This window comes from Hypanus sabinus, chromosome 22 (genome assembly GCF_030144855.1).
Source record: "Hypanus sabinus isolate sHypSab1 chromosome 22, sHypSab1.hap1, whole genome shotgun sequence".
NCBI classification, from domain to species: Eukaryota; Metazoa; Chordata; class Chondrichthyes; order Myliobatiformes; family Dasyatidae; genus Hypanus; species Hypanus sabinus.
In genome coordinates, this window is record NC_082727.1 from 58716938 (window position 1) to 59005295 (window position 288358).

Sequence of the window (288358 nt, forward strand, 5' to 3'; positions counted from 1 at the left end):
TCCGCACTATGCTCTATAACTGCTCATTCTGCACCGTTCTCTGTCAATACAGATTACACTTCCCCCCCTCTCCTGGTCAGTCTGCACTGTTCCCTCTCTCTCTTTGGTCTCCACTGTTCTCGCTCTCTCCTCACTCTGCACTGTTCCCTCTCTCTCCTCGGTCTGCACTGTTCTGTCTCTCCTGTCGTCTCCTCTGTGCACTTTCTCTCTGTGTTATATTTGTTTTTAGTGAAGACAAATTTAGCATTGGTAAATTGTAGAACAGTTTTATTTCTCAAATTCATTCAGCATTGAGTGCGTGTGAGCAGCCCCCTTCTACTCTTTTGTGTCTGGTGTGAACTACCCACTTTTCCCTCTTGGTTCTGATGTTCTTTGTTATTTATAAACATCATAACTGATCCTCGCACTTTAAAGAACAACAAACACAGTACCCGGTCCTCATTAACCTTCCAGGAGCAATTATCCTTTCCAACAAATCTAAATACATTCTGCAGTGAGTCCCTTTTTGCACTCTACTCTTTCCATCGGTCTCTGAAGTGGTTTAATGATCCTCTGTGATAACGTACTTGTTTCAGCATCTGTATTGCTTGCAGTTGATTTGTCAATATTTATGTCTTTCTGTTAACTCTGATCAACTTGTTCATTTCTTTCCCATCCTTCTGCCAAGAGCCTAACTGTTCCTCTCCGTTCATGTTTCTGTGTGTCACCAATATTGACTCCTCGTGCCCCATAATGGAGACCTGAACTGCATCCATGTGATCAATGAGTCTTTGCACAATTTCCCTCTGATTCTCTCTCAATTCACAGAGCTCCCTCTATTGACTGTGTATCACAGATAGCAGGTCCTGTTGGGTGTTTGTTCTGTCTGCTCTCCCCATCCTCATTCTTCCTCTTCACCTTTGGGGAGGATCGTGGAGATTATGTTGATTTCTAGTCTTTAACTGGAAGTCGACGTGAGACAGATTTTGAACCACTGCTGCATAATGTGGAAATAATGCTTCATCATGATTACCATTCAGCACTGGCATCCTGACTGTCGTGCTGGTGTAGCTGATACAGATGTCTATGGAAAGTGGAGTTCTTGCATAACCTCTCTGTAGCTCTAATGGATGCTTTTACAGGTTTCTTGATTTATATTAGGTAAGCATCTGAGCCCCTCAAAGACATCTGCATACTCTTCCTTGAGTGTTGTGTGGTCATCTTTGGTCTGTGAAGCCATCGTGAAAACTCTGTTCGCAGGTTGTGCTTTTCACATGCACTCAGACCTAATATGTGCTGTACTCTCTTTTCTGCAATCAACAGCAGTGCATTTAAGCATTGCCCCTTGTGCTTGAAGGTCACTAGACAGCTCTCTTTTTACTGGAACATTCTCTCCACTATAGCCAGTAACTTTTAACATCACTGGGTAGTTACTTCTACTGGGTAAAGTCCATGGATACAGAGTCACCTGGGCTCTGGTGTCAAGCTTGCATGGATTCACTGTCACTGGAACAATCCACTCTGTCTTACTCGTACCAGAATGCTGCAGAGAATCTGCAAAGACTTCCTCCATTTCCTCAGCCACGGCATGCATTTTCTCTTGCAGCACTTTGAAAGATGATGATTCTTCCCACAATTATTGCAGGGCTTTCCATAAGCAGGACACATCTTTGGAATTTGCCTCCCTCCACATTTTACTGTTTGAGTCTACCTCCTCCCTTTGCAGTTGCCTTGTTCTCTGCCCCTCTGCTTCCACACATGCATTGTTGTATCTGCCCTGTGCAGCTCCTTAGCTAGTGTTTGTAAGGAGTCTGTTGTCCTTCACATATCCACAGCCTTTTCCAATGTCAAATCTTGTTCATGGAGCAATCTTTCTTTGAGCCTGTTATCTGGGATTCTGCAAACTATTTTGTCTCTAATGAGCGAGTCTCCTTAAATCTCCAACCTCACAGGATTTACTGAAAGTCAGCTAAGTGTTGGTCAAATCTAGCACCTTGCTTCTGGTAACAGGAAAAGAACTTGTATCTCTCAAACACGATGCTTTTATTTGGGACAAGATACTTAAAGTTTGTCAGTAGTATCCAATGTAATTCTCTCATCAGTTTGAAAGTTGTCCAAAGCATCTAACCAAATACTTGTAGAAAAATAGACACTTTCAATTTCCCATCGGTCCTCCCGCACTGCCAGCTGCTACATTTATATTGAATTTGTATTATACAAATATATACAGCTTTTGAAGTGCTATGTTGTCATTTAGATTGCTGGTAAACTGCATGGCTGTAGGAGGAGTTTGTGTGTACATGACGGGAACTTTCAGCCTCACACCTGCAGTTTTCTTGGTGAATTCAGAACAATGTGCACTCATGGCTCACTGGTCAGCATGCTTTCCTTCATTGCACAAGATATTAATTTGTTCTCTATGTTTAGACCTCAGGCCGTCTTCTGACACAATGTTATGTTTTTTCTTAATAAAGACAAACTTAGCATGGGTAAATGCTGGAACATTTTTATTACTCAAGTTCAACAGTGAGTGTGTGCGACCAGCCCACCCATCGAAGCTTCTGGTTCCAAGGTGAACCGCCCACATTACCGACTGGAAATTGAACATCTTCACACAGTCTGCATTTTTCCCTTTCTCCACAGTCTGCACTGTTCTCTCTCTCTCTCTCTCTCTCTCTCTCTCTCTCTCTCCCTCCACAGTCTGCACTGTTCTCTCTCTCTCTCTCTCTCTCTCTCTCCTCAGTCTGCACTGTTCTCTCTCCCTCCACAGTCTGCACTGTTCTCTCTCTCTCTCTCTCTCTCTCTCTCTCTCCTCGGTCTGCACTGATCGCTCTCTCTCTCCTCGGTCTGCACTGTTCTCTCTCCCTCCACAGTCTGCACTGTTCTCTCTCTCTCTCTCTCTCTCTCTCTCTCCTCAGTCTGCACTGTTCTCTCTCTCTCTCTCTCTCTCTCTCTCTCTCTCTCCTCGGTCTGCACTGATCGCTCTCTCTCTCCTCGGTCTGCACTGTTCTCTCTCTCTCTCTCCTCGGTCTGCACTGTTCCCTCTCTCTCTCCTCAGTCTACACTGTTCTCTCTCTCTCCTCAATCTGCACTGATTGCTCTTTCTCAGTCTAAACTGTTCTGTCTCCTCTGTTCCACTGTTCTCTCCCTCTCCTCAATTTCCACTGTTCTCGTTCTCTCTCTCTCTCTCTCTGATGTCATCGTCTTTGCTGCTCCTCTGTCTCCTCAGTCTGCAATGTTCTGCCTTTTTGTCTGTCGTTCCTTCTCTCTCTCTCTCTCTCTCTCTCTCCAAGGTCAAGGTTGCTCTGCCACTCAAAATGATATCAATAATCATCAAATTCAAGTTCAGTTTATTGTCAGTAAACTGTTGACATGTATATGCCCAAAGGAAATAATGTTCTTCCAGACCAACATACACAACACTGTATCTATATCTCACCCACATCTCATAAATTAATTTTAAATGGGATGTGAAGACTGTTCTGTTGAAGAGAAAGAGGGAGGCAAGAAAGATAGAGGAGTTTCAATCAGCAAAATAGTAAGGTGAATACTGTTTATGATAGAAGTTAACTTGCATGATGAGGGAGATCAGTACTCTCACAGCCTGTGGAAGGTGCAGTTTCTCACCCTAACAGTTCTTGTCTTAATGCTATGGTACCTCCTGCCTGATGGTAGATGGTTAAAGATTTTGTTGGACAGATAGTAGGGATCATTGACAATGCTAAGGGCCATGTGTATGCAGTACTCCTGATAAATATCTCGAATGGGTGGAAGGAAGACCTCGATGATCCTCTCAACAAAACTGACAATCCTTTGTAGGGACTTGCAGTCAGATACCATGCAGTTCCTTTACCAGACAGTGATGCGACTGGTCAGGACACTCTCAATGGTGCTCCTGTAAAAATTAGTTTAAATGGCTGTGGGGAGGGTTAGGCCTCACTCCTCAATCTCCTCAGGAAGTGGAGATACCACTGTGCTTTCTTCACCAAGGAGGTGGTGTGAGGGACCAGATGAGATCATCTGTTAAGTGCACTCCTAGAAACCTGGTGCTCCTAACTCGCTCTCTGTGCAGTGAGGCTGCACTATCTCGACGTTATTGATGAGGCCAATCATCCTTTCTCACCCAGCCCCCACTCTGAAGTTTGTGCTGCTCCCTCCATTCCTAACTTTGCCCTACTCTCTTAATCACCCTGTATGTACTTTTCATTCCCTCGCCACTTCTAGGCTGCCCTTTCCCTTTTCCTAGTCTGCTCTGCAGACTCTGCACCTAGCCATTATGACTCTCTCCCTTAGCCAGCCTAGCCGTTCTCTCTCTTGCCCATGACTCTTTCAACTAGTCTCGCTGTTCTCTCTCTATCTCTCTCCCTCCCCACAACCAACCCTACTGTTTTCTCTCTCTCTCTCCACCATCTGCACTGTTCTCTCTCTCTCCTCGGTCTACATGGTTCTCCCTCTCTCTCATAGGTCTGCACTGTTCTCTCTCCCTCTCTCTCTCTCTTCGGACTGCCCTGTTCTCTCTCTCGCTTCTTGGACTGCATTGTATTCTCTCGCTCTCTCTCTCCTCGATCTGCACTGTTCTCTCCCTCTTTCTCTCTCCTCGCTCTGCACTATTCTTCTCTCTCTCTCTCTCTCTCTCTCCCTTTGGTCTGCCCTGTTCTCTCTCTCGCTTCTCGGACTACAGTGTTTTCTCTCTCTCTCTCTCTTTCTCCTCCCCCCCCCCCCCAGCCTGGTGCTGTCACTCCCTCATGTTGATTAACCTCCCCTTGCATGTGCCTCCCTCCTTCTCCTCAACATAGCGGTCACCTCCCACACTGCCCTCCACATCGAATAATTTGACCCACTTTGTTTTTCTTCTTGCACTCACAATAGCCCAGGTGACTCTGACTGTCTTGGAGATTCCTGTACGGCAACCGGAGAATTTTATTCTGATCAATTAGATAATCATTATGCTAAGGCAACTCACGCAAAATTCTGGAAGAATTCTGCAGGTCAGGCAGCATCTATGGAAAAGAGTAAACAGTTGATGTTTCACACTGTGACCCTTCTTCAGGACAGAAAGGGAAAGGATGAGATTTCCAGCATCTGCAGACTTTCTTGTGGTTGTAATCATAATCCTGCAGCACAGCCAGTGGACAACATCTTAGATCCAATCCCCAACTCTGGTATTATCTATGTGGAGTTTTCCGGTTCCCCCAGTGTTCCAATTTCAACCACGATCCCTACTTTGGACTGCTTTGTGTTGAAAGGTGCTATACAAATCAACTCGCTTGCTAAAACACGAGCGATGGTGGGATTATTTCTTGGAAGGCTGAGTAGATTTGGCATGTCACCCAAAACTTTAGCAAACTTGTATAGATGTAGAGTAGAGAGAATCTTATGTGGTTGAACCATGGCCTGAAATGGTGGGTACAGCCCTACCCATCATTGAGCATACAAGCAGCAGTCTTCATTAAGGACCCCCACTATCCAGGCATGAACTCTTCTCACTACAGGAGCCTTATGTCCCACACCACCAAATTCAGGAACAGTTAGTACCTTACAGCCATCAGTCTCTTGAACCACAACTCTGAACTGATTCTACAACCTACATATGCACTTTCAATTATTCACCTACAGACCCAGTATCGTTTGTTTTTCTATTATTTACACAGTTTGTCTTCTTTTGCACATTGGTTGTTTGCCAGTGTTACTTGGTAACTGGAGAGACATAATATACAATACTGTGTAAAAATCTTAGGCACACTAACTATACGTATTTGAGTGCCTAAGACATTTGCATGGTACTGTAGCTGAGTCAAAATACTATATGAATAAATTCAGACATTCGATTGGGCATTGAGTTTGGCAGTGGTTGAATTGGGAGACTTGTCCCATCAGCCAACAGTCTAATGAAATCATTGCTATCAGTTGATGCCTCGCCTCTTCCATCCATGCATGGATTCTGTTCACTTGCCTGAGGAACCCCACCAGACATGCTAGCATGGATGTCAATGGCCCTCAGCCTTGACATCAATCCTAGGGCATCAAGTTAAGCATGGACAGGCAAACTTCCTGTGATTACCACTGACGTCTTCCCTCACATGGTGGTCGACACTAAAGACTGTGAACATTACGAAGGCTCCAGTGAGAGATTACACTGCCCATCACCAAGAGTGATTTGAGAACACCACTGATGAACTGTTTGGACAAATCCTGAGGAGAATAGGTAATAAACCAGCATTGCAATAAGTGGTGAAAGAACACAGAATGAGAGGCCAGCCTACCTGATGGTGTCTTCAACATTCCATCTATTTCCTTAGGAGCTTGCAAAGATTCAGCATGACATCTAAAACTTTGACAGACTTCTATAGGTGAAAGGTGGAGAGTATATTGACCTTTCTAGAAACACCAATGTCCTTGAAAAGAAAATCTTACAAAAAGTAGTGGATATGGCCTAGAGAGGGTAAAGCCCTCCCCACCATTGAGCAGATCTACATGAAGCACTATGGCAGGAAACAATAAAAGTAAGCAAATAGCTTTAGAATTGAAGTTTTATGAAAGACACGAAACCAGGAGTCCTGCAGCTGGAGCAGACTACAGCCTCAGTTTGTCGCAAAGCCAAGTAAACATTGTGAGAAGTAGAAACGTTGTGTTTCTATTTAGATAGAATAGAAATGGAAAATTATTTTTATGCAATGGGAAACTAATTCATGCTAGAAAGTAGGAATGGGAGGTATGGTGTCAGAAGACACATGACGTAAGCAGGAGATGCAAGGAACTATTTGAAAAGCAAATATGGCCTTTATTTTTGAGTAGGAGAGTAAAAGTAAAGGAGTCTTGCTGAGGTTGTGTTGGGCTCTGGGGGAGTCCTATTTTGTACAATATTGGCGTTTGTATCAAAAGAAAGACGTGCTTTTGGGTCAGCACAGTGTAGATTCCACACTGGAATCCTACAGGGAAGTAACTATCCTGTGATGAAAGTTTATTTGATTTTTTTTCTATAGCCACAGGTGTTAAAAAGAATGTTTGGAAGTCTCTGAAAGGGATTGACAATATAGATGCTGTTTCCACTGGCTGGAATGTCCAAAGGCAGAGGCAGACTCTCATGATAAGGGATCAGCTGTCTCAGACTGAAGTCAGAAGAAACTTCTTTAAGCAAAAGGTTTGAAAGTACTTGAATTTCTCCACTTTCTACTTGCCATTACTTCACTGGTGACTAGGACAGCTAAGTTGAATCCCCAAACCTGGAGGACCACGTTCAGTCTGGCCTCGACCCTTTGACCTGTTTCGCATGGATGATACTACCAAGAGCCAGAGCATCAAGCTCCACTTCCAGCCAACATAGCTCTCAAGGTCCTTGAGCCACGCAAGTCTCCAAACCCAATTACAAGCTCTTGGAGATTCTCCACTTCAGAAATCTGTGAAGTCATTTGAGGGTGAGACTGCTTGTGTTTTGCATACTAATATATGAGAGGATTAGCATCTTTATGTACCATCATGGTCTTTCTATGACCATGATTGTTCTTGGCAAATTTTTCTACAGAAGTGTTTTGCCATGGCCTTCTTCTGAGCAATGACCCCAGTGATGATCAATACTCTTCAGAGGTTGTCTGTCGGGTGCCAATGTCAGGACTTGTGATATACACCAGCTGCTCATATGACCATCCACCACCTGCTCCCATGGCTTCACAGGACCCTGATCGGGGGGGGCTAAGCAGGTGCTACACTTTGCCAATGGTGACATGCAGGCTCGGTGAGAGAGGAGTGCCTTACACCTCCTTTGGTAGAAAGTTATCTCCACCCTGTCTCCAGGATGAATGAGAGGATGGGGGATCAAATGGGGAAGAGAGTGAGAAAATGGCTGATCACCCGCTCAGCAGATCAGGCTCCAGGAGCTGGGCAAGAACCTCCTGCTTCTACTTCTTAAGTTCTTTTATGCTTAAGAACAATACTGGTGGAAGTAATTAGCCCTTGTGGTGGCAAAATTTCATCTTGATAGTGAGTACTATCTTCATCATGTTTGGTGCTCCAGGCTTAATGAAGTAGACTCAGAGCAAGTCTAAGAGGTACAGTAGACCGTCAACAGCAGCAAAATCTGCAATACCCTGACCCAACCTATCACTCACTCTACCACTATCACCAGGTCTAATTCAATAAAAGAACATACAGGAGCATATTCAATACACTGAAACTGAAGCACCAGTTTAGTCATAGAATTAATAGAGAAGTACAGCACAGAAGCAGGCCTTTCAGCCCATCTAATCTATGCCAAACCATCTAAACTGCAGAGTCCCACTGACCTACACTGTGACTGGAGCCCTCCATACATGTCCTTTCCCAAACTTGAAAGTTGAAATCGAGCTCACGTGCACCACTCGCGCTGGCAGCTTGTTCCACACTCTCATAACCCTTTGAGTGAAGACGGTGAAGCGTCCATGCTAAATAGCAAAAGAAACATGTAATAGGTAGGGTTAAGTGACAGTACAACCTAAGAAATAATTCAGCACATCTGATCAGGAATGGTGATGAGCAAAGATCTCACAGGAAGAGGAGATTCGGCAAAATCTCCACATTCAACAGTGACAGACACCAGGATCAAGTTCCAATTACATCAAAAGCCACCTCAGCCAGAAGTGACGGGTGTTTGACACATATCGACTCCCTTTCTTAGACCTCCATACTCTCAGAAGCTGGTTTATTCATCCCACAACGTTAAGAAACATCTGAGAGCAATGGTACAAATTATGGTTGTGGGACCAGGGGACATGCCAGCTCTTGCACTGATGCTGCTGAATTAACTGCACCTCCAGTCAAATTGTTCCATTGCCGTTACAGTTCTGGCCTCTACCTAACAAATTCAAATTTACTATCAATGTACATATATGTCACCATATACGACCCTGAGTCTCATTTTCTTGCGGGCATGAAGAGCAAATACAAGAAACACAATAGTCAGTAAAAGGCTACCCGCAACCAATATGCAAAAAGCAACAACCTGGGCAAGTACAAAAGGGAAAAAAAGAATAATAAATGTGTAAGCAATAAATATTGAGAGTATGAGATGAAGAGTTCTTGAAAGTGTCCATACCATGTGGGAACAGCTCAGTGATAGGGCAAGTAAAGTTGAGTGAGGTTATCCACACTTCTATTATTCAAGAGCTTGATGGTTGAGGGGTAATAACTGTTGCTGAAGCTGGTGAGAAGAGAGCGTGTCCCGGATGGTGGGAATTCTTGATAATGGATGCTCCTTTCCTACGACAGCACTCCGTGTAGATGCGCTCAATAATGGGGAGGGCTTTACCTGTGTTGGACTGGCCATAACTACTACTTTTTATAGGACTTTCCATTCATGGGCATTGGTGCTTCCATACCAAAATGTGATGCAACCTATCAATATACTCTACACCACATAACTATTCACCCTTCATTGGACCTTCATTGTTCTCCCAAACGCCAGCGGCGTAATGGGCAGTAAAGGCTGCCTTTGAGAAAGAGAAGAAAGAAGCCGCACATCTATAGATGATTGTCAAAGTTTTAGATGTCACACCAAATCTTTGCAGACTTTTAAGGAAGATGTTAATAATTTCCACATTGTAGAACAATGTGGAAATTTAGACAGAAAAAAGGCAAATCCATTCCAGCTAATTATTGTCCTATCACAATGCTCTCTCATCAGCAGAATGATGAGAAGTATCATTGACAGTTCTATCAAGTGGCTCTTACTCACCAATAAGCCACTCATCATTGCACAGTTTGGATTTTATCAGAACCACTCAGTTTGGGTCCTCATTACTACTTAGATACAAATAAGGACAAAATACTAAATTCCAGCATTTGACCAATTGCAGAATTAAAGACACCTGGTAAAAGCAGAGTTAATGGGTGTCAAGGGGAAGGAAGATATTTTACTAATGGGAAAGGAAGATGGTCAACAACAACTCAATCACAGGATATTGCTGCAGAAGACAATTATGAAAGCTTTCAATTTGAGATTATCAAACTGTTTTAAGATAGGGCTAGAGCCCATGATCGACTCCATTGCTTCTCTCCATTTGAGATGTCAAGGGTGAGAGTCCATGATCAACTCCTTTGCTTCTCTCTAACTGAGGCATCGAGCAAGGTTGAAGTGGACCTGAGGCCAAGAGTTTGGCTGAGTCTGCTTGCGTCTGACCGGTCTTCCTCTCTCTCTCTCTCACTAGCTTCTGTCAGAGGAAAGTGCAAGAGATTTGGGATCCAGGTTGCCAGAATTGATTGGCGAGGCTGTGGATTCACTCTGGGGGATTTTGAGGTTCATGTTGCATGTGTTCCTGGATACTGGTTACTTTTCCTTTGCTGTTTTTGAGCAGTTGGATCGGGGCAATCAACGCGGACTGGGGTGCTTTAGCAAAAAATGACCATGCAAATTGTATTGGCTAGCAGCACGGCTCTGAACTGAACTAAACTGAATACTGCTGTTTTGATGTTTGATATTCTATGTGCTGTTCGCTCATTTTTTGACGTTTGCATGATTTGTTCTATTTTTCACTCTTCCTGTGTTTGATGTTTTCTTGAACAGGTCTGTGGTGTTTCTTAGCCTGCAGGAGGGTGAATCTCAGAATTGTATACATACTTTCATGATAAATGTACTTTGAATCTTTGAATATTTCTCTGGGTCTAATCAACTTCATCTACACCAATGGCCTTCTCTCCATGATAAGTACAGAAGTGGGAAATTTGCTGACGTTTATAAAATGTTTTAATTCCACAAGTCGTCAAAATAATGAAGCATGCTCTCAGTGGCCACTTTATGAGATACACCTGTACACCTGCTCATTACTGCAAATAACTCATCACCCAATCCTGTGGCAGCAACTCAATGCATAAAAGCATGTAGACATGGTCAAGAGGTTCAGTTATTGTTCAGACCAGACATCAGAATGGGGAAGAAATGTGACGAAAGTGACTTTGACTGTGGAGTAATTGTCGGAGCCTGAAAGGGTGGTTTGAGTATCTCAGAATCTGCTGATCTCCTCGATAGAGTTCAAATATAATGTGCGAAAAGAAAAAAGAAAGCATACATTGAGTATCAGTTCTGTGGGCAAAAACACCTTGTTAATGAGAGAGGTCAAAGGAGAATGGCCAGACTGGTTCAAGCTGACAGGAAGGCGACAGTAACTCAAATAACCAGGCGTTACAACAGTGGTGTGCAGAAGAGCTGCTCTGAATGCACAACACGTCGAACTTTGAAATGGATGGGCCACAGCAGCAGAAGACCATGAAGATACACTTAGTGGCCACTTTATTAGATACAGGAAGTATCTACACTTAGTGTACGTGCAGGAGCTTCCAGACAACAGAAGTGAGCAAACAGTAAACATACCTGGCACCCAAATGCTATGCCATAACAATCTCTGTCAAAAGAGACACTAACCACATAACTTTTCCTGATTCCCACCATCAACATCCTGAGAGAGGTTGACCAGAAAGCCAAATTGAGCAGCCCCTGAATACCACTGGAGCAGGAACTGATCAGAGAGTAAGTGTCCTGTGCCAAATTATTCACCTTCTGAGTCATAGTCATAGAGAGAAATCCTAAAGCCTTCCACCATCTTGAAGGCACAGTCAAGAGGACGATGGAATGCACTCAACTTCCTTCCAGTTCCAATTGCACTCAGGAATATCAAGTCCATCAGTGAGAAGTGAACAGTTCACTTGACAGGCACCCTATTAATCACCCTGGTGCATACTTGGTGTCTTTTCACCATCTACAAAATGGTTCCTTAAGGTTGTATTGCTGGGTTGGTCATGGGGAGAAGCTCCCACTGGCATGTATCCCAAAAAGCTCCTAGCCTTCCCATGTGGCTTAGCTACTGAGCCTGGCGGAACCATTTCTACTGACAGGAGACGGGCAAAAGTGGGTTACTGGCACCTCAAAACCAGTCACTTTGGGCAGATGCGGCTTGTCATCCGTTGTCGGCAACTCATCTCGGAGAAGGAGACCTCTCAGCCACCACTACCTTGTGGCTATACCTACTGGTGGGGAAGGCTTCAGGAGTAAATCCCAAGGGGAATATCCAGAGCTGGAGTCCCTAAGACAGTCCTACATTGAGTTCAATGCTGACTGGTAACTCCTGCGATGCTGCTGGTGCCAAACTGTATCGATCTCTGCTGTTCCCTTAGATTAATCAGATGTGTGGAGAGGGGAAGCTTGTTACATGGGCAACAGCTTACTCTCCACATTGTACTGCACAGGCTTGCATATCTAGATAGCTAGGACGCAACATCCATGGTTGACCCTCAGTGATGGAGGCCTCTCCTCACCTCACAAAATGCATTCCAGTTAGTCACCCAAATGTCTTCAACAGTATGTTCAAAAATGGGGCTCTACCAGTGAGAAGAATAGGGGTAGAGGAAGCTTGAGCATATCACCATCTTAGTTTTCCTCTCCAAGTCGTGCATCCAGACTTGGAAGTATATTGTCAGTTCTTCATCACTGCCTTGGTCTAATTCCCAAAGCTTCCTTTCCAGTAACCTTCTCGAGCAGGATGGCAAAGAGGAAAAGGCAACTTCTCAAGGGTGATTATGATGAGAGATTGGGAGCCGGCGACCGATGAAAGGTGATCTTTTTGGTATACCTGTTCATGAGGGGAATGGCCAGAGGGGGACAACCCATTAGCTGCCTACTAACCTTGCTTCTCCTAGTTGTCACTCATTTATCCTAAACCTGTACTTTAGGTGTTAACTCCTCAGTAAAAATCTCATCAATGAAGCCTTAGCTTCCTGGATTCTGAGTGCCTCCGGATCCTTGACCCATTCTGTTAGATGTCGTCATCAGGGACACAATGAGCTTCCCTGACTTCCTACATCTTGCAGGAGGAGCATTCCACTGCCCACCTACATTGAATCTTCAATCAATAGTTGAAAAATCAAGGAATTGTGGATTATGGGGAAATGGCACGGAAGGGGAGACGAGCTTTGTGTAGATCAGCTGTGATCATATTCAATGGCAGTGCATGTTTGAGAAACCTAGTGGTTAACTGTAGCTCCTATTTTCTGTACATAATCAGAATATGAATCAGGTATTATAATTGACGTATGTTGTGAAATTTGTTGTTTTGCATGTGCAGTACAGTGCAAACATAAAATAATTACTCTTGAAGGCGAATGAGTCTTCAGGGATTAGCAGCAGTGGTCACCTTTCTGGCACTGTGATTGGCTCTGACACTCAGAGGGAAAGGGTGTAGACACGCAGTGGATAGTGATTAGAGACTTGATATTGAAGGAGACAGATCGGAGAGTCTCTGGCTACAGAATCTCGGTGCCAGGATCAAGAATGTCCCTGGTAGCTGCAGAAAGTTCTCAAGGGAGGGGATGAACAGTTAATTCATTGCAATCATTGGTGCAAATGACACTGCAGAATGAGTATAGGGAATTACGTAAGAAATTAAAATGTAGGACTTTGAGGGCAGTGATCTCTGGATTACTCATGCTAACAAGTCCAGGAACAGAAAGCTAGACCAGATGTGTGCAGGCTGCAGAGCAGGAGGTAGAGATTCATGTTCTTGGATCACTGGGATCTCTTCTGGGGTAGAGGCAACCTGCACAACAGGGAGAGGTTGCACTTGAATAAGAGGGGGACCCTGATTTCTCATGTCATATGACACGGCACATAACAAACAAATGATGAAGGTATGGCAGTCGATTTTGTCTATGTGGAGCTAATAATGGCCTCTTTGAGGTCCTAGTGGCAGGCTGACCTGGCAGATTAGGTCACATGGGATTCAGGGTGAGGTAGCAAGGTGGATTTAGAAGTGACTCAATGATATTAAGCAGAGCTGTATAGGCCAATCCCCTGTACAGTGGATGCAATGGATTGCAGAAGTGTTGGTGAACTTCAACTATACCTTCAACTTCAGAGGACAATAGAGACAGGAGGTCATTGGTGGTCTATGCTCCCCATAGGAGATAAGGGCTCAAGTAGGTAAGTAAATAAGATAGGAAGCAGAGGGTGATTATTGATGGTCAATTCTCCAACTAGGAGATTGTGCTGTAGAGTGTCCCATGGATCAGTGCTGGAACCTTGGTTGTTCATTATTTATGTAAATGATGTGGATATGAATATTCATGGTCCAATTAGCAAGTTTGCTATTGGTAAGTAGGGTGTGTTGTTCATAGTCAAATGGGTTGCAATGAATTGAAAAGAGATCATGATCATCTCGGGAGATGGGCTAAGAAATTGCAAGTAGATTTCAGCTAGGTAAGTGTGAAGTGATGCATTCTGGATAGTGTCAGCAGGGTAAGTCCTCCTATACAGGGAATGACAGAGCACTGGCAAATGGTGTGAAGCGAGGAACCTGGGAGTACAAATGGACAGTTCACTGAAAGTAGACAGGGTATTGAGCACACTGACCACCTTCAGACTGGGCATTATGTTTACGATTAGGGGCATTATGATACAGTTATCTAAAGTGTTTATGAAGCTGCACTTGGAATATTGTGAACAGTTTTGGTCACCCTGTTATAGGAAAGATATTGCCAAGCTGGAGGGGGTGTAGAAGAGATTTTCCAGGATGCTGTCTGCACAAGAGGCCTTGAGTTATAGACAGAGGCTAGTCACTCTGGATCTTTAGTTCCTGAAGTGCAAGAGAATGACAGGTGACCTTAGAAATTTATAAAATCATGAGAGGTACAGATAAGGTGGACAGTCCCCAGGGGTAGGGAGTCCAAAACAAGAGGTCACAGATACAACATAAGAAGGGAGAGATTTAAAAGAGACCTGAGACATAATTCTTCACACAGAGGGTAGTGAGTACCCAGAATGAACTCCAGTGGTGTCAGGGGATGGTGCCAGAGTCCATGGGTCTTGGGCAAAGTTTAACTAATGTGGCTTGTGGATCGGATTCAGTAGTTCACATTATGGTGTGTTTCTGGTTGCTACATTTTTGTTACTCTTTTGAGTGACTTTTAATTGGGACGGCCTGCAGATAGCAAACACTGAGTTGAACTGAATATGCCTGGACTGTTTTGATTTTGTATTTTATTCTATGTTTTTGTTTGTTCTTTTTTTGACAGTTTGCATGATTTTTTTGTGTTGAGGAGGGTTTGATGTTTTTTGTTTGAACAGGTTTGATGATTTTTCATTGTTTCCCCATTTGTCTATGGGGAAGACAAATGTCAAGGTTGTGTACTGCAGTGGTCCCCAACCACGGGGCCGCAAAGCATGTGCTACCGGGCCGCGCAGAAACGATATGATTTGGCGATATGAAACAATATGAGTCAGCTGCACCTTTCCTTATTCCCTGTCATGCCCACTGTTGAACTTGAACACACGCGAGAACATCAGTCGCCTAAACGTAGTGATACCCTCGCGCCAGGGATCACTGGTTGGCCTCGGGTCGGCCGCCTCGCACTGCCGGCAAGAAGTGTCGTAGATACTGGCCTGGAGCGCGGACAGGTGGGTGCCGTCTCTAGACCTGTTTAGCACACCAAATGTTCGTGGAGAACCCAGTGCTAAAATATTCGCAGACGACCTAATTCGGGCTCAGGGTTTCATAAGTAGCAGAGCAGCTTCCTCGCTGCGGTCTACTGAAAGTCATCCCTCGAGCCAAACTTTTGTCAGCCGCTCTCTCTGGACTGCGACCGCCGCGGCCCCAGTACAGGGATCTCCGGCCCTTACCTTGTCCTCTCACTGGTCCAATGACTTTATATGTTCATACAAGGAAAATATGCGCTTTGTGTTTAATATCCAAACATTTCTTAAAATGTTATTATGCTATTGATTTATAAATCAGTTATAATTGACTTATCACTATATTCATGCGAGGAAATTATATGCTGTGTGTTTAATATTAAATTCATTAGATAAACCCTTTTAGAAACAAAATTGAGTGCATTCACCACTTATAAGTGACTCATAGTTGACTTATCACCTATACTCCGATCGTGATTAACACCCATACCCCCTTCCCCACTGGTCAGCCGGTCTGCAAGAATATTGTCAACATTAAACGCAAAGAAGATTGGTGACCCCTGGTATACTGCATACATACTTTGATAGTAAATGTACTTTGAATCTTTGAGGAATTGGTCAAGTTAGGTACAATTGCAACATTTGAGAGGTGAAGGAGGGTTATGGGCCAAAGGCGAACAACTGGGATGAGCAGTTGCAGTTGCCTTGTTGGGTCAAAGGGCTTGTTTCCAAGCAGTATTACACTATCAGTCTCCATATATCTAATGTCTTAGACTCCACCGCCTCCAGGAGCAGATAATTCTAAGATTCACTAGGGAAGATATTTGGAAACACCTGAGTTTTAAACACTTACCCTCATTTTATAGCACAGTCCCATTGTACATGATTCTTCCTCGAGTGAAAACATCTCAGCATTTACCCTGTCAATTTCTCTTAGGACTTTATATGTTTGAATAAGTTCATCTCTCATTCTTCTAAATTCCAAGGAATATAGACTTAAACTGTTGTCGTTGATAAGGCAGTTCCTTCATCCCAGCAATTAGCCTAGTGAATCTCTTTTAGTCTGCTTCCAATGCTACCATATTGTTTTTTGTTTGGGGGGGGGAGGTAAGAGGACCACAAATGTGCACAATATCCCAGGTGTGGCCTCACCTACACTCGTGTACACCTGGAGCAGAACCTCCCTATTCTTAGCCTCCAACCCCTTCACAATAAAGGCACCATGTTGTTTTCCTTTTTCAATACTTGGACCTACTGTACCTGCCAATTTATTTGTGATTCATGCACTAGAATCCCTTGATCCCTCTGAATTTCACTCATGTACAGAGTCTCCCTTTCCTATTTTAAAAGTTACTATTGACATCATTGTATAAACTCTTCTAATTCACCACTGATCTTCAAGGAAGAAGATTTGCCTTCCTTCCCTAGTCGACTTATCAGTGACTCTGGACCGACACGTGTGTCTGCTACTTACATTACAGGTGGATAGCAAGTGCAGACATTGCTTGTAATGACCACATCCCAGGCATGAATTTAATTTTTTTGAATCTCCAACCAGACCTTTTGATGACGGGCAAGTTATCCAAGTTTATTAGCGATCTATCTCTAAATCACGCTGGGACTGGTGAGAGCTAGTGGAGCATACTGCTGAGCAAGATCTCCCTCTGAGAGGAAGTGATCAGCTACACTCCCATAATGTCATCGGCAGTGGCTGAGGTCCGACTCAAAGACGTGCTAGAGGTAGTTGATGCCATTGTTTAAACTGAATGTAATTATGCAAAAAGACACAAGGGATTATTAAAACAACTAAAAGTGTTAAAAAGAAAAGTATTAACAGGCAATAAGCACACTCAAAGACAAATACATTAAAACTAAATAAATTAGATGTTGTAAAGCCCAGTTTATAGTTCTCTCGGGGATCACTTGTTCCCATTCAGTTCAATTTATTTATACCAGGTTCAGAGGGTAGCTATCCCTGCCTGAGAGCTGGCAATCCGGCGTATCTAGCACTTGAATTCTATTCCAGCACCAGCAGTTAACGGGAGAGGGTGATTCGAGGGTCCTTATCTTCCAAAGCAGATTCTATTGATGTCTATATAGAAGCCCAACTCCAGTCCATTTTAGGTCATGTACTTATTGGCATATTGGGCTTGCCTAGTGACTGTAATCTTGATTATGCCCTCATACTGTTTAGAATTTGAATGCATAACCTTTTTTTCCTGACATCCTATTTGTCTTGTTTATTCCCACTTCATATTATTTAGAAAGTAGAGAGGCAATTGACTTCTCTAAGGCTCTAGCAACTTGACAATTTGTTTACTTACCCACTTCAGCGGGTTGCTCCTCACAGAAACAGTTTCCTTAGTAATTTGTCTTTGTGGCATGGCAAGGAAGTTACGATGATGAAAATAACTATGCATAGGCAATAATCAAAGTTCAAATAAATTTATTATCAAAGTAGTTACGTGTCACCATTGTCACAGTGTGCGCTGAATGATGACTGAACCCAGGTGTGGAGAAATGCCAGACTCCCATGGAGAGACAGAAGCAGGAGCTTATTCATAGGAATGCCATTAGTGGCTCAACCGAGCAACAATGCGAGGCAAATCATTTTTGAAACATAAGGATGCCATGAACAGCACTAATCAGGAGTCCACTTTAAAGAATCAGAGCATGTGGAAAACCCCTGCCAGTCCAAATAAACTTGACAAGATTAAACAAGAAGCACAAAGATGAATCTAGATCAAAGTTCAAAATAATATTTACGATCAGAGTACAAACATTTCACCACATACAACCCTGAGATTCTTTTTCTGCAGGCATACTTAGCAATTCTATAGAATAGTAACTATAAACACCAGGAATTGTTAACTGTAAGCAAACTGTGCAAATGCAGATATAAATAAGACAACAATTGACTAATGCAGATGCACAGGGCTCATGACAACCATACTGTATACTACCCTGAGATTCATTTTCTTGCAGGCATTCACTGAATAAAGAAATACAATAATATCAAGGAAAAACTACACACAAAGACTGGCAAACTGTGTGCAAAGGAAGACAAACTGTGCAGATGCAAAAAAAAAAACACTGCCTAATAATAAATAAATAAGTAACTCAAGAATATTGAGAACATGAGTTGCAGATTGGAAGTGAGCCCATAGATTGTGGAATCAGTTCAGTGTTGAGGCAAGTGATGGCCTGGTTTTGAGGAGGAGTGAGGAGCTATAAAGCAAATAGGAGGATTTCCAAAACACGAAGCAGGAGCTAAATTGAGATGAGAAGCAGAGAATGAGCAGGGATACAACCTTAGGCTGTTAAAAAACTGAACATTACAAAGGGAGGTGGAAGAGGGAACTTGTATAACTTTCAAAGATCAGTCCACGTTCAGCCTTACTTTCCTACATAGTTTTGGAGAGGCATGGAGATGTACAGAAAAATCTGAAGTGGCTTCATGGCACTGATTGAACCAAATATTATCACACTGCACAAAATGTCATTCGAACATCTAGTATGCACTCATGTCAACAAATACAAGGAAAAGTGGAAAGGAAATGCTCAAGAATCAGAATCAGGTTTAATATCTCTGACATATATCGTGGAATTTGTTGTTATGCATTGCAATACCTAATAAAACTAAATTACACTTAGAAATACAGTATATATATATTAAAAATTAAATGAAATAATGGGTGATGAGGTGGAGATACGTCTCTACCAAAGGAAGTTTAAGGTGTTCCTTCTCCCCACTATCCTGAAGGTTACCATTGGGCATCAGCTTAGCCCACACGTCGCACCCTCCCCCCATCAGGGTCAGGTGAAGCTATGGGGGTAGATGGTGGTTGGTCGTTTGAGCAGCTGGTGCAAATCACAAGTCCTGGTTATGCGACCACTGACACCAGGCAGGTTATCTGTGAAGAGTATTGATCACGGCTGGGGTCACCCATCTGGTAAAGACACTGCCCAAAAGAAGGCAATGGCAAACCACTTCAGTAGAAAAATTTGCCAAGAACAATCATGGTCACCATGTCATACGATATGGCACATAATGATGATGATGAAATTAAATAAGTAGTGCAAAAAGAGAGAAAAAGAAGTAGAGAGGTAGTGTTCATGGGTTCAATGTCCATTCAGCAATCAGATGACAGAGGGGAAGAAGCTGTTACTGAATCATTAAGTGTGTGCCTTCAGGCTTCTGTACCTCCTCCCTGATGGTAGCAATGAGAAGAGGCCATATCCTGGGTGATGGATGCCGTCTTTTTGAGGCATTGCTCCTTGAAGGTGTCTTGGATGCTGGGGAGGCTAGTGCCCATGATGGAGCTGGTAGAAATGGAAGGCAATGAGGGGTTTGAAGGGAATGAGGACATCAAAACAGGATTTTGAGGAAGTTAAGTACAGGAGTTGTATGAATATCTTCTATTTTATGCCAATTAGTGCCTGGCATTTACTTATATTAAACTATTTTACCCAATCCTTGTTCAAAGCCTGTTGTATCATGTTCTATTCCCTTTAACCCAAAAGCCAATGAACTAAGCATAGACAAGGGTCTGATAAATGTAAATCAAGCCCTTCAAGTGACTGACCCTTTATGAAGAAGGACAACTGAAGATTAGAAAAGACTGGATCTGTCAAGATGCATCATGTTTAGAGATAGGTGTCATCTAGTAAGCTTATACTTTGAACTTTGTAGAATCATAAAACCCATAGAACAGATTAGGCAGCAGAAGTTCAGGACATTAAATATCTGCAGGATAAAGTATAATATTCTACCAGAGTTTATAAAACAATATCAATAAATGTGTAAAGTTAGTGATGTGTGGGTTAAAGAATGTATAAGGCACAGATCAATGACTCACTGAAAACTGAATAATCCTGTAAATTATGTACGTGTCACTCAGTCTTTGGACTTGTGATTTGTGCAGTCATTTCTTCTTTTTCTTCTTGTGCTTATTAATCTGCAGGTGTTTTGACCAGCAATGAAGGTCTTCCATCTCTGGCAGCATTCATGGCTTCCTCTCGGTTTACTGTCAGTCATGCAAGTCCTAGGTGGAGGCTCAGGCATACCATCATCACACAGATGTAGAAGGACTCTTCATTACTATTTCCATAACAGTTTTGTTTGACCAGTTAGGGTAGTTAGCCCTGATCTGAATCCCTGAACCTGGAGGGTTGTTGGAACACTCTTAGTTTGGGCTCTACCCTTTGACCTGTTTGACATGGGTGACCCTACCAAGAGCCCAAAGCATGAAGCCCTGAGTGTAACTCTCTAGGTCATTGAGGTATGTCAGCCTCCAAACCATGATGAAATTGTGGTCTTTTTGAAGGAGCAATGATTTCAGTTGGTTTATATTGTTATTGATCACAAAGCCTTGTCAAATAATCCCAAAGTTTCTGTGAAGACTTTGGCTAATGAGCATTTTATTGATATGTTGAGTATCCCAGCATTTGGCGTTTTAATAGAAATACAAGCATTCTAAACTGAGTAAAGTGTCTGTAATATAAAGAGAAATGAAATTGTAGATTTGGAAAGAAATTAAACATGCACAGTGTAAGATCGCTTACAGGGTTTCCCAGTGCCAAATCTTCAGTAGCACTAGTTGGGAGTTACCCTTCAACATAAAAGAATTAGCTTCTGAAATAAATGCTTCTTCTTTAATAGATTAATCTGTAAGATTTTATTAAAGAAACAACTGTCATTTATAAAGTGACTTTCAGACATTGTGTAGCCAATTAAGTATTTTGTCTGACAGCCAATTTGGACACAGCCAAGTCCTCTAAAAAGCCAGGAGAGAAGACCTTGTTAATCTCTTTGCCTAATATTAGTTGATGGATGATATTTGGCAAGCACACCTGGGTGAACTTTTCTGCTTATGTTCCCATATGATCTTTTTCTTTAATCTGAGAGGGCAGATAACGCAGCGCTTTGACGTGTGTTATTTGATAGGTGGCAACTCCCTTGATCCAGAACTCATATTTCATTTACATCAAATAAATGAATGTGATTTTTTGAAAAGTATGTTTTAAAGCCACACTCTGGGTTGTGTCTAAATTCACCACATCAACAACTTTAGTTCATCTGGCAAAAACAAAGCAGGCAATATGATGATGGGTGGAGAAAAGAATTAAAACTGCTCTCATCCTACACCCATTGGCCACTTTATTAGGTACCCTTTTGAAACTAATAAAGTGACCACTAAGTGTATACTCATGGCCTTCTGCTGCTGTAGTCCATCCAGTTCAAGGTTCAATAGGCCAAAGATGTTCTGCACATCATACGTGGTTATTTGAGTTCCTGTCAACTTGAACCAGTCTGGCCATTCTCCTCTGACCTCTCTCATTTTAGATGAGGAGCTCAAAACTGTTCACAATATTTATAAAGCCTCAGCTTTACATCTTAGCTTTTATATTCTAGTCTTCTCAAAATGATTGCAAACATTGCATCTGCCTTCCTCAGCACTGAATCAACCTGCAGTTTAACCCTTAGGGAATCTTGCACGAGGACTCCCAAATCCCTTTGCAGCTTTGATTTCTGAATTTAGAAAATAGTACACACCATTATTCCTTCTGCCAAAATGCATGATCATGCACTTCCCTGCACAATATTTCATCTACCATTTCTTTGCCCGTTCTCCCAATGTGTCTCCTTCTGCCGACACTCTGCTTCCTCAACATTGCTTGCCCCTCCACCTACCTTCATATAATCTGCAAAACTTGGCCACAAAGCCATTAATTCCTTCATCCAAATCATTGACATATAACATGAAAAGTGTTGGCGCGTGGCCTAGTGGATAAGGCATCGGTCTAGTGATCTGAAGGTCACTGGTTCGAGCCTCAGCTGAGGCAGCGTGTTGTGTCCTTGAGCAAGGCACTTAACAACACGTTGCTCTACGACGACACTGGTGCCTAGAGTCCTAGTGCCCTTCCCTTGGACAACATCAGTGGCGTGGAGAGGGCAAATGCCGGTCTCCCATACAACCCTGCCCAGGACTGCGCACTGAAAACCTTCCAAAGCGCAATCCATGGTCTCACGAGACTAACGGATGCCTATAATGTGACTACAGCAGCAGTCCCAACATTGACTCCTGTGACATAACACTAGTCACTAGCAGCCAACCAGAAAATGCCCCCTTTTTCCCACACTTTGCCTCCAGCCAGCCAGCCAATCTTCAATTCATGTTAGTATCTTTCCTGTAATGCCATGGACTCCTATCTTGTTAAATAGCATCATGTGTGGCACCTTGTCAAATCCAAGTAAAATCCAAGTAAACAACAACCACTGACTCTCCTTTGTCTATCCTGCCTGTTACTTCCTCAAATAATTCCAACAAACCTGTCAGGCAAAGTTTCCCCTTTAGAAAACCATGTTGACTTTGACCTATTTTATCATGCGCCTTCAAGCACCCAAAACCTCATCCTTAATAATAGACTCCAACATCTTCCCAAACACTGGTCAGGCTAATTGGCCTAAAAACTCTTTTCTTCTGCCTCCCTCCCTTCTTAAAGAGTGGAATGACATTTGCAATTTTCCAGTCCTCCGAATCCATTCCAGAGATATTTAATATCTTATGTACATTGTTCAAAAACAATTAGTTAATTTGTCGATGTCAAAAAAGAAAGAATATATTTTGTGGTGCCTTTCGCAATATCAGGACTTCTTGCAATCTGCTTTTTCAAGGGCATTTCCAGTTCTATTCTTCAGGAGTTTAGTTGCCTTCTCCCTTATTCAGATTTCTCTATTTACTACTAGTGCCATTGACTCCACCCTATGTGATACATAGAAGGTAATTGCCTGTACACAGGATTCACTGTGGTAAGGGGCAAGAGTCTCCCATCATATTGTGGACTGCTTCACTTTGGCCTCAGTATGGTTATCACTCACATGGTGATAATGTGACCATTTCATAAATTCTGATGCTATGGAGGTGCTTTGGCACAAACGGCCTGCAGATTTCAGAATCAGGTTTAATATCACTGGCATATGTCTTGAAATTTAGTAACTTTGCAGCAGCAGTACGATGCGATACAGTGTAATGGCTTTTCCACTTTAAAAACTGTCCTGGACAGGTTTCCTGTCATCGCCAGATACGACGACAACCATCATCGATTTGGAATGAATGTTAGAGACTCGCAGGAGTATTCCTATTTTTAGGCAAGTTTGACTAACTTAGGTGGGCTTCAAGGAATTTTTTGTTAATTTATATATGGGTGTCATCCTGCAAATCTTGCTTCCACAACCACATCAAAGCATTATATCCTTGCCATTGAAGATTGGGAAGACCTTAAAGGTAAGATTTGCACATTACCACTGGCAGCAAGAAGTGGTCTATTAAATAAGGAAGAAAAAACTTGTTTATTTCATTATGGAGATGAGTGAAGCAATTAATTTGAATCCAAGGAATCCATACCAGCATAGTTCAATATGATACAATGTAGAAATGATTTGCAATCAATAAAAGACAAGGAACCATGAAGTTGCCAAAACACACTGAGAATCTAGGCATACAAGCCTTAAAATGGCAATATGAAAAGGAACCAAAAAGACTAAGAAAATAAAAGTTTTTATTCTCAAGATAATCAGAATCAGAATCAGGTTTATTAACACCAGCATGTGTTGTGAAATTTGTTAACTTAGTAGCAGCAGTTCAATGCAATACATGATACAGAAGAAAAAAAGTAAAATGATAATAATAGTACTACATAGGTAGATCAATTACAGTAAATATATATTGAATAGATTAAAAATTGTGCAAAAACATAAAAAATATATATTCAAAAGTGAGATAGTGTTCACGGGTTCAATGGATGGCAGAGGGGAAGACGCTGTTCCTGAATCGCTGAGTGTGTGCCTTCTGTACCTCCTACCTCATGGTAACAGTGAGAAAAGGGTGGTGAAGTTCCTTAATAATGGACGCTGCCTTTCTGAGACACCGCTCCTCGAAGATGGCCTGGGTACTTTATAGGCTAGTACCCAAGATGGAGCCGACTAAATTTACAACCCTCTGCAGCTTCTTTTGGTCCTGTGCAGTAGGCAGCCCCCCCTCCCCATACCAGACAGTGATGCAGTCTGTCAGAATGCTCTCCACAGTAGAAAGATAGAAGTTTTTTAGTGTATTTGTTGACATACCAAATCTTTTCAAACTCCAAATGAAGTATAGTCACTGTCTTGTCCCCTTTATAACTACATCGATATGTTGGGACCAGGTTAGGTCCTCAGAGATCTTGATGCCCAGGAACTTGAAATTGCTCACTCTCCCCACTCCTGATCCCTCTATGAGGATTGGTATGTGTTCCTTTGTCTCACCCTTCCTGAACTCCACCATCAGCTCTTTCGTCTTTCTGAAGTTGAGTGCAAGGTTGTTGCACTATGAATTGAATTAGATAGAGAAAGAGGATATGCTTGGTCATATGCCATTTGAAGAATTATGTTTAGTTGCTGCAAAACAAACAAATTTTACAACTTACGCCAGTGATATCAGACCTGATTCTGATTCTGGTGTGGCCCTTTCCCCTCAGACTGATACCTTAGTATTGGCCTTAGTGGGCATTGATACAAGAGCTTAACAGACTAATAATGATGTCAAGTTAGATGACAATAAACTGTATTCCCCATGATTTTGTAAAATAAGGTATTGTTCTTTCTCCAAAAACAGTGGTGTGAGTCAGTATTCAAGTCTGTGATTAAAGGGATTTTGGAAGACGTTAGATGGGTGAACAAGTGTGAGGCATGGAATGGTTTGGTCCTGTTATAAAACTCTGTATGTACATGCAAAGAGGATTACAACCTTGTCATGGTTTGGAGACTTGCGTGCCTCGAGGACACTGAGAGTCATGTATGGTTGGAGTCAGGGCTTTATGCCTTGCCTTCTGATAAGGTGTCCCATGTTAAGGTCAAAGGGTAGAGGCCAGACTAAGAGAGGTCCGCTGGTCCTCCAGGCTCAGGGGTCAACTCAGCGCCAAAACCCCTGACTGGTAAAACAAAACTGTTATAGAAACAGCAATGAAGAATTCTTCTACATCGGAGTGTGATGGTATTGCTGAGTCTCAACCTTGGACCTGCATGACTGACAGTGGTGAAAACCAGGTGAGGCTGCTGACATGATGAGGAAGCCTTGACCTCCGCCAGAAATGGACCTTCATTGCTGCACTAAATGCCAGCAGTGCAGGGGGCAAAAGAGACATACATCCAAACTTAAGTTTGCAAAACTACTGTGGATGTATGATGGAGAAACAATGTAGGACATTGTGTGTCCCAGGTTCCTGATGCTTTTACACTCTTGCTGAGGACAAAATATGTTAGTTGTGACAAAATAATGCTTTATTAAAATAGTATGCTGTTGCTTAGGAATAAGGATGAGCTTTTTTAGGGTATCAATGTGCTATTGTATAATTAAATGTTGGATTTTAATGTCATTTTATGGATTATCTGGATGTATTTTGAGATCATCTTTATAGCTCTAACACTGTTTATTTCTGCTGGTTATCAGTCTATATTAGTTTATAGAATTAAATTCTAGTTAATTAACATATTGCTGTGCCTCATTATATGGGTCTCTGTGAATGATATTTCATTAGATATCAAAACTGAAAGAACTGCATTTATTTGGAGTCTTTCATCATCTCAGGGCAGCTAATGAAGTAGTTGGGAGGTATAGGCAGCATGGTTCTGCACAACTAATTCTCACAAAAAATAATGCAAGCTATTTTTGCTAGCCAATGCAAGTTACAGTAGGAATATGTCCATACACAATATTTAGGGTATCTGCATTTGATACATAGGGTCTATCACTAAGTTATGTCTTAAAGCATTGGTTAATATTATTTTTATTTTTATATCAATTTATTCATTTGAGGATAAATGTGTTTAAAACAGCAAGTATGAGGGATGCCTGCCAGGTTGTAATGTTGTGTATAGAGCTGGGACATTTTGGTTTAAATTAGCAATTATGGCTATACTTAATTATAAAATTACTACCTGGAATTTTTTGACCATCATGGCCATTTATAATATTTCATCTTTACTGTAGCCAGGTAAGTCAAAATATGCTTTTATAACCTTTCCCCCAGAAATAGCATTTCACAAATAAGATACTTTGTAATTACCCTCTTTGGATTATGTCAGTATAATTATCTATTCTATGCAAAACAGACCTATACTTTTTTAAATCTTGCACTCTGAAGTCACCTTTTTTTATGAAAGCTTTATTTTTTCTTGGCTGCATAGCTGATAAGTGTCGGGCATATTTGTAAATAATTATAGAAAGTTTGATTCAAAGTGAAAGCTATTTCTAAAAGAATGTGCACAACAAGTTTACACAATTTATTTTACAAAATCGTGCTTAATTCCTCATCTCTTCATTCTTTCAGTTTCTCTGTTTATTTCCTTTTCTCCACATTAGTAATTTTCAGAGGTTTCGAACTCTACCATTCTCGGAATCAGCGATAGAGTCCTCTCTCCCAAGCACATGGTTAGCGTGAAGTCTTTAAGCCATTAAAATCAAAAGTGATTGTTTTTTGGTTTGTCCAATGTAAACACAGCCCTTGTTGCAATATGTGATTAACAGACTGAATAACTGTTCCAAATGCTCGAGTGAAGTCTCTCCAGGACTCGGAGTACATCTTGGATCAATTAATATGGTTCATTTCCAGTCACGCCTCAGCAAGTATTGAAGAATTTAAAAAGATAAACTTTGTTTAACGAAATTACCTGATGGTTAATAGTTGTTCTCAATAAATACCCATTGTTTCATTCAATTGTAAATTCTCGTCGCTATTCTGATTTCAGGCTCTGTTTCATTGTGTTACAAACGATTTCGATTCAAAAAAATGTGAATTACGTAAATTTGAGGTTTCCGCGTTAAGGTAGCCTTTTCTTAATGCAATTAATTATGAAATACGATGAAGATATTGTCAATGGTTATTCTTCGAACGTGTGTCAATGTATGCACTTTTACAATTTACATACAATGAGATACACGGTTTGATTTTTACTAATTGAACATCCTGGGACAGAGGGGGTCTTTATATCTGAAACAACTGTCGAAACTTCAAACTTGTTCTAATCCTCCCACACCATTGCAAGACAAAGAAAAAGAGAGAACTTTAGCGGCATCTTTGGGCAACAACAATCACAGAAATCAATATAAACAGATCGATATAAAGTGAGATTGTAAACAATCTATGCGCCAAGCAAGTGTATGTAACAATTCCATTATTTCTAATGTATATTCTGTCTGTTGTGGTACTTAACACGCGATTGGGTCTAAATGCGCTGCCGGCAGAAATGGGTCAGTCTAATCTAGGATTTTGTAGATGAAAAGAAAACACTCTACCAGCGAAAATTAAGATTCTCGTGTTCAATAAAACTTTTTCCTCACGGTATTGCTATGGAAAAAGAAGGGGCGCAGACTTCGAGGTGGCGAGAGAGTAGAAGCCACCTCGCTAAAGTCTTTTCCGCTGCTGCATAAGGTGTTCCTTTGCTGAAGGCAATTGTATCTTTGGGAAATCCACCTCTGTGTGTGTAATGTAATTTTGTTTTTTTTTGGCAAGCGCTTTTGGAGAGTAGTGGTCCCGATGCTGTTAGATCCCCCAATGCATCCTCCTGTCTCCAGCAAGTCCATAGCTTCCTTGCTGCTGAGGAAAGGCGTCCCTTCTGCCTGGTGTATTCCGCTTAATCTGCCCCATGTCCTTTTCTATTTTTCCAATCTTTCCAATGTTCGTGTCATGACCCTTTCTGGTTGGTTGCCGCCAGGGACACAATAAACTGTGAAAACATTATGCTTAAATAAAAAATAACGGGCCAATTAAATATAACAATCCTCTTACTCTGCCAGTGTTAACCATAAGGTTTTCTCTGTGGTATATTTAAATCAGACATGGTTTTGACCTATCAACATTAATAATGCACATTAGTACTGTATTAATTAATTAAGGTGCGTGTTGACATTGATGTTATTTTTTCATCTTCAATGAAAACATTTTGATGTTTTGTAGAGATAGTTCAATCAATAGTTTTACGAAGCAAGATATAGACCTTATGAAAATCATACGCATTGTGAAAGTAGTTATTTTGCCTGTACAATTCACGTACCTTAACATTTGTTAATACCTTGCAATGTAATTGCAGAGGTTTGCGATAATCAATAGGTGGAAAACACCAGTACAATTGACAAGCGTAGAGAAATAATTTAACGTCATTACCCGTGTGAGATTTTATTCTCCCCTCAAACCCGGAAGTAAGCAATGACCGTTCTACTCCCCACAACACGTGGAGTGCAAGTCTGATTTACCAAATATAGTCGCACAAAGAAAAATGGGAATTTGCCGATCAAAGATCAAAGTGCCAACAACTCCACCTCGAATCCCTCCTCCACCATTAGTCCTCTTACAGAACATCAATTTTTCACACATCAATGATGGCTTAATAATAGTTGAAAGACAGTTGCACAAGGATGCAAATCTTGCCTTTGTCTTTGTAATGCTTTATAATGTGCATGTGCTGATTTAATATAGCTAAGTAAAAGCGATCCCTTTTGTATTAGGGCTGCAGAGGCGTTAGTAATCGCCCGAATCAAAGGAGATGGAGAGATGTTAATTCCCCGTACAGTTTATACACAGCATGCTCATTTGATGCACCAACACATTTCATTCATAAGCTGGTCTAATAAAAGGGCAGAAAATAAATAATTGACCATCACATAAATATTTGAAACAAAAATTGTGTAAAAATATTGGGTATGCAATGAGTAGAATGTATTGAATATGAGGTATTTTTGTATTAATCTGTTTCCAAATAAATTAGCCAACTGCGTGCGAACTCCCGGATAATATGTTGTTTTAATCATTTTTGAGGCGGTTTACAGTAACTGTGCAAAATGCAAAACGCTGCAGAATTTGAAATAATCTCTTATATTAAGCTACTGAGAGTGTTCTTGCGATATTATCGGACCGTCCTTAGCGCTAGTGAACTTGAATATTTCAGTTAATATTTAAGATTATATCTATACGGCTCTGTTAAACTCGAAATACGGCACGGTCCAAAGTTTCCGTTAAAAAATCCTTATCGCTTCGTCTGTAATATTGTTAAAATTACTATTATTATCGAGGCTCATACTCGCGAAAATGTTTAAAGCACTATTTACGTGGTTTTGCCAGCTACGCGGTAATAACGGTAATAGATGACAATACTTCGTGTCAAAGAGGTTGTTGCATACTTAAAAACTCCGCGATATCTACAAATACAACGCATTTCGGTTCAATGACATATTAATTATTATTGCGGATTTGAAATGGTTTCGTGTTGATTAGCACGTGCAGTTAGAGAGCTGGTCAAATCAGGGATTTACACACATAAGAAGATGTGCTAGTTTAAAAACAACCGCTTGATTCACCATATGTGTATAAAAAGATCGATTGCTTGTAAGGCTAAGGCAGCATGTTGCAATAAAAAAAATCTAGGAACCCTTGACGGGTTGATGGAAAAACTGGAGCAAAAGTTAAGATGATCAAAACAGAGCAGAGCAAAGAAAAAATACATAAAAAAATTTGAGGAAATCAAGTTCAAGGGCTTTTGATTATCACTAAAAAACCTCAGCCAGCCCCTCTCCCTCTCTCTGTGTTCCCTTTTAATTTATTTATGCAGACGTCATGGAAGTCCCTCCTCATTACTCGATACGCATTGCCCTCTTGTGCATCTCATTAGTTTGCAAGCGGGACAGTCTGTGGAGCTTTTCCTGTCAATCAAAGTGTCAATCAAACAGCGGCGAGCCTTTGAAGTGGAGCAGCCGCCGCCGAGTCTGCAACAACTTCACTCCGAGCAGGAGAGCTAGCTCCTCGGCGTGCATTCACTAACAATTACCGCTCCTGCAATTTATTTACTTACTCCCAGACAGCGAGGGGGGCAAGAAGAAGGAGGAGAAGAAGAAGAAAGAGAGAGAGAGAAAAAGAAATCATACTTGCGACGGATTAACAACCCCCTCCTCCTTTCCCCACTCCTTTCCCCTCTCTCTCCGAACGAGTTGCAGCAAGTCGATCACTTTATAAAAAAAGGGGGGAAAAGGGGGCATTTAAAAAAAAAACAAAATTAAAGATGCCGCAGCTGAACAGCGGTGGCGGCGACGATCTAGGGGCCAATGATGAAATGATCTCTTTTAAAGATGAAGGAGAGCAGGAAGAAAAGATCTCGGAAAACGCTTCTGCAGAAAGGGATTTAGCAGACGTCAAGTCTTCATTAGTAAACGAGTCAGAGACCAACCAAAACAGTTCATCAGACTCCGAGGTAAGGAGCAAACCTCTTGTTTATGTATTTTTAAAATATGTGAAGGAAGAGAAAGTGTGTTTCTGTATGTGTGTGTGGGGGTCATTATTAGTTGCAACACCCACACAAAAAAATCTCCATCTCATACTTAGCAGGCGTGAGATTGCGTATTTATTATGTTTTATTTCACCAGTTTTTAAAATAAATACATTCTTACAACCTGATGATCTCTGCTAAATAATCGCAATTCTTGTTTCTCTCCCTGACCCATCCACCATGTTCCTTTTAGGCGGAAAGGCGGCCGCCGCCTCGGCATTCAGAAACTTTTCGGGACAAGTCCAGGGAGAGTTTAGAAGAAGGTGAGTTGTTTTTGAAGGAGGAAAAAAAGGAAAATGATTTTACTTATTTTTTGTTTGCCTTGCTAAATTACTTTTAACTGTTTTTTCTCGCTGAAGCGAGAGCGGCTACTTTTTTGGGGGGGAAATTCTTCTTGTTTTTAAAAAGAAGTAAGAAAAAGTTTTGATCCCTAACTTTGTTTGTCACTCTCTCTCGCCTTCTTATTCCCCGCCATGTTTCTTGACCGAGTAGCAAAGAGGCAAGATGGAGGAAGTCTGTTCAAGGGCCCACCATATCCCGGCTATCCGTTCATTATGATTCCTGACCTGGCAAGTCCTTACCTCCCCAATGGATCTTTATCTCCCAGCGCCAGGACGGTAGGTTGTGCATTTATTTAAAATAAAGGAGCTTCTTTAACAAAAAAAAGTTTTTAAAGTTTTGTGTTCCTGGATAATATTTAAGAAAATTACACAATTTTTCCCTTTTAATGAGCAGAGTGCTGCTTCCCCACCCCGTTTGCCACGTTTCTCCTCATGTTTTAGGTAAAGACATTTACTATAAAAATAAGGAACCCTCCCCTCCCCAAAACAACAGCTGCAAACTTATTTTTGATGCTCTGGTGACTTTTAAGAGCCCGTGCTGAGTATTTGAGTGCAGGAATTTTTGGGTGCAAAATAAATCCCCCTCCCCCCTCAATCTTGGTTCAACAAGTGGATGTTGTTCAGATTTTCCTCTGACAGTTGCCACTTTCCAGCTCGATTGTTTCAGGGTCTTATTTTTCCTGTCACCACATTTTGTGTGTGTGCCTTTCTCTTCACACACAGGAATATCCTGTGTTTTTATTTCTGAAAGCTGACTGATTGTGGTGGGGGGGGGGGGGGAAGAGAGCGTGTTTTTGAAAACGGCAGCTTTTGTGAACAGTCATTACAGTAATTTGTAGAAAGCGATTTCGGATCCCCCCCCCCCCCCCCCCCCCCCGGTGTAGGAGACTCCGTTGCGGCGATTTGCTTTTGTTTTCGTGGAATTCCGATTAGGGGAGTCAGACCTTTTTGTCAAACCTTAGTTGTGTTGGAAATTTACAGGTCATCGTGCAATACAATAGGAGGCTCAGCGGGATATTACTCTTTTGCGATTGGGGCTAATTTGCTAGACTGGATGGGCTTTATGTCTCATCCCTGTTCACCTCTACGATCTCTCGGAACTGTCAGCTTCCCTGAAATACCAGCAGAGTCACGTGAAATAAACTAGGGGGAAACTTTGATACTTTCTGACAAGAGGCACTGAACAGTGAAACTGCCCTCCTGGACTCGAAATCCTCGTTGCGTAGATACAAGGCATTTTTATTTACAATTTAGGCCCCTTCTTTCTCTCCTCCCATTTCTCCCCCCCCCCCCCCCCGCCTTTCCTAATCTGACGTCTCAGATTAATTCCACGTGTTGGATTCAAGAAAGGGGTGAAGATGTTTATAGAGTGATTTCTGAATCTGCTGTGAACGTCTGGGTTACATTGGCTACAGTGGAGAAATCTGTGCTCTTTCTGTTGACTCATTTTATACTGAGACCACAATAGCAACTTTCAAAATGAGTCGAGTCAGACTTAATTTGAACAGCCTTATTAATAAATTTTTGGACTTTTGCTAAAAGGGTCTCAACTTTGCTGAGCTACGGATCAATTATTTTTGCAAGATGCAGTTTACCATGCAATTTGAGTCTTGTAGTTTTTCCTTGCTGAGTGGCCAACAGAACCGATTCTAGTTCCTATAAAATGAGATTTTTAACTGAAATTATAATTTCGCTCTCGTTTCAAATGCAGTTTTTAAAGTTTAACGACTTTGAGTTGAAAATAACTATTTAAGATATGAAGAGCTTTCGGCAGAATCTTAGCAGAGCAAGTAAGCTTAAGAAATAAAATGTTTGGCCGGTTTTAGAAAGACTTCAGAGCTTGTGTAATTTTGGTTTAAAAATTCATTGCTTAGAAATAAATGTTTGGCTCCATCAACTTGCCAGGTATTGTGTACCGAAGTCGAATGTTTTGAGAGTACATGCACAAGCACATGGAGTTTTTTTTTGCCATTTGGTAGAATAACGTCGATCAAGTACAGGAGTACTATAGACCTTCGAAATACCCATTTGTACTTAAATTGCACGGTTTTCTGTGTTCAGTTTCTTTTGAGTATCCATTAGTTTGAATTACTCTGCTTTAGGTCAGCAAATAGTAATAAATTAAAAAAATAGTTCCTGAATTTCCAGCACATTCTTTTGGTTGGGGAGGGCGGAGGTGATGGCTGCAATCAGATGAGAAATGATTATAGTGCATTTAATTTTGTAATTCAGGTGTTGTCCTAATGTGTTTTGTGCTAATTTTCAATTAAGGTTACATACATAGTTCCACTATGGGACTGTGGACTCAAAATGAAGGGCAAGCTAATAATATCCATTCCTGGAAATTATCTGGCTATTTTACAATCTGTATTACAATGCAGAATTATTTATCATTGCACAGTTCCTGTTTCACCTGGAACAATAGAATACTCATCATATTGAATTGACCAGGTGTTATTGGTCTTTTTTAGTAATAAGATTTGTGTGCCGTACGTATTATCAGCAATTGATGTATTTAAAAAAAATCTTTCAGCTAGGGTTCAGTCACGCACTATTTCTTAGGCCTTTTCATGACTTGTATCGGTGTTTATAAGTTAAATCAAATACAAATCTTTTATTGTTTTGCTCTGTTTGTGGTGCCAATTTTGCATGCTTCACAAAAGGTTATTTAAAAGTCTATTATGGATAGTAGTTTTCACACAGTGACCACAAATGTTTCAAAATAAACTTGCTGAAATTGGAAATGGCTGGTCTGTGATGAGCTATATCTTTTGAATTACAGCACAGTCAGGTTGAATTGAGCAATTTTTTGATCAGGTGCAGAAATATTTTGCTTTTAAGGTTAAAATTGTAGAAGTGCTTCACATATGCATTTTTATTTTTCAGTCACTATCTTGACAAGAATGTACTTTAATTTCACAAGGATGTGTTGCACTTTACCTCTGCCAGTCATTATTAGTACAGTGAAGATGTTCTGTAAATACTGCTTTCAAAATAGAACCCCTATTTTAATGGAAGCTATTTTAAAAGTGTTGTGGGTGATGCCAGTCTGCAGACACTCCTGATGCAGGCAACTGTAATTGTTATGTCGGGTGTATATCGAAACACTGTCTTATTGTTTTGAATTTGTGCATCTGTATCTTGCTCTCATAATTGAAAGAAAATGGTGGTTGTGGCTCAAAGAAATGAATTGAAATACTGCAAAACTGGCTGGGAACTCGTGTTCAGCATGACGTGCTTGGGAATGACAGCTGCAGAGATTTGTGAGAACATGACTAAAGTTGGAGGAGATGTTCCAGCTGTCCTATAGAAGTTTTTTTCCCCCCTAACGGCTGGTTCTTCAGTTTCTGAGAGCTACATTTAACTCTAGAATATAGAGATGTGTGGCAGTGGAACTTTCAAGGGCTGGAGATTGTAGGAGAAATGCTGTTTTTCTTTCTGCCTAAAGGTGAATTAGTGAGTCAAAAGTTCCCGGTCTGATTTTGCAGCTACTGTGCGGCCAAAGTTGCACCTTGATGAACCGTCAGGAAGAAATTTGCCACCCCCAAGTCCTGGGCCGGCAGTTGCAACCAAGTCATAAATCAGTTGGGATTATTTACGGCATGTGTCATATGTGGATGCTGAATTACCTGATGTCACACTGGCCTTGTACCCTGTGACCCAAGGAGGATCTGGGGGAGTGGGGTTTAGTGCCAGAGAGAACTGGGGAATTAGAAGTGTGTGAGGATTAGTCAGGATTCATTATTTCTTGCAGTAATGTTTATTTGTCATTGGCTGCTTTCATTTTGCAGAGTTAACCCTCTGAACACATGCAGAATTGTAATCTGGATTAAGTGCGTTTACATAGGGTTTTAATTGTTTGTGGTAAAGAGTTGGTTAATGCCTTGCTCCCAGGTGTGTGTGAGATTTTGTAAGTGTCTTCCATCTAGTACTATGGTTACACATGTTAATTGTCCCTAATTGCTATCTCCAGGGGGTTTATGACACTGAATGGGTTCTTTAACACCACATCAGACCCTTTGCTGTGTGTCTGATGCCTCAGTAGTTGAGCAGTTTTTGCAAATGTCTTGCTTGGCATTTTGGTTTTGGATTGTGAAAGCATTAGCAGGGCAGGGTACCTTTACAAAGTCTGATTAGTCTGTCCGGATTGTTCACGGCCTGCCAGACCTGGAGTAATTTGCACAAGTAGGGCAGTGCAACTAAACCAGCGCGATTTTTAAAAAAAACAATAAATCACTTGCATATTTGTGCAGTGATTCAAATGGAATTGAGACCGCTCCCATCTCAACATGTGGTAAATTTAAATCAATGAATTGCAGATGTAGATTGTGGCGAGGTTTCTCAACAAATGGAAAACTTCACGCAGTAAATATTTACAAATTGATTTTGAGCACAAGGATTTCTTTTTGCTTTGTGTTCAGTTGGGGTTACATAGAACAGTACAGCACAGGAACAGGCCTCTCAGCCCACAATGTTGTGTCACACCAGCTAAAATGTACATTTTAAAAAAAACCCAAAATCTGCCCTATCTACAAATGAGAAAATCTGCAGATGCTGGAAATCCGAGCAACACACACAAAATGCTGGAGGAACTCCACAGGCCAGGCTCCTACCTCCATCGCCCTCCATCTTCCTGGTATTCATCGGCCTGTCTAAGAAAATCTCTTAAAAGGGCGGCACGGTAGCATGTTTTACGGTGCTGGTGACCCGGGTTCAATTCCTGCCGCCGCCTGTAAGGAGCTAGTGTGTTCTCCCTGTGGGTTTCCTCCCGGTGCTCCGGTTTCCTCCCACAGTCTGAAGACATACCGACCGGTTGGTTAATTGATCATTCATTGTAACCACTCTTGAGTTTTGAAAGACAGGTCACATCCCTTTTGAGCCTATCCCCTTTCACCTTCAATGCATGACCTCTGGTACTAGACGGGGTTGGTGTAGGAGGTGCTTAGGCCAATTCCTTAATTGAAAAGGAAGCACGGTGCGTTTTACCCTTTTCTGGTGAAGATTCCACTGTAGCTGATGTCCCTTTCTCTGTTTCACTCCGTTGAATTCACACTCTGGCTTTACATTAAAACTTCATTAAAATGACTGGAGATGCCAACCACACCAAAACAGATCAGCCAGCTAGAAATGGCTGGTTAATTTAGAATAACTATTCTAGGTGGATGGTGTAATTTGTAAAGGAAAGCTGTGGATGAATTGGCGCTTAGCCTGTCTTTTTCCAGCAAAACCCCCACCCCTATTCAATCCGCTAAATCAAAGTATTGATGGCAGAGGCATCACTAATCAGTCAATCTAATTGGCAGTAGTAGAACGGCGGTGGGTGGTGCTGATGTTTGTTTATGGGTGGGGAATGGGTTGGAGGGTAAGGAAGCTCATTTTGCAAGGGTAAAAATCAATTCCTTTGACAGGGTTTTAAACTTGGCTGGGCTGAGTCCTGTGTGGAATTTAGTGCACACAGATGAGATAATGAACTTGTTCTGCAGTTTGTTATGTGAGCTGCAGATTCTGGTGGGCAGTCTGGAGCTGTGCAGTAAGTAGGGTATTTGTTTCTGTTCTGCTTACTCCCGACAGTGCAGCAGGACTAGATTGTGGGGAGGAAGAACATAGCTATTGTTTGTTAAGGGAGTTGTATGCTGTATTTCAGCTACTGGCAATCAGTATTACACCCTAGCTTGGAAAAGTAAGACATGTGAAACACTGCAGATGCTGGTAATTTCAGACTGAAATGCGGGCTCTTCATTTCCCTTCATAGGTGCTGCATTTTGTTCCTCCAGCATTTTGTGTTTTACTTGAAAAGTGAGCTTTGCATAGAAACTGCTGCATCAATGCAAGTTACTTCATGGGTCCAATGCTATGGTGGTGTGCTGTGAAACACGATTTCTGAGTAAAAATAGGTTGTACGATGCCAGTTCAATAGATTAGGTGCATATCAATCTCTGGGTGTTTATATTAGAACGTAGGCCAGTACAGGAACAGGTACTGGCCAACGTTCCATGATGTCTGTGCCAACCGTGCTGCCAGTTCAAACTAATGCACTCTGCATGTACGTGGCCTAGACCCTACTATCTGAGTTCCTTTTAGATGTTGATTTTGTATTCCACCTCTTCCTCTGGTGCTATTCTAGAAGAACTATTAAAAAACCTATTCTTCTTGGGGCCCTTTATCTAGGCCATCGATGACGTCCTGTCTCCAATATCTGAAGTTGATGGTATGGTTGGAGTTCATCAATGTTTCTGTGATCCATTGCATCCACTGTACAGGGGATTGGTCTATACAGCTTCACCAGAGCCCTGTTGGCCGGCCTTGCCCATTTCCGTGATCTCTCATGTTTGGGCTTTGAGAGGCAAAGGAAAAACCTATAATCACCTTAAACTTTCCCCCTCTTTTAATCCCCTTAAGGCTCTAGTACTTAAAGTATATTGTATAAATGTTTATGTAACTGCATGGTTGAGCTATATAGAATTATAGTGTGATGTTGTTGCTAGCTGCTTCTTCCCGGATACACGGGTCCCAGTGTGGCCCAGGGTGCATAGGCATCTGTTTGTGTGTGCCACATGGGTGCGTGCCATGGAGCCTGTTTCAATTTGTGCTCCCAAGAGTGCTGATACGAGCAGATCTTGTTCTGATTTATGACTTGCCTGCTAATGAGACAACAACACTAAAACCAGCCATTCCAAAGCCCCAGGCAAACAACTGAAATGGGAGAATTTGACAGATGAGAATGAAAGGACAAAATATGACTGTTGCCTTGGTTTCCAGGCCTAGCTTTAGCAGACACTTTTGTGCCTCCAGTTTGGATTCTAGTATACATTCTTGAGGAAAATGCTGGCATATTTAGCTCAGGCATTGAACTTGGCTCCTCTGCTAAACCCTCCAGTTATCTGCTTTCTGATTTGCTGCAGGTGGAAAATCTCATCGTGAAGTTGAGCTTTGGCTTTGATAACTCCCGTTACTCTTTTCTTTTCCACTTCCATGCTTGTGAGAGACTTGGCCGACCGTCAGCAGAAATCTCAAAGGTGGAAAATTCACTACCAATGTTGCCCCTGCAGAATCCTTTGAGTTCACTGGAAGAATAAGCAAACCAGCATCTTTGCTTTCTTACAGACCAACATATCTATATGGTATTGAGATCTTGATTGCACTTCTCCAGCTCAGTTGGGCAGGCCATGACGGATACTCTATTCTGTGTTCACCATGAGATTAGTAGGCAGACAGAGGAAAAGGTTCAAGGATCTGCACAAGACCTGCTTGAAGAGAGGCAATATCTGTGTAGACTCTGGCCCATGACTGCTCAATGTTGAAAAGGAGCATTTGGGAGCCATGAAGCCACGCGTTGGGAGCAGACAGAAGCCACATCATAAATTTCCCACCCATCTTCAGCTGGTCAACCACCACCTATCCCATCTGTGGAAGTGTTTGTGGTTCCCAAGTTGGTCTCATTAGCTATCTCAGAGTCCACAAACCTGGAGTGGACGTCTACACACTTGTTCTTTCTTGTCTTACCAATGAATCTTACTGTATTCAGTGAATGAAGACAGTATGACTGTGACAGTGGATGGAGAGGGTGTAATCCGGTTCCCATCTGAAGACTTCCCACTGCTTCTTGTGGGGATTGCATCTGGGGTGGACATTCTTTCCAGATTACTTTTCATATACAAGAAGTTCTGAGGCTGCAATGGTCCATTGGCTGGGATTGATCAACTCAACATGTTTTAAACTGGCATCATGTTTCCTTTTTCTTTGAACTGGTTCCTGTGTGTTTCTTTGTATCGTGCCTGTCTGTGGGAAGAGGGATCTCAGAGTTGTATACTGCTCAGCATACTTTTATAATAAATGTACTTTGAATCTGTTATTGCTCAACTGACTTTTCAATTATTAGGGAGCTTTTTTTATTTTCTGATGCAGTTTGACCTCACTGGTACTACAATTTGCATTCCCAGAATCAGAAATCACTGAATGTTTAGGCCAGTGAGGTAAAATTCAGCTTTTGCTTTGACAGATGATTTGGTTTATAGTGCGCTGACTGTTCACCTCCCCTGTCCTTTTCACAACAATGGGTCTGATCTCCTCTCACTTATATTTTTGTTACTGTTTTCTATCTCCTTTTGTCTTATTGTTGCATCTTGGAGAAAATCGACTCACTTTTTAATTCTGCTAATGTACTAACAAAAAATGGACATCAGAATCAGCTTTAATATCACCCACAGATATTGTGAAATTTTTTTCTTTGAGGCGGCAGTATAAGGCAATACATAATAGAAAAAATGTGAATTATAATAAGTATATATGTGTGCATGTATATAATATGTATATTAAAAAAACATACATGTATTTGTGTGCGTGTGGATACATATGTTAAATAAGTAGTGCAAAAATAGAAATTAAAAAAAAAGTAGTGAGATAGTATTCATGGGTTCAATGTCCAGTCAGAAATTGGATGGCAGCAGGGAAGAAGCCATTCCCGAATCGTTTCGTGTGTGCTTTCCGGCTTCTGTACCTCTTTCCTGATGGTGGCAGTGAGAGCAAGGCATGACTGGGTGACAGAGGTCCTTAATGATGGTTGCCATCTTTTTGAGGCATTGCTCCTTGAAGATGTCCTGGACTCTCCATTGTGTGCCCACAATGGATCTGACTAAGTTTACACTCTGTAGCTTATTTTGATCTTGTGGTGTACTCCCACCCCCCACCACCCCCCCATACCAGTCAGAGTTGCAGCCAGTAAGAATGCTCTCCATGCTACATCTGTAGACTTTTGCGAGTGTTTCTTGGTGACGTACCATATCTCCTCAAACTGTTAACGAAGTATAGCCTCATTTCTTGTTTGTATTTTTTTTGTCTGCCTCAGAGTAACTTGATAAAGATTGCTGAACACAAAAGGGGTAATAGCCTCTTTGTCAAAAATAATACTTTATCAGAAAACTTTTGAAAGTTTGCTGTTCAGGTTGGTTTGAAAAAGTGCAAGGTGGGGAAAGAAAAAATATTTCACTTAGAACTGCCTGTCCAGTGCAATTGCAGTATGGGAGATTAATAGATTGATGCTTTGAGAGTATGTGGTAAACTCTATTATGGCTCTGGGCAAAACTGCCAAGTTCACCCGCAGGCTTTGAGGGAGACTCACATTGAAGTGAAAAGCTGTAATGAAGCCATTCGTTCACTTATTCAAGAGAATTTGTGTTTTTGTTTCAATTTCTCTATTTTGGACATCAGAATGATCAGTTATAGAAAAACATTTTTAGAAGGCAATTGTGCGAATTTTGTAGGGAGCTAGTGTGCCAGATTGCGCAAACGTTTTATTAATTTATCTGGAGATACGCCGTGGAACTGGTCCCTTCGAGCCATGCTACCGTAGCAACCCATTGGTTTAGTCCTAGCCCAATCACAGGACAATTAACCTACCAACCGGAACGTCTTTGGACTGTAGGAAGAAACTGGAGCACCTGAAGGAAACACACATGGTCTCGGTGAAAATGTACAAGCTCCTTGCAGAGGACACTGGGACCTGAACTTTGAACTCCCACGCGCTCCAAGCTGTAATAGTGTCATGCTAACTGCTACAATCAAGTTAACAGGCAAACAAATTTCACAACATAAGAGAATCTGCAAACATTTCACAACACGTCAGTGATAATTCTGGTTCTGATGGATTGTCAATGAAATTTGTAGCCAATGTCAAGTTTGAAGGTTACACCCATCTGATGACTTACTTCAAGATAAGAGTTTTGTTCAGTCAAGAATATCATGGAAGCTCTGCAGGGTGAAATAATACACTAGCAAAAACATTTTTTTCCCTCCCATAAAGGGCATTCTCTGTACCTCTGAAATGCAACCCTCTTGGTAATACAACAGTAACTTGATGCAGAATCCTGCTCAGACTTTCCTAAACCAGGTTGATTGGGATTGTTGCTTAACTTGATTCCACACTAGCTAGGAATTGAATACTGGAACCTTCCCATAAATGTTTTAAATAATAAGGCTGTAGAGCACGTGGTTAATTTCAATTAAATGTTATGTTGATACTTTACAACGTACAATTGCAATTTTCTGCTGTTCCTTCTGTCTTGTAGAACGAACTGGGGGAAGAGCAGATCTTAGGAAGGGGGAAAAATTGAAGCATTCCTTTTAAAAGGTGAAAATACAGTGGAGGATAGAATTCCTTGGTCTTAAAAAGCAGAGAGGACAATGTTTGACAAAGAACTTTTGGGAACAGTGTTTTGGAGCTTGAAATAATGATGACTTAAAGATTTGTTAACTTTTATGAGGGAAGAAGGAGGAGATGATGGCATCGTGGTGCGATGATACCAAGGGCCAAGCCAGCAAACAGATAGTTGAGGTAGATTGGCAGATTCTAGAACCATAGAACACTACAGCACAGAAGTCGGGCCATTTGGCCCTTCTAGTCTGTGCTGGAACTTTATTCTGCTAGTCCCTTTGACCTGCGTCCAGTCCATAACCCTCCAGACCTCTCTCATCCATGTATCTATCCAATTTATTCTTAAAACTTAAGAGTGAGCCCGCATTTACCACTCAGATGGCAGCTCATTCCACATTCCCTCCGCTCTGAGTGAAGAAGTTCCCCCTAATGTTCCCCCTAAACCTTTCCCCTTTCACCCTAACTAAAGCCATGTCCTCTCTTATTTATCTTTCCTAATCTAAGTGGAAAGAGCCATTCGCATTTACTCTGTCTATACCCCTCATAATTTTGTAAATCTCTATCAACCCCCCCCCCATTCTTCTATGCTCCAATGAATAAAGTCCTAACCTGTGCAATCTTTCCCTTTAACTCAACTCCTAAAGACCCAGCAACATCCTAGTAAATCTTCTCTGCACTCTTTCAGTCTTAATGATATCCTTCCTATTGCTAGGTGGCCAGAACTGTACACAATACTCCAAATTTGGCCTCACCAATGTCTTCTACAACCTCACCATAACATCCCAAATCCTGTTCTCAGTCCTTTGATTTATGAGTGCCAGGATGCCAAAAGCCTTCTTTACAACCCTGTCTACCTGTGACACCACTCTCAGGGAATTAAGTACCTGAACTCCCAGATCCCTTTGTTTCTCTGCACTCCTCAGTGCCCTACCATTTACTATGTGTGTCCTACCTCTGAAGGAATTGTGAGGATTTAAAGGCAGTGGCCACGTTGATATACATGTGCAGGGAGCACTGGCTCAGATGTAGAACCGTTCAAGGGGCAGATTGGGTTGCAGGTCATGAGCTGCAGCAATTAATGTTTATCAATAAATTCTGCCGCAACCTGGTCTTCATATGGTTGTGGCCTGCTGGGTTTAAACTGCCGGAAAGGAGCCATAAAATAAGCTCAGAGGGATAAAAAACAAATTGCTTGGCTTGGCTGTAAAATAAAGCAATGTCGTTAATTTGTTGTCATTTCAGTGATTACAGGAGTGGGGAAAAGTAGAGGATTTACAAAGATAGGATGGTAATGAAACACTATGATGAAGAAAATGCTTGGAATTTCCAAATTAAACCTGAGTGCAAACTGTTGAATGGACACCTGGATTACTGCTGAGGCCCTGTTGGTGGGGGTGGGGAAGGAGCTGGTTCTGGTTTCGTGACAATCTGATTCCTTGGCAGAAGGGGGAGGGGTTGGTGTCGTCCAGCCTCCACAGGGATTGCCTCGGGCTGTACTGGTGCTTTGAGAAGGGAAAGCCTGGACATGTTACCCTTAAAATTTCAATTAGACCACTGGGAAATGAATAAACTAGACAGAGAAAGCTACATTTGCTAATTTTGTACTCCGGAGTGAGGGGGGTGGGTGGGATTGGTAGTGGATGGGGATGGCTGACGGTAAATAGCTTCTCAGCAGACTCCAGGGCAGGAATTTCAGGCTGGCTAAAAGCATTGCAGGGAACAAAAGGTGTTTGAGTAGTACTTGGAATTGCTGTTAATGTTAGGATAATTAGAGTAGCCTTACCAAAGAAAAGGAGTGGAGGGCCCAAAGGTGTTTTTATGAAAGGGGTTTTGGGTTTGGGCTTCATTATAGTCTTGAGCAATCCATGTGTGTGGTTCTTCTCCATTCTCCCAAATTTGGCCCCGTCTTGTTTTTCAGGACAAATGGATGTTGTTCTTAAAAACCTTCAATCCTTAAGAAAACAGCCAAGGATTCAATTACTATACAGGAATTTGAAGGGGAAAATAGGTTCATTTGGAGGCCTTGTTTGTACTGTGGCAGTCACAGTTAATGTTAATTGTCCAGAGTGACTTCCTTCCATTGTATTAATAAATACCCTGGATTTTTTTTTGCACAGTAGTTACCTGCAGGTTGTAAAGTGCAGTGAATGTCAAGGTGTGTGGCCTTTTTGATTCTGGAGTTGGTGAGGCTCAGAAGAGATTATTGGCACAAATAATTATTTTGGGAGTGAAGAAAGCCATTGCCAATTTGCAGACATTCAGCACACAGTCACTTCTTGCTCCATTTCCTGTCCCTTGTCCCGAGATACCGGGCTTTCTCAACTGCTTGGTTTCTTTTGTGTAGGCTAGAAATGTTTAATTTGCACTCCCGGTATTTGTGAGTAGTTTAGTGAATTCTTTATTGATTTCAAACTTGTTTTCTGTTCTGCAGTATCTTTTTCATTAAAATTGACTACAGTACAGTCATCTGTGACCAGTTAAGATGCCTTCATGAGATTGTTCATACTTTTGAATCAGTTGCCCATTTTCCTTCCCTAAATTGGAGCTCTCACTGCAGACCGCAGCTCTCACAAGAAGTTTTGGATATGTGGTTTATATTTTTTTTAAAAGATCACGTCTGTGGTGCAGGGATGAAGATGACATGTTGATTAGCTGTTTGGAATGGGGCAATGCTGAATGTGTGGTTTTTTAAACCACCTTAAATTTGGTTCAGCATTGGTTTTACCGTCTCATTCTCAAGCAGTGGGATAGTTGGGAGTTTTCCCACGTGGCCCTGCTACAGGGAGTAGCAATGTTTTTTTGTATATTGTAAATGTTGCATTGTATGCAATTGTATAATTCTTGTCTTGATTCACCATTGCCTTCTGATGTTGGTTGTTAATTGATGCTTGTTACATACAGAATTGACATGGTTGCAATTCAGCAGTTCCTTGGATGAAGTGTTTTCCATGGTGTATACTTTGCTGGATTGACAAAATTTTTATTGTTTGGTGTGAAAACTTTAACATATTTTACAGGTTTGTGCTGATAATACCAGATTTTTTCCATGCTTTTATTCTAAATGTTCATTTGATTTGAGTGTTGGCCTGTCAGTTAACTTTTTATTACTTAAGATAGAATAAGTTTCTAGTCTATGTTTACTTTTGCTAATACCCATTGGTTTAATCTCAATGAACTGTGCTACTAAAATCAGGAAGTGTTGGTACATATTTAGTGTGTTGTTTTTCAGTATGCATATTTTAAGAAGGCTTGGAATCTTGCTATTGTCAGTGTGACAAGATTACTCCTCACTAGAGGGGCAGTGGTTTCACTCTATTAAAGGTTTGTTTGTTTGGCTGGCCAACAAGGAGTTTGGACACTGATTGCACATTGTGAGATTAAGCAGGGGTTAATGTCTTATACATGAACAGGGTCTTATCATTGCGTTTAAAAATCCAAAGCTTTTTAAGAGCACAATTGCTGTTAACGAGAGTCCAATACAAAATGTGTCAGTACATTTTCTTTTATCAATCTGCATGTATAGTATAAATTTGCTTTTGTTTTGCACATATAGGAAAATATCATCTTTGAACTTCATTGGACGGAAGAGTGGGTTAAAGGCTGTAGCTATAAATCATTTGTATTGAATACTGGTCACTTAATTTCCAGCTAAATTAACCCATTCCTACTCACATGGTATATATACCATTAGCTGAAATTTAAATATTTGAGCTGAAAGAGAACGTGAGCATTTTCAGTCATTTTAAATAATTATGGTCATTTGCAAGTCATTTTTGGAATTGGCACTATTCAGTTTGCTAATTGTGAGATTATGTCTGTACAAACTGGATTTAAACTTCTCATGCCTTCTGCTTTATCGTTTCATAGAAGCCTCTGATTTTAAAACCAAACACACTGAAGCAGATAGAATTTCAATTGCATATTCATATAGTAAATAGTCCATTTTCCCCCCTTTTAAAAAGAATAAGACTAAAGCTTTGGTAACTAAAGTTGGAAAGGGAGTTTGAAGCAGTTATCTAATATGTAGATTGATGGATATCTTTGTGTACTGATTGTGTTCCATGTATAATGTTCAAAAATGCACCACCTTTATCAAATGTATAGGCATAATTTCTAAAATGAAGTTGCTCTGATGGTTTGTAACTTCTTGTTACCATGTGGAATGTAGTTTTTTTGTATAAGGCCAGGAAATTGATTATAACAATGTGACAGACTGGATGGTGCAGTTGGGCAGGGCAGGCATTCTTTCACTTTTGGCCTTTATTTAATAATAGGTTTAAATATCTGTATCCTGACAATATTGTTCAACACATAACACTCTCTTCGACACCAGCTTGCATTTGTATAACACCTTTAGGCACGTTGCAGGAATGAATTTGGGTATTATTGAAATTCCAGTCTGTGGAGTAAGCCTTGGGCTGATTCGCCTTTCCTCATGTAATTACTCTTGACAAAAGTGGCTCCGTACTGAAGCATGGTTACTGTCAGTTTGATGACCTGAAGTTCTTACACCTTCTCTTTATTGATAATGTGATATCTTTAACATCCTTTACCCCTGTCCAGACCAGCATCAGAAGTTTGGGGGAAAATGCGGACATGTTGGGTCAATGTGTCAGATGTTAAAATTCAAAATGTACATGTCTTATTGCAAGCTTTTAGTTTAACAGCTTTCAAGACTTCCTAATGGGAATATGGAGATTCACAAAAAACAATATATATGAAATGATGTTTTTGCGGTATTAATTAGTGCTGACTGCAAAGTTTAAGCTGACTAATCAGAGGAATGTGAAGGTGCATGAAATGTCTGTTCAAAATGTTCCATGATGAATTCCTTTTGATGTGCCTGTCTATTGTCATGTAGACTGGTCTGACATCCACACAGCAAGATCCCAATATTAGAATTCTAAGGAGTGACTGCTTTTTTTTTCTGGGGGTGGGTGTGGGAAGAAATTGTTGCAGCCACTTTGGATGGCAGTGGAGTAAAATCCCACCCCATTCTTAACTTTCACGTTGTCTTCGGTACTGCAATGCTTGTTAATATCTGGATTGGAGAGTGAACTTTCAATCCAGCGATTGTGGTGAGAATGTCAGCAAAATGTACTAAACTGATAACCTTGTCATTGTCAATACCTGTGCAGGAATAACTTCACAGTCACTATGAAGGCCAGTGAGCATTAAAGATATAAGGCATTTTTCTGTACGTCAGCTAACAGGACCAAACATAACCCAAAACAGACTGCAGCAGTTTAGGAACATTCAGAAAGTGTATAAATTACTAGTAGACTGCAGTAAATGGAAACTTGGGCTTTAGAAGATGCCTTGATGAGAACAGAGGTCAACTGAATTTTACTTACTTCGGTTGTACAGTTTTCAAAAAGGAACCACCGTAGAATGCTGTCTCCTCTATCTCCTCTGTTGCTAATCCCAAGGCTGAGAAATCTGAGGTAAAATTTAGAATAATCATTTAAAATGATTGTGCAGCACATATTTCTCATGAAGATCTCCTTTAAGATCCTGAATATATTTTTAACTTTTTTGTGATTAGATTTTTTTAAAATTTAATTGTTTTAAAACTATTGGGTGTGGAAATTAATTACTTAAAGAAAACAAATCATTTTCTCTATAGGATAATTGATAGACCATAAACTATAGGAGAAAATTAGGCCAATCGGCCCAAAGAGTTTGTTCCACTATTTTATCATGGTTGACCCATTTTCATCCCCATTCTCCTGTCTTCTCCCCATATCCCTCTTACGCTGAATCTCTGTGCTTTTGCTCCGTACTATTTATAAGTAACATGGTAGATAATTAGAATGAATGTATTGGTCCTATTTCATATTTGGTTGATTAAATTTGCTAGCTATTCTTGCATCTGCCAGCTGAGCTTTCAGATTATTGCTGAGTGTAATGGGTTTGTATTGAAGAGATTTACGTTGTCAAATGTACTGAACCACAGCTTTTGGCTTAACTGGAGATTGAACCTGGGTGATCAGGTAGTTGCTGAAGAACCCAACTCCTGAAGCAAATCAGGATGTTCTTGCCTGTCAGCTGGCATTTTCTGTTACACAATGCCACAGATGGTTTAGCAGGGCCAGGATTTCACTTATGTTTGTGATTTAACAGCGCCAGAGTTTTGCACATGACAATTGTCATTGTCTCTGCCATGCAGTAAGAATATGAAACTTAGCAGTTTTGTACAGTCCTGGTATCTACAGTGGACGCTTCCAAAGAAATCCAAGAGAGGTAGCTCTCACTTTAATTTTTAAAACTTTTGTCCATTTATCACCTCCCAGGGAAGTCTTGGGCCATTGTAGCCTACAAGAAATTGGGGTGGCTGGCCAGCTAAGATGGCACAGAGATGGAATAGAACCTGTGATCCTATAGTTTTAATGCTATAGTGTAATTCCAAGTGATATTAACTGTGATGCATGTATAACCCAACTGCTCAGTTCTTGCCTATCCAAAATTGAAGTCTCTTGCATTCTGTAGGACTGCAGTGAATTCTAACCGAGCTCCTCTGTCGTCATCCATCTCTCAGCCTTTTCTAAGTCTTCGGTGATTTTCCTTGTTGGGTTTAGATTGTTGGAGGTTACCAGCAGTGACCCCACCCCCACCCCATTACCGTCTTTACTCTGCTCAAAGTGACTCCATTATCCATGTGGATATCAGTTTTGGAGAAGGTGCAAACTCGTAAACTTGTGCAAATGCTTTTGGCTCTTCTTGCTGCAGCAAAATAACTCCTGAAGGGTCATGTTAGCTTCCTCCTTCGTATGTCCTGACTGACTCAATGAGTTTGTCAGGTGAGGGGTGTTGGGAAAGACTCCATCTTCTACACCTGCATTGGCTTAACAAGTCGGAGACCAAAAGTAAGCTTTCTCCTTTGAGCACCAGAGGCAAACACTAGCTGGAAATTCTTCCTGTCTGTCCGATGAACTTTGAATGCTTGTACTGTTGGTCTATTTGTCAAAAGATTGTGTGCTGTTTTAATTAGCTCCCCTCTGAATCTCAGTAAATATTTCAGATGTTAAAGGCAGAAAACGTGGAAACAAAGTGATTGAAATCGTATTCCATGCCCAACTGACATGGTATCGTATCTTGTAGAAATGCGTGTAATGGGGCTGAGGAGTTTCTGGAGGTCTGCAGATAATGAGGATTGTTTTAGACGGGTGGGGGGTTGGGGGAGCGGTTGAGGGTAGTGAGAGGAGTTGTTTACACAGCTGAATTGGTGCTGTTGCCTAGGAGGTACATCGTTCCATTCTGTTTTTTTAAAATACAGAAGAACTCATCTCCTAGCAATTCTGCACGAGACTTAAGCTGTCTAGCAGTCCTCATTACCACTTCTGTTCTGTGTAACATTGCCTGGCCCCGCATTGGGTTTCATCATTTGTAGTCTTGTTTACTTAGGAACTCAGCACATGAAACTACTGGCTTGAATGTCATCAAAACAATCCTATAAATGGTTTCCGAGTGAAGTATTTGCATGAGACTGAAAAGCTTTGTTATGCAATATTTCTAACAGTTGCAACTCTTTCCTTTTATTTGCTGTCTTGTTTTATATAGGATTTATTGGTATTATTTTATTGATTGAGATAGACTGCAGAATAGGCCTTTCCAGCTCTTAGCCCACACCACACCACCCTGCAACTCCCCAATTTAGTGCCAGCCTAATCATGGGACAATTTACAATCACCAGTTAACCTGCCGACTCTGTGGGAGGAAACGGAAGTGCCCACAGGAGAATTTCTCTTGCTCACGGAGAGAATGTGCAAACTCCTCACAGACGGGGGCAGGAAGCGAACCTGGCTCACCTGTACTGTAAAGCGTTGTGCTAACCACTATGCTACTGTGCTGCCCCAAGGATATTTAAGAGGGCAAAGGAAAGCTGCTTCAAAGTTATTAGAAACATGCAAAAGCCTGCAGATGCTGGAAATTCAGGGCAACACACACAAAATGCTGGAGGAACTCAGCAGGTCAGGCAGCATCCATGGAGCAGGGCAAACGGTGATGCTTTGGGCCGAGACCCTTCTTCGGGTCTCAAAGTTATTAGAATTTTATATTTTATTTTGGGGAGTGGAAATATTAGGAAGTTCCCATGATTACAACTAGTAAAAGATAAGTATTGCAGCTAACTTACTGAATAAAATTCAGAATTTTTATTTTTATTTTGTTAATGTGGTTTGGTGTAATGTAGCAGTTTAGTTAAGTAGATATTACTTAATCCATTTATTTTTTAAAATCTCCTTTAGCAGCACACTTTTTGAAGAGAAAAGTGTAATGACCCCTGTGCTTTAGGAGCATTGACTTGTTAATCCTCTATCCAAATCGAAGACCAGTAAGCACAATTCATCTTGGCGAGCCGTGTGAGGACCTGACGCTGCGTTTACTGGAGCAGATGTTGACATACGGGCAGTCATAGAACTAATTGTTGTTTGAATTACCCGTTATGATATGATGACAAATCTCCTGTGTTCCTGCCACTGGAGCAGAAAATGTAGCTTGAATTGGAATGATGTTAGCAAGTGTAAACTGTATTTCAACAAGATGGATAAATGCAATTATTGAGGAGACCTGTAGAGAGAAAATCCATTTAAATCTCGTAATGTTAAGCAGAGCACTGGTTAATTCATTTGGGCCAATTTGCAGGTGATATACGAGTGTCGGTGCACATCAGTCAAAAGAGGGATGGATGTGTTAAGAGTGATTGGATGCGCTGAAGCAGATGTTGGCTGTTTCTTGCTGGGACAGCAACAGAGAGGGGCACTATTACAGCTGCTAGTACAAATGGGTTTGGGAAGCTCAAATGGCGAAAAGATGCACTAACTAATTCTGTCGAAGCAGCAAAGTGTAGACACAGCTACAAGAGAATGAGCCTGTTTTCCAGTAACCATTGAGTGTTTGAATAATTGCTCCCCCCACTTTTTTTTTAAAAAAGCAATATTTTGGAAATCAAACATAGGTGTTGAAAGCAGGTTAGCACTCTGTGTGAAAAACAGATTTAATTTTAAAAGTTATTTTTCTGTGAATGAAGAGGACGTTTCATCTAGTGTAGTTACTTTTTGTTTTACGTAAAATAATTGGAAGTGGTTGGGGTACCAAATTTACGTGCTTTTTAAAAAAAGCTATTAATCTGTTTATGCGTTTTTATTGCCATATAAGGTTAATATGGTAACATATTGTGTAGTAATATATATTTCTGCCTCTCAGCAATCTATAAATAGGAAAGTTCTTAGTAGTTCCCTCTCTCCAACAATTGCTAGAGTTGCTCATTACATTTTTCCTGCCAGCCATCAAGGCCCGTGGAAAGAGATAAAAAGAGGATGTAGTTTTAATTCAGCAATCCCAATCCTTCCTGAGACAGGCAAGATACTCATAGTCATTATTTTTTCTAGATTTTTGGCTAGGGGTGGGGGTGGTGGGTGACAGATAGACCTGCACCCATTTATACATGTGCTATGAGGGAGATCAATCCAGTATGCAAATCCAGAACACAAGTGGTTTTAGTAAAAGGAGAATTGTTTCACAGTTTGAAACCACAAATATAAAGTGTGCAGGTTTCTGATTTCAAATTGCTTAGCTCATTATTGTCCTCTGCCTCAGCGTACATGGCTTTAAATGTGAGTGTTAGAATTCATGTGAACTGTCTATGGTTAGCTTGGTTTGTGGTTTCAAGTGTAAAGTGTAGTCTGTTGATCCTGATTGCACATTTTGGACCTTATTCACGCGGTTCCTCTTTTTTTAATATAAATTAGGACTACGCAAAAACTTGCTGGTTTCTACTATTGCCTTCCGTTGTTGCGCTTTGTTACTACAATTTAATTAGATCGGCTGCTTTCACTCAGCGGTTTCTTTAAGATGCGATGTGATTAGTTCAAACTTAAACTGTCACCACATGATAATGAGGTCAGTGCATCGATAAAGTGAGGCCATGTCAGTTCAGGATATTTCTAATGAGTTACCCTGATATCATGTCTCGTTTTATTCTCTAAACTTAAGTGTACCTTTTGGATTTTAGTATTTACCTGCCTAGTGCCTTAGTAACGGAATAAAGTTTAGTCATCCTTTTGAAGTTAAAATCTTTTAAAATATTTGTTGATGATGACACTTCTGTTGAATAGATTTTCTTTCCCCCGATGGAAGTGTTGAGCTGAATAATCTGTAACTGTACATGAGGTATATTTATACTCCGTTGCTTAAATTGAAAACATACTGAGTTATGTTTTTAGTTTTTTTATAATTAATGTCCTTGAACTACTTCCAACTGAACTGTAGGTGATGGGGAGAATTTGAGTGTAGGTGCTCTGACTGCTCCTGTTTTCTAGACATGTAATTTCTAGATTTTAAGCCTCTTATGATTTGTTATGTTTGAAATGTTCTTACTGTGTTTTCAGACTTTACAGAATTTTTGTGAGGGGGTGTTTGCTTTCAAGGTCTCATTTTGTTTTGATTCTGTTTGGTTAAAAATTGATGCATGCTTGAGTGTCTTCAGCAACCAAAAGAGAGAAATTAGAATGAGCTTTACATTCCAACGGGCCAGGCATTTGTGTTGTCTCAGTAGCACTGGAATGTTTACAGGAAGCATTAACGTACGTACATACGTGTGTGTGTGTGTGTATACAGACGTGTACCTCATGCATTAGTTTGCCTCTTTAATGTTTCTTAATGAATCTCTGCTTTGTGTACGATGCTGAAATCCTTGTGTGATGGTGTTTATGTTGCCAATAGTGATGGGCAACATTCTCGATGGGTTACAGTGAGGCGTGAGTTGCCAGCATGTCACAATTTTTTTAAAAATGTAATCATTATGTAATCATTCTCTTGATTTTTTTTGTTTGAAGTTTGAAGTCCAAAGGATGACAACTTGTTCTTGTAGATGGGCGGCATGGTAGCATAGTAGTTAGCACAAATGCTTTACAGTACAATGACCTGGGATCAAGTCCCGCTGCTACCTGTAAGGAGTTTGTACGTACTCCCCATAGCCATGTAGATTTCCTCCAGGTGCTCTGATTTCCTCCCACCATCCAAAGACATACTGGTTGTTGGGTTAATTGGTCATTGTAAATCGTCCCGTGATAAGACTAGGACTGAATCGGAGAGTTGCTGGGCAGTGCGACTCAAAAGGCCGGAAGGGCTTGTTCCACTCAATTTTTTTAAAAAAGGAATAAACAAAACTTGCAGAAACAGAATTTTATATTTAGCTTCTCTTAGAAACCTAATTTAAAATTAATGAGAGCATAGTAATAAAGTGAGGGAGCCAGAAACATTGTTAAAAAGGTAATACCACCCAGGATACAAGACATGTTGTTCCAGAATTTCATAATTCCTTTTATTGAACAAAATACCTTTTCCCAGAATATGCAGGGTTGGACTTAAATCCGTTCCTGTTAATGTAAGACTTTTAGGAAATTATTGCAAAGACAAATACTGCTTTGTTTGTGGTAATTTTTCCATTTGCTATTTGAAGCATGTGCTGTTAGTTTGCTTCAGAGTTACTGCGTGTGATTTTTAAGAGAAGTATTGAATTGGTGTTGTGAATGGCTGCAATTCCATCATTTTCAGCCCTTGCTCAGGGTCTGTGGTGGGGGTGGGGCAGTTTTATTTAGGCAAATAGTAACGGCTGATTTCATTTATATTTGCTTATTTGCTTTTCCAGTCCTGTGCTCGAGTTAATGTTGTGTCCCAGTTCATTGCCGACATCCCCGCTCTGTTTCGGGCTGGCTCAGGAAGATCTTATTTACTTCAGAGCTGTTGGTAGGACAGCAGGGGCAATCTGGACTAGATTATGATTTATTATGATTTATGAATTGTTGCTGGGGACCTGAGGCCTCGTAAATTGTGAACCTTTTCCCTAATTGTTTACAGAGGCTGTTGGCAACTGGTGCTCCGCAGCTGACTGGTTGTGTATGCGATCCCTTTGGAATTTGCGGGGCTAGATTAAACCCCGGGAGTGTGTCCGGCAGTGCAGTGTTTGTTAGTGCTCTTATGCAAAGATCGTTACAAAATTTAATGCGCGTCCTTCTTCATTGTTAAACATGATTTTGACTTTTGTCCAAGCTGTGTGCTGCAGGGTACAGAGGTTTATTTCAAGTAATAACGGGGAGCTGATGGGAAGCGATTTGTTGTAGGAAATTTTTGACAAAAGCTTTTTTTTGTGTGGTCTGGGAAAAAAACTAAACTCTCTATAAAATATTTTAAAACCCAGTAGGTAGTTATAGTTGTTCCAGGCCAATTTAGTTAGCAAATTCATTTTGTGTATTTATAAAAGCCACTCTCTGAATCTTAGAAGCACAATCTAGTTTTGTTTTATTATTTGTCTGCTTTAGCTAAATAGTAGTGAAAGAGTTAATGGTGCTCTTGCTCTTCTGCCAGTTGCTTGTTCTTATCATAGCATCAGAGAGAGGAATTGAACCTTAGTAATGGTGATTTACCTGGCATGCATTCAAACCGAGAGGTATTTGCCATCTAGTCACTAGAAGCGCACACCAGGCAATGCGAGTTTGTTTAACAGTGAGTGCTCAGTGCTGAAGATACTGCTGGTTCTGTTTGAATGCCTGTTCAATGAATTTGGCTGAGAGTGGCCTCTGTGAGGAATGCCACCCTTTCTGCAGGCTAGATTTACATTCTGACAATTTATGTCCAACTCACTGTTTCCAAGAATGCATCACTTCAATCTAGTTTACTTGAGAACTTTGCAACCTAAAATTCCTGAATTCCCATCCTTTTATTCAAAATAAGACGCTACTTGCAATTTGGCCCTTTTTAATTCAATAGCTTTTGAAGTGTGGGGGGCGCAGCAGCATAGCATTTACCACAACTCTTTACACTACTGGTGACCCCAGTTCAATTCCCACTACTGCCTGTAGGGAGTTTGTACGTTCTCCCCTTGACTGTGTGGGTTTCCTCCAGGTGCTCCAGTTTCCTCCCACGTTCCAAAGCCATACTGGTTGGTATGTTTATTAGTTATTGTAGATTGTTCTGTGATTAGGCTAGTGTTAAATTGGGGGAATTGCTGGGTGGCATGGCTCGAAGGGCCACAAGGGCCTATTCTGCACTGTATCTCAATAAATAAATAAAAATTAAAATCCATTCTAATCAGCCATGCAGTAATTTTAATTAACAGATAGATAATGCAAGACATTGGGATTATCCCTGTACATAGACAGCCTTTTTATTGACCTTTTGAGTGCAGCACTTGGTATTTCAAGATTTAGCTTTCAAATTAATGACCCAGTGTTGCAGTCAGCTCATCACTGGCCTTCAGGAATGGCATCTGTGAAGATTTAACAGGCTCTTGAAGATACATTGCCCCACAATCCCAACCCCACCTCATTTAGGGAGGTGAAGTTTAGTAGAAATTAAGTCATTAAACAGCCAGTCACCATTGACAGTTCTTGCAGGCATTAAATGGGTGTCTATTTAGTTGACTTTAATTGCTTCGGAAAATACAGGTGTGTACATGGGTTATTCTAGTATCATAAGTTCTTACAAAGATTCAAAGTACATTTATGATCAAAGTATGTGTGCAGTATACAACCCTGAGATTCATCTTCCCACAGAGAGGCACGAAACAAAGAAAAACGGTGGAGCCCATTTAAAAAAAAATCAACCCCCATGTGCAAAAAAAAACCCAAATAGCACAAACAGCAAAAGAAAGGCACAGAATACAAGATGCCAAATCAAAGACAACGAAAGTGCCAGGCATATTCAGTTCAATCCGTGACCTGCAGGCCACAGCGATAAGCCATTCCAATCAAAAGTGTCCGAAACAGCAACCCAAAGAAAAGGGGAGGGGGAGTATGGATTTTTAAAATTATGGAATGGAAGCACTGACGTCTCGCACCTATTGGTTTGTCAGAGCTGGAGAGGTTGTTCTGCAGCAGTAATGACTTGTAGTCAATAAAAGAAATTCAATTTGTGTTTCATTAAGCAATGGATTTTTGCAATGAGAATAACAGCACCCAGAAGGTTGAAAGTCTCTGATTTTGTGAAGATGAAGACACTGTTGTGGTGCTAGTGGGGAAGTGAGTTATGGCCGACACGTTGCACATTTCTACATTTTACAGTACTTGATATGTGTGGGAGCCAGAAGGTGCAGCCAGTTGACTGTGATTGGGGCTGTAACAATGGCAAAACAGTTTCCAGGTCAGTGAGAGTTGAGAAACTGCTGCTTGCAATGTGCCTTTCAAAAGATCTTTTGTTGATAAGCTGCTGAGTTGGAGGGTTCCTGGCTGAATTGTGATGGTCAAATCATTACTGATTCATAATAATTAACCTCTGAATGTCTGGGTGCTGGTCTGTTGTTTAATATTAGCTCTTAAAATTCAGTGAAGGAATGTTGCTGTTAGATGTTATACTATCCTTGAGTTTTAACCTTACTGGGAAAAAAACAGGTCCACCTTTAATTTTGTTCCTTTTCCTTTCCATTGAGTTTGTTAACTTGTGCGTTTGTACAGAATTCTCACAAGTGGATTCATTATTGCAGATATTACCTGAAGCCCTGCTTTTCTCTACATCAGTTGGGATTCCATGTGCTTTATGTTATAAAGCCCAAATTAACAGCTGTTTTGGTTTTTCTTCACATGGATCTGACTGTAGGATTAGGTTCTGTCCTCATGTGAATCAGTCTAGTTTGATTTATTTCAGGTCTATCAAAAAGATCAATTAAGCTCTTTCAAATTAAAGCTGCAATGAGCCCCCTCCTAACATGTCAGTAGCGTGAGCTTACTACCAAACTGTGCTGAAGAGGTCCAACATGTCGATTTGAAGAAACAAAACAGCCTCTTTTCTTAAACAGGAGATTTTGTTCTGATTAACAAATTCCACAAAGTGTTCTTCAGTTGTGTAGTGCAGAAGGCGATTTACTCGTTTTCACATGGTTCTAAATTTAGTTTCTTAAATTTATAGCATTTCAAAGAGACCAAGAAGAGTTTTAAGATGCCTTGCATGTCATTAGTCTCGTTAAAATTTTGAAAATAAGCTAATTTGATTAAATTAATCTCTCAGTTCGAACATCAAGAACAGAATGACCAGAAACCCTAAATCTTCTGTACTAACTACTGCCTTTGTGTTCATGAAAATGGCTGTCAGACAGGCAGACTAACAGGAAATTAGGTTACTACTTTGGTTCCAGAACTAATGTTTTCCTAAGTCTATTTCTTCACACTTTTAGTGGCCAATTTATATTATCAGACTTGTGCTGCAGAATTTCTGATGTTTTTTTTTCATTTGATCAAGAGCTATTTAAAAATTCAAATCCCACTATTTTGAATGTGATTTCCTTTTCCCGTTACGCCTGTTAATTAGTGACCGGATCAAGCACTTTCAGATAGGACTGATTCCGAAATGGGATTTCTGCTTCACAAATATTGATGAGAATACTGTAAACCTGACCAGCATGGAGAACAAATGAAATGTAAGAGTTTTGTGCTGTTAGTTATTTGACTTTGAAGCTTGCAATTCAGCCTTACTATGCTCGAAAACAAAAAAATACCCTTCTCATTTAACTGTCCGATGCAAGTGTATTGCTTGAAGATGTGGTGGAAGGTGGGAGAGAGTAGAAAATCTTCTTTTGTAGACTTTTCACAGAATGATGTTAGGGCCTGTAATGTGGGTAGGTGGGAAGGGCCTTCTATTTGGGAGGAGAATTCTTTCAGTCGAGAATGGGTAAGTAGACCTTAAGGAGGACGAAAAGCTATTTGCCTTCAAATTAATCAGCTGTAGTAATTGGGTTATTGGTACAAGACAAATTGCAGGCTACAAATCCTGTGGGATAATTTCTGACAGCAATTGCAGTGATGTTGGTTGCAACTTAAATATGTTTGAGGAAGGCTGGGCCATATGCCTGGCAAAAAGAAGACAATATTCTGTGCCAGTGCTGGAGAAATTGTCAGGACAGAATATTGGTCAGACAAAGCGGGAACAAGTGAAGACTTCAGGCACCTCCTAACTTGTTCTGTGTGTATTCTTAAAAGCTTTGAATTTTTCATAATTTTCTCATTACATTTCCTTTCAGGTCCAGTAATTGAATATTCAAGTGCTGCATTAGTCTGATTTGAGGGGATTTTCAGTGCATGTAGATAACTGGACTAGTAGGAAGTTAGGGAATCTCTCAGAGATGCTCATGAATATTCAAATTTGAAATCATTGACTTGACCACCTGTGATCCAATCTTTGATCATCACCTACCATATTTAAATATCTATCTTAGTTCTGATTGGCATTTTTCTTGAAAGTTAATTAGTTTTGTACATCAGTGGGAAAACTACAGGTGGTCAGCTGGCAATTAAAAACCCCCTGGGGTTGAAAGTGCAGAACTCTGCTGATGGGACATAATGTTCTTCCAGGGATGGGGGTAAGCAGAGAAACTCTGGGCCTGTCCTAGAATTAAACAGTGATTTAAACGTAAATTCAAGACTCTGCAGATGCTGGAAATCCATAGTAACACGCACAAAACACTGACAAACTCAGCAGGTCAGGCAGCATCAACAGAAAAGAATAAGCAGTCGACGTTTTGGGCTGAGACCCTTCTTCAGGACTGAGAAAGAAGGGGGAAGATTCCAGAATAAAAAGTTGGGGAAGAGGGGAAAGAGACTAGCTGAAAACTGATTGGTGAAACCAAGTGGATGGGAAAAGTCGAGGTCTGGAGAAGAAGGGATCTGATGGTGAGGAGAGTGGGCCATGAGAGAAAAGGATGGGGGGCCCGGGGGAAAGTGGTAAGCAGGTGAGGAGAAGTAAAAAGTCAGAGTGGGTTAAGGAAGAATGGGGAGGGGTGAAATATGCTTTAAAAAGACCAGTAAAATTGGACAGGAAGCTGTTCTGTAGTGTGGCAGCGATCAGTGTGATTCTTGTAACATCAAAATTTTAAACTAATTCAAAGGAAGAAACAGGAGTCCAGGAATGTGGGACTAGCTTCGTGTTTACTTCAGGCGAAGTATGCACATAGTGGTGTGATGACATATGCAATTCAAGAATTTATACATATAACCTGTAATAAATGATTAGAACAAAGAGTGCTTATATACACACAAGATTACTGAAATATTAAATGTGCAACAATTCCCCTTTGACTATTATTCCTTTTCATTTTCACCCTCTTTCTCCTTTATTTTGTGTGAATGTAGCTCTTTGCTTGTCAGTTATTGGAGCTGGACATTCCAGTGGAAAAGTAACAACTGTGCTTATTGTTTGAAGCATAACAATATGCAAGTTGTCCAAAGTATAACAAATTGTGCACATTAATTAGATAAATTGCACCTGGATTCTCAAATTTATTGCTTCCTCTCCTTGAGCACAATTGCTCTATTCCTTTTTGAAGATTTTGCTTTTCCTACTAGTATCTGGGCTTGCAGTTAGTTTGATGGGTTATTTTGTCATTTTTTAAAGCCAACCAATACACCTGACCTCTAGAGCCTTCGGTCAGCGGACAATACTTTATTGCTGATTGAGTCTGTCTACCAGGCAGCTGCTTGATCTCCACAGCGAGTCCGTGATATACCAATGGGGGAATACAATTTAATGTTTAGAATTTCACTGATTGAAGATACTACCTCAAATGTGTATTACCAGTAATTTGACTCATAAACAGCAACTTCCATGAAGGCCACTTTTTTTGGGAAATGTTACTACATTCATTGACAATGAGTTTGAGATTGTATCTTTGATCCTTGCAAAGATTGAGATCCTAATTTTTAATCTGCAACCACAATGTAACTAGGCATCTGCTCCAAAGCAACGGAAAAGAAAATGGAGACAGTTTAGTTTGATTTGATCTGTTTTTTTATTCCCTTCCTCATTATAATGTTGCTTGGGCTTTCCTTGCAATCTTTTCTGTTGAGTAAGGTAAAATACATAAGAGCCAACTCCCAAGTAAAAGCAGAAATAAGCAGCATCTGTGGAAAGAGAAGAGTCAATGTTTTGCATCAGTCATGCTTCCTTTGAGCAAGGGGGAGAACGGAGACCTCAGTTGGAATATTGTGAGCAGCTTTGGGGTCCTTAGCTCAGAATAGCTGTGTTGATATTGGAGAGGTTTCAAAGGAGGCTCACGAAAATGATTTTGGGATTGAAAGGCTTATTTAATGAGGATTGTTTGATAGCTCTGGGCCTGGAGTCACTGGAATTCAAAAGGTGGAGGAGCTGGATCTTACTGAAACCAGTTGAATTTTGAAAGGCTTAGATAGAGTGGCTGCAGAAAGGAGATTTCCTATGGTGGAGTGGGGGGCGGGGGGGTGTCTCAGACCAGAAGGCTCACCCTCAGAATAGAGGGACACGTGTTTAGAACGATGAGGGTCTTTCAGAGAGCGGTGAATCTGTGGAATTTGGAGGCCAAGTCATTGGGTATACTTAAGGTAGAGGTTGATTCAATTCTTAGACAGGGCATGAAAGGATTTGGGGAGAAGGCAGGAGATTGGGGCTGAGAGTGAAATGGATCTGCCATGATGAAATGGCGGCGTAGACTCAATGGACCAAATGACCTATTTCTGCTGCTATATCTGGTTATTTTTTTATGGTGTTGTGGAGGAGAGTTTTAACCCATCTCCATGTTCTTTGTCCTACACTGCAAGAAGACCTGCTGACCGGAAACATTGACTAATTTCTCTTTCCACAGATGCTGAGTTCTGCCAGAACTTTTGTTTTTGTTTCAGCTTCCAGCATCTGTAGTTTAATTTTGGTCTTTCCTGGCTTGAATCCCAGCACGGCCGTACTTTCCAAAATCAGAGGCCCAAATTACATGCTGTTTCAAGCTCCTTGGTTTGCTTGCATCATGTTGGTTTTGTTAGGAATAGTGCTGTGCTAGATTATTGTAAATGGATGAGGCTAACCCTGAGGTTTTAAATAGTCCTTGTTGGAACAAGTATTGAATGGTGTCAAAGTCTCTATGCCAGGTAAGAAAGCAGAGCGCTCTGAATTTCTCATTTTTAGCAATGCTATTTACACCACATGCACAGTTTGTTTTATACCAATTGCCTCAGTGATCATTTTCCATTCTAATATCTTGTACTTTCTACTCCAAAAATAGTTCATTTTTAAAGGCTATTTGAAAGAGCTTCGGCCATTTCATAGTTATATCTGTGATCTGAATAGTGTTGGTTCTAGAAGTAATCTAAACAAGGTCTTTTTCCCTTGACCAGTTACCTAGGGAGACTAATTTGACCCATTTCCTAGAGAGAAGTTTGCAGATTAAAATTTGGAAGTGATGTTGAGAGATGGCATTTTTTTTCTGACCCTTCAGCTTGAATGAATCCTGTTGTATTCCAAGAAGGATCAATCCAGGGGGTGACATGCTCTTCCCTGACAGAGGGTACTAGCTTTCTAGTAGATGTGAGATTAGAATTTAATTTAAAATGTTTTAAGGTGATTTGGCCCTCTGATCAAACTATTTAATTTGTTGAAAATACATGGCCATTCTAATCTGCTATGGTGCAACTTTCTTAGAAGCCAGGATCCACACCCTTGTTATCTAGGAACTGTTTTGTAACAGTCTTGGCCAGAAGCAGTAAGTTGCCTCAACCCTCTTTAAGGTTTAGTGCAGAACCAACTCTGTTCTGGGAGTTTACTGGAGTAGCTCACCGAGTTTGGCTAAAGGGAGTAATTCCAAGATTTGCATATTTTACATTCACATTGAATAATTTAGTATAATATCCTTAAAACTACAAAATGGCAAGATAATGGATATTAAAGGCAACATTTGATGAAGTTTGACTTTGAAAGCCCTTGCAGAACAAAGACAATGGGTATTGAGGGGAAAACACTCGAATGGTTGAAGATGGATAGAGTTGTTGGAGTTTAGTCATCTCAGTCCCTGGGTGTTGCTTCAGGAGTTCCTCAGGGTTGGGTTTTGCGCTCTGCAATCTTTAGTTGCTATGAATAACCTTCTTTCCATTAGAACAAGGGGTCCCAAACTATTTATGTTATGGAACATTGCCATTAAGTGAGGAGTCTGACCCCAGGTAGGAAAACCCTGCATTAGAAGGCCTGAAGTGAAGGTGCTTGCTGATGGTTATGAATCTTACTGAATATTGTGCAACGCGTGCTTGCAAGCATCAAGTCCTAGACCATGTTCAGGAAGAAGCTAATAATTGGAAAGATTTGTACCAGGCGGTAACTAGCCTGATGAGAGCATCTAATCTCAGTGGTTTCACCTTCTCTATCGATGCTCCAATTACTAGAAACACGATTGGAGCAATCAGAAAGATCATGATATAGGCACAGGACACGCCAATGCCACCTATTAGGCACAAGTCATTGGTACTGTGTAATAATCTACATTTGACCTGATGGTCAGAGCTTTGACAAGCCTGTGTAACTCAGGGTAAGGGAGTTCTCATTGGCACTATCCCAGTCCCAATCTTCTACCTCTGTTTTTCCTTCTTGCTGTAATCTGTACCTACATGATGTAGACAGGTTACTGGCCTACGGCAGGCACTGCAATAGCAACTCTCTAAACTTCAACTCTTGTCACCAAGGGCAGCAGGCTCAGAACAGTATCAGCCGCAGCTTCCCTTTCAAGTTGTACAGCATCTTACATGCTGTGAAATTCATTTACGATAGCAGTGCAGCGCAAAGACAAAAATGATCATAAGTTACCAAATAAATAGTGCAGAAAAAAGGAATTATGAAGTTGTCTTCTTGGATCAGTGGTGGACAGGAAGACCTGTTCCTGTATCTGGCAAAGGAGTGTTTTCTGGCTCTAGCATCTCCTTCCCTGGTGATGAGAAGAGGGCATGTCCTGCAAGGGTAAGGTCCTTAATGGTGACTGCCATCTTCTTCAGACACCTCTTCTTAACGGTGGGAAGGGTTGTGCCTGTGATGGAGCTGGCGTATTCCACATCTCCTTATAGCCTCTTGTGTTTCTGTGATGTAACCAGCCTGCTCTCCATCATACACCTGTTGGAAAAAAAAATTGCAAGTAATTGATGACCTCCTAGTGAAGTAGAGCCACTTGTGTGTCTTCTCAACAATTCAATCAAAGTGTAGGGTTCAGGATAGATCCTCTGAGATGTTGATGCCCACGAGCTTGAAACTGCCCGTGCTTTCCATCAGTAACCCCTTCAATGAAGGCTTGTGTGTGTTCTCCCAACTACCCCTTCCTGAATCCCACAATCAGTTGTTTGATTGAATTTATTGTTGCTAACTTTTTAAATCCTGGGACTCCCCTCCCCCAATACTATGGTGGATTACATGCACTAGAATGAATGTGAAAGTTCAGTTAACTAAATTGCTGCACTGTCTTGGTTAGCAAATCCAGTTATCTTACTAAATTTTCTAATCACCGGTTGCTGCCTTCAATTTAAAAACAAGTCATGGATTGGTACAGTTTTAGCTCTTTTTGGCCATTGGTTATTTACAGGGAGGTCATATTTTCCTCTTTGATCTTCATTTTCTTCATCTAATTTGGCATTTCATGACGCTTAGAATGATTCAGGTTGAGATCTGCATGAGAAAAGTTCTTCATGTGTTACAGATATGAAACAGAAACCTTCTGTACTTGCATTTCAAAGTTTTTCACTGGTATCACAAGTCCTGGTTATGCAACCACTGATGCCAGGCAGGCAACCTCTGAAGAGTATTGATGATGGCTGGGGACACCCATCTAATAAAGACACCACCCAGAAGACATGGCACAGAATGATGATGATGGCCATAGCAAAGTTTAACATGCCTCAACACCAATAAAACAATCAAGGTCAACTTTCCTGAATTTGTCCAATATTCTGAACAGTTTAGTATTGATCAGTGGCTTCTAACCTGGGGTCCGTGTGCCCCTCAGTTAAGGGTAAGGGCCCACGGTCTAAAAAAGGCTGGGAACCCCAGGATTTTTACCCTGCCATGCTGTAGCTATTGTTGTTTTTATTCCCTCATAACACTTGCCACACAGTGTTTGATTTTAGCAAACAGATTCACATTTTTGCAGAACACATATTTTGCAGAAAAAATACTTCGCAACTTGTCGAGCAGCACCACAATATCCTTTGTGTCCAGATTTGTAGAGGGAGAGGTCATTCTTAATCAGTGCATGTTTATATTCATAAGAGCTAATTCGAAGCAAATGTATTTAAAAAAAATTATCATTATTATTATTGATTGACAAAAGCACTTGGGTTTCCACTCATTCGATTTGGTTCAAGGTTCAATCTTTAATAAGATTGAACTGTTTCAACACTAACACCTTCCAGCCTTCACTTTTTGGCTTAGATTTTACATATATCACAGGTTGGCAGCCTAAGAGCCTGGGACTTCCCCACACCGCACTCGGCTGCTTTGATCTCGAGCTTTGGAGGTAACATCAAAGGAATTGTTGAGAAAGCCAGCTACTACTGTGAAGTTCAACGTTCAAGTTGATGGCTTGGTTGGGGGCATACAGCCAGACTATTGAGTTTTCGCCCCTTCTTCACTAAAGATTCACTGTCCTGTTTTGAGGTTGTTAATTTTTAAACTCTCTCAATTCTTTTAACTAAAGCAAGGATTGTCCATTAATAAAAGAAGAAAAATACAGTGTGTTGTAATGGTCCTTTTAAGTTGCTTGTTTGAGCAATCACGGCAGTGCATTTGGGCTTGCACCTGTAGCTTTCAGGTCGTCTTCACAGAATTGTGATGCTCTTTTAACTAAATTTCACTTAGGCATTGCAGGAATTGCCGAACAAATTTTCAGGTGTCTTCCTACTTCTGTTCAACTATAAATGTCAGAGTCAGAACTTGGATTTTGTTTGGATTTAAGAGCACAATATTTCATAGAAATGCTTATTAAGTAAGGCCCTACCTGAAATGCTGAGTGAGCTTTTTTTTTAAAAAGAAAACAAGAAATTCTGCAGATGCTGGAAGTTGAAAGTTACAGATAAAGTGTTGGAGGAACTCAGTAGGTCAGGCAGCATTGATGGAAAGGAATAACGAGTCCATGTTTTGGGTCCATGTTTTAATCAGAGTCGAAACACACAAACAAAAGGGATCGTCTATTCTGGAGCTGATGATCCCCTTTCTGATCCCAATACTTTCATCCACAATCAGACTACATTTCACTGCTTTACCATATGTGTGGTTCCATGAATGGTTTTGATGAAGGGTCTCAGCCGGAAGCATCAACTCTTCCATAGATGCTCTCTCACCTGCTGAGTTCCTCTAGCATTGTGTGTGTGTGTCTTTGTGGGCTTTAAAAATACAACTGAATTATGGACTGAAAAGGCAGTGATTTCTTTTCAGTAATTGCAGTAATTTGCAAGGACTTGTGTGCAGTGGCAGGAGGACTGTGGGTCTAGGATAGAGTAGATAGACCACTGTCTTCGGGAGTGAACAAGGAGGTCCAGAACACTCGAGCTGGGCGAGGGTACTCTTCCAAAGTTGAGTAACACACTGCAGTTGAGGCTTAATGTTGTGGGCTCCTCTGTGTCATTATTTGAGTCAGGTGTAATGTAATTACATAAAATAATATTTTTAGATAAAACATTTATTTTGGAGGTGCGTATAGGGTAAACAATGAAATGTAGTCTGAATGCGTGCTGGGAATAGAAAGGGAATCATTATCTCCAGAAAAGGTGATTTCTTTTGACTCTTGATTGGCACCACAGATTCAGCAATTACCACGTAGTGAACAGTAGTGTAGCGGTTCGTGTGACGCATTTATGGCCCGGGACCTTGGGGTTCATAGCATACCAGCATCCATTGGAAGGAGTGTGTGTGTGCCCTCTCTGTGGAATGTGTGGGTTTCCTCTGGGTGCTCTGGTTTCCTCCCACAGCCCAAAGACGTACCAGTTGGTCAGTCCTGTGATTAGGCTAGGGCTAAATCATGGGTTGCTGGTGTGGCTCGAAGAACCTATTCTGCGCTGTATCACTAAATAAATAAATTTAGGAATTTTGATAAAATGGCTTGCTCGAGATTTTGGGGCTGGACTGTTTGATTATCTGTCCATTTGGATGTTGTTATACTTAATACTCACTGATGCACTTAACTTTTAGAAGATGTTATGCAATAACATCAGAAATTTTCTTGCAACCCCATTATGCTTGAAGGATGTTCATAGATGAGAATCCCTTGAGTTGGATGAGTGCTGTATGAAGCAGGGTCTTCGGTGTGTCAAAGGGTGCATGAAAATCTGGGTAACAGTTTAAGCAGGACCTGAGCATTAGCACCTGGAGAGCTCGATGCTGAACCATTGGGATTTCAAAACAATCAGATTGTGGATTATTGGAGCTCGACTCTTGTGAGTGCATACAGTTAAATAGAGCCTGAAGGAACATGAGTATCTTCTCGAAACAGATTTTTTTTAAGACTCCACTGAAACCTAAAAGCAATTCTTGTTGTACAAATGATTATCAGCCCAGAGATGGCCGTGGGTCTATCTACCCAACTTTTGATAGCTAAGATTTCTTTCAGTGCACCATTAGCTTATCTAGGAAATGCCTGTGCGCTCCAAACCATACACAGGGATTAGTGTTGCATTTGTTAACGCGTTTGTTTTTCGCAAGCTCTTGCACCTTCTGCATATGGAACTCCAAGGCTGCCGAAGAACTACATGTCAATATATTGATGCAAGGGGAATATGGGGTTAATGAAATCCAGGCCAATTCTTGATGTGTTTTTGAGAAGTACAACTTCGGAGGCAGAAATCGTGCCCTGCTTTCAGCTTTCTTTCCAAGCTGTTTGAACAAATACAGGAATGTTGGAGCTTCTTGGACCTGCCCTGAGGCCATGAAACCTGAGGCCCTTTGCCCCACCCCCACCTCCAGTCTCTAGTAGTGCTTTCCGTTCAGTCATCTACATCCCCCCCCCCCCTCACCCCCACCCCCTGGCTATTCTGGCTGTTCATTTTTTTTCACTTGCTTACAGTACAAACTGAATTATTTTGCATCCATTCTTTTAAAAGATGAGAACTTAAGAAATGATCTATTTTGACAGAACCTAGTGCATCTAAAATCCCGGATGTTGTGGCCGCGTTATTAAAACCAGTTGGATTGCTTCTGAAAAATAATGAAAGCAAAAGCACCTCTGGTGACTGTGTCTTTTGTGGGAGGTGAAGTTAGGTATTGTAGGTTCTTATTGCCTGCGGGCCCTATCGTGTTAACTCCATGATTGTTGGGATAGGTGCCTCCCTGAGATGTTTATGGTTTAATTACTGAATTACTCATTTATTAGCTGCTGCATTTTTATTCCAATGTTGAATTTGCTGACAAAGCCAGCCTTAAATGCCTGCCCTTCATTGCCCTCCAGAAGATGGTGGCGCACCACTTTTTTAAACGCTGCAGTTCTTCCTGACGGGGCATTTCCGCACTGCTGGGAGCAGGGAATTCTGAGATTTAGGCCCAGTAGGCATGAAGATGCAGCAGTGTGTATCCCAGTCAGAATGGGGTGCAAATTGCAGAGAAACTTGTAGTAAGTAGTAAGGGATTTGCCAACACGTACAGCAGTCAGAACAGTTTAAAAAAAACGCCTTAGCAAGTTGCTTGTGAATGGTCAACATTGCTGTCTTGTGTTGCTAGAGGAGGGAGCTTTGACCTGAATGGTGTTCACATGCTTCGGTGTTAAAGCTGCATTTAGAGGAACTGGAGGATTTATATTCTTTTTATTTGCTTGTAAACAAAATGTTAAGGAAGCTTTGATGTCATGGGGTGGGTCTCTCGCTGTAAAATACTCAATAATCACTTGCTACTGTAGTCATACTTGTGTGGCTGGTATCTGGCCACAGGTGACCAAGGTGGACTGAACACTGTTGCTGTTATTGGATGTCTATAAATGGTGATTAGATTTTCTTCTATTGGAATCAGCCAGGGCCTGGTGCAAATGCTGCTGGTCCCATGAGCCATTGAATTGTGACTGGAACTGAACACTGAATCAGTCAGAAATGTCCTCAGTTGTGGATGAATGATGATAAGTGCAGGACGCTACCCTGAGGAATTTGAGCACCGTTGCCCAGGTGTGGTCAGAAGCTCCAAACATACAGATTTATTGTGTTTTTGCTTGGTGTGGTTCAGTTGCGAATCCTTTCCCTAATTTCAAATTTGCTCAATGCCGCATGGTAAGCAGCATTCATGACATCAAATACTGATGCTGTTGCCTTCCTTCCCCAGGAATTTTGTCAGCAGTCTTGTAGTTGTAGAGGAATTGCATGCCTTCACTACTATAACCAGGGAGTTGTCAGGACCTGTTGCATCCTGGGCCATCAGCCATTTCTTTTTCATTATATAGAGTGAATCATACTGGCTGCAGACCTGCTTTCTTTGATGATAGGAATCTCGAGCGATTACCTAGGTAGATCATCCTACTCAACACTTCTTGCTGAAGATGATAACAATCACTTCAGTTACACCCACACGATAGTCATGTCTAAAATCTTTTAACCGATCTCAACAACACAGGCAGACAGCATTTGTTTAATATGGCATACAGTACTATAGCTCTGGTTTTTTTAAAAAAAAACACTCTTCATCTATATGGGGTACCACAGTAGCTTGGGGGTAAAGATAGCACTATTACAGCTCTGGGTGTTGGAGTTCAGAGCTCAATTCCAACATCAGCTGTAAGGAGTTTATGCATCCACCCAGTGGAAGGTGTTAGTTTCTTCCCACAGTCCAGAGATATGTTGGTTAGTAGGTTAGTTGATCATTGTAAATTAGCCTAAGGTTATGTTGGGGGTTGCTGAGTGGTGTAGCTCAAAGTGCCAGAAGGGTCTATTCTATGCTATACCTCAAAAAATAAATATTGCTTTCTCCTGCAAAGAGGGTTAATGCAAAATAATGTGTTGTAATTCAATTGATTTATTAAAGCCAAACTTTGTGAACATGGAGAAACTTGCATATGAAGGAAATGAACTTGTTTTTCTTACAATACAACAAACACATGCAAATATCTTATTGCCCAATTAAACAAATGTTTCCCAATGAATTAATTCCTAGAGTTTGAACTCTGCCCAAGAATTTGTGCCTCAGAATTGGCACATTTGACTTCAATTGTTGTATGTAAATTATGTGTGATCTTTACAATGGAGTTTCTGGCAAGACCTTTCCCTTTTTTCCCCCCCTTGCACTCCCTTTGCACTATTGATTTTCTTTCCTCTCCCCCCTTGGAAAGGATATTTAAAGATTATTTTTTAAAAATTAAAAGGAAATTCTAGAAGATTTGAGAGTTGGGAAATAAAGACAACGGTTGCAGATTAAGTATTTCGTAGCAATAAAAGATCTTGTGAAAATATTTGTGAAGGCCCTTTTCAGGATTACCAACAAGTACACTGCCCATATCACCAAGTATATTTTTTCCACTGGAAGTCTGCAGGATTGCCACATTTGCTCATGATTATTCTCTGATCATTTTGATGTTGTGTTTGTGAAAGAATTAATACTTGTTTAAGTAGTCTTTGTCAGTGGAAGACTTTAGCAACAGAATTTGCTTTACTTTTTTGTGTGCTTTCCTTGTAAGAAATTGCACCAATGGCTACAGTTGACATCATTTAGCAGTGGAGAGGTGCTACGGATATCCCAAGGAGATCTGACAAATGGAATGAGTGGCTTTAGGAGACATTCTGTCTTCCCAAATTTCCAGGATTAAAGCTCTCATTGCCTTCTGACAGACAAGTGTGTGGGGATAGTCTGCATTGTGCGAGGATTCTAGAGGAAAGCCCTTCATAATAGACAATTAAGACATTCAGCTTGTTTTTGATTAGGGCGGGTGGGAGGAAGAGGGTGGGAGTACTGATGCATGCTTGTTCTGTGGAAAAGACAGCTAGGGGATTACTGATTGAGAAACGACTGGGTGATAATTCTTGAGAGAGAATATTTATTTCCCAGCTGTCTGGGAGGGAATGGAAGTCTCTGTCATATAATTTACTAGAGCAAGGTGATACTTGAATAAAGAAAGACACAGCATCTGGGGAGGAGTAAAAGGTAACAAAGGTCGGCTTGAATTGAAACTTAAGATGCTTGACCACCAACAGCTGACGACGTTCAGTAACATTGTCCAACTGCAGTGGTGTACAGGCGAAGACACACCTTTAAAAGTTGTTGGTTTATGCTTGTGGAAGATAGATTACTAGAGACAGCAAACTGCCATCTGAGATTCCTTAGAATATACTGTGAAAGTTTTGTGTGTTTTTCATTAACTGCATAGTACATGGTTGTTCTACATTTGCTAATATCACTATAATACTTAACTTTATAGGAGTTCCATTCTTATTCTGTGTAATAGGAAACAGAATAATTTCTGAGCAGAGCTCCCTGTAGAGCCTCAAATTATTTTGCCTGATCTTTACATCGAAGGCTGAAAGTTGTAGCAGTTATGCTTTAAATTAATGGGCTCAGTTGCCTCTTGGAATGAATGGAACCAACTGGTTTAAGCCATCTTGTTATGATGACTAGAGTGAGCCTCTCCCTAATGTAGAAGTTGTTCTTACTAATCTGTTTGCCTATATATTGGCTAATACAAAAGCAAACCTTAAATTCCAGTTTAGGGAGGGAATCAAAAAAGATACAGTATTAATTGTTAATACTGAATTGGGCAATTTAATAAGGACACAGCAAGCAACATTAAAAGTTCAGCTACATCTAAAATAACATGGGGACCATGTAGTAAACCCATTTTCATTGAGTTGTTGAGATGAGATCCTAACCTTGTATAAGACTGGTATTTTGGGGTTGTTTTGTAGATTGATTTTCTGTTCCTGCCTGGACCATCAGACACAAAAGTAGTGAATTCCCCCAAGCAGTAAAGCTGACCAACACCTCCACCCACTAACTATCATTACTTCATAATTTCCCATCATTCACCTTATCTACAGCCCTAGCGTCACTTTATGGACATACAATAAAGCTATGTATATAAGCTATCTTGCATATTTGTATTTATGGTGTTATTGTGCTTGTTATCTTTTGTGTGTTTTTTTAGAGCTGTGTCAGATCTAGAAAAAAAATTTGTTCTCTTACGCTTGTTTACAGGAAATAACATTAAACAATCCTGAATCCAGAATCTTTTACTTTTGGAGGTTTTCACAAGGCAATAGTTGTTTGTGCTTGTGTTAATCGACCATGTATTCCTAGTCATTGGTAAAGCCAGATCGTTACTGATGGTTATATGAAGTATTGAGGAATAACGAGCTTCAGGGTGGTTCAGAACTGTTTTAAAGCATTTTACTGTGGTGATGTTAACCTTTTTAAAAGACCCTGTGTAAGTGAAGGAATTGTGACATTGTTTCTTTAACCCAATAATATATTTGTATGAACTAACTCAGCACTCAATCAACCTTAATGAAAGTCAGGCCTGTGTACCTCTTAATTTAAAAAAATCATAAAGGTACCCTATTAATGGTCACAGGCAGCATTAGACAATTTAAAATTCCCAAATCGCATAAAATAACGAAAATAAATGTATGAAGCATTAGGTCATACAATTTTATTGAAAGGACAATGACTTGCTGAGTTTAAATACTTATTGGGTATACACGATCTTTTATTTTTGCTGTTGTCTTGTGTATTGCTTTAAGGGCAAGTGACTCAGATCCACATCAGGTATTCATTAATGACGTTCAGTGTTTCTCCTGATTTTACAAATTATTCAATGGAAACATTGTGGCTTCCATATTCAGGCTGTGTGTTAGTGGAAAGGGAAGCGTGTTGTATTTATTTGGCCATGTAGGAAACTTAGTGCTTTTCTTTTTAACAAGTTTCAAACTGCATATATGTCACCATATACAACCCTGAGATTCATAGTCTTGCAGGCATACTCAATAAATCTATAGAATAATAATCATAATAGAATCAGTGAAAGGAAGGACATTGTGGGGTATAATTTAAAAAAAAGGTTTATATGGCTTGGGGCATACTTGAACATTTGTTCCTGTGAAAGTTGCTGCTGATGTTCTGGGCCATTCATGCCAAATAGTTTTTGTGGATTTTTTAAAGCAGTGAATATCAATTAATATTCAAAATGAAGTACTGCTTTGTGGTGAAATCGCAATAAATAACTACGATTTAAATTTGAATATAAATAGTTATTGCTCCATTTTAATCACCTCCTTCCAGAATGCCCGTCTTTCACCATCTCATCCCATTGCCCAATTCTTGGTCTCATTTGCTATTCACACTGTTGGTCATTGATTTTCTGTGGCCCAGAGCCTCTGTCCTGATCCCTGTTTCTCTTGTAATTACTACTCTGTTAGATACGTTGTGCCCCTTGTTTTACAGAGTTGAATAGCTCTCAAGTCTGAGGCAAGAAGAAAGTTGGAACTGGCGTAGGCCATTCATCCTCTCCAGTCTACTCCTCCATTCAGTATGATCACGGTGATTGAATTTTCCTCAAGTCCACTCTCCATAACCCTCATTTCCCAAAGGAACTAAAATCTATCTAATCTCAGCTTTGAATAATTTCAAGGAAATAACTGTCCTACTTTATGGGGTAAGACGTTGCAAATATAGGCAGTCCTTTGAGGGAAGGCAGCCTTCCTCCTCTCAATGGAAGTGGGCATCCGTCACGATTTATGACCGTGCCTACACTCTGAGACAAAACATTCTGCAAGCATTTACTGTGCCCAGGTCCATGAGAATCTTGTATTTTTCAACCAGATTGTCTTGCCCTGCCATCCCACGCCAGCTAGAGCTTTGGCAAGTCCAATCCCCTAACCCTACACAAGTGTGAATACCCACAGCATTTGGCCACTGTGTGAGCTCTGCCTTGGAGTCCTTTATGAGGGGTGTACTTCTGTCAGGCATCAGGACGTGATGGTGTATCTGGCAAGGTAGTGTGTTGACCAGCCTCTTAAAGCAGTCCATCATTGGGGATGTAAGAGCCACTGGGCGACAGTTGTTAAGGCAGCTCACCCTGCTGTTCTTGGGCACCAGTGTGATTGATGCCCTTGTGAAGCTCCAAATGCAGAATGAGAGATTGAAGATGTTCCTGAATTGGCTGGGGTGTTGTAACTGGAGCCTCAACTTCCTTATTGGACGCTATCAGTGATAACCTCTCCTCACTGTCAGTCAACACTGGGTGCAGCGGCCCATTGCCCTACTCCCTCCACACTCGTAATGGTGTGGCTGGGCACAGCTCAAACGCTCTCTGTACATCTGTCACTCACCACTGTTGCTGGTAGATGGTGATGAGGAAGCATATGACAGTGAGATGGATTGAGTGGTGCTATGATTAAACCTCACTGAACATCAAGGCCAAGGAATTGATTGTGGACTTGAGGGGAAGCTGGAGAACAAGCAGCAGTCCCTATTGAGGGGTCACCTGTGGAAAATTCCTGGGTGTAAATATATCTGAGGATCTAACCTTGGCCAGCACATTGATGCAATCACAAGGAAGGTACGCATAGTTTGAGTAGATCTGGCATATTGTCAAAGACTTGTAAATATCTACAAAGGAAAACATTCTGATTGGTTGGAGTACTGCATGCTATGGATGCTCCATTGATCACCAGATATTCTAGATTCAGCCAATTCCATAATTGGTGCAACCCTACCCACTATCGAGGGTATGTTCATTGCCTCAGGAAAGCAGCGTCCATCATTAAGGAACATCTGGGACATGCCATCTTCTCGATACTACTATCAGGGAGAAGCTACAGAAGCCCGAAGGCCTACAGTCAACAGATTTCTCAAGGTCTATAAACATTACTTCATTATTCTTCTTTTGCACTATTTGTTATCGTATTATTCGTCTCCACACCTTGAGGTGTACTGGGCAGCAACCTTGCAGTTACTTTAGCATTTTGTCGCTTTGTTTTACAAGGCCGAGTTGTTAGTTTGATAGTCAATCCAGCACGGATGAAAGTGTTCAAGGAGCTGGTAGGATTTGAACACGGGACCATTTGCCTCGAAGTCCAGTGATGATGCCACTACACCACCAGCTGGCTAATTTGCACTATTTTAACACTTCTGTAACTAACCAAATTTCATGATATGGCCAGTGAAAACCTTATTCTAGTAGTGTATTGTTATTAGTTCACAAACCAGCATTTCATTCATTGTATTAATTTTCTTAGATGCATAAATTATTCATCTAGGGTTTATTGGTATGTTAATGGTAGGTGGAGAAGGTGAGAATTGTGCATTGTTTTTATGCATATTTGCTTTAGGCACGGTGCCAGTCTTGTTTGCGTCTGCATATTCCCTATCACTAATGAATGGATCTTTGATTAGGTTAACTCCTTTCCCAGAGTTTCATCCTCAGAGAGCCAAGTCAAAGTTCAAAGTACATTTATTATCCAAGTATGTATATCATAGGCAGCCTTGAGATTCATCATCTTCTTGCAGGCAGCCATAAAACAAAGAAATGCAGTAGATTCCACTGTGGGGGGTGGGGTGGGTGACTCAAATAGCAAAGACAGTCAACCGTGCACGTACTTACAGCGCGCGTGCGTGTGTGTGAAAAACAAATCATGCAAACATTCAAAAAAATAAACAAATATCACAGGGAGCATAAACTGTGGGGTCTCAGGCAGCGAGTCTTCAGCCATGGAGTCAGATGCCTGTTGGTTGCAGGCCACAGCTGCTGAGTCAGTCCAGTGCTGAGAAGAGTAAAGTTTTGTAGAGTGGTCAACCGAACCCTGTGTGGCTCGTGGCCAAGTGGTTAAGGTGTTGGACTCTCGATCTGAAGGCCGTGAGTTCGAGCCCCAGCCCCAGCGTGTTCTGTCCTTAACGACACATTGCTCCAGTTCACCCAGTTGAAAATGGGTACCAGCAAAATGCTGAGGGCTAACCTCGCAATAGACTGGTGTTCTATACTGGGGGGGAGTCACTTCATGCCCCGGAAACCGGCATAAGCACTGGCCTGATGAGCCTGTAAGGCTCGGGACAGGCTTTTAACTTTCAACTGAACCCTGGTTTGTCCTTGATCTTTTTACTGTGGCTCAGCACTTAAATCAGTTTGTTTTCCACTCTTATGGCCTGGTTGCCACTGCTTTACTCCAGCCCAAAGTTTCAGTCCAACCACAAGCCTGCTGAATCCAATCACAAACAAGAGAAAATCTGAAGATGCTGGACTCCTTTAGGATATCCCAAAAATTACTGAAGATCCATAGTTCTGGTAGTACTCTACAATAAGATTTTCTCTAGACCACAATCTGATGCAAAATCATAGTGTAATGTACCACAGAGCTACATACTGTAGAACCATCGTTCTGGTAAGCTCTACACTACAGCAAGATTTTCCACCAACATGAAAATCCAGGTGTAAATTAGACTACAGAAAGGCATGGGATGATGGGTAAACACGAGATCCTACAGATGCTGGAAATCCTGATGAAGGGTCTCGGCCCTAGAGGTTGACTGTGCCCCCTCCATAGTAGATGCGGGCTGATGTGCTGAATTCCTGCAGCATTTTGTGTGGGTGCTGTGTGATGAAGGCTGTATACACTGTGACTTTCCACAGCTATAGATTTCTGAATGGACATTGAACTCACGGACCCTACCTCACTACTTTTTTTTCCTCTGTTTGCACTACTTATTTAATTTAGCCTTTTTAATGATTTACAGGTTCATTATTATGTACTGCTGCCCTATTACAACGAATTTCATGACATATGCTGGTGATATGAAACCTGATTCTGACTCTATTCCCATCACTGTGTTATAACTGAAGCAGAAGCCCTCAATGCTTAAATGGTTGAGAGCAGAATCTGATTTTTTTTTTTGAAAACTGAGTGAAGAACTAGTTAAAACATTATCATTTTTGCAAATAAAATTTGAGTACTGTGTACAATGGCTTGATTTGCTGTTGTTTCTATAGTAGCTTGTGCTGCGTTGTCATAGAAACAGGAAGCAGGAGAAGGTCAGGCCGTACTTTGGGCCTGCTCCACCATTCAACAACTTAACAGGTAACCATCCATATCATTGCTTTGCTCCCACTTAATCTCATACCCCTTGAAATATATCTTGTTCATCTATGAACATACCCAATAACTCCACAGAACCTCTACTGCCTTCTGTGGTAGGGAGTGGGCAATTATGATTTCAACATTTTTCTTAAAAAGCTCATTTTCCAGCAGATGCTTTTGTACAGCATCCAAGTAAGTAATCAGGTGAATGTTGGGCTGGTATCACAGAGCAAAATGTGTTGCTTTTAACACTGCCTCTCCCTCCATTTTTCCCACCCTTCCCACCTAACTGATAGCATATCCAGTGCCATACAACTTTTCATGATAGAATAAATCTGCCAATTTTCAAATTCTACGGTAATTTATTTAATTTTATTTATTTAGATAGGTTCTTCCCTACCTTCGACCCTAATCCCAGTAAAGCCTAATCATGGGACAATTTACAATGACCAATTAACTTAACAATCGGTACATCTTTGGACTGTGGAAGGAAACCCGCATGGTTATGGGGAGAATATGCAAACTCCTTACAGGTAGTGGTAGGAATTGAACCCGGGTCACTGGTACTGCAAAGCAATGTGCTAACCACTATGCTACATGTTAGTCTGCAATGTACAGGACATTGTTGCTGTTTAATGATGTGCAGTATTCCATTGTCTTTGGTATGCTGCTATAAGCCCTCCGTTTTGCAGTCAGTGCAATGGCAGCAGTTGTCTACAACAGGGTTTCCCAACCTTGTTTATACTATGGACTCCTACTATTAACCGAGGGGTCTGTGGGCCCCAGGTTGGAAACCTCTGGTCTACACTGATTCTGGATTCTTGTCAGGTTTCAATGGGGAATTTAAAGGGGCAGCATGAAGTTTAGATCATTAGAACCCAATCCCCATATCAAGTATTACCCTGAGTTAAAGTTACTAAAGATGCACACTGTATTTAGTTTGAAATACTCTTTTAAATACTCCTAAAGTAACTCAAAATTATTTCCCAGTGTGTGTTAGAACTCCATTTTTCCAACTGGCTAGTTTGGTAAAGTTTGTAAAAGTGGGAGGAAATGGCCCTTCTTCATTTAACTATTTTGGAACAGTTATTACCCCTGAACCATCACCCTCTTGAACCAGTGGGACAATTTCACTCAGTTTCACATACCCTATCACTGAACTGTTCCCACAACCTATGGACTCACTTTCAAGGACTCTTCATCTCATGTTCTTGATATTTATTGCTCATTTCTTTTCTTCTTTCATATTTTCAGTTTGTTGTCTTTTGTACACGGGGTTGTTTGCCCATCCTGTTGGGTGAGGTCTTTCATTGATTCTATTGTTTTTCTTGGCTTTACTGAGTACTTGTGCAAGAAAATGAATCTCAGGGTTGTATATGTATGTACTTTGATAATAAATTTACTTTGAAGCCACATCCTTAACAATCCACTTGTCCTGTCAAAGACCTCCTACTCCTTCAGTGACAGAGCCTGCAGAGCCTGCATTAGACTCAATCATCTCATGACCCAATTCACTAGAGTGAGAGCAAGTCATTCTTGAACTGTCTTAGGAAAGAGATTTCAAAGAAAGCAAGCCTTTGTTTAGTTTCATTTAAGATCATGATCTTTGTTTTAGTTTCTTTTTGTGTTGATATCAGGTTGTCAACATCTCTCTCCTTGTTTTGGACATTAAAATTTTCACTGAACTTGTGGTTATGAAGAAAGTGATGTGATGGGAGCCACCTTGAGCTGTATTCACGTGATCTGGCCATTTGAAAGAGGAAAGTGAAATGAATAGAAGAGAGTGAAATTGGAAATCCCATACCATGCCTCCATGTTTGTGACTTCTCTAGCTATACACTAGGCTCTGAGTATAACCTTGAAATAGACTCCCTGTGTTTTTCTTTCTCAGTTTAATTGTGCTTTATTCTGTATTAAGTCCTTTGCTTGTGACAGGTTAAGATTGATGAAAGAAGAGGGAAAAGCTTTATAATGTTGGCACCTATTGTTGGTGGAAGCCCTCTGAGGTTACCTGTGTTATATTAGCCTGTATTCTGTACACTGCTCCAACAATGGGCTTCAGTCTGATCTTGGAACTCCACTGTAACTGCAAAGGATTGCTTCTGCTTGCATCAGTCCACTTTCTAGACTATTCTATGTGGAATTATGGCCACTTTCTGGTGTGGGCACAGATTCCAAAGAAGTTGCATTATCAAAGGTTTTGCTGATTTCCTTGTAATTGGCGTGGAGATTCTTTGTCACTCTTTCAATTTTGATTGACCTTTTACCCAGATTCAAATCAGAGGTTACAGGGAATGGGTACAAAGCTAAGCTGTGAACTGAAAGACATGCTGCTAAGATGGTGTGAGTGTCACTGACAGGGCCCATCTCTTGAGAGGATCTTTACTGAAACGGAAATCTGGAACAACACATGTTGAAGTTTAAATGCCCCCACCTATAATTTAGGGTGTGCAAAAGTGCACTTTGCTGTAGATGTGACATTTCCTTCTACGTTGTATCTACAGATTGCAGATCAGTGTTTAGCATTGAATTATGACTATAGCTACCATAAAAGCGCTGACTGCTGCTCTTAGCTCTTTGGACACCAGTGCCAGTGCAATTGTTCTGATGATTCATTCACAGAATACTACCACACCTATAATGACTTCTACCTGTATGCGTCAGGCAGATTATTACCACGGTGGATAAGGTTCAACATCTAAACCTTATCGGGCACCAGCCTGAGCTGGTCTTGAGCCCACATCCTTATCCAAAGACTTTCTCCACCCCAGCTGTAAGATAATCACAATGATTACTTAGTAAAACCACATTATAAATTCCAACAATTTTAATTACATTTTTATATTCAGCATATCAAGCATATTCACATTTCCCTTGTGAATGGAAACCAAACAGTAATTTAAAAGATGCTTGAGTAGGATTGAAAAGTTTGATTTGTCAGCTTTTCATTCAAGATGCATGATAGAAAGGGTTTTTTTTTGTTTGGTATTACATGTGCCAACACAAGGCTGTGTTAATAAAATAGTTTCTTAGAACATGGGCAAAATATTTCTTTTAATTTCATCCCCCCCCTTCCCATTCCCACTTTACAAGATGCCTAGCACATTTCAGTATCGTACCTTGAGAACACTGTGTCGTAGCAGATTACTTGATTCCATTTCCAAACCATTAAATTGTGATTTCACTTGGTGTGTTGTGGTTTTCAAAGTTCAAAGTAAGTTCATTAGTGTTTCTCAGAGGTAGACCAGCTAAACTTTAGGTGTGGTTACATTTGTGTGGATGGATTATCAGTTCACTTGAGATTTCACTCGCACCCAATGACTATTGCAGTTGTTATCACTGACATTGTGGTCATGAACTGTTGCCTGTTTCTTTCGCCACTTTTCATATATTGCTGTGGTTATTACTGTTCACCCACCACCCCTACTGGGGCTTTTGCAGCTGACAGCCGCTCACCAGAGTCCTCTGTCCTGGGTCAATCTTTCCCCAGGCATAGTCTATCTTGGCATCAGCTTCACTTTCTTTGACCAGCCATTCTTCCACTTTCCCTGGAGAATCCATGTTCGTGGTTGCCTGGTGATGCTGATACTTGGTGTCCTATCCAGCCCCATTTTTCTTTTCCTTACTACTTCAAAATTCAAAATAAATTTATTATCAAAATACATAAATGTCATCAGAAACAACCCGCAGATTAGTTTTCTTGTGGGCATTCAAAGTAAATCCAAGAAGCACAGTAGAATCAATGAAAGATGGCACTCAACGGGATGGACAAAGAACCAGAGTGCAAAAGACAACAAACTGTGCAAATACAAGAGAAAGAAGAAACCAGTAAGCAATAAACATCAAGAACATAAGATGAAGGGTTCTTGAAAGTGAGTTCATAGTTTGGTGTCGCTGATGACTTCTGGCCAGCAGATTCAGATGGAATTTTCTCACAGTACTCTTCTCTTAATGGTATTTCTTGTCCTCCAAGTCTCTGTCCTGTGCAGAAGAACTAGCTTCATGTTGGAGCTGATCAGGCTGATTTTAGTGTGCTGTGATAGCTCTTTGGTGCAATAGATGTTCTTGAGCTGGATGAAGACTGCCCTAGCTTTGCCAGTCCTTGCCTTAACATCTGTATTATCGGTATTATCTGTATTAGCGCAGAGGGATTTAGCAAAGGAACTTGTAGTTTGAGGAGTCCAATGACAAACAGAAGTTCTTCAGGAACTGGGCTATAATTGGCTTTGTTCTGTAATAGGGCAGGTACATTGTACGTATCAATATTTGTATGACATTTCACTCTTTGTCCAATGATTCAGTACCTCGGAACTAGTTGGCGCCAGACATGGAGGTGTGGTATGCTATTTCTAATTGCCAATCCTCAAAGCACACTACTTGATTTCCATTGCTGTTTTTTGTAATTTCTTACAATGTTCTTTTGTTGTGAAATCATTGATTGGCATACCCATTTACACTGACTTTCTGAACTGATGGAAGGGGACAAGTGGACTGAGTGCACCAGAATTTGGGCTGCTCCAGGATTCCGGGTTAAGCAGTACCTCACAGTGAATCTTTTTCTTCAATGCTATGATGCTAATCTGAGTTTATTGGATGGCAATAGTTAGATTTATCAAACTAGTTGATCTTGTTCTCAACAATTATCTCTTGTGTTGGCCCAGGGTAGCAGTGTTGCTAAAGAGGAAGGATTGTGTAGGCTGCTTTTGAAGTGACACTTGGGCATTGGCATTATTGAGCTGTGAAGTGAGCATGATTTATGGATTAATTCATCAGGGCAGCATGGTAGCATAGTAGTTAGCACAACCCTTTACAGTACCAGCAATCCGGGCTCAATTCCTGCTGTTTTCGGTAAGGAGTTCATGCATTCTCCCTGTGACCATGTGAGTTTCCTCCGGTGGTTCCAGTTTCCTCCCATAGTCCAAAGATGTACAGTCGGTGGGCTAGGTGGTCATTGTAAATTGTCCCATGATTAATCATGTCCCGTGATTACTACTAGACAGGTATATGGAGGAATTTAAGGTGGGGGGGGGTATATGGGAGGCAGGCTTTAAGGGTCAGCACAACATTGTGGGCCGAAGGACCTGTCCTGTGCTGTAATATTCTTTGTTCTAAATTTGGGGTTGCTGGATGCCCAGGCTTGAAGGGTCGGAAACGTCTGTCCGTACCCTGTCGCAATAAACAATGAATGTTATGATGCAAGCTCAACAGTTCAAGATTTCTGGCAAGAAAGAAAATTAATGTTTGGGCCAAAGATGCTTTGTCGGGGCTGGGAAAGAGAGAAAACAAGTCAACGTTGCAATTTAGGAATGGAGATTTAGGATGACACTTCCTTCTTGTAACTGCTACTGCATTCATGAAACCTTGCCTCAGGGGTTCCCAACCACTCGGTTGATGCTTTTTTTATTACAAAATCCTTTATTACAAATATCGGTGCTATATAATATATACAAAACAGTTGCAAACACAATTACTGCACTACAAATAGACAATAGACATTACACCAGAATGTTGCCATCTCTGTCCACGATGGCATTTACACCATGCGGAGCCCTACGGTCTTGAAACTCCTCCAAGGCCGCTGTGGACTGCGCGTGTTCTTTTTCAATAGTTACCCAGGCACGAACATACCCCCTAAACATCGCCAGGCAGTCTGCCCAGGGAGATCCTCCCGCCACCCGTTTCCAAGACCCTCGGATGGCGGATTTCGCCAGCCCCAGGAGCAAGTTGACTAGGACATCCTCATCCCTCCATGCCCCCTTCCTTACTGGATGACCATATATAAACAGGGTGGGACTAAAATGCAACCAGAAGGCGAGAAGCAGCCCACGCAAATACGCAAAAAGAGGCTGCAGCCTCGCACACTCCATGTACATGTGGTACACGGTCTCCTCCAGCCCGCAGAAGTGGCATGCGGGTGGGAGATCCATGTACAAACTGAAAAACATTGCAGGGCACCGCTCTATGCAGTACCCTCCAGGCGAGATCCCCCAGGTGCATGGGAAGAACTTGGTTGATGCTAGGGGCCCATTGCGTACAAAGGTTTGGAATACCCCCTCCCGCAGGCTTAACCTGCCCTTGATAGATGTAAGGAGGTCCATGGACATTGGTCTTGGGTTTTGACAAAGGCAAAGACATTGAAAATCAATCATTGTCTACTGTTGGAACAAACCTTGGATGTTGTGATGTTTTACTGCACATGGGCATAGACTTTAACATTGTTGTGAAACATTGTAGCCCTCAGCTACGTACCAAAAGGGTAAAGCATGGGGTCAAGGACCTATGCAGGATTCCTGGAGATTTCTCAGAACCTGACTTATTATCACTGACTTGTATAACTTGAAAGATATTGTGAACCATGATTCTGTTAAAGTATCAGTGCCTTCAGGAAATGAGTCGATACAAAGAATTTAATTTTGCTGCTACTAGTGTTATTTTTAGTTACATATACGTGGCATACTTTACCAAACTTCTTTAAGGTCTTTTCACCTTAAGACTTAATTGTTAAACATAGGTTAATTTATTGTGTTCGATTTTACTAGTCCTTGTGACTTGATATAGTGAGGGAATTGATCTTGATGTTCTATTGCAGACTGTAGAGTTCACTTTGCTATTGTCTAACTTGGGTGTTTGGAAGCCATCTTGAATATACCCTAGACTAGGGAATTTTCCACATAGGTAGTGATGATGCATCTTCTGTCAGAAATACCAAAGCAAGGTGGTCATGGTAGAACTGGCAGTTCCTTGGGAAGATCAGATTAAGCAAGCATTTAAACGTAAGAAAGCCAAACACCAGGAGCTTGGTAGAGCAGTGCAAGGCTTTGCAAATAGCATTTGAATCTTTTTCTCTGCACATCAGGTGATCTGTTAAGACAGGGCTCATAATAGTTCACCTATTTTGTGGGTCTTGTGTGAGGTGTGCAGTCGACAGATTTGAAGTCTGTTCTTAAATGACAGAAGGCTATGCTTGTGCTGAAGGTGTTGGTAAATTAATCATCTGTTTTAACCACGATGAAAAGATGCTTATGGTTGCTTTAATTGGCTCTAATGTACATCCGTGATTTAAGGTCAAAGTTAGCAAGCTGCCATGAGGTACAAGTAAGAAATTACAGCAACATATTTACACCTCTATAAGATGTAGGTATTTTTCTGTAGGCTGCTAAATTTGAGGAGTGTGCTTAAAGTCAAAGGCTTTGTCCATGGCAATCAGCCAAGTGAAATGGACATGATAGGCCAAATGGCCTAATTCTGCTGCTATGACTTGCACATGTTAGTAAGTGCATCTCCTTGGAGTTATCACACACTGAAGACGGTGTCAGCTGTCCCTCTATAATTAGATGGGACCCTCACTGTGACTTGAGAAATGTGCCTTCTTGCCACTAGGAGGTAGTAGCTGTGGAGGATCCTAGTTTGCCTTTCCCTGTGGCACACTGCAGGAAGATCTGTCCACAGTATCTGCGGCTGGGCTTTTCTTGTTGAAGATTGTTCACAATTAAGGTGTCCCTGGTGTCACTTGGCATGCCATTCTCCAGCCAGCAAACTAATTTTTCAGTGGGACAGAACAGCTGGCAGCATCCTAGATTCAGCCATTAGTGTTTGCTAGACTCTCATCATTTGAGGGCGAGACCATGTGGATGCCTGTATTACCAGCATTCAATCAAGTAATGATAAGTGCTCGATCAACCACTGTATAATCCACCTTGCTATCTCCAACCCTCAGCCCTCAAAAACAATGGCAGCACCTGAAATATTGTCACAAGAATTTGAATGCGGGGTGTATGTCTCAGTCGGCACCTGCTGATTCTCATTATGGAGTTGGCCGTAAGTAGTGTCTGTGAAGAGACTTCTTTACCAGGTAGTATGAGATCTGATTTACTGAGAAGGACTTGGAGAATCGGAGCTAATTAACCACAGATTTGTGGTTTTTATTTGGATTAGTGGCCTACCATAGCTTGAGGGTAATGATATAGTTGTAGCATTACCTTAAGGTGAGGTCCAGCAGAAAATCTAGCATGTCGAAGGCCAAGCAGTCTGTAGATTACCATGATGTGCAGAATTTGCAATGCTGTCAGACCCATCTTTAGCACAAATAAGCCAAAACCATTCGTACTGATGGCCAAAATCTTGTGCAAGCTTATCAAGGACAGAGACATACGAAGGTTTCTTCCACGGTGACTCTGTCCCACTGTAAACTAACTAGTCCAGACTCCTGTGACTCACAGGATACCAAAATTGTCAAAAATCCAACTGTTGTCAATAAAAAGAAAATCTTGAGGGCTCACCAATATTTATGATTAATTGATTCCTAATGAAGACCAACTTATTCATGTTGCAGGACCTTTTCTACATTAAAGTGGTAGCCACTTCTCCCTTTTATTGCTTTAAAAATAATCTATTGGTTTTGATATTTTTGTGCTCTACGGGCCATATATCTAATGCCCACCCCACTGAGAGCCAAGAACTAATGGAAACCTAACAAGCACAAAGATTGTGAAAGATGCGATTTAAATGAAAGGCTGTTCTTTTCCAATTCAGGGGCCCACTGCACAGGACAATCAAGGCAGGCTTTGTTTCATTGGAGCATGTTTCTTGAATCTTACAACAAAGTTTTTTTTTAATATGTATTTAACTTTAAATCTATTGAACAGGGCTGACATCTGCAAGAGCTGGACTGTTACCAATACATCGGAATTTTATCCGTGTTTCTTTGGGATGATTCCAGTTGGCCAGGTGCTGGATAATGTGTTTGCAATGAATCGGAAAATGGTGCTTTGCACACGTAGAGTTGCAACACAGTCCAACCACAAGAACAGTTTTGATTTTAATGTATCTAAATATTGGATTTCTGCTGTGTAGGGATCTTGGATACTGTTCTCATGTTTTAGATTTAAAAGTTACTGTTGTTAAGACGCTGTACTTTCTCTATTACACTTCAGAGCAATTACCATGAAGAATTTTTCTGAAACCATACTATTTGAAGGATTGTGGCAAAAGATGATAACTATCAAACCATTGTAGAGTAATGCAAACTATCTGTTGTTGGTTGACAAAAGGCAATGAGGGAGAGCATTGGATATTACCCATATTTTAAAAATAAATGACACAGGAGTCCAGTGCATTTTGGCTCTATGGTCCTTCATGGTAGTTCAAGTAATTGTCTTAAAAAGTGATTTTTAAAGTCTTAAGATAACGATCCAGTAAACCAGGAAGTATTAGAGTGGTGAGCCTTGCATCAGCGATAGGGAAATTATTGGTGAAGGTTTTTTTGAGTTTGAGGAAGGATTTTGTCTACATGGGCTTTAATAAAATGCAGTAAGATCTCTCATGGTAGGTTCATCCAGCCTGTATTTCCCTAACTGGACGTCTGTTACCAGCGATGCTTCTGTAAAGATTGGTGCCGAGACTTCTGATGTTTGTAATATGAATGGTTTGGATGAAGCACAGGTGGTTTGTTTTGTAGGTTTGCAAATCACCTGAAAACTGGTAGTTATTAACAGTGAGGAAGGCTATCAAATGATACAGCAGAATATAGATGAATTCAAAATCTGGGCAGAAAATGGCAGATAGAATTTAATCCGGACAAGTGTGACATGTTGCATTCTGGGAAATCAAATGCCAGCGTCAAGTATATGTTAAATGACGGGACACTTGGGAGCAATGATGTGGATTCAAGCCCATAGCTATCCAACAGAGGAGTCATGAAAGCTTCTGGTATGCTTTTCATTGATCTGGGCATTTCATATAAAATTAGGAAGCTACCTTGCAGCTGTATTAAAATTTGTCTCAGTCAGATTTGGGAGAAGTATGAGTTCTGGTTGCTGCACTGAGGCTTTGGAGAGGGCACAGGGTTGGTTGACCAGGATGTTGGCTTGTGATGGAGTGTATTGGATTGTTTGTTTTCTGTGGAGTCTTATGGTGCTGAGTGGAGACCTGTTCGGGGTATAAAGTGCTGATGAGAAGCTGAAATGGGTTTGATAGTTGGTGTCTTTTTTTCCCGGAATTGAAATGTCAAAAGCAGAGGGCATAGATTTTAGATGATAGGCTGAAAGCTGAAAAGAAATTTGTCAGGTAAGTTTTTCTCACTTTTCACAGTGGTAGATATCTGGAGCAAGATGCCAAGCGGCGTACAGTGATGTCAAGAGCCACGTGAACAGAGAAGGAATTACAGACGATTCACAGAACAATTTGACATTTTGTTTGGCACAGATAATCAGGGTTAAAAGCCTTTTCTATGACTTGAGGTTTGGAACAGTCGCCAGTATAGTGCTATGGAAGTCTTTGCTGCAGTTTAGGTGAGTTGTCCTTCAGGCTGCCCATTTTAGTGGTTGATAAAGAAATTGAGAATGGTTAAAATGCCATTTGAGGAATTCGGGAGCTAGAGTGGATGACCAAACACAGCACAAGGTGTTATTCTCATTTCTGCTCTTCGAAAGAGCCACTGCCTTCGTTCTGTTTACTTGCTCTTTCTCCTCAGCTCAGCAGATTTTCCCTGTCACATTTTCCCAAACTACTCCTGATGAATAACAGGGCTTGGCCCTTGTTAATTTTGGTTACCTTGAGCATCTGCCTACAGGAAGTAATGAATTGATTGCGCATGATGTTCATTGAAATGTTTCTGAGAAATTTGTAAATTAGTATATCAAGTCTAAAGCTTTAAAGATTTGGGACTCTTCCCCACCCATCGTAACTGCATTTTATAGGAGAGCGTCCTGACAAGTTGCATCTCCAACTGACATGGAGCAACCAAGCATCCGACCGGACGTCCCTACACAGGACTGTGACAACGGTCTGAGAGATCATAGGGGACTCCCTACCACCATTGGGGACATTTGGCAGGAACGTTGTGTACACAGGGCCCTTAATATTATCAAGGATCCACCTATCCATCCAGCATTGTCTTTGACTTTCTACCATCAGGCAGGAGGCTAAGATGCATAAAAACAAGAATGGTCAGGATAAGAAACAGTTTCTTCCCCCCAGCCATTGGGCTTCTGAACTTGTTGCCGCATCACATTTAAAGTGTCACTGGATAATCTGTTCCGTACCTTACAATATTTAATACTAATACACTTTTTAGTTTGCTATTTAAGTGTGATTCATCTCTTGATTTTTATCCTTGCATTAAATTATTGTGTTATATATACTACTGTGCTTTACACCCTGGTTTGACGAAATGTTGTCTCATTTCCATATGTATTGTGTGGTCATATAAGTTATATACATGTATCTAGTTAAATGACAATAAACTTCACTTGACTTGAAATGAATTGTAATTAAATTGATATGAGATCTGGAAAATGGGAAAGGAAGCATGCTATTCAATGTCTTTTGCAATTGAGTAAGATCATAGTTGGTTTGTAATACAACTCAATGAACCAACTTCTATTTTAGTATCTTCACTGTACATTAATCTGTTAATGCACTGGCACAGTAGTTTGCCATTTTGCCTTGGGTTATGAATTTTCCAATAGATGCCCAGAAAACAAGAACCTTTATCAATATCAACTCACAGACCTCTGTTGTACCCCTGCCCCCCTTTAATCCATCCCTATTTATAATTTTAGTCTGGTTCTCTTTCTCTCTCTTCTCTCCCCCCCCCCCCCACTATAATCTCCCCCCAGCCCTACCTTTCTTTCTCTTTTATTTCCCATAATTCTCCACCTTCCCCCTAGCCCATTTCCCTCCAGCCTATCACTTCCCAGCTCTCTACTTCATCCCCCCCCACTTCTTATCCCCCCCCTCGACCATCCCATGTGACTTCACTCCTGATGAAGGGTTTCGGCCCGAAACGTCGTCACTACCTCGTCCCATAGATGCTGTCTGGTCTGCTGAGTTCTGTCAGCATTTTGCATTTTTATTTAACTTTTATCAGTATTTGAAACCATGTGGTCTAATCTCAAATGCAGATCCGAAAGTTTATTTTTAGGGAATTGAATACTGCATCCAGAGAGATAGACTACCTCAGCATCACAACCACAGTGCAAAAACCAATGTGCTTCCACCTTGCGCCTGTGACGACTCAGTGCAGATAGAATTTTGGCAGTCTTGCTTCTGTTGCTAATAGATTTGGATCTGCAGGCTTAATGTCCTATTATGAAACACTGGGATTACAATTTGGCAAACTGGGAAATGGAAGCAAATTGAATTAGTATAGTTGAGCTTGTTTTATGGGAAGTAGAGGTCTCAATAGGATTGTTGCAGGAGTGTAGAGGGTGTTTTGAGTTGCCATTTGTCTCACAATCTCGTTACCAACCACACAGCTGCAGATTTGTGCGAGTATGCTGCTGATTTCAGGATCATCTTTAACTTTTGTTTGGCTTCACATTGCGAATGTGACATTTTGAAAACATGAAATCTCGTATGCCAAATTTGACGAGTCAGGAAAGTGAGACCTATTTGGAAAGGTGAGAAAGAATTCAGATTTGCTTTTGGTAATTTTGACTTTGTAATAACAGGATTGCTCGTCCAGGATGAGACAAATTAAATTTGAGCTTTTTGTATTGAATGGGCAATATTTCATGTCTGAAGGCATCAGGCTCTTGAATCAAAGCAACACACATCAAATGCAGGAGGAACTCGGCAGGCTAGGCAACATCTGTGGAAAAGAGTCACCAGTCAACGTATCAGGCCAAGACCCTTCAATCTGGACAGATGAAGGGTCTCGGCTGGAAATGTCATCTGTTTACTTTGCTGCCTAGTCTGCTGAGTTCCTCTAGCACCTTGTGCGTGTTGCTTTGGATATCCAGCATCTGCAGACTTTCATGTGTTTGAGGCTCTTGAACCAGTGTGGATAACTTCACTCAATCATCACTGAAATTTTTGCACAGTCAGTGGACTCACTCTCAAAGACTCATGTTCTCGATACTTTATGCCTGTTTCTATTTATTTATCTATCTATCTATCTATCTATCTATCTATCTATCTATCTATTTTCCTCTTTGCACAGCTTGCTGCCTTGCACATTAGTTCTTTATCCGTCAGTTGGGTGCAATCTTTAATATTTTCTACTGTGTTTCTTGGTATTTACTGTGATTGCCTGCAAGAAGATGAATCTCTGGGATGGTAAAGTCTCTGTACTTTTGATAATAAGTTTACTTTGAACTTTCTAACATTTGAGAGTTGATCATCTATTTCCTGGAAGCATCCTGTTGTTACTATGTTCTGAAAAGTTACTCCCAAATGCCATGTGGAATTTGAGCTGTAACTTCATACACAAAATATTCGTGTTACATTGCCAGCAGCAAGTTTGAAAAAGAATCTGATTCTTTTGCCTGCAGTTTGGAATGTTCTGATTTATGACTTCATTGTTAGATTATATTAAAGCAAATAAATGATCCAAATGATTTGAGATTTGTACTTAAAAGAAATGCTTGCAATTGTGTAAAGCATTTAACACCATGAAGACATGTGAAATGAAGGCAAAGGTTGGTAGCTCAGGTTGGCTGCTGGTAGGGGTGTTTGCCGAGCTTGGACATAAAGGTTGCAAACGTTTTTTCACCAGTCGAGGTGACATCATCAGTATGCAATTTTGAATGTTGTTTCTGCTGAGTGCTCATGTTTCTATTGGTCCGACTCATTCTGATTGGTTGGCTGTCATGCTGGCCACTAGTCACGCCTGGGTCCTGGCCAACAGAATACCTGAATGAGCAATGCTCACACAACCAATAACCAGGGATATAGATCACTCAGCTACCCGATTGGCCAGGACCCAGCCGAGACAAGTTAAACCTGCCAACCAATCAGAATAACGAGTTAGACCAATTTAAATGCAAGCACTCAGCAGAAACGGCAGTCCACTGTGCACTGATGATGTCACCTCGACTGGTGACGAAACGTTTGTGATCTAACCTCCAGGCTCGGTGAGCCACCCAACAAACAAGCCTAAGGATGTTTCAAACAGCCCAGCAGTCTTGAGTCTTGTTCCTACAGCAACATGGGATTGTATCAGCCAGAATTGTACAAAGGCAAGTGATGGAAGCTCAGTTACCCGTATTCGGGTGTTGAGGAATAGAAATTGACTAGGGTGAGACCATAACATACAGGAGCAGAATTAGGCCATTTGACCCATCAAGTCTTGGTCAATTTTCCTCTTAGCCCCAATCTCCCGTATTGTCCCTATATCCCTTCATGCCCTGACTAATCAAAGAATCTATCAATCTCTCTGGCTTAAATATATTCAATGACTTGGCCTGCACAGCTGCTTTTGGCAACGAATTCCACAGATACACTACTTTCTGATTAAAGAAATTCTTCATTTCTGTTCTAAATGGATGTCCCTCTATTCTGAGGCTGTGCCCTCTGATCTTAAACTGCCCCACCATAGGAAACATCCCTTCCTTATCTGCTCTATCAAGGCCTTTCACCATTCGATAGATTTTAGTAAGACCCCCCCCCCCCCCCCCCATTCTTCTGAATTCCAGTGAGCACAGTCCCACGTACATCAGTCGCTTCTCATATAATAAGCCTTTTGATCCTGGAATCCTTTTCGCGAACCTCCTTTGAACCCCCTCCAAATGTCTGCACATCCTTTCAGAGATAAGGGCCCAACAGTACTCTGAGGCCTCACCGGTGCTATATAAAGCCTCAACATTACGTCCTTGCTTTTATATTCTAGTGAATACAAGCAGTGCATTTGCCTTCCGCACCGCCAACGCAACCTGCAAAGCAACATTGTCCCTCTACAGAGTAGTCATACCATTGGGTGCCTTCTGCACCCAACTGAGGGAGTAAATGGGATTGGTGTGACACCAAAAAATAGTCCTACAAGAGCACAGGATTCCCTCGGTGCTGCATTGAGCCAGTTTGTTGGTGCTTTTGTGTTTGTCTGTCGAGAAGAGTCTTAAAAGGAACAGCCTTCCTATTCAGGGGCAAAAGTTAGTAACTACAATTGAAACTCAGTACTGCTTTATATTTCACTATCACTCGCACAAGTGATTCAAAGCAAGAATAATTCTAGGAAAAGCAGTTAGTAACCATTGAATGTGACCTTAGGGAAATTTCCATCATTAAAGCTAAACAAAAACATTATTATCTATGAAATACTGCAGTGTTTATTCCCCTTGTCCTTGTTCATTTTGGAATGATGCTGGATTTGTTATTTAATTTGAACTAGGGTGAGATGCAGGGTCATGCCAAGTTGCACTTTTTAGTTTATAGTTCTGCAGAACAATGTGTGTGTACGCTGAATTTGCGCACAAAACTAAACCAGGCATGTGCACCTTCCTTTGTCCTTCATTACTTTCTCCTTTCCAGGATGTTTTTTAGGGCGACGAGTTACATACTGCAGTGCTGTTGGTGTAATTTAAACTTCTACCCTTCTTCCACCCATTTGCTACCAGATGTGTTGAAACAAAGAAGTGATCCATTCAGACTGTTTGTTAGAGAGGCAAATGAGTGGGAGGAGCTGGGCAGTGGCAAAGATTAGGGTCACACCTCTGGTGCAGAACTGGTGTGCTTCCATTCGTGGTCATTATGCTCCGTACTTCATTCATTATGGGAAATGCTAAGCTCATTAGTTAATGTAGACACATAGAAATTAAAGCTGTAGCCATTAAACTAATCAACCCAATCTGTGGAGGCAAATGATTCCTTATGAAGGGTCCTAGCCTGAAACTTTGACTGTTCATTTCCCCTGCGTATACGCTGCCTGATCCACTGCGTTCCTCCAGTGTTCTCTGAGTGTTAATCTAGATTTCCAGCATCTGCAGCTTCTTGTCACCATTAAACTAACATACTATCGTTCACAATGTATAGATAACACGACAAATTATCTACTTCTCTCCCTCGCGGAATAGGCCCTGAGCTTTGCTGCCCAGCAATCCCTCGATTTAATCCTAACCTCATCACAGGACAATTTACAATGACCAATTAACCTACCGACGGGTGCAACCCAATTTCCCTTGGGATCAATAAAGTATGTATGTCTGTCATCTTTGGACTGTGGGAGGAAACCAGAGCTCCCGGAGGAAACCCACACGGTCACGGGGAGAATGTACAGACCCCTTCCAGGCAGCAGTGGGAATTGAACCCGAGTCGTCTGTACCATAAAGTGTTGTGCTAATCACTATGCTACTGATCCACCCATTAATATTAGTTGGCACCCAATTAATACGAGTAGGTTTGAGGATTTAGATTCTTTAGAGCCAGTTCCCAGCACCTGAGTGAACACACTGTGTAGTGGGTGCTAACATAAATCATGCATACTCTTATTTGTTGAGCGATGTTAAAAACTTGTGATTAAATTGTGCCTACAGTAGGTAAACAGAGGTTGAAGCATTGTGCATTTTTCATTGAAAATGTGACAATCAGCTTATTTGTGTCAAATCTTGCTTGTTTTGGCATTTTATTTGTATTATACCTATTTATACCTCTCTGTTCCAACTTGTAACTACTTGCTTTTTCACTTCTCTGTAGAGTTTATCATATGAATTTTTCTCTTTTTTAAAAAATTATATGTTCGCTTCCCACTTGGGCTGAAACTCAAATAGAGTAATTGTTGTTAAAGGTCCTGGGTCAAGTGAGTTGGACTGTCTCCATTCATTCCCAGTGGATCCCAGTCCAACATAAGCTGGCAATGATTTGGCCCTGTTTTTGCAACAATTTGGAAATCTTGGCACCAACTGGGGAATTTAAAAACAAATAAATGATCCAATTGGTGTGTAAGGTCCTGTGTAGAATACGCTTATCCTGAAATTGCAGCTGAAATATGTTATGGGGCAAAGTTGGGAAAGAAAAATCCTCACCCATTTATGCGTCTCATTGAGCTCCATGGCCAAAATATTTCTTTAAGAGCAGGTCAGTATCATTTTAACTCTTAATTGAATGATTGAAGTGAGGTAGTTTTCATGGATTCAATGTCTGAAATTGGTTGGCAGATTGAAGTTCCTGGTTGTTAATATCTCCGATGATCTAACCTGGACCCAACATATTGATGCAGCTACAAATAAGGCAAGACAGTAGTTATATTTTACTAGGAGTTTGAGGAGATTTGGTATGGCTCCAAAGACACTCGCAAATTCCTACTGATGTACTGTAGAGAGCATCACCATCAGGTATGGAGGGGCTATTGTACAGGATCGAAATAAGCTGCAGAGAGTTGTAAGCTTAATCAGCCCCACCATGGGCACCAGCCTCTGTAGTATCCAGGACATCTTCAAGGAGTGATGCCTCAAAAAAGCAGTGCCCATCAGGAAGGAGGTCAGAAGCCTGAAAGCACACACTCAATGATTCAGGAGCAGCTTCTTCCCCTCTGCCATTGGATTATTTTTGAATGGACATTGAGCCCCTGAGCACTACTTCACTACTTTATTTCTATTTTTGCACTACTTATTTAAATAAGTGTAAGTGTGTGTGTGTGTGTGTGTGTATAAATATATAAATATATGTTTAATATTTATTTTCTATTATGAGTTGCATTGTACTGCTGCCATAAAGACAACATATGCTGGTGATACTAAATCTGATTCTGATACTTAATGCGATTCCTCGGGCCCTCCAGGGAATAGTTTTATGAGTAAGTTTGCTGGTGAGAATATGACCCAGTGATTGTTGGTTGCAAGATTAGACTGGTGCCTTGCCTGGGACGTATCCCAGAAACATTTCAGCAGTTAGAACTCTTTGCAGAGGGTTGTGAAGGCTAGATCATCAGAAGTATTTAAGGGAGATTAATTTAAAGTTTTGAACAATTGATAGTGGTAGGAATGGCACAGAAGAAACCTTTGTGGATCAGCCCAGAATTGAATCGTGCATGTGGGAATACAGGGGATTGAAATGGTGATGTTATAACTAGATATTTGAAGGATCTGGTGAGTAATGTGCATCTTAGTTTGCCATCTTTACTAATACAGAATATTGAATTGGAGGACAGAATCTTTGGAGTGGGTGGGCAAGCTTCAAGGGGAATGCTAAACTCTACACTAGTCCACAGAAAGAATATATCCATGAACAAATACTGCTGGGATGTATTCTGTGAAGAAATGAACTTGTAGTGATTTATTCAACGAACACTGGATAATTTCTTTCAGGAATAATTTGCACAACAACACCCAGGCAGTACGAAATGTCATGGCAGGTATAGCATGTTTGGGTAAGTGGTTAGGTTTGGACTTGTGGTTCCCAAAGCTTTCCATTACTGAAGGGTTTATTGAGTCATGCCTGTGTGCGTGTAGACTTGAGCAGTTAAACTCCGTAATTAGTTAACATAAACATTATGTTGTAAGTTCAGTGTTTATCCCTGTAAACAGACTGAAATTGAAACCTGTTCTGCGGAAACATTTCAAGAATAATCCCAAGCATTTGCAGAGGAGGAAAATAACATCAGCCTGGTTAGAAGGCAAACCTTAAGAGCTTGTTTTCTTTTCAGAGCAACAGTAACATTTTGAAGTGCAGTTGAAAATATGTAATCAATTGCTTGCAATTGTTTCAGTAGTAATAATCTATCATTTTATGTCCATCAGATATTCTATTGCTCAATAGTGCCATTATAAACCCAGTGAACAGGCTTCCTAAATTGATATCCCATTAACTTTATAGAATTGCCTCTTTAAAAACCTGATGCCTGTGCCTCGGAGGCATTGATACTGGATGTTGTCAGACAAACATGAGTCACTAGCAACATTTAGGTTGGACTATTTTCTGGAAAGCATTTACAAAACACTTGAGCTCTCTTCTCAATCTTTCCTTGGAATAGGCTTCCACTCCAACTGGAGTATCAAGTCCATTTAACATTTTTTCTGTCATGTAAAGTTTCTAGTTTTTTTGTCTATGTTAACCCTTTTCACAGGAAGCCAAATCTCTGAAGGTAGGCCCAATGTCCCACAATGCCACTGGTCACATTCAGGTTGTTGCCTGGGAGTAATATGGTTGAGGAATAGGCCCTTAGGCCCAAGATGTGTAATTAAACTCATAATTGCCAAATTAAACGAATCCCTTTGTCTACGCAATGTCCACATCCCTCCATTCCCTACAGATTCTTGTGTCTATTTAAGAGCATCTATCATATTTTTTCTACTATCACCCCTGGCATCCCATTCCAGGCACCCTGTAGTAAAAGAAATGCATCTCTTTTGAACTTGCTCCCTTTCTCCTTAAATGCACGTCCTTTAGTATCAGATATTTCAACCCTATCTTTGTCTTTTCCTCTCAATGTTATATGATGGGTGAAGCCAGCTGGTTGGGTGAGGGGGAGGGAGAGGGGGAATAAAGTAAGAAGCTGGGAGGTGATAGGTGGGAAAGTTAGAGGGCTGGAGAAGAAGAAATCTGATACGCGAGGAGAATGGACCGCAGGAGGAGGGATACCAGTGGGAGGTGATAAGCAGGTGATAAGAAGTAAGAGGTGGGGGAATAGAAGAGGAGAGGAAAAATTACCAGAAGGAGATGTCGATGTTCATGTCATCAGGTTGGAGGCTACCTAGATTAAATCTGAGTTGTTGCTCCTCCACCCTGAGAGTGGCCTTATTGTGGCAGAAGAGAAGGCCATGGGCCGACATGAAGATGCTTTGCTCTCCCTGTCTGTTGCTGTTGAAACTACACAAATTGCTAGAGTGCCTATGATGCAGATTTTAGAGCTGAAGATGAGAGAAGCATTTCAGTTGGAAGGAGCATTGCACAAAGAATGACACACTGGTATGGACGTCGTATAAAGAAGGTATTAAGTGCCAGTATGGATCTAATATAAAGGGACAGTAAGTCATAATGTGGATATAATATAAAGAGAGTATGAATGTATCACTGTGTTTCTGATGTAGAAGAAGCATTAATTGTCTAGATTTAATTATAATGTACAAAAGGAAGCATTAAAAGACAAGCCCATTGGATCAGTGAGCAGCATAGAAAATCAACTGTGATCACATCTTACAGTGTTACAGTCTGAGTTAGTATACATGCAGGTGCATGTGCATTCTGACAGATAGTTATTCATATGTCTATTAAAATAGGCCTTCTCTTACTGTTGATTAGAGATACAAGAAGTGGTTTAAGTGGCCGTCTGGTATTTTTAGTAAATATTATTAATTATTGGCTTCATGGTGCTTGGTTAAGGTTTGGAAAAGTTTATCCAACGGGTTTTCCATTCTGTTAAGAATCAGAAAGTTGGAAATCCTGGAATGAAAACACTTGTATCTGTAGCGAAGGGTGATGGGAGCTTCATTGCTTACACTGGAAAAAAATGATCCATAGTTGCCCTTTTAAATTCTAATTTGGGTTTACCTTCCCTTGTTCATACATGTTCTTACTAACTTGTTAAAAATTGTCAAGAATATTCTCAATCCAGTGAGTGTTGTTGGTTCTTCTCTTTCATTTAGTTAGAATCATTCACCTTTGGTGTGTTGATCTCCAGTGATAGGCACTTGGATGTTGATGCCATTCTTAATGAGAAAGCTAAGTTTTGAAAAGAATAGCTGAAGTTTCCTTGAAATGTTTACCTACTTCAATTTTCTGCAACCCTTATTGTTTTTTTTAAGAAATCAATTCTGCATGTGAAACTCTGCCTGGTTCTCTCCCACATGCACACGCACACACACTCTCTACCAAGTAGTACTGAGATTTTGAAGATCATCACATTTTTCTTAGAATGGGAATTAATTCTGTCTCCTTGTTGATGCTTTCTAATCACTAGGTAGTCTGGAACGAGGATGCAAGTTTTGATGGTGAATGCTGAGATCAATTTGAAAAGAGTTTGACTAGGAGATGGTGAAATTCCATCAATAACTAGAGCTCAGCTTGAATCTCGCTGTTTGTTCTAAGACCTGGATACCAGCAGACTTGTGTTTAAGGACACTGATTAAATGGATGCTGGATAATTTAGTTTCATTCTAAACCAAAAGAAATCAAAAATTGGACTAAATGTTTTTTCACTTTATTAAAAAAAAATCATTATAGATGTAATACTTTATTCTATTGATTCTGGACTTTAGATTTGTAGTTTTGAAAATTATTTTTGTATATTGCTATCCATTATTAAGTTTATTGGGGAAAGTATTAAGGGAATAATGGATAACTTGTATTCCAGTGTTTTTTTTCTACCTGCACTATTAAGAAACCTAGTTTTAAATCGTGCAGAAATATTTCTGCTTTTGGCAATTCATCATTAAACCTCTTGACCTGTGCTTCCTCCTCAACTTGCCTCGTCTAGAATTTAACGCTGTGTGCAATGTGTAGAAAGCATGGGGCCTCAGCAATTATCTGGCGTCTGTTTCCATTGTGTGAGTGAATTGTTTGTGGGGTGGTTACTACTATGTAACTCTGTAGGACTGCTTGTGCCCATCTGGTTCTGGTTTTCTCTCTCTGCAGTAGGGCTGAGTCTCATTTCCTCGCACTCACAAGGCACTACAAGAAATGATCTTGTTATGCCTTAACATAATTGAAAATTACATGTTGTGCAGACCAGCAGCACTCAAATGCAGACACATAAAACATTATGTGATTCAGGTAAAGACTCAGGGAAATAGAAGTTGCACTGGTAATAAAGTTAAACCCCCCCCCCCCCCCCAAAAAAAGAGCAGAGCAGCAGGTTTGAAACTTGCGAGATGTTAATTGGATGTTGCAAGTCTTTCTCTTCAGTGCTTTTGTTTTACTTTTAAACAATTTGGTTGAAATGCAAAATTGTAAATCAGATCTGTGTCACGTTGAGGGTATATCTTCCCTCTGCACAAATTCATTTGATAAGTGGCTGGAAAATCCTGCAATTCGCTGTTGTTAAATGGACCTAGATGTGTAATTTAAAAAAAATACACTCCAACAAAGAAGTCTTTTATGCATTTACAGTTTGACAGCTGCAGTATAACTTGGATGAATGTTGTTAAAATTAAAGCTTCTCATCGAAATTTATTTTACTAAATGGCCAGGAGACCACGAAGAGGTCCTGCTTTACTGTCTCTCTTTGTGTTCAACATACAGAAGCCTTAGCTCTCACTTACTGCCCGTTATGCCGCTGGCGTTTAGGTCAGTGATGAATGTCCTCCATCTCAGTCTGTTTAGAAGGATTCTTCATTACTGTTTCCATAACAATTGTATTTTTGACCAGTCAGTGTTGTTCGCCCTGAGCTGAACCCCTGAAAGACTGGTGGATCACTATTAGTCTGGCCTCGACGCTTTGACCTTCTTGGCATGGTTGACCCCACCAAGAGCCAAAGCACAGGGTCCTGACTCCAGCCAAAGTAGCTCTCTGGGTCATTGAGGTATGTAACCCCATGACAAGGTTGTGGTCCTCTTGGAGGAAGGAAGCATTGGCTCATGGCAACAACAATGCACAGTAAATATTTCTTAGCATTGATTAATTTACATTTTACATGTTGACTTCTGATTTGTGCAAAGTGCCAGTTTGTGCATGGGCTTTAGATGAAGAGTTCCCAACCTTTTTTATGCTATGGACCCTTACAATTACCTGAGAGGTTTGTGGACCCCAGGTTGGGAACCCCTGCTTTAGATGAACGGCTGGGATGATCTGAACTGCATCGTTGGGTGTGATGGTGTTTTGGATGTTAAATGCAGAAGGAAAACAGCCATGCACAAGTTTACTTCTCTCTGATAAAACTGCACCATTATTCTCAATTATGGTATTTTAGGCCGGGCTGTAGCATAATTGGAGGGGATGGTGCAGACTGTGGGGATAGAAGGCCCATAAGTCCATTGTTAGTGTGATGTAAGCTGCTTTGAAAGAAAATGGTTCAGCGGTTCCCTTTTAATATCAGAATTTATACAGTGCACAACATGAAATTCTTACTCTTCACAAACATCAACAAAACGGGGGGAAAATGAACCCGAGAAAAAGATTAGAAGCTGAAAATACACGAACCCCAGCCCATTGTACTTCCTATATTGTGCCCAGGTACTCTTGTTGACGTTGTTCATAGTTTTACTGACGGTGACTTCTGTTCCAGAGAAAAATAGTAAGTGGTCTTAAATGGGAGCCTTGAAATTTGCACACTTTGGCTGCTTTTTAACACAGATGTTATACTCGGCCAAACTGTGTTTGTTGCAAATTAGGAGTTAAATTTTAATATGTAGTTAGAATTCATTTGTAGATTGTAATTTCTTATGCTGCTTAACATTCTTCTGAGTTTTGCAGCATTTGGAGCTTCCGTGGTGCTGAGAGCTGTTGTGGCGATTGGTGGCATTCTGATGCCTCTCGTACGCAGGTGGAGTTCACAAACGGTACAGGCAGCGTTATCAGTGAAGTTCAATGGCGTATCCTGGTGTGCTCTGCACTATCTCTCAGTAATGAACTCAATAAGAGACACTGATGGGTATCCATTAAGGCGCTGTAGAGATAATATCTGAAGTATTTATGAATAATAATGATGGAGATGAGCAAGTGTTTCTTGGCAGAGAACAAATGTGTAGATTTAAGAGCGGTCCATTTAAGAGCGGTCCAGTTAACAGGGTAACTGTTCATGGAATCCTAGGCCAGTTTGTATGGGTGCATACCAGCAATACACTTGGACAGCAAATCAATCACGTCAATTGGTTTGGTCTATATTGATACTTGTAATAGAATGCCATGGGAGAGGATCGGAATCAGGTTTATTATCACATGTCCTGAAATTTGTTGTTTTGCGGCAACAGTATGTTGCAATGCATAAAATATGCTATAAATTATAATAAAAACATAAGAAAAATAAATGGGTAGTGCAAAAAGTAGTGAGCTGGTGTTCATGGGTTCATTGTCTGTTCAGAAATCTGATGGCAGAAGGGAGGTGTCCCAACAATTGGGTGGGGGGGGGGGGGTTGTGTGTGTTCAGGGTAAAGATGTGACGGGTTTCACAGCTCCTGTGTATTGTTACCTTGGTATGAGTAAACACAGGGCATCCATGTAGATTTAGATCAGTGCTTCCCAACTGGGCTTCATGGAGTTCTTAGTTAATGGTTAGGGCCCATGGCATAAAAAAATGTTGAGAACCCCTGATTTAAAGGATTGTAGGGAATGCCCTGTGTCCTTTGAGAGATGAGTCTTCAATCCGTGGGTAAAAAATTTTAAGTATCTGTATGTGTGAGCCTCCCAAGATTTTAGCGCAGTAGCGTAGTGGTTGGCACAGTGCTTTACAGTACAGGTGACCTAGGTTCGATTCCTGCCTCTGCCTGTAAGGAGTTTGTACGTAATCCCTGTGAACACACGGGTTTATCCAGTTTCCCCCCATGGTCCAAAGACATACTGTTTGGTACGTTAAGGAAAGCATGAATTCTCCTTAAATTTAGGCATCTCCCTTTAGAATGTTTTGTTAGTGGTAATTGATGCTTTTTACACTGTGATGTTTTAATTTGAGAAGTTAAAGATGAATGATTGAAGTAAATGATAACAATCCCTTTGTGTACGGAGTATCCCAGTGGAATAATGTTGCATTGTGATGAATGGTATTGCATTCAGATTTTAATACTGGAAATTTTTTTATTGATGTAAAGGCCTTGCATCTATTAACTGGAGAATAGAGAATTACATTGAAGCATTAAAAGGCAATGTTGGATACAAGATGGCAAAGACTGATAATATTCAGAGTACTGAAAGCAAAATTGCAAAGAGACCTCATGGACAAATGCATTATAATCACATATAAAATTATATCTAAATTAGAGAAGTTCTGAAAGAAACCTGGTTTAGCCTCTATTCAAGAAGTAATGGGATAAACTAGCTTTCTTGTATTTTCCTTTCAGAAAGAGAGGGTATTCAGGCATCAGGTCTGAGCCAATTCACAGCAAATCCCACTTCCTCCATTTGTTTCTATGGAGTAGATTCCGTCTCACGTGCCCAACTCTGTTCTAATTCTCCTATCACCCACTGACACATGGGGTAATTTACTGTACCAATTAACTTAACAACCAACACATCTTTGAGGAGGAAACGTGACACCCCATGTGGTCACAAGAGGAGCTACAAAATTGACACACCTCCGTGTCAGAGTTAGGGATTGAACATGAGTCACTGGAGGTGTGAGGCAGCAGCTCTACTTTGAAAAATGCCAAGAGAGGCAGATAATTAGGATTGTTGCACTCAATTTTAGAAACAAAATTGTTCGTTGGTGATCTTAATAAAAATAAATCTGCACAGAATATCTGCAGTGTTGGGATTGTCCTTTTTGTCCTTGAGGTCTGTGGTCAGAGTCAGGCTGCGTAGTAAACTTTGAGAGGAGAACAAAATAGCAAATATTGGCAGTTTGTGTGAAGATAAAATAATAGGCAATCATATTATTCTTAAAGGAACAATTTGTTTCCCAAATCTTACTAACTACCAAATTATTGGCTGAGTTGTACAGGAATCCAGATACTGAAACGGGTTTAATAAGATTGGTATAGATTGTGAAATTTGTTGTTATGCAGCAGCGGTACATTGCAATATCTAATAAAAGCTGTAAATTACAGTAGTATATAATTACTGTAATTTACAGTAGTTTTATATAGTTAATTAAGTATACGAAAAGAAATATACATAGTAAGTTAGTGTTCATGGGTTCAATGTCAAATCAGAAATCTGATGCTGAAGAGGAAAAAGGTGTTCCTGAATCCTCGAGTGTTGTCTTCAGGCTCCTGTGCCTCCTTCCTGATGTTAGCCATGGGAAGAGGGCATGCCCTGGGTGATGAGGGTTCTTAATGATGAATCCCACCTTTCCGAGGCACCACTTGCTGCAGAGGCTAGCGCCCATGATAATTTTGTTTAAATTTCTGCTAACACTTCTGAGGTAATTTTCTATTCTTTGTCTCCTTCCTCCTTTCTGTTGACTGCTTCTGTATTAATGTACCTCTAAATCTCCGTGTAGCAAGTGTAGAAATGGGAAAACCCCATTGTATTGTGGGAAGGATAATGGAACTTGGATTATTCGAGGCCAAGGTATCGATGGGTTTGTCCATACCTCTTTGTTTGACTTGTAGCGCTCATTATCACTAAAGCACTCCACTAAGATATTCACCAAACTCCAAGTATTGACTGTAACACAATATAAAGACATTGTGGTGACCCACCTTCTGTGCAGGCGAACCGGCTCACAAATAGCCAGCGTGCGGGGTGAGACTTTGGTAATGCACCTCTGACGTCATTTCCGCCCAGAGAGGGCGGGCGCTAGGGATTAAATGCCAGCGCCGTGAAGTTTGAATAAACTAGTCTCGAAATGACTTACTGACTGCGTGTGTCGTCTCTGTGTGTATGTTGTACATCGTTACATTGGTGACCCCGATGGTTCAAACGGGATTTAGACCAAAGATGATCGACTCTTCATCTGTTCATGCAGTTTCACTAAAACTGCCGACTTTCTGGACACTGCGACCACGTGTGTGGTTTAGCCAAGCAGAAGCCCAGTTCCAGATTTGGCAGATATCCTCTGATTCCACGTGTTACTACCATGTGGTGAGCACCCTTGACCAGGAGACGGCCGCCCAGGTTGCGGATTTCTCCTGGGCGCCCCCGGAAGAAGGCAAATATGAAACATTCAAAGCGCTGCTCATTGACGGGTTGCCCGCCTGCTTCACCTGGACAGTTTGGGAGACAGGCTGCCGTCAGCATTGATGAGCGAGATGCTGGCCCTGGCTGATGGACACAAGTCCTGCCTCATGTTCGAGCAACTGCCCGAGGACATACATCTGCTGCTGGCCGACGCAGATTTCAGCGACTCCCGGAAGGTGGCGGCCCGGACAGACGTGCTGTGGAAAGCCAAGAGGGAGAGCGTGGCATCCGTCGGTCAGATTGCCAGGCCACGTGCCCAACAGCGTGGTACATCGCTACAACATTACAATTTTATCTGAAATCTTTGCTATTTTTTAAGAAAGCTGATTCTGATATGACTTCCTCTTTAAGCATATCAGCAGAGATTGTAAAAGGCTACACAATCAGTTGCTAAAATTATGTGTATGTATGCACTTATGTGTGAGTATTTATAGTGAACTTTTTAAGGATTGAAACTCAATTGCAACTGTTTATATTTTAAACAGATTTGCTATTGTAACTTGATTCTGTTTTTGATACCATTATGTTACTCATTGTTATCAGACAACAGCAACAATGTGAAGTTTCTTTTATCAACAGTTTAAGAACACCACCTTGTAAATGAAATCATAGTTCAAAAAGTGATGTTTGATTTGCTTTGAGCGACCCAGTATGTGCATTTTTCGAAAGAAATGTGCCCTTCGCCAAAGGGAGATCAGTTGAGGGACTGATTTGAAATTTGACTAATTTAAGTATGATGAAGCTCAACTCATTTTGTTACTTCCATAGAGCAAACACCTTTTCTGTATTTGTACGGTTACAGGCAAAAATATGCTTTTTCCATAGTGTTATTGTTATTTTTTGCAGTTGAAATCCCTATAGTAATAGTACAGCACAGAAACAACCCTGTATCTGCACCAGAGCATTTAAACTTAGAGCTTGCTGGAAATTTTATATGACCTTCAACTTTTTATCCACACTTGTTCTAAAAACTGTTTTTGAAAAATGACTTGGATGCTCCTGATTTTTCATGGCCTATTTGGCCGTAATCACATACTGTACTGGCTTTTAAGCTCATTTTAAAAACTTGGAGAGCCAGTTTCTCCATTCCATTTTAAAATTGCCATTGATTTGAAAATTATTTCAGTTACATTTTACCTACTTTTACCTTTTTGCCAATTTTTGCCTTAATGCCAACTTAGTGCACAAGTCTTCAATGAACCTTGCGCAAAAAGCAAATTATCGAGTGCGCTTGGATCGTTGTCTTCAAGAACTCTTCACTTTGATAGTCTTCTTGGCTTGCTTTGTGTCTTCACTCTTTCTGGATGGCACAGATTTCCTGCAGGTGGTTCCAGATTGAACTTCAAATTGGAATACAGGAGATGCTGCAAAGCTTGTTAAAGTCTTTTGAAGGCCTATTTTCATTGAGATTTGTGGTGAGCCCCCTTTACGAATAGCCACAATAGCTGAGGAATGCATTTCCTTTGTACAATGTTGTTTCAATACGGCATATTAATTTGTGTTTCTTCCATGAGCCTACTACTGGAACACCTACTTAACTACAGTGATGCTGATTAAATCATTGTTCCTTTTGTCAGGGCTGTATGATTTGGAGATCTTTCATTGATCGAGAGTGAGTGTGTGTGTGTTTTGAATAACCGGAGGCAATATTAAGAAAGTCAAATTTTTCTGTTGGATACCTGCGATTTTGATTATTGTCGACCAGTAAATGCTTGGGTAAAACAGGACGCATGGAATTATTCTTCTGTTATCGTGTGAGTTTCTAAGGGGCAAATGTAAGCACTTAGAACATAAGCACAATGTTCCACTCGTTATCTTTACGTACAACTTTGAACATGAATGTTAGAATATTGCAAAGAGAATCAGATTTGTCTATTGCTTTGTGCCACCAGTGCAGTAGAAGATACAACAGAATCACTATAGGTTACGAAAAATAAATAGTGCAAAAGAGTTCCGAAATCCACTGGAAGGATTATAGTACTGATAGTACTGTGCTGGTATATGGCATTATTCTTCAGAGTATTGATGATAAAATTGTGATGGAGTTTAATTATGTATTTGTAAGAAACAGCTTGTCGTGCCTTCAGATGCAGATGGCCAGAATTTCAATCATCTCTTCAGCTCATCGAGTCTTTTTAACAGGTTATCAAATTCTCCATCCTTATTCCAACCCAGCACATATAATTCAGTAAATTTTTATTTTTGCTGTTATTTCCCAGTTTATTCCTAATGTGTAATTCTCTTTCATAGAAATGATTTGGCCAAGTCAACGTATTATAAATACATGCTAATGCGGTGGAATTGTTGGGAGTGAAGGAAATTGTTCCACTCTTGTTTGGCAAATTGTGACAATTGAAAGACAGAGTATGGCGCTAATTTGAAAGCAGACGTAAATTCACAAGCTAAATCAATTTTGTTGCACTGTGAATGTATTCTGAAAATGTTTAGTGTCCAAATAAGCCCAAGGTAAAATTGATTATATAGATCTATACTAAGGACATTATTCTCCATCATGGCAAAAGTTTTGTTTATGACAAATCATCATTATATTTTTTCATTTTAAGTTTTGTGTTCATTTGTATTTATAGATTTTTGTTCTATTTTATTTTAATCATTTTCCTTTATTCTGTTTCCCATCTCCAGTACCTGCAGATGAAATGGCCTTTGATTGATGTACAGGCAGGGAGCCTACAGGGTAGGCAAGGACTGAAGGATGCTAGGTCCCCATCTCCAGCTCACATTGTTGTAAGTAGTGGCTAGATCCATTTTCTTTGCTTCAGTAGGATCATCTGGAACTGAATTGATTATTTAACGAAGTAGAATTTAAAGTGATGTTGAAGAGATGTAAAGTGGGTCTATTACTGTTAAAGTATACCTTGGATTTTGCACAAGGATTCAGTGATACACTTGTGGCCTTGCTTTTCAGGTCTGTCTTCACCATTATTCTGTTTAAATGACTGTAATTTTTGGAAGATTAATTGATTAACAAGGGGAACAACCGTGGATGCAGTTGGTGACTCCTGCTCCTCTGCAAAGGGTATTGTTTTGCAGCTTTCTCCAAAAAAAAAATCAATGATCAGGCAGACATCTATCAATGGGATTTAAAATTAGATTTTTGTTGTAACAGGATCCTTTAAAATATTGTCTTGCCCTTTGATGTGTATTTACATTTTTAAACGTGTGCAAGTTCAACAGCTCCTCTGGCCCTAAAAACTAATTTTGTGTCTGTAGAATTCCCTCTGCTGAACATTTTTGAGTTCACTGCCTTTTAAAATGTATCTTTTGATACCTTATTTGTAACAATTTACTGTAATCTCTGAATATATCTTGACTTTTGAAAAATGGTTAGTTATTTAAAATTGTGTTTTCTATTTCCTCGTTTGTTCTCTGCAAGTGTGAAAGGCTGCTAAGTGCCTTCAAAGACATCATTGTTGGTGAATGCCAGGTATTTTTTTGAACTAGTAGCCATCAGCTTCTGAAAAGGCAAAATTCATGCCACCGAGTTCATTTGATCTCTATGTGCTGTTTTGTATGACAGCAGCAAGTGCTATTGTAACAGCACTGTGCATAATCTCTCACTCAGTGTCAGCAAGACCAAGGAGCTGATTATTGACTATAGGAGGAAGAAACCAGAGGTCTATCAGCCAGTTCTCATCAGAGGATCAGAGGTGGAGATGGTCAGCGGCTTTAAATTCTTTGGTGTTATCATTTCAGAGCCCAAGGTCCGCGCGTAAGTGACATTACAGAGAAAGCACATCAGTGCCTCTACTTAAAAGCCTGCAAAGATTCGGAATGTCATCTGAAACCTTAACAAACTTCTACAGATGTGCGGTAGAGAGTATATTGACTGGCTGCATCGTGGACTGGTATGGAAACACTAGTGCCCCTAAATGGAAAAGTCTACAAAAAGTAATGGATACACCTCAGTACGTCATGGGTAAAGCTCTCTCCACCATTTACCACATCTGTATGGAGCGTTGTTGCAGGAAAGCAGCTTCCATAATCAAGGACTGCACCACCCAGGCCATGCTTTCTTCTCACTGCTGCCATCAGGAAGGAGGTACAGGAGCCTCAGGACCCAAACCGACAGGCTCAGGAACAGTAATTACTTCTCACCCATCAGCCTCTTGAACCAGAGGGGATAACTTCACTCACCCCATCACTGAACAGTTTCCACGAACTGTGGACTCACTTTTAAGGATCCTTCATCTAGATATTTATTGCTTGATTATTATTATTATTATTATTATTATTCCTTTCTGTATTTGCACAGTTTTTTGTCTTTTGCAGATGGGTTGTTTCTCCATCTTGTTGTCTGTAGTCTTTCATTGATTCTATTGTTTCTTTGAATACCCACAAGAAAATGAAAAACAAGAACCTCTGCAGATGCTGGAAATTCACAGCAAAGCGCACAAAATACTGGCAGAACTGAGCAGGTCAGGCAGCATCCTGAATACCTGGAAGAAACCCTTGCATTCCATGGAGAGGACATACAAACTTCCTGTTTCACTCTGATCATTGTGCTAGCACTAACAGAGATTGTTCTGATGGAATCTGAACACTAGAATTCATAGGACAATGGGGGGGGGGAGAATAATAATCTCAGGGTAGTATATGATGACATTTATATACTTTGATAATAGATTTACTTTGAACTTTGAATTTAACCTTGATAATGGTGTATGATCCTGAAACTAATGAATCCAATGGACAATAAAAATGCTGCTTCCTGAATACTTTTGGGTGTATCTTAATGGATTTTGGACTGCTGATCCTGAAAATCGCCATGAGGCTTCTCCATCACATAGCATTTTGTTTTAAAATCACCTAACCTGTTATTTCAATTCTTAATTCAAGTCACAATAATTGATACCAAGATTAAAGAAAGCATATTTTTGTTGGTCCACAAATCACACAGGTCATTAATGACGGCCAGTTGAAGAACTTCTACTGGGACTGGAGAAAATCGCATGAAAGGCATTCAAGGATGTTGTTGAAATTTTTCTTGGCAACACAGAACATCAAGCTGTGTGCAGCTGGTTGTGACAACATGCTTCAAGCATACAAAACAACAAAGTGCAAAATGTCACTAAAGATTCATTTTCTGCATTCCCATTTTGGATTTTTTCCCTGCAAATCTCTGTGCTGTCGGTGATGGGCATGGTGAAAAGTTTCACCAGGACATTGCATTAATGAAGATATGGTATGAAGGCAACTGGAATCCATCCACGGTGGCTGATTATTGTTGGACACTTAAGTGAGAAGCCTCAGACACTGAGTACGAACAAAAATCAACAACAACTATTGCCGAGCGTCAGCACTGTTATGCAATTCAATAAATTTTAATTTCTTCTTTGTTTAAATTCCTACGTGATACAAGTAGTCTGAAATTATATTAGTTTTCACCTTCAAGTGGGCTATCATAAAGAAATAAAAACCAGAGGAAGCAACACATTTGAGAAAAAGTTGTTGTCCAGTGATAGACAAGAGCTGCTTCCTTTGGGTGTTGCTGGGAAGGGCAGTGTAGAACTTCTTGAAAGGTGTTCTCATTTTTTTTCTTGGTAACTCCACTTAAAGTTCCATTTTCTAGTTTCTCTCTTTTTCAGAAAAACTTAAGAATCCTCTGTGGAAAAAGAACTCCTATTAGTTGAACTTGGGTTACCAGTTGATCATATGAAAACGATGCTTCTGATTACAAGAAGCTTTGTCTTTCTTTCAGAAAGATTGTTGACTGTTGTATTCTCCTTTGCATCTCGTATCAAACTGACTTTATTATCACCACTGTCTGATGGGAGATTTGTTTTGGGCGAAGCAGTACAGCAGAAATATGAATCCCGGATTGGCCTGTACAGCCACCAATGGACAACCCCTTAGGAGCATGTCATTTTGGATGCAAGTGATCACACTTCTATTGTAGTTCAAAGACAAATCTCTCAATTACAGAAATGAATAATACAAAAAAAGAACAGCAAGGTACAGCCCACGGATTCATAGACCATCCAGAAATCTGATTGCTCACCAACTCCACAGTTGACCTCTCATTGAAGACTAATGGGTGTTCTCCCAACTTCCCCTTCCTGGAGTCCATGGTTACTTCTTGGTCTTGCTGATGTTCAGTGCAAAGTTGTTGCCATGACACTAAACCAGCAGGTCTACCTTGTTCCCGTAGACCACCCCGTTGCCATCTTAGAAGTCTACCGACCACTCCTTGTGATATTTACAATCAAGGTCTGACCATGGCAAATCTTGATTTTCTTTTTAATGTCTCCTGTTCCTCATACAAAACTTGTGTAAAATTGGCAACATGATAGCATACAAAATAAAAAATCTGCCCTGGAACCATGATTTTAAAGTTCTCTTCTGCAACCGTGCTTGGAAACAGCAGAGGTTTCAAAGTAAAAGTTTTGCTGCTGGAGCTGCACTGTTATATATACTAGTCACTTGTAACGTGATATTGGGAAGTATGGTCCATACATGGATTCCAGACATTTATCCGGCCAAGGGTGCCTCTTATCCCAGCAACAGATTTGTAGATCCTGATTTTGGGGGGGCCTGTGAGTTTGTCGCTGTGATAAGGGAGCCAGATTTATCAGGGATAACTGCCAGGAGCAAGCTCATGGGCATCGCTCTCCTGGGATGTGCATTAGAATGATAATGGTGCAAATATAGCAGTGGAGTTGTGCAAGTCCTGGATGTTTTCTCCTGCAGCTTTGCTGCTTTGCATTCATAAGCATGAGAGAACACTGAGTAATGCTCTTTGCTCTGTTTCAGTGACAATCTGGATACCACAGTCTATTCTTCTTCCACTCACCCAAAAACTTTGCACAGCACAACAGCAGCTAACCAGTACTTACATTGCGCTATGTTATCATCAAGCCCTGATTGATTGTGTAGTTGATAAATTTATAATTTAGTTATGGAATAAGCTATTTATCTTAAAAGCCTGGAGGCAGCTCTGTGATAGCTATCTGGTCACATCTATCCTGCTGTCTTCTCGCTCTCCTCCTCTGCCCTCCCCCTCTCACTTTAGATTGTAGATTCACTTGTAAATTTTCAGTGAAAGTAAATTAATTTTTTTTTTCAGTTTATGTATTCAGCAAGAAACTTCTCTCCCTAACAGGGCCGAATAAATTGATGACTGTTCCTTATTGCTGAAGTGTTCTAAATAATTGCTCTGTTAGGGTTGCACATGGGACTTTTGTGACTGACTAAACTTCAGGAAATATTATGAAAGGAAAACTTTGTTCTATTAAAATAATTTTGTTCGATGCTTTTTGTATCACATGCAGGTATACTTTCTGAGCGAAAAACTGGTGTGCAGGGGAGAATTTTTTAATTTAGAAATATCATGTGGAATAGGCCCTTTGAGCTGCACTACCAGCAACCCCAGAACTGACCCTGGCCTAATCATGTACCAACCAGTACGTCTTTGGACTGTGGGAGGAAACCCTCGCAGACATGGGGAGGACATAGAAATTCCTGAATTCACTTCTGACCATGCCAATAGCACTAAAAAAAATAATAATTCTTCCAACCTAAACTGAATAAAAACACACTGAATTCATAGGGCATTGAAAGACTTCAGTTACATGAGGCTGATGTTTTACCCACTTTCTTTGCAGTGCAAGAATATTTGGAGTTTTGTATGGAATCAGTTACTCAATATTTTGTGTTTCTGTATTTAAAGCTTTGTGTTTGTATGTTGCAGATGGTTTAAATTTTTGTTCCTATGCAAACTATTATTTTAAGTGAAACAAGATATATCATTTATAAAGTATTATCATTGAAATCTATTGAATAATGAAAGGCCTAGATGAGTGAATGTAGAGAGGACGTTTCCTATAGTGGAGGAGTTTAGGACCAGAGGGCACAGCCTCAGAAAAGAAGGGTATCTCTTTAGAATAGAGATGAGGAGGAGCATTAAACAGAGGGTGGTGAATATGTGGAATTCATTACCACAGATTGCTCCGGAGGTCAAATTATTGGATATATTTTATGCAGAGTTTGATAAGTTCTTGATTAATAAGAGTGTCAAAGATTATGGGGAGAAGGCGGGAGTTGGGATCAAGAGAGATAGTAAACCAGCTATGATTGAATGGTGGAACAGACTTGATGGGCCAAATGGCCTAATTCTGCTACTTGATATTATTGCCTTATAAAATGGAAATGATTTACTAGACAAATGCATTTGTTTATCTCTCTATGCTCACTTCATCTGTAGTAGAAATAGTCCAAATCCAGATTGATGGTGAACCCTTTCACATACACTACTGGCTTTGTTCCATGGATATTTAGAATGCTGTGATTCAAAACTAAATCAAAATGCATTTATAATTTTGTTAAAGACAGTAAGCAGAGAGTGCTTTTACGGTGAGATGTCAATAATTATGCAGCTATTTCACATCCAACATTTGCAATTTAGTAACATGTTTTTCTCAAAATTCTGAACATACCTCTCTCTGAACACTGATGTCTTGTCTGAATGCCAGATTCTGTTATGTTAGTTGACTGCAGTTGGAAATATTTTCAATACTTGAGTTCACCACATAGTGTGGGATTTCTCACAAAACATTGCTTTGTGATTTAGAGGAGCTGATATTAATTACTGTTGTTCCATCCCCATCACCCCCCCCCCCCCCCACCAACCACATAAAATGATATCAAAATTAGAGATTTATGCTGGCTGTTAGCATACATTTCTTGGCTCAGGCCCAACAAAATGTTACTGCTAACAGTTGTGATTTTGATACAGTATCTGTGAGGATAAGTACTAAAGCAATTTACTTGGAAATCAAAACTGAAATTATGAACAGCTTTGTTCATATCTTTAAAATATTCTAACACCCTGTTGTAATTGTTGCCACAGTGATGTGCTGAGTCAGAGGTAGGAAGTTATACAACTTTGAAATGGTGCTGTTGAAATGTGCACACATAAACCATTCCTTAATTTGTCATCCTTAGAGACTGATCTGTGTCAGTAGGAATATGTATTGCTGTTCACTGTTGACTAACCCATTTATATTAAATCTAACTTAATCTCCTTTGTATAGTCCCCATAATCTTAAAAGAGACAAGCTGAAGGGGTGCAATTGCAACTTTCTTGGCTTGATGCATTGGCTTAAAGAGTGACAATAAAAATATCAGTGATTTCTTTTGGATGGTATGACTATTATTGAGCAATGCATCATCTCAACTGGATTTATGATAATGGTTCAATTTAATTTCAGAGAATGTTTGCAGTTTACAACCTGAAATTCTTACTCATCACAGACATCCACAAAACAGAAGAACTCCAATGACAGAAAAGGTTAGAACCCCAAAACCCCCCTCCCATGGCAAGCAGGAAGAAAAGCATCTGTGCATCCCCCCCCACTCCAGCAGAAGCATTAACCCCTGCCACCCACCACACAAGCAATAGGAAGACACTCCCCCCCCCTCGCAGAGAGCATGATTATAGAGCCCATCAAAAACACTGTCTATCCCAACACTTCGACATCTCACAGGCTGTCCTCTCACTAGTGATGAGAGAGCTTTAAAAGTGAAAATAGCCTATCTATCAGTAATGTGTTTAATTTTCCTGCATTCCATTGATTGCAAGCTATCGGAATTGTTGTTTTATTGTTTTGATGAGTTTTTAATCATGACTGTACTTGCTGGCAGTATTTCAGGTGTTTTATTTAAGCATTGCCTATTTGTAATGGCTCGGACATAACCATATTCAGCCAAGCTGTAAAACTAGTACATAACACCAGTGCCAGGGATCCTACTCCTGTCAAGGTGCACGGTGCTACGCAGTTAATACCTAGTCATGTTCTCATTATTAAGAAAGAATGCGCTCTGTGTCTTTTATTGATCAGAAGACTAACGTATATTGAGAAGCATAAAAACAGGGAAAAACAAAGTTACTAAAATCTTTAAGTTTTTCTTGCTAGGTTGAGTGTCAAGCTATTAACACGGTAACAAGGCCTTGTTTTAAAAAAAACCCAGACAAAATGCTAAAGAAACGGCAAAGTTGCCACCTGATGCACCACAAGAGGGATCACAACAATTTATGACACAAGTTAAGAAGTAAGCAGTATAAAGCTGCTGCCACTTCGTACGTGATGAGACCTGGGTGATGGCAGGGAGTTCAGTAGCCTTGTGGCCTGGGGGGAGAAGGTGTTTCCAATCCTAACAGTTCTTGTCCTAATCTTATTGTATCTCTTGCCTGATGGTAGGAGTCAGAGATTGTTGGATGGATGGGAGGGATCATTGATAATGCTAAGCACCTTGCAAATGCAGTACTCCTGATAAATCTCGGGTGGAAGGGAGACCCCGATGTAATTGAAAAGAAATTGCTTTAGTATCAGCACAACTAATGCCATTTATCATTAAGACTTACAAGTTGTACAGGAAGATGGAGCTACAGCAGAAGACCTTGCAAATTTGGAACATTGTTGTTCTTAAAAACATTTTTTAAAATGGCAAATTCACTGTGGCAGAGTGTCATGCAAAAATGATGCCACAGATCTGACCCTGGCTGATGAGTTTCGTATTCTTGATGTTCTGCCGTTGATGGTACTGCTGATGTAAACAGGGCCTGATGTTTAGTTACTGATGGTTTTGTCCCAGTCTGTGTTCTCAGGTTTGTTTTTGGCCCTTGTAAATCTGAGAGCTTAAGAGAGCCTCGGCTTCGGTGGGTTGAGTAAAACACAACCAAATCAAAAGATGCCAAAATAATTGCATCTGACAAAATCTTTACTTTCCTTCATAGAAATGTCTACACCTTTTTATATAAAAAAAAAATTATGCCACGTTTTCTCCCTCCCTCACTCTACTTCTGTCTGCCTCCAACACCACTCTTACTTGCCAGTTCATCTCAAATTTGAGCTGCTTTACTCTAGATTCAGAGGCTTTTTGAAAGTGATTGTGACATTTTTAAAGTCATGACTGATTTGGTTGATGGTGTTGATATAATGATTTATTGGTGCAAAAAAAATTTATTTAGATAGGACTTTAAAGATTTTTCCAATCAAAGCAGAAACATTCTTGACTTTGTCCAGTGACATGAGAATCAGGTTTAATATCACTGGCATATGTTATGAAATTTTGTTTTCTTTGCAACAATACAATGCAATACATGATAATAGAGAAAAATGTTTGTGTGTGTGTATATATTGAATGGTTAAATGAGTAGGGCAAAAATATATATTTTTAAAAAAGTCATGAGGTAGTGTTCATGGATTCAATGTCCATTCAGAAATTGGATGGTAGAAAGGAAGAAGCTATTCCTGAATTGTTGAGTATGTGCCTTCAGGCTTCTGTACCCTTCTACCTCCTTCCTGATGGCAGCAAAGAGAACAAGGCATGCCCTGGGATGTTGGGGACCTTAATGATGGATGCCACCTTTTGAGGCATCGCTCCTTGAAGATGTTTTGGATACTATGCAGACGAGTGCCTTTCATGAAGTTTACAAGTCTCTGCAGCTTATTTTGATCTCATGCTCGAATTTTGATCTCGGCCCGAAACGTCGACAGCGCTTCTCCCTATAGATGCTGCCTGACCTGCTGTGTTCCACCAGCATTTTGTGTGTGTTGTTGTTTGAATTTCCAGCATCTGCAGATTTCCTCGTGTTGATCCTGTGCAGTAGCCTTCCCGTACCAGATGGTGGTGCAGCCTGTTAGAATGTACATCTGAAGAAATCTGCGAGTGTCTTTGGTGACATACCAAATCTCTTCAAACTCCTCATGAAATATAGCTGCTTTTGTGCCTTCTTTGTAGCTGCATCAATATGTTGGGCCCAGGATAGATCCTTGGAGATACTGATACCCAGGAACTTGAAATTACTCATTTGGCTGTTGGTTGGGATTTCAGGAGAGTACCTAGGCCCCACAACTAACAAGCTATTTTAATCTTGCATGCCTTTTGCTAGATCTTGGATTTATATGGAGACTACTAAGGTGGCTTGGCATTGTAAATGCAGAACACCCTTTGTGCACTGCCACTCCTAGAATTTTGACATTTTATCCAATTTCCAAATAAGCCTGAACACTTGAGGCAGGTTCAGGTTCCCTGTGTGTTGGGTTTTAGCAATTTGGCAAGGCCGATGTTTATTTTCTTCTCTGTAACTGTTCAAGCTCATCTAAACACTGTCAAAGAAACCGGTGTGGAAGTCCTGCTCCGCTATCAGTCCAGTACCAACACTCATTTAACAATTTTGGTCCTTCTACTCAATTTCTTGATGTTCCATATCTCTATTTTCCTTCAACTAACACTGTGCTCTTAGGCAGGGGTTCCCAACCTTTTTTATGCATTGGACCAATAACATTAAGCAAGGAGTCCATGGACACCAGTTTCGGAACCCCTGTCTTTGAGTTCTGTGTCTCAACATTTGTTCCACTCTCAGCAGAGGTACTTTTTACTGTCCAGACCTCCCCTCCCCCAAACATCTCAACAGGTCAGACAGTATCGATTTTATTTAATTTTAAACTTTGCACATTTTTGTAATCTCTGCCGCCTTCTAGTTCAGTGTCAGTTTTTACTGATAGTGCTCTCATGATGTGCTTCTACGTTAGAAGTTCTATGTGAGCATATGTTTGTGTTGTCATAGTCTGGTGAGTGTCAGGAAGGGAAAGGAATGAGAGGGTATGGAATAAAGGACACTCTATTAGTGTTTCCAGCTGCTCTCGGGGTTGGGGGAGTGTTGTCATTCTAACTTGGATTCCCTCTAAAGCTCTTGTGCCTTGCCCTTAAATGATACCCTCTAGTTGTAATCTCTGTAGTAGGGCAAACCTGGCTTCTGTTCCCCACACAGTCTCATATATTGCATTAGCTTTCTCATCCACGCGAAGACAATCAACCAGTGTGATTTCACTGTACAACAAAGTGATTCACGTTAAGAAAATGGAATGAATGAAGAAAGAAACTGAGTTTTCAGTTTTGAAGTAATTGTAATACGTAGTGCTTTAACTTTTAATAGCTAACAACCCCTCCTCTTTTTCAACATTTTATAATATTTGAGGGAACTGAACTTCACTTAATGTTTTGGGAAATCATTATATTTGGAATTGTTTAATATACCTGGCATTAAGAATGCCAATACGACAGTTTTCCACAGTAATGAACTTATAGAATAAAATTACATCCATTGCTTAATGTAAGTCAGTGTCTTTTTCTTTTAATTTTGCCAGAATTAACTGCAGCAAATGGAGAGGATTTTCCAGATAGCTCATACAGTTAACTGTACCCTGTTGTAGCAATTTTTTTTACGAGGTTGGTAATCTAATTTTGTTACTTTGTGGTTTTTCTTCCAGAATAGGCCAGAAGATTTTGTTTGTTTTATAAATAGCAAATGTGTTAGTTTTAGAAAAAAACTTTACATTCTTTAACATGAGTTACAGTACTGTACAAAAGGTCTTGGGCACATGTATATAGCTGGTACTATATTTGTAAATGTGGAGTGGAGAGCAAATTTATAAATCTGACTGGAGCAAAGGATGTTGGGAATGGTGAGGGTGAAGTCCCGCGCGAGGAGTGTGGGACAGGTGGCAGAAAAGGAGTGCTGAGGGGTGTGAGGTGGTGCAGGTACAGACACACCCAGCCCTGAGACACCAGTGAAGGTCATTTTATTCCAAACAACTGGTGCATCGATCATTACAGAATGTTTCCCTGGTGCTTCCTGTTCTCTCCCATCTTCCTTCCCCTTTTCCCAACCATGATTCCCCTCTCCCTGGCCCTTCCCACTCTCAGTCCACAATAGAAACCCATATCAGAATCAGATTTATCATTACTCATAAATGTCATGAATTTTCTTTTGTGTGTAAGCAGTACAGTGCAATACATAAAATTACTACAGTATTGTGCACAAAGTCTTGTGTGCCTTGCCTAAGACTTTTACACTATATCTTCATGACTCTCTTACTGGTAACTTTCAATGCATTTCCATTTGAAGAGAATGATTGTTATTGCACTTAATGTTTATTTAAGGTTTTGGTTATGAAAGTTGTGTTATTTTTCCAAATGCATTTACTGTCGCAAGATGTGCAGTATCTGCAGTTTTGGCTGAATCTGTACTGAACTTGCCTCTCAGCATAACTCGTATCTTTAGCAAACTGGTCAAGCTGCAGGGAGCTGGCAGCCCTCGAAAGTAATGGCTGGTGGGGAGAACGCCTCGATTTAGCAGCACACCTTTAAAAAGTGAAATCTCAACATTCAGATCGTCCTCAATTTGTGTGCTTGTCTCTATGGAGTGCTTTTTATTTCATTGTATAACAACCTGAAGAACTTTGTGTTTGACCATGCTTCCCATGGTTATAGGTGCCTCATATTATCACAAATGACTGAACATGGGTATTGTGTTTGCAAGAGTATTCTTTGGTTGGCATGAGGTAAGATGGTTGGTTTCCATCTAGAGCAGAAATTACTTGATGGCAGACGTGACTGGCGTTTCAGTCTAATTTTTAAACTGATTTTCCCAACACGTTGAGGAGAGTTCTAGCCCCGTTATGGCTACCTCATTCTAATCCGAAGCACAGATGACCATTTGACTGGAGTACTGGGTATGGTACAGTGAGATGGAGGGCCTGATTCCTGGCTGTATTTGGCCTGGAAACTCAGTTCGTGTGGAGTCTTCTACAGGAATGTCTGGTATTTTATTTTAAAATTACTTGCCACAAATAATTGCGTAGAGAGAGAGGGAGAGAGAGAGAGAGAGAGAGAGAGAAGCAACTGACATGCAACAAACAGACTATTGTACAGATGAGAGAGAGAAAAAGTCAGTGTAATGTAAAAGAAACAATTTGTTCAAAGAATGGAGGTAACAAATTGCAACAACTTCTCCTTCTCTTCCATTCCTCCAAAAAAACCCAGCAATTACTCCAGAACAATGTATCAAGTAGGGATTAGTTGACTATAAAATTATACACATAAAATCAAACTTCGTTACACTGCTATATGTTCCCTAGTTTTGATTTGTGAAAAATGCCTAATTATCTCTATAGTGTATTGCAGACTTTTAAAAATTATGTTTCACTTTTTTATTTTTCTAATTATTTGTGATTAAGTATTCTGGGGAATAACGATAGATGCTACACTAGTGCTGTAAGTATTATCAAAGATCTGACTCCACTGTTGTATTTCCCAGTAGCCTTGTGCAAGACTGAAGCTGCACTGGAGATCACTTTACTCAACCACACTAGTCCTTGTAAAAGTGATATAATTAATCCTAGATGTCTACAATTTCCTACTTAAACTAAAGTGACAATTTTCTGAAATGTCATCCTTTCCAGGTTATAACATTGTATTACATGTATGAAAATGATTTTTCTTCTTAGCAATTGGCTTAAGTCTGTATCTTCCGGTTACCAACCCATATTCTAAATAAAACATTTTTGCTGATCTCTCCAACACACCCTTGATTTTGAGAATTTTCATAAAATTTTGCACGTGAGAGCTGTGTTTCTCCATTTCAATGTAATTTGCTCATTTCACCAGTCAGATATAAAGAATGTCTTCACAGATTAGATATTTAAGCTTTATTGCATTTAAGAATAAAAAACTGAAAAACAGAGACTGTTGTTTTGAATTAGTTTGAATAATTAATGCTGAATATGAAGTGTGTAAGTGGAGATATTTTGATATCAGCCGGTGGGATGTTTCCTGAAGGAGGGTGACTTGGCTGTCCAGTTTCATAATGCTGTAAAAAGCTATTTGCTGTCCTTTGCAGAGATTACCTTCATCTGTTGTCATTTGTGGGTTAAGAAATTATTCAATGAAGCCCTGGACAGAAACTGGGGGATGCATTGACTTGGCTGTCTTTTGGGCTAATGAAAGCAACGTCACCCCAAAGTTCAACTTGGTAGCAGCATCTTTTACCACCAGACTTGCGAAGAAGGACTTTCTGACCAGTCATCTTTTGGGTTTTCTAAAGACTTGTCTGGAACCCAGTGGATTCTGCAGTGTCTTTGCCTAGTTCTAGAAACTGAAGAGGTTGAAAATCCCAATTTGTGGCTCATTTAATTTCAGACAAAATGCAGTCACATTACTGTGAAAAAGTCTTTGGCACATGTAAAACAGATTTAAGTCTGTAAAGCCAAGTGAAGATATTCTTGTCTCTGAAAAGCAAAGTTGCTTTTAAAAAATGAAATGGGAAGTTTCTACAGTAAAAACAAAAACTAAATCAAATCGATATTTGGTGTGACCATGTTTGAAACTACATCAATTCTCTTGGGTACACCGCTGTGCAATTTTGTAAGAAAATCGGCGGATAGGTTGTTCTAAGCATCTTGGAAAACCTGCCACAGTTCTTCTGCAAACTTTGGCTATCTCACTTGCTTCTGTCTCTCCAGGTAATCCCGGACAGCCTCAATGATTTTGAAATCCGGTGTCTGGAGGTCTTACCATCTGAAATTGCATTTTAAAAACCATATATAAAATCATAAACCATATTTAAAACATATAAGCTATATAAAAATATATATTCTGGATTCTCTCTCTCCCCCCCCCCTCCCCCCCCCCCCCACCCTTCCAGTCCTGAAGAAGGGTCCTAGAACGTCAATTGTTTATTCATTTCCATGGATGTTGACTGGCCTGCTGAGTCCTCCAGTATTTTGTTTTTTTGCCTTAAAAAAAAAAGTCTTGGGTGACTAAGTCTTTGGCACAGTACTGTATGCAGAAATGGCTTCACACCTCTTTTTACTGGCAATAACGAGAACGTTGCTTGTTGCTCTTTCCCTGCAGGCTATAGTTTGCAAACAACAAGTACCATAACAGATGACTGTAGTAGAGGATAAAAAATATGAAGTGGTCTGAAACACGATAAGTATGCGGTTTTATTTTGACAGAAGTGCACGTTGGAGAAGGTTATATTTCTAATACACTGTATTTGTACAAGTAGTTGAATGGGGAATTCTTATCTGAAAATTAAAGCACATCCTTCCTGGATTAGATTGAATTGTATTTACCCATATTGGGTTTTAGCCACTGAATGTTGAAAGTGACAACCTAGATCATAAACAAAAAAAAGCTATTACTTCAGGATGCTGGCTCACTAGACAATTCTACCGTTGTATTGGTGCATTTTAAAGGCAGCAAGCAGATTTGTGGTTTAGATTTTTCTGGGATGGAAGGTGGAGAGTTGCAACACGAGTCTTGACGGTTGTAAGGGTGACTTTCAGTAGTTAGAGGAAAGCTGCAGGTTGTTGACAACATCAATGAGACTGATTACTTTTCCCCTGCAGCTTGGTTAAATGGGATGGAGAAAAAAAAACACCAGTAATTTCCCCTCCCTGAAACAAAGCAGTAGAGAATGACTGTTCCACTTGAGCGGTAGAAGGAAAAGTTAAAAAGAAAACTATGGAAGCATAGATTTGAGCTCACAGACTGTGGAGTTTTAGAACAGCCCACTCTGAGCTCTACTGGGAAGGAATAATGTCTTCTTTTTCCTTCCTTGGTATTCTGTCTGAATGATAACAAGTAGCCTTTTTCATTCATAGAATGTTCATTTGTAACTGAGCTTAAAGAATAAAAAATTATAAATGATTATTCAACAAGACAGTGCCTCTTTGTTGACCCATCTAGGCTCTATTTCAAACCTATTTAAGAGTGAACTTACACAATGGAATTCCCTCATTCTTCTTAGAAATTGGTCCCTTCACCCTTTAAACATAATTCAATCAATTAAATATTAGGATAATTGGATTGTTTAAGACAGTGAAGTGATTCCTTATCAATCAGTGGGACATTTGGATAGAAATTATTGAAATATGCAAGGGCTGAATCTTGAGATGAGGAAGTTGCTGACTGTAACAATTTTTTTTTCTCCGTTAAGGGCTGCCTCCTGTCGATTGATTGCAGAGCAAAATTGATTTTTAACAGAGCTATTTCTGCCACTCAGAGTGAACGGTCGCAAAGAAGTGACCTACCTCCCAAAAGAGCTTGCAGTGCTTTCCTAAAGTTTTGTGGTGAATTCAACATCAGTGCTCAAGCTCACTAGAATGGCATACCCAGCCAAATATTAAGTTCAAGTTTATACTGTCAGGAATGTTCATATACAATCAAATGAAGCAACGTTCCTCTGGACCACGGAATATATATATCGCACACAGCACATAAAGTGGCATAATACCACATATAAGTTAATAATTCAAAATGCACGTGACGTGCACAGCACAAACAAACAGCTTGCGGTCCTAGCGACGAGACCTCAGCAGTGGCAGGATGTTCATTAGTCTCACAGCCTGGTATTCCGAGTCCTGGTCTTCCTGTACCTCTAACTGTAGTCCAGGGTTTAAGAGGCCTGGGGAGTTGGTACATGCCCATTGCATTTTGTGCCTAACAAAGTTACAGGTGCATGAGTAGTAGAAATATCTCAAATGCTTGTGCTTTAAATTCTGCAGTCCCTTTTTGAGGGAGGGGGAGTTATTAATGTCCAAGGTATGATAAAATCAATCAAAGCAGGTCTTTTGTGTGATTGCAGTTGATTAGCTTTACAAAGATGCCACTATTTTAGCAACAAAACTGTTTTATACAGTATACTCTAATTCCCAGTGGCCAACAATCGATTTACCACACGTAAAAAGACAGCAAACAGCTAGTGTTAGGACAAAAATCTGCAAATACAAATAGTAAAAAACAGTATATAAATAAGCAACAAATATCAGGCACAAGAGAAGGTGAGCTGTTGAAAGTTAGGCCATAGGTTGTGGGAACAGTTCAGTGATGGGGTGAAACCATTTTTAGTTTCTATTCTTATTCTGGCATGTTGGTCATGACCTCTTCTGGTGCCAAGATGAGGCCACCCTCATGGTGGAGGGGCAACACCTGGGTAGTCTCCAACCTGATGATATGAATATCAATTTCTCCTAATGAATAAAATACCTCATCCCACTTCTTCTATTCCCCACTCTGATATTTTAGTACTCCTCACCTGCCTATTACCTCCCCATGGGTCTCCTCCCCTTTCTCCTACTGTCCACTTTCCTCTCCTATCCGATTCTTTCTTCTCCAGCCCTTGACCTTTCCCATCCACCTGGCTTCACCTATCACCTTCCAGCTAGCCTTCTCCCCTTCCGCCCCCCCAACTTTTTAATTCAGGCATTTTCCCCCTTCCCTCTCAATCCTGAAGAAGGGTCTCGACCGAAAATGACGATCGTTTATTCCTGACCTGCTGAGATCCTCCAGCATTTTCTCTGTTACTTTCAACCTGCTGTATCTGCAGACTTTCTCATGTTTGTGAAGGTTTGATTTGAGTAGCTCACTTCCAAAATCTTATGGAATGAGAGAGGGGAAGGGGGGAAATATACAAAGCACAGAGCAGGGTCTAAAATGCAAGTAGATGCATAAGCTTTGGTGGCAATCAGTAGCATGTTGGGTTGTTAATTACTTTTAGTGCAGTATCTTTGCACGCTTACGTTGATGCAAACAATTTTGAATAGAAAGTTTGGCCTTGAAATGATGCTGTTCAAGTAAAGAGGTGCGAGCCCATTAATCTTGGGTTGGTTCATTTCCACTGAAACACTTGAGTTTCAATGGAATGTAATAAACTTTAATTTGCAAGCAACCTGAAATTTTTTTCACCATTACGTGAAACTGGAATTGGATAATGTTAATCGTCTGTCAGAAAGGGAGACAGGTCCATCAGTTCAGTTCCTTTTAGAGGGAGCGGGGTTAACGTTTATATAGCTGTTGACTAGTGCCTGCTGTACTGATGTGTTGGGCGTGAGTGGCTTGTCATTGGGAAATGGGTTCATTATTGCTGCTCTTAGTTACCCAGCAAGGCAGAAAGCAATCGCACATTAGACGTCTGATAATTAGTTTGCTGCTAAATTATTTCACACAGTGGCAGATGAAATTTAATGCAGGAAAGTGCAAAGTGGTGTGTATTGGCAGAAAGAGCAAAGACAACACAGACCAAGTGGTCATTTTACATCAGGAACACAGAGAGCAGGGTATAAAAATTAAGTGGCAGAACAGATTGATAAAGTGGCTAATAAAGCACGCAGGATCCTGGGTTTCACTCCTGCATTGACCACAAAAGCTGCGATGTTATGTTTGTTCATTTGTTATGTGCCTTGTTGTGTGATATGTGATCGTGGTCCTTCCAGGACTGTGATTGTTTTTGACAAATTTTTCTACAGAAGTGGTTTGCCATTGCCTTCTTCTGGGCAGTGTCTTTACAAGACGGATGACCCCAGCCATTTCTATACTCTTCAGAGATTGTCTGCCTGGCGTCAGTGGTCACATAAGTAGGACTTATGATATGCACCAGCTGCACCCATGACTTCACGTGTCCCTGATGCTGCACCTTGCTCAAGGGTGATCTGCAGGCAAGCAGAGGGAAGGAGTACCTCACAGCTCCTTTGGTAAAGACGTATTTCCACCTTCCCACCCTATGGTATGTTTGAGACTAATACAGTATTCAATTCCAGTGGCCACATCTGGTCATCAAGTTTCCAGGGAGAGTGCAGAAAAGATGTACTGTGGAGGTTCTGAGGAAGAGAGTTTAGTTACAATAAATATAGACAAGTGAAGCTGAAGAAGAAAAACGGAGGAGATGTTTGTGGTGGACAAGTTTAGAAAGGGCATTAGATAAAAGCGGTTTCTGAGCATGGAGGTACATGGACCATGTTGGAACAGCTGTAATCTGTTGTTGCCAATGAGTGGTTACATTCTGCCTGGTTTCATACTTCATAGTGGCTTTCAAATGAAAATATTTGGAAAATTTGAAAGAAAGCTCAGGGCATTTGGGGGGGGGGGGGTGGGGGATTACAGTGGTTAAGTGTCTCCAGAAAGAACCAGCATAGATGCAAGTCCGTTGGTTTCCACCTGTCTGACAATGATTCTGCGGCAAAAGTTACATTTCAAGAGCTTGTATGATGCCATTCCTAAATTCAGGAGTATTCAGTCATTGCTTCTGCCGCATGGTTTGGTACTTTTCCATATTTTGTTCTTGGTGCCATAACTTTTCTATATATGAAGGAACTTTTTTATGGATTAACACTGAGAATTATCATCTTTTGTGAAGTTGAAAAGCAGTAGATGTATTCGTTTAAAATTGCTGTCTGTGAGTAGTGAACATTTGAGAGGGAAAATCGGTTATTTATTTATTTAATGTATAATGTGACACAGCAATCACCCAGTTCAATCCTAGTCTAATCACAGGACAATTAACCTACTAACAGTGTATGAGGAAACGAGTGCACCCGGAGGAAACCCACGTGGTCACGGGGAGAACTGACAAACTCCTTACAGGCAGTGGCAGGGGTTGAACCCAGGCCGCTGGTTCTGTAAAGCATCGTGCTAACCACTGTGCTGCCCCGCATTGGGTCTGCTTCACAGTGTATTTGTGTGGCTTAGAAAAATTCTGCTGCCTGTCTTACTTTGACTCTTAATTTGAAAGGAATTGACTTTACTGAATTGTCATGTTTTTACACCACATCCAGTGTGTGTAAACACTTCAAGCAAGGTTAATGGCTGGTTATCACAAGTGAGATCTCTGCACTTTCAATAACTTTTTCTTCTCAGCTTGTGGGGGACCATGGCTCATTTCTTAGTCCACTTCTAGATTTCACTTACTCGGCATAAGTAAAGGATTGGAACCCTGGACTGCAGCTCTGAACCGGGGTTCCCAACCTTTTTTATGCCATACACCAATACTATGAAGGAAAGGGTATGTGGACCCCCAGGTTGGGAACCACTGCTGTGAACCAACAAGGATGATTTGTTTTCTGAGGAACCTCTCAGGGTTTCCGATAACCTTGCAAGGAAATTATTTGGCAGGCATTGCAGATAGGAACCGAAGGCAAGGCCTAAAGCTCTCTGTAGCAATTATTCAGTCAGCTGTTGGCCGAACCCCATATTAAATTCTTAATGCTTTTGAAGATGCTGGCTTCAAATCAATTCCAGTTTTACTATCCAAATAAATTTCATGTTGAGGATCAGTTGCAATTTGGAGTGGATTTTTAGCAAGGTCCTCCCTTCTAGAGTTCAGTGAAACCCTTTCCCACTGCTCCCCCTCTGTCTTCTTTGCTGTCTCCGACTCTTCACTTGTTAACCTCTTTCCCTTACCCCCACATTTTTACTCAGGCATTCCTCCCCCCCCCCAGTCCTGAAGAAGAGTCTCGGCCCAAAACCTCGACTGTTTTCTCTTTTCCATAGATGCTGCTTGACCCACTGAGTTCCTCCAGCATTTTGTGTGTGCGGCTCCTTGTTAATCATTAACATTCAGTGTGATTCAGTTGTTAATGAAGGTATGCACCTTCTGGACCTTGGACTAACCCTCCCAGTAAAAATCATTGGCTCATGTAGGAAGTAAATTGATTTATGATGTAGGCCTCATCTTACAGTGACTTGGCTCTTGTCAGTAGTGTTCATAATCTTACGGGCTACAGTTCTGATGCTGTTCTTTATGTTATTGTGTAGTTTTTGCGGTGGCATTAAGATGGTTTAGATTGTTACTCAAGCCTTACCAAACAAGCAAACATATTAAACTACTTGTTTTAAATCTGTAAATTCTGATAGCAGAAATCCAGAATCCCTACTTTGAATTACTTGTCTGCAGTCTTCCATTAAAGTGAAATTTGATCTGTTGTTTCCAAAGGCTATTCAAAGCTACTATATTATAGACAACTTTCCATTTCATCATATGCTGTTTGTTGATCATACAGATACTCGAATAAAGAAGAACTTGTCAGTGCATAAAGTAGAAACTGGTTTTCCTTTTTGTTTTGGATTCAACCTAATTTCAATCCATAAAATTTGAAAATGCGTCTAATTTTACAATTTCCCATTTCTGGTCCTTTTGTTTACTTGGAGGTTTCCTTGTCCTTTCTTTGCAAATCTGCAGGTTGCTTCAGGGTGGGTCTGAGTCCATTTATAATGTTCGGTTTTCACTGACGGCATGTTTTGACAGAGCTCCAGGTGTCTCTTTGTTTGGCTCGACGTGGTTCAGTGGGCCTACCAATTAGTGTCAAGCCAAAGCCAGTGGGTAATTTGGAAGGTCATGTGGTGAAGGGGCACTTGGTAAGATGATCCATAGCAGGCTGTGCCTTCGTTCTGTCAGGAGTGGCCTGGGAAAGTTCAGTGGTGAGTGATGAAGTAGATTTGGCACACAGACATTCTAAACTTGACAAATTTTTCGTGCCTTTCCTCGTTCTCTCTAACTCAACACCCTCTGATTCTTTTAAACATCACAAAACACAGAAGAGCTCATAATTAAACCCCGTCTCCAATATCCGTCCAAAGGTCAGTGTTAATATACGTTTTCACTATAGTTACGGTTGTCCTTGCAAGTCTTGGGTGAGCTGCTTCTAGGTACTAATGTAACACTGGCTCTGTAGGGCATTCCCCCCCACCCCATGCACAACTTAAAGCTGCTTTGGAAATTTTGCTTGACCCCCTACAAGAGTAAAGACAAACTAATTTTTGTTTAACTATACTGGTGCCAGGAGCCTGCTTTGTCAACAGTTTTTTTTTTGGGTGGGAAGACTTGCCTACCACTGCAAACCTAGAAGTTTCCATTTTGCATATCCACACTTTAATAATATACTTGGTACTTGGAATATTTTCACATTTTACACTCATTTTCTAAATTTAAAACATTAAAGTAGGATTTTTGAGCAAATCTACACAACATAGTGCATCATGTCAAATCAAAAGAAAAATTCCAAAATCTCTCAACATTTACTAAAAATTAAAAACCAAAATTGTGAGGTTGTAGAAGTAGTAATTCCCTTTCTAATTACAATGCTAATTTTCCTCAGGTGCAATATACAGTATTACCTTCCCAACTCACAAAAATTGTTGATAGGGAAAATTGAAGGATCACCTGTTTTGAATGAATTCATAAGAATAAATACCCCTCTCTGTTTGGTCCAACAGTATGATAGGTTTTCAACAGACTAAACCAAAATGAAGACCAAAGCATTCAAGGCAAGTCAGGAAATGATAAATGAGAAGCACAAATCTGGGGGAGGGTGCAAAAACATCTCAAAGGCACTGAATGTAGCTCAGTGCAGTCCATCTTGGGGGGTGGGGAATGAAACCATTACCACACTGTCTAGATCAGGCTGCCTGTGAAAACTTTGTCACTGGAGAAGAATGGCACTTGTAAGAGGGGCTACTATGACACCACCAGTCACTCTGGGGGAGCTGCAGAAGTCGGTGGCTGCAACTGGAGATGAAGATCATGGCTCCACGATCTGTGAGGCCTTGCACAAAAAGGGTATTTATGGAAGAGTGGCAAGGAAGAAAGTGGCTTAAAAATGCATATTCTTGCCGATAAGCATTGCTTAGAAGATGCTGGAAAGATGTGGAAGCAGTGTGGTCGGATGAGACTAAAGTGGAACTTTTTGGCCTCAACACTAAGTGTGGCATAAACTGGGCATCAGTCGGGTAACACCATTCCTACTGTAAAGTATGGCAGAGGTAGCAGCATCATACCATGAGGTTGCTTTTCAGCAGCAGGGATTGGAAATCCTGTCAGGATTGATAGGAAGCTGAATCCTGGACAAAAACCAGCTATCCTCTGTCAGAAAGTTTAAACGAGGGAGGAGGTTAGTCAGTCAGAGCAACCACGGAGTGGCTTCAAATGAATAAAATTAATGTCTTTAAGTGACCAGGACAGAGTCCTGACCATAATTTGATTGAACACTTCAGGCAAGACCTCACGATTGCAGTTTACCACAATTCCCCAACTAACCTGGCACAGCTTAAGCAATTTTGCAAGAAGTGGGCAAATCTTGCTCCATCACATTCTGTAAAGTTAATAGAGACTTATCCAAAAAGACTACTGGCCATAATAGCTGTGAGATGTGGTTTAACAAGTACAGAGAAAAGGTACTTAAAACTGATAAAATATCAGTTTTTGATTTTTTAGTTTGCATGCTTTATAGTTTTCCTTGTTTGTGGTCTCTACTATGAAAAAAGGAGCATGTGATTCAGAAATAAATATCTCAGTTAAATTGAACAAATGTCCTGGTTGTTATACTCATTTATGTAAACAGAGGGTTGGGGGCTGAATACTTTTACAAGGCCCTGTATATAATACTTGCCTTTGCCTTTATTGCATGTGACTCAATTAGGGGCTTGTTTCATTAAGATGCATGTGAGATGGTAGGCTCTTTTTTTAAATGAAGGCTTAACATATCTTGCTCTTTCCCTGAAACTGTTTGCTTTTAGTAACAGAGCACCTCATTTTTTACAGGTTAATTGTTAAAGACTTTTTATTTACTTCGCGATAACTTTGTAAACACAGCACGGTAAAATGATTGAAGGCCCAATGCAATCAACTGTAAATTATTTTCTGTTTCTATGCTGTGAAAGTGTATTTGGAAGTGACTGGATGTCTAGAACACCATTTCCAGACAACAGTTCTGCTCATAATGAACATGGGTTTGATACCAGGAGAAAAAAAATTGGATAACAGACTAGCTTGCATTTTGCCAATGCTCTTCTTCCTTAATGCAATTATTCAAGTTGGATGGATGGCAGAATAGAGATGCGTCTCTACCAAAGGAGGTGTAAGATGCTCCTTCCCTCCACTAGCCTGCAAGTCACTCCTGGACAAGGTGGAGCACCTGCTTAACTCTCTCGATCAGGATCACGTGAAGCCATGGGAGCAGCTGGTGCGTACCACAAGTCCTGGGTATGCGACCACTGATGCTGGGCAGACAATCTATGAAGAGTATCGATAATGGCTGGGGTAATCTGTCGTATACCCAGAAGGCGACAGTGGCAAAGAACTTCTGTGGGGGGAAATGCCAAGAACAGTACAACATGTCATGAACAAAGAAATTCAAGATGGAAGTCACATGAAATGTTTGCAGGTCATTTAGGAACATAAAGGTGTCATGGATGGATTATTTACAAACTTGGAACTTTTATAACCCTGTTATGAAAAAAGCGTCTTTTTTCACAAGCTAAATGAGTCAAGAGGGTTTAACTGTATGAAAGAAATAAGAATGATGTCAACTAAATATGGAAAGACTCAAGAATGCTTGAAGCAGATAATGGATGAGCGTTGGGTTGTACAGGCAATGTTTCTTGTCTTTAGCAAAAATTCACATTGCTCTACCATAGTTTTAATTGGAAATAAACATAAATATTTTTCCATTGAAGCAGTAAAGTGCTAGAGACGATATCTTACTAAAATTGCTTCATCAAATTTTTATGGACTTTCATGTTGCATCTTGCATTTGTGCTAATGCCACATGTGAGCTTATTCTGAAGATAACAGCAAACTTTCTGGTTTGTCATTCTCCAGTTTTGTTCACCACAGTCTTTGTGAGGAACCTTTCCCTGAGTGACAATAATTAAAGAGAAATCTTCCTCCTGAAATCATCAATTCTTTTATTTTCTGGAGTACAAGTGTTTCATTAAGTTGTAATTGTTTCCATTCCAGCATCCTCAAAACGCATTCTTCTGAGCTTGCTTGTACCCTATTTGGTTTCCTCTGTTCCTCTTCAGCTTTCAATTACATTGTTGGAAAGCTGTAGCAATCACTAAGATGCGGAACAAATTTTCAACTGCAACTGGTTTGTTCAATTTTTATGATTTGGTTTTAAATTTGTTCATTAATTTTTGACACTTGGTTAGTGCTCACAAGGATGTTATGTACTCAGTCCTAACTACCCCCAAAAATGTGTTTCTGAGCTGCTGGCATCAACTTCTGCAGTTTTTCAGGTGCCATTACTAACCCATTATGTTGTATAGTAAGTTCCAGGATTTAATAGTGGTATTGATGAAAGATCAGGAGTTTCATATCTGTGATGGCTGCCAGGATGTTATTAGTGAGAAACTCCTTGATAGTAAATCCATTGAATGTCAAAGGCAGGTGCATCTTGGGGCAGAGATGGCCATTGCCTTGACACGGTTGTGGCACAGAGGTCACTTTCTATTTATTAGCTCACAGCTGATTGATGTCTAGCTTTGCTGAATGTTGACAGGGTGGGCTGCTTAGTTTGTGAGTTTGCAATGGGTTTGAGCATTTTGCGATCATTTCCACCTTTGACCTCAAGATGGAAGGATTTTATTGGTGAAGTACCTCAAGATGTTTGGGTCTAAGGCCTTGTCCTGAGGAAATCCTACAGTGACATCCGGAGGTTGGGAGGATTGATTTCCACCACCAACAAATATATTCTCTTGTCTGAGGTATATCTCCAACTATTGGAGTACTTCCTTCTTCATCTTGACCTCCATTACACCAGGAATCCCTGCTGCCATACTCATTCAAAAGCATTGGACGTCAAGAGCAATCAATTTCTTCTCATTTGCCTCTAGAATTCAGCTCGTGGTTTGGATCCAGGTTGTGATGTGTTCTGGAGCGGAGTGGTTCAGGTGAAGCCCAGACTGGACATCATTGAGCAGGGTATTGGTGAACAAATGCAGCTTGATAGCTCTGTTGATGGCTCCTCTGTCACCTGATGATTGAGAGGTAATTAGGCAGAATGGATGTGTCTTGCATTTCGTTAATGATTTATTTTTGATCTTCACTTCTCTCAGAAGTCTCATTTAGCAGCTAGTTCTTGATCACTGACTTTCTCTTCATCAAAACATTCAAGAGTTTTGGCTTAGGAGATGCCATTAACCTCGTCAATTAAATCTTCCATCTTAAATAGATTGCTACATCTGTTTCTAATCCCATTTTGTGCCCCATTTCATTTTTGAAGTTCAAAGTACGTGTGTTATATACAACCTTAAGATTTGTCTCTTTACAGGCAACCACAAAACAAAGAAACCCAATAGAACCCATTAAACAAAGGCCGTCAAACACTCAATGTGCAGGGGGGAGAAAAACAAAGCATGCAAACAACAGAGGCAAGCAAGCGACTGAATTCACAGAAGTGAGTCCACAGCTGCAAAGCCAGTCATCACTGCCGATCCAGTAGCAGGCCTCAGTTCAGCGCAGAGATGAGTAAACCCGCAGAGCTGTGAGCATCCTGTCTCTAGAAGCTGAGCTCATTGAAGATTTTCCTGTCTTGGAGCTGATTTTACCCTTCCCAAGAATGGATGGGAAAATAAATCAGATATTCAACTTTTGCTAGTGTCAAATGTGACAAACAATCTGATTTAATGATCCTTGTGTAGCCAGATCCTGTCAGTTATGAACTCGTGATCTTTATCTCTCTGACACTCTGTTAGATGTCCTCCTACACCAGGGGTTCCCAGCCTGGTGTCCACTGACACCTTGCTTAATGTTATTGGTCCATGACATAAGAAAAAGTTTGGGAACCCTGTCCTACACCTGGTCTGTTCTTCTCATTCCTTCTCTTCCCACAGGCTCCTAAAACTCCTAACTTGTGTGGGTTTTTTTCCCCCAATCTTATTCAGAAGTTTAAAACTTAAACTTGACACCACATTCATTTTTGTCAAGCTTCCTTTGTTCTTCATTTTAGAACTTTAAAAGTTTGATGGTCTCCTTTTGTAATGGATTAGTTTTCTGTATTTCAAAGCAGAAAGCATTGAAACGCCGATGTGCTCCAAAATTTAAAATGCTCCTTTTAAGTAGAGTGGCATTTCAGTAAGTTTAAATGGTAAATGAGAGTTGAATTTCATTTATATATATATATAAACCTTGAAGAAATTCAGTTGATCTGCTTCACATTTGCTACTGTAAAGAAGGTTTCGGCCTTGCGGCACTGATCTATAATTAGTAAAGGGTTATGAATAGAGAAGAATCCATGCAAGTGCAGTGGCATGCAGAGGTTTGGGCACCCCGGTCAAAATTTCCCTGACTCCTCAAACCTTGTCCCAGCAATCTGCAGCCATGGGCTCCTCTAAGCAGCTGCCTAGCACTCTGAAAGTTAAAATAAATGATGCACACAATGCAGCAGAAGGCTTTAAGAAGATAGCAAAGTGTTTTCAGGCTATTCCTCAGCTATTTCCTCAGTTTGTAATGTAATCAAGAAATGGCGGTTAACAGGAATGGTGGAGGTCAAGTTGAGGTCTGGAAGACCAAGAAAACTTTGAGGGAACTGCTCGTAGGATTGCTAGAAAAGCAAATCAAAACCCCCGTTTGACTGCAGAAGACCTTCAGGAAGATTTGGCAGACTCTGCAGTGGTGACGCACTGTTCTACTGTGCAGTGACACCTGCACAAATATGACCTTCGTGGAAGAGTCATCAGAAGAAAACCTTTCCTGTATCCTCTCCACAAAATCCAGTATCAGAAGTTTGCAAAGGAACATCTAAACAAGCCTGATGCATTTTGGAAAAAAGTTCTGTGGACTGATGAAGTTAGAATAGAGCTTTTTGACTGCAATGAGCAAAGGTATGTTTGGAGAAAAAGGGGTGCAGAATTTCAATGAAAGAACACCTCTCTAACTGTTAAGCAGGGGGGTGGATCGATCATGTTTTGGGCCTGTGTTCCAGCCAGTGGCACAGGGAACATTACACTGGTAGAGGAAAGAATGAATTCAATTAAATACCAGCAAATTCTGGAAGCAAACATCATACCATCTGTAAAAAAAAATGCTGAAGATGTAGAAGCCATCCTCTTTTCAACAGGATAATGATCCTAAACACACCTCAAAATCCACAACGGACTACCTCAAGAGGTGCAAGCTGAAGGTTTTGCCGCAGTCCCCCAACTTAAATGTCATCGGAAATCTGTGGATAGACCTCAAAAGAGCAGTGCATGCAAGATGGCCCAAGAATCTCACAGAATTAGAAGCCTTTTGCAAGGAAGAATGGGCAAAAATCCCTCAAACAAAAATTGAAAGACTTTTAGCTGGCCACAGAAAGCATTTACAAGCTGTGATACTTGCCATAGGGGGTGTTACTAAGTATTGACCATGCAGGGTGTCCAAACTTTTGCTTCGGGCCCTTTTCCTTTTTTTATTATTTTGAAACTGTAAAAGATGGAAATAAAAAGTAATCTTGCTTAAAATATTAAAGACGTGTCATCTTTAGCTTTATGCTTTTTGGAAATCAGGTCATCTTTTACTCGCTTAGCTATTCACAGTAACAGAAATTTTGACCAGGGGTGCCCAAACGTTTGCATGCCACTTTATGTGTAGACTTCCCTCGCCAGTATGAAGCATTGTGTGTGGACCTGCCTTGTATTGTACCTGATGTCACAAAACATTCTTCATTTGGAAGTGATATGAGCTTCAACTAGGATTGCAATAATAGATGTGTAATGTGCTGTTCCTGCTCAACCAGTTCCACAGCCCCCATTATCACATATTAATCTGCATTCCTGTACCCTTCCTCTAACATGCACTCACATGCATTCTTTCTCGTCTTTGTGCCTGTGTGCTCCCTTGTTTATTCATTTTATTTAGACAAACAGCGCAGAATACGTCCTTCTGGCCCTTCGAGCTACACCGCCCGACAACCGACCAGCTTAACCCTGGCCTAATCACAGGGCAATTTAACATGTCTAATTAACTAACTTTTACCTACCAATCAAAGTACATTTTTGGAATGTGGGAGGAAACCAGAGCCCCTGGAGAAAAAAAGACACACACACACACACACACACACACACGGAAAGGAATGTACAAACTTGCTTGCAGCGGACTCTTGGCGCTATGAGTGTTGCGCTAACGGTGGCACAGCACTTGCACGTAAACCTTCCTTCTGCACACAGACAAACTCTCTTTCAGTGATGTTGGCGTCCTTGATTCTTTAAAAACACTCATTATATGTCATATGGGATTGATTGATATATATAATGTGTATGTGTATATATAGGATGCCTATGACTTTTGCAAAGTACTATTGTAATTTTATGTATTGCACTGTACACTGCCCCAAAAGACATCTCATGACGTGTGAGTGATGATGAACCTGATTCTGATATGGGTCTCTATTGTGGACTGAGAATGGGAAGGGAATAGGGAGAGGGAATCATGGTCGGAAAAAGGGGAAGGAAAAGGGAGGGAGCAGGAAGCACCAGAGACATTCTGTAATGATCAATAAACCAATTGTTTGTAATTCAATGGCCTTGTGTATCAAGTCTGACTGTGTCTGCAGCCGCCCCACCCTGGGCACTCCTTTGCAACCTGCCACAGCATTCCATCCTCACCGATCTCAACAGATTTACACTCTCGCTCCAGTCCATGTTGACAAGTACAGTACTGTGGAAAGGTTTTAGGCACCTGTGCTGAAGACTTTTGCACATTACTATATTTGTTTGAATGATATCTTCTCTGACCAATGTATCAGCTTGTGTGCCTTTTTGGATATTATGTCATATGCAAGCAAGCAAAACTTTTCCTAAAATTCTGGCAGTGGATATCCCTTTTTTACTGCTAAGATTTTATTGTCTTTGGAAAACAGGAAGTTTTGTTAAAGTTTTTTTGGCCTGCTGATTGTGGAGTTCATACTCTTTCCAATTTCAAGTTGTTGCCTTAGCCTGGTTCTGACCTGCGATCTAGCTCTCTCAGTTGATGCTAAGATAATGTGAAGCTTAATGTGATCTACAGAACAGAGGTCAGGGGTGAACACAAAGGTCCTCAGCAAACATTCATTTATATGTCATCAGCACCAGTACTTGTCAGATCAGGCTCCATTAAAAGAGCTTAAATTGACAGTTGACTAGAGACTCCTTTATGGGAATTTAAGGAAGTATTGGTTGAGACTGTAGGAAAGTACACATAAAAGGAGCTTCTGGATAGCACCAAAGTTATTTGGAACAATATCTAATTACTGTTGTTCCAATGTTACATTGAAAAAGGAGATATTTATCCTTAAGTTCTAAGTACATTTTGTATCAAAGTATGAATGCAATTTACGACCCTGAAATTCGTCTTCCCCACAGGCGGTCATGAAACAAAAAAGAACCATGGAACCAACCCGCTCAAAACAAACTGCTTCAAACCCCCCTCCCACACAAAACAAATCTCAGCAACAGCAGCAAAGAAAAGTGAACAAAATCACGGAATATAAAACACAAAATTAAAGGGCAAATTTCTGTACAGTTCAGCTCATTGTTCATTATCTGCATGCCTCCCAAATATTGCCTGAAAGTAACAAGAAAGAGCTGTTAAAGTTCTTCCAATATTCAGCATCAATTCTGTTGGGAAATAGTACAATCAGGATGGAGATTTGGGCCACTGAAATGAGTCAGATGGTAACAATTGAATGACTTTTACATATTTTTCAAATATATCTGTATAAACTAATTCAGAAGAGTAGTGATAGTGCAGGTGGTGTAATCCAATGCGTGTCTATGTTTGTACTTGGAAGCACTCCAGGAAGGAAGCAGGGCTGAGGGTTTCAGAAAATCTTTTCCTGGACAAATTTTAGCTTAAATAAAACTTCAGTGTTATGCAGCCATGTTAAATGGGATAGGCTTTAGCAGATGTGATATCTTGTTCCTTCTCTGCATTTATGCTTTCATGCCTCCCCAAACGAAAGAAGGACTTCAAGAATTGCTTATCACAAGTGCTTCTGGCCACTTTAATTGAAAGGTAGGTTTTTCCGCACTTCAAATTACATTGTGATTTTCGATCTCCTCATAGTGCAAAGCCCAACACTTTGCTGTGTGAAGCCCTTTTACAAGGCTTGGGAGTTTCAAAGCACTCTGCTGCCACTGAACATGAAGAGGGCTGTTGCAGCTCTCAGGATGTACAGGCAATTGGGTCTCGGATGCCAGTGGAACTCTGAAGACCTCATTTATATTTCAGAATTGTTTTGTTGATTGACAGCATCCTCCTTTTAAAAAATGGACTTGTTTTGTCAATTCATATTACTGGGAAGGGAGTGGTCTAGAGTTACATTGGGTCCACACCAGCAGTTTAGCCTATAATTGGCACAAGTTGACTAATACTCAAGAAAGCTGTTCAGAGATGCCTCTGCATTATGAAAGACTTTCTTCTATCTGAAAGTAATTACAAGTTTTTTTTGTGCAAATGCAGAATTCTGACTTAAGTACTTGTCAGTTGACACTCGGGCCTAAAGCATATGCATGGATTTGAGATGAATAGCTTGCTAAGCTTTGTATGGTGTTGATTTCATCCAGCACACGGTGGAATCTCATGAAAATTACAGTTATTCAAAGGTGTTAATAGATTTTTCAGATCCTCTCAGGAAATGTTTTGGTACTGTATGCACAAGTACAGAACTGAGAGAGCTCTTCGCACGTAACAGAAGGATTCTCCTGGAACTTTTAGAATAATGTAATATAACAAAGATGGGTTTAAAAATATTTATTGAGATGCAATGTGGAACTGGCCTTTCAAGCTGCACCACCCAGCAACCCCTAATTTAACCCCAGCCTAATCACGAGACAACTCACAATGATCAATTAACTTACTAACTGGTACGTCTTTCAACTGTGGGAGGAAACTGGAGCACCCGGCAGGGAAAACCCACACTTTCCACATGGAGGATATACAGACTCCTTCCAGGTGATGTTGGGATTGAACTCTTGAATTCTGATAGCGTTGCGCTAACTGCTACACTATTGTAACACCCCAGTTTGGTAACCAAAGCATTGACAGTACTTATGCAGAGAGCTTGGTAATGAATTGATCCAAACATTAAAAAGTTTCTTATGCTAATGGTGTCTTTATTGCTGTATTAATAAATAAATAAATACTAAAACTTAAGCTGCCAATTGTATTAGCCATAAAGTTAAGTTTTCTTCCCTTTGTAGTGTCTTGTTTAGAAAGTAGTGACTTACTTAATCCTGGCAGTGATTCTCCTGACCGGTAAGTGACAGGCCACTCACATGGCTGATAGTAAGCTTAAGGATACTGAGAGCAGAGTAAAGGAGCCAGTCTTTGACTAGACGCCAATCTGCGGCAGTGGGCATTGACAGCTGAGGCTCAGCTTTCCTTCCTGTCTTCTTGGATGGACAGCAGCTACTGTTGCATAGCAGTGGGGTCAAACCAAGCATGATGTCAGGCCATTTTGGCTGAATATTTCAGTCTTAAGTTGTTGAGCAAGTTAGTTGTTGGGAGAGACAGTATTTTTGTATATAAGCACAGTAATAGATTTTGCAGATGCTGGAAATCCTGAGCAAAAAAAAAACCGCGTGCACACACTCTTATACACACACATGGAGGAACTCAGTAGGTCAGGTAATATCTATGGAAACGAATAACCAGTTGACATTTCATGCCAAGGCCTTTCATGAGGACTGGAAATGAAGGGGAAGACACCAGAATAAACAGATGAGAGGAGGGGAAGGAGGACTAGCTGGGGTGATTGGTGAAGCCAGGAAAGGTGAAAGGCTGGAGAAGGAATCTGATGGGAGCAGAGAGTGGACCTTTACCACCCACTTGGCTTCATCTTACACCTTCTAGCTTGTCCTTCTTCTCCGTCCGCTACCTTTTCTATTCTGATATCTCCCCCCCCCCCACCCCCCGCCCTTTATATTGACTGTTCATTCCCGTAGGTGCTGCCTGGCCTGCTGAGTTCTTCCAGCGTTTCATGTGTATATCTTGTAAATTTTGTGTTCATCATTGATCCTTTGTGACTAGACCTTGATCCCAACCTCTCACATAGCCATAAAAACAGACAGGTGAAGGTGGTGAGGTGTACTTGGTTGTGGAGTTATCTAACCTATTAACCATTTAATTGACGCCTGAAGGATCTGCTAGCAAGTTTGGAGATCAGCACCTGAATTCCGTCATGGCAGCTGGGAAATTCAAACCCTATTTCCAATAATTAGTTATTCAACCAGGGAGCTCTGTGTAAGTGCGGTTAATTTCACTCCCCCCCCCCCCCCCCCACCCCAACCTGCCGCTATGCTTGAACTTATAAATCCTTTCAATACTTGTATAGCTTCCTTTTCTAACCCTCCATATCATATTACTAGGATTCCACCCCCCCCCCCCCCCCCCCCGTCATCCAAACACCCGTGTTTTTAGTTACCTGGTTTGTCAATAATGCACCTAAGCACACTCTCAAGACACTGCACGTGTCCAAGCGATTGCATCCTTTTCATGATTATTCTTTGTTGAACTTCCCACTGAGTTTAAGATGATTGGACACTGGATTTCCCACACCCTTTTCTGAATGAAGGTGTAATTCTTGAAAGTTTATAAATTCTTAGATCCCTCCCTAAGTCTGCAGCTATTTAGAAGTTTATGGATAGGCCTTCTGAATTTTTTCTGGTCTCATCTAGACCAGGTGATTTATCCACTAAGGATAGTGAACCATGTTGGCACTTCCTATGAACTTCGAGCCCATCCAGAATTGCAGTACATCTTTTACCAAGACTCCAGCATCTTCCTTTGTGAAAACTGATGCATAAAAGTTCTTAGTACTTCTGTAATGGTATTCCTACATAAATGTTTCAGATTGACCCACTCCCCTCATACCTCCTGCTTTCTGTTCACATGCCGAGAAGATATTTTCGTCTGCTTCAACATTTTCTCATGCTCTCATTGCTGGTTTTATTTCCTCCACTTCCCCCTGAATTTTGTTTCTTGTTATGTTAGCAACCAGCATCTATCGTTTTCTCAATTTTTTTTCCAGCTCATTTTCTCCAGTCATCATTTTGGTCAACCACAGTATTCTGGCGTCATTTCCCTACCCTCTCACTCTGTGGGAATGTACAACAGTGTGTAGCTGAAATATCTTCATTTTAAACACCTCCCCCTTTTTCAGTTTCCTGACGAGCTTTGATTTCAGCTTAACAGTGATTTGTGCTTATTCCTCTTTCTTTATTATTTGGCTATCATTAGTTCTGTATGGTCTATATTCTTGTCCATAGCAATCGACATAAGGTTCTGAATGGCTGTTTCCTGGACACCCCTCTAGTCTGGGGGCTCCCAACCTGGGATCCACAGACTCCTTATTTAATGGTTGGGGTCCATGGCATAAAAAAGGTTGGGAGCCCCTGCTCTAGTTGAATTGTTCAGTTCTCTATTTCTCCGAATTAAAGTATACTGATATCACCTTCCTTGGACCAACAAAAGAAAAGCTGACCGCTGATGGTCACTCAAGTCACTGACAGAAACAGACAAAATTCTGAAGGGACTCCGCAGCATCTATGGAGAGGAATAAAGAGTTTGGGCCAAGACTGGAAATGGAAAGAAGAAGCAGCCAGGATAAGGAGGCACGAGGAGGGGAAGGAGTACAAGCTGGCAGGTGATGGGTGAAGCCAGGTGAGGTGGATGGGGAGGAGGGAATGAAGTGAGAATCTTCAGAAAAGATCTACCTGACTAATTTCCCTTCAGGGATGTAATTTACCACGTTTATTTGGCCTTAATGTGACCATTTATGTACATTGTTATGCTTGGCTCTTAATTCCCCTTGGAAATGACTTATTTAGGGTGTACAATGGGAGGTAACAGCTCTGCTCATATCCTCTGAATAAATAAGGGAAAAAAAGGTAAATTAAATGCAAGGCGATAAGTGCAATGAATGTCAAAGGAAAGACTGAGGAGAAAACAAATGCCTTTTCTCTTCGCTTGATCGACGTGGTTGAGTGTTGAGAAATGTGCCCCAAAACTAGCTTATTTAAGATGATGAAGGAGTTGCATCATTTCCACCTGTGTGTATGGGAGGTGTGGGGATCACTGGTTGGAGGAGCATTTTCCTTCTCGTAATGTTGGTGCAGAGATTGGGAACACAGCAGAGTGATGTGACAATCGAAGGTTGGAGTTTTGCATTGGGTCATTTAAATGAGTGCTGGAATCCGAAGGCTTTTTCTGGTGCAGCACGCTGCCTCAACTGAAAGCGAGTCTTTGGGATTTTAGCTGGGATAAATTATTTGATGATTAGATGATGTTTAACCTGTCTGGAGAGTTTTGGAGCTCATTTGCGGACTAGATGTTGGAAGTGAAATATAATTGCTGCCTCTCGATGTTTGGTGGGTGGAAGGAGCATTAAACAGCCTGTCATGTAAGGTTAGGAATATATAACTTAATGAGTTGCATAACGTGATGCTGAAAACCCGCCTCCAGGGCCAGTTCCATTGAAATGGTGCTCATATATAATAGATAAATGAGCTATTGTAGATGTTTCTTAGATTTAGAATCTATGGACTTCTAAAATTATTTTGATTGGCTAACTTTCCTTTTAGATTATGGCTATTTAAAGAGCATTGCCAGCAATGTAGTGCTCTAATATAGTCCTACTCTCCTCCTTCAGTTGTGTTTCACTGATGCCCATTACGAAGGGAAGCATTCTGTTGAATATACAGTGCACGGTCACGTTTCACTGGAAGCACTGCAGGTCCATTGTTTGAAGAAGTCGTCTTGCTAAGTAGACGATGGATTCATAAAGGATTGCAAATTCATTTATATGAAGTAAACATTGTTCAGAGGAGCTTTCCAATATCTCTGGATTTTATTTCTGCTCAATACAAAATAAAATGCTTGACATGCTGAGCAGGTCATGCAGTGTCAGTGGAGATGAAAATCTCTTTAATGTTTAAGTTTGACTTGCTACTCACACGAGGCCATGTGGGAAATCACAGAGAGTGAGGGATGGATTTAAACAAAAGGAATCTGGAAGGGTAGAGACCAGAAGAGACTGAATTGCCTGTTTTGTGGTCCGAGTGAGACTGGTGCAACTGAGCAGCGTGGAGGAGACGGAAATGGAAGTGGAAGGCCGAGGGTTGAGATTGGGGTGTGAAGAAATAACGCAGGGTTTTGGGATACAAAATCCAGTGTGTTGGAGATCAGAAATTAAAGCGTTGCTGGAAATATTTATCACATCAGGCTACTGCACAGGACTGAAAGAAGCTGCAGAAGGTTGTAAGTTTCATCAGCTCCATCCTGGGTACTAGCTTACAAAGTACCCTGGACATCTTTAGGGAGAGGGGTCTCAGAAAGGCAGTGTCCATTATTAAGGACCTCCAGGACCCAGGGCATGCCCTTTTCTCACTGTTACCATCAGGAAGGAGGTATAGAAGCCTGAAGGCACACACTCAGTGATCCAGGAACAGCTTCTTCCCCTCTATGGACATTGAATCTTTGGACGCTTTTTAAAAATAAACAATATCTCTGTTTTTTGCACATTTTTAAAAAGTCTACTCAATATATGTAATTGCTTTATTTGTTTATTGTTTTTTCTTCTTCTGCTAGATTATGTATTGCATTGAACTGCTGCTGCTAAATTAACAAAAGTCATGACACATGCTGGTGATAATAAACCTGATTCTGATTCCGAGAAATTTAATTAATATAACAGAAGAACTTTCAGTGTTTTAAGGTCCATATCTCTGTTCTTTACAAGCGAGGGGAAGGAAGTTACTGGAGTAGAAGAGAAATGAAGTTGATGCATTCAATCAGCCATGCTATCAATGAATGGCAGGGCAAATTTAACAATCAGAATGGCCGACAGTGCTACCCACTTCAGAGTGTTCTAGTGTGGCTTAACATTGAAAATGGAAATGAGTCGGTAAATGGTCGAACACGAAGGAAGTGATGTGGACGGTGGGGAAAGAAGTCTTTTTGTGTTTTGTAAGAAAGAGGTACATGAGAATATGTAGGAGGTTGAAGATACCCAATTAAGAGTTATGCCAACTCTGGTGGTGGTGAAGTTAAAAGAGGATATTTCCAGAAATATTGGTGTGGAAGGCAAGAAACAAATCATAAACACGAGAAAGTCTGCAGATAGGCCCTTCATCAGGAGTGGAAAGGATGGGACAGGACATCAGAATAAAAAGGGGAGTGGGGAGGGGAGAAGGATAGCTGGGAGGTGATAGAAGAAGCTAGGTTGGTGGGAAAGGGCTGGAGAAGAAGGAATCTGATAGGAGAGGAGAGTGGACCATAGGAGAAGGGAAGGAGGAGGGGACCCTCAGGGAGGTCAGAAAGAGGTAAGAGGCCAGAGTGGGAAATAGAAGAAGAGGGGAGGGGGAGGAGCAACTTACTGAAAGGAGAAATTGATAATTCATGCCATCAGGTTGGCGGCTACCCAGCTGGAACATTGGTGTCAATCCTCCACCCTGGGAAGTGGCTTTGTGGCACATGGACTGAGATGTCAGAATAGGAATTGGAATTAAAGTGTTTGGCCACCTGGAAATAGAGTGGAATGGAGTTCTTGCAGCAAGAGGAAAGCGGAAGATGTCACAAAAGCAATGGGAGTCCATGGGCTTGTGGTGGATATCAGTTGCAAAACATCTCTTGAGATGCAATTGTCAAGAAGGTATAGAGGTTGGAGACTAGGGTGTGGAGCAAGGTATTCCAAAGAGATGATTTTGATGACTTGTCTGGGAGACAATGGGCTTGATGATCAATGGTGGGGATGTGGTCCAGTGGAAGTAAGGCTTGATAAGAGTTGATATTCAGCCCACTAAGTTTGAGTTGTTCATGAAGCAACCTAACACTGCCTAGGTCAGTAGGTTTAATGAATCAGCTCAAGTTGGTGAACAGGAAGGTAAGTGCTAAAACAAAGAGCAAGTGAAGTGAAAACAATTGTAATAATTATGTCAGGCTGATAGTGATGAGTATAAAAGAGCCAGAGGAAAGGAACCTGGTGGGTCAGGAATTCTGAAGTTAGAAAAGGGGCATGCAGTCTGGACTCCTGATCAAGAGAGTAGTGGGCAGGAAGGGAATGGCAGGCGTTATGTTCGGCTTGAAATTTACTGAGACAGGGTGAGGTGAAGGAAGCTGAGGCTCATTTGAAACTGAGGACAGATCATTTGGGATCAGGGAGTTGAAGATTCAGAAGGAATAGTAAACAAAACACAAATTAAAATTCTAGTGAGGAAAATGGGGACAGAGGAAGCTCAAAGTGAAGAAAGGTGTAGATAATTGGAATTTGGAGATAGAAATTCTAATTGTTCACGTCAAAAGATTTTCAAAATCTTTTCTGTTTCAACTACGTAGGTGGCAAGGGTGAAGTGGAATTACAGATCAGGGTATCTTTGAGACAGCTTTAATTAAATCTCAAGATGATATGAGAGTGATTTGAAGAAATTCTGTTTAGTTTATTTTTCTAGTTATCTATTTACCCGTCCCACACTTTGAAATAAACTCTAATTTTCTAAAGTAACTTTCACTGCAGCCCAATTGTTCTTTCCTTTCATCTCTTTTTAACCTTGATTTCAATCATGTCTTTCCTGTGGAAAACAGAAGTGATACACTGATTTGCACACTCTTCTCCATTCCTGCAGTGTAAGCATTTATGTCATAACATCTGATTCTCTTGACTGAACAAATATTCATGCATTCAGGCTCGTGACTAGGAGTCTTAGGATAGATAGTCCTGGGTTAGCTGGAATGGTCAACACTTGGGTTGCATTTTTGTATGTATCGCATATTGAGTGTGGGTGAATCTTTGTGTTGTGTGTTAATTTGAATAAGCAATTTATATGCAATTTTAATTTACATTTTGTGCATTATTTCCTTTCAAATATTCCTGAATAATTATTGGATCGAACAATGTTAGTTCAGTGTGTGTTTAAAATGTATGCTGTTGTGTCGCATAAGTGATTATAGGTTTAAAGTAAATTCTGTGAACCAGTTTGATACACTTAATATGTGCTCATAGCGTGATTGTGTTCAGAACTCAAATTCACCTATTTCAAGTTAAAACTTTTATGGATTTCTTGTATATGAGGTGCAGAAAACCAATGAGTTTTAATCTGTTGGGTGATGCAATGTGTCTGTCTTACACTTAATGGGAACATTATATATTTGGTGGGTTTGTAGTTGAAATATTTGGGCTTTAATTGACCTGTTTTATTTCCTGTATTTTTTTTGCAGTATTATTGTCTATTTTGTTCCACCGGCCATGTGCCCACATTCCTCAGTGTTGCGACTTCTGGAACTACTTTGGGTCTTCGGTTCTTTGTAACCATCACAAGTAGCTGGAAAAGGAATTGCAAGAATTGCAAGTTAAGTTGATTAATAATGGTTGAATCAGGTGTGCAGGTATAACAAATCCATTCCCGTAGGAGACATTTTATAATACTTTCAGGAGATAGAGCCTACAATCTTCTTTACAGTTAACATGGAGCTAATCTTATCAAAGGTGGGGTTTTCTGGGCTTCAAGGAAGAAAAGTTCCTATGGAAGACAAAGTGAGCTGTCAAAAGTTTATAAAACTTATGCAGGAGGCTATTTGGTCCACGTCTTTACTAGTTGAAAAACTGCACCTAACCTTAATTCTACCTTCAGCCCTCACTCTAGTTCCTCAAGTGTTTTGGTGATAGGAAAGAACCCTGACTTGATCACTGAAACTGTGCTTTCACTCCCTTCACTTCTAAGGGAGAAATGACAATTCAAAGAATCCATGTAATACAGTAGCCCTTCCCAAGTCAGCAGGCAATCAGGTCAGAATGTTCTGACCTACAAAGTTGAAGTAAGCTCTGAGGACCTGTCGTGGTCTTAAACCAAATGGAAAATGTCAGATTGTAACCTTTGAGATATTTTTGTCACTGAAGTCCGTCAGAAGAAATTCAAACATTGAGCAGGTGTGCATTCGAAGAGGTGGTGTTCAGATTCCAAATGGTCAGTGGAGGTTGTGAGGTGGAGCTTCAGTTTCAGCCCATGCCAAAGTTCAGTTTATTGTTAGAAACCAAACATTGTGCTAGGATTGACTCAGCAAGTGGCTGGAATGAAAAGAAAAGTCTTGAAGTTCTGCGTATCTGCAGCTAATTGGCAGCGGGACAACCCATCACTAATTAATGGAGAAGATTTAACCTTCAGCAGCTCTTCTCGATGGGAAGGGATGTTTTAGGCAAGAAGATGTACAACAACGATCTCTGTCTGTCACAGTGTCCATGAAATTCTTGAACCCCTTGTAAAGTTCAAGGTTCTGAGAGCTAGTTCTGATATAACTGTTGTGCTGTTTCTGCTGTGAAAGCAGTCAAAGGAAGATTTGTACCTTTCTACAACAAAACACCAACACTGAATTACAAGCTTACAGTTTGGACTTGCTGAGAGAGAGCAATGTTCATTACTTAGACATTGCATAGGTGATTGCCTTTTTAATTTTTTGTATAAAGATCGGTTGCAGTTTGAGCTGGTGCATGTTAATAGCTCATTCTCAATTTTAATAATTTCTTCCATGTAATTGTTTGAAAACTGCTCGTTCCAAAATTTTGCACCTCATCTTCCCCACAGTGTAAAGGACAGACTTTTGCAAATCTCCATTGTCTTGGTTATAATAATGAGAAATGGGGGGGGGGGTAATAAACAAGGGGATAATTTCTACAAATGACGATGTCACAGTATGCAAATATTTTCACTAGTCAATATTTCTTGGGAAATAGCGTGCCCATTTGGAATAAGCTGATCATTCTTAAATACAGCAATGACAAGTAATCATCCCACAGATCTACTTAAGACCAACAAAAAAAAAGCTTTAGAATTCTGTTTACCCAGCATAAATTACTTTAGGAGTGGGATTAAAGATGTGATTGGTAACACTCAAGTCCTGAAGGAGCATTGTTATATCTCGCTTCTTAAGCATTTCTTGTATAGTGACAGAAAATGATTAATAATGCATTGAACTGTGAGATGCTTTGTACTGATCCTTCCTCATGATATTCAGGCTGATTTCTTAGATTATTTTTTCTCCCCTGCCACTAATGTGGGGGAGGATACCCAAGGATTTCTGCCATTTCGCTCAAGCAACGCTTTATCTACAGTTTTAGCATATGTGTAGGATATCTAGTCTGGTTATATAAAATGTCTACAAATTCCAATTAATAGATCGGAGGGCTTGCATTTGATAGTGCCTTTCACAACATTGGGCACAAACATACTAAAGAAATGAAAGTTCAGAGTCAAACATTACTTTTTTTTACAATTATTAACTGAATGGAGTCTTAAGTTACTGTGGGAAACCTAAATTGTTGGTATGTTGTGGCACGGTTTTTAGGGGGTGTACAACCCAATGCGCAGAATATTGAGCAAAGTTGGGCTCTTCCATAATTTGCTCTGTAGCAAGTCACCCTGAAATTCCAGAAGCCAGACTTCTGGTGTAGCCTTTTCATTTTTAAAATTTCTTTGACTTGGATATTTTTGCATTTTAGAGAAATCATGACCCATCATTTAATAGAAATTTTGCCTCTTGACTTTACTCTTTGAGGATAATTCATACAAAAATTACTCCTTACAAGGTCCTAGGATGGTTTTTCTAATGTAGTTTTGTCTTACCTAGATGAGGAGTCCGTGGACCACTTGCTTAACAGTGGTATTGGTCCATGGCAGAAAGATGACAGGTAACCCTTCGTTTAGATGATTTCTCCAATGTAGTTTTGTACTAGATAATGGACTTCCATGAAAATAAAGTTGCTCCAATGAATGTTATGGTCTTTCATAATAAAGCAATAGTGCCTTTGAATGGTGTAACCTTTCCTGTGTTGCTTGTATTTGGTTTCCCCATGTCACTGTGCTTCTATACTCATCCTTTAGTTGGTATCAGTGAGTTGGGTAAGTATTACCTAAAATTAATCGAATTTTTAACTTTACCCTTCAACTTGCACCAGAGCAGTTGTGCAAATGCCATTGCAGAGTTCAGTTCAAGTACTTCTCATGAATATTTAGTCTATCTTTAAAGGTTTTTGAAGGATTTTTCCTGTGTTGGTTTGTAGACATTATTTCACTAGGATATTTGATTATGATCTCATGCCGGCATATAATTGATAAATGGGGCTGAATTTCACAGTTAAAGCGTGCCTCCTTGTATTCTTCTGTTTAGTAATGGGTCCAATTAAAATTTTACATAAAATGTTCCATTTCAATACCCGATTTTCTTTAAAAACACATGGCCATAGAAAGGGTCATTGGCCTAGCCAGAAAATATTTACACTGTGTGACGCACATGCCTACTGAATTCTGTGGCTCCTACCATTTATACACATCCAGATCTATCTAAAGTTAGTTTTCTATTTCCACCCTGGTTCTTGGTGTGCCTCTGTTGCTGTTAAACCCCATTCCCAACTAACTGTTAACTTCACTCACAAGCATTGGAAGTGATCACTGTTGTAAGGTCAGAGGTATGCTTCACGTGCCTGGTTGCGGCTAGCTCCATATGCGGGCTGGGCGGAACAAAAGCAGCTTTGTGCCTAAACTAAGTTCATTTAGGTGCAATGACCTTTTATGTTGAAATAAGTGGTATGCGTTAAATATGAATGTAAAGTGCAGAACAGTAGAATTTCTCCCAAGTTTGCTACTCAGTGTTATACATGAATCACACTCACATTAAGTATTGCACAGATTACACACAAAGCAATGCTGCCTTTGTACTAGCCCGGTCATAGCCTTGGCATCTACTTCAGAATAATACTTCCATCATTACTGAGTAGCTTTATTTCCCGTCCATGTCTCTCTCCCCCCCTCCCCACCCCCTTGAAGCCATCTATTTCTGTTGAATGAAAAGTAGCAATGTAAAAAAAACTTTGCTGTTTACAAAAAAAATGTGGATTTGGCCAATTTGGTGCTAGGATGGAAATAAACAAGCTATTTGACTTGGAAAGCTGACAGCTTGCAGAGAGGAGAGATCAGTTTGCACCATTTTCTCACCCAGTCCTCACTTCAAAATGCTGAAGACTATGTTCTGACCAATCTGTAAACCAACTTTCCCCATTGTACTTTGGTGTGTGAGAAGAGCTAACACTGGACAACAAAGATTTTGTTTCCTGAATACATTTGGATGTACCTTATGAATTCCGAGCTGCTGATCATGAAAATTACCAGGAAATTTCCCAATTGCACCATTTTTTTCTTTTTGTAATCGCCAACATTTGTTATTTCAATTCATAATTCAAGTCGCAATAACTGATGCCAAGATTTTGAAAGGCAGTTTTGTTGGTCCACAAATCAAGCCGGTCATCAATGACAAGCAATCACTGAACTCCTACTGGGACTGGAGAAAACCGCATGGAAGGTATTCAAGGATGTTGTTGAAAATTTTCTTGGCAGCTACAGAGCTGGTTGACAACATGCTTCATGCATGCAAAACCATGAAATGCAGCATGTCACTGAAGATTCATTTTCTGCATTCCCATTTAGACTTCTTCCTTGCAAATTTTGGCACTGTCAATGATCAGCAAGGTGAAAAGTTTCACCAGGACATTGTGATTTTGGAGAAGCTGTATCAGGACAACTGGAGTCCGTCAATGCTGGCTGATTATTTTTGGATACTGAAGTGAGAAGATCATCAATGAAACATTTTTACCTTAGCTGAACTATTGCAAAGCATCAACACCGTTAAGTACCATCAGTAACCGTAATCCTGTTGTATTAGGCAGTCGTACAATCAAACAATATGAGGTGGTCATAATAGTTTTACATTTTTTTTTACTTATTAAGATACAGCACAGAATAGGGTCTTCTGGCACTTTGAGCTGCACCACCCAACAACACCCCCCCCCCCCCCCCCCCCATTTAACCCTAGCCCAATCATGGTACAATTTACAATGCCCAATAAAAACTACCAACTAGTAAATCTTCAGAATGTGGGAAGAAACTGGAGCACCCTGCAGAAATCCACACAGCTATTGGCGGGAATTGAACCCAGGTTGGTGGTACTGTAAACGAAGTTGCAACTTACCTTCTACAATAGGGAATCTGTAGGAAATGGCAAGCACTTTGAAAATCAAGCAAATAACATTTGTTAATATAGAACATCAAAATGTACTCAAAGATTACCATAAGGTTCTACTTGCATTGCAACTTTATTCTTTGTCGTGATCCAACTTTGAAGAGCAACTTCAGATGCTGAAGATCTAAAATAAAAACAGGAAATCCAATTTTTAAAAAAATGTTATCAAGTCAGGCAGCATCTATGGAGAGAGGATCCGATTCAGTTTTGAGATGGATTTGTCAATTTGTTCAAAGTCAATTTGTCATTGACTTGAAACATTTAATCTGTTTGTCTTTGAAGGTTCTCAGTCATCCAGCTCATTGTATATCAAGGCAACTGGACTTGCTGTGTTGTCTAGAAGACATTTCACCACTCATCCCAGAGGCTTCTTCAGTTCAGAAACTTGTCCACTCCAAGGGTCCTATGCCCAAACATGAACAGAGCAATATTGGAAAGGCTATCCAGTGCAATGAGAACTGCACAGTATGTTGGCGAGACAAAACAACCATTTGCAAATGGATGGCCCAGTGTAGGAGAGCTAACACCTCAGGTCAAGACTTGGCTGTATACCTACACCTAAAAGACAAGGGACACTCCTTTGATAACAATGTGCACATTTTGGACAGGGAGGACAGATAGCTTGAAAGAGAGGTTAAAAAAGTCGCCTTTGTCAAACTGTAAAACCCATCCTTGAACAGAGGGGGTGGGGTACAACACCACCTCTCGGCTACTTATAACGTAGTCCTCACATCTTTACCCTGGTGTCTCCACAATAGTTCATATCTTCATTCATGCAAAGTTAAGACTAATGACCCTCTCATTACCTCTATGACTCTTAATAATCTTCATGTGATTGCTATACCTTTCAACAACTCAAGAAAACTACCCACCATGGATCAGAACTGAGGAAGCCTCTGGGATGAGTGGTGAAATGTCTTCTGGACAACACAGCAAATTCAGTTGCCCTGATTTACTTCTGCTTGATATTTAATCTGCTTCTATTTTCTCAAGTGCTGCCTAACTTGAGTACTTCCATTTAACAGTGCACCTAGGACCATTGGGCCCTGGTACATATCTTGTGTTTGGACCAATTCTTTTTTTAAAATTTTTTTTATTAGTTTTTCAAAACATTTTACAAATTAAAAACCCCAAATCCCAATGAGGAACATTAAAGCAGTGCAAAATTAAGCATACAATAACAATATACTACAAAGGAAGAGAATTTAGCAAAAAAAAAGCACCTGAATTAAAGACAAGTAAGCTTAGTGTCCTCCCCAAGCCCCACAACACAAGAAATTAACTACAGCAACTCCAGACCAACCACAACACAATATAGAGAGTATAAGTCAGGACAGCCAAACTCCTAGACTGTGAATACACTCAGCAACAGAGGGTAATAATGCCTTCTACCAGAAAAAAAAGGAGCTGAAAGCAAGGGACCGAAAAGAAAAAAAAACCCTAGTCAAGAGGAAGGTTATGAAAGTACTCGATAAAAGGTCCCCAGACCTTATGGAACTTTAGATCCGAATTGAGAACTGAATAATGAATTTTTTCGAGATCCAAACAGGCCATGATGTCGTTAAGCCATTGAGCATGAGTGGGCGGGGCAACATCTCTCCATCTGAGGAGGATCAAGCGTCTAGCCAGGGCAGAGGCAAAGGATAATATTCGGCATTTGGTCGGACCCAGACATAAATCTGTCTCGCCCCAAAAACCGAACAGAGCAATTAAGGGGTTTGGTTCTAGGTGCTGATTCAGACTATACGATAACGTAGTGAAGACATCTTTCCAGAATTTCTCCAAGCTAGGACAGAACCAGTACATATGAATGAGAGAGGCCTCGCCCCTCTTGCATTTATCACAGAGTGGACTAATGTCAGGGTAGAATCAAGATAGTTTAGATTTAGACAAATGGGCTCTATGAACAATCTTAAACTGTAAAAGGCAGTGGCGAGCACAAAGAGAGGTTGAGTTAACCGATTTGAGAACTGAATCCCAGCTCTCCTCAGATAAGGAGATATTTAAATCCTGCTCCCAGGCCATTTTGATTTTATCCATGGGGGCCCATCGTAAGGCTGCTAGTTTATCTTGGATGATTGATATTAAGCCTTTACCTAGTGGATTCATGGAAAGAAATAGGTCCATAGCATTTTTCGCAGGCATTTCAGGAAAGTTAGGAATTAAAGGAGCAATAAAGTGTCGGATTTGGAGATATCTGAAAAAATGAGCATTGGGCAGATTGAACTTAACAGAGAGCTGCTGAAAAGAAGTGAAGCGATTATCAATGAAAAGATCTTCAAAATGTCCAATGCCCTTCCTATACCAAACCTGGAATGCTGAATCGTATGTAGTAGGTAAAAAAAGGTGATTATGAGCAATAGGGCTGGAAACGGAAAACCCCTGGAAACCATAGCATTTCCTGATCTGAGCCCATATACGCAAAGTGTGTCTAACAAGAGGATTAGCTACTGATCTGGGCAGATTACTAGGGAGTGCAGAGCCAAGAAGTGCAGCGATAGATAATTTTTTAGTGGAGCTCAGCTCCATCGCCACCCAGTTCGGGCACTCGGGTGTTTGGACCAATTCTTATGTCAACTGTTTGGATATTTATTGGAGCAGCTTGTATTATCTGATCAAGACTTGGCAAAAGCATTAGGGTTAGGGTTGTACATGAGGTTTTAGGGGAATGAGGCTAGCTGAATAGCTGCTGCACAGACCCAGTATGGACGAGACAAAGGCAGCTTGCTTCATTTGTACAAGCTCCATTCTGTCATGGAAAGAGAGAGAGAGAGACAAGAGCCAGTAGAGTCAGCGGTTCCCAACCTGGGGTCCACAGACTCCTTGGTTAATGGTAGGGGGCCCATTGCATAAAGAAGGTTGGGAACCCTTGTTGTAGATCTGGAAGCCGAAGCAACAAATAAGCTTCTGAAGGACCCGGCCTGATGCAGGGATTTCACCCAAATGGTTCACAACTTCTTTTCTCCCACAGATGCTACTCGACCCACTTGAGTTCCTTCAACAGATTGTTTGTTGCTGTGATGGAGAATTATTGTTTTTCCTGTAGTCATCATTGCTGCTGCCGTTTATGGGAGAAATCTAACTCCTGTGTCAAGTACCTCAAGTAATATAGGTGCCTCAGACTTTTGCAGATTCGTCAACGTGGAGTGGAGAGCGAGTATGTAAATTTGACAGCAGCTAGGGATATTGGGAATGGTGAGGGTGGAATGCTGCAGGAATGGTGTAGGACAGGTGGTAGAGGAGGAGTGTCAGGGTCTGGGGTTGGCGCAGGTGCAGACAAACCGAGCCCTGAGACGCCAGACAAGGTCATTTGATTCAAGCAAATGGTTATCATTATAGAATGTCTCTCTGGTGCTTCCTGCTCCCTCCCTTTTCCATTTCCCTCTCCCCACCCCTTTCCACTCTCAGTCTACAGTAGAGACGCATATCAGAATCAGGTTTGTCATCCCTCACACATTGTGAAATTTGTGTTTTTGCAGCAGCTGTACAGTGCAATACATAAAATTACTACAGTACTGGACAGAAGTCTTAGGCCACCTAGGTAGATAGATGAGCACACACACCTAGGGCTTTTGCACAGTACTGTACTTAGATGATCACGGAAATGGACAAAGGCCACTCAGCAAATTACACTGGTTCTGCCATCCAATTAGTTGTATCTCTGTGTATTTCTCTGATCCTGTCTGTTAATGAATGACTGGAAAAGTTTATCTACTCTGAAATCCACATGGCAAGTTCCATATTTCCATTAACCTTTGAATGAACATAAAAACCTGCTTCCTAATTTACAGTTTCAAGCTGCTTGGCTCTAATTCTAAACCCATCTTCCCTTCTGGACTCGTCACCAATAGTTTCCAAGTATTTGAATCCTTCGATTGTTTTTAAAGACTGCCGATAATTCCCACTTCAGCTATTTTAGCTCTAGGAAACAAGCTGAGTGTCTGCAACTTGTCATAACCTTTTAAGATGTGGTCTGTTTTGATTGTGCTGTCCCTCTGACAGGCAGTAGGGCAGCGTGGTAGTGTGGTGGCCAGCACAGCACTTTATAGTACAGGCAACCTGAGTTCAGTTTCTGCTGCTGCCTGTAGGAATTTGTACACTCACCCCATGACTGTGTTGGTTTCCTTCGGGTGCTCTGGTTTCCTTCCACATTCTGAAGACGTGCTGTTTGATAGGCTAATTGATCATTGTAAATTGTTCCACGATTAGGCAAGGATTAAAAATTGGGCACTTAACCACACATTGTTCTGTGATGACACCGGTGCCAAGCTGCTTGGGTCCTAGTGCCTTTCCCTTGGACAACATCGGTGGTGTGGAGAGGGGAGGCTTGCAGCTTGGGCAACTGCCGGTCTCCCATACAACCCTGCCCAGGCCTGCTCCCTGGAAACCTTCCAAAGTGCAAATCCATGGTCTCACAAGACTAATGGATGACTACATATAAAATAAATAAAAATTGAGGGGTTGTTGGGTGCGAAAGACCAGAATTGCCTATGCCTATTCTGCATTGTTTTAATAAATCAATAAAATGATTTGTAAAACTATTATGCTTGATCTTATTACTGCCTAATGCGACAGGATATAGGATACAGACTTGCCTCATGGTTACCTCTCTTTAATCATCTACCGGTTATGGATTTGTTTAAAAATTGGGGGATTGTTAGGTGGTGTGGCTCGAAGGGCTATGAGATCCTGTTCCAAGCTATACCTCAATAAATAACAGTGCTGAGTTTTGGTAGCACAAATGGTTGACTTGGTTCATTCCTAATTGCTTGAGTGTCAGCTCCCACAAAAAATGGCCTAAATGACCAGGTCTGCAAGGTATGACCCATGAAGAAAGATTGAAAGAATTAAATCATTTTGGTCTTAAGGAGACGTAGAATGAGAGGAGACATGATAGAAGTGTTCAAAATCATTAAGGGTACAAGAAAAGTGGATGCCACCTGCTACTTCAAAGTTAATCTGCCATCAAGGACACGGGGACACAGGCCATAAGAGTTCAGACTAACATCAGGAAGCATTTCTTTACACAGCGAGTTGTGGACACATGGAGCAAACCACTTAGTTGTGTAGTTGTGAGTAGTACCTTAGAAACTTTCAAATCTAAGCTCAGTGGATATTTCAACACACCATGTAAATAGGAATTTGGCAAGATTTGTTGAGCCGAGTGGCCTGTTCTTCTCAAAAACCTTCAGATGTTCTAATTCTGTTGAGTATTCTGATGAACCTGATGGAAAAACTTGGCAGTTATCTCGAATGCGGGCCTTCTTGAATGCATTCATGATTTGCAACTTTTAAACAGTAGTTGTGTAGTTTTAGGAACCCTGTGGCTGATGCCTGGAAATCTTGACTGATCCCTCTCGGGCGGGCAAATGAGAATCATGCATTTCATCATGTTTCAGTGTAGCTAAGCTATGGGTTGGAATGTCAGTTAGACACATACTTTTGCTTGTGATGTTAAGTGTCTGCAGCCATGTTAGTGTTATCAGCTGGCACCAGTCAGAGGCTGTTAAGCACAGGAAAGTAGAGGCTTGAATTGGTGACTCCTTAAAAGTTCAAAGTAAATTTTATTATCAGAGTCCATGTATGTCACCATATACAACCCTGAGGTCCGCTTTCTTGTGGGCATACTAATTAAATCTAGAGGTTAGTAACTATAACAGGATCAATGAAAGACCAGCCAGAGTGCAGAAGACAACAAACTGCAAATGCAAGTATAAATAAATAGCAATAAATAACGAGAACATGAGATAGAGTCCTCCCCTTTTATTCAAGGTCCTGATGGTTGTGTGATAGTAACTGCTCTTGAACCATCGTGGTGTGAGTCCTGAGCCTCTCGTACCTTCTACCTGATAGCAGCAGCGAGAAGAGAGCATGACCTTGCTTGTGAGGGTCCTTGATGATGGCTGCTGCTTTCCTATGACAGCGTTTCATGTAGGGAGATGTGCTCAATGGTTGAGAGGGCTTTACCCATGAAGTACCGGGCCAAATCCACTACCGTTTGTAGGATTTTCCGTTCAAAGTAAAAACTGAGCAAAGCAGGGGTTCCCAACCATTTTTTAATGCCATGCACCCCTACTATTTACCAAGGGGTCCAGTGGTCCCAGGTTGGGAACCTCTGGAGTAAGGTATTGGTCCTGTTGTCTCAATCTGGATTGTTCAGTTGTCACAGGTTGCCAGTTAACTCTATGCAAACCAGTTGATTCTGGATCACTTTGTACATAGAGAAAAAACCAAATACAATATGCAGTTCTGGAAGCTGCAGCTGACTTATTTGAATAATCTCCTGAGATGATTGAACCCAAAGAGAAGATATAGTGGTAATTATTAAATCCCGGTAGCAAACTGACACTGAGCTGCGAAGCTTGACCTTGCCAGCAAGACAAAAGCAATTTAGATTGTTATGAAGAAGTTTTAAATTTGATTTCCTTATCCTTGCCCGTGTTCACTGTCTTTCACATGTTACATAAGCAGTTGCTTCTGAAACAGTAATTAGCGCAATGCTCTTAAAAATAGCAATTAAAGGACACCTTGCCAAAAGATTTTTCTATTTTCCGAACAAGTTATTCACTATCCTAATTCATTAAAAGTAACCTTATTTTTTTTGTGCACTGCTGTGCTGTTAAAATACAATCTTTGTGAGGATTGCTGATCCTTCCATGCTTAATTTTCTCATACACTTTGCAATCATGTGGTTAGTTGCAGACATTTACATTTGTATATCATCAAATGTTATAGGGGATTTGCACCCCCCCCCCCAAAGAAGTAGAAAAGTATACACTATTTGTATGAAGTGAGCATTTTGAATTTCTCTTATGGTGTGATGGACTGAAATTCCACAATAAAAACTACTTGGAGTAATTGAAGGTAATTGCACCCTTTGGGCATCATCAGGCTGAGAATTGCCATGTAACTGCGGAATGGTATTAAGTGCACGGGCTTGTATTCCATATAATGTTACAGAATGAACCAACTAGGCTGAGCAGTTGATTAATTCCAAGTGGACAGTGATAATGGCAGTTTGTCTCCTATGATTACATTAAGCAGTAAATGATAAAAACTGTTAAATCTTCACCTGTGTGAAGATTTTATGGTTGTTGAGCAGATCCTTCCCTTGGTTGTAAATGCTTTAGCCTTCATAAATCATGAAATACTTCCACTGTGAAAGGCAAAAGGAGGTTTGCAGGCAAGGTGCCTGTACTCTATATGCTATCAGGGAATTAAATCAGCAATTTAAACCTTGAAGAGATAATCCATGTACTTAATGGAGGCAAGAAACATTTATAATAACTGGGTTATAAATAAACGCAAATTGCTTCAGAAACCGTATCTGGCCACCCTCCGCAAACTAATTTTCCATTACTAGTTTGTCCATACGCTAATTAAGGAGCAAAATGTGTGGTGGATCAGTCAGCATTTGAAAGGCAAAGATAATATTTTGGCAATAACTGCTTATTAACAATTTTAACCCAGCATCAGGCTCTTGAGCATAAACTACACTCACTTGCCCATCTGTTGAGAAGTTCCCACAACCAGTGATCTCACTTTAAGGACTCTTTATCTCATTGTCACATTTTCTTGTTATTTAATACTATTTATTTATATTTGCAATTGTACAGTTGTCTTCTGCACTGTAGTTCTTTCATTGTTCTAAGGTTCATTTTTTTTATCTATATACAACTCTGAAACTCACCTTCTCCAGATAGCCACGAAACAAAGAGCATGAAAGTCATTAAAGAAAAACATCAACACTCCCCCTGCCCCAGCACAAAAAAGAAAAGAATGGCATCCCGATCATCAATCCCCCCCCCCCCCCGAACTTCTCCCTTCACACAGAATGGAACAAGAACATTGACACCCCCCCCCCAACAGCCCCTGCCCCAGACAAAAAAAAACTAACAGAACATCAACCCCCAAACCCTTTCCCCTCGCACAACAAAACAAAAAAGGAACACGCGATTTAAAAAAAGGCAAAGAATATAAAAATCATAAATCTGAAGAAGTCCATAGTCCATAAATACTCTAGTCTAATCCATATCCTTCCAATGTCACTGCCATTCAACGAGAGGGAGGGCCAGAGAGACTGACCTGCCTGCCACACAGTGATCGGCTGTTGTACAGATTCTGTCCCTGGCATTGATCAAAAGGAAGGTAGTTAGTGAGTGCTGAACTCTTGCTTGCCATCCTCATTTGTCTCAACATCTCAATATTTCTCAACGCTTTAATCAGTGAACTGGTGTCGAACACCGGCTCACATCCCATCGTGAAGTTTCTTCGCCTCGAGGCCGTCTGAGAATGTGCTCGTTTCCCAGAATTTTCTCGGAGATAGCAAAGTGCTGGATCACTCAATTGATCTATAAATCACAAGGTCCAACAGTCCCAGGCACATATTTTAAGAGGAAAAACAGACATTTTCATGAGCTATCTGGAAGATGTCGACTGAGGGAGTGTTGTACGAAGGTGCCATCTTGACTGAAACCACATTGATCCTGTTATTGTTACGGTTCTATATATTTGCTGAGTATGCATGTGCGAGAATGATACTCAGGATTCTATATGATGACGTGTATGTACTTCGATAATAAAATTGACTTTGAACTTTGAAGTTTCAGCTTGTGAAAGGTTATGTATTTCCTTTTTTCAATCCAGATTTTCCGCGTCTTTTCGTTGTCTCTGAACTGAAGCTTTCTCCCTCATAATTTTCCATCACTTTTAAAACGCCTTTGTTCTACACGCTTTAATTTCAGTCTGTCTCTTAAATTAATTTTAATCTTGAGTATAAAAAAGGAATATTGGCCTACATTTTATCTTTGTATTTCTGAATGATCCCTTTGTAGTGGTGAAGATATGAGCTGTGGTTTGTCGCAATACATTTACTTGGTTCAGGAAGACTTATTTGTCAGAAGTATTAGCTGTATTACTATATTCACTGATTAACTTGAAAATATTCTCTGGTGGTATTCTGTATTGTTTTGCTCCCAGTTAGATGAGATTTTAATTGATCACACTTGATTTTACATTTTATATGGAAGCCATAAATCACACGGTCATCTTCATTTATGTTTTGTGTCGTATGACGTGGGCCATTGTGGTTTTTCCATAACCATGATTGTTCTTGGAAATTTTTTCTACTGAAATGATTTATCATTGCTGCCCTCAGATGAGTGACCTCACCCTTAATCAGTACTCCTCTGAGATTGTCTGACATCAGTGGGCACATAACCAGGACTTGTGATATGCACCAGCGGCTCATACAACCATCCACCATCTGCTCTCAATAGCTTCTTGTGGCCCTGTTTGGGGAGCTAAGCGGGGGCTACACCTTGCCCAAAGGTGACCTGCAGGCTAGTCTCTGTAGAGACTTACTTCCACCCTGCCACCTACAAATCGCTGTAACTTTTCAACACAATGTTTTCATCAAAACTAAAATACTGCAGATGCTGTAAAGCTGATATAAAATGGAGAACAAAGCAACACTCTTAAAATGCTGGAGGAACTTGGCATCTATGGAAATTCGACGTTTCTGAATGAGACCCCTCTTTCAGGACCAAGAAGAGAGAGGGAAGACGCCAGAACAAAAAGATGGGGGGAGGGGAAGGAGGACTAATTAGAAGGCGATAGTTGAAATCAGGTGGGTGGGAAAACTAAAGGGCTGGGGAGGAACGAATCTGATAGGAGATGAGGGTGAACCATAGGAGAAAGGGAAGGTGGGGCATATGAAAGGCAGGTGAGAGGAGGTAAAATGTCAGAGAATGAAATAGAGGAAGAGGAGGATGGGGGTGGGTGGAAATTGTTTACTGGAAGAAGAAATTAATATAAAATGGAGAATGCTGAAAATACTTTGTGGTTGAGCGTCATCTATGCAGAGAAAACTAAAGTTAACATTTCAGTCCCAGATTGTTTTCTAACGTAAGAATTAAATCCGCTTCTCCACATGGATAGCATAGCGGAACATCAGTTCATTGTGCTGCCTCGCAGTTCTAGGGACTCGAGCATCCAGTTTCTTCTCTAAGCTAGTCTCATGTGTCAGTATTTGTCCCACATCTTTCCGAACCTTTCCTATCAACGTACCTGTTCACGTGTCTTTTAAATGTGTTAGTGTATGTCAACCACTTCCTCTGGCTGCTTGTTCTATATTCTGACCATCCTCTGGACTTGGGCTTGATTGCAACTGTAGGGTTTGCACAATGTCTTCTTGACCATGTGTGCTCTGGTTTCCTTGCTGGACACTGCAATGCAGGCGAAAATCTATCAAAGTGGAGTTGACGAATGTGTGAATGAAAGCAAATTGCCAGAGATACAGGACGGGGAATGGGATTATTGTGATTGAACCCGGGAACTGGAATTTATCGGATGGTCTGAATAAGCTTCACTTGTTTCATTTGTAAGTGTAATGTACGACCATCTAGCTGTTTCCCTTCTACCTCTACCCCCCTCCCCCATCTTTTTATTCTGGCTTGTTCCTTTCCAGTCCTGAAGAATGATCTGGGCCCAAAACATTGGCTGTTTATTCATTTCCACAGATGCTCCCTGACCTGGTGAGTTCCTCCAGCATCTTGTGTGTGTTGCTCTGGATTACCAGCATCTGCAGAAGCTCTTGTGTTTATACGTGTAAGATTTCCTGCCCTGCTGAGCATTTGGTACACTTTCACCATATCCTACTAAGCATTTGGTAGTTTTTCTACTTCTTTAACATTTAACCACAGGTTTTATACCATAATAGTAAAAAAAAATTAAAGGTATAGCTTCTGAATAGATCAGTATGTGTTATGTGTCTGCATAACATTGAGGTACGTTAAACTGCAAGTTTTCCTATGGTGATTTTGGGCTTTTGCTAAATTAGCCAGGTTCCTTCCCCGTGCTGCTCGATCGCAATGAACAAGATTTGCCCACTTCTACTTGATTGCTGGTGGCTTCCCGAAGTCTCACTTTTAAGAACGTTCAGTGTTGTTTGACAAGATTGAGTTATGGTTCTTGGTCCTTGTTGGTGGGATGTTGCGTGCTAGCTGTCTATAGTCAGCCGTAGTATGATACAGAGAGCATGCTGTTGTCCATGTAGCAGGCTTCCCCCACTCCATGCAGCTGATGAATACAAAAGGAACAGCAGAGACTGATATAGTCTGGCACCAGCAGCATCACAGGAGTTGTCATTCATCATTGAACTGCCCTGGGGACTCCGGCTCTGGATTTTTCCTCAGGGTTTACTCCTGAAGGCTTCCCCATGAGTGGGGATAGCTGCAAGGCAGCGGAGCTTTGAGATCAGACATTTCCTTCTCGATGAACTGCCAACCACAGTTGATGAGCCCTTTCTGTCCCAAGCGACTGGCTTTAAGGTGCCAGTAACCCACCTTTGTCCCTTCTGTCTGTATAAACGGTTCCATCAGGCTTCGTAGCTAAGCCACACGTGAAGGCCAGGAGCTGGACTTGGTTGTCAGAGGCCATTGGAGTCGTATACCGCTGGAAGCATTTAATAGACTAATCCTCACTACCCTCACCCCCAGGGATTTGACGACCTAAGTCACTGTTCACACAGCAGAATCAGGTTTGATATCACTGGCATATGTTGTGAAATTTTGTTGTTATGGTTCTGCAATACATAATAATAAAAATTGTAAATTACAGTAAGAATTGTAAACTTAATATATATGTATATTAAGTTAATTTAAGTAAGTAGTGCAAAAAAAAAAGAGATGAGGTATTGTTCATGGGTTCAATGTCCATTCAGAAATCTGATGGTGGTGGGGAAGAAGCTGTTCCTGAAATGCTGAGTGTGTGTCTTCGGGCTCCTGTACATCATCCCTGATGTACATTTCTGGGTGATGGAATCCAGAAAGGCCTATGCCAATACCTGCTTCAGATGGTAGTTGAAACTGTGTGCCTTTAATTCTAACTTTGAATTCAGTCATGTTGTTTTGTAGATGGTAATAGTTTATTTATAGAGCGTGGGATTGGCCCTTCGAGCTGCACTGCCGAGCAATCCCCCGATTTAAGCCAAACCTAATCACGGGAGAATTTACAATGACCAATTAACCTACCAAGCAGTATGCCTTTGGACCGCGGGAATAAAGCCACGCAGTCATGGGAGACCGTGCAAACTCCTTATAGGCAGTAGCAGGAATTGAACCCGGGTCTTCTGTACTGTAAAACGTGCTAACCACTACACTACCATGCCTCCCCATGAGCTTAGTTCTTGACTGATTTAGATGTGTTTGTTCTTAATTGGGGGTATTTATAATGGGGTATAGACACTGAAGACTTTACCTTTCATCCACATTTGCTTGGAACAATTGGCAGAGGACAGTGTAGGTGCAGAAGACATTTGAAGGGTGATGTGAACAGCATTATCAATTTTACTTTTTAAATAAAAAATGGAAACTATTCAAGGTGAATAGAGAAAGTTAAGAGGGGACTGGAGGTGTTGGTTAAAATGCAGAGTTTTGAAAAATGGTACTCACCATTCATTAAATCCTAATTAGAAGTATTTCAAGCCATCAAAAAGAAAAGGAAAACTACTTTTTGCCCCAAAGACCTTTCAGCTCCTCTAACAAGCTACCAGTAACAATGATGTAAACAGAAACCGTAAATGCTTTCAAACGTCCACAGATATTTGGACGAAGTAGAGATGGTTTGAAGAAATTTGGTCACAAAGTCAAAAAGAATGTCAAGTCCAGTCCTGATGAAGGGTCTCAGCCCAAAACATTGACTGTTTACTCTTTTCCTGCTGCATTTTGTGTGTGTTGCTTGGATTTCCAGCATCTGCAGACTTTTTCTTGTTTAAGAATGTCTTGTGACAGTATGGCATTAATAAATAGGAATGGAAATTCACTGTAGCTGCTGGCTATTAAATAGGTTTTGTTATAGAGTTAAAAATTTTAGTGCTGCTGTCGCCCTTACATAGTTGCTCTGGTCTGAGTGTATAATTGAAGGTTATGAGGGCTGTTGGGCCTTGGTTGGAATCATGAAAGTATAATGCCACAGGGGGGAAGCCATTTGACCAGTTGCACCCATGTCAGGCACCAAGGTAACATTAGTAGTTAGCGCGACGTGAGTTCCAGATGTCGAAGATCAATTCTGGCACCGTTCTGTAAGGAGTCGCTGTATGTCCACTCTGTGGAATGCGTGGGTTTCTCCTGATTCTCCGGTTTCCTCCCACGGTCCAAAGATGCACCGGCTCATTGATCATTGTAAATTGCCAGGTGATTAGGTTAGGCTTAATCAGGGGTTGCTGGGGTGGCGTGGTTCAAAGGGATGGGAGGGCTACAGCATGTTGTACAACTTAAGTAAATAGATGAAATAAAAATATCGAAGGTAGTTTTCATTTTGCTTTCGAAGTGTATTTTGTAAGCTTTGTTTTGGATTTGGACTTCATTCAGTATATTTGCAGAATTTGATTTACTTACTGCCTGAATGAGTAGCAATGCAGTCTTTCTGTTAATGCTTCTACCGACTGTGCCCAAGGTAATGATGTACACCTGAACGGGAGTCTCAGGTGTACAATGTTATCAGTTGCTTAACAACTCTATTTATACTATTGCATTGTTGTACAATTTCCAGTCATGCAGTGCTCTAGCACATCTAGTGATGGTTATCCATCAGCCTCTGGTAGCTGTAATAAAGACAAATTGAATTAATAATTGCTTTTTAAATGCCAAAATGATTAAGACAAGCAGCTTGAACTCCTTGTGTACTTTAGGGATTTCAGAAGTGTGCAAACTGATACTATAGTGGTATTAATATATGGGCAAATAACGTGCATTTTTCTGTCAGATTCTCTCTTCACATCAAATAATACATCAGTTTAGAAATATTTTTTTTAAGTGGATTGACTAAGGGACAAGTGATTATGGTTCTGTAGCTTATCATAGTCTTATACAATATACTATGATTTACTGGGGAGGCGATGTGATTAAAAACGAGAATTCAATGTGCATTTAAATTGCCTCGCAGGTTTGAAATGTAAATATTTTAGTGAAGCATAAAATATTACACAAATAAGTTCAACAGTGTTTTGCAAAATAACGTTTCTGAAAATTAGTCTTTAAAAAAAAGATTCATTGAATCCTTTCGGTAATTTCCTTAAAATGTATCTTCATACTGTATAAATCTTAAAAATACAATGTAGATGTTTTTTAATTATATATTGTTTCATAACCTAAGAGGTAGAATAACTATCTGCAGTAACCCAAGAAATAGATGATTTAATGTACAGTGGGTGGAAACTGATAAATCTTGTATCAAAGAACCAAGTGGCATATGGTCTCAGCTGATCGATTAAATTTAATTTTGGATGTTAAAAACAACATTGCTAAGACTGATAGCGTTATGCCAGAAATGCTTGTTTTATAAATCTCATGCAGCAAGACTGGACAGGGTGTAGGTGCTATCAGCCTGATTAAACTGTGTTTGGGGTTTTTACAAGTATAAAATTGATCTTGTAATGAAGGCTGAAGTATAGGGGCCACTTAAGCAAGGGGAGGGTTTTCTTTGTAAATAATAGATCAAGAGCACCAACACTCTCGCTTAATGGAGTCGTGTGCGGCATGAGCTTCAAGGACAGAACGTGGTGCAGAACCAGAACCGCAAATACCGGTAATCAGCAGCTTGTGGTTACTGCTTGCTGCTTCTGGTCAATGAACGAATTGGTGTTTACACAAACATATAAAAAAAATGGTCACATTACTCCAAATCGTGGTATAAATGTCTGAAAATTAGTACTGACTTTTGTGTTGAATTACAGAATTTAACTTCACCCAAATGGGTTTAGAAATCTTCAAATTTTTAACTTAAAAATAATTTAAGTTAAAAGAGAAACTTAAATGTTACTGTTTAGTAGTATAGCATGACTGTGATTATTTCAAATTCTCTGCAGCAATCGGTAAACTGCAAGATTCTGCAGTTTGGGATTTTTTTTTAAGCAAAAATTGCTGGATGCTAAAGTATTGGAGAATTTTTGAAGATTCCTTCTCTCTTCCTGCCCCAAGTATATCCAGGGTGTTCTGAGGCAATGTTTAAAGTCCCTTAACCTCTATATTTGGAGCATGCAAATTTTCTTTTGGTACCATGGAACATCCAGACAGTTCTAAAGCAGAGAATAAATTATCCAGCAATGCTCGTGGTTTTAAATATGACAAAATATCCAAATATCATCTATTTGAGCCACTTGGAGCATGTTTTTTTTACATCTTGCCTCTTTTGTCAGTTAATAAAAAATGAATTCTAATGCAAGTTCCTGCAAATGGAAAGTAATATGCACACAATTTTTAAATATATTGAAATGATTTAAGTACTTTTAAGTTGAGGTACAATTTTTTGACATCATTTGAGATGTGATTCATCCCATGTTGTTTTTAACAAAATTAGTAAATTATTTGTTTGATTTATTATCTCTTGTAGACACTCTTACAACTGAATTTTTAACTGTAGTTGGAATTCAATAACTTTGGAAATAAATTACACTGGTCTTTTAGAATAATTTATTAATTTAACACTAACACGGGAGAAGATACCTTTAAAACGCTGAATAAATTGGCTCTGCCTGACACTCATTTACACATTTTGCTAGTCAGAGCTATGTTTCATGTGGAAATGTCTACCACAGTTGTAGGAATGAGTGCAGCTTTCCTCATGTTACTGTGCGATGCCCCCACCTCCGAGGCAAAGAGAATATCAAGGAACACCAGGGCTAGGTTCCAGCATGCACTAAAAGAAATTAATACAATGCCAATGGAATGTGTTTACAAGAGCTTTTGCGGTTGGAATTGAGCACCCTATCTACTACCATCCTACATTTTGAGCTGAAAAATGTGTATTTGCGAGTCACTGTTATCTGATATTAAATATAAATTCTTAATTATAATTTGCAATATGTATTTGGTTACACCAGATAAATCAATATATTTGTAGCAATGATCGAGTCACAAAATTCATTCAAGGCTTGCCACTCAGCTATCCCAGTCAGCGTGGAGAGCACTGTATTAGAATTGTCTTGCAGTATTACCGATCTTCGGCATTATGGCTGGTATTGTTCAGTGCTGGAAAGCAGAATCTTGACAGCTAATTGATAATCCTGCCATCAGCTGTTTAGACATTTTTCCTTTGTGACATTGGAAAAAAAAAGACAGGAAAGAGAATAGGAAGCTCGTAAATAATGTCAAAAGATCAAGAAATCAATGGCCAGAGGAAAGTGATCTGTTTATTTGGTGGAGCTGCTCTTTTCTGTTCACATTAATTCCGAGCAGTAGTCTTCAGCAGCCACGAAATTTGCTTTTATTCACTCCCGAGGAGATGTAATACAACCATAAAAGTCTTCTTATAAAGTAGGGATATCAGCAGAAATAGTTTTTATTTAACTGTAGCAAAGTAAGGTTTTCCACATTACTCTTCTTATGGATAAACTCCATTATCCAGTGATAGTCTCCTGAACAAAGCACAAAAAGTTTATAATTTCTGTCTTATTTTGATGGATGGAGTGATTTTGTAACTTAAATTTAGAAAAGTTAGGCCAATAAAGTGCAGAAATATTGCCATAAATCAGGGTGCTGGCATTTATTTCATGTTTCTACGTACAAGCTAATGCATTCTGAATCCTGAAACCACCTAATTCAACTTCTCTCCAAGTTACATGGCTGATGCCGAAACTGGGCACGTTTCATCATGTTGTATTTGAAAATGGCACAGTAGATATAGGATTAAAAAACAAACAATTTCTGGACATTTCTAGATGATAAATTTAATTTTCTTTGCTATTTGGAAGTCTCCTTTGAAAATGAATTGGTAATGAATGCATTCAGTACTGCAGAATAGATTTACCCTCTGTTTCAAATAGTTGACGTTATCGGGCCCTGTCATTTGTTCTTTCCCATTTTCGAGCTGCTAATTGATGTTTTTGATGTTGGCAAGAAAATTGAAGAAAATGTCATGTGTGAACCAGAGCGGAAGTTAATAAGATTGACTTCGTTGACGGAATATACAATGAGCGAAGAGACCGCATAATGGGACCGCTGCAAAATTGTGTCCTCTCTTTAGAGCCTCATGCTAGGCTGCAGTCGATAACGAAAGATGGAACATTTGCGAAGATTCTTAATCTCATCTTTTCAATTCCTCTTCCCCCACCCCCCGACCCCCAAACCCTTGATTATTTAGTTGCGTAAGCAGCTGCCTATCCAGAAGTCTACTGCCTTGGTCAGCGAAAGCCTCCCAGGGCTGACCAACAATGCCTATTTTTAATGGTGTTTTGAGTTTGAAAGCAATGAGTCTTAAAAAGGTTAGATTAAGATCCTTCTTAAAGAGGGGTATAGTGATATCAAGCAGGGTCATTGCATACCCTTTGATGAATGGTGGGGGGGGAAGGAAAACTCAAACTTTAATCCCGCAAAATGAAACAAGTAACAACATGGCGCCTACTTGAGTCCTTTGTTTTAAAATTGGCAAAAAGCCGAGAATATTTTAAATTTTCCTCACTTAAAGCAGAAGTCTTCCAGCCGCACTCGTTGCACTAATACGTGGTATGCTGCGCGTACGTTTAGAACCGTTGTAGTCTTTTGTCCTCCCTATTTTGAAATTTGTTGGAAGAAATGCTCATTGGAATCGTGCATTTAATTACCAAATGAATTAGTTGGGCGAGGTTTGCAGGTTCTGTTTCCTTGGTCTTCAGGGAAATGCGCTAAAGCCTTATACCCCTCAGCGCTTTTTATTTGAAGCCGCTGCACAAAATGGGGCCTCGGTTAGTGCTCGTCTCTCAAGGATATTCGAAGACCGACATTATTCAGAGGCTAGCCAATTAATTCCGCGGGCTGTGATCAGTTAGGGCTTCCTTTCACTTCTGCCATTTGAAATGCTAACACGATGAAAATTTTTCTCTTGGTTCATGTCCCTGGGCAAAGCCACCGCCGCAGGCTGCAGAAAGAGTCCTGAGAATCTCATTGACTGATGAGAGCAAGAAAGGTTGCGATACGTGATTTACAATCCAAGTGCTTTTGACTCGCATAACAAACTGGATCTAATATATGTATCTAGCAATTTTTCCATGAAAATGTATCAGGGTTGCTGTAGGTCTGGCCATTCATGTTCTTAAAATGCTTTTAGGTAGCAGGGTGTGACAGAGCTCTTTTGCTGGTTCCTTATGGTCACAAAAACTAATCACTGAAATTACTGATGCATGATTGAACCTGGAAAATTGGCTAAAGATGTCCTCTACACATCTGTACTATCCTACATTATTTTTAGCTTTACAGAGTAAGAGTTCATGAGTATAATCATATGCACAATTAATTGGTTTTGGTTGAAATGGATAGTTTTCACTGTTTAGTAGCGTCCCATGCTTCTAATAAATTGGCCTGTCTATACAAGAGCTTTTTGCATCCTTGAAGAAAGGAAGCCAGGTGATGATTGCAGAATGACAAGTTGTACTGCTGCAGCAATCGGATTGTTCTCCTAAATTGTTAGTAAAAGATGCTGCCTGAGATGGGTATCTAGTTCTGTAGCTGTCTGCAAAGACTAACGCAGGTGGCTCCCTATGGCTGACTTTTCCTGACAAGATGCCATTAGAAATACCAGTCCCGTTGATCAATTCAGTTGACATGACAGAATTGCCGTAAGGCCTAGCTCTTTGAGTAGGGCACTCTGTTTTTTCCCCCCTTCTTTTTCTTTGCACTAATTGGTGAAAAGGATCTCTGAGCTGGTGGCCCAGGAAACTTTCTGAACACATCTTATTGGAGTGTTGACTTCATTAGAATTGTAAGTGGGACCCCAGCAGCTAGTACAAAAAGTTAATTTGTTCCTGAATTGTATTGTAGATGATTTCATTAGTGAACAGTGTTTTGGTGAGAACTGTCTAAAGGAGAGAACCAACTCTTTTTGTGGTGAATTTGCATGAGGCGTTTCTAGAATTTGATGGCAAAATTGTGGTGGATCCTTGCAGATCATTTTTATTTGTTTAAAGAAACATGCTATTTCTCATTATCAGTTATTGCGCTTTGTAGATAAATAATTTACTAGTTTTGCTGAATAAGTTTAAAATGTAGCTTACAAAAGCTCTCATTTGTGTCCCCTCTTAACAATTTCCTTGTTTAAAAATTAATTTGTATAGTGTAACAGATATTCTTTAAAAAAACTAATTAATTTGTTCTCTTGCAAACATGCTAAATTTTTAAATTACAATTTCCGTATTTACCAATATCTTAATTTTTCAAGTTGGCATGGGGTCTGTTCTGTGTACAAGAAATAATTGTTGTTCCTAATGAGTGATCTAGGGACTAATTCCTAAGTCATTTAATCATGCAGACTTATGTATTTCAATTATTTTATTATTACAAAAATAATTCCCTAGTCTGGTGAAGCAAATTCCCATTTCAATCTTGTTTATTTTTCATACCCATATCGTGCTTTATCATTGCATAGTTGATGTTCTGATACCAGTGCTCTGGGTGATTACAGATTTTTTATTTCTTTAATCTGTTTTGTTATTTTAGTAGAATCTACTAGCATTTTTTAAAAAAAGATTTGAATAATAATTCAAGACTCTTGCACTTAATTTGTTCAATAAATCCACAAAATAAGCTACAATTTACTTGTGATCTTTTGTGACACTATTTTATAAATATTAATAGACAACCCTTAGCATAAGAATTTAAGTGTGTGTACGCAAATTAATCCTCGCCTTGATGACAAAATAGCGAATGTAAGGAACTGCAGAATTCTGTGCACTGCAAACATAAAAAAATTCCAATTCCTGTACTGCAGACGCTAATAAAGGTGAAATTGGTTTTGTTTGACATGTTTAAATGATGCTGTTTGTCTGGACAGATTAAGATATTAGTTTAGAATTAGTTGTTTGCTAAAATATGCACTATTAACATTATCAAGCTGTCTATTGGTATAAAAAATCAGACCTGACGAGTGTGAAAAGCAGCGCATTGAGAACTGGGCTTTAAACCCTCTGCGGATCGTAAAAAGGATCAAAGCAACTTGTTTTATGTGTCTGTGCGAGACTTTGAAGTCTTCTCTGCACCTACAGCACTGATTTCATCAAGTTCACTAGTGTCTTAATAGCAGATCAATAACTTTCAAAGTCAGTGAGTTAATTTGATACTAGGGCTGATGTGATCGTGCTGCGTAAGTAGAGGTAGCGGGAGCTGTCTCCTGTAAATGTTCTGTCAGGAAAGTGCTTTCTGCACCCACTCTTACAGAGTCTGCAGCCTCTAACTTAGTTTGAAAGCCTCAAATTTGACACTGTCCCGAATATTACCTATTGTCACTTAATGCTCCATCCCAAGCATTCCCCCCCCCCCCCACAATTCAGTGTTTTTAAAAAAAAGTAATTTGCCCCAAGACAAGTAAAAATGCAACAGATTGTTCCAAATGCCTCAGGATGTGTAGCTGAAATTGAGTGGTGCATATCTGGCCAGAGAAGTGGACACTGCTTCATGTTAGCAGAATTTATTTCAGACCAGGGAGGGGAAAGAGAATAGTTTGAGAGAAAAGGACACATGCGCGGGGCAAAAATCTGAAAAGCTGAAAGAAACGTTTTCGAGAGATTTTGCCATCTGCATATGGAGCTGCAGGGTTGTTGCAATGGGGTCAGACTGGCTCACTGGAGGACAAAACTCCAATTTAGAATGCTCATCTAACAGTTGCTAATGGTATTAGGGGCTGCCGGTAGGGTGGTCAGTGAGAGCAGTAGATTAGTTCGGTAGCCATAGTTGCTTGACCCAGAAAGCATCGTTTCACTGGTCAGATGGCATTAGCTATTGCATCTGTCAGTTTGCTGTGTGTGTTTTTTTTTTATTTTTCTCCTCCTCCTCCTCCTCCCCAACCCTAAATCACCTTTCAAATAAAATAGCTTTAAAAGGTTTAACATTGCAGAGAATGGAAAATGAGCCCTGTGAGCAGGGATAAGACCAGTCCTATACTTGCCTGCTTTTAGTGCATCGGGATTATGCTCAAAGGCTGGTTGAGAAAATTAAACATTATAGGTTTGCAATTCAAATGACTATAGTCTAGACTTCCTTCTTTAATACTGCATCTGAACTCTTCTTTCCCATTATGAATCCTGATTTGCGGCATGGGCACTTTACATAGCGCAATTTTTAAAAATTGTGTAAACTGTGCGCAAAATCACTGAAATACACGGGGAAAAACCTTGAAGTAAACGCGAGTAAATAGCAAATGATATTTACCGTGCGTTTGTAGATTTACAAGAAAGCAGGCCATGTCTTTAAACGCAAGGAGTGTTGGTGTGCTTTCGCTCTAAATACAAGTTGGTCCAAGTTGCCTTTTTCTTGATTTTATGACTTCCAAATTTCCACAAAAATTGGCAGCATCAAATTTGCTCCTGGAGTTTGGGCAGTGAAAAGAAATATGCCTTTTTGTCCTTTGATTGTTCAAGGTAATTTTTCTGTAAACTAGATTACGGTGTACTCTAGCAAAGATCCTAATTTGGTACTTTATCATTTGCAAAATATTTTTGATACAGTTTATGCAGATGTAAGTGAGAGAATATGGTGGTTGCCCATTGCTTTTAAGGAAGTGTTGATTATAATATTTGTGTAGGAATTATTTAGGATCCTGTCTTTGAGTTGATGTTGTCAAGATGTAGGATACAGACAATTATCCCGAGTGGGTTATAACAGTGCATTCCTTATTTAAATGATGCAGATTTGGGAAGAAAGATTCTTTCTTCATTCCAGAAAGCTCTGAAGAAAAATTTCAGACAGCTGTCGAAAAAGATATGCAATTCTTTTAATTTTTATCATCCACCTTGCCGCATTTGTAAGTTCGACTTGTACATCTTGTTTGCTTTTTCTTCATACTTAATAGCCTTCACTTCATTAAAAGTGTATTAATCTGGCTGTTAGTCCCCAGGGGGAACCCATAAGATGTTACTTTTTTTTGTCTCTTTTTTTAGATTGCAAAAAAAAATCTAGCAGATTTGGACCCTGTCAGTCAGAAATAATTGTGTTCTTAATCTTGTCCCTGATGGATGGCTCGGAGTTCAGCATCAGGCCAGCTCCAATGACAAATACAGTATTAATATTCATTAACTGCTTTGACAATGCTAATTTTGATGCAGTCGTAAAGGGCCTTCCAAAGTTAGCGGCCAAAGCATCAGAGCTGTAGAAGGTGGCAAGATAATTTGTGCTGCTTTGCTGAGCTGCAGCTTTCAAAGTAAACCAAAGCTAGGTAAAAAGTTCTGAAGTATTGTGAGGCAAGGCTGCGGAAGTAATACAATCACAGTCTGCCGAAAATTTGACACCTCCGATGAAGCTTGTTTGACTGAAATTTCAACCAAGTTGTAACAAAAAAAAGCATAACATGGTAAGTCAGCGCATTTTTTGATTTTGTTTAATCTTTTGATCTTTTCAATTATCACCATTTGAAGATCAATAGTCATTTTCCCCTAGTATTCTTTAAAGGCGCTCAGCGGTGTCATTCTGCGTGTGTTAGTAACGCAGGCTTCAAAAGTGGGCACAGAAGCTTTATGGAGCCGCTTGCCGCATTCGGCAGTAGTAAGCATTAAGTGTACAGAAATTCAACCTTAATTTTTGTTTTTGTAAACTTGGATTCAATATGTGAAAATTATTGTGTAGTTTTTGTCATTTCTCGATGAGCGTGTTTAGCTGAGCCGGATAGGTGGGAAAAATAAAAGGTAGGTTAGTTTCTATACAGCGTGGGGGAGGAGTAAGGGGCGAAAATCTTTCTTTTTGTCTGTGGCTTCAAAATATCACTCAATTTAACATTATGAGAGGCTGCAACCGGTTTTAATGTTGCCAAGTAAGCAAGCGACAGTTGATGTTTTGTTCTTTTCTGAACTGTTGAGGGTGGTTTGGGGCTGCTTCTGATCAAATGAACGCTGCCATCTCGTTATCTCTTTCCCCGCGAAGCAAGGTAATTCACTGAATAGACCTCAACTTGAGCATCTTTTCCTGGCAAGCTGGAGTTGGATACAGTCGCTTCGTTGCCCCTATCTCAGCAGCATCTTGGCTGTATATGGCTCAGGTAGGGTGCTGCCCTCCAGTGGATCTGCCCACATCATGAAGAGCTGGCTGATTTGCACCGGAGCACAGCAAAGGCAGCATGCTTGAATTCGGGCAGTGTGAAGCATCGTAATTTGAGTAGGTGTAAATGGTAAGTTAGAACAATCTAAGGAGGCCTGACTGTTGAGCTTTGACAAGTGCTATTTTGGACAAACAAATAGGATGATTTGTTTTGCTGCCTGTTTCATTTTAATCACAATTTAAAAAAAATACAAAACTTTTTGAAACTATTGAGGGAAGTAAGTATTTAATTTTTAAAAAACTAGATGCATAATTGAAGTTGATCTGAATTGGCAGGTTGAATTTGCGTCCCCTCTTTCCCACAGATTTTTCCCTCTACGTCTCTCCCCCCCCCCCCCCCCCACTCAGGAGGCTGCTCCACCCTGCCCGCTACCCCCTCCCACCCCTCAGTAATTGCTAGGTAAATATGTGAGCTGGAAAGGTCTGGTATTTTAAGTGTTCACCTTCTGTCGCCTGTGTGGCGAGCTTTCGTCCAGCTTCTTTTTTCTTCTCACATCCTCCAATCCCAAAGAAAGCTGTGTTGAAGTTGTCCATCCTTTCTGCCACACTTAATTCTCATTGTCCTAAATGATTAGTAACTGTCCATCATCAGCAACCAAACTCCCAGTTTACTTAAGAAATTGCACGTGTAACAAAGGAAACTGCCGGAGTGTGGTGACCACCCTGAATAGAGGGAGGGAATGCAATTAGCTGCTTCGTTGTTGGGCTTTCTACATGTCAAACTGCAGCCTCACTGCGTTTGTTAGCGCCTGTATTGCACCATATAAAGAGAATTCAAAGGTTTTGTTTTGGTATTAAGGCCTTAAAGATTTCTGGCCGACACTTTGCACGCGAAGGCCAGATTAGTGTGGCGCGTGAAATAGAGGGGGGAGCTGCACCCTGTTTAGTTTCTCCAGTTCTTGTACCTCGTTGCTTTCCTTGCCCAGCATAGACAAGGAAAGGTGCATCGTGTCCCATGGCACCTCCTAGTTGAATTTAAAATGTGTTTGTGTGTATGTGTGAAGTTTGATTTTTAAAAAAAATAAACTTCATGGGGTTATTTCACAATCCTGTAATGGGATCGAGGGGCAGAGACTGGTGTAAATGCGGAGTTCCACCTATACGGAGAAGGTGGGCTAAGGTCTAATAGGGCCATTTATTACTTTTTGCTTTTATTGTGGAGAAACAGGAACATTTGAGCTGCCTCCCCCCCCCCCCCCCCCCCCCGGACCCCGGACCCCAACCCAACCCTCCCACACAACACACACACACACTTTTTAAAGATGGAGAGGGTTTTGTTTGGCGTTGCAATTAGCTATGGGAAGCAGTATGCAAAGCAACGCAAAGAAGAATCCTTGCAGTACAAAAGCTGTTCCTGTATGTTGTATGTAGCTGAGGTCAGCCAAGAGAAGCTGCAGTGAGATCTAGTGCGTTGTCTTTTCTCCTCTACCATATTAAAAAAACTGCTGGGATTGATGGCAAGACCTCACAGGTGTTTGTTTTTACATGTATTTATATCTCTATATGTGTGTGTGTGTGTGTGTGTGTGAGATATATATATATATATATAGTCACTGTGACAAGAAATAGAGCTTTCTCACAGCTCTACCCCCAAAACTTCAGCGTGAGGGATTTGACATTCCCACAGATGTGACTGCATGCCACAGTTTGCTGATCACGCTCCCTTAACCGCTGTTCTTCGCTCCTGCTCTTATTGATACCTTTCCATATAGAGTTGCGGCATTGTCATTTTGGTAATCCTAGGAGAGTTGTAGGCTTTGAAAGGAAAATAAACAGTGCGCAAGAGGTTATACCCGTGTGTGCGGTCTTGCTCCTTCCTAAGCGAGCATTTTGTTGCAGTGATCTGTTATCGTTTGTGTCCTTAAATTTTGGTCCCTGCTGTACAGCAGGTATAGGATTGCACCCGGACTAAGATGCAACCAACGGCAAACTTGAATGAGGATGTTGGTTCTAAAAACACCAGGCCACAGAACTGGGAAGCTCTTGATCTTTTGAGACATCTTTTTTTAGTACTTTAAAAAAAACGCTAGAAAAACCAGGAAGAAACAAAAGCGCAGCCGGCACCAAGGCAAGAGAGAAAAGGGGGGGAAAAAGTTGTAGAGGTTAAGAGACAACAGAAGACAAAGCAGCATGTACCCGAGGGATGCAATTTTGCTGGGAATGGAAGAAGGGAACAATAAAGAAGGAACATTAGCCTCTGGGCTCTCCTTTTTCCATCAGTTTGGTTGCTGGCACCTCAATCTAAACAGCTGGGTAAGTTACTGTATGCTACAGTGCACGGTTATATTTTATTTCACCCGATAGGCTTCAGATAAGGCCAGTCACTGTGGTTAAGAGGTGGTCAGCTCAGGTAGCGACCTTCTATCCAACACTTGAAACTGACCTTTGTAACACCGCTTTCATGAGAATTTCTTCTGTGAAGAAGAAACAATAAAAAAAAGCGATTCTAGGCAACATAACATTGGGTTCGCATTAGGAAAGTTGCTTTAACCATCTCAATACTGATATTCTTTCTCTATGGCTATCCAGTTTGAGATGTTTCACACATAGATTTCAGTGCAAATTGTACGTTTTAAGGATCCGAATGCATTCTGACATTCCACTGTCGTGCTTCCAATTAAGTTAAATTGTACTTTTAAAATTGATTTGAAATGTACTCATAGTTTCAGAAAGTGTTTCTTAATGTGGCTCAACTATCAAAGCTGTTTTTGATGCAACCGTATGCAAATCATGTAGAAAAACCAAATGCAACAGAGAGATTTTTCCTTTTACTTTCTAAATGGCATTTTGAAGGGGAGGGTTGGCTTCCTTAATTAACTCTTTATAATCAGAGACATCAGTTATATCATGAAACATAATATTTTCATTTTTAAGTGCTTAACATTTTCTAGTCTAAGAAAGTAGCTAAAATACCATGGAGTCATTTCCTCCCTTTTAAACTAAAGTAGTGTCTGTGATCCTCTCCAGAACTGCACAGCTACTGAAGGTTTGAAGTGAACAAGAATAGCTTAAATAAATTATTAGAAGCGGGGTGCTCCTCGGACATAATAGGTGTACGCAGAACCAGAAACAGCAAGTTGTTTTCCCAATATTTCTGTTCTCATTTAGATTTTTGAGAGACAGAGGATAATATTTAATTTTAATAAAGGAGAGAGTTATTGATGGGTATATATGAGTTTGTAAAAAGCCTCACTTAAGCAGTTTTGGTATGCATTACTGTTCTATGGGGTCATGCAACAAAAATCTTCCATTCAGTGATATTTTAGAACACAACCGAACACTGACGTAGGTTTGATAATGTGTTCTGTTTGGATTTATAAAAAACCTAATGTATTAAAAATGTAAATGTTAAGGTATTTATTTGTACGTGTGTATGTATTATATATCTGTGTTTGTGTGTGTATATGTGTATATATAATACTTGTATTCATTTTCATATTCCACTGCTCTGGGGCTCTCTTACTCCGGCAGTGAACAAAATTAATGCCAGATGTTTTGAACATACTACCAGAACAAATAAAAGCGCGCTTTAAGACAGAAATTTTTATTTTTTTCCCTGATAAATGTTAAGTGAGCTTCCGCACCCACCTACTCGCAATGTAATTAAGCCACAAAGCACTTGTATATTCTGGTTAATGGTATTAACGACATATATGGCATTGACTATTATTTGAATAACAATTACACAGACATGAAGTCCGCTCAGGGGCGACTTACAGTAAATGTTAAGCAGTCATGTGAATTGGTTAAACATCAAATATATATTATGACTTGGTGTCCAAAATTGTAGAGAAAAGTCAGTATTGGAGATTGTATGAATTTCCTTTAGTGGGGATAAGAACAAAATATTTTAACCACTTCAAATACTGTGTTTATAATATATTCAAAACCTAAATTTGCCTTGTAAAGTATTAATTTTCCTGCAACATTTTAAAGTGTCTTGGCATCAATTTGTTCCCTCTCCCATTTCATCCATGCTGTTTATGCTGTTAACTGAGTATATTTTTTTTAATCCAGAAAAGTGCATCACAGATGGTGAAACTATCTTGATACCTGAGACGGAACATTTACCTGATGGCCAGTTTTAATCCCAATCTATTTTAATTGCAAGATTTGTAGTTTGTAAGGAATATTTTAGCTCAGTTTTGCAAAGCTGAAAGGTCTCAGAGACTGACTAACTGATAATGGTAGTGGTACCAGTTTAACCAATTTAACCTCCGATCACAGCCAAGCAGGCTTCACCTTGACTTTAGTGTATGCGCTTCTGACAAATGCAAGAAAATAAATTCCTCAATCTCTTGTAGGGTGAAACGTATTAAAGAACAATTGATGGCTCGGTTTCTGACATCTCCAATATGTAGTTTGATTGCCACTCAAAATTTCTTGGTAATAGTTGGGTATAGGAAACATTTTGTTCTCTGTCCCAGTCTTCCCATTAAGAGGGCTCAATTATATTTGTTGCTTAATCACTCAATATGGTAATTTTGCTGATTGAAGCCACATTAATGTTACCAAGTGCTGTAGGCAAAACGATGGACACAAAGGTGCTGCCGTCATTTTCCATATGTCTTCAAAACCTTTTCAAATAAAAAAAGAATCCTTTATTGACAATATCTGAAATTGTCTCATGGCCTCTCTTTCTGTGGCTCACTTTTTTCCAGCTCGCTCACGAATGCTTTTTTTTAGTTTATACTGAAGGAATATTTGGGTTTGAGCTTTGCTGCTGCTATTTGCTGGGTCACATGCCTGGCAGATGTCTTGTTCTGCTGGAATTTGTCAACCTGAAACACCAATCGATCATAGCCTGTCAGTTAACTTTCCTTTAAATACTTGTCCAGTCTGGCTCATACGTCCTACACAGGGCTCAGTCATTGCGCTGCCTACTCTGTGAAATGTTCGACTGAACTCCTGTAAGTGCAAATTGATTCTACTTGTGCTGAAAAGACTGATGCTCAAGGCGCTCTCTCAATAAGCATACGTGCATTGTAAGAAACAGTAACTGCTTTGGAAGCCGCAACCTTTCTGCCCCCAAGCTCAGTGTTATCAAACGGAAATAAACCAATAACAGTCAAAATAAATCCACTACAAATAAAATTTTCTGTGCTTTAGACGGCCGCTTAGAATAAATGAATGTATAAATTAAGATTTATCCTAGACTTGTTAAGTACCAAATAGCATGTATTAAAATACAGTATGTAGGTAATTTAGCAGCTAAGTGTGGGAATTCTTTCAAGATAAATATTAATAGAATAAATAAGGATGGTCAAAAACAAATTTAAAATTCTAAAAGGGGGCTTACATGGACAAGTGGCCTGATTCTAATTATAACACTTTTTTTTCCTAATTATATGCAAGTTTTGTTTATGGGTGACATGGTATTGGAGGGAACTGCCAAGCATCGGTCTCTAAAATGTGTCTTATTTTTTTGTATGACTTCGATTTATAAAGGACCATAGTATGTATAAAATGAGTAGAATTACTTAAAGCAATTGGCGATAAAGGACTCCTTTCAGTAAGTCATTGCATGCCCAATGGTATGTATGCTGCAGTGAGCGTAACTCAAATATTCTCAAGCATTATTTAATGTACTATAACGTGACATGTTAATCCATCGTTTTGTCAGTTTCCTTTTTCATCATTTGCCCCATTTTCTTTCGGTCTTTTGTTCTCTGTGGTCATTTAGCCAACAACCAAAGATATTTCACTTTACAACTCCCATTCACATCCTTAATTGCAGGTCCACATGCCCTTCTTCTTCAAGCCCAAAAACGGGGATTTAATTTTCCTTGCCAATTATTACATTTGTTGGAGTTTATTAGATGGCTGTTTGGAAATGTCCCAAACAATGATTTTTAAAGTACAACTGGTTAAATTGCCTGCAGTTCTCTCTCTCTCTCTCCTCTCTCCTCTCTCCTCTCTCCTCTCTCCTCTCTCCTCTCTCCTCTCTCCTCTCTCCTCTCTCCTCTCTCCTCTCTCCTCTCTCCTCTCTCCTCTCTCCTCTCTCCTCTCTCCTCTCTCCTCTCTCTCTCTCTCTCTCTCTCTCTCTCTCTCTCTCTCTCTCTCTCTCTCTCTCTCTCTCTCTCCTCTCTCTCCCCCCCCTCTCTCTCTCCCCCCCCCTCTCTCTCTCTCCCCCCCCTCTCTCTCTCCCCCCCCCCCTCTCTCTCTCCCCCCTCCCTCTCTCTCCCTCTCCCATTCTGGGAGCAATGGAATGAACTGAGCTAGGGATGAGGAGTTTTGATTTATGAATTTGCCCCTCGAAAGGCTGACTTCACTGAATAGTTATTTGGTGGGAAAGTTTTGCAAAATGCCAGGGTGTTAACTGAGAATGCAACCCACAAGGGTGGCTGTTTTACTGAAACTCGGATCGTTTAGTGACCAGAATGTGCTAGGAAGTGGTGTAATTGAGCAATTAACGGTTAACTTTAAATGTGTTTAATAGCAGTAGTTCTCCACCACATGCCTCCAGAGGATAATAGGCCCCAGAGCATGATTTTAGTTTGGTTTTGCTAATACAATCGCAGCAATTGGGTGGCCAGAAAGTGGTCTTTCTTTCTTGACAGCTGAAATAGCTTGGAAATACGTGAGAGCATTCGGGAGCAGATTTGTGCTGCTTGGTCGTGCGGTATTGTCTTGGTATGCTGTGGTGTCAGTGGTCCTGTCATCGTTTGTTGGAGGAGACGAGAGGCCTCTTCCTGAGCAGGAGAGTTTGACTAGTCAATGAAGGCCTTGTCCTTGGGAACAATAGCCCACTAACAAAGGGCAAGACCTTGGCCAGAAATGAGCTCTATAATACTGTGAAAGGGCGCAGACCACTGTATAAATCAGAATAGGAAAAATAGATTTGGAAGAAAATGCTTACTCAGGTGTGAAGGATTTTTTTTCTCTGCTGTTTGGACAATGTAAAGAAAATGTTGAAAGAATGCATGGATTTGAATATTGTCATTTAGCAAATCTTTCAACATTTGTTTGTGTGGAGAGTTATTGAGTGAGGGTTGCCGAAGAAAATTTAACTATTGATAGATTTTGTTTTAATGACGATCTCCCTGCCCTTTCAGAATTGCAGTTGGTACACAACCGCGCAACAATTAAGGAGTTAATAGAGAGCAGACTTTTGCAATAAGAGACTCGAGTGTGGCAGATCATTAAGATTAGTACCTTTTCGAAAGTAAGCCATGCCTCGGTGTATACCCAGCTCAGGGCGAGTAATTTGAGCAAAGCAAAGGACTTGCCAGAATTAGCCTGGAGCCCAGGGAAGGCAGACTGACAAACCTCCTTGTGTAGCTGCTTTTGTTTTTATTATACTTTTGAGTACAAATGCACTTTTCAGACCCAGCCTTTCTTCAGCTGCAGAGGAGTGTGGTGAACGCAATAGGGTGCATTCAGCAGAGAGGACAGACTAGAATGATGGTCGTAGCAGTTCCAGTTTGTTTTGCCTGCTTCTTGATTAATGACATCAGAGGTGAATGGCAAGCTTTCATTTCTCCTGGGTTACCAATCTTTCTTTTTCTTAAAGCAGGGAAAGATTATGAGTGCTCAATCAGTCTTTGACTGTCACATTCCTGATTGTGAATGCTATGCATGTTCCACCCTGGTGAAACATCTCCCACTGCACGTTATTGGGAATGTGACGCTTAAGTACACTTGAAAGGTCAGAGGTTTCCTGGGTAAAGTGGTCCAAGAGGAGGAGTTTCCTTCACTGCCTGCCTACTACCACTGTTTGACGGACAGACCCACTTCCCCCAGGCATTTCCTACACTTCCTCCCTTGGCAACAGCCTAATATTCTAACATCCTCTTTCCCAAATAACAGTCTTAAATTGGCAATAGTGATATGGATATCTTGTGTGGTTTCTCACTGAATGTAGCTAATTGTTTGCTATACTTGTAGAAGTAAAAACAATGACTGCAGGGAGACAAGTGGTATGATCTCCAAGGACACGTGATGGGGTGAGGGGAAACCCTGGAGAAACATGGGGTGGAAGAAGAAAGCTACTGTGACGATCGGAGGCCAAGGTTGCGAAATCAGTATGGAGCAATTCAAATTTTATATGTGTACTTGTGATCTTTCAGAAGGGAGCTGCTGGTAACACAGGGTTCGTTGTTTCCATGTGAAAATGGACAACGTCAGATGGAACGCTATAATCAACATTTTACCCGAAAATTTGCCTGCCAACAATTACAATTTAAAAATTGTATACTGTTTTCAGAGACCTCAGAAGTCATGGAGCATCAACCCCCTGAGGTTTCTGCAAGTTGGAATTGTCATCTATTAGAGAATGTATAAAAATTACTTCCAAGTTCCTGCCTCACCAACAACACTCTGGATCCCACGTCTCTGGCCTCTATAAAAGTACTGACCTGAAGTCATAGGCACAAAAATGAATCTCACAATCGGTGCTCTCTCTGAATCATTCTGCTTCTCAGCCACTCCCATACCTTGCCCTCTGCCCACTTGATCCAAATCCATACTCGCCTGTTTTCTGCAGCAGATGCTGCAATCCAAACCGGTCAGTGTCCTTGGACTTTCAGTTCATTAAGGGAGAGAATAGTTGTAAGCTAAAACATTCCTCTAAATATTTAAAGATAAGTACAAACAAGAATGTTTATGTGATTGAAACTGCTTATCTGTCCAAGAACTTGTATGCATCCCTCTAGTGAAATGATGACAATGATTAAGAATCAATATTTTCTGCAATTTTTACTGTCTTGTCAGTAGTTCAGCTACAAGTTTTTGAAGTTCATGTCATAATTTAAGTGGGGCCATAACTTTATCTTTCTTTCTCAGCTCTCTTCCAAAAATAAATGTCATGGTCTCTCATTGCCTGCCCACTTACAGCTGTGATATGAGGTGGCTGCTTTATCTTATCTAGTGGGTCTCATAACAAGTCATGATTTTTAAATCTTCAGTGTCTATTGCCATTTTCCTATTTTACAATCAACCGTTTCAGTCAAAAATTAGCTGGCACTTTGCCACTTTGTTCTTGAAGGCACAAAATTAAATCCTCCAGGAATTGGGGAGGATTAATTATCAAAATAAACTCTTACTTACTTTGGATTTCTTTTTGGGCACTGCTAGGTGCACAAGTCATTTTCAGTTCAGATATATTGCTTGCTACTGAATTCAGCTGGTGATGGGTGATTTAAGACTTGTGTCAGTGACACCTCAGTGTTTCTATTTAAAAATCAGGCTGTTACTTTAGGCACTGATGGTCCGTTTGGGGAGGTGGTGTAAGGAACAGAATTAAAATTCACTGTAGAATTCACTGAATCCTGTCATTTTAACTCTACTTGTAACTGCCTTAAGATCTTTCCTTACTATTACTGATTCTTCTGTTATTGGAAGTCACAGGTAATCAGTTATGTTAAAGAGGACTTTGAATTCGTCTGAAGAATTATTAATGTTTGAAAGTATTTCTAGAAAGATGTAAAGAAATATTAATCATTCCATTCTATTATTTTGAAATAGCAAAAAAAATGCCTAGTTATCAAATAAAATACATTTTATAAATTGCAAATTAAAAAAAAAATTAGGGGAGCCAATGGTCCCCATAAGGTTCTGTTTTGTTTATATCAATGATGTTTATCCCGTACTTACTGCCTGTTATTCTCCTGGTGCTTAGGGCAGCGATGAGCATCTCCATCTCTGATTTATCCCATTAATAGACTTATTTTCAGATAGAGTTTCAGTCTTCGTGCATCTGTGGTGTGCTCGGACTTTAATTCACTCACACAAATTGGGATGTTTGCTCTTGAGCAAATTCTACTACCCTGCCATCCACTTTTCAATCTTTGTCTTGTTAACGATTGATGATGGGGTTTGAAGAGCCGCTTTGTGTTAACAGCTTGTTCTGCCTTGAGTTGTTGTTTACTCTACAAGATGCGTGGAACACCTGTCTCTTTATTAGCAAATGGATTTTAAAGTGCAAATAAACCCGAGATCAACTTGAGAGCACAAGTCACTTGGGCCACACTATTTATCGATTACAGCTCAGCATTTAATACCATCATCCCCTCAAAACTAATCAGTAAACTCCAAGACCTGGGCCTCATTCAGCAGATCTACTTGAAATGTTGCCGTAGAAAAGCAGCATCCATCATCAGAGATCCCCACCACCCAAGCCGTGCTCATTCCTTTCTGCTGCCATCAGGCAGAAGGTAAAAGAGCCTCAGGACTTACACCAACCAGGTTCAGGAACCGTTACTACCCCTCAGAGTCTTGAATAAAAGGGGATAACTATAGTCATTCTATTTTGATGTTCCCACACTTAGTGGCCTCTTTAAGGACTCTTTATCTTGTTGTTTCGTGCTTGTTATTTATTCCTATTTATTTATATTTGCCTTTGCACAGTTTGTTGTTCACTGATCCTGTTTACAGTTACTGTTCTATAAATTTGCTAAGTATGCCCACAGGAAAAGGAATCCCCTGAATGTACAGTGCTAACTATATTTTCTTTAAGTGAATACCAATACTGTTCAGCTCCTCTTGGTGCATCTTCTCTCCCTCTGCTTTTTGTTTCTCCCTTTTTGGTTTCCCCCAACTTTTTTCTCCCCCCCCCCTTCTTTGTAGTAACTCACTCATCAGGAAGATTCAGAATGTTTTTGGGAGCTCTCTATCTTATGTAGATGTTGAAATACTTGAATAACGTTTTATAGAAAAGTTACAGAAATAGTTAGAAAAAAATATGGCACAGAAACAGGCCCTTTGGCCCATCTAGTCCATGCGGAACCAGTTAAACTGCCCACTCCCATTCGCCTGCACCAGGACCACAGCCCTCCATACCCCTGCCATCCACGTACCTATTCATACTTCGCTTAACTGTTGAAATCGAGCTCGCATGCACCATTTGTGCTGGCAGCTTGTTCCACACTATCGCGAAGAAGTTTCCCCTCATGTGCCACTTACACGCTTCATCTTTCACCCTCAACCCATGACCTCTGGTTGTAGTCCCACCCAACCTCAGTGGAAAAAGCCTGCTTGCATTTACCCCATCTGCACCCTCATAATTTTGTACACCTCTATCAAATCTCCCCTCAATCTTCTACTTTTTTGTTCTTCATTAGCTTTCTTGATATTGAAATGTATGCTCTTTGAACCCTCCATACCAGCAATTTTAGTGCTTTTGGAAGAAGCTGACCATAATGGGAAGTCCACAATATTACACCTTTTAATCAAAACAAAAGGAGATTGCCTATATCTATCTAGATCTGACTTTCTCTCAATTACTCTTTTGGTCTTGAATGAAGTTGGTTACTTAGTGCTGTTGAGTGGGCAGTCAAATTCTGATTGTGAGGTACCAATGTAGAAGCAAAGGTACCGGGGTGCAACACAGAAGTAATATGAAAAATGTCTTTGATTTGTAGATTATTTTGCCAGGTTTCTTATTTATAACGATGCTGGTGGTCCGAGGAAGACGACCTAACTCTAAGATGATAACAGTGAATCAATGACATGGCTATAGAGAGGTATTTTGTGCTCAAACAAAGAAACTGAGTCATTATTTATCAGCTTAAAAAATACAGGCATGTGTTGAACTTGGCTCAAGGCACTTTTCTCTCTTGGACTAATTGACTTTTGAACTCTGGCAAGGTATTCAAAAGGGACTCGGATCAATTCCTGTCTCATCAGTGAGTGGTTTGGTTTATAGGTTGTATCAGATCAGGTCCCGGTGCCGTAGTAGAAGCTGGATGGCTGAAATTCTTCTCCTGTTCACTACAACCTTAGGAAATAATCCAAGTCCTTTAACCTACTTTAGAACTGTGATCTTTGCAAAGGAGGTAAATGTTTTCTTGTGTGTGTGTAATCTCGATGAATTAAAGCTGTCTTGTCTGACTAAAATGTGAGCCTAAATGTAGATTTCTTGAAGGGAAAATTGGTGCGGATGAAAAGAATCTCTCAAATGAGATGAGCTGCAGTTGGATTGTGTAGGGCCCTAATTGGCTTTTGTTTGTCAGTAAATGTTTCTTTGCAATTAAAATTAAGTTTGTTGATGAAGGGGAGGAACGTGAATCACCATCTACTCTGCATTGTCCATGTGTCCTGTTACTCATTAGTACAGTTGCAGGCGCCAATTAGAAACATGAGAGACTGGAGACAGTAAATAACTATCTGTAGCCTCCTGCTGTTTGCTCACAGAATTTTGTATCAAATTCTTTCCAAGGCATAGATTTATAGGAAGCTGGTGATGCCAGTGGACAAAGCCTTCTGCTGAAAAGAAGGCAATTGTGATTCCACTGTCTAAAATGCCTCGTGGCATCATGATGAAATCTTCATGCTGAAGTTCAAGGGTTTGCATGTCATTTGTTTCAATGGGAAGCTAATCTGTCTTTTTTCCCAAGCAAAGGGAGCTTGTGGTGGCTGCTGGTCATTATCAAGTCGTAACAATATTAGTCCTGCAAATCCTATACATCAGTCATGTCTTGAAAACATGCGGAACTTACTGAGCAGCTTTGAAAATGACATTTTGCACACTTAGTGTTCTATGTAACTAAAGCGGGACCCAATAATTTAATGCCATTATGGTTTCATGTTAACAATTGTCTTAAAAGTTTTATTCAAGTGTATACCCTTCAGCCTTTCAAATAGAATGCAGTTCTAATTGTGTTAATGCTGCTCAGTGTCTTTGGTGGGGTCCCAGAAATAGTAATATATTCTGGCTATTGATACGCAGATGACGTGGCCTGGTAAAACAAGGTATAAAGTGTTGACATTGTCACTTTTACTCTGAATCTTTAATTATGTTGTCCAGCTCTCAGCCCCGAGTAGTAAAAGGGGTGAATTTGAATTACATACTCACTGTCATTAGATTATACGTGTAATGTAAAGACTCTACACCCCACTAATAAAGCAGACTTGATGATACTCATAGCCATTAACTTTTTTTCCTGAATAGCCTGTCTCCAATCATCACATGTGTATATGAATTAATTTTGCACTGTACTAAGTTTGATTCATTACAATTAATTTGATCAAATGCAGTGTTGCATTAAGTACAGTTCTTGTGATTTTTATGGTGATATTTATGTTTTGGGTGAATTGGATCTTGTACAAAATTACCTCCTCTGTCTATAACAGTATGTAAGAGTATCGTAGGCAAGTTCAATTGGATTAAACAAAATAGACGAAAGACCGGGTATTTTGATTCTCCTTGAAATTCATAGACCCAGCTAAATGGCATGAGGAAACACATTGGGCTTTTCAACTATTTTATTAGTCATATATCATTGTAGAAGGGCTGGAATTTTAATCATTTTTCTACCTAGGATAACCTTTTAGATTCTTAATTCCCTTAGTGGTTCCTGTTTAATGGATTTTATTTGTGATGTGGTAAAATGAAGTATGTTTGCTATCTCACTATATTTTTCTTTCCTCTTCTTGCACTACTTATTTAATTTATATATTATACAGTATTGTATATTTTTTGTATTGCACTGCACTACTGCTGTTTATGGAAAAAAATGTCATATTCCATGACATATGTGAATGATGATAAATCTGATTCTGATCTGGGTCTCCATTGTGGGCTGAGAGTGGGAAAGGGGCAGGGAGAGGGAATCCTGGTTGGGAAAAGGGGAAGGGAGAGGGGAGGGAGCGAGAAGCACCAGAGAGTCATTCGTTAATGATCAGTAAACCAATTGTTTTCAATCTAATAACTTTGTCAGGGCTGGGAATGCCTGCACACGCGACGTTCCACCCTTGCCGTTCCCAGCGTCCTTTGCCCCGGCCAGTTTTACAAGCTCACTCTCCGCTCCAAATACAGTACTGCACAAAAGTCTATACATATGTTCCTCAGACTTTCGTACAATACATCCTATTCATATTATGTATTGCATTATACTGCTGTCGCAAAAATAACACATTTCACAACTTTTTTCCTGAGATGTCAAACCTGATGCTGATATGTTTGCTAAGAAAGCAAAACCTGATTAATAAGTATGAACAGGCATGGTTGCTTTATACGTCATTCAAATTGCATTCCTTTATTCTAATTCTTTTAACTGATAACATAAAATAAAATCTGACTCAGAATCATTCATCTCATACAGGTCTCTTGGTTTTTGGCACCACCTAATCTGTTCAAGTACTTTTGTTGGAGGATTAGCAGAAGGCTGTTAAATATCTGTTCTCTCCCCCTATCTCCCTGCACCGCCATTCTGGATTCAGCATGGTGCCATTAATCTCGTCATGGTTCATTGGATGGTTACTCTTGTCTAACACACTATCTTTCCTATTTTTCTCTTGACAGTCTAACAAAGTACCTGTTGTGCAGCATCCTCACCATGTTCACCCACTAACGCCGCTGATAACGTACAGCAATGAACACTTCACACCAGGTAACCCTCCACCACACTTACCAGCAGATGTGGACCCCAAAACAGGTAGGTCAAGCACGCGAGAGAAAAAAGTCTTCACTGACATTGTTGTTTTCTTTGGAAACATTTTTTGTTTTCTTTCAAACAAATTTTTGCTTTGTTCAGAAACTGTTGGAGGAATCTATGTCTGCATTCGAACTCGATGTTAAATATTGTTTGAATGCTTCTACATTTCCAGAAACGGACAACTGCAATTTTATTAAATTTAAATATTTTTATATTCATTCTTAAAATTTTCCTTTTGTGCCTTTGTTTAGGATACATTACTCAAAGGCAAGCAGAACAAAAAAAATTCCCTTAAATATGATTTTGTTCCAGATTTTAATGCTACCATAAGTTTTCTGTTAATGGTAAAAAAGATGTTTTTTTTTAATAAAATGAATGTGTGCCATTGGCCAGACTGCACTGTTGCTCATTTTCTAAATACACACTTCAAGATTGTTTAATGTCGTTCGTCAGTGTAAAGGAGAACAAAATAATTGATAATCCCTATCCGATGCAGCATGGAAAATTCACAATAAGTGTAAAGAACTTGTTAATATATTTTATGGGTGAAATTAATGGTTTAAGAAGTATGCCTACTCTTTTAAAACAGTAAAGCCTTTTGTGTTGGCACATGGCCTAGCAGGCAAGGCATTAGACTAGCAACCTGAAGGTCATTGGTTCGAGCCTCAGCTGAGGCAGCGTGTTTGTGTCCTTGAGCAAGGCACTTAACAACACATTGCTCTGCCAAGTCACCGGTGCCAAGCTGCATGGGGTCCTGGTGCCCTTCTCTTGGACAACATTGGTGGTGTGGAGAGGGGTAGACCTGCAGTTTGGGCAACTGCTGGTCTCCCATACAACCCTGCCCAGGCCTGCGCCCTGGAAAATCCAGGCGCAGATCCATGGTCTCTCGAGACCGATGGATGCCACCTTTTTAAAACAGTAAGTTGAGCAATCACTCAAATTGATTGGGACATAATAAAATATATTAGTGCGTGGAAAAATTCTTCTTCATTTGGTTTTATTTGGCTCTTCATTATGGCATTTGTACTGGGATATTTATGCAATAGTGCTGTTGTTGGATGCCTCTCAGATACTTGCTTCTAATTCCAGTTTTGCCTTTGGGGGGGTGGTCAATTTTGTCATGCCTCTTTCTTCAGGGATTCGAATCCAAAAGCAAGGTTATGCTTCTTTTGTAGATTTTGTGCTACTTCGCTGGGGAATGTTGATGGGGAAAGGAAGGTGTAGAACAGAGTTGGATGGGTGATGGGAGGAGCGTGTGGTAGGATGAGGAGAGAGATGGAGAATCATTTTCTCTTCTTCCCCTAGACACTTAAGTATCTCCAAAATTTACAAGCTCTGAAGGAATTTTCAGTGCTTGCAGCAACAGCTAAGTCTGAATTTTGTAAGGGAAGCCCAGAAAGTTTGTCACAATAATCAATCACCTAAATGACAGACTTGCTGAATGTAGCAAAGTCACAGGTTTCTATCAGTTTTACGTAACTGATACTTCATCAGTTGTTAACTGTGAATTCCATTTAGAGCAGATACCACAAAAGAAGAGGCTGATGAAATGTTTGATATTTCAGGCGCATTTATTAGTTTGCTGCCCAGTCTCTGTACTGACTGCTCTCATTTTAAGGGAGTTCCCTTTCACTGGTCAGGTAAGATAAAGTTCCTTGTGGCAGAATTTAGAGAAGCAAGCATTGAGATGAGAGCGTAAGTTGCATGTTAAAATTTCCATTCATGCATTTTTGAGAATTTTCAACAACGTAGTTAGCATTAAAATTCTTAAAAACAAATCGTTGAAGTAACAACATTAATTAGGTACATGATCCATCATTTGTAAGTGGGACAATGTTAGTGTTTTGTATTTTTCATTAGTATGTTTAAATCAGCTATTACACTTGATCAAACTGAAAGGACGAGTGTCTGACCATCATGCACCTCGTTTTGAATAGAGTTCAGATTGTGCTGTTGGTTTATTGGAAAATGCTGTACGTCAGTTGACTGATTAAATCTTGCAGTTGATTTGCTGGCAAATTCACGCACAATAGTTCAGTGCTGTTTATCTGTATTGAAGACTTGGCACCCCAATGTCAATAATTATCTTCAGCTGGGTAACAGTACCTGTTGTGTATTTAATATTTGAGTAATACTGTAAAATATTGTTTGATTAAGCATTCCTGTTTACATAATTCATTACGAGTTGTATGTAAGCAGTTCATGAATGGCATACGTCATGTTATGTGTGCATTGCTGAAATATTAAATACACAAAGTACCAGTAGAAGAGAGAGAGTTCTTGGAACCTGCAGTTGAATCATTTTATCTTGGCAGTATTACGTACAAGGTGATTCTGGGTGGTAGGGTAGAGCTATGTCTCCACCAAAGGAGGTGTAAGGCATTCCCTCCCTCTGCTAGCCTGTAGGTCAGCCTTGGGCAAGGTGTAGCACCTGCTTAGCCCCAGTGCAGGTGGTGTATGGTTGGATGAGCAGCTGGTACATATCACAAGTGCTGGTTTTGTGACTACTGAGTTCAGGCAGACAATCTCTGAAGTGTATTGATAATGGCTGGGGTCACCCGTCTTTCAGACACTGCCTGGAAGAAGGCAATGGCAAATTTTTCTACAGAAGTGATTTGCCAAGAGCAATCGTGGTCATGGAAAGACCATGATCACCCATATCATATGACAAGGCATATAACGATGATGGTCCTCATATATGTTCCATGCTTGCACAAAGGATGTAAGCAAGGAATATGTTCCGTCTGATACTATAGTTAGCTTATGCAGATTTTTTTTAAACTTGCATAGCTCTCCTATCTAAAACATAACAGAATTGCTATTGATTTCACAAAATTCTTTTGCCTTTAAGAATATTTCTTGACCAGGTGCCATCCATTAATAGTTCTCCACCAAGGGAGGATTGCCACCTTTGTGGAATGTTAACAGATAAATTGACTCAATAGGCAGCAGCGGGAAGACCCTTCCTCTCTTCTAAAATGGCAATAGAGGGGACTTTGATCAATCTGAGATATTTTATTTGTGAATTACATGCTCCTTTTTTTCACAGTGGAGCCTCAAAAATTGTACAGAGTGAAAAAGGAAAAATTCAAAAACTGAAATGTCAGTTGCTCAAAAGTATTTGTCCCCCTTTTGCTCAGTACTTTGTTGAAGCACCTCTCACAGTTATTACAGCCAGTAGTCTTTTTGGATACGCCTGTATTAGCTTTGCACAACTTGATGGACCAAGATTGGCCCATTCCTCCTTGCAAAATTGCTCAAGCTGTGTCTGGTTAGTTGGGGAGCGATGGTGGACAACAGTCTTGAGGTCTTGCCAAAGATGTTCGATTGGATTAAGGTCAAGTCTCTGATTAAACCACTCAAGGGCATCATTTTTCTTCCTTGGAAGCCATTCCATAGTTGCTCTTGCAGTGTGCTTTGGATTGTTGGCCTGCTGAAAGACGAACTTCCTCCCCAGTTTAAGCTCTCAGGCAGAAGACAGCAGAGGATCCAGGATCTCTCTGTATTTAATAGCATTCATTATCCCATCAATTCTGACCAGATTTCCTATCAAAGCATCCCATAGCATGATGCTACCTCCACCATACTTTATGTATGGTGGTGGTATTAGATAAACGCTACACGTAACATTTAGTGCAGAGGCAAAAAAAGTTCCATTTCAGTCTCATCCGACCACAAGACCTCCTTCTGTGTCTTTACAATATCTTCTGTGTGTTACTCTTTTTAGTCAGGCTGCTTCCTTGCCATGCATCCATAAATACCCTTTTTGTGCAAGGCCTTTGAGATTGTGGAGCCATGAGCTTCATCTTCACTTGCACCCACTGAGTTCTGTAACTCCTCCAGAGTGACTGTTGGCATCACAGTAGCCCCTCTTACAAGTGCCACTCTTCTCCAATGACGTTTTGAGGAGCAGCCTGACCTCGGCAGTGTGGCAGTGGCTTCATCTTTTCTCACTTTTTTATGGTGGATTGCACTGAGCTCTGTGGAATCTTCTGTGCTTTTGAGATGTTCTTGCACCCTTCTCCAGGTTTGTGCTTCTCTATTATCATTTCCCTGACTTGCCTTGAATGCTCTTCTGTCTTCGTTTTGGTTTGGTCTATTGAAAATCTACCATACAGTTGGACCATACAGAGAGAGGAGGTATTTATTCTTACGAATTCATTCAAAACAAGGTGATCCTCCAGTTTTCCATATCAACAAATTTGGTGAGTTGGTGTAAATTGCCCCTGTTGCACCTGAGGAAAGCGAGCCTAGTGATTACAAAGGGGATAAATATGTTTTCAGCCTCGCAATTTTGTTTTTTAATCTTTAGTAAATTGTTGCCAGATTTTGGAATTTTTCTTTTGATTTGACATGTCGCACAATGTTTTGTAGATTGGCTCAAAAATCCTACTTCGATACATTTTAAATTTAGAAAATGAGTGTAAAATGTGCAAATAGTTGGGAGCTGAATACTTTTTCAAGGCCCTGTAAAATTTGACACATTATCAACTTTGCAAATACTGGTTAGTCTGCGTCAGGGTGAGGCTGTATGGGTTGTTGGTTACATTTCTGGTCACCACACTATGGAAAGGATGTGATTGTGCCGGGGAGACTGCAGAAGAACTTCTCCTTCATGTTCTTCAATTGGAGAATTTCAATCATGGGGAGAGATTGGATAGCTTGCTTGTTTTCCCCAGGTGCAGGAAGCTGAGGGCCAACCTGATAAAGGTATATGGGCACAGATAGTCAGAAACTGTTTTTCCAGTGATAAAGTAAAGAACATTGGGTTTAAGGTGAAAGAAGGGAGGTTTAAAGGGGAAAATTTAATTTCACAGGGATGGGTTGATATCTGGAATGTCCTGCTGTGGGCAATAGTGGAATCAGATACAACCTCTTTGTTTAATGGACCTTTATATAGACTATGAAATAGTCAAGGCAGAGAAAGATATGGACCTAATGGGATTAGCATTGAATGTTGGCTGGATATAATGTACAGAAGTGTCCATTTCTTTGCAGCACATCTATATAATTCTTTCTGTACTGCTCCATATAAGATCATAAGATATAGAAGCAGAATTAGGCCATTTGGTCTATGGAGCCTGCTCCGCCATTTCATCATGGCTGATCCATTTTCCTCTCAGCCCCAATCTCCTGCCTTCTCCCTGTATCCCTTCGTGCCCTGATCAGTCAAGCTTTGCCTCCACAGCCACCTATGGCAACAAATTCCACAGATTCACCACTCCGGCTAGAGAAATCCCTCCTCATCCATTTCTAATGGATTCTGAGGCTGTGCCCTCTAGTCCTAGATTCCCTCACTGTAAGAAACGTCCCCTCCACATTTGTTATTCTACAGTCGTATGTCGTCAGTGCATGAAAATTCAGCCGGACACATGGTCTGTGCTCTACCCACAAAGATGATGCAACTTTTGAACAGACAACTATGTTCACGAGTCAATCTTCTTTGGGTGGGAGAACTCCCAGGCAGCTATTGAAAATACAAAATGAGAAAACTGTGATGCACTGTTCAACTATGTAGCTGATTCCCGAGGGAGATAAAAATCTCATGGAGGAGATTTAGTCATGAGCACAAAGAAGCTAGAATTTGCCAATTTTGCGAATATTTTCGTTAATGCAAAGAAAGAAACAAGGCCAATTTTAAAGTGTGAGAACTGTAGTTTTAGTTTTCAATATAAAATTCATTGAACAAATGCTTACTTTGTCCTACACGAGGTCTATAAACACGAGACTTGAAAATGTCAAGACATGCAGAATGGATGTATAGATTTGTTGCTTTCTTTTATTAGTTGCTTTCCAAATGTCCTTCAGTTGGGCGTTCTTGCAGGTGGTGCCTGATTGGACTGGACTGTCAGGATTTATGCCTCTTCACTAACCCAGGCAAATATCAAAGGCACTTTGCAGGAATTCTTTCAAATAACATTTGATGAATGTCACCAAAAACTTGATCATCGGGTTTTTTTTGATGAGAAGAGAAGATTAGAAATGGAGAGCTTCATAGGAGGAAACTCTATACTCTAGAATTCTAGATTCCATGCTCTAGAACATGGGTTCCCAATCTTTTTTATGACGTGGACCAATACTAATAAGCAAGGGGTCAGTGGACCTCAGTTTGGTAACCCCTGCACACAATCTAGAGCAGGTGTTCTTAATGATTTTATAACATGGTCCAATACCGTTAAGCAAAGGGTCCATGGACTCCAGGTTGAGAACCCCTGATCTGGAGCATCGGACCATGGAAACCAGAGGAGAACAGTTAGATTTGTAGATGCCCAAGACCACCTAGTTGGAAATTACAGGTGTCTTAGAAGATAAACGTCTTCTGAGATAGAGAAAATTAAGGGTGGGTAGGGATGCAGACATGGAAAGATTTAGAAACAAAGATAAGGTTGCTAAAATTAAAGCTTTGTATGAATTTGAAGCCATGAAGTAAGAAAAATCTTTTTACCAGAGAATACTCAGATAAAAATGACCCTTGCTTTATGTGTGTCCTCTCAGGAAATCTTCCTGGATCACAATTTTCCATAATGTGAAGCCTTGTCAGCTGGGCATATGTCAAGACAAAGGTTTTTAAAAAATAAATTCTATGAAAGCGAATTTTATTTCAAACCTTTGGGTACTGACTTTTAAATTCTATAAGGTGAATTTCTGTTACTCAGGCAGCCATAACACAGGCCTTACCTGAACATCTATTTAGTAGTTGGTCCATTCAGTGAAAGGTGAAATGTGAGAGAACTGGTAGATTGTTTGCTGCCTATCTGTATTTAAGATGGAGAGCTTCCACAGACCAATTGGCACAACATTGGTGAAGGAATCTCTGCTAAACGAATATTGGGGGCGGGGGGCAGCAGCCTAAAAACAAAGAAGAATAATGAATTCAAAGCTGAGATCAAACAGGTGGAATCAAGCTTACGAGGGTGATCAACAGCATAGATTTCAAGAAGGGGATTATGTATAATCTTGTTCAAAAATGAAAGCAATTTAACTGGCCTTATGGCCTTCTCTTGTATTCTCAGCTGAAAGCCACTGTAGGTCGGAGGGTATGATGGGGATATGTGAGTGGTGCATTTTGGAACACAGGCATAGTCTTGAGTTCATAGAGAGCAGAACAATGGAGTGTACTGCAGCAGTCAACTTGAGTTTGATGTGGGTTTCATCATTCAGATTATGTACATATAATGCAACCTTGAGATTCTTCTCCTTACAGGCAGCCACCAAACAAAGAAACCCAATGAACCCATTAATAAAAAGACCATCAGGCACCCAATGTACAGAGAGAGAGAGAGAGAGAGAGAAAAACAATCATTGTGTAAATAATAAAGTAAGCAAACAGCTTTCAGAGTGAAAGTGAGTCCATATACGCGAGACTTGGAGCAGGTCTCAGCTTCAACCTCAGTTCAACACAGAACTGAGTAAACATCACAGGCAGTGAGCAGAACCAGCCCATAATTGGCAGATAAGGCTGAATGGGGGTGATTGGATATATTTTAACAATAAGAACTTGGGTCCTGAAGCGTTAACATTCTTTTTCTTTCTACACATACTGTCTGACCTCCTGAGTTCTCACAGCATTTTCTGGTTTTACTTCAGACTTCAAACATCTGCACAGTTTTTAAAAAAAAAATTCCATTTGCTGTTAAACTGTCTTGGTATCAGACAGCTGCCAAGAAGAGAACTGGATATAGTTTGGTGTTTGCTTTTTATGGAGATGTTTTGTGCTCATCTGATTGGAATATGATGGAAAGATGGGTGGTAGGGCGAGATGAGTATCAAAGAAGCGAGCATCAGCAAGCTTTTGCTTGTAAGCCAAGGGGAACCATGAGAAAGAAATGACAGGTTTTAAGCAGGTAATTTGTGACCAATTTGTAAAACTTGAGCTTGTGGTCACCAGGTTAGTTCATGCTCAAGGTAGATACAGATTGGCCCATTTCTTCCTCTTTGGTTAACACAGGGGAAAGAAAAAGAGTGTTAATTAGTTCTTTTAATGTGCGAAATATCTACATATCGAGTATTCATTCTGCCTTGTATTACACCAGGGGACGGCAACGTTCACCACTGAAAGAGCCAATATGGACCCATTTCCCACAGAAAAGAAAACACTGGGAGCCACAAAACCCGTTTGACATTTAAAATGAAATAACACTGCATACAACGGTTTTTTTGCCTTTATGCTATGTATAAACAAACTATAATGTGTTGCATTTATGAAATTGATGAACTCCTGCAGAGAAAACGAAATTACATTTCTGCATGCAACAAAAGCATATTGAACTCCGAAAAAAAGACGTTGGGTTGAAGGTTATTACATAGGTAGCCTACCTTGGATCGAAGAATTAAAAGAAAGCGCGCACTGGCGAGTGTCAGGCATTGGCAGTGGTGATGTATATTAATAGCGATAAAAAACACGTATCGGTGTAGCGCTACACGCAGCGCTAAAATAAAGACACTGCAGTCAAAGGTAACTTTATTTGAACTAAACAGCCTTGATTTAAAGCCTCCCTCAACCCGTCCCCGTGGGCGCGGATGCTCCAAAAGACACATACTCACAAACCCCCGTAGGCTATCTCCCTTAGCCGGAACGGTGGCTAATTGTGAGCCGGTTCGGATGTGCCAGGAAATGCGGTCTCCACAACGTTTTTAGATTGTACAAGATCACCATAATCTTCAAATTTTGAATTACATTTCAAAAACTAACAAACTATGGGGAGCCGCAGCACAGAGATCAAAGAGTCGCATGCGGCTCCGGAGCCGCGGGTTGCCAACCCTTGTATTACACCCATTGTTCATATGAGGTCTCTGGTACTGTGACATAGGCATTTTGCTTGCTTGCTGATCCTTGGTGCTATTTTAACTTTGTTTTCAGGCTACAGTTTAATGCAAGAAGCCCGTATATGTGAGGTTAAACCACTTTTCAGTGTCTTAGCCATTAGGTCTGTCTACATGTGCATATCCCATATGATCAAATGGACTCCACGTTCACTTCATATGAAGATTTAGTCTCGACCAGCTCTTACTTCTTTTTTACACACTTTAATTTTTAAGAACTTAATTTGAATCGATTTCCTTGCCAGTTAGCATAAGGCCTTTTACCTACACAACATAAATCACAATAATGACCTGGGAAATGCCAAGTGACTGGTAGCTGGTCAGATTCTTGCACTGCTATGAGGCAAGTTGGGCAGCACAACGCTTTACAGTACCAGTGAACCGGGTTCAATTCCCACCGCTGCCTGTAATGAGTTTGTATGTTCTCCCCTTGACCGCATAGGTTTCCTCCAGGTGCTCTGGTTTCCTCCTGCTGTCCAAAGATGTACCAGTTGGTAGGTTAATTGTCCTAAGATTAGGCTAGTATTAAATCAGGCGATTGCTGGGCAGCACAACTTGAAGGGCTGGAAGGGCCTATTCTTTGCTGTATCTCAATAAATAAATAGTCCTTCAAAGGATTTTAATTATTTTGGGATACGTGTAAAACATTTGGGGTGGGGAATCCAATTTACTGCACTGGAGAAGTTTTAAGGCAGTCTCTAATTGCACCACTCCAAAGCTGCTCACTTCATGAAGCATTATACTGTAATCCAACAGCGACTTGCACTTTCACAGAATCCCCTAAAGCTAAAAGGAGACCATATTTTGTACTGGTCACAGACAATTAAGCCTAACACCCAACTTGCCCTCTGTTTGGGCTGGTGGTGGCTGTTCATTTTTGCATTGTTAAAGTTGATCTTCGATCTTATCTGCAGTATATTGCTCGGTTCTGTTTAATTCATGAGAGGAGAAAGGTCATTACTAGTTTTGTTTGAACCATTTTCCAAGAAGATGCCATGGAAGAGCTCCCCTGTATTCTTCACTTGACACCAATCCAGATCATTGTGCAGCATTTTAAGCCCCATGTCAAGCTATGTTTGAGTGCAGTGGTCTTCAATTATAATAGTTACAGATTGTAAGTAAGTCCCTGTTAGACTTAAAGCCAAAGGTCAATGTCCAGTACCAACTGTGGCAAATCAATTTGAACCATTGGGGTCGTTGACACATGAATGTTTAATTCAAGTGGAGTGGAGAATCGAGACTGGCAATTTACTTGGTGCCTTGCTCAAACTCTTCTTCAGGCAGTGCAGTAACTTATTATGATAATATAGGATAGAGCATGGAATTTGGGCATGTTAATCAGTTCCCTGTTTTTGGCTTGGACATCAGGGATTTTTTTTTCCGGCCCTTTGAGTCATGCTGCCTAGCATCCCACTTATTTAACCCTAGCCGAATCACAGGACAATTTCCAGTGACCACTTAACCTACTAATCAGTACATCTTTGGACTTTGGGAGGAAATCAGAGCACCCGGAGAAAGCCCACTCGAACATAGGTAGGAACATACAGATTTGCTTCCAGTAGATACCAGAATTGAACTCTAAACTCTGACACCTGGAGCTGGAAAAGCATCATGCTAACCACTGTGCTACCATGGGCCCTGCCTTTCTCTGCCCTATGAATCATATCAGTTTAGAAGTTTATATGAATATGACAAGTCCATAAGTTCAGCTGCCCTGGAAGTTGAATTATGTGCACAAGGGGATAAATAAGACCTCAGCCCGCAGCTTTGGTGAGAATATGAGCCAAGAGCATTATATGGCAAAGGGCTTCCTCGGCCTGTCACTGTCCATTTTGTGTTCATTTGTATTTGTCTCATCTTTACCCTTTTTAGTTCCATGAGTGTCCACAGCCAGAGAATACTGTGCTCAAACAGTCATTCCTTCTATGTGCAGATGGTAGTTGGGTAAATTAGGAGTGTGTTATAATTGATGCTGATCCTTTCCACCTGTTTTTCACTTTTACCACCAGCCACGATGGTGGCCGATGAACACAACCCCACTGTGGGACTTTGGCGACGAGATTAGAGCGGCGCTGTTACAGGGAGTCAGAGTTCGGAGTTCAGTCTTACTCTGTAAGAGGTCTTTGTGTATCCTCCCTCTGGGTTTTCTCCGGGTGCTACAGTTTCCACCCACAGTCCGGAGACATACCTGTTAGTAGGATAGTTAGTCATTTGTAAATGGTCCTGTTATTAGGCCAGAGTTAAATCGGAGTTGTCGAGTGCTGGGTAGTGCGACTCAAAGGCCCAAAGGGACATATTCTGTACTGTATCAATAAATTAGCGAACAAACAATCAGACAAACTTACAGCACGTGTCCATCCTTCCCCTGAAGGAAAGGCTAGACTAGAAACTTCAATGTGATTGCTTGTGACTCAGTACCACAGGAAGTGTCAATAGCTCCCCTGGGCCATGGAGGAAGCTACTTTAATCGAGTTAAAACCTTGCCACTTGAGTTGATGATGCAGCTCAGTCCATGCATTTTCCCGCTTGCTAGCTTTTCTTTCCCCCCCCCAACCTTGCCTCCATTCATTTTCCTTGCTCATGCATGCTGCTTATCTAATTTCTTACTGCGCTTTTTTAAAAAAAAATCAACCCCAAGCTGGGTATCAGAAAGGAAAAAAATCACCTTAAATTTAGGACCGTTACTGTGGAGGCATTATAAAATGTATATTGTGCCTTTAAGTGAAAAGTCTAGAGAAGGAAGCAGTCGTTTGTTGCAACTAATTAAGCCATTTTCTGCCTGCATGATAAATAAGTTCCCTCACCGTTTTCATATCAATAATTAACACCACACAGGAGCTGTCGAATTGAATTTCGAACATTTATTCTGGCCTCATGCGGCCTTGACTGCCCTGGCTGCACCCAGGTGAACATTATTGTGTTACAAACTGTGATGCTTAATGACACTAGGCAAGAGGAGGAGGAGGATGCTGAATTGTTTGTGGGGAAAATGTGGTTTATTGTCTCTTGTTGACCCCTTCCTTATGCACTGCGATTTATTTGGGGGCATAAACAGCCTCCTAGTGAATCAAGTTGCTTCATAGTGTACAATGTGCAGTCTGCACAACATACAATATGTGAGGTCAAAAAATTGGTACTATATGGTACATAATGTGTGAAATTGGTATCAGAACTGCAGTAAGGTATTTTAGGCCCTCAATAATACAACAGAGTTGAAGGGCTTTGAGAGAATCGCTTTGTAACGTGATAAAATTGATTCAGTAGCGGGAATTAACTATGGAAATACTTCATGGTATGGCATTTGGAATAGGGCTATTCATCCATTAAATTTGTAGTTCTTGTTTTCTTGCCTGACTTCTGGGTCGCTACATTATCTATCCAATGGTGAAAGGACTGGATAGGGTGGATGTGAGAGGATGTTTCCTATGGTGGGGGTATCCAGAACTAGAGGTAACAGCCTCAGAATTGAGGGGTGTCCTTTTAGGGCAGAGGTAAGGAGGAATTTTTTTTAGCCTAAGTGGTTGAACCTGTGGAATGCTCTATCACAGACTGCAGTGGAAGCCAAGTCCATGCATATATTTAAGACAAAAGTTGATTGTTTCTTGATCAGTCAGGGCATCAAAGGATATGACGAGAAGGCAGGTGTGTAGAGTTGAATGGGATCTGGGAATAGCCATGAGGGAATAGCAGAGCAGACTTGATGGGCTGAATGGCCTAATGTCTTGTGGTCTAAATCAGTTGTTTTTGTTGACCAACTTTTTGTACTTCAGTGTGAACTATGAAGCATATTCACTAATGTTCAACGTTCTACATAGTCCAGACGTGAGACACTCTGCAGGACATCAATTGTTGGTGATTTGGTTGTATTGCCTGGCTGTTACAATGAGACGTTTAGTCTGGTGCCTCTGTGTGATTACCCAGTTGTTTCACACGTCTGTCTGCAGTGGATACTGCCCAGTCCATCACAGGTAAAGCCCTCCTCATCATCGAGCACATTGACACGAAATATTGTCACAGGAAAGCAGCATCCATCATCAAGGACTTACATTAGGCTATGCTGTCTTCTCATGGCTGCCATCAGGAAGAAGTTACAGGAGCCTCAGGACTCACACCACCAGGTTCAGGAACAGTCATCACTCCTCAACCATTAGGCTCTTGGACCAGCACGGATAACTTCACACAACTTCACTTTCCCCCTCACTGAACTGTTACATCAACCTATGGACTCACTTTCAAGGTCTTTTCATCTCATGTTCTTGATATTTAATACTTTTTTTTATTTCTTTTTGTATTTGCACAGCTTGTTTGTCCATCTGCTGGCTGCATTGATTCTGTAATATGTTTTTTGTAATATATTGAGCATACTTGCAAGAAAATGAAACGTGGGTTGTATATGTATGTACTTTGATAATAAAATTTACTTTGAACTTAAGTCTGCTGCCTCTTTATCATCGTCCAGTCATTTCACTTGTAGAAATGGTCAGAAATGCAGCTTTATGTTAGAATCTTTATGTTCCTGTTAGGGTGAAAGGAAAGGTTAAAGGTTTGAGAGCACCATGGTTTTCAAGGGATATTAGAAATTTGGTTCAGAAAAGGAGGGATGTCTACAATAGATATAGGCAGCATGGAGTAAAGGAATTGCTCGAGGAATATAAAGAATGTAAAAGGCATCTTAAGAAAGAGATTAGAAAAGCTAAAAGAAGATACGAGGTTGGTTTGGCAAATAAGGTGAAAGTAAATCCGAAAGGTTTCTACAGTTATATTAAAAGCAAGAGGATAGTGAGGGATAAAATTGGCACCTTAGAGAATCAGAGTGGTCAGCTATGTGTGGAACCGAAGGAGATGGGAGAGATTTTGAATGATTTCTTCTCTTCGGTATTCACTAAGGAGAAGGATATTGAATTGTCTAAGGTGTGGGAAACAAGTAAGGAAGTTATGGAACCTATGACAATTAAAGAGGTGGAGGTACAGGCGCTTTTAAGAAATTTAAAAGTGGATAAATCTCTGGGTCCTGACAGGATATTCCCCAGGACCTTGAGGGAAGTTTGTGTAGAAATAGCAGGAGCTCTGACAGAGATCTTTAATATGTCATTAGAAATGGGGATTGTGCCGGAGGATTGGCGTATTGCTGATGTGGTTCCATTGTTTAAAAAGGGTTCTAGAAGGAAGCCTAGCAATTATAGACCTGTCAGTTTGACATCAGTGGTGGGTAAATTAATGGAAAGTATTCTTAGAGATAGTATTTATAATTATCTGGATAGACAGGATCTGATTAGAAGTAGCCAGCATGGATTTGTGCGTGGAAGGTCATGTTTGACAAACCTTATTGAATTTTTTGAAGAAGTTACGAGGAATGTTGACGAGGGTAAGGCAGTGGATGTAGTTTATATGGACTTCAGCAAAGCCTTTGACAAAGTTCCACATGGAAGGTTAGTTAAGAAGGTTCAGTCGTTAGGTATTAATGCTGGAGTAATAAAATGGATTCAACAGTGGCTAGATGGGAGATGCCAGAGAGTAGTGGTGGATAATTGTTTATCGGGATGGAGGCCGGTGACTAGCGGGGTGCCTCAGGGATCTGTTTTGGGCCCAATGTTGTTTGTAATATACATAAATGATCTGGATGATGGGGTGGTAAATTGGATTAGTAAGTATGCCGATGATACTAAGGTAGGAGGTGTTGTGGATAATGAGGTGGGTTTTCAAAGCTTGCAGGGAGATTTATGCCCGTTAGAAGAATGGGCTGAACGTTGGCAGATGGAGTTTAATGCTGAGAAGTGTGAGGTTCTACATTTTGGCAGGAATAATCCAAATAGAACATACAGAGTAAATGGTAGGGCATTGAGGAATGCAGAGGAACAGAGAGATCTAGGAATAACTGTGCATAGTTCCCTGAAAGTGGAGTCTCATGTAGATAGGGTGGTGAAGAGGGCTTTTGGAACACTGGCCTTTATAAATCAAAGCATTGAGTACAGAAGTTGGGATGTAATGCTAAAGTTGTACAAGGCATTGGTAAGGCCAAATTTGGAATATTGTGTGCAGTTCTGGTCACCGAATTATAGGAAAGGTATCAATAAATTAGAGAGAGTGCAGAGACGATTTACTAGGATGTTACCTGGGTTTCAGCAATTAAGTTGCAGAGAAAGGTTGAACAAGTTAGGTCTCTATTCATTGGAGCGTAGAAGGTTGAGGGGGGATTTGATCGAGGTATTTAAAATTTTGAGAGGGATAGATAGAGTTGACGTGAACAGGCTGTTTCCATTGAGAGTAGGGGAGATTCAAACTAGAGGACATGATTTGAGAGTTAGGGGGCAGAAGTTTAAGGGAAACACGAGAGGGTATTTCTTTACTCAAAGACTGATAGCTGTGTGGAATGAGCTTCCTGTAGAAGTAGTAGAGGCCAGTTCAGTTGTGTCATTTAAGGTAAAATTGGATAGGTATATGGACAGGAAAGGAGTGGAGGGTTATGGGCTGAGTGCGGGTAGGTGGGACTAGGTGAGATTAAGGGTTCGGCACGGACTAGGAGGGCCAAGATGGCCTGTTTCCGTGCTGTGATTGTTATATGGTTATATATGTTCAATCTTCCATTGTGCCATGTCGTATGTCATGGGTGATCATGGTCTTTGACCGTGATTACTCTTGGCAATTTTTTTTTTACAGAAGTGGTTTGCCACTGCTGTCTTCTGGGCAGTGTCTTTACAGGACAGGTGACCCCAGCCATTGCCTGGCATCAGTGGTCGCATAACCAGGCCTTGTGATGTGCACCGGCTGCTCATATGACCATCCACCACCTGCTCCCTTGGCGTCACATGACCCTGATTGGGAGGAGGGGTCTCTACACCTTGCCCCAAGGGTGACCTGCTGTCTAGCAGAGGGATGGAGTGCCTCTAGTAGAGACAGAATTAACTTAATGTATATTCTAATAAAATACATTGTGGATGGTAGAAATCTGAGCTAAAAATGGTAGATGCTGGAAAGAATCAACAGGAAAAGTCTTTTAGCTGGTGTGGTAACTCTGGTTCTCTTTCAATGATGCTGTTTCATCTGCTATCTGTTTCCAGTACTTTCTCTTTATATGCCATGCAAATGTCAGGCATTTTGAAAAACAATATATTGCTGTCTAGAAATATGAGATTAAAACTGAAAATGCATAGCATGTCAGGCAGGGTTGTGGAGGGAGAAACTGATTGAACACTTCAAAGTGATGCCCTTTCCTCAATAAGGTAGAGGGGCTGGAGGTACGAGGTGGCAGTGAGGGAAAGGAAAATAGTAAGCAAAATTAAACTTGAACGATGGTTTGTGATGGTAGGAGACAAGGAGAAGAATGGTGGATCCAGAGGATGACTAGTTGATAATTGTGGAACCAGTATCTGAATTGATTTAATTTGTTTGAGAATGGAAAACTGGAAAGTGCCCAGCTGTGAGATGAGATATTGCTTCTTGATGTCTCGTTGCGGTGCTTTATAAAATATAACTAATTATCACGTTGTGTGGTCACCTGGACAGTAGTAGTTGTGAAACCTTCAGCTCCAGGGCAGATGTCATCAGCGGAGTTTTGCAGCTAATTGTGTGATGTACTGATGTTTTTTTTTGTGTGCATCACACATTAAATGACCTTGATAAATGTACTAATGGTGGGCAGAAGTTGACCCTTAATAAGTTAAGGGTATTAAAAGGTCTAATGAAAGTTTTTTTTCTTTCAAAGTAACGACAAAGATTACTGGGAAAAGGGAATAGGTTGACCAAATCCAGTAGAAGGATTGCTGTTTGTGTTGAATGTAGGACCTACTACCAAGCAGATAAGATATGGAGGCTGTGAGACGAAGTTTCTAGAGTATGAATGGGGACGGCACATGCATCAATCCAGGCTGTGGGGGAGAAAAGCAAAGATCCCACCAATTTGATAGTTATGGACTTCTGCACATTTTGAAACCAAATGTTACAGACAGTCAACAAAAATAGGAGCTGAGAAAGTGAATTAGGAATGAAACAATTGCTCTGTGGAATTGAACTGGGAAGTTCATCCTCTCCTAGTGTAACTCCCCTGTCATCTATCTTGTGTGTAATAGTGTACACAGGACTTACTGCAGACTCCCTAATAGTGATCAGATTGATGAGAAACCTAGCCTTTGTTGTCCGTGTACTGTAAACCACGAGTACATGGTCAGGAACTATGACAGAAGTCCCCAATGGGATACAAAGTTAATTCTGACTGGCCAGTGCAGAATAGGAATGGGCACTGTCCAAAACTACTCTGTTTTAGCTCTCCACACCCCCCCCCCCCCCCCCACCACTGCCATCCATGACTTCTGCCTCCTCCCCTCTAAGTGTGTGTGTGTTATTTGGCTTCTAGTGGGAGAAGACCACGAAAGCTATTTCTTTTTCCCACCACTGCCTGTAAGACATTGTTATGTTCTTCCTTTGACTGTGTGAGTTTCCTCCTGGTGCTCTGGTTTCCTCCCACAGTTCAAAAATGTACAGGTTGGTAGGTTAATTGGTCAATGTAAAACTGTCCCATGATTAGGCTGAGATTAAATCGGGGGTTGCTGGGTGGTGCAGATTGAAGGACGAGAAGAGCCTGCCCTGTGCTGTATCTCAAAAAATAAATAAATATCCCGATTTAGCAACTTTTGACACGTTTTTGATATGGCAAATTGAGCACCTTACAGTATGACAAAAAAGCTGAAATCCAATTTCTTGGCTAGGGTGTCGCCAACTCAGCATATATCCTGTATGATGAGTTGGAGCTGATGAAACCACCTCTCCCCGCCACTTCTTATGAGAGTGATCAGATTTAGAATGGGGCTAGTATGTCCATACTTGTGTTACAAGAGGTATTAAAAGAACAAATTTGTGATACAATTTGCAAAAGTACTGAATGAATTCCTACAGAGCTAAATGCCATGGAAAGGGTCAAATGAAACTAGACTGTTTTATGGGAAAACTCTTTAATTCAGATTTGTGTGAGAGTTCACTCAATGTTAAAAGGGCTGGTCACTCACTATATATAAAATATGTATAGGAATTATGTAAATGCATTTTACTTTGAATTCTAATTGTTGAGTTATTGAGGCACAAATAGTCTCTGATCTTAATATTTAATAAAAGTTGCCAAAATTATTCTTAAATGTTGAGCCTTTACCAATAAGGTGTAAAATCCAGGTTGGTGAAGGCTTGGCTTGCATTAATTTTAACAGTTGGCAACTGAAAATTAAATGGACAATGGCATATCTAGACATAACTATGCTAGGAACTTTTTTTGTGTCCTTCACTTTTGAGTGTAAACTTCTGTTTCTGCATTTATTTCTAGGAATTCCTAGACCCCCGCATCCGTCAGACATTTCTCCCTACTACCCACTCTCACCTGGTACCGTTGGCCAAATCCCCCATCCACTAGGATGGTTAGTACCACAGTAAGCAGTTCCATTTCTTTTTTCTTTTTATTCCTTTTAATTCTTGTAGAATTTTGTATGTTACTGTGTTGTCCAATTATTGTAATGAGCTGTGATTGGCTACTGGGTACCCACATATTTATTTGGGCTTCTCCCTTGGCAACTCCTGTCAACACTGGTTACTATGACAAAAGGCTACAAATTAAGGACTGTTAATTTAATGTTTTCTTACTGAGTTCTAAATACCAAAAGAGGCCCAAAGCAGAACAGCGGCTCTTTGATTTGATGTATTTTATTTTGGTATAAATTTACATTCATTATTGCTTTCCTTTGGATCTGTAGCCCTCAATTATTGTGATGGCTCCATTAAAGCAAATGCCGCTTCTTCTTTAATTATCACAACAAAACACCTAGTTTTAGCTTGGGGAGAAGGTCTCTGTTGACATTAGCAGAGGTTATAAAATTTAATTAGCTGGTTCTATCAGATTTAGCACATTAAAATCGTTCTTTATTTACGTCCTTTGATCCTGGCTGTGCAATCAACAACATTTTTTTTGTTCTGGTTCAAATGAGAGCGAGCTCACAACAGCAGAAGTTTCCAGTTATTTTTTTCCCTTTTTCTTTTCAGGCAAGGTCAACCTGTTTACCCAATCACGACAGGGGGATTTCGACACCCTTACCCTACTGCACTCACTGTCAATGCTTCCATGTCAAGGTGGGTACTCTTGGTTTGGTGACAACCAGAATTTTTTTTTATTAAGCCAATAACCTTCCAACCATTTTCTCAACAGCCGCTTTTGTTTTACATCAGTGTTGGCCATTTGTTTTCATTGAACGAGGACACATTGTGTCCTGTTTTTCTGAATGAATGTTTGCCGTGTGGCATTTACATTGATCTTGTCGTGAACTAGCAAGCTGAATGCCATTCAGTAACTAAATGCCATGAATGAACCTGCAAGTGATGCGATTGGAATGGAGCCTTTGCTCCAGCATCATTGTGAGACCAGTTCATTTATAATGTACACAAATATTGACTGGTTTTCAAGACTGTGAGTGGTAAAATATTGTCCCCAAGGGAAGGCGGAAGTGTCAAGAGCATGCTGCAATTATTACACACTCTACATCAATGTTGGAGCCCGAGGGACAATGTTTTAGTACTTTCAGGCAGCAAAATGCAGTTAATATTTATTATACCCAGTGGGCAGAGTCACTTATTGCTACTAGAGCCACACTAAGTCAGTTCAGAGAGCAATAATCTTCATTCTTGCATCACAGGTTAAAGGCCACTTTAACATCAAATTACTGAGAAAAAAGTCTGCTCTTCCACTTGGAGGCGTACAGCTCTTTCCATGGAGCCAATTGGCAGTGATGTTAAAGCACTTTAACGTTGTGCATTCACGCCACAGACTTTGATATCCAAAAGTAGGCGACAATTTACGGCAGCTATTGGCCAACACTTCATTAGACTGGTGGTCCAAACAGGACCTATTTGGCCTTTGGGCACTTGGGTAAGGGGAGGGGAGGGGAAATAGAATTTACAGTGATTAGTTCCACTCAGTAAACATTTGGATGCCTTGAAGGCCTATTTGCTTTTGGATCTTGGTAGCACCTTATCTAGTGCATTGCACAATTCAAGTTAAATATTACTCTCTGCAATTACCCACCACAACATTTTGTATCCTCCCATGTCCAGACTGGGTGGCGTGACCTAAGATGATCCTTTCAAGGAAACAGGAGTCCAAAGTGCAGCAATGGATAGGCCTTAAACTCTTACCTCAGCTTGAGATCTTGTTCCTGCTTTTTCATAAACTATAATCTTGCCCATACAAATTACCAACAGCACAGAGGTGGGATCAATAAATAATTGTTCTAACACAAAAAAATGTAGAAAGTAAAAATTAAGTTTTAAAATATTGAGTTATTTTTGCCTACCAACATGTAGCTGCTCAGTTGTAGTTGGGGTTAACAAATTTATTATCTTAATTTTCGACAGAGTCACTGGCTTCAGACAGAGTATTATCTTCTGCTAGTCTGTGGAAGCCGTTTGTTCAAAAGCCACCCGAAGACCAGTGTCTGAGATACTCCTTAATTTTAAAACTAAGCATTTGCTTATCTGAAGCAGCCAGCCAATTGCAATGTCTACTGGTTCAATGTTGGTGTTACCTATACCTTCTTCGGACACACAGTGCAAAGTAATGTGGAAACATGCAGTATTCACAATATAGGGAGCCAGACTGATCTCTAAATTACGACATAGAAGAAGACAGTGAGCTCAGTCACATACAGTACTGTGTAAAAGTCTTGGGGACATGCATTAGGCAAGGGTACCTAAGACTTTTGCACGGTACTGTATTCGTCAATGTGAAGCGGAGAGAAAGTTTCAAAATCTAGCAGGTGCAAAGGATGCTGGGAATGGTGAGGATGGAGCATTGCAGGAGGGATGTAGGACAGGTGGCAGAAAAGGAGTGCCAGGGGTGGGGGGGTGTTGATGCGGGTTCAGACACACCCAGTCCTGAGACACCAGGCAAGGTAATTTGATTCCTTACGATCAGTTTATTGATAAATGTAGAATGTCTCTCTGGAGCTTCCTGCTCCCTCCATCCTCACTTCCCCCTTTCCCAACCATGATTTCCCTCTCCCTGCCCCCTTCCCACTCTCAGTCCACAATAGAAACCCATATCGCAATCAAGTTTATCATCACTCATATATGTCATGGCATTTGCTTTTTTGCAGCAGCAGTACAGTGCAATACATAAAATTATTACAGTACTGTGCAAAAGTCTTAAGTACATATGTATAACTAGGATGCCTAAGGCTTTTGTACAGTTCTGAATGTAGGAAGGTGGTTGTGAAACAGAAATAGAGCACTTAGCTTTATATTAGCTCAATAGGACAGTATTGTGTTATTTGGTAACTGGAATGACATAACATACAGTACTGTGCAAAAGTCTTAGGCACTCTAGCTATATGTACAGTATGTGTCTGAATATAACCATCACAACTACTCTTCATAATCACAGTATTTTCCAAATTCTTAAGTGAGTTTCCTGCCTGCAACAGTCTTGGCTACTTTAAATGTCTCGAGAAAACCAATGATTGCATTGGCCTTGCGCATTTAAGATGGCACTTCACTTCAGAGAAATGTGTAGCTAACCCGAACCGGAAAAGTTTCCTGTTGCTGCAGTAAGGAAATTTGTAGGGACAGGAGCCACAGCGGGAAAGTTATCCCAAATGCTCACTTTTGGCAGAGGACATATTAGATTGCAAAAACAGCAAAATAAAATATTACAAGTGAATGTGAAATAACAACGTAATATTTCTAATTGAGAATCGAGTCAAGTCACTGACCTAGTTTTGTTGTGTTTCTGATTTGCGATGGCAAGTTTTAAGACTAAAACCATTGATTTTTAGGCTGCGCCATTGCTTTCTCCCCAGAGTTGAGGAATTCATTGTAGACTAGCTATGAACTTACCACCAGGTACAAAATGTTACTTTTCACAATGAGTTTATCACACGATTCATTTTGGCATGAGTCGGCTCTTAATTGTATGTTCGGTTTAACTAACTCCTGTCATTTTTACTGGTGTGAAAGCACTTTTACTGGCTAATGTTAAGGCACAGGCAGTGTGTAAATAAGGAAGCAGATGTGCTTTCTTAGATGTGGTACCTGTCCTTTTACCCCCCCCGACTCCTCAGGTGGTTTTCACACAGAGGCACAACGGAACAGAACAACAATATTATTTAGGATTGAGATACAGTCTTACCCACCTTTAAGCCACACCGCTCAGCAACCCACATACTAACACAGGACAATTTGCAATGACCAATTAACCTACCACCAGGTAGGTCTTTGGACTGTGGGAGGACATCCGAGCACTTGGAGGAAATCCACGCAGTTGCAGGGAGAACATCCAGACTGCTCACAGGCGGCAGCGGGAATTGAACCTGGATCAATTCCCACTGATAACATAAAGTGTTGTGCTACCATTCCACCATGGCTACACGTGTCGTGTATGTAACCAGGCACATTGCAGCTTTAGAACTTTAGAAGTTTTGAATGTGCGTAGTTGGTTTCTCGTTCTGGAAGCGAGCTGTCATGTGACTTCACAGCTGTTTCCAGCTTAATCAGAATCAACCCACTTCCTTTGGAAGCTTTTCCATAATGGAAGCTGGCTGTTAAAAGCTATTGCATGTCCTTGGTGGCTGTACCAATGCATTCTAACTCAATTCAATTATTGAAAGATTAGAATAGAAATTAAATTAGGTTTGGAACTATCCATTTGGCCATCTTTTCATGTCCTCGATTAGTCTGTACTGTGTAGCTGATTAATAGCACACTAGTCCTGACCTTATGCATTGTGTCCCTATACACCTGGAGCTACCCAAGGAGGTAGCAAGTGGAACTGGCAGAATTATTCAAAGCAGATCTAATAAGACAGCATGCTCTTAAAGGTGTATTGTCATCACGATACATAAGCACATACTTATTCTAATCACATTCCTCACACAATCTGTATATCAATTGGCTGTCTCGTTAACTAAAGGTCAAAGCTTTGTTGCAACAAAGCCAATAGTATTCTGTAAATTGTGTACAGAGTACTCCCCCTCAGCCAGCTCACTAGTTGTATTTTTAGCTTTCTTTTGGGGCTAAAATCAAATCATATTAATCAGACTCCCATATTGAAACCATGTAAGCTGGCCAGTGGTGTACTGGCTTCAGCGCCAGACTGCGAGGCGAGTGATCCGGGTTCGAATCTGGCTGGCCCCTTGCACGCTTTCCATTTGTGCTGGGTTGAGCGTCAAGCTAGCAACTCGGCCTTAAAAACATAAGAAATGCTAAAGAAACTGCAAGGTTGCTGCCAAACGGGCCAGAAAGAACAACAATTAAAAGTATGCTGGCTTAATACAGGGGGCAGTAGTGAAAATGGTGCTACCCAATACCTAGCTCATCTCATTACTGAATGTGCACATTGTCCATTATCGGTAAACTTTCACTCACTGTTTCCTCATGACATAATATTAAGTGTGATTTTCAAAGATTAGTAAGTCCAAGGGACTTTTGGGCCTTTGTAATTGCAGCAGTTTATTCTTGAATTTCTTTTGTACTGAGCCACCGCAACATGTATTTGGACTCGCATTGAATCTATCCCTCTTGCGGTCGTTTCCTTTACCCCTTTTGATTATCACTTACCGTGGCTGCACTTTAGATCCTAAACACAAAAAAAAAATTAACACAATACTTCTAGGCTTGCATCATTAAACTGTGCAGCTGAGAACATTCAGTGCTGGTGTATGGAGCCTAAATACTGACAACAAATTATGCCTGTAAGCTTCGATATAATTATAGAATTGGTAAACTATATTGTGGCAATAATGAGGCCATCGTAATGGAAAAATGCAATAATTTTAACAAGATTAATTGTGCCAGCTGTGTAAAATTTAAATAGGTATTTAGCAATACTGAAGGAGACATAAAACAGTAATGAGGCATTGTAAATCTGTGTCTAATTTTAACTAGCTGATGTAGCTGCCATGGTGGATAAAATCTGTATATATTGAAGTTTGCAGCGTACCGAGTCTCATCACTCTGTACGATGTTAATGTCCGTGCACATACAATAAACACAAACAACAGTAACACAAGAAAGTGGTAAACAGTGACACATCGGTGTTGTTCAGCATTCTGAAAGCTACTGTTTTGATAGGGGGCTCTGACTGCATGCGCACACGGCCCCAATTAATATGGTACCAGCTAATTTCCCAGTGGCTACAAGTATATTTACAAACTACTCGATGACACAGTATTTAAGCAATCACTAATTGCTCCTAATGACGGGTTTATTTTCTGTTCATCTGATTTAGAGTTCAGCTAATTTAATTGGTGGAGGTTTAGACTTTTCTGATAGGCTGAAAGAGCTAATGCATTTTGATGATAGTTGTTAATTAAATTAGCATAGATTATTAGCAAGGGTTGCCATCTCTGGAGACCGAGTGGATCTATCTGTGAAAGCAGAGCATTTAATAGGGGCAGGACAAATTAAGGCCTTTAAACAAAATATAAAATGTAGTTGTTCAGCAGTATAACTACTGGGCTTCACAGTGGTTAGCACAACACTATTACAGCTCGGGGCGTTCCAGAGTTTGGAGTTGAATTTCAGCGCTGTTCCATAGGGAGTCTCTGTACGTCCTCCCTGGGTTTCCCCAGGTCTTCTGGTTTCCTCCCACAGTCTAGAGACGTATCTGGTAGGTTAATTGGTCATTGTAAATGAGGTGATCAGGTCAAGATAAAGTTGCAGCTGCTGGGCAGCGTGGCTCGAAGAGCTGCAAGTGCCTCCTCCACACTGTATTGCTAAATAAAAATATTTCTATTTATTTATTTAATGAGATGCAGCATGGAGTAGAGCATTCCAGCCCTCCGAGCCACACCCCATAACAACCCACGGATTTAACCCTAGCCTAATCACAGTGTATGTTTTTGGACTGTGGGAGGAAACCTAGCAGTCACGGAGAGAAATCCCTTACAGACTTTGAACCCCAGTCATCTGTACTATAAGGTGTCGTGTTAAACTGCACTACTGTGTCGCCCCATTTTTGTGGAATAGCAGAGTAAAGAATATAAACAAGAGATTCTGCAGATGCTGGAAACACACACAAAATGCTGCAGGAACTCAGCAGGTCATCTGTGGAAATGAATAAACAGCCGAGGTTTCGGGCCGAGACACTTAACCAGGGAACCTACATTATGAAAAAAGGGTATGTTAGAAATGTCCCAAAAATCTCCATTGTTACATTTGTGTTCCTGTCAGGTAAGGCAGTAGCAGTGAGGGCAAAAGGTGTACATCACAAAAACAAAAGAGGAAGGCATAGGGTTTGTTTCTTGAATTATGTTGCTGAGTTGGGTTGTATCTCTTCCGTTCTTACATGTACATACGTGTACACACACGCACACGCGCGTGCACACACACACATATACACATAGCCCCCCCATCGCTCCTCCCCATGAATAGGGGTCACTCCTCCCCACAAATAGGGGTCAGGTTAGCAGTGAAAGAACATGATGCTCACACTTGTGAAGGCAATCGTTAAAACAACTTAGCAGTTTTTTTCCTATAGGGCTGCACATTAGTTATTCCGATATAAGGGGGAAGGAGAAGAACAAAAGGCATTTGTGCGGTAGTCGGGTGATGGAAGAACACGTCTGTATTATTCGTATGACATCCATAGGAAATGTAGTCTCCATGCCCTGCCAGAGCACACCTTTTGATATTTATTCCAACCAGCAGCAGGGCAGTGATTTCTTGGAATTAAGTGATGGGTCATTATACTTTAAACACAGCAGAGAGGCATAGACTGGCAATTAAACAGCAAAAGCTGACACTCACTTGTGCCACCCTGTGACCTTGTTAGATTGAGATGTTAGAGCTCCGGGCCCCCTCAGCCTCGTAAATTGGCTGAAGGTGCTTCTGACTAGGGCCTGCTCTGAAATGTGCCGCCATCAAAGGGATCAGCATCATGTATAAACCATAATGTGGGTTTGCGGTGGTTCAGAAAGCTCGGGAAAATTGAGCTTGGAAAAGATGAGAGATAACAACTGCACAGGGAGAGGAGGGGGAATAATGACAAACTGGCTGCAACTCAAAGAGGCTGTTTTTTTTTTGCAAGGGGGAGCAAAAGCATCCCACAGCTCACACATAAAACGAAGTCAGGCAGATGACATGCAGTTAACAGAAACATGTCAACAGTGAAATAAAGTGAGAGTGAACGTGATAGAAGCCCCAGAGACACCGGGGAACAAAAATGAGTTTGTTCGTAACATGGCCTGCAAGTTTATGCACATCATTATATTCTGGCTTGAAGCCATAAAAGCAGTCAGGATTTTTTCATAATTAACTGTTTAGAATTTTCAGTTTTTACAGTGGAAAATGTTATTTATATATTCCTTCAGAATTATGTAGTTGTATCTATATAACTCATTTATACCAAACATGAAATGTTATTTGTCATATCCTCATTCAGATATACCTATTAAATAATGCAACAGCTAAAACAAATTTCAACTATTTTTTAGGTAGTGTGGAAGTAATCACCTTATGATAGATTGACATTTTATAGTGTCCATTAACTTGTGAGCCCTCATAAGTCTCTTCAGGTAATGAAATAAATGGAGCCTCTTCATCAGATGAAGAATAATATGCTTGAGATTTTGAAAGCTCTAGTGCCCTATAAAATGCTTCACCTGTGTACTATCTTATGTTTGCATGCTATCAGTAAGTGTTTTTTTTTGCTGCTCGCCCTGATAATATTTCACTCTAGGAATAAGAAATCTGTGCCCGCCAGCTAACACCATCACATTTTGCATGGTGTGCATTCGGACAAATACGTTTGCTCCAATATCAATTTGCTGTTTTAGTACAAAGCAGTGAATACATTATTATAGAAATGGAAAGTCATTATGCTGGTGTAATTTGTGATGGGTGAGGATGAAGTTGATGTAGTACAAATTCAGACTGATAAAGACAAAATTCTAATTTGATTAAACGTAAAGGGGCAAATTTAAGAAAAATTGTTTGGCTGCATGTAAAAATAATTCCAATGTGGTGTATGTTTATTATTTCAATAATATTTGGGTAATCTTGTGTATGTATATTGTTTAATTAAGAATTTTTGTTTATTTAAATAATTTATGACTGGTTATGTATAAAATATATATTAATTGCATACGTCATCATATGGCCATATGACACCTAGCTGAAAGACCAAAGTTACACCCACATTTCTTGGACTCATGTTTCCTTGAAATAATTTAATGTTTTGAGGTTATAAAACATAACACAAAGTAGCCCTATAAAGCTCATTTCTGATGAGCTTGGTAGCAATACTGCAAGAATATTGTATTTTTATAAAATTCTACACCCTTCAATGTTGAGTACTTAGCCAGTTTTGTAATGAGTGATTTTAGTGTCAGTAACGACATAGAGGTGATAGTGACAGCTTATAATTGCATATGATTTTGTTTGTATATCAAATGTGTGTCCATCCCTTCCGTTCATTCATTTCTGTTCTGTTGATTTACACAGTTTTCTCTCTGGTAGGTTCCCCCCACACATGGTTCCTCCACACCACAGTTTACATACAACGGGAATTCCCCATCCGGCTATAGTCACACCAACTGTTAAACAAGAGTCTTCCCAGAGTGACATCGGATCCCTCAATAACTCGTAAGTCTTTTTTGTGTGTATTCTCTGCCACATCACATTCGATGTGTTAACAATTAATTTGTTACATCCCTCCAATATTTAATTAATGCACTTTATTTATGCATAATTCATGTGTAGATGTAACTCTTGTAACTCTTGCACTTTCCTGAGTTATTGTGTGTTACGTGTACTACTCTGCTTTACATCCTGGTCTCGTTGTCTCGATTGATGGTATATAGTTAAATAATCTTAACTTGTCTAAAGCTCACTTTATTTTTACGTGTAGCTAAGTTGAAACTTAAAAAAATCGAAGGTCCATTTAAAATTATGAAATGCACGCTGCTGATTTAGGGTTTTTTTGTTGATTTTAATAACGTTGTTAATAGTGTAATGTTTTCAGAAGAGAAATGACCACTTTAGTTCACTGAGGTAGTTAGTAATTGTACACGTTTCCTCAGAAAACATCATCAGGACGCCAAAAAAGAAGAGGAAAAGAAAAAGCCACACATAAAGAAGCCTCTGAACGCATTCATGTTGTACATGAAGGAAATGAGAGCAAAAGTGGTAGCGGAGTGTACGCTGAAAGAGAGTGCGGCAATCAATCAGATTCTTGGCCGACGGGTAAGCATCTTCAACCAGCAGGCGTTTACGAGAATGGTTTGGAGAAAGAATCTGATAGATCAGGGCAATCAGCATAAGGTGTAGGACACGTTTGATACAGCATATCTGTAAACATTGGAAGCAAGTGTTCTGATAACATTGAAGGATGCAGCACGCAGTGTGATCTGTGTTACTAACAGAGAACAGTTTAATGCCAGCATTTAAAATGGACTAGAAGAGCCTCATTAAGATACTGTAAACATCTGTCTGGCTCTGATGCTCTGCATGTTAAGCATCACTTTTTCATATACAAATTCTTCCTGATCTGTAAAACAACTAAACCTTTCTCATCATTGTTCTGAATTGATTTGGAGTTAGTTTTTTTCCTGATTTTCAAATTAATATTTTTTTTTTGTTAACTTATCTCCCGTGTCCAACTTAAGCATAGGTGGAGAGCAACTAATTCTCTGTGATTTGTTTTGCTGTAAATTCTAGTTTATGATCCTTAATATTAAAATGTTTATGCTTATAGATGGGTTAATCTGGATGCGTTCTGTTTCATTGAGGAATACAGCTCTTTAACTATTTCACAGCATTTCTCAAGATCAATTCATACAATTTTGTATGTTCTGTTTCTCCCTTAACCCTGCCATGCCTTGACTATGTTTGTCCGCAGTGGCATGCTTTGTCTAGAGAAGAACAAGCAAAATACTATGAGTTAGCCAGGAAGGAACGGCAGCTTCACATGCAACTCTACCCAGGCTGGTCAGCAAGAGATAACTACGTAAGTTCCAGTCTTGAGCATTTTCACCGCTCCCCACCCTTGCCTGTTCCTTTTTATTCCCCCTCTCTACAGGCCCAGTGGCGTACACTTCATACATGTCAGTTTAATGCTACAAGTAATGACTGGAGAGAAGCTGACAGCATTCTGCTGTCTTGAGGACCTATTGCATGCCACAGAGCTGTCCTTCATTTTGTTTTCTCCTTCTCAGCGCTGATTGAACTGTGTTTTTTTTTTAAATTCTTTTGTAGCGTTTTGAGTCTGGTGGGCATGGTTTTGTGAATCTAAAGGACAAACTGAACTTGTGTTTCTTCCCCTCCCCATTTGCTTTCTCTCCCTAATAGGGCAAGAGGAAGAAGAGGAAAAGGGAAAAGCAGGCAGGGGAGACTAATGGTAAGTAGGCAGCAATTATCTTACATAATAGAAGGCACCCTTCACATTTCAGAATAACGATATTTAATCACATAAAATCCTAGCTGCTGCTAATCTTGTTTTGTAACATTGTTAATTATAATCGTATGTGTATAGTTTAATTTTATGGCTGGTTTGTCTTTACAAGACATATAAAGTAATCATTGCATGTATCTTAGATATTCTAATGCTTGTTTTTATGGAACACTTTAAAAAATATATATTGCATTAGCTATGGAAACGATATTTTAATGCTTATTGTAGTTTGTACTTATTGTCTTGTATTGATATTAATTTGGGCTGTACCTGTTTTCTGATGCATCCTCATAATTAGCCTTGCCTGCCAGACTAATCCCATTCTATTTGCCCTCAGAAGGCATGCATGTGATATTGACCCTACGCTTCCTGCTTCTTCTGCAAAGCACTTTAACCTCCTTCACCTAATTCAAGCCTAACATTCTTCACTGGTGCTAACCTGCCGGTTCTTTACTCAGCCCACTCATTTTCTTTTGTGAATTCCAATTAAAATCAACTATAAAATAATGCAAATTTGTATTGCCGCACAATGTTGGTGCTTTTTAAAATGGGTGCAAAGAATACAGCTGTGATTTATTTTAATACATTTGTTTGAAATTAGAGGGCATTACTGATCACTGGTAACAGATAAATTGATTTATTCCATTTTGTTTTCTTGTCTCTCCTTCTTCCTTTTCTGTCTCCTCTGCTCGCTTTCTTCCAATTTGTTCAGATCTGAGCGCTCCTAAGAAATGCCGAGCGCGCTTTGGCCTTGATCAACAGAATAACTGGTGCGGCCCGTGCAGGTGTGTATCGTTTTCCCAGGTTTGCTATGGTTGGTTTCTGCTGGTTTAAATTGGCACTTTCCCCTTCATGCTCTCACCGTCTCAGTGTTTTGATTGGACGCTGATTCCAGCCCTTGCGCCTGTTGGTGCTCGGCAGTGTGAATTTTTTGGATTTCTTTCTTTAAATGCGATGAGGGGAGAATGCCAACTTGGCCTGCTAAACCACTAGCTCTGGCTGAGATGTCACATCCAGTTAGCAGAACCCTCCATTTGCTGTTTTTTTTGTTTACTTCATGCTAACAGATGCAAATACTCCAAAGAAGTGTCGGGCATTGTTCGGGCTAGACCAACAGAATTTATGGTGCAAACCTTGCAGGTATACTCCCATTAGGCCTTCCGGAATTAAATATGCCCTTTATTGGATTTGTAGTGCATTCATGTGACTGTTCCTGTGCTCTAATGTGCTAATATTCTATAGCTTTTTTGCAGATTTTGTTTTTTTTTCCCCTTTTTATTTTATCTGTTGCCTTTTTATTAGCGGCATTGGTCTGTCTCCTTGCAAGCACTGTTCACCTTCATTCTTACCCCTCTCCCCCTCTTCCTGGCCCTTCCCAAACGGTGGTTGCGATGGGCCTGTGACCTTGTGTCGGAGGTTGGTGCAGTGAAACCTAGGGAAGAGGAGACTTGTAAACTGGCTGGAACTACTAACTGCACTTGACGCACTAAAGATCTGTTATTACATGTTTAAGTACAATGTAGAAAATTCTGCCACTTTTGGGCGAACATGATTTCATTGCAGTTCTAAGTGCACAAAGTGCACTAGGCCATTATAATAAGTAAATGTGGAATTTCATCATGCAGAGCTAATAGTTAATTTATTTTTGAAGTTACCTTATTAATATAGAGTGATAATAGTTGCCTCACCTGAGTAATTATCACAGCATTGTACAACACAAGTTTCCGAGAAGCAGAAAGGTGTATGTGCACTCCAGTAACTGTCTTTTTACATTTTTATGTATTAATCGCCAATTTATTTTTAGTAATTGGGCGTCATACCAGCTACAAGCTCGTTCAGAGGAAACTTTCATTTTCAGGCGAGTGCAAAATCTGTTGGACTATCTTTTTAAATAACAGCAATTAAGTTTTTTTTTCTCTCTCATAGTTTTCTTACAATTTGGTTTAACTAAACAAACTCAGGCATCAAACGGTCAAAGGCTTATCCACCACAGCTAATCTGCATACTCTAGAATTTTCTCGAACTTTTCCTATTGCCAATTCTCTAATTCTGAGGACTTGACTGGGTAGAGGGAATGAATGTTTTGTCCTGTTTATATACACCTTTCCTGTTGACCGCATTTGGTTAAATCTTATTTCTTTGTCCTGACACATGCAGTCTTTGAAGTGGGAATGTTGTCATGGTAGGTATTTGTTTCTTCAAAGTTAAAACTTTTTGTTTATCATGTGCACCTGGTGCTTGCTGTTTTCCTCCTCTTCGTATCATTTCTGCTGCTTCAGAATGTGTGGGCAGTCTCTCTCACCCCATTTAATTGTCAATAATTGAACATACATGGGTAAAGTCTGCTGATGTAATGAGGTTTGTAGAGACTGTGCACGTGTTTGTGTGTTTCTCTTTTTAACTCGTCTTTGTTGGCATGTGTGTTAAGAGTAACTACCATCATTCTATAATCACGACCGTAAAGTGTAATTAATATTTAAGTATAATTGTGCTTCTGACTAAATTACATGATTAGTAGATTGATATGTTCGTCTTTTTTGTTTGAATGTGTTGTTTCTAGTAAATGGTGCTCAAATTAAAAGCAAATATTATGCAAGATGCAGCATGGACAATTGCCAAGTGATGGATGAACATCCGTAAGCTACTTACAGGCAATTGCCAATTGATACTGGGAGGATTTGTACATTAACAATAATAAATTGGTCACTTCCTTTAAAGGACTTTCATCATTTTAGCTATAATGAACTCTGCAGATTTTTGTATTGGTTAGTTCTTTGGAAAATTAATTTCCAAATTGTAAAATCACTTATTTGCTTAAATTTAATATAAATCGTAAAACATGATCAGTAAGAGAACAAGCAAATAAATACTAGGTGTTCTTCAAATGATTTTAAATGCATGTTTGTTTTCTTTAACACTGCTGAATGCTTCATATTAAAATTGTCTCCTTCTCATTACAAATGCCCAACCTGACCTAGGGTTAGTAGAGGAAATTTCTTCAAAAATTGTTTTGAGTATGTTTAACTTGATATTCTCTAGGCCTAGCTCCTGGAATTATGCTGACTACATAGCTATTAAATAAAGCTTTGGGTTTCCTGAAACAGTTTTATCACCAATTGTCCATTCGGTTCTGTGCTTTTGATACTACAGGGCTGAGTACTCCAGTTTATTTCAGTTAGCTAATTGTTTTTAAAACCCAGAAGAGTTATTGCACCAGATTTAATTTCCTACACTTGTCTGGAGGTTCCAGACAGGGTGAAGAATCCAGGGACTAAGTATTGGTGGGCTGTGATACTGTATGGAAGCACTATAGTCAATCACTACTCTATCCAGCTGTGTTGTCACCCAGTCCTATAGCAATGGTTACGAGGCAGTACCGTATTATTTGACAACTCAAATTAGGGGTGGTCAAATGTATTCACACCCTTTTAAGCAAGTTCAGTTAGGTAAAGCTAACCAAATTATTATAAACGGCAGATTGAAACTTCAGATCTTGTTTTATTTAAAAAAACCAAAGTTTTGAAATTACCCAGTGAGTATAGAAATAGGCTTTGAAGTCCAACTTTCCCAATCTGACCTGAACTAGTCTCCTTTGTATGTGTTTGGCCCATGTTCCTCCAGATCTTTTCTATGCATGTACCTGCCCAATTGGCGTTTAAATTGTGCCAGCCTTCCCCCCTTCTTCTGACAACTCTTTCCTTATACCCACTGCCTTCCGTGTGGGGAAACTTGCCCTTAGGTAGTCTTTGAATCTTTCCCCTCTCACCTTAAACCTTTGCCTCCCATTCTCTCCTCGTAACTCAAGCCCTGCAGTTCAGACAACATTCTTGTGAATCTTTTCTACAGCCAGTTCCTTTGGAGAGAGAACTAGCTAAAGTTTTGGGTCAATAATCCTTCATCAGATTCTCTGCTCGAAATTTGTGTTTCACTCTTCACAAATCCCATCAAAGTTGTTGAGTGTTTCTTGCATTTTCTGCTTCCATTTCAGATTTCCACCATCTCCAGTAATTTGCTCTGGGAATTGTTGGTCAACGCGACTTCAGTCTGAGATTTCCCTCTATTAACTGTACATTCCCTCTAATTTAGGAAGTGCGGAGATTATTTCAACAACATAGTTTTTAGTTTTCACATTCTTCTAGGAATGGGCAGGAACATTTCAATTAATTTGATATTTTTCATAATATCCCAGCCAAGGATTGACCAGATAGTTAATTTGAAATTTCTTCACAAAAAAAAACTGAAGTACAAAAGAGATTATAGTTTATATTACAATTTGCTGTGCCAAGGATCCATGGGATGTGTTAGTGACTCCACATTTGTAGAGCACACAGAGGAGACGAATTGATCAAAACACTAGTGCATGCAGTGGCTTCCAGACTCCAAGGCACAGAAGGACTAGCAACTGACTGCCAGACCAACCCTTTGCCGAATGTTGCTGAAAAGTGGGCAATTTTTATAACTGGAATGTAGGATTAAAACAATGCTAACTTGCTAAGAAGTAACTTTGTGGAAAGCTAATGGTATTCTCGAGTCTTATAGGCCTTAGATGACGGAAGCTAAAGCTTCAGTCCTGGTTGCTCCTAGACCTGTTAAGCCAGGATGCAAAATTGGTGAAAACCATAATATTTATTTTTAGTGACATATTTAATTTATAGAAGTTTTTTTTTACAAAAACTAAATAATTAAACTTTTTTAGATATAGAAATGCATCAAAACACTAAGAAATAATTCCAAAATATGGCTTAAAGTGACCCTTAGGATTTTCTGTTAATTTACAGACTGGGAGTTCTCATCCAAGTGAATGGGGATTCTGTTCCTCCGTCGGTTTTGATTGGTGTAATGATGCAGAACTGCAGCACATTGCGGTTGTCAGCACCTGCAGAGACCCACATCAGTCGTGACTGACTAGTCTGAGTGCAGCTCAGTGTGGCATTTCCCTTCAGAGCCACTGCCCACTGGCAGTACAGGCCGACCCAAGATACTTATGCCATGGTTTCACATTCATTCATGCGATTCCTCGTGCAGTCTTACTGGACGATTGTGCATTTACCAGCAAAGAAGATGAGTAAAACACATTACCAGAATTTAGTCTTACAAATAAAAAAAAAGCACCTTGTCAGTAGGATGATTTGGAGTGGACTGAGAAGCTGGTCTGTAGCTGTCTTAGCTGAGGAGGAATCATAGATGATGAGCGAAAATATGAAAAGTAGTTTCTAAACTTCTTTTTAACAGTATTTTCTAAACTTATTTTTCATGAAAGAACATGTATTCCTGCTTTAACCTGGAAAGTGAAAAGGATTTCTGGTGTAATTGACAGAGTAGTGTAGTGGTTAGCACAATGCTTTACAGTACCAGCGATCTGGTGCAGTTCCCACTGCTGCCTGAATGGTCTCCCCATGACCGTGTGAGTTTCCTCCAGGAGCTCTGTATCCTCCCACAGTCCAAAGCAGTACCGGTTGACAGGTTAATTGATCATTGTAAATGGTCCTGTGACTCGACTAGGGTTAAATCGGGGGTTGCTGGGCAACGTGGCTCAAAGGGCCTATCCCACACCGTACCTCAATAAATAAATGAATGAACCAATAAATAAACCATAGTAGGAGTTTACTACTCTGTGTGGCGGGTGGAGATGAGTCTCTACCACAGGAGCTGTAAGGTGCTCCTTCCTTCCATGAGCCTGCAGGTCACCCTTGGGTAAGGTGTAGCACCAGCTTAGTCCCCCAGTCGGAGTCACGTGAAGCCATGGAAGCAGGTGGTGGATGGTCGTTTGAGCAGCTGGTGCAGATCACAAGTCCTGATTATGCAACCACTGACACCAGACAGACAATCTCTGAAGAGTATTGATAATGGCTGGGGTCAGCCATCTGGTAAAGGCACTGTCCAGAAGAAGGCAATGAGAAATTTGCCAGGAACGATCATGGTCAAAGACCATGACTGCCCATGTTATATGACACAGCACATAATGATGATGTGTAGGAATTTGTGGCTAAGGAATAAACTGGAAGTGAAATTGTGCAGGATTTTTGGCATCTTGCTTGACATTAATCTTACATGACTAACAGTTGCTGAAGTTTTCAAACTTTATTCTTGTTTCCATCCCTGCTCTACAGCAGGATGTTAAGGAATTATTTGCTTTCAATTTGAACTTTGTAGTCCAAGTAGGCTTGCAACGTGCTGATGGAAACTGAGCCCAGTCACAGACCTATGTGTTTGCTCTTTGTCTTGCTGTAAACTCACTGGGAGCTGCAGGTCATGAACTGTTGTGAAGTGTAAGGAAATGAAGCTACCAGTTTCAAGTACACCTTCCAGAAATGATAACTCAAACCCAGAAGCCTCCCATCTTCAGTTAAGGGCTTGAGCTAACTGAAGACTAATAAACAGGGGCGGCGTTGTAGCACAACGCTGTACGGGACCAGCGAACTGGGTTCAATGCCCGCTGCTGCTGCTAAGGAGTTTGTCCGTTCTCCCCGTGACCGAGTGGGTTTTCCCCAGGGTGCTCCAGTTTCCTCGCACAGTCAAGAAGACATGCGGCATTGGTAGACTAAATGGTTAATGTGAATTGTCCTGTGATTAGGCTAGGACTAGATTGGGAGATTGCTGGGCAGCGGGGCTCAAAGGGCGTATTGCAAGCTATATTGCAATAAATAAATAAGCTCTGTGGCCCGGTGACTAGCAATAATTTTGTTCAGGGTTGGTCTCGAAGGCCCCTATTCATTTGGCAATTACCTAGTTGCATTTCTTTCTCTGTTTTGAGCCCACCAAGTTGGTCCTTTCATCTGCAGCTTTTGTTCTAATGTGGCATGATGTACCGCTTCACTCGCATGTTCCTGTCTGTTACACTGCCCCTTTGTTTTGGCGAACCTTGACTTTAACTGCATGCTTGTGGTCCACGTGGTACCACAGATTTGACCCAGCAGGCTTCTGTGGCTTGAACTGTCTCAGTGTATCTTCCCACCCTGGCCCTGCAGATATGGATACAGGCTTGTAATGGGTGTGAAGTTCCAATGTGGTCTGAGTATTGTTTGTAGTGGCATATTTTCCAAGAAAAATTAATGCCCCCCCTTTTTTCCTTTGCAAAATGAAGTACAAAAAAGATCATTGAAACTGTGAATACTAACCTTAATTTTCCTCAATAATTGTGGTGAGAATTCACTGGGGCCTATTGATAAATGTTGTTGTTTGCAAATTTTGCTTGATGGTAGAACTGTAACTTGTTTGTGACATGAATCAAGTGTACTCAAATGATAATGAGTCCGTGACTAAAGTGGCACAGGGTTATGAAGCACAATCTATAAAAAAAAATCCTTCTTTCCTCTCACAGATAGCTGGAGTGAAAATGATGCATTCAAGGAAACCTATTAATGAACTGTATCAACCAGCCCTTTGTTGACTTTTGTTTTCCATTGCAGACCATTTAAGAATCAGCCACAGCCTGCAGGCCACAGAACCAGTTATTCTTGTTTTTATTTTTATTTTTTCCCCTTTTGAATTTCCATAATTTCTTATTCCTTTTCCTCCTTTCATTCTTTCCTTGAATATTTTTCTCCTGTCTTCCTCAATTTGGTGCGGTTCTTAACAGATAAAGCCATTATATTGTAATTTTGTGCGCGTTTCACACCTTGTGAAAGTTAATCTTATTATATTTAAATAAATTTGTAAATCCCTGTAGATTTTGCTGTCTTAATTGAGACTTGCATTAGCTATTAAAGTTTTAAATGTCATGGATACAACTTTGTTGCCTGAATAAGATTACTTTCTTTTTCAAATAACCAATTCCATTAGTCTTTTTGCCCTTTATTTACAGATAAATCTTTCCCTGTTTCTAGGAGAAAAAAAAAGTGCATTCGCTACATACAAGGTGAAGGCAGCTGTGCCAGCCCACCCTCTTCAGATGGAAGCATATTAGATTCTCCTCCCCCTTCTCCTTCCATGTTAAGCCCTTCTACCGCAGACTCTGATCCACAGACTGAACAAATGCAACCTCTTTCACTTACAATGAAACCTGATCCTTTGACCCACCTTTCCTCACCATCTTCCTCTGCCTTGTCGACAAACTCGGCGCTCAAGTCCAGCACAGTTTCAGCTGTTAGTTGCCAGAATGGGGCATTAGAGCACCGAAACCTGCACCAGTCCACGACCTCGTCTTCATCGCAGACTCGACCTTCAACTTCATCCATGTCACTTGTCCATTCCCACAGTGCTTTGCAAGAGACACAGTCCCAGCCTCTTTCACTTGTAACCAAGTCTTTAGAATAGCTTTTTAGCATAGTTGCTGGTGTTCTTTTTATTTCATTCGTGCCATATGGCTACACGTTAGTAGATGTTATGGAGTGCATTGGTCAATATTTGACCCATTGTTATTTCAAGGTCCTCTTTGAATATGTAGGGTAAGCCTTGAGAGATCCTGCCAACCTCTTGTCAACCATTGCAAAGCCTTGTAGTGTTCATCACTGTCACGTGGTTCTTACTGGGTGGAATCTTCACGAGTAAGAGACTGCTACCAGATTCAAAGAAGCCCCTTGTGGGGAGGAGTTGGCTACGCTGTAATATTTGTATTAAATAAGAGCTTGCGAACCAATCATTTACTTCCATTTTATCTCTAAGGGCACAGTGAATGCAGTGCCACCTGTTAATTGTGTGGAACAACTTTTGTGATGTTACGTGTTATTGTTTAAATGTACAGAAATAATGGGGAAAACTGTGTTAATATGCATTGTTCCATGGCGTTGTTTTTTGGGTGGGTGGGGGGAACTTGCGAGAAGAAAAAAAATACAACGCTATAGGACCAGTAGTATTTATTGCTTTAGAAATGCTTGTTGTATCATGTACGTTGTCTCTTTTAAATATTTTTCATTTCTTCAAACAATGTATAAAGGTTTTTTTTTTGCTTAGTGTAAGCATCTTATATATGAAAAGATTCATTTGTTACCAAGGATTTAACATTTTTTTCCTCTGTTGTGATACATGACTGTCACCAAATGGATAATGTAGTGGCGTTGTAAAGAAAAATACAAAAGTGCACAAAATTGTTGAGAAAAAAGCCATTGTACAAAAGAAAACTTGAAGGCAATTGGGGGAGGGGGGATTTTTTTTTTTGGATACTGAAAAAGGACCTAATCACTCATATAGGGCCCCATAAGGACAGTAGCCTTGAACCTGGAGTTGTTTCACCTATATCCTATGTATCTATTCTGTGCCAAACTTTTAAAGGTCGATTCATCTTCCCTCCCCCATTTTTGCTGTATTTTTGGTCCTTTTTAGCTGTGAGGTAACATAGGTATGTATGTAGTTTTAATGTTGCTGACTAGTTTAAGCTATAACGCAATGTGTTTGGTAGCTATTGGCAAATCATCCAAAAAATCTTATAAAGCAAAGCATTAAAGGGTGCAAATTAATGAAACCCATGGGCCAAATTTTCTGTACGTTGGGGAAATTTACTCTGAACTGAAACTGCCACTTTTTATGTACACTACTATGAGTAGGTATTTAGTAAATTTTAAAATAGGCATGTTGATGTTGCAAAGGCTGTATACAACTGATGAAAAGGTTCATTCATTTGGTACCATTGTAGTAGAAATTAAACAGTTGTATAGCTGTCTTTTTTTCCATTTTACTAAGAAGCTGATGACCTTTTGTGAATACTCTCAATGTTTCCTAACAGCTGTGATGTTCCTGTTCTGTTTTTTGCTCCTTTTTATTTTCTTTCCATTTTTATTGTTCTGAAACCATTTTTTGTAACGAATCAATGTTCATGCTGTACAGTATCTGTAGCATGCAGTTCTGGATTAATAAAAGCAACTTAGTATGTGCAGAGAATTCTTGTGGTGTCAGTGTTCACTCCGTCAAAGCTACATGAAGAAACTGGATTACCAGACCGCGGCCTGAATGGGACGTTACACAGCAAATTTAGCCTCCTCCAAGCTCAGATATTTGGCATGATGTACTCCAGCAAGACCCATGATTTGCTGTTGAAGTCTTGGTGTGCAGATATTGCTATGAAATGGGTGACGCCTCTCAGTCCATGGTTAGTGAGAGCGAGCCTGTGGCATGTCAAGCTGTCGAGTCAACAATAATTTCTGTTCACTGCAAATCATGGTCTCCCTTTGGGGGCTTTGCTGTTGCTTGGTGGATGGTGGGTGCCAACGCTTTCTACTGAAATGGGTGGGGGAAAAGGGGGGAGGTTGATGCTTGTGCTTGGGAGGGGGACATGAAGTCCTAATGTTTCCTTCTCGTTCTTTCTTTGGGGTTCCCTTCTGTTTTTTGTAGATGTCTGTGAAGAGTAAGAATTTCAGGTTTTGCACTGTATACATTCTCTGATATTAAATGGAATCATTCGAATGTAAAAGGAAGGGGCATCTTCAGATAGACATTAATTTGGAAATATTTGATTATGAAGATGCCGAAGCCGGTAGTATTTATTATTTTAATTCTGAAACAGTGCAAATTTTGGCATTTCTATTTAGGCATGGGTATACACTGAAATCCAGACCTGTTGTCAGTGATGCTCTGCTCCTCAAGGGTACACTTTTGATGAAGTATTCAATGCAACATCACTAATTTGATTGTGAGCTTCAACACTTATACACATTGCGCTGAAGTATTGCACTTTCTTGAATGAACTGTAACAGCTTTTAATCACGCATTGTTAATTACTGCTGAATTACCTGTCTGGCTCTGAAAAGCTAATTTTCTACAAGTGGGATCTACAATTATCTCAATCTCTTGTGTCTACAATTATCTTAGTCTAGTTATGCCAAAATTCCATCCCAATTTTCATCTGTAGCTTACAAGTGCTTCAAATATTAGTTCAAAGTGAGAGTTTTTTAAATTGTGATATAAATTGCTCCAAAACTTGGTTGATAACATCACTGTTGCTGAACATTTATAGATTCTGTTTTGCCCCTACTTCCTTTGTATCTGATTTTACCCTTTAGCTATTGAATTCCGAGTTTCCTCTGATTCACAAATTCAGTACTTTGAGATGCTGTAAAACATACATTTGGTAGGCAGAAGAATAAGATTGTCAAAGCACTCTCTGTGCTGGGTTCCCTGAAGATAATATTGTATTAAAACACCTTTATTATGAATTTCAAAAATAAAGTTTGGGGATTTAGTTAAAATGTTTACAATGAGAGCATGTTCACCAGATTCTGTTGCCCAGTTGTCTATATGTCGATCCTATTATTCTCCAAGTTAATTATAATAAATTATATTTTATAATCAAATTATCTTCATTTTAAATGAAGGACTTAGTAGAATTATGGCCAACAGTTCCAAGCCTTTCTTATTGCTAGTTGTTCAGACTTAGATTTGATAAATTATTGCATTGTCATACTCTACTTGAACTTGCAATCAAGTTTCGGCAGACAATAGGACATGCCTGTTCTAATAGTGAAACTGTAACATGCACTCAGCCCATGTGTACCACCCCTGTTTCCTCCCCCCCCCCCCCCCAGACCTCCCCCATTTACGGTTTAGCAGCCCCTTTCTGTTCCTCTTCACGTGCTTTGTAGCATTGCTGAAGCTGGAAATGAGATGGAAGACCTTTCTGAAACAAAGGCAAAACGCTGGAAATCCTCAGCAGGTCAGACAGTATTCATAGATCTACTGCCTGACCTGAGTCTTTCCAGCACTTCCTGCTTTAGTTTCACGTTTCCAGCACATGTATGTCTGACTCTCTTTATTAATAGGGTTATCTGTGTCCTTCCTAGCCTGTCACTTAGTTGTTCTTTCTGACTGTTGGTATGTATTCAGCTGAAGTAATATTTTTCAGCATGTTCTAGACCAAGGGTTCCCAACCTGGGGTTCACAGACCCTTTGCTTAATGGTATGGGTCCATGGCAGTAAAAAAGTTCGAAGCCCCTGTTCCAAACCAGTTTGACTTAACTGTTTATGTATTATTAAATCTTTGCAGCTGCTGATTATTAAATCTCACCTTCATGAAGCATTCATGCTTTGTTCTATATAACGTATGACATAATAGTGATGCTTTTGGTAATTCTAAATTTTCTATCATTTTCCCAGACAGGTTGATGAGTACATTGCTCTCTGGATCTTCGTGTTTTGAAAATACCTCCTTTATATTTCTACTTTAGTAAATACTAACTTAACAAAAAAAACTGCCTGATTGCATAATCACTAAACTTGACAGGTAACTTCTTGTCAGCAGAGTCTAGTTGCCAGTTTTGAGAAAAAGATATGCTAAAACTTATGAATTTTTCCCACACTGAAATGTCACCTCAGAGATGTTTGATCAGATTTTTTTTTACCAAACTTCCTTTAGTGACCTGACTGCATCAGTCTTCAGATTGCTTTTTGAAAATGAGTGTGTTCAGTGAGTGTTAGGTGAGTAGGGACCCTCATCTCCGACTGAGTGGAATACTGGCAGTTTCAAACTAAATATGATGGCTGGATTAATCTCATTGGATTCTGGGTTCCTTGTTGAAAATGATTGCTGAAAAGGAAGGGAGTGGGGGCGTAAATACATTTTAAATTGATGCCACCAAAAAAAAAAATACGTGGGAGTGTTACTTCCCCGGTTTTCACAAACCTGTCTTCAATTCGGAGAAAATTTGTTTGATTTATAACTTCAGTAGTTTTGTGGAAGTACTGAACTGTTCAGGAACAGCACTGGGTGCTGCTGAGATAGACTGTTTAAAGAAAAAAAAGTCTCTTCAGTACAGTGTTATTTGAATTGTATTTTGAGGTACAGAACAGAACAGGTCCTTACGGACCTTCAAGCTGTGCCCCCCTCCCCTACCTAGCAACCCTCTATTCACTGTCACCAATCACGGGACAATGTACAATGACCAATTAACCTACCGACCAGTACGCCTTTGGACTGTGGGAGGAAACCAGAGCACCTGGAGGAAACCCACACGGAGAATGCACCAACTCCTTATGGGCAGCGGCAGGAATTGAACCCGTGTCCCTGATACTGAAGCTTACCACTATGCTACTGTGCTTCCCATGATGAATGGAGATCTATCACTGAGGGCCTGTTGCTCATTTTATTAATTTATTTTTTTCAAAAGTTTCACTTCACGTCAGACTGCTGATCCTGACCCTGATCTGAGCCGTACCTTCCAAATATCCAGATCTGTCTCTCGGTTTCTTTTTGCACTACCTTACTTTCCCTTTTCTATTTTCTATTTATGATTTATAATTTAAATTTTTATATTTACTATCGATTTGTACTCCAGGGAGCGCAAAGCGCAGAATCAAATATCACTGTGATGATTGTACGCTCTAGTATCAATTGTTTGGTGACAATAAAGCAATATTTCAAAATATGTACACAGAATATTTCTCCCTCTTAATACAGCTACGTTTTCTTCCACACTCCAGAAATAGGTTGTCCATCACCAGAGTTTGCTTCAGTTTACAACATCACACATGATCTGATTTAAAAGGCAACTTTGCATTCAATCAGGAAGAGAGATTTTTTGTGCTCAGAGGTTACAGAAATGGCTTCTATATTAAAAAAAAACATGAGTGGCTCTGCTAATTGATAAGATTGTTGTCCTGGTAGTTCCTTCAATGTTCTGTCTAATCCCACTTCATACGATGCATCTGTATAACCATTGAATTGGACAGACGCAGGGACTAACACTGATCTTTGAAGAATGAAGTATCAATGACTTTGCTGTAGATGCATGTGCTAAATCCTAAGTGTGGAGACAGGAGGGTATCTGGGAAATATTGCTCAAGCATGGATCATAACTTTAGATAAGAGAATTTTAAGAACACTCCAATATGGATTGCGAATTACTTGCTGTCAGCTGTGCTGCAAAGAAATGTGGATTGCAACTTTGGTAATGTATTTGCACTCTTTGAAATTTGAATTCTTTTTCTTGCAAGGAACATCAGACTTTAGATATTTTTTTCCAAGGTACAAACAGAACTTGAATTATTCTGTGAAATTTCTTGTAAAATTCTGCTCTGTGTGCATTTTACAATCCAGGAGTTTGAGTGTAATCCTAATTAAAGTTATTTTAAAAGTTTGCTCCTTTTTTAAAAATTCCTTAATTCACCACAATAAATGAGGGTTTGCTGCATATTGAATGCCTCTTGGAAGAGAGCACTAAAAAAAAGTGCTCAATTTATCAAACATATTTGATTTAAAATTGTTCTTATTCAATTCTGAAATTCAAATATCAATCACAACATTACACTGCTATTACAATACATTTTCACCAAAATGTACCAGGCGATTGTAATGCAAAATGGGACTTTGGCAGTACAAATTATCCGGATGCAGCAGAGAATGTATATCCCCTTACCTAAGAAAGGGTGTGCTAACATTGGAGACAGTTCAAAGGAGGTGCACGAAAATGATTCCAGGATTGAAAGGCTTGTCATATGAGAAATATTTGATGGCTCTGGGCCTGTACTCACTGGAATTCAGAAGAATGAGGGGTGATCTCATTGGAACCTATTGACTTACTAACCAAAAGACCACAATCTGCGGATTGGTGATAACATATCCTCCTCGCTGATAATCAACACTGGTGCACCTCAGGGCTGTGTTTAGCCCACTGCTCTATTCTGTATACACATGGCTGTGTGGCTAGGCATAGCTCAAATACCATCTATAAATTTGCTGATGATGCAACCATTGTTGCTAGAATCTCAGGTAGTGACGAGAGGGCATGCAGGAGTGAGATATGCAAGCTAGTGGAGTGGTGCTGCAGCAACAACCTGGCACTCAACGTCGGGCGAAAGAGCTGATTGTGGACTTCAGGAAGGGTAAGACGAAGGAACACATACCAATCCTCATAGAGGGATCAGAAGTGGAGAGAGCAGTTTCAAGTTCCTGGGTGTTGTGATCTCTGAGGATCTAATCTGGTCCCAACATATTGATGTAATTATAAATAAGGCAGTATATTAGGAGTTTGAAGAGATTTGGCATGTCAACGGATACACTCAAAAACTTCTATACTGTAGTATCGTGGAGGACATTCTGATAGGCTGCATCACTGTTTGGTATAGAGGGTCTACTGTATAGGACCAAAAGAAACTGCAGGAGGTTGTAAATCTAGTCAGCTCCATCTTGGGTACTAGTCTGCAAAGCACCCAGAGCATGCCCTTTTCTCGCTGTTACCATCAGGTAGGAGGTACAGAAGCCTGAAGAGAGACACTCAGTGATTCAAGAACAGCTTCTTCCCCTTTGCCATCTGATTCCTAAATGGACATTGAATCTTTAGACTCTACCTCACTTTTAAAATATATAGTATTTCTGTTTATGCATGTTTTTAAAAATCTATTCAATATAAATTTTTGATTTAATAGTTATTTTTCTTTCTGTTAGATTATATATTGCATTGAACTCTGCTGCTAAGTTTACAAATTCCATGTCACATGCTAGTGATAATAAACCTGATTCTGAATGTTGAAAGCCCTTGATAGAGTGGATGTGGAGAGGATGTTTCCTAGGGTGAGGGAGTCTGGGACCAGAGGACACAGTCTCAGAATAGAGGGGTGTCTCTTTAGAATGGAGATGAGGAATTTCTTTAGCTAGAGAGGGGTGACTCTGTGGAATTTGTTGCCACAGGCAGCTGAGGAGGCAAAGTCTTCATGGATATTTAAGGCAAAGTTTGATTCTTGATTGGTCAGGCATGAAGGGAAATCTGGTGAAGGCAGGAGATTGGGGCTGAAAGGGAAATGGATCAGCCATGATGAAATGGTGGAGCAGGAATCGATGGGCCAAATAATCTAATTCTGCTCCCTTATCTTACAGTCTTGTGGTCTTATATTGAGTATTTATGAAACTGGCAAAGGACTCATTTCCATTGGCCTGTCAATATTTGTGTGATCTTGCAATTTTAGTTGTTGACATCTCTCAAATTTATGAGATTTGGTCACTATTGTGCACTACAGCTCATCACTTTCCAATTTAATAGATCTAATTAATGGAACTCCCTGCTCTTTAAATCATAGTTGCATGAATTAAAAGTTGTTTGCAGAACCAGTAAGATTTGCAAATTCTCAAAGTTATCTTAAGTTTTAAGTGCAGGCAATCAGGAGGAAGTTAATCCGGTCTCGTAGCTCAGTTGAGGATATCATGGTGTGATTCTGGCTTGTGAGGTGCTCTTAAGAAAGGAGAAACAAATCAATTAAAATTATTTACAAGCTGTTGAGTTTCTTTGGTTGGAAGGTCAATGGATCTGGTTAACTAGCACCTGGCTGGTTGATGAGTGCAATTTCCCATCTGGTTGACATCAATTGTAAATAAGTAAATGCAAAGTAGATGTAAATCCTTCCGTTGTTACTGCTGGCTTCAGACCAGCTGTTGCTCTGATCCCACCTCAGCTTGTTTTCATACACAGGTGAAAATCATTGGGATATCCATTTATTTCAATTACCTGCTTTAGGCAAACTTTTCTCTACAGTTAGTGATTTTTGTGTTGTTTTATTGTGCTCAGACATATGGGGCTAACACCAAAACACCCCCTGAATATGTCAAAATTTTGTATTTTTGACAGATCTGGAGGATTTCTTTCATTATGACAATGACTCCATTTCAGATGTGGGTAACTGTGAACACTATCCATGTTATATTATGAATATACAAGCTAAACACTTGTTTTATGTAATGCTTTCTCTGAAATGTCTTTGTGCTTATATGGAATTGCAGTCACTGTTTATTAAGACCCAAGGCATTGGAGCAGAATCAGCCCATTGAATATTCTGCACCATTCAGTATTGGCTGATTTATTAACCCCCTCAGCCCCATTCTTCTGCCTTCTCCCCTTACATAAATGCAGAAGCCATACAGCATGTAGTAGGATTCATGAGTGACAGGGAGCTATACAACCTGGTAAAGTTTGAAATAATAGAGACTGGTCCCTGGTACAAGATGTACTTCTATAAAATAGTACTTTGGAGGCGCTAATATTTACATACCACCCGAACAGACAAGATGGTTTATCTTTACTTCTTTATCTGACAGGTGGCAACACAAATAATCCCCTTAAATATTAGACTTGAACGATGATCTAGACATCCTTCTTGCTGGTAGACAAAGAAATGTCTCCTGAAACGCCTGACACAAAGTGTAACCAATGGCAGATCCACACCCTCAGCTTAGGCTGCCATCGAAGCGTCATGATTTTGAAGGTGTCTGAATGTTTGTGGCAGAGAAAAACACCCCCCAAAAGACGAAGGAAAATAAATTCTGGACTCAATTTGAAAAATGAAGAATCTAAGCAAACTATTTACTGAAATAAGGCTAATAGCCTTCTCATGTCTAAATGAAGTAGTCAGAGTGCCCGCACAAGATCCCAGTGTGCAGGCTCGCAGCATAGGTGCTGGTGAAATTGGCAGGTCCGTGATCCCATAAGCAGCCCAATGCCAGGGCAGTCGCTAACACCATTATGTAGGCACCACGCCCCTTCCCTCACAAGCATTGTTCGAAATTGAGCTGAATTGTTACCAATGATATTATTTTAAAGTTCAAAGTAACTTTATTATCAAAGTTCAGATGTGTCACCATATACAACCCTGAGATTCATTTTCTTGTGGCCATACTCAATAAATGCATAGAATAATAACCATAACAGACTCAATGAAAGACTGCTCCAACTTTGGTGTTCAACCAGTGTGTAAAAGACAACAGATGGTGCAAATACAAAAAAAAAACAAGCATATAAGCAATAAATACTGAAAACATGAGATGAAGCGTCCTTGAAAGTGAGTCCTTAGTTGTGGGAACAGTTCAGTGATGGGGTAAGTGAAGTTATCCCTTCTGTTCCACGAGCCTGATGGTTGAGGAGTAATAACTATTCCTGAACCTGGTGGTGTGAGTCCTGTTCACCTTCCTAATGGCAGCAGTGAGAAGAGAGCATAGCCTGGGTGGGTGGGGATCGCTGACGATGAATACTGCTTTCCTGCTGCAGCATTTCATGTAGATGTGCTCAATGGTAATGGGGGGGGGGTGCTTTTCCTGTAATGGATGAAGCCATAACCATTACTCAACTTTGAGGCAAGGAGATATTTCAGATACCACATCCCCTGTGCCACGAAAACCCCTAATTTCCAGCTCTGTGAGTTCACCGATTGTGTCCCCACCTCAGCCCATGTATTGAAACCTGATACAACTAAACCACTGCTTCTTGGCTGGTTTCTCTGCTTATGCTGTATGCAAATATGAGGTCACTTTACAGTACCATGCAGGAAGCTAAAGCACATGTAAAAGAATTTCTGTAAAGTGGAGATACTTTACAAACCAATGAAATGAAAAGTTTCTAAATATCAAAAAAACTACAAAGAGCAAATAATAGTAAACTAAAACTAAATCAGGAAATATTTCATGTGACCACCCTTTGCCTTTAGAACATCATCACTTCTCGTGCAATTTTATAAGAAAATTGGCTGGTAGGTTGCTCCAACCATCTTGGAGAACTTGCCACAGTTCTTCTGCAGACTTTGGCTGTCTTGCTTGCTTCTGTCTCTCCAGGTAATCCCAGATAGCCTCAATGATGTTGAGATCAGGGCTCGGTGGGGCCATACCATCTGAAACCATATAAAAAAAAAATCTAGGGTGCCTAACACTTTTGCATAGTACTTTAAATCTCAATTAAAAGAGTCTCAACAAATTCAAAGTTGGCCTCTAGTTAAGCAAGTTCTCAAATGTAAAGTTCTAACCCGTACTTTCAAAGGTCTCCATGGCCTTGTCCAGCTTGTCATTTTTGTTAGCTCCACAGGTCTATGAAATGTCTCAATTCAGTGGTTTAATGGTTCAGTTTAATATCAGAGAAAATATACAACCTGGTTCTTACACTTCACAGACATTCATGAAAAACAGAAGAGAGCTCCAAAGAATGACAGAAAAAGTTTAGAACCCTAAAACCCCCTCTACCCGCCCCCATGCACTAGCAGCAGCAAAGCATCGACTATCCCACTTCTGTCAGGAAGCATTAGTTTCCATCACCCACAAGTATTGTAAAATGAGTACAATAGCCAAAAGTTGTCAAATTCTGGAGCAGCAAACTTCACTGATATAGGACCTTTGCAATCACAACTCTTTTATTCTGGCTGGATTGGAATCGCAAGATGCAGCCGATTACAGACTCTGGATGAAGCATTAACAAGTAGCTGCTCTCCATGAACAATAGTAAAGAATGATTTTGATTCACAACAGAAGCAGAGCTGCAGTGCAAGTGCAGACCACATTTAGTTTGACCAAAAGGTCATTCCATTTTATTTGGGAATCTCATTTTATTATTTACTGTTCTTAATGTGCATAGAACAGCTCAGCACAGGAACAAGCCTTTCAGCCCATAATGTTGTGCTGAATCAGCTAAAAAGTAAATCAAAAACTCTGAAAAACTAATCCCTCCTACCAACACAAGGCCCATATCCCTCCATTTTCCTCACATTCATTTGCCTATCTAAATGTCTCTGAGAAGTCTCTAATGTTTTTGCCTCTACCACCATACCTGATATCCACCACTATCTGAGTAAAAAACTTGCCCCTCAGATCCCCTTTGCACCTACCTGCTCTCACCTTCAGTGCATGCCCTCTGCTATTAGGCATTTCTACCCTGGGAAACATACTCCCTGCTTACTCTCTATACCTCTTATAATCTATGCCCCTATCAAGTCCCTCAGCCTCTGCTGCTCCAAAGAAAACAACCTTATAGATCCAACCAGTACCCAAATGTATCCCTCATTCTCTGCGTTCAAGAGGTTGATGAGCTGGTAAGTTTTTGCGATATTGGTGTCCCTACCCCAAACTATGCATTTTAGGTGAGGGAATCATGTCTTATGTTTATACCAATAGAAACATTGTGTAAATGAATTCCACATTTATTTTCTATCTCAACTTATGAGACTACTGTAGACTTAGTAATTGGAGCAATAATCAGTAACGACATGTTTAATTGACTATCTTGTATGTACTATTTATTCTAAATTTAAATTGCACATTTGGACAGAGCCATAACATAAAGATTTTTACTCTTCATATACAAAGGATGTAAGAAATAAAGTCAATTCAATTTATTTCAATTTAAAAAAAAACACAACTAAATGGGTTTCAGGAACATCAGTGGCCAATGAGGTAAAAGAGAAATTCTTGCCTAAGCAACACACACAAAATGCTGCAGGTCAGGCAGCGTTTGTGGAATAGAGTAATCAGTTGACACTTCAAGTGAAGACCTTTTCTCGGGGCAGAGAGGTAAGGAAGGAAGATGCCTAAATAAAAAGGTGGGGGTAGGGAAAGAGGCTAGATGGAAGGTAAAGCCAGGTGGGTGGGAAAGGTCAAGGGCTGGAAATGAAGGTATCTAATAGGAAAGGAGAGTGGACAATAGGGGAAAGGGAAGGAAGAGGGGACCCAGGGGGAAGTAACAGGCAGATAAGAAAGTGATTTATAACTGGCATGTTTTTACAAGTTAATATATTGTGGACCAACTAAATAATGTTATTTTCAGAACTGACCCATTCTTAGTACAAATTTATCACTCATTTGAAAATGTCAGATAGTATTTTGGAAATATCAACTCCAGATTATAAGATCACAATTGCAAATATGGCTGCTACATCTCCAAAGGTTGTGCACGAGTTGGTGTGGAGTTTCCTGTCAGTTTTATCTCGACCTTACCGACCCCACTGCCCAGCTCGGTGTAGTAAAACTGCAAAATATCCATCTGCAAGTACAGCAATAAAATATATTCTGATCCAGATCATTGTCTAAAACAAGATTATTTTGCCTTTACCAAAAACACTTGAGAGGTTTGGTGCGGAATACAGAATGTCGACTAATATTTTAAAATATTAAAGGCATCTTAGAGATAAAACTAATGTTCATGAAGTCTGACTCACAGTAAACTCTTCAGTAGTTTTTCAAATAATTCAGTGAAATTCTGGTGCACTTCTGTACAATTAGGGTAAAAGACCATAAGCCATAGGAACAGAATTAGACCAGTCTACCAAGTCTGTTCCACCAATCGTGGCTGATCTTTTTATACCCTCCTCAGCCCCAGTTCCCAGCCTTCTCCCTGTAACCTTTGATGTCATGTCCAATCAAGAACCTATCAAGCTCTGCCTTAAATACACCCAACGACCTGGCCTCCACAGCTGCCCGTGGTAATAAGTTCCACAAATTCACCACCCTCAGGCTAAAGAAATTTCTCCACATCTCTGTTTTAAATTAATGCCCATCTATCTTCAGGCTGTGCCCTCTTGTCCTGAACCCCTCCACCATGAACCATTGAACACTACAGCACAGAAAACAGGCCATTCGGCCCTTCTAGTCTGTGCCGAAACTTTATTCTGCTAGTCCCATTGACCTGCACCCAGTCCATAACTCTCCCATCCAAGTATCCATCCAATTTATTCTTAAAACTTAAGAGTGGGCCTGCATCTACCTCATTAGGCGGCAGCTCATTCCACACTCCCACCACTCTCTGAGTGAAGTTCCCCCTAAACCTTTCCCCTTTCACCCTAAAGCCACGTCCTCTCATATTTATCTCTCCTAATCTAAGTGGAAAGAGCCTACTCGCATTTACTGTCTATACTCCTCATAATTTTGTAAACCTCTATCAAATCCCCACTCATTCTTCTATGTTCAAAGGAATAAAGTCCTAACCTGCAATCTTTCCCCGTAACTCAACTCCTGAAGAGCGGCAACATCCAAGTAAATCTTCTCTGCACTCTTTCAATCTTACTGATATCCTTCCTATAGTTAGGTGACCAGAAATGTGCACAATACTCCAAATTTGGCCTCACCAATGTCTTATACAACCTCACCATAACTTCCCAACTCCTATACTCAATACTTTGATTTATGAGTGCCAGGATGCCAAAAGCCTTCTTTACAACCCTGTCTACCTGTGACACCACTTTCAGGGAATTATGTATCTGAATTCCCAGATACATCTTTTCCACATCTATCCTGCCTAGGCCTTTCAACATTCGAAAGGTTGCAATATGATTACCCCTCACCCTTCTAAATTCCAGCGGGTACAGACCCTGAGCCATGAAACGTTCCTTGTATGATGACCCCTTCATTCCCAGAATCATCCTTGTGAACCTCCTCTGAACCATCTCCAATGCCACCACATCTTTTCTTAGCTGAGGAGCCCAAATCTGTTCACAATACTCAAAGTGAGGCCTCACTGGTGCCTAATAAAGCAGCACATCCCTGCTCTTATATTCTAGACCTCTTGAAATGAATGCTAACACTGCATTTGCCTTCCTCACCACTGACTCTACCTGCAAGTTGACCTTTAGGGTGTTCTGCACAAGGACTTCCAAGACAATTTGCATCTCAGATTTTTGGATTTTCTTCCCATTTAGAAAATAGCTCATTCATTTCTATTGCCAAAATGCATGATCATGCATTTTCCAACATTGTATTTCATTTGCCACTCTCTTGCCCTTTCTCCTCATCTAAGTCCTCCTACAACCAACCTGTTTCCTCAACACTCCCTGCCACTTCACCAATGTTCATATAATCTGCAAAAAAGCCATCTATTCCATCTCTAAGTTATTGATATACAGCATAAAAAGAAGCATTCCCAACACCGACTGCTACGGAGCACGACTAGTCACTGGCAGTCAACGAGAAAAGGATCCTTTTATTCCCACTCACTGCCTCTATCAATCAGCCTTGCCAGTAACTCTCCTGTAATAACATGGGCTCATGACTTAGTAAGCAACCTCATGTGGCAGCTTGTCAAAGGCCTTCTGAAAGTCTAAATATACAATATCCACTGAATCCCCTTTATCTACCCTACTTGTAATCTTCTCAAAGAATTCCAACAGGTTTGTCAGGTAAGATTTTCCCTGAAGGAAACCATGCTGACTTTGTCCTATGTCACCAAGTACTCCATAACCTCACCCTTAACAATCGACTCCAATGTCTTCCCAACCACTGAGGTCAGGCTGACTGGTCTACAATTTCCTTCCTGCTGCCTTCCTCTTTTCCTAAAGAGTGGAGTGACATTTGCAATTTTCTAGTTCTTCGGCACAATGCTAGAGATGAATGATTTTTGAAAGATCATTACTAATGCCTCCACAATCTCTACTGCTACCTTTTTTAGAACCCACAGGTACAGTCATCTGGTCCAGGTGACTTACGTACCTTTAGGTCAATCAGCTTTTTGAGCACCTTCTCCCTTGTAATAGTAACTGCACTCACACCCGTCAACACCTGGCATATTGCTAGTGTCTTCCACAGTGAAGAAAAATACTCATTTAGTTCATCTGCTATCTCCCTGTCTCCTTTTTATTTCTGTGGCCTCATTTACTTGTGGTCCTATATCTACTCTCATCTCTCTTATTTTTTATATACTTGAGAAAGCTTTTACTATCCACTTTGCTATTGTTTGTTAGCTTGCTTTCATATTTCATCTTTTCCCTTCTAATAATTCCTTTAGTTGCTCTCTGTGGGGTTTTAAAAGCTTCCTAATCCTCTGTCTTCCCACTAATTTTTACTTTGTTGTATGCCATCTCTTATGACAATAGACAGTGGGTGCAGGAGTAGGCCATTCGGCCCTTCTAGCCAGCACCACCATTCACTGTGATCATCGCTGATCATACACAATCAGTACCCTGTTCCTGCCCTCTCCCCATATCCCTTGACCCCGCTATCTATAAGAGCTCTATCTAATTCTCTCTTGAATGCATCCAGAGACTTGGCCTCCACTGCCTTCTGGGACAGAGCATTCCACATATCCACCACTCTCTGGGTGAAAAAGTTTTTCCGCATCTCTGTTCTAAATGGCTTACCCCTTATTCTTAAACAGTGGCCTCTAGATCTCGACTCACCCATCAGCGGGAACATGCTTCCTGCCTCCAGTGTGTCCAATCCCTTAATAATCTTATATGTTTCAATCAGATCCCCTCTCATCCTTCTAAATTCCAGTGTATACAAGCCCAGTTGCTCCAATCTTTCAACCTATGACAGTCCCGCCATTCCGGGAATTAAACTTGTGAACCTACGCTGCACTCCCTTAGCTAGAATGTCCTTCCTCAAATTTGGAGACTAAAACTGCACACAATACTCCAGGTGGGGTCTCACCAGGGCCCTGTACAGCTGCAGAAGGACCTCTTTACTCCTATACTCAATTCTTCTTGTTATAAAGGCCAGCATGCCATTAGCTTTCTTCACTGCCTGCTGTACCTGCATGTTTGCTTTCATTGACTGATGTACAAGAACACCTAGATCTCGTTGTACTTTCCCTTTTCCTAACTTGACTCCATTTAGATAGTAATCTGCCTCCTGTTCTTGCCACCAAAGTGGATAACCTCACAATTATCCACATTAAACTGCATCTGCCATACATTTGCCCACTCACCCAACCTGTCCAAGTCACCCTGCATTCTCATAACATCCTCCTGACATTTCACACTGCCACCCAGCTTTGCGTCATCAGCAAATTTGCTAATGTTACTTTTAATCGCTTCATCTAAATCATTAATGTATATTGTAAACAGCTGCGGTCCCAGCACTGAACCTTGCGGTACCCCACTGCTCACAGCCTGCCATTTTGAAAGGGACCCGTTAATCACTATTCTTTGTTTCCTGTCAGCCAGCCAATTTTCAATCCATGTCAGTACTTTGCCCCCAATACCATGTGACCTAATTTTGCCCACTAATCTCCTATGTGGGACTTCATCAAAAGCTTTCTGGAAGTCCAGGTACACTACATCCACTGGCTCTCCCTTGTCCATTTTCATAGTTACATAGTTATGCTTTTTCATTTTTCATAGTTATGCTTTTACATCAGCTTTGACATCCCTTGTCAGCCACGGTTGTACTATGCCATTTGACTATTTCTTAATTTTTGAAATATATCTATCCTGCAACTTGCTCATTTTTCCCAGAAACTTTCACCATTGTTTCACTGCTGTCATTCCTGCCAGCATCTCATACCATAGTAATTTCCTTTACTCCACTGAAATACTGCTACATCAGATTTTACTTTCTCCCAATCAAATTTCAAGTTGAACTCAATCATATTATGATCACTGCCTCCAAAGTGTTCTTTTATCTTAAGCTCCTACTCACCTCTGGTTCATTAAATAACAGCCAATCCAGTATAGCTAATCCCTAATAGGCTCAACGACCAACTGCTCTAAAAAGCCATTTCATAGGCATTCAACAAACTCACTCTCTTGAGATCCATTTCCAATCTGATTTTCCCAATTGACCGGCATGTTAAAATCTCCCATGTCTATCATAACATTGCCCTTTGAGCACATCTTTTCTATTTCCTGTTATAATCTGTGGTCCACCTCCCAGCTACTGTTGGGAGGCCTGTATATAAATGCCATCAATGTCCTTTTACCCTTGCAGTTCCTTAACTCAACCCACAAGGATTCAACATTTTCTGATCCTATGTCACATCTGTCTACTGATTTGATGCCATTTTTTTTACCAGCAACCAGGTATGGTTCCTGCCCACTGCTCAGCTTGTTTACCATTGAAGTAATTTTCCTGTGTTGTCCTCTCTAGGCTGAAGACAGTTGAATGAGCAAGGAAAGGAAAACCTGTCCAATCTTAATTATCAAAAAGCTTAGCCAGAGTCTGGCTTGTTTCTTTAACTATAATTTTAATTACACCACCATTCTTAAATCCTAGCAGCACTCAAAGATATCCTGATTCTCGAAGTTCAAGCAATTAACGAGCCTGGAAAGTTTTTACACTTTGCTGTACTACACAAAAGTTACCACTTTGGTAACTTGTTTTTCAGTTAAATATAGATTTTGATCAACTTTCTACAGCGATACTCTTTTGCCATGTGTTTCACAGGTTGTTATGTGAGTATTGACATTGTCAGCCCGGATTAATTGACTGTTACCTTAAAGTGGAAGGTAATTTCTGTTGCTATAACCTAATTGCCAGAATAAATGTAGAGAAGGATAGGATATTTCCTACAATCATTGTTAATTGGACCTCTTTGATTATACATTTTGCCTCAACCTTAATTGAGTGTAAACCAAAAGAAAGCAGAGAAAGAATGTAATACTAATGGTTTTTGTGTGACAAAAATTTTTTGCACCACTAACTTTTTTGAGCAGAAGTTGAATGATGTTGTCATTGAAATTGGTGATTTCCATTTTGCTTATTGAATCAAATTACAATTTTGTTTTGGGGAAGAGGTAAAGATACAACCTGAGTGTTGAACTGAAGCTCTCTGTTAAGTTTATAATCTCCAAAATTAAGCAAGCTACATAAAGAGCAGCCAATGGGATAACATATTATTAGATTCCGAATTAGGTTCAATGTCACAGACGTATGTCATAAAATTGGTTAACTTTGTGGCTTCAGTACAATGCAATACATGGTAATATAGGCAAAATACTGTGAATTACAGTGTGTGTATATAAAATAAAGTTAAATTAGTGCAAAAATAGAAATAAAAAAGTAGTGAGATAGTGTTTATGGGTTCAATGTCCATTCAGAAATCGGGTGACAGAGGGGAAGAAGATGTTCCCAAATTGTTGAATGTATGCCTTTAGTTCCTGTACCACCTTCCTGACGGTAAGAATGAATAGAGGGCTCGTCCTGGGTGGTGTGGGCCATTAATGACGGATACTGGGCTTTTTGAGACACTGCTTCTCGAAGATGTCCTGGATGTTATGGGGGCTGGTACCCATGATGGAGCTGACTCATTTTACAACCCTCTCCAACTTAACATCGATCCTGTGCAATAGCCACCCCACACCAGACGGTGATGCAGCTAGTCAGAATGCTTTCCATAGTATATCTGTAGAAATTTGCAAGTGTTTCTGGTGTCTTGCCAAATCTCCTCAAGCTCCTAATGAAATATATCCATTGTCTTGCTGCCTTTATAGTGGCATTAATATGTTGGGACCAGGTTAGATCCTCAGAGGTATTAACACCCAGGAAATTGCTCACTCTCTATGAGGATCGGCGGGTAAGCAAGAGAGTTCTGTGTGACTAAGTATTTGAGAATTTTGTAGAAATTTCCAATAATATTACGAAGGAGGAGGGATTTCACTTTAATTTGCTGTGAACAAAACAGGGGAATCACAAGAGAATTGGATATGTACCTGAAAATAAAAGATTTTGTAAATCTAAAAGCAAAGAGGACAGGAGGGGAGTTAATTGGATAGCTCTACTAGAGGCATCATGAACCATGCCACTGCCTCCAGAACCAGATGATTATATATAACATTTTATCACAGGATAGAGAGCTTTTATAAAATATTTATTCTTGGAAGCATTAATGCTTTCATTTCTTGTACCAAGAAATGTTGATTGCTGGTTTGAAGGAGTTCACTGTATTGATCGAAGCCGCAGAGAACAGTAGGAGGTCTTTGAGTTGTGTTGAATGTGAAGCTCATGGCTGGCTTTTCTCCGCTGCATGTTTGTCTGCCTGAGCATTAGTCCCACTGACCCTGCGGTCTGATCGGGAGCAGGAGGAGAAATGCCTGAAGGCTTGGGCCTCTTTGCTTAGGTGAGGCTGAAGGAGGAGAAAATGAAGGGCTTTTGTCAGCAAGGCTCAAAGGATTGCTGTGTTTCCAGTGCTCCTTGGCATCTGTTCTTTAGGTCAAGCATTTTATATTAAGCTTTGGCTTTTAGGTGCTTGCAGAGGTGTTTATTTTGTTTTGAGGCAGGGTGACTGATTCAATCCTGAGTGCCTTGTGCTTGCCTTTAATTGGTTTCTGGATTCTGTGTCATACTTGTCAATCCAGACCTGGTGTATTTTGCTCGAGAAGCCAAGAGTCTCCCAGCTGGCCCATGGCAACCAAGATTCCCATCTAGGCTTAGACCCATTTGCCCTCGTTTCACCAATATCTCTCTGGTCTGGAGGTAGAACCCTGGCGATCAAACACCAAAACTGGCGAGTCTGGAGTTACAGGCCTGAGGGTCAAAGCCCTTGGCTTGTGTAGAGGTCAGAGGTCTGCAAGTCTGGGTCAAGGACAGGAGTTTGGAGGCCCCGAGTCCAGGGTGAAGGACTGGAGGCCGGAAGGCAGCCAGACCTAGGACGGGAAGCCTGTCTGTGTATGAGTGCAAGCTTAGGAAAGTGGCTTGCTTTGTCATTGTTATCTTGTTTCATTGTTGTTCTTCGGCTGAATATTGTGGTAATGTTGTTTTTGCAACAGAATGTGTGATGACACTTGCAGACTGTGACAGACCAACAAAGGACAATTCCTTAAACCTATGAATTTCCACTTCAGGGTTGGTTCCCGTAAATTCTGGTGATGAAATGTCTTTTGGCATAGAGCCACAGGAGTATAATGGAATCAGTTGTAAAGATCATAAACTGGACTGTGGGGGAAGCCTTTATTAAACACTAGAGATGTGGAATATCTTGGTTATAATGTGTCCACAGTCGCTGTCTGTTGGTCTACAGCAGTCGGGGGAAGGGTAGGAGTCCACCTCCATCCTCCCACAGGAGCTGCAACCCTACCCACCTCTTCATATTGGTAGTATCCAGAGACCCAAGTCATTTTGATGGCTGGACATTATTACAAATATTTGGTTAACAATCTGCAATTGGAAGACTGGAGCTCAAAAGACAGAAATTTACATTGGGGAGACCCGACGCAGATTGGGGGACCACTTCATCGAGCACCTACACTCTGTCTGCCACAACAGACAGGATCTCCCGGTTGCCACTCGCTTCAACTCTCCTTCACATTCCCATTCAGATATGTCCATACATGGCCTCCTCTACTGCCATGATGAGGCCAAACTCAGGTTGGAGGAGCAACATCTCATATACCGTCTGGGTAGTCTCCAGCCCCTTAGCATGAACATCAAATTCTCCAACTTCCGGTAATTCCCTCCCTCTCCCTTCCCCCATCCGACCTTCACTCTGTCTCGTCTCACCGCTCCATCACCTCTCATGACTCTGCCTTCTTCTACTACCCATAGTGCTTTCCCCTTAGATTCCTTCTTCACCTCTCCTGCCTACCCCTCCCTGCTTTTCCTCCCCCACCCTTTGATCTTTCCTCTGATTGGTTTTCCACCCTCCCCCCACCTTCTTTATAGGGCCCCTGCCCCCTCCTTCTTTAGTCCTGACGAAGGGTCTCGGCCCAAAATGTTGACTGCTACTTTCAATGGATGCTGCCCGACCTCCTGAGTTCATCCAGCTTTTTTGTACGTCTTGATTTGACCACAGCATCTGCAGTGCACTTTGTGTTAGAAATTTATCCTGTTGGGTCTGGATCTTATACCAAGCTAGACTGGTGCTCCTTTGCAAATTAATTCTGAAAGTTCTTATCGGTCACTTGGAGTCATATGTATGTGAAAAGTGAAATTTAGTGTTTGAGAAATAAAATTGACTTGAGAGCGGGCAGGCTTTGCACAACACTTGGAGTTTAAGGGAAGGAATCTTTAGTGCATGTACATTGTTTGAGGGAGTTGATTCCAGTGGTCACATAAAATATGTCCAGCATTATGTCCACCTATTTCCTGAGGTAACCTTCACTCCATATCCAATGGTTTCAATCAAATCAGGTCAGCCAGAGTCACGGTGGGAAGTGAGAGGGCTCTGAGTTCCTACTCAAACAATTTTGCCAGCAAACATTTTCCCTGAATAAAATTTTTTTTTGGGATGTCAGAATTTTCTAACATATTAAGTCGGATGGTTTTGTGAACCAACCTTCCTTCTGCTGGTTTATTTAAATTTCCTGAAACAGTGAGTTAATTTGCTTTTGCATGATTGCAAACCAGGACTTCAGGTCTAATAAAACCACAGAAAAGTTTCAACAGGCAGTGGGGATGTTACATTGGATGCTAGTTTGTTAGAAGTTTGATGAAGTTGTTTCCAAGTACAATTTTAATTGAATTTATTTGTTATTAATAATAATTATAAAGTTCTGCCATTGTTATCTTTTCCTCTGGATCCTAATATTTGCAGACCACAGGTCAGCTCAGAATCTAATCATTTCTTCCACACATTGTTTTGATTTGTTTCAAAAATCATTTATAACTTTGAAGTCCTCATCTTTGTCTTCAAAATCTGCTCATGGCTGTCCCTGCCTTTGCAAAAAGTTTACACTACATATTCTGCCTGTTGACTGACTGTGCTTGCAGTGCACGTTGTGGGTGCTAGAAAGGTGTTGGCTTCAGCACAGCGGTACCCCCTTTGACTTCTTAATCTTGCTGCTTTACCCAAACTTCCAATCTCAGCTTTTGAAGAGTAACTTCATCCAATCCTCCTTGTGCCCTGATGAAAAGTCTCCAGCCTGAAAGATGAACTCTGTTCCCTTCTCCACAGATGCTGTCTGACTTGCTGATTATTTCCAGTGTTTTCGGATTTGCAGGTTTAAAGTATCTTCATTTTTTATATAGATATTTTTCTCCTTTCTATTTCTTGCATTGGCTCCACAAATATTTTCTGATAGCTTCATCTTGAAAGCTAGTACTGATGCCTCATGCCGCCAGTGTTTGAGGTTCAATCCTGATCTCTGTTTTTGTTAATGTGGAGTTTGTAAGTTCTCCTTGATACTATGAGTTTCCTTTCACCATCTAAAGACTTGCGGGTTGGTAGATTAATTGAGGCCATCGGTTGGTCAGGGTCGAGCACGAATGTTGAGCCCCAGCTGTCTACGTGATACGGAATCCAAGGACGTATGATGTGGACAGTGGGCTCCCCCTCTCCAAAGGGACAGTAGAGACCGATGCATCTGAAGTATTGCAGGAGTTTCCAGACAGCATTGAACTCCTTAGGGACTCCACTCCCAGATTTTTCGTTAGGCTTTACTCCCAAAGCTTTCCCCGCGAGTCAGCAGAGGTCTGTGATCAGAGTTTTCCCTCTAGATGAGTACTTTCGTACTTTTCTATGACTCTGTAAGTTTGGATAGGTACATGAATGGTAGGTGTATGGAGAGCTATGCACCTGGTGTAGGTGAATGAGAATAGGCAGTTTAAGTGGTTCACCATTGACTTAGATGGGCCAAAGGGCCTGTTTCCGTGCTGTACTTTTCTATAATTCTGAGCTCTCAACCAGGGCTGAAAGGCCACATCTGCCCAAAGCAACTGGTTTTAAGACACCAGTAACCCACCTTTGCCCTTTCTCCTGTGAATAGAAATGGTTCAGCTGGGCTTAGCAGCTAAGCCACACATGAAGGGTTGTCAGAGGCTATTTGAGGCACACGCCATTGGGAGCATTTAATAGGTAGTAGGAGTCTATTCCCACTACCACCCCTCGCCACAACAATCTTAAGGAGTCTAGGTTAATTAGCTACTGGTGTAGATGGGAGGTAGGAAAGTTAGGGTAGAGTTACCTATGTAAGAGAATATACCACAGTGAAATAGTTGGGGAATGGAATTATTCTAAGGTGGTACACTCACTCACTGAGATCAATCAATCAGGTCTGAAAATCTGAGCAAAGTGAGTCAGCAGTGAATGTACAGACAGTATAAGTGTTCTGATGAAGGGTCTCAGCCCAAAATGTCAACTATTCATTCCTCTGAATCAATGCTACAAGACCTGCCTGACAGCATTTTGTGCGTGCTGCTTTGGATTTTCAACATTGGCAGAATCTTTTGTGTATGTTTCGAGTTGCTTGATTTCATTTTTGGTGCCTTGACTTACCCTTGTATCCAAGAAAAGTCGGTCACTATGCATGTCCCTGCCCAAGGTGAAAATACAAGCCAGCTATTCATATTGCTGCCATTACCTCCCTCTGATGCCTGTCCTCGTTCTCTTTCGCCCGTGGTGTGCTCTCCAATCAGATTCCTCCTTTTTCAGTACCTTACCTTTTCCATCTGTCACTTCCCAGCTTCTCACTTCTCCCCTTCCCCTGCCCTTCCCTTCACTCGGTTTCACCTCTCACCTTCCAGCATGTACTCCTTCTCCTCCCCTCTCTTTCTTATTCTAGCTTCGTCCTTGTTCCTTTCTAGACCCGATTAAGGCTCGCCCGAAACCCTGACTGTTTATCCCTCTCCATAGATACTGCCTGACCTGTTGAGTTCCTCCAGGATTTCATGCGTTGCTTTAGATTTTCAGCAACTGCAGACTCTCTTGTGTTTCTGATTTGCTGCTCTACTGCTGTCATTGATGTAGACGGGCAGCCTCTAAAGTGGTCACAATGTTGCCTCATTCACGTGAATAGATGCTGAAAGAGTTGACTAAGCAAGGAAGTTCTTGCACGATATCAAAATAGCAGGAAATTTCTCCCAGTGTACCTAAACACACAAATATCTGGTCATGTAGGATTGGTTTGGAGGGGGTCTGCAAGCCAGAAGGCAGTATTGTTCCAAACAAAGGCGACGTTATTTATTTATTAACTGAGGCATAGCATGGAATAGACCCCTCTGGCCCTTCGCACTGAACCTGCCAGCAACCCTGAGTTAACCCTAGCCTAATCATGGGACAATTTACAATAACCAATTAACCTACCTAGTGGATTGGGGAGGAAATTGGAGCCCCAGAGAAAACTTATGTGGTCATGGGGAGAACATACAAACTCCTTTCAAACAGCAGAAGGAATTGAAGCTGGGTTGCTAGTACTGTAAAGCATTACGCCACCATGTTGCCTGACGATTGATTACTGATGGTAAAACCCTTTAAAACAGGGGTTCCCAATCTTTTTTATGCCATAAGCTAATACCATTAAGCAAGGGGTCTGTGGACCCCGGTTGGAATCCCCGTCTTTAAGGTATATAAAGGTTGTGAATAGCCTTTCCAACCTGTGCACCAATCGGTTTATTTGGAAGGCATGAAATGATTGAAGATGTGGCAAATGGCTTTCCAGTCAGAGAAAGACAAGGCATGATAAATAAATAGATTGTGCTACTTCTGCCAGTTACAGGACGTTTGATTATGTGGCGCATGAGGCCACCAGGAGTGAATCCAAGAGTAATTTATCAGAGTGCCAGGGAGAAGTAATCTGCTCCAGATGAATCAAAACCATATTGTCTTTGCTTTGTGAATGTTAATTGTAAACAGAATTTATGATATAAATGTGTTTCCCTTCATTGAAAACCGCAGTTCAGAGCAATGTAATGCCAAATTATATTTCCTAAAACAAAAGAGCTTGCTTTAATGGTCAAATGGTGCCACAGCGGCAAAGCATTTGTCTCACACCTCATTGGTTCTGGGTTCAGTGTCATTGGAGGCCATTATTCTGTAAGTGACAAACTTAATTTATTATTGATTATTTCAAGATACAGCATGGTAATAGGCCCTTTCAACCTTTGAGCCTACACTGCCCAATTATACCCGTGTGAACAATTACCCTACGAGCCCATGTGTTTTGGAATGTGGGAGGAAACTGGATCGTGCAGAGGAAACCCCCATGGTCAGGGGAAAACATGCAGATTTCTGATAGACAACAGCAGGAACTGAACCCAGCCTACTGGTTCAGGAACCCTTTAGTATCACAGTTAGGGAATAGTTCTGGTCCTACTGCCTTTGCTGTATCCCATATAAAATAAGTTCTGGATATCACCTGGAGTCAAATAAATCTAACTTCCCATGATTGTGGCGATATGAGGAGGAAGCTGAAATCGATCGCCCAATTGGCACTTCTGGCTGACTGTAGTTGTAAATACTGGGCCCCGCCCCGTGCAGATTGAGTTAGTCGTGGAACTTCACACTCAGTTGTCTGGTTAATTATTCTCCACCATTCTTGACCAGGTGGCAGGATCACTTCACCAGTTCCAGCACACAGTCACCTGCTGAATCCACACAGAGCTTCCGTGTACACCAAGTAAACCGTTTACAGCAGAATTTACCATTTGTTTTTAATTGAACTGTGTCAATTACTCCATAATATTAATTATTTTAATTCTGCATATTCTACCATCAAAAGGAAAACTTGTGTTTAGAATCAGAATCAGGTTTAACATCACCAGCATATGTCGTGAAATTTGTTAACTTTGTGGCAGCAGTACAATGCAATACATGATAATAGACAAAAACATGAATTGTGGTAAGTATATGTAAAATTGTTCAATTACAAAAAGAGAGCAAAATGGAAATAAAAAAAAGTAGTATGGTAATGTTCATGGGTTCAACGTCCATTCAGAAATCTGATGGCAGAAGCTGTTCCTGAATTGTTGAGTGTGTGCCTTCAATCTCCTGTACCTCCTTCCTAATGGTAGCAATGAGAACAAGGCATGATCTGGGTGATGGGGGTCTTTAATGATAGACACCACATATCAGTTATGGATCTAACTATGTTTACAACTTTCTACAGCTTACTTCAATCCTGTGCAGTAGCCCCTCAGCTCAACCCATACCAGAGGGTAATGCAGCCAGTTAGAATGCTCTCTCTGTTACAACTGAAGAAATTTGGGAGTGTTTTAGGTGACATATCAAATCTTCTCAGACTCCTAATGAAATATAGATGGTGTCAGGCCTTCTTTGTAGCTGCATCAATATGTTGGGTCCAGGTTATATCCTCAGAGATATTGACACCCAGGAACTTAAATTGTTCTCTCTTTCCACTTCTGATCCGTGAATGAGGATTGCTGTGTGTGTTCCTTCATTTTACCCTTTCTGAAATCCACAATCAGTTCTTTGGTCTTACTTATGTTGAGTGCAAGTTTGTTGCTTTTACACCACTCAACTAGCTGGTATATCTTGCCCTTGTGCCCTCTTGTCACCATTTGAAATTCTGACAATAATGGTTGTATCATCAGCAAGTTTATAGATGGAATTTGAGCTGTGCCTAGCCACACAGTCATGCATAGACTCTCTCTACACAATATTATGTCAGTTTATAACCTCAGTAAGTGAATTAAGACCATAAGACCACAAGATATAGGAGCAGAATTAGGCCATTTGGCTTATCAAGTCTGCTCCACCATTTCATCAAGGCTGATCCAATTTTCCTCTCAGACCCATTCTCTTGTCTTCTCCCCATATCCCTTCATGCCCTGACCAATCAAGAATGTATCAACTTCTGCCTTAAATATACTTAAGACTTGGCCTCCACAACTGTCTGTGGCAATGAATTCCACAGATTCACCACTCTCTGACTATAGAAATTCTTCCTCATATCCTTTCTAAAAGGACACCCCTCTATTCTGAGGCTGTCTCCTGTAGGTTTAGACTCTCCCACCATAGGAAACATCCTCTCCACATCCACTCTATCAAGGCCTTGCAGCATTTGTTAAGTTTCAATTAGGTCACCCCTCATTATTCTGAATTCTAGTGAATCCAGGCCCAGAGCCATCAGACATTCTTCATATGACAAGCTATTCAATCCTGGACTCATTTTCGTGAACCTCCTTTGCACCCTCTCCAGCTTGAGCACATCCTTTCTAAGATAAGGGGCACAAAACTGCTCACAATACTCCAAGTGAGGCCTCACCAGTGGTTTATAAAGTTTCAATGTTACATCCTTGTTTGTATTTGCTAGTCCTCTTGAAATAAATGCTAACATCACATTTGCCTTATTCAGCACAGACTCAACCTTCAAATTAACCCTTAGGGAATCCTGCACAAGGACTCCTAAGTCCCTTTATACCTCAGTTTTTTGTAGTTTCTCCCCATTTGGAAAATAGTCAACCCTTCATTTCTTCTACCAAAGTGTATGACCATGCACCCCCCAACAATATATTACATCTGCCATTTCTTTGCCCATTCTCCTGATCTGTCTGTATCCTTCTGTAGCCTTTCTACTTCCTCAAAACTGTCTATCTTCATATCCTCTGCAAACTTTGCAACAAAGCCATCAATTCCATCATCCAAATCAATGACATATAACATAGAAAGAATTAGTTTCCACACAGACTGCTGTGGAACACTACTAGCCACCTGCAGCCAACCAGAAAAGGCTCCCTTCATTCCCACTATTTGCTTCCTGCCAGTCAGACACTGCAACTACAGAACGGGGGTGGGGAGGGGAGTGGGACATTTATGTACTTTTAATTTAAATTTTTATTTTAGAGATACAGTGTGGATTAGACCATTTTATCCCAACGAACCACAGCGCCCAGCAAACGACCTATTTAACACTAGCCTGATCACAGGACTATTTACAATGAGTAATTAACCTAATAACCAGAACCTCTTTGGACTTCGGGTGAAAACCAGAGAACCCGGAGGAAACTCGTGGGGGAATGTACAGACAGCATCAGAATTGAACTGCGTGCTCTGTAATGCCGTGACCTGTAATAGCAATGTGCTAACTACTACGCTACCATGGCACCCAATTTTCTCATCCATCTTAACTTTCCAATCCGAAGTGTCTCTCTTGGTGGATGGATTTAAGGTACTTTAAATCCAGGTGATTAAGAAATATAAACATGAACATTGAGCTCTGAAGTAAAGAAAACCAGGATACCTTGATCACAAACAGGAGACGATCAGTAGGCGCTGGAAATCCAGGTAACACATACAAATTTCTGGAGGATCTCAGCAGGTCAGGCAGCATCTAAGTGTTTCTTCCACTGGATAAAAAAGATGAGGAGATGAAGCCCTCCCTTCCTCCTGTTTTCACCTATCAGCTTGTGTTTCTCCCTCTCCACTCCCCACCCTTTTACTCCAATTCCTCATCTTCTTTCTCCAGTCCTGCTGAAGAGCCTGAGCCCAGAATGTCGACCGTACTCTTTTCTATAGATGCTCTCTGGCTTGCTGAGCTCCCCCAGCATTTTGTGTGTGTTACCATGACATCTGATATGTGGTTAATCTCTTTTTTATGACAGTTTTTGCCTTTATTGCAAAAAGATCTTGTCCAGTATCATGTGAATATTTAGTCCCTTTCTCATGCCAAGGTAAATTGGCAAGCTTCTCTGAGCTTAAAGTCACTTCAGTAAAATTGGTTGTGAGATCTTTACTCAGATAAATTATCTTAATAGGAATAGCACTATTAGGATTCTACAATTAATGGGATTTATGAGATAATTTATTGTAATATTATTCAGTCACTGAGTGCTTTGTCTTTTTTATTAACCTAATATAATAGCACACGGAGAAGGTTTCAACTAATGCAGACTGACAGATTGACACGGCCATTGCTACACACGGTGCTATTGAGGAGTGGACAGCTGGATGTTTAAGGTACTATTTGAGCTACAAAAAAGCTTTCTGGATTTAAATAAATGACAGAGACTGTAATTGGAGACAGCGCGGAGAAGCCATTCATATTTGTTCCCTTTAGATAAGGATGACTAATGGACTGCTTTGCCCAACTAGTTTTGTACAATATCTGATCTGTTCCTTAGCATGTTATTGTGTGCATTAGCTTCACGAGGAGAAATACCCTCTGTCTAGCTGTACAGATATATGTGGCGTCTTGCCAGCTCTTGTGTAGTAAGTGACTGACAATGAACGGAAGAGGAGTTTGCTGGCCTTTCACACTAGCTTTCAATTCCTGATCAACTCTTTGGAGCCTTTAAGACTCCAGCAAGAAGTTGGGAAATAGCCACGACAATGAAAACTGGATAAACTCAGTACAAAACATCAAATCAAAAGCCAATGCAACAAGGTTTTTTTCAGGCTGGTGAAAGCAAAGTCAGTTTTGGGAAAAATCTCTGTGCTTATGAGTGGCACTGATCTTATAATTTAAAAATAAAGCCAACAGCAAGCAGTCTCGCCCCTTGATTTGGGGAATCCTCAAATATTTTCTGTTAGTTACCAAAATATATGTGTCTTTTTCGGAGCCGTTCAAATGACATAGGGAAGTGCTCGGAGGCATCTACACAGAAAGCCTTTGTTGATTTTTTTTTTCACTGGGACATATTGGAACTTGAACATTAATCTTAACAGTTTGACATTCCTCTGTCCTAGTTGTGTGGGTGGGTAGCATAATACCTTGTAATTGCTCTTTGACACTGAGGTCTGGATTTTCAGGTGATAATATGACTAAAACTGTCTGTAGGTAGGAAACTCCCAGCAGGTTTTTGGAGTCTATGTGCACACTGTTGAATGGAAAAGTTCAGAAATTACTGCTGGCAGTGTCTTACTCCTCCACAGCATGTGTGGCTGAGGTCTTAAAGATGGAACTCTGCACCTAAGATTGCCGAACTGATTAGAATATCACTTTTAAAACGGCTATTTACCTGTAAAGCTTTAAAACTGTTGTACCCTTGGAGAATGTGATCTGTATTCTTTTTGGTGACCTAAGTTATAAATATGACTAAGTACAGGAAAGATAAAACAACCTAGTTTCCTCAAGATAGATGTTTTGATGACTTGGAAAATAATTTGGCGTTTATGACATTTTGCTCAGGTGCTAATCTAAGCTGAGTCCAATATTTATTGTGCAATTTCCAAATAAAAGTTTAAAAATTGTGCTTTTTGCTTCCTGGTTTAATGTCCAGGAGGATTTTTCAGTGTGAGTGGATGCTCGCCCTGCTTGATGCTCGCACTGTTGCCGGATAGTAAAACTTTTGGGAGAGGCAGAACTGAAGTTAACATTGTGGGTGGTTATGTGGAAGTCCACAGTACCATTGATTGCCTGGTTTTGTGCAGATGTTTCCCATCAGATTAGAGGCAAAGTGAGGCACTTCACAGCTGACTGAAAAACTTAGGCTGAGTTGCAGGTTTGGACTAATGCTGAGGAAATAGGCAATAATGCTGACTGTGTAAATTCTGAAGATGAGTGAGCCTGGCAGATAAATGTATTATCTCAAACAATAGCAGAACACAAACTTGAAAAGTAGTTTATTAGTATACAGTAAGTGAAAGGGATAAAAGTGGAAATGTGAAAGAGGGGGAAGTTAACACCATCATACAGAATGCAAACTAGTCGCTATTTTCACCATGCATGACTTTATCCAATGACTGACCCCTCTGAGTTAGGCATGAGGCTACGAACTCGGTTACTGAAGCGCCAAGCTGTGCGTATTCCATATTGCGAGAGAGGGGACTGTGTCTTCAGGAATGGTGGCATGCAGGTTGTAAGTGACCTGGATCCAGATTGTGGGTAGTGGCCATTTAACGTGAAGCCTGAAGATGATGTTCCACTTCCGTTCAAGCTGCAAGACACAGATATTTGATTGGTTAATGGGTCGTGCAGTTAAATTCACGCTCTTAAGGTGTTACAGATATTGTAGAGAATGTCATAATTGCAAAAGTCAGTCCTGAGGTCGAAATCACTCAGTCTGCTACATGATCCTCAAAATGAATAAGATACGCTGGTCAACAAAGATTTTGCTTCCTGAATACTTTTAGGTTTATCTTATGGATTTTGGGTTGCTGATCGTGAAACTCACCATGAAACTTCCCTATCATGCACCATATTTCAAAAAAATTGCCTTTATTTCATAATTGAATCAATTCATAATTTAATCCAGAATAACTGATACCAAGGTGAAAGAAGGCATTTTTTTTTGGTCCACAAGACAAACAGGTCATCAATGACAGGCAATTCTAAGAACTTCTAATGGGACTGGAGAAAATCGCATGGAAGGCATTCAAGGATGTTGTTGAAAATTTTCTTGGAACTACACACCACCAAACTACCTGTAGTTGCTTGACAATGTGCTTCAAGCATACCATAAAACTGTAAGATATTAGAGCAGAATTAGGCCATTTGGCCCATTGAGTTTGGTTCACCATTTCATCCTGGCTGATCCATTTTTCCTCTCAGCCCCAGTCTTCTGCCTTCCTCCTGTATCCCTTCATGCCCTGACCAATCAAGAAGCTATCAATGTCTGCCCTAAATATACATAAAGACTTGGCCCCCACAGCTGCTTGTGGCAAAGAATTCCACAGATAAACCAGTCTCTGGCTATAAAAGTTTCTCCCCATCTCCATTCCAAAAGGACACCCCTCTATTCTGAGGGTGTGTCATCTTGTCTTCAACAATCTCACCATAGGAAACATCCTCTCCATATCCACTCTGTCAAGGCCTTTCAATATTCAATACGTTTCAATGAGGTCACCCCTCATTCCTCACCACAGACTCAACCTGAAAATTAACCTTTAGGAGATCCTGCACAAGGACTCCCAAGTCACTTTGCATCTCAGTTTTGTGTATTTTCTCTCCATTTAGAAAATAGTCAACCCTTTCATTTCTTCTACCAAAGTGCATGACCATACACTTCCCAACACTGTATTCTATCTGCTGCTTCTTTACCCATTCTCCTAATCTGCCTAAATCCTTCTGTAGCCTCAAAACTACCTTCCCTTCTACCTATCTTCATATCATCTGCAAACTGCAGCAAAGTCATCAATTCCATCGTCCAAATCATTGACATATAACGTAAAAAGAATCAGTCCCAACACAGACCGTTGTGGAACACCACTAGTCACTGGTAGCCAACCAGAAAATGCTCCCTTTATTCCCACTCTTTGCTCCCTGCCAATCAGCCACTGCTTTATCCATGCTAGAATCTTTCCTGTAATACCATGGGCTTGTAGCTTGTTAAGCAGCTTCATTTGCGGGACCTTATCAAAGGTCTACTGAAAATCCAAGTACACAACAGCAACTGATTTGTCTATCCTTCTTGTTATTTCTTCAGAGAATTCCAACAGGTCTGTCAGGCAAGATTTTCCCTTCAGGAAACCATGCCGACTACGGCCTATTTTATCATGTGCCTCCAAGTACCCCCAAACCACATTTTAATAATCGATTCCAGCATCTTCCGCTGAGGTCAGACTAACTGGCCTATAGTCTCCTTCTTTCTGTCTCTCTCTGTTCTTGAAGAGTGGAGTAGCATTTGCATATTTCCAGTCACCTGGAACCATCCCAGAATCTAGTGATTCTTGAAGATCGTTACTAATGCCTCCACAATCTCTTCAGCCACCTCTTTCAGAACCCTGGGGTGTATACCATCTGGACCAGGTGACTTATCTACCGTCAGACCTCTCAGCTTCCCAAGAGCATTCTCTCTAGTAATGGTAACGTCACAGAATTCATGACCGCTGACACCTGGAACTACATCCATACTGTTAGTGTCATCCACAGTGAAGACTGATGCAAAATACTTATTCAGTTTATCCGCTATTTCCTTGTCCCCCATTATTAACTATCCAGCATAATTTTTCAGCAGTCTGATATCTGTTCTCACCACTCTTTTACACTTTATGTATCTGAAGAAACTTTTGGTATCCTCTTTAATGTTATTGGCTGGCTTACTTTTTCATTCCACCTTTATGTTCTTAATGACTTTCTTAGTTGCCTTCTGTTGGTAATTAAAAGCTTCCCAATTCTCTAACTTCCCACTAAATTTTGCTCTATTATTTGCCCTCATTGGCTTTTATGTTGGCTTTGAATTCTCTTGATAGCCATGGTTGTGTCATCTTTCCCTTAGAATACTTCTTCCTCTTTGGGATGTATATATCCTGTGCCTTCGGAATTGCTTCCAGAAATTCCAGACGTTGCTGCTCTGCCATCATCCCTGCCAGTGTTCTTTTCCACTCAATTCTGGCCAACTCCTCTCTCATACCTCCATATTTCACTTCACTCCACTGTAACACTGATACACCTGACTTTAGCTTCTCCTTCTCAAATTTCAGGGTTAATTTGTTCAGATTATGATCACTTTCCCCTGAGGGTTCTTTTACCTTAAGCTCTATAATCAATTCTGGTTCTTTGCAGAACACCCAATCCAGAATAGCTGATCCCCTGGTGGGCTCAACCATGAGCTGCTCTAAAAAACAATCTCATAGGCACTCTCGAAATTCCCCCTCCTGGAATCCAGCACCAACTTGATTTTCCTAAACTACCTGCATATTAAAGTCCCCCGTGACTATTGTAACATTGCCCTTCTGGCATGGATTTTCTATATCCCATTGTAATTTGTAGGCAACATCCTTACTAATGTTTGTGAGTCTGTATACAACTCTCATCAGGGTCCTTTTACCCTTACAGTTCCTTAGCTCTGTGCACAACAATTCAATGTCTTCCGACCCTTTCTCACCTCTTTCTAATGATTCAATTTCATTTTTTAGCAAAAATGTCACACCACCCACTCTGCCTCCCCTGCCTATCCTTTCAATATAGTGTGTATCCATGAACATTAAGCTCCCAGCTATATTCTTCTTTCAGCCATGATTCTGTGATGTCTACAAACCTTGCCAGTCTGTAACTGTGCTGCAAGTTCATTGACCTTATTCTGTATACTGTGCTCATTCAAATATAACACCTTCAGTCCTGTATTCACCCTTTTTGATTTTGTCCACCTTTTACGTTGCCACTCGTCCTGTTGACTGCAATTTTGCCCTATCATCAGCCTTTCCTTGCTAGAAGTCTCACTACATGTTTACTCTGTTTGTAAACTAACTACCTCATCTTCAGCACTATCACTCCAGCTCCCATCTCCCTGCTAAATTAGTTTAAGCTCACCTGAACAACTCTAGCCAGCCTGCCTGTAAAGATATTGGGTCCCCTCAAGTTCAGGTGTAATCTGTCCCTTTTGTACAGGTCATACCTTCCCCAAAAGAGACCCCAATAATCCATAGACCCAAACCCCTGACCCCTTCACCAGCTCCTCAACCACATATTCACCTGCCAAATCATCCTATTCTTACCCTCACTGGCACATGGCATGGGCAGCAATCCAGAGATGACTACATTGGTGGTCCTGTTTCTCAGCTTTCTACCTAGCTCACTAAAATCTGTCTTCAGGACTTCCTCACCTTGTGTACCCATGTCATTCATGCCAGTATGTACCAAGATTTATGGCTGCTCACACTTAGCCTTGAGAATACCATGGACATGATCAGAGACATCCCTGATTCTGGCACCATGGAGGCAACATACCATTTGGGTGTCTCTTCTGTGCCCACAAAACCTCACCTCTGTTCTTGTGACTAATCTCCAATCAACACTGCAATCCTCAGTCCTCTTCACCTCTCTGGTCTTCTAAGCAACAGCACCAGACTCTGTGCCAGAAACTCAGTCACTGTGGCTTTCCCCAGCAAGTCACAACCCCCCCCCAATAGTATCTGAAGTTATGTACTTATTATTGAGGGGAACGGTCACAGGTGAACTCTGCACCGGCTGTGCATTCCCCTCTTTCTCCTGACAGTCACTGAGTTACCTGTCTCCTGCAATCTAGGGGTGACTACCTCCCTGTAGCTCCTGCCTTTCACCTCCTCGTTCTCCCATATGAGTTGAAGGTCGTCAAACTGCAGCTCCAATTCCTTAATGCATTCTCTCAGAAGCTGCAGCTCGGTGCACCTGGTGCAGATGTGTTTATCTGAGAGAATGGACGTCTTCTAGACTTCCCACTTCTTGCACACAGTACACAACACTTCCCCGGAGCCTTTCTCATTATATAATGCACTAATAGATGAGGAATGAACAGAGAGAGAGAGTAACTTACAAGATAATCTCCCTCTCCCAAGCCTGATGAGCAAACACACTCAAAGGAATGGCCATGCAACTCGCAATTAAATTACTCTATCTGCCCATTTAACGAATCCCTTTTGCTGATTGCTCTTCCTATACAAAACCATGAAGTACCACATGTCACTGAAGATTCATTTTCTGCATTCCCATTTGGTTTGCCTCCCTGCAAATGTTGCCACTGTCAGTGACGAGCTTAGAACACTACAGCGCAGTACAGGCCTTTCAGCCCTCCATGTTGTGCCGACCCATATAATCCTTAAAAAAAAAGTACTAAACCCACACTACCCCATAACCCTCCATTTTTCTTTCATCCATGTGCCTGTCCAAGAGGTTCTTAAATACCCCTAATGTTTTAGCCTCCACCACTATCCTTGGCAAGTCATTCCAGGCACTCACAACCCTCTGTGTAAAAAACTTACCCCTGATGTCCCCCTCTAAACTTCCCTCCCTTAACTTTGTACATATGCCCTCTGGTGTTTGCTATTGGTGCCCTGGGAAACAGGTACTGGCTATCCACCCTATCTATACCTCTCATAATCTTGTAGACCTCTATCAAGTCCCCTGTCATTCTTCTACGCTCCAAAGAGAAAAAAAGCATGGTGAAAGGTTTCACCAAAATACTGCAGTCATGGAGAAATGATATTGGGGCAACTAGAATCAATCAATGCTGGCTGATTAATGTTGGATACTTAAGTGAGAAGCTTCCAACAATGTATCCAAATGAAGACCACCAAGAAAATATCTTTAGCTTAGTTAAACTATTGCAAAGCATCAGTACTGTTATGCAATTAAATGTATTGTATTCAATAAAAGTTAATTTCTTGCTTCTCCAAATGCCTATGTGATACCAGTAGCTTGAAATTGTATTTGTGTTCAGCTTCAAGCAGCCTATCATGCAAAAAAATTCTGAGGATGTAACACATTTGAGAAAAAAAAATTGTCCAGTAATATTAAGAATCTAAGACTTAATTTGTAAAAAAATTCTGTTATTTATTCAATTTTCAATTATTTTTTTACTTGTGGATTGAAATGCTTATGTATCTGGTTTACTTTAATAATAATTTTATTTGAAACAGATAAAATAACCATTTGTAAGTACTTTTAATGTGATCGTTATTTGGAACAGTTTAGTTTTTCTAATAATTATCAGAATCTTCCTTTGTTTGCTTCCAGAATCTTTGGACATCTTCTCATGGGGGCAGATGCAAGCTACTGTATTTAATAAAAGTGACCAGTTCTTCATCCTGCTGGCCATTGTTCAAGTGAGAGATGAGGTGTTGTGAGCTGATTGACTTGAGTGGTAAGAGTGAATGTTCATTCCTGCCATTACATCTGAACCACACAGGCTTGGGAGACATGAAATGGGATAATGACAAGGGACAATGAATTGTCTTCATTTCCTTCCTCCTCTCCCTATGCTCTAGGCGATGAGAGAAGTTGGTCATGAATTCCTGCAGCCCTGCATTTCACAAATCACTCATCGAAGGGTGGAAATATGAGAGCAAAGCTCTCCAGTTTCTGAAAGGAAAGTCTCAGGGTAACATTTTAGAGATATTTGAGACATATAATTGTGACAAAGAATCTGAAACAATACTTTGTTATGCCAAGCTAGCAAGCCAAAAGGACACAGATCACAGAACGTGACAGAACAGGGAGTTAGTAACACTCAATGTTGTGAAATAAAGGTTGTTGTCAAGTGCCAGCCAGTACATGCAGCATGGCAGCAAACCCAGATGAGAGCAACGGGTAGCACAAGCAGGCAGAGTGGTGGGAAGAGTTCATGGGAACGTGACAGAATTAGTTTGCTGGCATTTTGAGCAATTTGATTATAGCTTATTACATGAGTCACAGATTCACTTGCAAAGAATGATTAGCCATCTGTGTTTGTTTTTTTTTACTATACTGGAATCAATGCTTGGAATTTAGGTTTGTGTCGGGGTGATTTTTGGAATGGATGTCTAGTTTTTAGATTCACACAGCTCTGTGAGTTTATCTTGCTCTAGAAGCTCCCCTTGTTCCCTAGGATTCAATGAACAAGCCTTAATACATCAACTATAAGTATGTTGGCTTCTATTTCACTTCATGTTCAATGTTCTTGGAATCTGTTTATGACAGATTAATACGTTTTTTGGTTTTCTACCAATTTTGTAATTTCATGTGGGATTAAACCATATTTGAAAGCCTAAGTTTTTAAAACAATTGTGCCAAATAGATACACAAGACTTATTGTGTTCATATTCCTCACTTCTTAACTGCAGTTTCAAGAAGTTTTGGAAACAGTGACATTTTCAGTTCCATATTCCTCTCTCCTGGCTATAGTGGTTAGGTTACGGTTAGATACCATCTGACATGTCATTGATATAAAAGGTCTAGATTTTGAGGCTGTAATGTCATTATCAGCATTTGATGCCTTTATATATTGAAACTGAGTATTTTCTGGAGTGCCTTGGTGTCAAATTTTAGTGTTCTTGTGAATGTACTGCCACTTTGTGTGTGTTATCTAATAGAGCGTTTTTGTCACAATTGACTTTGTTACCTCATTTGCCCCTGTTGCAAATCCCTGCACAGAGGTGTAAGTGTCTATCTGCAATGGTTTTTTGTCTCGATGGAATTACTGCATGCAACACAACACAATGTTCTTAGTTGTGCATTGCAGTTTGGACTCTCCGGTGGTTGGTTTGGCTTCAATCACCTTGGCCTTCCAATATCCAATTTTTAAATCAATGTGGAGCATATTTTCTTTCTGTTATAGCAAGTGAGGAATATGAATGCAATCAGCCTTGAGCATCTGAAGCAAAAAGCTGAACTGCTGACGGAACTCAGGGCAAACGGCATCTGTGGCTGACATTTCAGATCAAGATCGTACAGCAGGACAGTATGCGGAAGGGAGATGACTGCAGTCCATCCGCACCATCTTTCCCTTTAATTCTCTCTACTTCTCTGCTTCTGCTCACACCTACTAACTGCCATCTCCCAATTCCACCTCTCCCTCTCGCCCACCTGGCTCCATCTCCCCATCACCCCTCTCCTTGCCAAGTTCCGCCTCTCCCCTGCCAGCCTCTGCCACTCTCACTGCTGTATACTGGCCATCCCTGCTCTGCACTCTCAGTCCTGGTGCAAAGGTCTCCACCTGGACCATTCATTTGCCTCCTCACGCTGAGTTTCTCCAGCAGTTTGTTTGTGGCACCAGGTGACTGCATTTGCAGTCTCTCGTGTCTCAGAGCCTCTATATCTGTTTAGTGCAATAGTGTTGGGTAATCAGGCCAATACAATTGTAGGCAAGGGTAACTAGGAGTTAGTATGGAATTCTGAATGTATTCAAAATGATAGCTTGGACACGTGTAGTAAATAATTGCATCCAGAGGCAGTAAAAACATGGATTCAAGCTTCAGCCACAAGTGAGCTGAGACAGGTTTGGAGATGGCTGAAGATGGAAGTAAATGGTTTTGTTAATGGCGCTGGAATGTAATTGGATTACATCAGAGATGTCCTCCTTTTTTAAAACTTTATTTTTTTTTACTTTATTAAACAAACACATAGCTACAAACAAGCATCGGCTATTGGTCCACAATTCACTGTAACTAAATTAACAATACCGGGGGTGGAAGAGAGTAGGAGCAAGAGAAAGAAGAAATAAAAAGCATATTCCTGCAATTGCATACAAACATACACATGGTCTACATACTTTACATCACCCCTCAATGTAGATGTACATCAATTTTAAATAAAATCACAGTCCTCAGTCAATCAACTCAAGTCTCACATTTTGCCAAGCTCCTGAAAGAAGTGAACTGTGTGGAAAATATCACTGCAAGTTTACAACTGAAAATGGATTCCTACTTGGAGAGATGGAACTCTGTTGTAGTGTACCTGGCACACTGTCCTTTAAAAAAAAAACTGGGTTTTCCTCCCTCTCCTATTGATGCTGCCCTCACCCAATCTCCTCCATTTCCTGTACATCTGCACTCACTGCATCTTCCCGTCACCTTAATAGTGATAAAGTTCCTCTTGCCATTACCTACCACTACATCAGCCTCCACAGTCAACACATTATCCTCTGCCAATTCCAACATCTCCAAAGACCCTGCCACAAAATGTATCTGTACCTCCCCTGTCTCTGCTTTCCACAAAGCAGTTCCCTTGCCCATTTGTCCCTCCCAACTAATCTCCCTCCAAGCACATCTCTGAAGGGCTACACCTGCCTATACACCTCGTCTCTCATCACCATTCAGGGTTACAAATGTCCTACCAGGTGAGGCAACACTTCAGCTGCAAATCTGCCAGGGTTGCCTATTACGTCCAGTGCTCCTCAGTTACCATAAGACCATAAGGTATAGGAGCAGAAGTAGGCCATTTGGCCCATCGAGTCTGCTCCACCATTCAATCATGGGCTGATCCAATTCTTCCAGTCATCCCCACTCCCCTGTTTTGATGCCCTGGCTAATCAAGAACCTGTCTATCTCTGCCTTAAATGCACCCAATGACTTGCCCTCCACAGCTGCTTGTGGAAACAAATTCCATAGCTTTACCACCCTCTGACTAAAGTAATTTCTCTGCATCTCAGTTCTAAAAGGACATCCTTCAATCCTGAAGTCATGCCCTCTTGTCCTAAAATCACCCACCATGGGAAATAACTTTGCCATATCTAATCTGTTCAGGCCTTTTAACATTCAGAATGTTTCTATGAGATTCCCCTCATTCTCCTGAACTCCAGGGAATACAGCCCAAGAGCTGCTCGACGTTCCTCATACAGTAACCCTTTCATTCCTGGAATTATTCTTGTGTATCTTCTCTGAACCCTCTCCAATGTCAGTATATCCTTTCTAAAATAAGGAGTCCAAAACTGTACACAATACTCCAAGTGTGGTCTCATGAGTGCCTTATTGAGCCTCAACATCACATCCCTGCTCTTATATTCTATTCCTCTAGAAATAAATGCCAACATTGCATTCGCCTCCTTCACCACCGACTCAACCTGGAGGTGAACCTTTCAGGTATCTTACACAAGGGCTCCCAAGTCCCTTTGCATCTCTGCATCCTGAATTCTCTCCCCATCTATATAATAGTCTGCCCGTTTATTTCTTCCACCAAAGTGCATGACCAACCCTAATCCTAAAATGTTCTCCCAAAATGCAACACCTCACACTTGCCTATGTTCAATTCCACCTACCATTTTTCATCCCATTTTTCCAGCAGGACCAGATCCTGCTGCAGTCACGGTTAGACTTCCTCACTATCAACTACGTCCTCAACCTTGGAGTCATTTGTAAATTTGCTCATCCAGGTATCCACGTTATCATCCAAATCAATAGACCCAGCAATGATCTATGTGACCCATGTGGCTTGTCACAGGCCTCCAGTCAGAGGGGCAACCAACCACTACCACTTTCTAACTTCTGCTGAGAAGCCAATGCCAAATCGAATTTGCTGCCTCATCCTGCATGCCAAGTAACTGAACCTTTGGAACTTAATGAGGCAGTTTTCCCAACAAAAGAGCTCTGCAAGATTTAGCACCCTAATTAGAAATGGAGGTTGCGAAATCAAATAGGAAGTGCTCTGTTTAATAAGTTTATCTCTAGTGGCCCATGGTGACATGGAAATTTGAATGGCATCACATGTAGGGAGTGTCAGAGCATTAGTGATGTCTTCAGGTAAGTAGACTTATTTACAAAGCCTCCGTATGCAACCAGGGTTATAAGTTACAAATAAAGGTCAAAAGTTGAAGTGATTAAGATGATTCATTTGTTTCCTGTTGCATGTTGGTGGCCTCAAGTAATTCTTTCATTTATAAGTAATGATTCATTAGGTTGTACTTTCTGTTCCCTATTTTAGCTGCCAATCCCATTTTGATATTAGCTGAATCATTCAGAGCTCTGTGAGGAGCATGTGTAAGTTTAATGCTTTGGTTTTTTGCATCTCCAGGTGGGTTTCTGATGTCTGTACCACCCCTTACCTTCTCTCTGCTCATAAATTGCCTTAGTAATAGGCACCCCAGTATTGTAGTGACAATGATCGTAAGCGTCATTGGAGTCAACATCTTGAGTGAAAGGCAAGTTAGATTGTCTTCCAAAATATTTAATTCCATTCTTTTTGGAGGTGTATCTAGCTGGGAGGGTGATTTAGGAATGGTCAATGGGTCATCTGGGAACTGAAAAACTGAACCCAAGCTTTTTCTACTTAATCAGTTAAACAGAAGGGCAGAGAAAGAAACAGGAAGTTGGAAGGAAATTGTGAATTAGATTCAGCTAATGCAGAAATGGTAAAACATGAATCGAGGGGAGAAAATAGAGAGCAAATAAAAAATAAAAGAGACTTTATTTTAGAAATCTTCTGTGCATTGCTTAGGAGAAAGAGTGAGAGACAATAAACCTTCATAAAGCCTGGGGCAGACCATTCAGCCCTTCCAGCCTGTCCTACTGTTCATTGTTCATGACTGATCCATTCTTGGCCTTCATGCCATTTTCTTTTTCCTGTGCCTTTGCCTCCCTTTTCTTTCAAATTTCAATCAATAATTATTGCTTTGTGCTGCAATGCTTTATAGTTTCCAGTATTTCAATGGTTATTCAAGTTTCTGGGGTAGGAACAGGATTTGATCATTATTTTATGAACATATGCAACCTGGGATCAAGTGTAGGCCATAAAGCCCATCTCTCCCAGTTACTTTCCCCAAGCAGTAAGGCTGACCAACACCTCCACCCACTAACTCCACCACTACTTTATTATTTCATGTCAGTCACCTTAAGTACAGCTTAGCATCACTTCAAAGGTTTCAAAGGTACATTTAATGTCAGAGAAATGTATACAATATACATCCTGAAATTCTTTTTCTTCACAAACATCCATGAAAACAGGAGTGCCCCAAAGAATGAATGACAGTTAAACATTAGAACCCCGAAGTCCCCCCAACTCCCCCCTCCTACACACAAGCAGTGGCAAAGCAATGATCCCTCATTCGCCCACCCTCACCGAGTACTCAAGCGTGCAGCAAAGCATCAATAAAGACACAGACTTGCGGTACCCCAAAGACTACTCGTTCACCCGGTAATTCGAAATACCACAGGCTCTCTCTCTCTCTCTCTCTCTCTCCCTAATACGGGAAAAAAATATGCAAACAATCTGTAAATGTAAGCTATCTTACAGTATATATTTATTGTGTATTTTTTTTTTGTTATTGTGTTGTTTACCTTTTGATTTTTTTTGTGCTGCATCAGATTCAGAGTAACAATTGCTTTGTTCTCCTTACACTAGTGTACAGGAAATGACATCAAACAATCTTGAGCCTTGACATATGGAAACCCATTAAAATAAAGTGAATGGGAAATGAGGACAGAGGTGCTTCAGCTTGATTGATCGAAGTTGCACATGTGGCTATGAAAATATTTTTTTCTGGGTAAATGAAATTTTGATTGAGAGACAAGTTGATGAGAGAAAGCATGCAGTCAGTGATAAATTGAACAACAATGTCAAAACTAGTAAATTGCAGCTGTGAGATTTTCTTGACTAGAGACAATGTGCAAAGAAAGGCTTAAAGAGTAAAACCGAAGCTCTGTAAGGTCATTGAATGGTAATTAAATAGTTCAATGGAAGAGGTACTTCTAAAACATGACCAATACTTTCAACTGAGATAATGAATATTCTTCTCTTGGGGTCCTGAGAGTGTGGAATGAGCTGGCAGCACAAGTGCTGCATGCAAGCTCGATTTCAACATTTAAGATAAGTCTGGAAAGGTACATAGATGGTAGGGGCATGGAGGGCTTTGGTCCCGATGCAGGTTGATGGGAGTAGGCAGGTTAAATGGTTCGGCACAGACTAGATGGGCTGAAGGACTAGTTTCTGTGCTGTACTTTTCTATGACTTTAACGATGTACTAATAATCCTTATCATAATCAATTAGATTTGCATTTTATGGATGAGACGGTGGCTATCACAGGAATGCAAAAACACTGGATGTGTCAAGTAACAAATAAGTTGAGATCCACACTCAACCACCTGCAGTGCAATGGGCATTTAGACCATAATACATAGGAAGAGAATTAGGCCATTTGATCCATTGAGTTAAGTTTTCCTCAAATCAGGGAGATGAGGAAATTTTGGTAGAGAAGAAACCTTCACACAGAAATGCTTATTCATTATTTGCATAAAATGAATATGAATGAATGAATAAATAAATAAATAATAGAGTATGAATAAACAGTCGACATTTCGGGCTGAGATCCTTCATCGGGACAGCAGAGTAAGGGGGAAGCAGGAAAAGGTTAAGGAGGGGAAGGAGTACAAGCGAGAACGTGATAGGCCGAGCCAGGTGAGTGGGGGAGGGGAAGTAAGAAGGTGGGAAGTGATAGGTGGAAAAGATAAAGGGCTGGAAAAGAAAGAGTCTGAGAGGAGAGGATAGTGGATCATTGGAGAAATGGAAGGAAAAGGGGTAGGAGGGGAGCTGATGGACAGGTGAGGAGAGGAGGTAAAAAGCCAGTGTGGGGAAATAAAAAAAGGGAAAGGGGAGTGTAAGAAAAATTACAGGAAGTTGGTAGAAATTACTGTTCATGCCATCAGGTTGGAGGCTAGCTAGATGGAATATGAGGTGTTGCTCCTCCAACCTGAGACTGATTTCATTGTGACAGAAGTGGAGACCAAGGAGCGACATATTGGAATAGGAATGGGAATTGGAATTGAAATGCTTGGCCACCAGGAAACCCCTGTTTTTGCGGATGGAGCTGAGATACTTAACAAAGCAATCCCACAGTCAGGTCTCACCAATTTTGAGGACGCTGCACCGAGAGGACTGGATACAGTAGGTAACCCCAACAGATTTGCATCTAAACCCTTACCTCCATTCAGGGCCCCAAATCCACCTTCCAGGTTCAGATGCAAGGGATGAGAGCCAGGAGGGAGAATAGTGGTAAGGGATGAATAGATAAGGGAATCATAAAAGGAACAATCCTTGTGGAAGGCAGAGAGTGGGGAGGGGAGGATGTAAAGATCTTTGGTGGTAGGGTCATATTGAGGATGGTAGAAGTTGCAGTGAATGATGTGTTGGATGCGGAGGCTCATAGTGTAATGGGTGACAACAAGAGGAACTCTATCCTGTTAATGTGGTGGGAAGGTGGGGTGAGTGTGGATGTTGGGAATGGAGGAGATGAGTGTGAGGCCAGCATCAATGGTGGAGGAGGGAAACCCTGTACTTTGAAGGAGGAGGGTATTTCTGGGAACAGATGCTGCTGAGGCAAAAGAACTGAGAAGCAAGGGTGACATTTTTTTTTACAAGGGAAACTATGGGAAGAGGTATAGCCAAGATAGCTGTGGGTTTATAAAAGGTTTTGGTAGACAGATGCTTCCAGTGATGGTGACAGACAGAACAAGAAAGAGGAGAGAGGTATCAGAAATGGACCAAGTAATTTTAAGAGCAGGGTAGAAGTTGGAGGCAAAATTGACAAGCTCTGCATGGGTGGATAAGTAGCACCAATGCAGTCATCAATGCGGTGCAGAAAGAGTTGGGGAGCATTGCCAGAGAAGGCTTGGAACATGAGCTATTCCACTTAGCCAACAAAGAGACGGGCATAGCTGGGGTCCGTGTGGGTGCCCATGACCATCCCCTGAGCCTAGAGAAAGTGGGAGAAACTATTCAGGATGTGGACCAGATCTCTTAGACAGAAGATAATGGTGGTGGAACTGGTCAGGTTTATTGTCAAGAAAGAAGTGGAGAGTTTTAAGGCCTTTTTTGATGGGAGATAGAAGTGTATAGGGACTTGGACACTTCTGTGAAAATGAGGTGATCAGGGACAGGGAGATTGAGAGTGTGTGAATTGTTGCTGATATTACTGTGGGTGGGAAGGAACTGAACTGGGGGGATAGAATGGAGTAAAGGTAAGCAGACACGAGTTCAGTGAGGCAAGAGCAGGCAGAAACTATAAACGTACCTTTACAGTTAGATTTGTGGATCTTAGTTGTACTGAGGAGAGGTGAAGCACATGCTGCTGGTCTTGGTTGCTCCTGAAAGTACAGAGTTCACCCTGATTTCATTATTTTCCGGATTGTCAGTACAGAATGAAAGGGAAGCGTATCTGGCTGAGGTAAGATTGAGCTCATGATGTGCACTTCACAAATACAGAGCAGCCTGAGTTAGGACAGTTTATGCTTCTTTCTCTCTACCAGGCAAGGCAAAGGCAGTCAGAACCACAATCAAAGCCTTAAAACAATTGTCGTTCATTTTAGACAACCAATGAGTGTTGCAGCCATTTTATCACACATAAAGAACTATCATTTGAAAAAGTCTTTAGAGTTGTTTCTGTAGAATGATGTAGAAATGAGTCAGGTCAATTGAATATGGGCAGATGTTGTAATTTACCATCATTGCAGCAGACGAGTTCATTTGAAGAAGCAAGTTCTGGTTTCTCACTGTACATCCTGATTTCACTTGCAAGTGTCCTAGGTCTAATTGTAATATCTTGTCCTCTTGTTCTGCTCTTCCCTCCAACAGAGAAAGTGAAACTTTCTCGTTAAATTTTAAGTAGATACTGCATAGGCTCTGGGCCTCCTCTCCTAGAAGTTACTTTTTGGCCTTGATTATTTTGGAACTCCTCTGTAACACTGAGTGAATCTCTATTTTCTAATTAAGCTTAACAGATCATCAATCAAATCCCATTCCCTGATTTATTTTTAAACCTTGCCAATTGCACAGATAGAGTGACAGACAACATTCCCTTTATTTTGTTTTCCAGCTGTGCAGACCAACCATTGTTCTAAGCAGGAAATTTTTATATGGCCTGACAACAGCGCAACACTTTAAATGTTCTGTTTTGGTAATAGGTAATCTATGAATATTAAGAATGAAAACTGAAAAATCGCACTTTTGATTTTATTTATTAATTATGGGGTTTAGTGAAATACAGTGCAACAAAGAAAATCTTCAATGTTCCGTAACTTTTTCTAGTTGCGTCCAATTCCTGCTGCATAGCAGCAAAGGCTACGTGAACGGGAGCATTTCAGTTACCGCGTGGCTGCACACCCGCACAGCTCAGAGGGACCCGTGGTGAAAGAACATGCTAAACAAAGTGAGTTAATGCATATCATGCAAGAACGTCCAGACACACTCCAAAGCAGGCCCAGCTGCAACCAGTATTGAAGAGCTCTTGGGCCCTCCATTGGTCAGGGTTGACCGTGGATGTTGTGTTCCAGCTGTTTACAGGATACAGAGACCAGTATGCATGCCAGAGCAGTGCGATACGGACAGCGAGCTTTTGCCCATGTAGCATGCTCCCCTTCTCCACACAGCGGGTAAATCCAAAGGAACGGCAGAGACCGACACAGTCTGGCACCAGCGGCATCGCGTGAGTTGCCAGTCAGCGATGAACTCAATGTATGAGTGCCTTAGGGATTCCAGCAATGGATTTTTTCCCAAAGCCTTCCCCGTGAGTGGGTATAGCTGCCAACCATGGCTGTTGAGCCCTATCTGCCCGAGACAACTGGCTTTAAGGCACCTGTAACCCATCTTTGCTTCCTCTCCTGTCAGCCAGACTCAGTCATGAAGCCATACGTGAAGGCCAGGTGCTGGACTTCATTGTCGGAGCCTATTTGAGGCGCATACCTTTGGGAGCATTTATTACGTACTGGGAGCTTATCCCCACTACCACCCTTGGCTATAACAACTTTAAAGAACCTTAAGAACTCTGATATTAACAGATAGTAAGAGTCGGCCATAATCCTGGAAGTTCTGTCTGCGTGTTTCAGCTGTTTGTTACGCGCAACCTGTTTGAGAGACTAGTCTTAAATGAAAACACAATTAACTGGAATTCTAAGCAACTAAAAGCTTATTTTAAATTGTCTCCCTGTCAGCCTGATTAGGCTGGGTCTTTTTGCAGTCTTGCTCACCAATGTACTTGAGTATGATAGATTTCAGTCCTGTCTTCCAAATGGACTGATTAATTGATACTGACAGCTTTCAATGCCGATGGGGGGAAGATTTGATTTTTCTTGTAAAATTCAGACAAGTTGATACATGGCTTGAAAAGCCATCAGCTTTAAAAAAAAAAATCTGGTGGTTAGCACTTGTGTTTGTGTTGGATGTCTCCAGTGTGATAGATGGGCTGCAGTGGGAGAAAGGCCTTTGTTTGATGCTATGTAACAAGAGTTTCATGTATTATGAAGACTGATCTTTTAAAAATGTGAAGTATTATGGAAGAAAGAAAGGGCTTGCATTTATATAGCACCTTTCATGACCTCAGGAGATTCTAGGGAAATGGACAGCCTATATTGTGCTTCTGAGTATAGAGAGCCTTGTGATAAAGGGAAGTCTGGATGTGGTGGACTCAAAGTTCCCTCTAATATTTTTAAAGCTGCTTAGGCCAACCATTGCTCCGAGCAGGAAATTTTTGCACAGCCTGAAAACTGCACAATACTTTAAATGCTTTTTTTTTGGGTAATATTCATACCTTGAGTATTTAGAATGAAAATTGAAAGATCACATACTTTTGATTTTATTTATTAATTGAAGGGTATAATGAAATAAAATACAACAAAGAAAATCTTACATGTTTGTAAACTTTTAAACTTAGTCAGCATTGCTGTTCAGCAGGCCGGCGGTTTATTAACAATTCGCCGCCGACTTCCATTCTGTGTTTGTTGTTACAATTTATAACAGTGTTGTGACTTGATACATTGATAATGTAAATATGTTGAGACTCTAAAATGTTTCAAAGTAAAGGTTGTGATATATTTATGATATTGAATATTTATGGATTATATGGATTACCTCATAATTACAGTGTATAGTATTTCACAATTATGATAATATAGATTTCAAAATTACATTAGCATAATTTCAAAATGATATGAACATTGTATAAAAGAAAACTCCAGCTGTGCGGTAACAAAGGCTGTGTGCGAGGGAGCATTTCAGTTAACGCGCGGCTGTACGCTTGGAGGGAACAGTGGTGCTCTATTGGATTTACTTGATAAGATTTACTTGAGCAACTAAATCAGATGTTTGGAATATTGTCCATTCAGCAAATGTGTTTTAATATTAGTTAAAGCAATTGGATTAATTATATAATATCAAAAATTGATCAGGAGCAGGATTGTTGGCTGCTAGCCAGACATGAGGAGAACACTCATCCCTATTATTGTGGCTTAGATGAAGATCAGAACACATTTCGTGAGTAATTAATGCAGAAAAACAAGTAATTGCAAAGGGTTCAGAAACTTTTCCTTGCAACTGTATAAAAGATACTGACTGGTGGTGGTTGAGAATTACAATGACTGTGAATGGGCTTTGCCAGTTCTGATGTATGATTTGATGCAAAATGCATTTCCTCTTCATGTATGTTGAGTGCTACTGCTTCTGGCTGGCTGTGAACTTGGCACCATGCAAGGCAGCGCAATCTGTTTGATTGGCATCCGATCCCCACCCGAAGCATTCACCCTCTTCACAGCATCACCTATCACTACGAGGATGTTGACAGGAGTAAAAAGGTTCTTTTCAAAGGAGAGGCTGGATAGTATTGGATTTGTCTTCCCCTGGAGCATAGGAGGCTGAGGTTTATAAAATCTTGAGGGAAATTAGATATGATGAATCAGTAAAGTATGTTCCACTGGGTAGAGGAGTCCAAAACTAGTGGGTCTGGGCTTAAATTAAGAGAAGAAAGACTTAAGGTGTTACCTGAGGGGCAAGGTGCTGACACACACACCGTAGTGAGCTGCTAAGGAAAGCAGTAGAGGCAGGGACATTTACGGCATTCAGAAGATGTCCTCCTCCTTCAAATAAAGAGGTTTCCCTCCACCATCAACACTCTTCCATTTCACATGTCTGCCCTCACCTCATCCTCCCACCATCACACGAGGGACAGGGTTCCTCTTGTCCTCACCTACCACCCCCACCAGCCTCTGTGCCTAGTGCATAATTCTCCACAATTTCTGTCATCTCCAGTGAAATGCCGCCACCAAACACATCTCTCCCACCCCCCATCACTTTCTGCTTTCCACAGGGATTGCTCCCGATGTCCATTCGTCCCTTCCCACTGATCTCTTTCCTCAGGCCACACTCAGTTTGGAGTTATATTCTGCCTGGGTAGCCTCCAACCTGATGGCATGAACATTGATTTCTCAAATCCCTTTCACCATTCCCCATTCCCTTTTCCTCTCTCACCTAATCTCCTTACCTGTCCATCACCTCCCTCTGGTGATCCCCCTACTTTTCTTTCGTCCAAGGCCTTCTGTCCTCTCCTTTTAGATTGCCCCTTCTCCAGCCCTGTATTTCTTTCACCAATTAAATTCCCAGCACTTCGCTTGACCTCCCAGCCCTCCCGGTTTCACTTATCACGTTGTGTTCTTTCCTCTTCTTGTTCCACCTTCTAACTCTGACTCCTCATCTCTTTTTCTCCAGTCCCAATGAAGGGTCTCAGCCCGAAACATTGAGTATGTCCTTTTCATAGATGCTGCCTGGCCTGCTGAGTTCCTCCAGCATTTTTTGTGTGTTGCTCTGGATTTCCAGCATCTTCAGGTTTTCTCTTGTTAGAAATGAGCAATTATCATTTGCCTGGGCATAGACATCTATATCCCGCATTTTCTCAGTAATATCCAGTCCATGGAATGTCAAGCTCCATCCCTGTACCTATGTTCAGTACCCCAACCTCCACCACCTGGATTGACTCCGGTAACTGCTCCCTGGAAGCTTCAGCCTGTTGGTCTGAAGAGTCTCTCAGGCTGAAAAACAAGGAGAAAAATTCCTTGCTGCAGGAAATCTGGGGAAACCCGTGGTTTCTGCAGATGTTCCAGCTCCTTAATACAAAGTCACGAGTGACCACAGACAGTTTATGGAACTGGGCAGGAAACTCCGTGCCTGCAAAGCACTGGAAGGTGGGAGAGGGAGTCGCAGATAATTTGGATGTCACAATAGAGGAAACACGATAGCCAGCTTGGGCCGAGCAAAACCCTCATGGGAATGGAGAGAGTTCTCAGTAGTAAGAGGAGTCTGTGGGCCTGTGGGCAGCTACTGGTGATAAAAGAGCTTACACTGTTGAAGACAGCAAGGAGAAGTTTTCCCAAATTCAGAAAATGCAAAAATGGAGAGACAAGTAAAAGATCAATGGTCAAGTGAAAGTCTGCGGTCACTTTCTACTGAAAGCAGTGGTCCGGCTTTACTGTGATTAGTCCATCTCCTTGCAGGATTACTACGTAAAAACAAGTTAATGGGTATTTTAGAGTGTGTTTGTGCAACTGGGTGGCAGGAAGAAATCTTGAAACTATTGCTTCATACATCACATTGTTTGAGCTGTAAAAGAGTGCTTTGTTTTAGTAGGGTTGTTTTCACTGCAGGGGGCCCTCTGTAGGAAATAAGAAACTGATTTTGCTGCGGTCTTTGCTCTCAGTGCTCCTCTCTCGCTTAGCCCGGCTCCTCCTCCTCCCCACTTCTGGCTGCATAGTTTTCTGACTTGTCTATAATTTTCTTTTCTGCTGTTTTTTTGAAAACGGACCAAGCAAAAGGAACGATGGCTGAGTCGCTCTGTGACTGTGCTCATAGTCCTCCGGCCTGCCTCTTTGCGGTTTCTCTTTTACTGGGGTGGGAAGAACTAGTCAGCGTGTTGCAAGGTCAACAGCAAAACTCAGATTATATTTCAGCTATTTCCACAAAACCCATTGTGGCTTTCGTGGAGGAGACTTGTTTGAAAAGACTTCTTGTTATGCTGATTATTTACTTAAACTTTCCGATTGGTTGATTGTCACTGGGTCTGCGCTATTCATGGGAACTTTGCGACAAAGAATGCACAACTAGCGACAATCAATCTCCGAATCAGTGCTGTAATATTTGTCTTCCTAATAGGCTCTTTAGGGAATGTAATATTCATGGTTTCAACAGAAAAGTATGAAACCTAGATCTAAATCAAAATACTTTGTGCATTTTAATCCAACATTTTTGGTCAGAGTTATTTTCTAAAGGAGATATATTGATTCAATTGAAATCCAGTTTTAGTGAATAAAATTGATATTTTCACTACTATGGAACTCTCACAAAGCTGCAATTATGTATGCGAGTGACAGCACCATTTGGACAAGCTATGTGAAGTTTACCCTTTATTTTGCTCTGTACAGGCTCCAGCTGGACACACCTCAAGTGCTGCTCTTTGTCCTCTGCCACTGTGACCTTGACCTGCCCAATACTGTTGTCGTTATTAACTAAAGCTGCAGTGATGGGATGGGGAGTAGGTCTGTCTGCATGCTGAAAATGAAGCAGACAGCATTGCACGGCCTCACATTCCCCCATGTTCCGGTCAGGTATCGGAGGGAGATTAAAAATCTTGTTGAGTGGTGCCAGGACTACAACCTCTCACTCAATGTCAGCAAAACCAAAGAGTTGATTATTGACTACAGGAGGAGGTCCGTGATCCAAGCTTCATTAGGGGAATGGAGGTGGAAAAGGTCAGTAGTTTTAAATACTCTGGCATTAACATAGCAGAGGATCTGTCCTAAAGTATCATCATAAAGAAGGCACAACAGTGGCTCTACTTCTTCAAGGCTTGCATGCATTCAGCACATCACCAAAAACTTTAACAAACTTCTACAGATGCACAGGGAATGTATCCTAACTACTTGTACCAAAGCCTGATATGGAAACACCAGTGCCCAGGAATGGCTATAGAACGTGTTGGTGCAGCCCACTCCATCTCAGGTAAACCCCTCCCAACCACTGAGCACCACAAGAAAACAAAATCCATCATCAAAGACCCCCACCATCAAGGTTCTCTTCTCACTACTACCGTTGGGCAGGAGGTACAGAATTGTTAGGTTCCACACCATGATGAGATCCAAAGCAACCCAAACACAACACTGGGAGGACTTAGAGGGACAGGCAGCATCTATGGAAAGAGTCAATCAGTCAATATTTTGGGCTGAGACCCTTCATCAGGACTCGTGAAGGAACTCGGTCCTGATGAAGGGCCTCGGCCCAAAACGTCGATTGTTTACTCTTTCCCATAGATGCTGCATGGCCTACTGAGTCCCTCCAGCATTTTGTGTGCGTTGCTTAGGTCTCACACCAGCAAGTTCAAGAACAGTTAATACCTTTCAACCATCAGTTTCCCAAACCAGCAGTGATGCCTTCATTCAACACTGCTCTGAACTTGTACAATCTTTAGGGTGCTTGTCAACTCGTTCTCAGTACTATTTTCATTTGCACAATTTGTCTTCTTCTAACATATTGGTGCTTATCAGTCTTTGGCAAAATAGCTTTACAAAATAGTCGATTGCATTTTTTTGCCCGTGAATGTCTGTGAGAAATTTAATCTCAAGGTTGTATATGGTGACATAAATGTACTTTGATAATAAATTTACTGTGAACTTGAGCAAGTGTCCTCTGGTGAAGATAGAAAGCTGAATACAAACTGTGTGTGTGTGTGTACAAGCATGTGGGAGGGTCAGATTAGTGGCAGAGGACTGGGATCAATGCCCTGCAGTGTTACAAGTAGACATGAAGCTCATAGAAACTTGGTTTCAAGTTCCACATACTGAAAATCCGAGCTGTAGGTGGCTATCGCAAGTCTCCATACAGCTGGTGGGAGCAATTCCACTCTTCCTTCGCGTTGACATTTGGCTTTGGTTAGGTTCTGGGAGGTTCTGGAGCCTGAGCAGAAGTGCTCTATGGGACCATTATAGAGGGAATTCGATCTCTCTTCAACATCATCCTGAGCACGTAGTAGATCCTAGACCTTGGAAAATGTGAATCAATGAATTATAACAAAGGATTAAAGCAGTCAGCTTCCTTATTCATTTAATAACAGGAAATTAGTCTCTGGGTTTAAACAGCAGCTGATCTCTGAGGATCTATCCTGGTCCCAACATACTGATGCAGCTACAAAGAAGGCCTGCCAGTGACTATATTTCATGAGGAGTTTGAGGAGATTTGGTATGTCACCAAAGACACTCGCAAGTTTCAACAGATGTCACATGGAAAGCACTCTAGCAGGCTGTATCTCCGCGATGTGGGGGTGGGAGGGGATCTACTGCACAGGATTGGAATCAGTGGCAGAGAATTGTAAACTTAGTCAGCTCCATCATGGGCATTAACCTCTTAGTATCCAGGACATCTTCAAGGAGTGCTGCCTCAAAAAGGACTCCCATCATCCCAGGTTGTGCCTTGTTCCCATTGGTGCCATTGCCAAGGAGGTACAGGAGCCCGAAGGCACACACTCAATAATTCAGGAACAGCTTCTTCCCCTCTGCCTTCCAGTTTCTGAATGGACATTGAAACCATGAACACTACCACACTACTTTTTTTATTTCTATTTTTGTACTACATATTTAATTTAACTACTTAATATATATTTACCATAATTCACAAGTATACTTTCTATTATTATGGATTGCATTGTACTGCTACCACAAAGACAACAAATTTCATGACATACGCTGGTGATATTAGACCTGATTCTGAATCTGATAATATTACAAAGCCAAAGGTCACAAATGAAAATTTCACTCGGACAAGGATTGTAAAGGCTTGCACCCAGGCCAGTCAACTGTACCAGTTCACAGATTAAATATGACGTGGGAAGACAATGGCATTCTTTCAAGAAAGTTGTTTTTTTTTCATGTTTGAATAATGGAATCTGTTGATAAGAGACGGTGTCCATAATAGGTTCAGTAGACAATGTACAGTAAAGCTCAATTTAACTTGAGAGTATCAACCTTATGTTATGATGTGTGATTTTGGTATTAAATGTAACAGACACCAGGCACTTGGCCTTTGGGGACTGATAGGGTTGTTTACACACTTCTGGCCTTCTAATGAGATGTGTTCAGGTCATATCTATTATATCACTTTCTGAAGCCCTTGCTTTCCCAAGGAGCTCTCTCAGCACATGCCTGCCACGTGTCTAGATCCCAAAGAGCAGAAAACAAGTAACAGTCAGACCTTATCAGAGCATATTCTTCAGAACAGTTAACAGGAGATTATTCATTAATCCAAAATTTACCATTGATCCAGCACATGGTGCATTTTATAACCCGTGACAGAAACAGTGGTTCAGTAATTCATTCTGAAATGCTAAGAAGTTTCATTCGTAAACTCTCATTTATCTATCGAGAAGAAATGAAGAGTATAATTTAAAAACAATTTCACAGCATTGATGGACAGCTTTTGCCACCAATAACCAGCAGTTATTGTCATCCCCTGCCTTCCTGGCTGGCGGAGGTACAAATGTTGCCTTGTACTGTTGTAATCAATATGGCATAGTCACCCTCTTTAGGTAGGGATTCTGCCTCCATGCCTTGAGTGATGGGGATCTTTGTAGGGTCACGTGGGTGTTTTGTGACTTGGATGGTAAGTCTCATACTTTTGCAGCCTGATAGCGTAGAGGTTAGCATAACGCTTTTCAGTATGGGCGACTTGGGTTCAATTCCCACTGCTGTTTGTAAGACGTTTGTGCGTTCTCCCTGTGACCCTGTGGGTTTCCCCCGGTTTCTTCCCACAGTCCACAGACTTAGTGGTTGGTAGGTTCGAGAATTGTTCCGAGAATAGGCGAGGGTTAAACCGGGGGATGCGCATCTCAGAGGTTCTGTTCCGCGTTGTATCTCAATAAATAAGTAAAATCTTTCAGCTTCTCCTTCCAGAGGTCAGCTAGGGGAGTGCTGTTGAAGAAATCTGCTGGGTCCCATGCACCTTGTAGCTGGTGTGCATTGGAAATGTTTGAGGAGCTGGAAGGAGTGCTGATTGAGTGGGGTGCTTTGTCTTTGGTGTCATCAGCCTGGTGAGTTGATTGTTAGTATCAATAGAGACAAGGCTAACTTTTACTCAGCAGAGTGGCTTTCCTTCGGTATCTGCAGTTCTCACTGGTGAAGCATAGTTTTATATTTCAGCATTAGGGTAAATCAGAATTGCTGAAGGCAGGGAATCGAGCAGACCACTGAGGTGTGCTGGTGCCGGCTACAAGTGGAAGAAGGAGACAATATGTGTGTACGTATAATACCAAAACCTTCAAAGCAGAAAGCTCGTACATCTCCATTCAACAGCAGCTGAGGGTTCCGTGAATTAGCATCTCCCTCAGATAATGGTAAAGCGTTTGACAGGGCTTCTGGGTCTTGAAACACAGGCAAGAGAATATTTAGTCTGCTTAAATAAGCTCCCGCTGATTTTCAGGCATTTGTGGTCAGTTGTTTTAAACAAAAGTGGCAAGAGGGAAATTGGAAATTCACGAGGCACCCCACTTTCCCTCGGGCTATTAATGCAAAGGTTTATGTGGACTGCTCAGATGATGGGAAGTCTAGGATCCTGGAACCATCAAAGTACATTTATTATCTAAGTATGTATGAAGAGTACAGCTCTGAGATTCATCCTCAGTAATAGTGCAACCATGTATGTGAGTTTGCAAACTGTTGATGTCACTGTTCCCTCTAAGCTGCACGGGCGCGTGGCCGCACGGCAACTGAAATGGTCCCGCACACGTGGCCTCTCTTGCCATGCAGCTGGGACGTTCTTTTGTATCGTTGTTTTAGTAAATTGCCACGTGGTTTTCAGGCCATGTAAAATTTTCTGGCTCAAAACAATGGTTGATTTGTGCAGTTGTACGAAAAAATCTGAGGGAATGTTGATCGTTCTGGTCAAAGTCGAGTTTATTGCTGTAGCACAAGCATATGTCTGTACAGGTGCAATAAAAATCTTACACTAGCATCACCCAAACATAGTATTAGTATAAGCCACGGGTTCCTAACCTGCGGTCCATGGACCCTTTGCTTAATGGTACTGCAGTATTCTCAAGACAAACGACCTAAACATTAAGGAAGCACACAATTTAAAAAAAACGTCAATTTTAGTGCGGTGATTAAAGTGGCCGTCGTCATTATTATTGTTTTCTGAACATATCCTGGACCCTGGAGATAACAGGACACTTGTACTGCTGATATCAGCAGCATTATGTGCCATGTTGATTGACGTGGCTGATCATGGTCTTTCCGTGACCATGATTGTACTTGGCAAATTTTTCTTCTGAGGGAAGGAGAGCCTTACACCTCCTTTGGTAGAGGCACATCTCCACCCACAAGTGGTCACAGTGCTGCTGATGTCTAGTGATTAGTGTTGCTGCAGTTGCTTCAGGAACTGAACGATTGAAAGGAAGTAGCTGTTCTTGAACCTTGGAAGGGTTCAGGCTTCTACACCTCCTGCCTAATGATATTTGTGAGATGATGGCGTGGCTTGGATGGTGGGGATCTTTGATGTCCAGTGTTGCCTTTTGAGGCAGCCGATGGTAAATTGAATTGAATTGACTTTATTTCTTACATCCTTCACATACATGAGGAATAAAAATCTTTACGTTACACCTCTGTCTAAATGTGCAACATACAATCATAGTAATTTACAGTATAATAATTTATAATAAATAGAACAGTCAATGAAATATAGAAATACACTCAAATCTGTGTGAGTTAATCAGTCTGATGGTCTGGTGGAAGAAGCTGTCCCGGAGCCTGCTGGTCCTGGCTCTTATGCTGTGGTACCGTTTCCCAGATGGTAGCAGCTGGAATAGATAGTGTCTGGGGTGACTTGGGTCCCCAATGATCCTATGGGCCCTTTTTACACACCTGTCTTTGTAAATGTCTTGAATCATGGTAAGTTCACAACTACAGATGCACTGGGCTGTCCGCACCACTCTCTGCAGAGTCCAGTGATTAAGGGAGGTACAGTTCCCAACCAGGCAGTAATGCAGCCAGTCAGGATGCTCTCAATTGTGTTCTGTAAAAGGTTCTTAGGATCTGGTACCCCATACCAAATTTCCTCAACTGTCTGAGGTGGAAGAGGCACTGTTGTGCCATTTTCACCACACAGCTGGTGTGTACAGACCACGTGAGGTCCTCAGTGATGTGGATGCTGAGGAACTTAAAGCTGTTCACCCTCTCAACCCCAGACCCATTGATGTCAATAGGGTCTAGCCTGTCTCTATTCTCCTGTAGTCCACAACCAGCTCCTTTGTTTTTGCAACATTGAGGGAGAAGTAGTTCTCTTGACACCACTGTGTCAGGGTGGTGACTTCATCTCTGTAGGCCACCTCACTATTGTTTGGTCAATCATTGTAGTGTCATCAGCAATGTTAATTAACAGATTGGAGCTGTGGGTGGCGACACAGTCGTGGGTACAGAGAGAGTAAAGGAGGGGATTTGGTACACAGCCCTGAGGGGAGGTTGGGAGGGATGTGCCTGTGATATATTGAGCAGAGTCCTCAACTCTCAGCAGAGTAGTGTAATCTGAGATTTGGAGTGAAAAAAAGAGACTTGTATCTTAATGGGTTATTCCAGAAGCCTGGACTGCCCTTCCTTTGTAGCATTGCTAATGTACACGAGCTTCTATGAGTGGTAATGAACTTTTAGTAGGAATTTTGATTGAGGGAGGCCACCAAGAAAATCTTTGTTTCAAAATTGTCCATGGGATCCTTTATGTTTGTCTGAGACCAGTCAGGTCCAATTTAACTTACGTTAATGTCAGCACTCCCTCAATACTGTATAGAAGCTTTGGCCTCAATTTTAGTTAATGGGGCTTAGTGTGGCACAGGAGGGGCCTGTCGAACACTAGACCAGTTGTGGTTTGCAAGGAAAATGTTTGGCTGACGGTGGTATGAATGGGAGTTTACTGGATGAGTGCGGTAGTGTCACAGATGGCAAACAGGGATGCTGGATGTATATAAACTGTCTGTAGGCTGGTTTAGTGTTAAACAGAACATTGAGACTACGCTCTCACACACACATCTGGATCAAGCAGGGTGACAGGAATAAAGTGGTATCAATGCACTTGGTTCAATATTCCCAGCCAGGTATGCATAGCATTAATTCTGCCCTCGTGTCGATGAACCTGACAGTTGTGAAGTTCTGGCCTCAGTGTCAGAGAAGCCACGTATATTATACACAAAGTACACTGCAGATGCTGCGCTCAAATCAAGACGTACAAACAAGCTGGATGAACTCAGCAGGTCGGGCAGCATCCGTTGAAAGAAGCAGTCAATGTTTCGGGTCGAGACCCTTTGTCAGGACTAATTCTTAATTAGATTCTTAATCCCTGATTCTTAATTAGAAAGGAGGTACCAATTAGTCCTGTCTCAGTAAATTTCTCTTTCACTGGAAGAAACTGGAGAACACGGAGACATAGTGGTTATCATGAGGCTGTTGCAGCTTGGGCATCACAGAGTTCAACTCTAGCAATCTATGCAAGAAAGTTCATGCATTCTCTCCACGAATGCATAGTTTTCCTCTGGGTGCCCCACAGTCCAAAGATATACTGGTTGGTAGGTTAATTCGCCATTGCAAATTGTCCTGTGATTGGGCTGGGATTAAATTGTTAGGTTACTGTGTGGTGTGGCTCGTTGTGCTGGAAGGGCTAAATCTGCGATGTATCTCAATAAAAAATAAATATTTGGTTATCAAGCTATTTACAAAGTATCAAGGAGATCTTTTTCTATGGCTTTCTTTGACGGAAACTGTTCTGGCCACCATTTCTGCTGTGGCCGGAAGAGTGAACAAGTAAGAATGAGGAAAGTGGCAATGAATGAGGGTTAGGATCCAGGAGGAGTTTACAGATTCCCTCAACCTCATTCACTGTTTTCATGGATGGACTTGGTTCTTCATCTGTAACCAGTCTGAACCATGGGAAAGCTGCCTCGAGGGAGGAACTGTGTTGAAATTGTAATTCTTTCTTCAGGCACTTCTGCTCACGTGTGGTATAGGAACAAGGCAGGCAGGCATAGGATTCAGAAGTCGTGAATCAGGATTCAGATTTTTTGCACTTGACTCCATTTGGGAACAAGACCTTGTCTCATTCCCAAGCGGAGCTAATATTTCAGATTAACTCGTGGACCTGAAATTACAGTAATGGCCCTCTCCCCATATGTTACTTAATTGAATAAACACAGTTCTAGCCATTACTCACCAATGCGTTTTACTTTTATTGTTTACTTTTTGCGGTTCAATTCCTTTGCATCTAATAATGCTCTCAACTTGTTTTCTACCACTTCAGCCTTCGTTGTTTATCCAGTGCGGAGCAGCAGGTGGTAACTTCAAGTGAGTGAGCCTTATAGGCCCAAAATGGCTGTTTGGAGTTTGGATATGAGACTCAGTTTGTTCCTTGAATAAGTGACTCTTGTTCTCCAGTGTTAGTAAGAAGGCCACCTTCAGGAGCCAATCAACACGGACCACAATTAATTTAAAAGGACGTTCTTAGCCTGGTCTGCTGCTGCATCAGTAAGGTGGTGGTGGGGGGTGGGGGGGCACTGGATCAACTTCTGGAGCCAGGCAGGCTTGCCAAGAATAATTTTCCTGGTCCCTGAGGACCTTCGAGGCCTGGAGCAGACTCCAAGTTTCTCCCAGCTTGGCTGCTCAATTTAAGTTCACTGACAGAGTGCCTGAAAAGGGTCATAGAAACCTAGATAAATACACTTCTTGTTACAGGCTGCTCAAAATAGCCAGACCCCAGAAAAATGATCTCATTCCTGTTTTATTATTACTTTTGCCAGGTTTTTTTTTCCTTCTGCTCGTTGGTATTGGAGCAGAAAAGTAACCACGCAGAGTCTACAGCATCAAAAGCTGCTTTCTCCTCTTCCACTGGCACTGAAAGTGCCACTTAAGTGGGGCTTGCTTGAAATGTTTATCAAAGGTATTTGGCATTGTTTTACTCAATACAGGACAAAACAACTATACAAAAGCACAACTATCCAAATTGGCTCTTGCTTATGTGCCTCAGAAACATTTCCAAGTCATTCATTTTAACAGTAGAGTGGCTTTGTGTAAATAAATGGGCAATTGGAGCTCAGATTTCATTAATCTATGTCAAATGAGTTGTATGTCACAGTTGCCTGATTTATCATTCATGAGGTGCAATGTTCTAATAAACAAAATACACAAGATGTTCTGAGATTAATGCACCCCTCTCCTATGACTGGCTTTCAACTAGAGAACTATCATGAGTGGTTGCTTTAAGTCTTAACCTGGGGTCCGTGGATAGATTCCAGGGGGCCCGTGAACTTGAATGGGAAAAAAATTACTTTTTATTTTCACTGATCTCCAACTGAAATTAAGCATTTCCTTCAATTATGAATGTAGGCACCAAACCACAGTACCTGTGACTTTGGGCACCAACAGAAATCAAAGATATTTTCATATCACCTTACAGTTATTACAAATATCTCAAACTGTCATTTACAGCACGCTCATGACTACTTCAAAATTATGGTGATTATTAGATCTGCTGCTAGACCAACCACGTTTGCAGTCTTGCTGTCTGCAGATGCCCATGCACTATAGCTGGCCAATGATCAGGCAGCCTAGTGAATGGATGTCCAATGTCACATGCTTGTTGCTCTGTCAAAGACCACCCCATTGTTTAATGTCCTTATTCAAGCTAAGCAACAACAGTCTTCCCACAGATATGTCTTTAAAAATAAAATCTTATTTTAACTTGCTTATATTTTAAATGTATAGAGTTGTTACTTAATACATTAATAAAGAAGCACATATAGTATCCCAAATTTGTTTTTTAAATATTTTGATAACTGTATTTCAATATAATTGGCTTCCTTTGTAATCCTATGCATTTTATTTTATATATTTAAACACATTATTCTGAGACGGGGTCCACAGGCTTCACCAGACTGACAAAGGGGTCCATGGCATAAAAATGGTTAAGAATCCCTGGTCTCCGACAAACTTCATCAGATGCTATCCCCTTCAAAGATACCTTCTCAATATGCATCCTTTTTGAAGGATTTAATTTTATGATTAGGATGTAGGGATTACAGGGGTGTTTTGTTTCCAATTAAACATGTGATGTGCAGTTAACTCTAAGTTATATAATGCAGTTGATCCGAGGATCACCCTTTGTAAAGCTAGCTGAAGTTGGAAGTACAAAGATGTCTGTACTCAGATGTCCAGCTTTAGAAGTGGGAGCTCATGGTTAACCATGGAGCAAACAGGATTCTTGCTCTTGTTTCTAGTGAACAAGCTTGCTGTAAGTATGGTGATGGATGCTGGTTACAGAGGGGGTTAATGCTTGACTGTTAAGTTCCCCTGTGATGAAGCAGGGCATTGATATACAGTACTGTGTAAAAGTCTTAGGCACATATACAGTGTATGACTAGGGTGCCTAAGTATTTGCACAGTACTGTATTTGCCACCATGGAGCGGAGAGCCGGTTTGTAAATCTGGTGGGAGCAAAGGATGTTGGGAATGGCAAGGATGGAAAGACACGGGTGGGGTGTGGGACAGATGGGAGAGCAGAGGGGCAGGGCTTAGTGCAGATCTGGACACACCAGGCAAGTCATTTGATTCCATACAACTACCTTATTGATCATTACAGAATGTCTCTCGGGTGTTTCCTACTCCCTCCCCTCTCCCTTTCCCCTTTTTCCAACAATGATTCCCCTCTCTCTACCCCCTTCCCACTCTTAGCCCACAATAGATGCTCATATCAGAATCAGGTTTATCATCACTCACATATGCCATGAAATTTGGTTTTTTTTGTGTGGCAGCAGTACAGTGTAATATATAAAATTACTACAGTACTGTGCAAAAACTTAGATGCCCTTGTGATATATAAATGGCTAAGACTTTTGCACAGTACTGTATGTTTCTGAGGCTCTTGCAAGAATAGTAACCTCTGTTTGACATACCAGAAACAGGTCCAAAGTTAACGGTGAGGCCGAAATATTGGAGGGAAATTGATCTAGTAGAAGCTACAGTGAATAATGACTTAAACTGGTATCTTAAATGGTAACGTGTCAATCTAATGGGAGGGGGTCAATCTCTTTGACCCCTCTACTATCAGGCAGCAGCTACTGTAACGTTAGGACAAGAACTGTTAGGAAGGGAAGCAGCTTCTTCCTGCAGGCTGTGAGACTCCTGAACCCCTGCCATCACGTCTGAATCTCATCATGCGTTCTCGTCACGTAGGAAGCACCAGTAGCGTTACACTGTTTACTTTTTAACTTGTAGCGTGTATGCACCTTACTATTTGTTAATTTATTTGGGGTAGTATTACTTCATGAGTTTTGTGTGTGAGTTATAGGTACCGTGTAGTGTTCTTTGGTCTTGTTTGGCAGTATACATGTGTATGGTTGAATGACAATGAAGTGAAGTTGAACTTACAGAATGGAGCTATAATCACACAATGATCTAAAGGTTCACTCTTTCAAAAATTGCTTGACTCTTAGAATGGTGAAAACTTGATACTTACAATCTACCGATGCAGCAATGGAAACTTATAATCGTGTTTAATTAATTAATTTATTGATAAAGTGTGGAATAGGCCTTTCCAGCCCTCTGAGCCACACCACCCAGCAATCACCCGATCTAACCCTGGCCTAATGACCGATTAACCTACCAACTGATATGTCTTTGGACTGTGCGAGGGAACCGGAGGACTCAGACGAAACCCACACAGTCAGAGGGAGAACATATAGACTCCTCACAGACAGTAACGGGAGCTGCTGGTACCGTAAAGAGTTGTGCAAACTACTGTGCTGTATGATTCCTGCTCAACTACACAAACTGACAGACAACACTTATCTTTGGAGCAATTTATAAAAGCTGAAGTGGTGGCTGTCCATCATATCTGGCGAAGACAGGAAACCAGTGTGGGAGAGTTTTTAAAGTGGAAAAGACGTTTCACTGGGGCAGTGCCATTCTCTCAAGCTCAGAAGTCTGGGTCCAGAGTATGAACGAGTGTCTCACACTGGGGTCGTCCTTGGTTGCAATGGATGATCACGAAGTCTTTTGAGGCTTGTCATGTCCTTCATTCTCGATGGAGTATTGCGGTACAGCCTGCCTGGCCTTTGGATCTCACTATAGATCTCATCCACCCAGCCCACCAGCCGACTCTGCATGCCAGGACAGGCACGTCCCTAATCGTTATTCGAAGGATGGTGTCTATAATCATCCATTCAATTCATTCTGATGACACAGCAACTTGATAATGATCTGGATGAATTGTTTACATTTTAGCAGTTGGATTTACTGATGACCCAGCAGTTTAACGTGTTGGTTCAAGCTTCGGTTTATACATAAAGAGGTTCTTTGCCCTTAAGGCTGCTTGAGGGAGTTAGTGTGTGTGGGGGAGGGGGTGGAGTGAAGAGGGTGCAAGTTGAGAAGCTGCAGCGGGGCACAACTGGTCTTTTGGGATGCTAGTGACCAAAAGAAAAATCAGTGCATCTCTTACACCAATGAGATTAAAGATCTACAATATACACAAGGAAGAACAGATAGTAGGTGGATTATAGTTCAAGAATAAAATATTTTTCGTGTTGCCACTTTCACAAGTCAAGTATAGTCACAGTCATAGAAAGATGCATCAGGGAAACATGGTTTTGTTCCATTGAGACACATCGTTGGTTGGGGTCGACCATGGATGTGGCGTGGTACACAAGCCTGGGCAGTACAATAGGGAGAGCAAGCTGTTGCCCATGCTGCAGTCTCGGCCTCTCCACACACCTGATGAACCCAAAAGAACAGCAGAGACCGATACAGTTTGACACCAGCAGCATCATAAGAGTTGCCAGTCAGCATTGAACTCAATGTAGCATTGCCTTAGGGACTCCAGCTCCAGATTTTCAGTCGGAGTTTACTCCTGAAGCCTCTCCTATGAGTGGGTACAACCTCAAAGTTTGCCATCAGACATTTCCTCCTCCTCCATGGCTGACGAGTCCCATCTGCTGAAGTAACTGGTTTTAAGGCATCAGTAACCTGCCTTTGTCCCTTCTCCTTTCAGTAGAAACAGTTCTGTCAGGTTTAGTAGCAAAGTCACATGTAAAGGCCAGGAACTGGACATAGTTGTCAAGAGGCTATTTCAGACACACGCCATTGGGAGCACTTACTAGGTAGTGGGAGCTTATCCCCACTATCTCCCCTGGCTAAGACAATCTTAATGAAGTAGTTGGTCGGACAATGATTTTGATATTAATTGGTAAACCTTGATGACTCATAAGTACAGCACCAATTCGTCGTGGTTAGTGCAATCACTTTACAGCTTGTGTGGGGTAGCACCCCTGGTGAAAGAGCTTGTCATGTCCATTCTGAAGCAGCTTATTCTCCTTGGGGACCTATCGGACACGCAGCCTTCACCGGTGGCTCCAAGGAGCTGGTTCCTTGCAACAGCAGTCTCATCCTGGTACACTGCTGTGGTGAACTACATATGTCTGGACACTCCCCCCCCCGCTGACTGCTCCTGTGGCCCTCCCTCAGACCGAGAGTTATTGATGGTGCATCAACTGCTTTGACATGGAGGCTAAACTAGGTGAGGGAAGTCAGCAGGCCTCATACCCCAGTGAAATAGGGACACATCTGAGCTAGCATGTCAGGTCAGCTCAGGCGGACTGGGTGGATGAGATCTGCAGTGAAATCCAACGGCCAGGAAGACGGTATCCGTGGAGAGTGAAGGGAACGACAAGGCACAGAAGAAGTCACTGTAACCAAGGAAGACCTGAGTTCATGTTGCTTGTTTGTACCACTGGACCCAGACCTCCAAGATCAAAATAGTGGAACAGCCCTAATGCAATGGCTTTAAATACTCTCCCGCTGAGGTCTCCTGTCATTGTTTGGTACGACGAACATCATGCATTTGTGCATGGCAGAATCCCGTGAACATTCATGTGATAATGATTAGATAAATATTGATTAGGAAACTGGGAAGAATGTTCCTGCTCTTGGTTATTTTTAACGTGTAGTTCAAAGTAAGCTTTATTCAAAAACTGCATGCAGGAAGTAATCAAATGCAGCACAAGGGTTCATTTACACTCATAATCCAGGTCAGTACATATCCATAGTGTTATCAGTTCTATGCATTGATAGTGTGAGCACATTCTGTATCCAGAGACACAATGGCATTCATGTGGCCCCCTTTAGGCCCTATCAACGTTTCAGTGTCTGAGAGGCTCAATGTCCAATGGCAGGACAACCTGAGACTGCATTTCTTCCTCACCGAGCTTCAGTGAATCCCTTGGTATATACTCCTGCAGTCTACAATGTACCAGTCAGCAGTGTTCCCTTACGAATGTCTCAGTGTAATGGAAAACTAGAACCTTTGTACAGGCCAAAGTGCTTCTTTTATTGAGGCGGTGATCCTTAAAGTAGCACTTGGTGGGGGGTGGGGGGGGTTGTGTGTGTGTGTGTGTGTGTGTGTGTGCGCGCGCACAAACAGCCCAGGTAGAAAGTTCTCTTTATACAGTTGCTCATGGGGAAGACTTGGGAAGAACCGGGTCATCTAAAGTTCAAAGCTAAACTTTATCATCAAGGTACATGTATCTCACCATATGCAATCTGGATTCACTGTCCTGTGGGCACACCCAACAAATCTATAGAATAGTAACCAAAACAGAATCAATGAACGACCGCCCAACCAGGGCGATCAAACAGAGTTTGAAGACAACAAAATGTGCAAGTGCAAAAAGAAGAAACAATAATATAAATAAAAAAACCCGTAACAACCATTGGAGCAGAATTAGGCCATTTGGCCCATCAACTCTGTCTTGCTATTTCATCATGGCTGATCCATTCCCATTCTCCTGCCTTTTCCCTGTGTCACTACATGCCCTGACTAATGAAGGATCCACTAACCTCTGTCTTAAGTACACATAAACACTTGGCCTCCACAGTCGCCTGTGGCAATGGCTTCCACAGATTCACCACTTCAAATAAATATCAAGAACATGAGGTGGAGAAGAGGTGTACCTGAAAGAATTTTTTGAACAATTTTCTGCAGTGCACAGAACGTCGCCAATGATCATTAGCACCATCTTGCAATAATCTACATTAACGAGAGATCTGAATGAAATAAGCTCTTGTTACTGCTAGTGAGAGACAAATTACCCAGCACCATGCTGTTCCCTCCTCACTGCAAATGTGCACATTAATGATGGTACTTTATTGACTCTCCTCTCTTCCTCACCAAATTCTGGGCCATTGTGCATCGGCCATGCCAATGTTAGTCTTTTGAGTGATTGCCTGTCCAAGGTCAACTACTTTGGTGCAGCAAATCACAGGAACAGATTGTTAGGCCACCTCATGGCGCCACAGTGGTGTTACAGATAGTGCGACCCTGTTACAGTTTGGAGCATTGGAGTTTGAACTTCAATTCTGATGCACTTGTAAGGAGTTTGTACGTTCCTTCTCATGCACACGTGGGTTTCCTCCAGGTGCTCTGGTTTCCTCCCACAGTCTGAAGACATACTGGTTAGTAGGCTAATTGGTCATTGTAAATTGTCCCGTGATTAGGCTAAAGTTAAATTGGTGAGTTGCTGGGCAGCGCAGCTTGCTGGGCTGGTAGGCCCTGTCCTGCACCAGATCTCCAAATAAATAAAAATAAATTAAACCTGCATGAAAATACATTCATTTTATTTGTTGCTCTGTTACACAGCTTGTTAATACAAATATCTATTCAGCCAATCACATGGCAGCAACCCAATCCATAAAGGCATGCCGACATGGTCAAGAGGTTCAGACCAAGTATCAGAATGGGAAAAAAGTGATCTAAGTGGGATGATTGTTGGTACCAGATGGGGGTGGTTTGAGTATTTCAGAAACAGCTGATCTCCTGGAATATTCACACACAACTGTCTCTACAGCAGTCTTTCCCAACTTTTATTATGTCATGGACCCCTACCATTAACCAAGGG

The 288358-nt window shown here is 40.7% G+C and overlaps 1 protein-coding gene across 30 annotated transcripts; it reads left to right on the forward strand.

The window, feature by feature from the left end:
• Positions 1 to 30139: 30139 nt before the first annotated feature.
• Positions 30140 to 223370, forward strand: tcf7l2 (transcription factor 7 like 2). 30 transcript variants are annotated; one of them, XM_059947868.1, is made up of 15 exons: positions 30143 to 30683; positions 30952 to 31021; positions 31251 to 31375; positions 104097 to 104198; positions 184186 to 184318; positions 202449 to 202551; positions 203159 to 203245; positions 211607 to 211747; positions 212185 to 212347; positions 213003 to 213110; positions 213452 to 213500; positions 214267 to 214339; positions 214622 to 214694; positions 215712 to 215736; positions 221359 to 223370. In XM_059947868.1, the coding sequence occupies exons 1-15, from the start codon at positions 30495 to 30497 to the stop codon at positions 221808 to 221810; spliced, it is 1893 nt and encodes a 630-aa protein (XP_059803851.1). In that variant the 5' UTR covers positions 30143 to 30494; the 3' UTR covers positions 221811 to 223370. The 30 variants fall into 30 exon arrangements, with proteins under 30 accessions (XP_059803854.1, XP_059803844.1, XP_059803850.1 ...); XM_059947871.1 differs by lacking the exons at positions 214267 to 214339; positions 214622 to 214694; positions 215712 to 215736 and adding exons at positions 214579 to 214593; positions 216659 to 216672 and having other exon boundaries at positions 30140 to 30683; positions 202449 to 202539; positions 211622 to 211747; positions 221359 to 221595; XM_059947861.1 differs by lacking the exons at positions 214622 to 214694; positions 215712 to 215736 and adding an exon at positions 215359 to 215412 and having other exon boundaries at positions 30140 to 30683; positions 221359 to 221472.
• The last annotated feature ends 64988 nt before the right edge of the window (positions 223371 to 288358 follow it).

What these genes read in the sequence shown, in the direction of transcription:
- tcf7l2 (XM_059947868.1), top strand. Translation starts at nt 30,495, where the DNA reads ATGCCGCAGCTGAACAGCGGTGGCGGCGACGATCTAGGGGCCAATGAT. An exon ending in AGATGTGGACCCCAAAACAG is followed by an intron (nt 184,319 to 202,448) that starts GTAGGTCAAGCA and finishes ATTTATTTCTAG; the next exon opens with GAATTCCTAGACCCCCGCAT. An exon ending in GTCAATGCTTCCATGTCAAG is followed by an intron (nt 203,246 to 211,606) that starts GTGGGTACTCTT and finishes TGATTTACACAG; the next exon opens with TTTTCTCTCTGGTAGGTTCC.